Genomic DNA, 234,908 nt, shown 5'->3' on the forward strand with positions numbered 1-234,908 from the left:
ATATGATTATATATAGAAATGAAACTATTATTTTGGGACGGACAAAAATAGTAAACAAGACTATTGTATTGGGACGAAGGGAGTAATAAATAAAATCCGAGGAATAATATATATATATATACTGTATAATAATTTAATCATAAAAAAACTCATAAAAGAAAATGAGATAAATTTTGCAAAGCTACAAGGGAATTTTAAATCGATTTGATTAAATGACCTTAAAAATTTTTGTCATAAATTGCATCATAGAGACAGGCGGAGATGATGACACGTGGCTCATGAATAAGAATCGACGGTCTATGTTCGTTCTATGTTATCCACGCTAATTTAAACACGACAGGCCAACTTTTTATTAAAATATTCCAAAAGCAGATTGCAATCTTGCTGTCAAAGGATTTCCTTTTTCCACTTATCTTGCTGACAGAGATGAATATTTTATGTGTGAAAAAAATAATATATTATTTTTAAAAAAATATAAATATTAGATAATAAAATTTGAAAAATTTTGAGTAAAAAAATACTTCCATATGGTAAGTGGAAAATAATATTCGGACACATGTCATTTTAAAAAGTATTTATTTTTTATTATAATAAAAGTATTTAATATGAATAAAAAAATACATCCATATTGTATTTACGAAGTATTGTTCGATAAAATTCATCGCCTCTGAGTGATAAATTTATAGTAGTTTTGAATGTAAATTTAAATTATATTGTAATATAATAAACAAAAATTAATATTTTATTTAATATTATTAAGATTTTTACTTTTTTTTAAAAAAAGATCCAATCCAAAACTTTACAAATATAGTACTACTATTTGACAAAAATAAATAATCGCAAATGTATATTGAATTTGTTTGTTCAATATTTTGATTTGAGTTATTTTATTTTATATATATATAAAATATTAAAAATTATATCGATAATATAAAAAATATAATGTTTTATATTAAATGTTTGAATTTTTATGAGATTATAGAATATATATATGAAGTACAAAAAAAAAAAAAAAATAGTTGGAAAAAAAACCATTGAAAAGTGTTTACTATTCTGAATTTTTATAAAAAAAAATGCTCTATCAGTATATTTAGTAATTATATATTGTTATTTTTTATTGTTCAAATAAAAAATATCAATTTTATTTTATATATATATGAATTCACAAATATTATAAATATTTTTACAATTATATTTATTTAAATCAATACCTTCACATTAACTTTATGGAATAAATTAATTACTGCAATACAAAACTTAAATCAAAAAAATTTCAATCAAAACTCAAACAAACACATGTCAGCCCAATAAATCATTTGATGGCCCATTACAGACATTACATTAAACCTAAAGTGGGCCCAACATGTCATATTAAAAGCCTGCTGTGTAGCCTCTGTTGAGATGTATTTTCAAATATTTTACATTTCTAAATTTTTATATTAAAATATTTGATACTTCCTCCGTCTCAAGACAACAGTGCTGTTTACCATTTTTGTTCGTCCCAAAACAATAGTCTCATTTCCATAAATAATCTTATCACTATAAAACTGTCCTTAATTTTTAATTATTATTATACAATTGCTACTACTTTTTATACTAATACACTCACAAGGGCAAAAAAGTCTTTTACCTGTACTTTTTACCTATGTGCCAAACCCAATCCAAACTATAATTCTGGGACGGAGGGAGTATTTTAGATGCTTCATTCGTTCGAAGTAAAGTTTCAACGTTACTGTAGATTAAAAAATTTAGGTAAAATATAATTAATAATTGATTAAAATATATATTAATAAAAATAATTATTATAAAGAATTACATAAAAAATATAAAAATAATAAATATATGTAATTTATTTTTTTTTAAAAAAAACGTGTGTAAGAAAAATATATAAAGAACACACCCATAGTTGTTCATAAAATAAATAAATATATAAATCATAGTAATAGGAGTACAATATAAACAAGGTAAGAATTTAAACAAAAAAAAAAAAAAAAAAAAAAACAATTGGTTTGCTTGGTTTTGATTTCAAAATCAAATTTCTACTACATACTCCCTCCGTCTCAGATACCATGTCTACGTTGCCGTTTCTGTCCGTCCCACATACCATGTTACTTTCTTTTTTTGAAAAATGATTACACACTTTAATCTCATTTTAATTTTTTTATATTTTTTAATCTTAATTTATAATTATTTATATTATAAGATAATTATTTTCACTAATAGACCCCTCCTAAAAAACCACTGTCTACAGTGTAGCAGACACGATATCTGGGACGAACGAAGTAACTTTTAATAAAATACATTATTTTATCTCATAAAAATATTACATCAAAAATACTATTTAAACCAAAATTATTTTATTATTTTTTTTACCCAAAAATTAGTTGCTTATAGATATTATGGAAAGTGATTTAAAATGATAAAATATTTAATAAAAGGTATATATATATATATATATATGTATATTTGTCTAATAGGAATACATACAAGAAAATACAAGCAAGCAAATATGAAGATTAAATCAAGATGGTTCAACATAATTAATTTACTTTTGTTTACTCAACAATAATTTTTTGAACTTTGGTACTATTTCATTTTTTAAAAAAAATTACATTATATATATAATTTTTTACTATAAGATCAATTACTATTTTTTTTATTAATTCCAAAAATATCCAAAAATCTTTGTCAAAACAAACTCTATTTCTCCAATCGAATTATGCTCGTAAGGCTTAATAGGGAAAAAAAAAAAGATAAATTATATAACACTCATTTGTATTTTAGTAAAAATGCATAAAACACCTCGTATTTTATTTATTACGTGAAATTCTCTTATGTTAATATAAAGTTTGAATGAAATACCCTTTTTGTCAAATACTGATATTTGATTCTATATAAAGACTTACATTATGTAAGTTTTATATATAAAAAAAAAAGTGTAAAATAATAAGTGAATAAAATAATAAATAATTGATTAATCATTTATTTTTATAGTTTTATTCAAAAAATTTATTTAAAATATTTTACATTTTTTATTTGTATAAAACTGATATAAAATTTATGTCTTTATTTAGAACAAAACATCAACTTTGAACAAGAGGGTGTTTCATACAAATTTTATATTAAAATACGGGGTGTTTTATACAATTTTTTTTTTCTAAAATACTAAGGATATTATATAATTTTTTTTTTTAAAAAAATAATATTAAAAAATTGTATTTTAATGTAAAAGTAAAAAACGAAATAAATAAATAAATATATAAAGATAGCGCAGTTTTTAGTTGTATAATTTGGCAGATTATTTTTTATTTTTACAATTGTGTTCTTTTTTTTTCTATTAGAAATAATTTTATAATTTGTTTTTTAAATGTAAAAGATGAAAAAAAAAATAGTTTACATAAAAAAATTATAAAAAATATATTCAAAATTAATATAATAGCAAAAGATTTAGTAGACATAATATATATATATATATACTATTTAAAATTGTATATACATATATTATGTATGTGGATAAAAGTGGGAGGAGGTCCCATTGTATGGACTGGTCAAATGTCCCGATCGAATTTTTATTTGGATAATATAAAAAAATATTTTGTATTAAATTATTTATTTTTTATAAATAAATAAAGAATATATTATATATGTATATTGTGTTAATTAATACATGTATATTATATTTTTCTAATAATATTTATGAATACTTAGCCCACATATATACACTCAACATTATTTACAATTAATTACAAATCAAAGTGATAATATCGATTTTATTTATATTTTACTTTAAATATTTACGCTATCGGTTTTATTTATATTATAAATTTAATATTTACAATAACAATTATTCATTGAATTAAATAAATATTTCATCGGTTCAATACGTAACACCGGCTCGCAAGCCACACATATTTGGGTAAGTCGGAATTAGACTGCCCAAGAGGTCAATACCAATTCTTCCATAACAGTTGTCATTACTCTAGAGCAAATATGTGATACCCTGACCCGCAAGCCACGTAAAATCGGATGTATCGGCATCGAGAACTGAATTTATAGGTAGAACTGAAAATGTGTCGATTCGTGTCAGTTGGTTTAATACTTTAAACGGGTTAAATTACTCAACTCTAACCCAACTCGTTTATTATCGTGTCGGATTCGTTTTTGTCTGTATACATAATTAAGTCGAAATTCTTGATTCAAATTATTATTATTTTTATTCGTATTGTCGTTTATGTTAGTTTTGATTAGTTCGAGACGTAATAATTACAATGAATTACGTTGAATTATTTAAACTTAGTTTAAATTAATATCTGAGTAAATTATTAAATTATAATTATTTTACATATATAATAAATATATTAATAAATCTTAATATATTATAATCAGGTTGTCGTGTCGGGTTCGAATTGAGAGCCCTAACCCTAATCCGGCCAGTCTATTATCGTGTCGGGTTCGTGTCAACCCGTATATATAATCGGGTTGAAATATTTGACTCAAACCCAATTATTTCGTGTTGGATTTGTGTCGAGTCAGTTTTTGCCAACTCTACTTATAAGGCAACACGAATCCTTTCAGTGCACTTCTGCCCTTACTCACGCGCATCCTGGGAGATTTCTTAATGGATCACCCATCCTCAAATTACTTTAGGGCAAAAAACATGTCTAACTTTAGAGTTCTTTCAGTAGAGCTTTCGAGATAAAATTTGTACATTATTGACATAAATAGTCTATTCAATTCATTTAATTACTATTCAATCTCGGATAGTTTGACACCGATTCATCTATGAGAATTAGCCTAACATCTACCCAACTCCCAATTATTACAAAACATGTTTAGTTCTAAAATTCTTTCAAATGAGTTCACGAAAAGGAATATGAATATTATTAATATGAGTAGTCTATTCAATTAATTTAATATGTATTCATCTCTATTGAATACCGAAGTACCACATCACCTATTGTCCCATATTTTTCTGGCACATAATTTAAGAAATATTGATAATTTAATAATAATAATGAGTGTGATGTTATGTTAAATTTTCGAGCTTGCTCAACTAGTGAATGTGTGCATTAATTTAGATATAGAAAATAGTGACTGCAATAATATCGGAAAAATAAAAATAATTTTTCATTAGGACCATATTTTTTTGTTAATAACAAAAAAACAATTGATTTGATATGAACAAAAATAGTAAAATGAGATAATTCATCGTGCAACTATAATGAAATGTATATATATATTATTACATCTAGTACCTATTTATGCCATTTTAGACACATCTTACGTTAGCAATATTCACTCGATGGCCAACTTAGGGTGTCATGACTAAGACACATTCATGCCCACAACCTTGCGGGTACTTCTCGAAGTACTTGTGGACATTAACAAATGAGCCGAGGCAATAGATAATTAATGCTACTCAAGTCCTTTGAACTAAGTAGTCGATGATCAAATGGGATGCATTTGTTCGACAAAGAATGGAACCCGGCATGTGGGTGTAGCTTTCGAGCGCAAATCTTGCCCTTTTTTTTTGTGACACTTTGACGAGGCAAGTACATGAAAATAATAATTGTAGCTTAAGTCGCCCTTAAGGGACCCGACGAAGAAGGCACATAGAAATAGCGCTTTAATCCAAGAAGACAACGGGTATGATATAATGTGGTTTACTTCGTCGTTTAATTATATTAATGATTGAACATGGGACATGGTGTTTGATTGCTCCAAGCGCTTCGAGACAAAAACTTGTAAGGATTAATTGGTTTTCAAACTTGTAAGGATTGGAATGCTTGTCCATTGTTTATACACTCTACGACGAAAAAGTTTGTGTCGCTATTATGTCGAAAAAGAAAATTCAATATTGTTAAAAATAATAAAGTTCGATAGTCCTCATATGTCTTACAAGATGTATATCGTGGTGTTCATATCTTAAATCTCTTTACTATAATTTTTTATATTAGAAGTTCTATTATTTGATATATATATATATATATTATTTTGTTACTATGCATTTTTAAGAATATATACAATTATCTTTTATAAATTTTATAAAATGTCATCAAAATAACAAACATAAAACACAAACACAACCAAAACATTTTTACACACCCAAGGAGCTTTGAGAATATGATGCTTTATTAATTATTATATATTCAATTTTGTTTTCACAATATTCATTAATTTTTGCTCCTTAAAAATTTCCGAAAACTCATTTTTAATTTAAGATTTATAGTGTTTTTTTTTTTAAAAAAAATCAAAATACCAAATTAAATTTAAAACATAGGAGCTTTGTTTACCTGCTTTTTTTTTTTTTTTTTTTTCTAAATTTTTACTATACAATTCTCTATGAAATACATTATTTTTTTTTACAGAAAAAAGTCACCTAATTCACTATTTAAACCAAAAACCAAACATCTAACAAAAAAGACAAAAACAAAAAAAAAACCAAATTAATATATTAAATTAATTTAATTTGGTCATGCATGCATGCATTCACCAAACCCTTCACAATTTAAATCCAGAATTTAAACCCTTCACCAAAACCCACCCCACCCCATTTACCCGTCGTGCGGTCAATCAAATATTTCACTTATTCCGTGATCATAATTTAATATAATACAGAAGAAGAGATCGTCTCCACATGAATAGTGTGATTCACTCTTTTGTGTTTTAATACAGTAAATAATTGGGAGGATTTTTTTAAAAAATTATCTAATGAAAATAAAATAACAAAACAATTTAATTAATAGAGAACTAGCTACTAAGGGAATCTAGCTCAATGAATGATGCAGTTATGACACTTGTATTCTATCGTTGATTCAATAAAGTTAATTCTTATTAAAATATCAATAAATTGATTATAGTTATTAACAAGCTCTGACAACCAATTTTTCCTTACAGTGTAGGTAATTAAGATACGACCGTTAACTACCCATAATTAGGCGGCTAATAAACTTAAGTGCGCCCATAAGAAATATTTTCTAATCGCATTTTAATCTAGAAAAACCCAATTCAAAACAATTACTACCTAAGATGAGCAATTATGTTTGATTGTCTAACCCCGGAAAGAAACTATTCAACCTGGTTGTCACCTATTCAAATGCGAATACAATTACGGATATCCTATTTGAATTGACTTTAGATTATCAGACTAATTTAAATATTGGTATCAAAATATCAAATCAATCTAACTATTACAAACGTTATTTTCAGGATTAAACAAATATTGGTAATAAAAAAAAACTTTTACAAAGAAAATCTAAGAATCTCTAAAACATATGGACCAAAACATTATCATCCCCAAACCAGAAAAATATATACTCTATAATCAAATAGCAAAGAAGAAAAGAGAAAAATAAAGTCATAGTAAGAGGGAAATCTTCACTCTCGATTTGCTCTTGCTCGTGTGTGTATTTTCTCTTTGGCCGTTTTCCTTCCTTTTTTTTTGTGTGTGATCCATTCCTTTTATTTAATTTTTGCGCTAATTATTTTGTATTTGGAGTTTTGGGTCTTTAATTAAATTCTCATGTCAGAATGGTGTCATGACTAACTTGATTGTCCAATACTGATTTTTTTCTTTTATTTTTCTCCAAATTCACCAAATTTATTTTTTCTTTTGTGCATATAAAAAATAAACAATACGCACCGAAATTAGGTAGAATCTAATCAAAATCAATCATATATCGCATATAACATAAACATTTAAGCGTATGCGATTTCTAACCATCACCATTCATCAATTTTAATATATTTGTAAATTTTAATTTATTTGTAATTCTTGCTATATATATGTATGTATGTTATTACAATCGTCGAATTTGGTGGGCATGCATTCAAAATTTATCTGTCCAAAGCAACTTCTTCACTTTACCTTTTTCACCATCACCCCCAAATTTATTTATTTTTATTATTTTTTAATAAAAAAAAGTTATTTGTATAAGGTCCCCAACCAAACCCCCCCCCCCCCCCCCCCCCCCTCTCTTAAATTTCCCTAATTACATTCAATAAATACACATACTAAATATATATATATAATTAAGAGAACTCAAATTCTACCCTTTAAGTTGGATGATAATATTTTTTATTACTCTCTCCGTCCCAAATACCGTGTCTGCTACACTGTAGACACGATATTTTAGGAGGAGTGTAATTAGTAAATAATTAAGAATGTATCAGTGAAAAGAATTATTTTATAATATAAATAATTATAAATTAAGATTAAGATAACTAATTAGTTTAATTAAAATTTTAAAAAATAAAATTAAAAAATTTAAAATAAGATTAAAGTGTGTAATCATTTTTCAAGAAAAGAAAGTGACATAGTATGTGAAACGGATAGAAATGACAACGTGGACATAATATCTTGGGACGGAGGGAGTAGTAATTTGATTATATATAATTGTGTTATAATTAATTACATGATTTTGTGTATATATATATATGCTTACAATCCTTAAAGTCCGAAAGACTGTCACCAATATCCCACGCACCACTTTATTTCAAGAAATTCATGATTACTTACAAGGAATTCGGGAGTTCACTCCTTGGACTCCCCATACTATTACTGAGGCCTGGAGTTGTTTTGGATCGGAGAGCCTGGGACTACACAGAAATAAATTAAATTGGAATAATACAATGATTTTATTTTTTCCAACCCTAGAAACCATTATATATACATTAGTGGAGGACCACTCTAGAGATGAAGGTATCCCATGCATTCTACGAATGTGATTACTAAAAATTATATAATTATCAAATTAATTATTTTAATTTGTTTGACATTTACTTTCTTGTCTTAGCATCTTCAATCATATACATATCTTAAATATTAAATAATACACATCAAATTCTTTGCGTTTGCTCGAATAAACCTGTGACGTGTACAAAATGCAATACATATTAAAATACGTTTAATTTCTTGATTTTATTTATATTTTTTTAATGTACATATGGGTATTTGAAATAAAATTAGACATTTTACATATTATATATAAATTTGTATATATGTTACGTTAGAACTCCGTTAATGAGACGTTATCGTGAGTCTCATCCAGTGACGGCGACCGTAACGGCGGCGGCTGGGCCTGAAAATACTCGACGAAACTAACGGCGGGATTTCCCGTCATCTGATCCCTCTCAGATTCTAACGGCAGAAACGGCGGCCGTGAGACTTCCGTTAGCAATTCCCACCTCAATCCACGGAAGAAGCCGTGACCCTTAATCTCCGACGCGCCGCCGTACCCAAGGCGGCGCGTGGGATCTTTTTCGAGTAGATTTTTGATCAAGTCTGTTAGTAAATTGGGTTTTCCCATGAATTTTGGGTCGGCGAGAAGTATTCGCCGGAAAGTGTCTTTCCGATCTCTTCCCTTGAACGGCGTCGTTCCGTACAACATTTCGTAGGCGAGGATTCCGACGGCCCACCAATCGACGGCGAAGTCGTGGCCGTCGCCGCGTATGACCTCCGGCGAAAGGTATTCCTCCGTGCCGACGAAGGAGTAGCACCGCTCGTCGGCGGAGGAGTCGCCGGCGGCGGCAGCGGCGGCGGCCGGAGCTCTTCTGCTCACGGGCGAAACACGTGCGCTCTTGGATTTCTTCTGGAAGGTTCTTTTCTTTTTCCTCGTCGGCTTGTCCTCCTCGCGGTCGGAGTAAAAGTCACGTGCGCGGCGGCCGGCGCCGGGCTCCCGCCGCGCCTGCAAGTCACGTGACAAGTCGAAGTCCGTGAGGGTCACGTGACCGGAGAGCTGCACGAGAATGTTTTCCGGCTTGAGGTCGCGGTAGACAATGCCGCGGCCGTGGAGGTACTCGACGGCGGAGACGATCTCCGCCACGTAGAAGCGGATGACGGCGGCGGAGAAGACGCCGTCGCTCTGGCGGTGGCGGAGGGCGTTGAGGTCACCGCCGGGGCAGTACGGAATGCCCCAGCATATGAAGTCGCGATCCTCAGAAAATCCAATTAGCGGCGGCAGAAAGGGGTGGCCGGCGGCGAGGCGGCTGAGGACGGCGATCTCGTGGCGGGCCCGGCGGTCGGCGTGGTGGCGGGCGGAGGATTTTTGGACTACCTTGAGAGCGAAGGGATGATCGGAGGAGACGTCGGAGACGAGGAAGACGGTGCCGGTGGCGCCTTTTCCGAGGAGTTTGATGACCCGCAGATTGTCTACACAAAGCTCCGGCGGAGGAGCTTTGCTGTTTTCCATTTATGGGATTTTTTGTAAAGCAGGCAGAATGAAAAATGCTATGATGACCAGTTATATATATATATATTTATATATACACACATGTAGTTATTATTAATAATTAATTATTATTATTATTATTTGTGTTTTTTTTTAGTTTGAAATGATAAGTTGTTTTTAGATTCTATTTAAATAGTATGTTGCTATAATATTTTGTTTTAGAGAAAATAATATTATTTTTCTTAGACTCTAAAGATTTAGTTTATTTTTTGTATGTGATTTTTTTAGTATTGATTATTATATCAAAATATTATAAAATTTTTTAAAAAATTGCAAAATTACTTTAATTAATATAAGAATATTTGTAATTAAGTACAATGACGTAAAATGTAAATGAAAATCGAAGGAGGGAGGGAGTATATTTTTATTGACAACTGTATGAATAATGTTGATTTTGATTTGAAATGATAAATAAACAAATACGCAGTTTGATAATAATTATTATTGGTAAAGTTAAATTGGATTGAATTTATTTATTTTTTATTGTAACTTAAATAATATTTGAATATTATATTTTTTAAAAACTAATTATTTTTATTAAAAATTATACCGATTAAATAATTATTATAATTTTGGCTTATTAAAAACAAAAGTTCATGTCTATTTTTTTATTTTCATATGTTTTACTTTATTCTGTCACTTTTTTTTTTATAAAAGATTTATACACTTTATCTCATATTAAATTTTATAATTTATAATTTTTTAATTTTAATTATATTAATTAGTTATTTTAATGTTAATCTAAAATTATTTTTATTATACGATAGTTATTTTTACTAATACATGATCACGATAGTCGGGACAGAGAAAATATTTTTTTTTATATAGTACAACAATATTCTTTAATATAAAAAAACATTTACTCAATTTCTAAAAGTATAACAAATTTAAAAAATAATCGAATCTTAAACTAATTTAAATTATATACTTATATATATATTTTATTTATAAATATTTTAATTATTTATTTTTATTTATATTTTATTAGAACTACAAAAATGACACGACCCAAAAACCTGTCTCAAGCCGGATACAAAAATATTTTTAATTTCATTTAATTAAAATATGACCATACAAAATGACAAAAAAGTAGGGTATATTCTTTTGTGTTTTTCTTTTCGCTATATATAAATATGTTTACTATTTATTTTTTTTCTTCAAAATATTATATTTAATAATAACTTTTGATAATCCAACTTAATATATCCAAATGCATGTATAGCTTTTCAAAATAAAAATAAAAATATTTACAACAAATTTACAAGTTTACAGTATTCCCTCTGTCTCGTATCTATATATCCATTTATTTTTTATACGGAATTTTAGAAATATTAGTATTATATTAGAATATATTAGAAATAAAGATAAAAAGACTAAATTGCTCTTATTGGTATTGTATGATATAAATGTAATGACATTTGTGTAATATAATGTAAATTGGAAGGATATTTGTAACGTTAAGTAGATAGTACAGTTACTAAAAAAAAGAAATAGATACTTGAGATGGCCGAAAATAAAAAAATGAATAGATTGTTAATGGACAAACGAATTATTATTTAATGATACCGTGAACATAAAAATATAAGACTCCCTCCGTCCCATTGAAAGGTTATCATTTTTCATTTTCGTCCGTCCCAAAACAAGCTTACAATTTCCTAATTTAGTAATTGTACTACCTATTTAACATAATAAATACAATTTCAATTTACGATATATTATACAAATGCCATTACTTTTACATTACACCATACTAATATAAGTATTTTTGTCTTTTTTATTACAGTCCAATATAATACTAATATTAAAAAATCTACGTGCAAAACGTAAACATAGTCCTTCCAACTGCACGGAGGAAGTCCTATAAATTTATATTATTATATTATAATTTAGTAATTCAACCTTATATATATATTTTAAAAATATGATTCGATTATTTTTCTCTATTATCACAATGTATATATACATGTGATCATTATACATCTAAATTGTTCTTTTAACATTTTTTTTTTCTAATTTATATATAATTGCATGTATATATTGAATATATACATTCCAATAATTAATCTTAAAATGTCTCAATTATTTATTTAATCAGTATATATAAGCAATCAATTATTTAATTAGGCAACTTTATTAACACAATGACATACAGAAATGGAGCATTATCTAGTTGATTTATTAAATTAATTTATTAGTGGTGCATCACTATGTGTTAAGTAATTCGAGAATAATATTAATTAATTAGTTATTTAATTAATGGTGGATTTGTTGATTTGATACCATAAATATAATAATAATTATTATTAGATAAAATTGTGGTTTTGATCGTTTCGTCCTAAATATGGTGCAATATTTGTTTTCAACACGGGAATTCAGGTAAGTAGTATTAAATTTGATAATTTGGAAAGTAAATAATACGATGAAAGAGAAAAGTGTATATTTATTTGAGTAATGTAATAGGATAAAATTTGAAGTATAGATTAAATATATTTAATTATTTTTTATTTTAAAAATATTGTATAAAAATTAATTAATCCAAGGAAATTTGATTTACAATAGAAAATATTTGATAAATCATTGTAAACGAAATTATTAATTGGTCAATAATAGTGTACCATTAGTCAATTAATTATATTCGGTCTCCAATTATATATATATATATATATACTTTTATACTTTATGATCACTTTATATCATTTTATATTATTGTTTTGATCTTATAATTTGTATTTCTTTTGTCTTAAACTAATTGATTATTTTGTTTATTAAAGTAAAAATAATAAAATTATGAATATATAAAATTATTTTATATAAATAAATTATGCATAAGTTTAATAAAGAAAAATATAAAATAATTATCTTAGATAGAGTAGTAATTAATAATTGAAAAGTTTGTCTACTTTGAGGTTTGATCTTCTATTTTTATTTTAAATTTTAATTTAAATAGTAAATTGAATGTGATATTTTCTTTAAAATAAAATATTCGGGTAAATAATATAATAATAATACATGCATACAAATTGGTTTGTTTGATAGTGCATTTGGTATGAAATATTTTTTTTTAAATAATATTTTAATACGATAGTTTTGTAAAAAAAAAATTAAATTCAAATCAAACAAAGGCATTTGTTTGTTTGTTTTATATTTTAGTTTGAAAAGATATATTACTACGTGGGACATAAAAAATTATGTATATAATATAAAAATAATAAGTATATATAATATATTAATTTTAAATAAAAATATATTCTCACAATTTTATTTATTTTCAAAATTATTAAAAAGTAAAATAAAATTAAAACACCTATGAACACTTGTTTACACTCGTATTATAAGTTTGTTATTTGTGATTTTTAAACTGAAATAACATTATTTATTTTCAAAATTTTTAATAAAAATATAATATTTTTTTTTCAAAAATATCGAATTAAATTATTATTTAAATATAATATTACATTTCAAATCACAATCAAATAAATTCAAAATGTTTTCTTTTTGTGTTTTGGTTTGAACAAAATTTTTTAATGTAAAATGTAAAATATTGTCTATATAATATATAATTAAATAAATATATGTAATATATTATTTTTTTAAAAAAAATATGTTAAAAAATATTTGGAAAAGAAACAAACCACCATATACTTTCTAGAAAAAATCACTTTCTACAACGTAGTACTCCATCCGTCTAAAACGAAAGGTGTATTTGGAGTTTTGTAGTAAATTAATAAATAATAATATTTTATTAGTTAGTGAAAATATATAAATTTTTTTTTGATATTTTTGCCATTTGACTTTATATATAAAATAATTGTATGTGTAATGATATGTTTGTAATTTAAGTAAAAGTTAAAAATATTTTGATATTGTATATGATTATTTTTTCTAAAATAGAAAAGAAATACTTTGAAGTGGGACAGACTAAAAATAATACTTTGAATTAAAACGGAGAGAACATTTATTTTTCAATATTTACCCATAGTTATATTTATTTAAGAAAACATTACATAAAATATATCTTTTATTAAAATATATTTTTTATTTTAACTATTATATTTAACATTTATTTATATTATATTATATATTTTTAAATTTTGATCTCTTATATATTTAAATAGTAATGAAATATTATATTTTATAAAATAAAATTAAAATTTTAAAAGAATTATATATCATTTCACGCTAAAGAAAATAATATAAAATTTCAAAATAAACAAAGTCCTATTATACTATATATTTACTACTATTCCGTGCGACATCCAAAGGTATTTTTTTTATTATTTTGTTTTACGTGAATTTTAATTATATTTTAACAACAATTCATAATATTTTATATATTTAAATATCTTGTCCACATATTTTAAATAATTTTAATAAAATTAATGTAAAATAAATATAAAAATATTTACAATATATAATGGAAATCATACTTAAAAAAAAATATTTATTTATATTTGGACAAAAAGATAAATACCTTAATTCATATCAAACAAAATTTTATACTAGTAAGGGCCCGTAAAATTATTAATAAAAATGTAGGATAAATTATTTTTTCTTTTTGTTTTTTAACATAAATCTTTTATTATTTTAGTTTCATAACATGAGTATGTCATAAACTAATTTTGTAAGTGAAAAATTTCGTATTTTTAGTCATCTGGTGCCGGAGATACCTAAGTGGTACCCGCGTGGCTCGCCGGAGCGACATCTCGAAACGTTAATCTTTATTTCACTACAAGAAAAATGTGATTTGTGTTCGAAAAATTTCCTAGAAATTGATTCCGAGGATGTAAAAAAACAAATAAAATATATTTTAAAATTAGGTGGATTCAGATAGTTAAAATGGCTTCGGAACTTCCGAAACCAAAATAAATGGCTTCGAAATTTCCGAGATCAATGTAAAAATATATATTATTATATTAAATGGCTTCGGATTTTCCGAGACTAAATTAAAAATATATTTTACTATATTAAATTGGTTCAAAATTTTCGAGACTAAATTAAATATATATTTTATTATATTAAATGGTCTCGAAATCTCCGAGACTAAGTTAAATATATATTTTTATTATATCAAATGACCTCGGAATTTCTGAAACTAAATTAAATATATATTTTATTATACTAAATGGCCTTAGAATTTTTGAAACTAAATTAAATATATATTTTATTATATTACACGGCCTCGAAATTTTTGAGACTAAATTAAATATATATTTTATTATATTAAATGACCTCGGAATTTTTGAGATTAAATTAAATATATATTTTATTATATTATATAGTCTCGAAATTTCCGAAACTAAATTAAATACATATTTTATTATATTATATAGTCTCGGAGTGATCTCGGAAATTTCGAGTCCAATGTAAAGATATATTTTATTATATTTTATAGTCTCAAAATTTTCGAAATTAAATAAAATATATATTTTATTATATAAAATAGTCTTGAAAATTTCGAAACAAAACTAAAATTTTATTAAAAACTAAATTCAAATTCAAATTCAAATTCTCCCTTTTTGTTTTCACAATCTCCTCTCTCTATCTTGTTATCTCTTTCTCTCCCTCTCTCACTCGCTCTTTCTCTCTCTCTCTCAGTGTCTCTCTATTGTTTTCTCTTTTTCTCTGTCTCTTATTTCTCTTTCTCTCTCTCGCTTAGTGTCTTTCTCTTCGTTCTTCGAAAGGGGATCCTCACTATCACCCATCTTTACCCCACTCTCAGCATCATTACACACCGGGGAGAGGATCCTCAGCATTATCCTCTCTCAGCATCATCACACACCCATGTATAGATACATGGGTGTGCATCATACCCTCCCAGAATCACCCCTCCCTGCCCCCACACACACCTACATGGGTGTGTGTGGGGCGGGGAGGGGATGATGTTGAGGATCTCCCCCCCTTTCCTTCGGGAGGGGATCCTCAGCATCACCCATACCTGCCCACCCTCAGCATCATAAAAAACCCATTTATAAATATATGGGTGTGTATCTATAAAGTTGATTTAATAGATACACTCAAATGTATCTATACATGGGTGTGTATGGGACAGGGAAGGGATGATGCTGAGGATCCCTTCCCCTTTCTTCGGTAGGAGATCCTCAACATCACCACTCCACTCTCAGCATCATCACACACCTATGTATAGATACATAGGTGTGTGTATAAAGTTGAATTATAGATACACACCCATGTATCTATACATAAGTTTATGAGACAGGGAGGAAATGATGCTGAGGATCCCCTCCCCTTTCTTCTGGAGGGGATCCTCAGCATCACTCCTCCCTGCCCAACTCTCAGCATTATCACACACCCATGTATAGATACATAAGTTTGTATTATAGATACACACCAATGCATCTATACATGGATTTCTGTGGGGCAAGGATAAGATGATGCTGAGGATCCCATCCCTTTTTTTCGGGAGGGGATCTTCAACATCACCCCTCCTTGCCCCACTCTCAACTTTATAGATACACACCAATGTATCTATATATGGGTGTGTGTGGGGCAAGGAGGGGTGATGCTGAGGATCCCCTTTCCGAAAAAAGGAAAGGGGATCCTCAACATCACCCCTCCTGCCCCACTCTCAGCATCATCATACACTCATGTATAGATACATGAGTGTGTATCTATAAAGCTTATGCTGAGGATCCCTTTCCGAAAAAAGGGAAGGGGATCCTCAGCATTACCCCTCCCTGCCCCACTCTTTGCATCATCATACATGGGTGTGTATCTATAAAGTCAAGTTTATAGATACAAACCCATGTTTCTATATATGAGTGTGTGCGGGGCAGGGAAGGGATGATAATCACTTCCCATTTTTTTGGGAGGGAATCCTCAACATCACCCATCCCTATCTCACTCTCAGCATCATCATACACCTATGAATAGATACATGGGTGTGTATCTATAAAGTTGATACACACCCATGTATCTATACATGAGTGTGTATGGGGGACAGGGAGGGGATGATGCAGAGGATCCCCCCATTCTTTTGGGAGGGGATTGTCAGCATTACCCCTCCCAGCCCCACTTTCAGCATTCTATCACACCATTGTATTGATACATGGGTGTGTATCTATAAAACTGACTTAATAGATACAGACCCATGTATATAGATACATGGGTGTGTGTGGGGCAGGGAGGGGAAGAGAGGTGATGATGTTAAGGATCTCCTCACCTTTCTTCGGGAGAGGATCCTCAACATCATCCCTTCCTGACCCACTCTCAGCATCATCACACACTCATGTATAGATACATGGGTTTGTGTGGGGCGGGAGGGGTGATGCTTAGGATCATTTCCTAAAGAATCGGTAAGGGATCCTCAGCATCACTTCTCCCTGCCCCATTCTCAGCATCATCACACACCCATGTATTGATACATAGGTGTGTGTGGAGCAGAGAGAGGATGATGCTGAAGATCCCTTCTCATTTTTTGTGAAGGGGATCCTCAGTATCACCCATCCCAGCCCCACTCTAAGCATCAGGAAACACCCATGTATAGATACACGAGTGTGTATATATAAAGTTGATTTTAAAGATACACACCTATATATCTATACATAGGTGTGTGTGGGGCAGGGAGGTGATGATACTGAGGATCCCCTCCCTGCCCCACTCTCAGTATCATCATAAACCCATGTATAGATACACGGGTGTGTATCTATAAAGTGAGGGGATGATGCTGGGAATCCGCTCCATCACACCACCTTACCCCACTCTCAGCATCATCATACACCTATGCATAGATACATGGGTGTGTATCTATAAAGTCAACTTTATACATACACACCCATGTATTTATACGTTAGTTTGTGTGGACAGGGACGGGATGATGCTGAGGATCCCCTCCATTTTCTTCGGGAGGGGATCCCCAACATCACCCCTACCTGCCCCACTCACAGCATCATCACATCTATAAAGTCAACTTTATAGATATAAACCCATGTATCTATATATAGGTGTGTGTGGGGCAGGGAGGGGATGATGCTGAGGAGCCCCTACCCTTTTTTTATGGAGGGAATCCTCAGCATCACCCCTCCCTACCTCACTCTTAGCATCATCACACACCCATGTATAGATACATGGTTGTGTATCTATAAAGTTCACTTTCTTAATACACACCCATGTATCTATACATGGGTGTGTGTGGGGCATGGAGAGGTTGATGCTGAGGATTCCCACCCTTTTCTTCGGGAGGGGAATGTCAGCATCACTTCTCCCTGCCACAGTCTCAACATCATCACACACCTGTGTATAGATACATGAGTTTGTGTGGGGCAGGGAAGGGATGATGTTGAGGATCCCCTCTCTTTTCTTCGAGAGGGGATCGTCAGCATCACCCTCTATGCCCCACTCTCAGCATTATCATACACCCATGTATCAATACATGGGTGTTTGCGGGGGCAGGGAGGGGATGATGCTGAGGATCCCCTCCCTTTTTTTCGAGAGGCGATTCTCAGCATCACCCCTCCCAGCCCCACTCTAAGCATCATGACACACCCATTTATAGATACATGGTTGTATATCTATAGAGTTGACTTCATAGATACACAGGAGCAGGGAGATGATGATGCTGAGGATCCCCTCTCTGCCCCACTCTCAGCATCTTCGAACATCTATGTATAGATACATGAGTGTGTATCTATAAAGACTTTATGGATAGAGAGTCAAGTATCTATACATGGGTGTATGCGGGGCAAGGAGGGGATGATGTTGAGAATCCCATCCCAAAGAATCGGGAGGGTATCCTCAACATCACCCTTCCCTGCCCCACTCTCATCATCATAAAAAACCCAAGTATAGATACATGGGTGTGTATCTATGAAGTTGACTTTATAGATACACACCCATATATACAAGGGTGTGTGTGGGGCAAGGAGGTGATGATATTGAGGATTCCGTCCCTTTTTTTCGGGAGGGGATCCTAAGCATCACCCATCCTTGCCCCACACTCAGCATCATCACAAAACCATATATAGATACATGGGTGTCATTCTATAAGGTCAGTTTTATAGATACACATCCAAGTATCTATACATGAGTGTGTGTGGGGGGCGGGGAGGGGATGATGCTGAGGATCCCCTAGCTGCCCTATTTTCAGCATCATCACGCACCCATGTATCTATAAAGTTGCCTTTGTAGATACACCCCCATGTATCATTACATGGATGTGTGTGAGGAAGGGAGAGAATGATGTTGAGGATCCCCTCCCCTTTTTTTGGAAGGGCATCGTCAACATCACCCCTCCAAGCCCCACTCTCAGCATCATCACACACCTATGTATAGAGATACACGAGTGTGTATCTATAAAGTTGACTTAATAGATACACACCTATATATCTTTACATGGGTGTGTGTGGGGCAGGGAGGTGATGATGTTGAGGATCCCTTCCCCTTTCTTCGGGAGGTGATCCTCAACATCACCCCTACCTGCCCCACTCTTAGCATCATCACACACCCATGCATAGATACATGGGTGTGTATCTATAAAGTCAACTTCATAGATACACACGCATGTATCTATACATGAATGTGTGTGAGGCAGGAAAGGGATGATGGTGAGGATCCCATTTTTGGGAGGGGATCCTCATCATCACCACTCCCTGCCCCAATCTCAACATCATCACACACCCATGTATAGATATATGGGTGTGTACTTTATAGATACACACCCATATATCTATACATGAGTGTGTGTGGGCGGCAGAGAGGGGATGATGCTGAGGATCCCATCGCTGCCCTATTCTCAATACTATCACATACCCATGTATAAATACATGGGTGTGTGTGGGATAGGGCGGGGATGATGCTGAGGATCCCCTCCCCTTTCTTTGAAAGGAGATCGTCAGCATTACCCCTCCCAGCCCCACTCTCAGCATCATCACACACCCTTGTATTGATACATTGGTATGTGTGGGGCAGAGAAGTGATGATGCTGAGAATCCCCTCCCTTTTTTTCGGAAGGGGATCCTCAACATCACCCCTCCTTGTCCCACTCTTAACATCATTACATGGGTGTGTGTGGGGCCGGGAGGGGCACGGATATGATGATATTGAAGATCCCCTTACCTTTTTTCGGGAGGGGATCCTCAGCATCATCCCTCCCGGCCCCACACACACCCATGTATAGATGCATGGGTGTGTATCTATAAAGTCAAAATTTATAGATATACACCCATGTATAGATTGGTGTGTGATGATGCTTAGAGTGGGGCAGGAAGGGGATCGTCAGCATCATCACCTCCCTGCCCCACACACCCCTTGTATCTATACATGGGTGTGTCATGATGCTTAGAGTGGGGCTCGAAGAGGTGATGCTGAGGATCCCCTCCCAAAGAAAGGGGAGGGGATCCTCAGCATCATCCACTCCCTGCCCCACACACGCCCATGTATAGATACATGACATGGGTGTGTATATAAAAAGTAAATTTTATAGATACACACCCACGTATCAATACATGGGTATGTGATGATGCTAAGAGTGGGGCAGGGATAAGTGATGTTGAGGATCCCTTACCGATTCCTTGGGAATGAATCCTACGCATCACCTCTCCTTGCCCCACACACACTCATGTGGAGGAGATCCTCAGCATCACCTTCTCCCTGCCCTACACACACCCATGTATAGATATACTTGACTCTGTATCTATATAGTCTTTATAGATACACACTCATGTATCTATACATAGGTGTTTGATGATGTTGAGAGTGGGGCAGGGAGGGGATCCTCAGCATCATCACCTCCCTGCCCACACATGATGATGTTGAGGATCCCCTCCCTGCCCCACTCTCAGCATCATCAAACACCTATGTATAGATACATGAGTGTGTATCTATAAAGATTATATAGATACAGAGTCAAGTATTTATACATGGGTGTGTGTGGGGCAGGAAGGGGATGGTGTTGAGGATCTCCTCCTAAAGAATCGGGAGGGGATCCTTAGCATAACCCTTCCCTGCCCCACTCTCAGCATCATCAAAAACCCCTGTATAGATACATGGATGTGTATCTATGAAATTGACTTTATAAATACACACCCATGTATCTATACATGGGTGTGTGTGGGGCAGGGAGGTGATCATGTTGAGGATCGCCTGCCCTTTATTCGGGAGGGGATACTAAGCATCACCCCTCCCTGCCCTACTCTTAGCATCATCACACACCCATATATTGATACATGTGTGTCATTCTATAAGGTCAGTTTTATAAATAAACATCCATGTATCTATACATGAGTGTGTATGGGGGGCAGGGAGGGGATGAAGCTGAGGATCCCCTCGCTGCCCTATTCTCAGCATCATCACACACCCATGTATCTATAAAGTTGACTTTATAGATACACACCCATGTATCATTACATGGATGTGTGTGGGGCAGGGAGGGAATGATGTTGAGGATCCCGTCTGCTTTCTTTGGGAGGGCATCGTCAGCATCACCCTTCCCAACCCCACTCTCAGCATCATCACACATCCCTGTATAGAGATACAAGGGTGTGTATTTATAAAGTCGACTTAATAGATACACACCTATGTATCTATACATGTGTGTGTGTGGGGGGCAGGGAGGTGATGATGTTGAGGATCCCCTCCCCTTTCTTCGGAAGGTGATCCTCAGCATCACCCCGCCCTGCCACACTCTCAGTATCCTCACACACCCATGTATAGAGATACATGGGTGTGTATCTATAAAGCTGGCTTTATAGATACACCCATGTGTGCTTTATAGATACACAACCAAGTATCTATACATGAGTGTGTGTGGGCGGCAGAGAGGGGATGATGCTAAGGATCCCCTCGCTGCCCTATTCTCAGCATCATCACACACCCATATATAGATACATGGGTGTCATTCTATAAGGTCAGTTTTATAAATACACATCCATGTATCTAAACATGAGTGTGTATGGGGGGCAGGGAGGGGATGATGCTGAGGATCCCCTCTCTGCCCTATTCTCAGCATCATCACACAACCATGTATCTATAAAGTTGACTTTATAGATACACATCCATTTATCATTACATGGATGTGTGTGAGGAGGGAGGGAATGATGTTGAGGATCCCCTCCGCTTTCTTTGGGAGTGCATCGTCAGCATCACCCTTCCCAGCCCCACTCTCAGCATCATCACACAACCATGTATAGAGATACATGGGTGTGTATATACATGGTTGTGTATATATAAAGTTGACTTAATAGATACACACCTATGTATCTATACATGTGTGTGTGTTGGGCAGGGAGGTGATGATGTTGAGGATCCATTCCCGTTTCTTCGAGAGGTGATCCTCAGGATCACCCATCCCTGCCACACTCTCAGTATCATCACACACTCATGCATAGATACATGGGTGTGTATCCATAAAGCTGACTTTATAGATACACACCCATATATCTATGCATGAGTGTGTGTGGGCGGCAGAAAGGGGATGATGTTGAGGATCCCCTCATTGCCCTATTTTCAGCATTATCACACACCCATGTATTTATAGATACACACCCATGTATAGGGGCAGGGAGGGGATGATGCTAAGGATCCCCTCTCATTTCTTTAGGAGGAGATCGTCAGCATTACGCCTCCCAGCCCCACTCTCAACATCATCACACACCCTTGTATTGATACATTGGTGTGTGTGGGGCAGAGAGGTGATGGTGCTGAGGATCCCCTCCCATTTTTTTGGGAGGGCATCCTAAGCATCACCCCTCATTGCCCCACTCTCAGCATTATCACACACCCATATATTGATACGTGGGTGTGTATCTATAAAATTTACTTTTTAGATACACACCCATGTATATATACAAGGGTGTGTGTGGGGCAGGGAGGTGATGATGTTTAGGATCTTCTCCCCTTTCTTCGGGAGGTGATCCTCAGCATCACCCCTAACTGCCACACTCTCAATATCATCACACACTCATGCATAGATACATAGGTGTGTATCTAGAAAGTCAAAAAGGGGAGGAGATTCTCAACATTACCACTCCCTGCCCCGATCTCAGCATCATCACACACCCATGTATAGATACATGGGTGTGTATCTATAAAGCTGACGTTATAGATACACACCCATATATCTATACATTAGTGTGTGTTGGCGGCAGAAAAGGGATGATGTTGAGGATCCCTTCGCTGCCTTATTCTCAGCATTATCACACACCCATGTATAGATACATGGGTGTGTATCTATAAAGTCAACTTTATAGATACACACCCATGTACAACTTCATAGATACACACCTATGTATTTATACATGGGTGTGTGTGTGGCAGGGAGGGGATGATGCTGAGGATCCCCTCCCCCTTCTTTGGGAGGAGATCGTCAGCATTACCCCTCCCATCCCCACTATCAGCATCATCACACACCCTTGTATTGATACATGGGTGTGTGTGGGGCAGAGAGGTGATGATGCTGAGGATCCTCTCCCCTTTTTTCGGGAGGAGATCCTCAACATCACCCCTTTTTTCGGGAGATCCTCAACATCACCCGTGTATCTATACATTGGTGTGTTGTGGCAGGGAGGGGTGATTCTGAGGATCCCCTCCCAATGATCTGGGGAGGGGATCCTCAGAATCACCCCTCCCTGCCCCACCCTCAGCATCATCACAAACCCATGTATTGATACATGATTGTGTATCTATAAAATTGACTTTATAGGTATGCACATATGTATCTATACACTGGTGTGTGTGGGTCAAAGAGCGGATGATGCTGACTATCCCTTCCCCTTTCTTTGGGAGAGCATCATCAGCATCAACCCTCCCTGCCCCACTCTCAGCATCATCACACACTCATGTATAGATACATGGGTGTTTATCTATAAAGGTGACTTTATAGAGAAACACCTATGTATCTACACATTGGTGTGTGTGGGGCAGGGAGCGGCAGGGAAGGGATGGTGCTGAGAATCCTCTCCCCTTTATTCGGGAGGGGATCCTCAGCATCACCCATCATTGCTCCACTCTCAGCATCATAAAAAACCCATGTATAGATACATGGGTGTGTATTTATAAAGTTGACTTAATAGATACACACCCATGTATCTATACATGGGTTTGTGGGGGCAAGGAGGTGATGATGTTGAGGATCCCCTCACCTTTCTTCGGGAGGGGATCCTCAGCATTACCCCTCCTTGTCCCACTCCTAGTATCATCACACACCCATTTATAAATACATGGGTTTGTATTTATAAAGTTATACATGGGTTTGTGTGGGGCAGGGAGGGGTGATGCTTAGGATCCGCTCTCAAAGAATCGGGAGAGGATCCTCAGCATCACCCCTCCCTGTCCCACTTTCAGCATCATCATACACCTATGCATAGATACATTAGTGTGTATCTCTAAAGCTGACTTTATAGATACACACTCATGTATATATACATGAGTGTGTGTGGGTCAGGGAGGAGATGATGCTGAGGTTCCCCTCCCCTTTTTCGGGAGGGGGATCCTCAACATCACCACTCCCTGTCCTACTCTCAGTATCATCACACACCCATATATCTATACATGGGTGTGTATGGGGCATGGAGGGGATGATGTTGAGAATTTCCACGCCTTTTTTTCGGGAGAGGATCGTCAGCATCACCTCTCCCTACCCCACTCTCAGCATCATCACACACCTATGTATAGATACATGTGTGTGTATCTATAAAGTTAACTTTATAGATACTGTGGGGCATGGAGGGGATGATACTAAGGATCCCCTCCCGAATAAGCATCACCCCTCCCTGACCCACTCTTAGTATCATAAAAAACCCATATATAGATACATGGGTGTGTGTGGGGCAGGGAGATGATGACGTTGAGGATCTCTTCCCCTTTTTTCGAAGGGGATCCTCAGCATCACCCCTCCCTGCCCCACTCTCAGCATTATCACACACTCATGTATAAATACATGGGTATAGATACACACCCATGTATCTATACATGAGTTTGTGTGGGGCAGGGAGGAGATGATGCTAAGGATCCCCACCCTGCCCCACTCTAAACATGATCACATGTATCTATAAAGTTGACTTTTTAGATACACCCCCATATATCTATACATGGGTGTATGTGGGGCGGGGAGGGGATGATGCTGAGGATCCCCTCTCTGTCCCACTCTCAGCATCATCACACACCCATGTATAGATACAAAGATGTGTATCAATAAAGTTTGACTTTTTAGATACACCTCCATATATCTATACATAGGTGTGTGTGGGGCAGGAAGGGGATGTTGCTGAGGATCGGGAGGGGATCCTCAACAACTTCCCCTCCCTGCCCCACTCTCAGCATCATCACAAACTCATGTATAGATACATGGGTGTGTGTGGGGCAGGGATTGGAGTATGGAGGGGATGATGCTGAGGATCCCATCCCTTTTTCTTCCTACACCAAACCTTCTACACCCTAACATTCAAATCTCTCATTCTTTTTTTTTTTTTTTTTTTCTTCGATGGCGGATGCGTTGAAAATTGCAACGAAGGAGACAACAGTGGTGGCGGAGACAACTGCAGCTCTTCTTTCTTCTTCTTCTTGTCCGACAGTGACAAAGGAGACAACGGCGGTCACGGTGACAGTAGTGGCTCCTCTTTCTTCTTCTTTTTTTTTTCCGACAGCAGCGGACCGGCGGCATCAGCGTCAGCGCAGCCCTTCCTGATTCTTCTTCTTCTCCGAAAATGGCGGTGACAAAGACAACGGCAGGGCATTTTCTTTATTCTTATTCTCTTCCTTCGTTTTCTCTCCATCTCCGACAGCAGGTGCAACAGCGACGGGGGCAGCAGCGACGTGCAGAGCATTCTCTTTCTTCTTCTTCTCCTCGTTTGTTTTCTCTCCGTCTCCGGAGGCAGGTGCAGCAACGGCGGGTGGGAGCGGTGGAGGCTATTTCTTCTTCTTCTCCTCCTTTGTTTTAATCTTCGGAAAAAGTGGCAGCAACGACAGGCAGCTGAATGCAGCGGCGGGCGGACAGGCAGCAACGGCGGGCAGGGGTGGGTCTTTATATATATTTATTTTTTTAAAAAAAAAAATTAACATTTGCCTTGGAAATTACAAAGCAATTTGAAATGAATTTATTATATAGCGCTAGGTTTCAAAATATATTTATTTATTGAAAAAAAATCTAACAATTGTTTCGGAAATTTCGAAGCCTTTGGAAATAGTCTCGGAAAGTTCGAAACAACATAAATGGCAACAAACTTTTCTCTTCGGGTACGATTCCGAGACAATTTTCGAAGCATAAATTAATTTGCTTCGGAACCCTTTTAAGTTATGAATCATTTTTTTCGAAGTTTTTTTACTTAATTCTTGTAGTGTTTTAGTTTTTTTTATAAAATTTTTAATTTATTTATTTTATCTTTTTTGTAAAAAATTAAAAATTTTCAAAGAATATAAAAACTAAAAATTAAAAAGTTTTAAAAATAAAAATAAAAATCCACATGTCCGCCAAGTGTCGCCGACTGGGCGGACACGTGTCCTCGACGAGCTACATGGGTGCCATATAGGCATCTTCGGTACCAAATGACTAAAATTGCGAAAATTTTCTATTTACGAGACTAGTTTGCGACATGTTTCAGTTATAAGACTAAATGATAAAAATGTCGAATTACGGAACTACAAAAAACAATTTACCCAAAAATATATAATTTCTTCTTATAAAATATTATTTAAATTAAAATTTAAATAAAAATATCGAAATTAAATAAAAACTAATTACGCCCTTAGGTTTTTCACAAACTAATATATAATTTTAAAATAATTTCAAAATATTAAATAAACAAAATCGTCGGTACTTCAATTTGATTGAGGTGATATGGCGTTGTCCTACAAGTCTAAGCTAGCGTCCAAACCCTAGCAAGCTAGCTAATACCTAAATTAATAATTAATTGATTAATTATAGGCTAAACTTTTTTATTTGTCTCACTTTGACCTAACAATAAGTATAAATTATATACACTGCCCCTAAATTATTCTTCACAACTTTCTAATAATAATAATAATAATAATAATATATTTATAATCTGATTTATTTAATTAATTGCCAGTGACTAGATCTCCAATTTCATAGCATAATATAAGTGTCTCATATATATATATATATTAGATATATATATTGGATATCGCATATCTAATAGCATAGATAATAAATATACAATATATATTCTGATAATATATGAAATAATTTTATTTAACGTAATACAATATATAAATTTTATAACACATATTTTAATATAACACAATATTATATGGAAACATGCACTATCCGCACTATTGATTTATTTATTTATTTATTTTGTATAATATGTAGAAATTCTAATTAACATTGATATAAATAAGTTTATGTTCACCCAACAAATTATTACTGACATAATTTTCGATAAATATTAATAAAATGATAAAAATATATACAATATTTACATAATATAGATATTTTTTTCACAATAATAATTTAAAAATATTATTTTTATATTATATACATAATTTTTTATATTTCACAATAAAAAAAAATTAAAGAACAAATATTAATTATGAAGTAAAAAGTTATTAATTCAAAAAATATACTTTATGTTTTCGGAAAAAAATATATTTCTATATATATATATATAAATGAATTTCTGATGCAAAAACGTATGAATATCCAATAAAATGTATAATTTAGGTTATGTTTACTTCAAATATTTTCGAAATTTTTGGTAAAATTTATCGGTACTATTTACTAAAAGACAAAAAAGATATCCACTTTAATTAAGCAATAAAGTACTATTATCTCTGTCAGGCTCTAAGGGTCATACGTGTTGATAATTTGGATATTAATAATTATATCAAAATTTAGTACAAATCAAAAGAAAATAGCAAAAATACTTTTATTGGTGTCTTATAATACTAATATAATGATATTTGTATATAAAATTATACAAATATAAGAATACTTTTAATATTAAGTATAATGAAGCAAAATATAAATGTAACCCTTAGAGGCGGACAAAAAAAGTATTACTCCCCCGTCCTAATACAATAGTCTTGTTTACTACTTTTGTCTCTCTCAAAACAATAGTCTTATTTTTATAAATATTTATATCACCATAAAATTATCCTTACCTTTTCATTATTATTACACAAATGCCACTACTTTTTATAGTAATACAATCACAAGGGCAAAAATATAGTTTACACATATTTTTTTACTAATTATCAATATAATATTAATATTCTTTAAATTTCGTGTCCGGTCCAAATAAGACTATAGTTTTGAACCAGAGTATTTTATAATCTTCTGCAAAAATTCAAATATATACTTTGTTCGAAACAAAAGAAGATATAAAATTAATTTTTTTTCTTATAAAATATTATACCGTAACATACTCAATTTTTTACTCTTTCTAAAAATTTTCAAAAACTCCAAACTTTTATTATTTATTTATTTTTACATAAATGAAACCTTAGTATTCAAATAAAACTATTTTAATAGGAATACATATTTCAAAGTTGGGGAACCTTGTACTTTTTTGAATGGAAAAAGTTTTGTGCACTTTGATGATGCTTGTCTGCCATTTTCAATTATTTCAACTTCAATTTAATTTAGTTTATTAAAAGTAAAATTAATTAATTTTCAATTATCTCAACTCCAATTTAATATAATTTAATCAAAAGTATAATTAATTAATTAATTAACTAATGAACCAAATCACACATTAAAAGTGCATCAATTTCACACAAACTATACATAGTTCTTCCACTTAAATTATAAAGGGCCTATTCTCTTGTACAATATATGTATATATATATATAACATCTAATAATCATTTAAATAAAATAAATAAATAGAACTAAAATACAAAAAGAACAAGTTTAGAATTTAAAAAAAAATAAAATTGGAATATAGTGATGATGATGATTGAAATTGGGAATTATTATTTTATCCATCCACTCACAAAGTATATATATTTATATTTCAGGTTGTCTAATTAAAAAATAATTATTTAAAAATATTCTCATTTTCTCTGCAAATATCATTATTTTTATATTAAAAAAAATTATTTTTACATTACTTTTAAGTACTCATAACTATGAATAATCTCTTTACTCTCCTTAATTTCTTTAGCTTAAAATTCTTTTTTCCAAAATATTTAAAATTGTTGGAGACTCCGTATGTTAGAAACAAATTAATGATATATATTTTTAATAGTTTAAACTTTTAAATGAAACAATAATTTCAATCATGTAACAAAGATATATGACCAGTCATCTATTGAATAAATCAATAGAAGACTTTGAACTTGGTCGAAACTAATAAATTTTCATTAAAAATGATATCAAACTCTCAAGCACATATAAGTTTCCAACTTAAGAAGGAAAGAATATCTGTGTATAAATAATGTTCATTTTATGTATATTTTATGAGATATAGTGTATAAATATTTAAATACATATTTAAAATTTTTTCAAACTATATATATATTAATTCTTATTTTAAACATACTAATAATATCGCTTGTTAGAAATTTTGAGGGAAAATAATAAGATTGTCTTGTTATCGTCAAAATAAAGAGTCTATATATAGGTCATACAAAACAGACTCGATAGACTCAAATTTAAGTAATCTAATATATGAATAAGATCAAATCTAGATATAAATCTACTAAATCTAAAACTGAATATCTAAAATATCTCAACATCGCTCAATAAAAAATAATAAAATACTATCATAACCTACGATTATTGATTTACTAAATTTCATTATTCGAAATAGCATGTCATTAATCAAGAGCGTCAACTATTAGGAAACGAACGTAGAACATTATTAGTCTAGTCTCTTGCCAACTCTAGTAATAAAATAAACATTTCAATTATTGGTGGAAGAATATATTTCGGGTGTGTTTGTTTCGGAGATTAGATTTTAAATCCATTTCTTTTACTCCAGAAACATCAAATTAAACACATATTTTTTATTTTTTATATTATACTAAAAATCAATATTACATTCAAAACATCACATCAACATCTATTTATATCACATCATACTACTATTAAAATTCAAAATTTTTACTATTTAAATCCCAACTCTAAATCCAAACAAACACACTTAAATTTAAACAGATAGATGGTTGTGGATTTTAAAATCAACAAAAGGAATCTATTCCCATTTCCCACAACATAATACTTGCTTTGGATTATACTGAAATTATTTGTTAATATATTCTCACCACATATATATAATAATAATAATAATAATATATTTATTTTATTTTATGTTTATATTATATACTGTGCATATCAATAAAGACATAGTATTAAAAATATAATAGGTATAATTGTAATAGTTGATAAAATAATATTAAAAAGAATATTTGGTGTAGGTATCAACAACTAAAGTACTCCCTCCGTCCTATACATACGGTATTTTAGGAGAGATATAATTAGGAGATAATTAAAAATGTATTAGTAAAAATAATTATTTTATAATATAAATAATTATAAATTAAGATTAAAATAACTAATTAATTTAATGAAAATTAAAAAAAATATTAAAAATTTAAAATGAGATTAAAGTGTGTAATCATTTTCCAAAAAAAAAAAAGTGACATGGTACGTGAGACGGACAGAAACGGCAACGTGGACATGGTATCTGCGACGGAGGGAGTATATTATTGTTACTAAAAGATGTAAAAGATGTGTTTGTTTGGAGGTTTGGATTTTGAATTGAGATTTGAATAGTAAAAATTTTGAATTTAAATAGTTGTATAATGTGATATAAATAGGTGTTGATACGATGTTTTGAATATAAAATTGACTTTTAGTATAATGTAAAAAATAAAAAATAGGTATTTACTTTGATGTTTTTGGAAAAAATAAAATAAAATAAAATAAATAAATAAATAAATAGTGAATTTAAAATCCAATTCCCCAAACAAACACACCTTGCTATATTATTGAAGATTGTATATTTGGCTGATTGGATATGGTATCACTGGAATTATGAAGGTATATTTATAATTGATAAATATATTAAAATAGTTTTATATTAATTGTCATTCTTCAGGAAAATTAAGTTGAATAAATATAAATTGTAGTCACTTTTTAATTTATTTTCTAATTGTAATTAATTTTTTTAAAAAAAAAAAATTCTCGTGTCCGTTATTTATGATATTGTTGTTTTTTCTCAAAAATTTTATACATATTTATTATATATATATATATTATTTCATGTAATGTTGTACAAAAACTTGTTTGCTTTATACAAAAATATACAAAAGGTAACAAAAAAACATACATCCAAATTAAAATTTGTGCTCAAAAAATTGAGCATATGTTTAGGAGATCGAGGAAGTATTTTATTAAAAATTGATTTTACATTTGAAATAGTACATTAATAGTGATTTATATAACATTAAATAATTATTATAACTAAAAAATTTACTAGTTAAAACACAAATTCAAAAATAAAAATAGATATACAATGTTTTGAATGTAAAATATATCAAATTAATTTTTAATATAATATAAAATATAAAAAATTAGATATTTAATTTAATATTTTTTAAAAAAATAATATATAATAAAATTCTGTCAGGATTATTTAACCAAACACACCAATTATTATTATATAGTGGTGGGGAACATATACTTTCAAAAAAAAATTCTCTTTATCAGTCAAATTTATTGACACATTTTTTCTTTTAAATTACAAGAAAAATGTCCATAAATTTGACGGATGAAAAGAAAAATAAATAGTCTATTAAAATTACACATTAATCAACATTAAATTATAAATATAAGAGGGTTAACATAACGTCAATGCATAAACTTGTTTCTAAAATAATTTCAAAATATAAAATAAGTTATGGAATAGATTATTATAATATAAAATCTCAACGTGGATATAATTTTTTTTATGATATGGAACACGCAATCACTGTTTTTCGAGTTTGATCTGAGTAATATTCGATTGAATTTAATAGTCTACAAACTAAATATGAGAAGATAAGTCATACTAGACGATCGTGTATGATAGGCAATACCTGGAGGTGGTGATACGATCCCTTGACAATACATTAAGAACCTTTAGGTTAAAAAATACTATTTGTTAAAGAACACTTACAAAGAAAAATTTGGAGCTTAATAAATGAATGCTTATGAAACAATAAATTTTCACTTTCAATTGATGGATTTGATATTATATAAAGAAACTTAGAACATGATAACACCGAAATATTTATAAGAACAATACACAACCTAAAATAAGGACAATGTAGTGGAAATTAAGAAATCAATACAAGAATATTTGATTATCTAATTCGATCAAAATGATCTAGAGCGACCAAACCAGATATTTGCACTAGTATAAATTATATATAATGAATCAAGTATATATAGAAGTGTAAACCAAACCCTAGAACCGGGCCTAAAATAGGCCAGTAGGAGAAAATAGATTATGACCTACAACTTAGGAAAGTAACAAACAAACTAGTTTAGCTTGAACTTGAACTTCAAAACACATCAGAAAATATAGATACAATTAAGAAAAAGTTAAGAATGAAATGCACGTTGAGTATTAATAGTCTAAGTAATCAACAAAGTGGTATGTGAAAAAATTCATATATTCAATCAAGGAAAAAAGCGTATAACTAAAAATGTGCATATACATAAAAGTCTTTAATATAAAGTGGACAATTATCAAATTCAAGCAAGTCACATAATTGCATGACAAATAGCATAACATCTGTTGGATATGAGTCACCGATCGAATAAGAGGTCCAATGCTTCCGTGTCTTTTGCACTGCAGAATTGATAAACATATCGACATAAACAGAACTTAACAATATGTTTTTGCATGGTTGAAACTGCAGCGTGTTAATCAAGCACTAGTATATGGTGAACTTAACACTCGATTTGTTAACCTAGTTCGATATTTAAACCTACGTCTGGGGATACCAATTCAGGAATCGTTCACTAAATCAAACACTTGATTTACACTATTCAAGACACCACACAAAACAACTCAACCTAACATCTACCCAAACTCCTTCTTTGTTTTACAAACACAGATGGACTAACTGTCACAACGTAATAATAATTTCAACAAACATACCATCAAAGTTAAGAGTATAGTTGCTTCCATGTTGGTTACCTCCTCTGCTTCCAACTTCATTTTCTCTTTCTTCTTCACAGCATCAAAACGCCATTAAAGCTCCTCTCAACTCTTTGAAGTGACGAAAGAAAATATTGCTCAAGAAGCATATGTATCTCACATGATTCACTCACTTCACAACAAAACGAAACATACATCTTGCACACTCAAAAAGACAAAATGGACTGTTTGTGTGTTTGGGGAGGTGTATACGGGACATTTAATGTCATACAGGCTGAGTGCAATACACAATTGTCTTCTCCTACATCTTCTCTATATAAAATAAGTTGATTTGGTCCCATAATGGATGACTTGGTGGTGTAGGGGTTAGATATGTGACCGTGAGGTCATGGGTTCAAATCCCCGACCCCTCAAGTTACCTGCCACATATGGTTCGCCTAGTGTGACATGCCTGTCGGATCTAGTTTGTAGAGTATTAAATTCGGTCGGGGGTTTACCCAGTGTACACTTTTGGGTAGCAGTCCAATTTTATTTTGTTATGCAGTAGTAACAACAGACCTATAACTTGCTTTATATGCCAAAATTAGCAACAAAAAGGATTTGACTTTTTGCATAAAACATCATTAATGCATTTACCTATTGGAAAAACAATTTCAAAATGATAAGAATAAATTATTCAGTAGATCATTACAATAAATTTCCATTTAAACATCCACTAAGGATACAAAGAAAAAAAAAAAAAAGAAAAAAAAAAAGATAGAGGTATAAAAAAATGGTTAAATAATATACAAAAACCCCACATCATCCAGGGTCAAATAATACAAATAAGATTGAAGAAAACAATGGCTTTGTTTTTCAAACAAATAATAAAAATAAGATTGTGGCAGGTCACATGATCCCACAGTTATAAGTTTTTCTTTATTTAGATTATTTAACTAAATTTTTTTATTGAATTAATTAAAAATTTAAGAAAAAGGAGAAAATTAATTTAACTTGGCCAAGGAATTCAGGCCTGATTCAAAATTGGGTCCGATCACACCGGCACAAAAAATGAAATCGGTTCGAAGTCACCCCTAAATATATAACTATAAAATTAATGTTCATCATGCTATCTCACCACTATATATTATCATCTCATCAAAAATTAATAGTTAATATAAAATATTATTTTTATATTATTTTCGTAAAAAATATATCTCAAGTCAAAGCACTAAACAAACAAACCCAATGTTTCCTTTTTAAACTATGGTTCAAATTAAAATCTAAGAACCACAATACAAAATTAAATACTATTAAACAAACCCTAAGTATTTTCAATCGAGTTTAAGAAAATTGTGTATGAAAGAAAAGTTGTAATTAAATTGTATTTAAATAAAAAAATAATAATAAACAAGTTTTGAGATACATATGAAATATTAGCAAAAGAGATGCATAAAGGAGGTAGTATAAAATTTTTTATATAAAATACTTTGGTTGTGTTTCTTAATGGAATTTTTACTCAATATTTTTACTATTCAGATTTATTTTTCTTAAAAAAATATTAAATAAAAAAATTATTTTTTTCTTTTATATTATAATATAGATTTATTTTACATTAAAAACATTATATCAACTCTCTATTTATATTAAATAAGGGACTATTCAAATTTAACTTTTTAATTTTAAAAAATCCAAATTCATAAACGAACATAACCTTTGACATTTATTTTGATGTTACTTGGGCCGTATAGGCTTATTAGCTCTCAACATGGGCCCAAATTATTGTGCCTAAAATGCCAACTTATTTAAATTAGGCCTTGTAAATACGGCCCAATGGGCTTACAACAAAGACACGTAAGGTGCTCGCTTTACCACGTTGCCTTTTAAGAAAAGAAAAAGGCCATAATTATTATCATTATTATTATTATTATTATTGTATTAATAATACCTACCGCAAAAATTTATTTATCAAATTGCTGAACTTACTTTTCTCACCCCAAAAAGTTGCTTACTTTTAAAATACTGATTAATAAATAAATACTCAATTATTTTTGGGGTCACCCGCCACCAGCCAATCCGATGCGAGACCATTGACATTTTAATAATAATAATAATAATAATAATAATAATGTCGTGCATTCTAATTTAACCATTCAATAATACAAATAAATAATAGGAGTATAATATTAAAATATTCAAATTTGGAAAGAAGAAATTTCACTCCTAAATATTTCATAATTATGATTACGAAATGACGATAATACCCCCGCCTATCAATCAAATTTACAAACAAGAGACAAATCGCGCATCGCCACCACAAACCCTAATCCCCAAATCAATTTTCAATCCCTTTCAAACCTTGAGGATTTTCGCCGCTCTGATCACCGGATTCTCCCTGGCGATGGCTTCCCGGCCGGCCGCCTTGTAATCGTAGCTGCACTCGTGCCGATCTGAGTACCTGTGCTCGGAGCAGAACACCTCGCCGCATCTGCACCGGAACCCGATCAACCCGACCCGCTTCCTGCATCCGGATCCGGAGCACCGGTTCACCTCTCTCGGCCTCTTCAGCGTCGCCGCCGTTCGAACCGCCGCAGCATCTTCCCCGGCGGGACTCGCCGAGGCCGCCCGTGGGTCGCACGCGCCAGACGCCTTCAGATCTGAGGCCTCCGGCGGCGATCTGGCGGCCGGAATCTGCTGCTGCAGCGCAGGCGAGGTAATCCCCTGCGGCGGAGTGCAGATCGGCAAGGTCTCCGGCGGCTTGAGCTCGGTCTGGTCCTTGTCTCTCTTCTGCGCCATTTACGTCTGAAGCGCACGCGAGGACGGGAGAAATGCGTATCGCGTGGGAAAAAAAGTTTTGGAACAAAATAGCGAAGAAGAACGAATGAACCCAACCTGTGGGTTGTATTTATTTAGTCGCCATAAATTTTTGGTAACCGTGAACATTGTGTGAAATGACAGAATTGCCCCCGCCACCTTTCCTTTTCTGAATAACTGGGTAATAAGGTTAGGTTCTGTTTGTTTTATTACTTGTTCCCAATTTGCATTATGCTACAAACCTCTTCTTCTTTTTTTTTTTTTGTTTTTTTTTTTCATTCGTACATAATAAAGTATTTTTTTTTTTATTTTAATCTTTCCTATAAAAAAATATATTTTTTCTTTTTTAATAAATATAATATCTAATTAATATTACAAATATCCTTACAACTTCTAATATATTACATAAATACCATTACTTTTATATCACATGATACTAATAAGGTCATTTTAATTATTTTTACTTTATTCCTACTATATTTCAGTATAATACTAATATTTCTAAAACTCAATACAAAAAGCAAATTGATATATAGTTATGGGACGGAGAGAGTATTTTTATTTTTTATTTTTTAAGTTACTCCTTATGTTCTATATTTATTTATCCATTAACTTTTTTCATAGAATTTTAAAAATATTAGTATTATATTTGAATGTAATATAAATAAAAGTAAAATGATTAAATTAACTTTATTAGTAGTGTATGATATAAATATAATGATATTTGTATAATATATTATAAATTAGAAGAGTATTTATAATGTTAGGTAGATAATACAATAACTAAAAAAAAATAGATATTTTGTTATGGGGCGGAACAAATAAAAAAAAATGAATAGATTCTTAATGATGTATTTATATAAAATCAAATCACTATTATATTCAAAACATCACATCAATACATATTTATATCAAATCAAACAACTATTTAAATTCAAAATTATGCTAGTCAAAATCAAAAGTCAAAATATTTGGGGGATTGGATTGGATTTACACTATTCATCCCATTTTTTTCCCCAAAAAAATCAAATCAAACACTTATTTTTCATTTTTTGATATTATACTAAAAATCAATTTTACATTAAAACATCACATCAATACCTATTTATATCACATCATACAACTATTCAAATTCAAAATTTTAAATATTCAAATCCCACCTCAAAATTCAAACACCAAACAAACGGACCCCTAATGTATTAATATGAGTTCCGCCGTATCTTTCATTTTAACAAATAAATCTTTGAAAGTAGTAGAAAAAAAAAATTATTTATTGACTGTTATTATTATTTAAATAATAAAATAAAATCCCACGCAGATGTCTCATTCTTCCTTTTATTCGTCTCACAAAATATAGTTACTTTTAGGGTGTGTTTGTTTGAGGGATTTATTTCGATTTTCACTATTCATCCTATTTTTTCCCCTCAAAAATATCAAATCAAACACCTATTTTTTATTTTTTATATTATACTAAAAATCAATTTTACATTCAAAACATCACATCAAACCCTATTTATATCACATCATACAACTATTCAAATTCAAAATTTTTACTATTCAAATCCCAATCCAAAATCCAAACCCCCAAACAAACACACCCTTAAATTTACTCTTTTAAACATATTTAATAAATATAAATTAATTTAATTATATTTCTAATTTCTTACCCACAGAGTTACTCAAAACTCCTATATTTTTATATTTTTTTTAATAAATAAATATTTTTATATATATTTAAAATTTATTATTTTTTATAAAATTAGTTTTAAATTAATTATAAATAAATATATATATATTTTCTATTTATTTTTATTATATAAAATTTTATTATCTAAAAAATAATATACATGTTGCATATATTTTATTGAGATATAATCTTAAAAATATTTAAAATATTATACGGTAGTCCCGTATTTGACCTCATGTATCATTTTAGGATTTTAAATTAATACAATTGAAAAATAGTTTCGCAAGTAAAAACTTTTCGCTAAAATAGTCCTTCGGTGCTGGATTCGTCACGCTGGCCTATCGTTACTGACGTAGCTGACATATCATTGCTACATAAATGTCACGTTAGCGACACGTGATGATTTTTTTTATATTTTACAAAATATTTTGATAAATTATTTTTTTAGTATGATGTCTGATTACTTTTAGCATTTTAGGACTTTAAATGGACTTCACTTCAAACTAGCCTCGTAACTAAACAATTTTAAGTGAAAAGGTCCTTCGACGTGTCGTTGAAGTGGCGATGACATGTTAGTTGCGCCAGCGTCACATTAGCAACGACGAGCCAACGTAGCAAGTCCAGCACCGAATGACCATTTTAGTGAAAAAAATTTTACTTGCATGACTTTTTGTAGACAAAATTCATTTAGAATTCTAAAATGATAAAAGAATGTCACATAAAAAAAAATAAAAAAAAAAGAATAATTTACCCTATTTTAATTTACGTGTCAAAAGAAAACATGAAATTTAACCATGACAAATAAAGTATATATATATATTATGATATTAATGGATAAGTATATCATTTTCTTTGTTAGGTAAACATACTCAATATATTTTATAAATAATTACTTTTGATTGTAGTAAATAAAAAACAAAACTTAAAAAAGAATGTTCTATTTTGTTTCTTGTTTTGTATTTAAAATATTTTTGATAAAGATATTACTATTTATAATTGATTGTATTTTGGCAAGTCTTTAGTGCTGATAATAAAAATATGTTAATGAAAGATAAGAGAGGTCGAAAATTGAATGCAATGCAGTTGGGTAAATTATTTTTTAAATTTTGCATTCTAACTCTTATTATTATTTTAGGATTCTAAATAAATTTTACATAAAAATTGTTCTGCAATTAAATTTTTAATTTTTTTTCTTAAAAATAGTCACCCGTCAGGGAAATTGACACGTCATCATCGATGATGTGGCTCTTTGAAGCTATGACGATATGAGATGTCACTCTTATCGAAGATAAAAAATTGTTTTATTTTTGGATTAAAACATCAGTTACCGAAGGCACTACTAAAGTCCATCTAATTTTCGAAAATAAAATTCATTCTCGACTCGATTTCACGGTACTTTTATTTTTTACAATATTCAATTAAACGAACTAAAAAAAAAACTATATAATACTTTTTTAATATTTATAGGAATCGCATAAAATAAAAATAAAAAATAAAAAATAAAAAGTTGGGTGAAAATAACCAAACAAACAAACATGCCCGTATTGTTAGCAATGCAAAGTATTTCAAGCATTTTTGGAATGTAGATGTAGCGTTGAAGTTATATTTGAAATTGCAAATAATAAAAATTTGAATTGAATAAATATTTAATTTTATTTAAATATATGTTAAATGTAAATTCTTTTATATAAAAATTAATTATAAATATAATAAAAAATTAAGTATTTAAATTGATTTTTTTTTAAAAAAAATAATAATATATTTGCAACATTTGAGATCTTTTAGAATATTTTAAAAGTACATGATATTTAATATTTGAAATATTGTTTCTTACAATTATTTTATTATAAAAATTAAAAAAATAACGTGCAATTAATTTATCACTTTCATTAGAGTTTATTTGTTCAACTAATTTCATATCGATACGATTTTTAATATATGATGTATATTTTATACTTTAATTAAAAAAAATTAATATTTAATATAAAATATTATTTTTGTATTAATGATACAATTCTCTATAATTTATATTTAAAAAAATAGTTAGTTAGTGAAAATAATTAAAAAATAATTTATATTTATACCAAATAGGTACTTTGGGGTTTTATAATAAATTAAAAAATAATAATATTTGATTAGTCACTGAAAATGTGTAATAGTTTTTGACATTTTGGTCATTTGACTTTATGTAATAGATACTCTTTTGTGTGATATGGGAACCCGCAGTCGAACCTAATACCCTGCAAATCAGACCCGACGAAAAAATCATATTAGGCGAACCATATGTGGCAGATGACGTGAGGTGTCGGAAGTTTGAACCCATGACCTCATAATCACAAGTCCAACCTCTACGTTACCGAATCATCCCTTACAGGATAATTTGAAATTATTTATAATATACAGTGATTGGGTATATATATATAAAAGAAAATAATTTAATTTAATAAGCCTACCTGAACATATTATAAAATTTCATTCAATATCGTGTTTGTTGCTGGGGAGACATACGTATGTCATCCAACCTAAAATAGTAAGTATATATAATTATGGTCTGTTTGGTTTATAATTCAAATCAATTATTTCATTATTTAACTCATGTTTTTAGTAATATCTTTGTCCAAAAAAAAAAAAAATATCATTGATTTTCTCTGTGTAAAATTTTGAATATATTGATTATTATAATAATTTGCAATACAAATTAAAAAAAAAAAATTCTATTAATTTCTTATAATATAAAATATATTAATATTTTTGAAATAAATTACTGTATATAGATGTAAAAGTATTTTTAATATTAAATATAATAACGTAAAAAATAAATGATATTTTTTTATGAGAAAAAAGTGATATACTTTTTTTTTTTAATCATACAATATAAAATTAAAATGCTATTTAAATTCAAATACAAACCAAATTATAATAAAATTAATAAATTTTAGTTTGAATTAGACCAAATTTGATAAATATAAATAAATAAATATATAAAATTCAATTGGACAAAAATTGATAATTGCGATATATAATAGGATTAAAAATAATTTTTTTATCTTATTCTTATTATAATAGAAAATTTATACTTTTGAGTGAGACGAACGAAAATAATAAAATAAATACATTGACTTGAGAGGAAGGGACTAGTACTTAGCGATTTCAAATAATACCGAAATGAATATTACAATACATAATTGATGTTGTTGAAACTTGTTATCTTGTAAAAATTTCAAAATATAATGTCTTGAAAAATAAATTTATCCGAATGTAAATAGATTATGTATTAAAAAATGGGTTGTAGTTTGTATTTGATCTTGATTGATGTTTGCAGGATGGTGCGATTAACGAACAGACTTCAATAGACAGATGCAACCAAGCCCAATCAAACAGGAAGATGGTCCAAAACTGATAAATCAAATGAAGAACCCGGAAGAATTGATTGAGAGTTGTTGAGCGGTTAGTGCCCATGTATGGGGAATAACAAAATTCGATTGTAATAAATTTGATTCAATATGGATGATGCAGCAAAAAGTTTGTTAGATTGAAAAATGTTCTATAGGCAAGAGAAGGGAGAAAAAAATGTTAAACAAAGAAGAGTAATAAATACAATAGAGTAACAAACAAGAAAGATGGGGGAGCTCCTGCCTGCAAAAATATAGAGAAAACAGTGAGGGAGATTTAATAGAAAAATTGATAACTAGAAATCGCATGTGTTAAATGTTTATATTATATGCGATAATTGATTGATTTTGATTGGATTCTACCTAATTTATATGCGTATTGTTTATTTGTTGTATGCAGAGGACAAATATCAAATTTGACATAATTGATGGAAAAAGAAAATAAAAATTCAGATTTTGCACTACATAGTTAGTCATGGGGCCATGACTAACTATACCCTCATGACATGAGAATTTAATTAAAGGCTCAAAAGCCCAACTACAAAATAATTATGGCAAAAATTAAATAAATAAGGGAGGGATCACACGTTCAGAAGGAGAGAACGGCAGAGCAGCAGATTGACAGACTCATAGATCGCGAAGAAGCAAATCAACAGAGAAGATTTCCCCATCCCGCTATGACTTTATCTTTCTCTTTTGTTCTTTGTTATTTTATTATGGAGTAGATACTTTTCTGGTTTGAGGAGTGATAATGTTTTGGTTCTTTTGTTTTGGAGATTCTTAATTTTCTTTATAAAAGTTCCTTTTGATTATCAATATTTTTCTAATTCTGAGAATAACGTTTGTGATTGTTAGATTGATGGGATATTTTGGTACCGATATTTGAATTAGTCTGATAATCTAAAGTCAATTCAGGTAGGATATCCGTAATTGTATTCGCACTTGAATATGTGACAACCGGGTTGAATAGTTAATTCTCGGGGGTTAGACAATCAAATCTAATTGTTCCTCTTAGGTAGTAATTGTTTTGAATTGGGTTTTTTTAGATTAGAATGCGATTAGACAATATTTCTTATGGGCGCACCTAGGTTTATTTGCTTAATTAGGGGTAGTTAACGGTCGTACCTTAATTACCTACACTGTAAGGAAAAATTGGTTGTCAGAGCTTGTTGATAACTATAACCAATTTATTGATACTTTAATAAGAACTAACTTTATTGAATCAATGATAAAACACAAGTGTCATAACTGCATCATCCCTTGAGCCAAACATCCCCTTAATAGCTAGTTCTCTCTTAATTTAATTGTTTTCTTGTTTTATTTTCATTAGATAATAAAATAAAATTCTCCTTTTTATTTACTGCATTAGAACACGAAAGAGTGAATCACATAATTCATGTGGAGACGATCACTTCCTTGTATTACATTAAATTGTGATCACGGAATAGGTGAAATATTTGATTGACCCTGCGACATGTCAAAAATCATGATGTAATTGTTAGGTAGAATGAGAAATTGAATGTGGTGATTGATAGCAACAGTATTTTGGGTAGATTATCTCAAAGAAAAATAGATTATGAAAGACAGAGTGAACGGTGGTGATATTAGAGACTAAAAAATCTTTTGTGAGAGAAAAAAGAGATTTATGAGGGTTGAATATCGGAATGCTACTCTGTAAGGTCAATATGATCCTTGATGAGTTGAATTAGATTTGGGTTGGAATCCCCCAAATATAGGTCATTGATGACTGAACTGAGTTATCAATTATTTTGTATTTTTTGTTATCGTCGTCACTGGTGTGTGCATTCGCAGTCCGACGTCCAGCAAACAACTAGTCTCAATTTACATTATAATCGTGGAAGTCTTTGTTATTGTGCGTGTTCCTAGTGTTAAGATATTGCTTACGTTTGGTGTGTTGATCGAAATTTGGGGTCAACAATTGGTATTAGAGCCTCCTCTTCAATATATTACTGAAGAGTGATCTAAACATATGTCAAAGAAGAGAGCCAAACAGCCTAACAAAAATTCTGCCCAGAACCTTGATTCGAAGGAGAACCAGTATAATAGTTCGAATAGCACACGCACAATGGATATACAACTTGCAAAAAATGCCTAAAAATCGGAAACTCCAAACATGACATCAAAACAAAAAGAGTCTACAATAGTTGTAAGAAATGATGAAGTTACTGCACAAGAATAACTCGTTCTGACCTGTGGGGTGTGGCTTGCGGGTTATACGTCCAGTCTTGCGTGACTTGCAGGCCGGGGCGTCACATGGACATACACAAGTAATAACAATAATACATTGAATTGGATCGAATGGAATAATATATAACTACATTACATGCTATTTTAAAAACTATCATTATATACTCTTTCCGCTACAAAATAATAGTCTAATTTTTTTTTATTTTTGTTCGTTCTTAAATAATAGTTTTATTTTAATAAATCATTATATCACTATAAAATTACCTTTTTTTTATTACACAAATACACTTACAAAAATATTTTATTTTTCACTATCTATTTTATACATATTTTTAATATAATATTATTATTTCTTAAATCTCATATCAAATCCAAATGAAAGAACATATTTATACTATATTGACCGAGGATAATAAGTACCATAGCCAGCCGGGCCTATATTATTATTATTAGAGTACAAATTATTTTTCGTCTCATTGCATATTACAATTATCAAATTTGGTCTCATTAAAAAAAATTTTATCAATTTTTGTTATATTCAAACTAAATTTACCAATTTCAGCCACCAAGGACTAAACATGGTCGTGTTGCCTTGAAACACGGCTATGTTTTAAACACAGTTGTTCTTACACGTGTTCGTGTTTGTGTTCTCAACACAACCATATTCTTGCCCAAATTCACAATAATATTCTTAATATGGTTATATTCTAAATTATATTCATGGCTTTGTTTTTTAATATAATCATATTTTAGGTTATAGTCATTATTATTTTAACTTCTTTGTTCAAATTATTTGATTCATATATTTATATTTGAATGAAAATATTTTTTATAATTATTTAAAAATAAAAATAATTATATTTTAATATTTTAAAAAACCATTGCAAAAAAAGTTATGAAAATAATAAATTAATATGTATTTTTAAAAATCATAATTATATATAATTTTCAAAATTTATATATGATTTAAAATAAAAAAATATAGATATTATTTTCTAAGAAATTTATTATATTTTAACTACGAAAATTTGAAAACAACATCAATAATTTATATAATTAATGCAAAATAATAAATTTTAATTATTTTAAAATTTTACTATATGTTTTAGAAATTATACTCTCTATATCCTAAAATAATAGTTTCATATTGCTATTTTAGTCCGTCTTAAAATAATAGTCCCGTTTTTATTCTTGATAACTAGTTCTCCATTCTTTTATAAAATTATTCATTTTTCACAATAATTATATAAAATAAAGATATTTTGATCTTTTAAAAATACTTTTATACCTAATATCAGTATAATTCTAATATTTTTTAATTCACATGACAATCCCAATTGTCACTGTTATATTGAGACGGATGAAGTATATAATTATGATTATTAAAAGTATATATTAAGGGTGTGTTTGTTTGGGAGTTTGGATTTTGAGTTGGGATTTGAATAGTAAAAATTTTGAATTTGAATAGTTGTATGATGTGATATAAATAGGTGTTGATGTGATGTTTTGAATGTAAAATTAATTTTTAGTATAATATAAAAAATAAAAAATAGGTATTTGATTTGATGTTTTTGGGGGATAAAAATTGGATGAATAGTAGAATTTTGTTAAAATTTTACAACCGAACACACCCTAATATTATTTTTCTAGTTGTTCTTTTCAATTATTTTTAAATACTAAAATATACTCCCTCCATCCCGGTCCAAAGGGCCTTTGGAGTTTTGTAGTAAATTAAGAAATAATAGTATTTTATTAGTTAGTTGAAGTGTGTAAGAGATTTTGACATTTTTTCTCCTTGACTTTATAAAAAAAATAATTGTATGTGTAATGATATGCTTGTAATTTAGGTAAAAGTTAATGGTATTTTGGTATTGATGTATGATTACTTTACTAAAATAGGAAATGAATACTTTAGAGTAAAACAACGAAAATAATAAAAAATGTACTTTGAGTTGGAATGGAGAAAGTAATTATTTTTATATTTTTAAATAATTGTAAAGAATATTTTCATTGAAATATAAATATATTTGTCAGATAATTTGAACAAAAAATGAAAGTGATAATGAATATAACCTAAAATATGACTATCTTTAAAACAGAACTCTGAACATGATTTAGAATATGGCCACGTTAAGAACAAAGTTGTGAAGATGTACAGAAACATAATTGTATTGAGAACATAGTCGTAAACATAGATACGAAGATGATTATGTTGAGAACATGAATATGAATACGGGCAGAAACATGATCGTGTTAAGAACATAACCGTCAAACAGGGGTTTGGACACGCTGTGTTGGTTGCTTTGATTGCCCAGTTACTTTTGTATTTGTAAATAATCCAATACGTTCGTGTTCAGTTCATGTTAGTTACTATATAATTAAAATTGATTAATCTTAATTTTGAATGTAATCAAAATTAATTTAAAAAATTTCAATAATCCAAATTAATGATTGTAATATATAATGAGACCAAAAATATTTATTATGATTATTATAATTATTGTTGTTATTATATTATTATCTTAAAGTAAGGACGGTGCTCCAACCAGTGACGACCACGTGTCAAAAGTGTGAAAAAAAAGCGTCTGACTTTAAATAATAGCCATCAAATATGAGAATTGACAAATCAATATTGCTTCTCCACACGTATGTTTGTTTACGTCAAGGGTGAGTTTGGAATTTTAATCAATTTTGGAAGTGCTTGTTTATTTCTTTCTCCGTTTTACGTACCGTGTCTGCTACACTGTGGAGTGTAATTAGTAGATAATTAAGAATGTATTAATGAAAATAATTATTTTTTAATATAAATAATTATAAATTAAGATTAAGATAATTAATTAGTTTAATTAAAATTAAAAAAAATAAATTAAAAAGTTTAAAATAAGATTAAAGTGTGTAATCATTTTCAAAAAAGAAAAATGATATGGAATGTGGGACGGACACAACGTGGACATGATATGTGGGACAGATGTAATATTATTTTTTTTATTATTATTATAAAAAAATAATGCTCCACCTCTTCCAATTCAAAGGTAGTTTTTTTAAAAATTTTGGAGTAGATTGAAAAATAATACTCTCTCCATCCCCGAATTATAGTCTGGGTTTTGTTTGGTATGAGATTTAAGAAATATTGATATTATATTGATAGTGGGTAAAATGTAAGGATAAAAAACTTTTTTGCCCTTATGAATGTATTAGTGTAAAAAGTAGTGACAATTGTGTAATAATAATGAAAAAGTAATTGTAGTTTTATAATGATATGATTATTTATGGAAATGAGACTATTGTTTTGGGACTGACAAAAATGATAAACAAGATGTTGGGATATTTATAGCCTAAGCCTTTGACAATAATATCCAAATCATATCTCTAAAATCTAAAATATAATATCCAAATCATATCCCTAGATTTTAGGATATAATCAGGCTTCATATCCCAACAATCTCCCACTTGAAGACTGATTTCATCTTCCACTTCAACATACCTCATCCAATCTCCACTCCCCACAATTCGGTGTTCTGATTCGAATCATTCCTTTACTTACAATTTTCAGTGTCTCATCATCTCCAAGATAGACAACACCAAAATTACCTGTGGTATAGGATTCCATGATTCTCGAATCACTGCATGAGTGGAATGACGTTCGACCAAAATCCATGACTCCATTGGACTGCTGACGCTCAGAATCAGCGCATCGGATATCTCCTCCGTTGCGTTTGCTGAACCCTGATCCTTCTCCGGCGCCCTGCACTGTCGTTTCAAGTGCCCCTTGCAGTTCCAATATACCACCTGACTTGCATCTTCCTTGTCCTTATTCTTCGGCTTCAACTTTGACCATTCTTGATCTTCACCCTTTCCTTTTGCCTCAAATCTAAATTCAGTCGAGACATTCTCCCAAAGGGTTAGTCGAACCGCACTCATCGTCTTCCTGTTGATCTTCTTGTATTCGGCTTCATCCATGTCTTCGGATTTCTCCTTCAATACCGCATCTAGATCTTTACCATTCATGTAATCTTCTATATGCATATTTTAGAAACCGAAGTTCATACCATCGAATACCTTGACAACATGACGATCACCCATCTTGACTCCCACAAACAAACCTACGGTTCACTTGATATGAGAGCACATCGGATATTCCGCTGCGTTTGCCGAAACCCTTATCCTTCCCTACCAACCTTGCACCGCCTATCACAAAGGGACTCGCTGCCTGACCTACCAGTCGGGACCGACCCAACATCGCCAGGAGACTTTCGACACAAGGCACCTCCGCAGGTCACAAGGGATTCCCACAACGATCCAACGTCCGATTCCTCTCAATCCACCCTATCAACGAACTAGGCTCTGATACCACTTGTTATGAGAAAACGAGAAAGAAATCAAATAAAGAACACAGAGGTTTTACGTGGTTCGGTGACGGTGTGTCAACCTACGTCCACGGGCAGGAACCGGAGACGACTGAGAGATACTGACGAACCTTTGGCGGTTGGAGAAACTCCAAGTCAAGGTGGAGATTGTTGAAACGTGACTTGGATTTAGCGGTCTACCCGACCCTAAACCAAAGCGAAAGGGCTGTTTCAATTGGCAGGGTTCCTTTTGGGCTTATCCTAAGTAATAAGTGGTATCAAGCAATGCTCAAACTTCTCCGTCGGTAGCGCCTTTGTCAACATATCAGCTGGATTGTGTTCTGTAGCTATTTTCTGAATAGAAAACTTGTCTTCCTCCAGAACATCACGGATAAAATTCAACCTTACATCAATATGTTTGGTTCTCTCATGATACACTGGATTTTTAGCCAAACTCAAAGCACTTTGACTATCACAGAATAACACCGGTTTCTCCACCTTCAGACCCAAACTCTGCACCAGACCATGTAACCAGATACCCTCCTTAATACCTTCAGTCATTGACATGTATTCCGCCTCAGTCGTCGACAATGCAACCGTAGGTTGTAAAGTAGACTTCCAACTGACTGTACATCCAAACAGAGTGAAGATAAAACAAGTTAGTGATCTTCGTTTCACCAAGTCACCCCCGTAATCAGAGTCTGCATAGCCAACAAGACCATCACCATGGCCTTTATCATCATATCCCATTGATTGAAAATGTCCTCGTATAAATTTGATCTGGAGAAGTTTAATGGGTCGAATGACTTCACGCTCTGGAAGGTCAAGATGAGGGCACTTCTGGTTCAACAAGGATGTGCGGCTGCGTTGGAGGGAGAAGACAAGTTTCCTAAAGACACGAAGGAGGAGGTAAATAAGGAGATTTTGGCAAGGGCTCATTCCGCGATCTTGCTGTCAGTTACTGATGAGGTGTTACGGGAGGTTGTAGATCAGACAACGGCTTTTGGGTTATGGAATAAACTGTGTGAGAAGTACCAAAACAACTCCCTCACGAACAGGCTATATCAGAAGCAACGTCTTTACACCCTCCGGATGTCCGAAAGTACTCAGGTAAAGGATCATCTTGATACCTTTAACCGTATCATTCTTGATCTTCAAGGAGTTGAGGTTAAAGTAGATGATGAAGACCAAGCCCTAATTTTATTGTGTTCACTACCTGGTTCATATGAGAATTTTGTAGATACTATGCTATATGGTAGAACTACAATTTCTGTTAATGATGTGAAAGATGCCCTTATGTCCAAAGAATTGAAAAGAAAGGTTTCTCTGGAAGAGGGTTCTGGTTCAGGTCTGTTTGCGGGTAGGGGAAGACCACATGAGAGGGGTAACGGGAATGGGAGGTCGCGTTCAAAATCAAAATCCTCTAGCAAAGTTAAGTGTTATCTTTGCAAGGAGAAAGGGCACGTTAAAAGGGATTGTCCACAAAAGAAGGGAAATACAAAAGTTGATTCTAGTAACAGTGGCAGCAGTGCTGCTGTGGTACAAGACAGTTCTGATGATGGGGACTTTGGTGAAGTTCTGACAGCGTGTAGTGCTAGTACTGCTGATTCCTGGATTATGGATACCGGTGCTTCTCACCATATGACGTTCTCTCGTGATCTACTCACTTCTTTTAAGGAGTGGAATGGAACGGTGAAGTTAGGTGATGATGGGGTTCTAGCCATAAAAGGGAGCGGGGTAGTGCAGATAAAATTGCATGACGGTACTGTCAGGAAATTTGACTGTTGGTATGTTCCTGAACTCAGAAAGAATTTGATTTCTCTTGGGACCTTAGCCAAGAATGGTTTAAAATATCATGGTGAAGGTGAGTGGGTGAAAGTCCTGAAAGGTGCGCTGGTAATGATGAAGGGAAAACTGCAGCATGGAATTTATTTTCTACAGGGCAGTTCAGTGATGGGAACGGCGGCGGTATCTCAGTCCTTGGATAAACACGATGACAGGACAAATTTGTGGCACCGGCGATTAGGTCACATGAGTGAGCTAGGGTTGTCTGTGTTGAGCAAGCAGGGTTTATTTGGTGGGGATGTGATAGGTAAAATTCAATTCTGTGAGGCTTGTGTAAAAGGGAAGCAACGCAGGGTGAGGTTTAGTACCGGTCATCACACTTCAAAAGAAATTCTGGAGTATGTTCATTCAGATCTATGGGGTCCCTCTCCGGTGAAATCGCAGGGCGGGTGTTCTTACTTTGTCACTTTCATAGATGATTATTCGAGAAAGGTCTGGTTGTACTTTCTAAAGACTAAAGATGAGGTGTTTGGGAAGTTCAAGGAGTGGAAGACCATGGTTGAAAAATGGACGGGTAAACAGGTCAAGACTCTAAGAACTGATAATGGGTTGGAGTTCTGCAACGCTCCATTTGATGATTTCTGCAAGAAAGAAGGTATAGTGAGGCACCGCACTGTACGACACACACCACAACAAAATGGAGTTGCAGAGCGAATGAACCAAACCCTCATGGCGCGTGCTAGGTGTATGCGCATATTTGCTGGCTTGTCTAAGCAATTCTGGGCTGAAGCAGTAAACACTGCTAGCTATCTGGTTAATAGATCTCCATCAACTGCAATTGACTTAAAGACTCCTCAAGAGGTATGGTCCTGTAAACCCTCTGATTACTCTAATCTAAGAATATTTGGATGCCCTGCATACGCTCATGTGAATGATGGTAAGCTGGAGCCGAGGGCGGTAAAATGCATATTTCTAGGGTATGCAACAGGAGTAAAAGGTTATCGACTGTGGTGTACAGAAGGTAAAAATCCTGGTAAATTTCTTATTAGCAGAGATGTAACCTTTGATGAATCTGCTATGCTTGATCAGAGTAAAGGTTGTGAAAGTATTGCAGGTACAAAAGATTGTGGTGCTAACCAGAGGGTGGAGTTTGAGACTCCTGACAGAGTTGTGTTAGAGGAAAAGCAGCAGGATAATAATATTGATCAATCCAATCAACCAGATCAGTCAAAACCTCAAGGAAAACCGGTTGAGGGGGAAGCTGATGACGCTGGTACTGGGGTTGAAGATTCCATAGCAGCAAGAAAGGGAAAGAGAAATATTCAGAAACCAGCTAGGTTTGCAGGATGTGTCAATACGTGTGACATGGATTCTGTTGCTTATGCACTAGCGGTTGGTGATGATCTTGGCTCTGATGAGCCAAAGACATATAAAGAAGCTGTGGCGAGTAAAGATGCAGAAACCTGGATTATGGCAATGAATGAAGAGATGCAGTCTCTTGAAAAGAACAAGACTTGGGATCTTGTTGCACTACCAAAAGGGGTGAAGCCAGTGGGATGCAAGTGGGTCTTTAAAAGAAAGGAGGGAATTCCTGGTGTTGAACCTGCTAGGTTCAAGGCGAGACTGGTGGCAAAAGGGTTTTCACAGAAGGAAGGAATCGATTACCATGAAGTCTTTTCTCCTGTGGTGAAACACAAAACCATTCGGGTTCTTTTGGCAATGGTGGGTGCTTTTGATCTGGAGCTGGAGCAGCTTGATGTAAAAACAGCATTCCTTCATGGTAATCTAGAAGAACAAATTTACATGTCTCAACCGGAGGGGTTCTACAGTTCTAAAGGGGACCAGGTATGCTTGTTAAAGAAATCTCTGTATGGCTTGAAGCAATCTCCGAGGCAATGGTACAAGAGATTTGACTCATTCATGGTGTCTAATGGTTATACTCGTAATCAGTTTGATAACTGCGTTTACTCGAAGAAAGTTTCTACTGATTCCTTTGTGTATCTGCTGTTGTATGTGGATGATATGTTAATTGCAGCTAAGAACATGGCTGTAATTAATGACTTGAAGGCTCTACTAAAGGGTGAGTTTGAGATGAAGGATTTGGGTGCGGCAAAGAAAATACTTGGTATGGAGATCTGGCGTGATAGAGAAGCAAGACGGTTGTGGGTTTCTCAAGAAAAGTATATTGAGAAAGTTTTGCAGGCATTCTCTGTTGATCAGTCCAAACCGGTAAGTACCCCTTTGGCGGCACACTTTAAACTTGATCGAAGCACTATACCGGCTACAGATGAAGAGGTTAGTTACATGAAGACGGTTCCATATTCAAGTGCAGTTGGAAGTCTTATGTATGCGATGGTATGTACGAGACTCGCTTATGCGGTTAGTGTGGTGAGCAGGTTTATGGCTAATCCGGGTAAAGCTCACTGGGGAGCTGTAAAGTGGATCTTGCGATATTTGAAAGGAGCGTCTGATATTTGTCTGGTATATGATGATAAAGGCCATGGTGATGGTCTTGTTGGCTATGCAGACTCTGATTACGGGGGTGACTTGGTGAAACGAAGATCACTAACTTGTTTTATCTTCACTCTGTTTGGATGTGCAGTCAGTTGGAAGTCTACTTTACAACCTACGGTTGCATTGTCGACGACTGAGGCGGAATACATGTCAATGACTGAAGGTATTAAGGAGGGTATCTGGTTACATGGTCTGGTGCAGAGTTTGGGTCTGAAGGTGGAGAAACCGGTGTTATTCTGTGATAGTCAAAGTGCTTTGAGTTTGGCTAAAAATCCAGTGTATCATGAGAGAACCAAACATATTGATGTAAGGTTGAATTTTATCCGTGATGTTCTGGAGGAAGACAAGTTTTCTATTCAGAAAATAGCTACAGAACACAATCCAGCTGATATGTTGACAAAGGCGCTACCGACGGAGAAGTTTGAGCATTGCTTGAACTTGGTGAATATTCGTAGGAGGTAAAGCCTTCTCGGGGCATCTGGCAGGAAGGAGACGACTGAGAGATACTGACGAACCTTTGGCGGTTGGAGAAACTCCAAGTCAAGGTGGAGATTGTTGAAACGTGACTTGGATTTAGCGGTCTACCCGACCCTAAACCAAAGCGAAAGGGCTGTTTCAATTGGCAGGGTTCCTTTTGGGCTTATCCTAATTAATAACAAATGGACTTAGGGTTTAGGGTGTTTTGGGGTGCTTATAAATAGACAACTATGGTTCTTAGTCGGATGACATATTGTAAATCTCTGAATCAGTATAATAAAATCTCTCCGGTTCCTGCCCGTGGACGTAGGTTGACACACCGTCACCGAACCACGTAAAACCTCTGTGTTCTTTATTTGATTTCTTTCTCGTTTTCTCATAACACAAGACTATTGTATTGGGACGGAGGGAGTAATAGTTTATTAATTATTACTTAAGAGATTTTGATATTTTTACTCATTTTGATTTTCTGGATAAAATAATTACATGTATATTGATATGTTTGTAATTTAACTAAATATTAAATGATATTTTTATTATAAAAAAAATTAAATTGAGATGCATGGAGTAATAAAAATATATTGTATACAAAATATTATACTCAGTACATCCACAAATTAATGTCTTATTTTCTTATTTAGAGTCTTTTTATTTTTAACACAAAATTTACTCATTTTTCTTTACTTTATTCACTATTTTCTTTTCTATACATAAAATAAATAACAATTTTTGTCAACTCATAACAAAAATTTAATTATCTAAAAAAACGTGTAAATATCAATTAGAATAATAAAAAATAATCTGGGGGAGTATTAAATTACTATTTAAAATAAAAATCAGAATAAAATGCAATAAATTAAATAATGAACATATCCTTCATGAACTAAAATAAATGTTTGTTAGTCATGTAAAGAAGGATGGTCTAATGTCATGCAGATGGACTTGTGACCTTAAAGTTCAAATCTCAATTTATTTTGATTTTATTTGTGAGGTCTAACATAAGAGAATTTAAATTTTTTAATTATTGTTTTTTAAAATATTTTTATAGTTGTTTTATAATAGTGCATTAAATATATATATAATATACAAAAATTAAGTTTATTGAAATATAATTAAAAGTTTGAGTTTTTATTTTGATTAAAATACAATATTTTCAATTATATAGTATAATAAAATATATTAAAATGATATAATTTCGAATTGGTTGAATTTTTGGTATACCGATCCGAACTAATTCTAAAATAATCAAATATTCAATCTAAATTAATTCGAAAAACAAAAAAAAAAAAAAAAAAGACACCGGTTTAAAATATTTTACCCACCCTAAGATAAGTATGTTTATCTTATTTGGATAGGAATCTCTACAATCTCACCGGTAACTTTTTAATTTTTTTTAAGAAAATAATTGTTCGAAAATATATGAAAGGAAATTATAGTGTTATTTTTTGGGCTTCAATCCATTTCTTGATAACCCATGAATTTTTAAGTGTGTATTTGATTTAAAAGCGATGTTGAGATATTTGTATATTGATTTTTTATTTTTTTTAATGACATGGGAACCCAAAACTGCTTATATATTGATTTCTTGATTGATCCGAATGTGTTCATTAAGAAACTATTTTACAAATAAACATGAGATTGATTGAGGTTTGGGAAATATAAACTTACGAATAATTTGTTGTGTATTTTATTTGTTCATCATTCATGTATGTGTCGAGTTGCTGGTTGAAATGATTTTGTGCTTTGGGTAGATTTTTTAAGATTTATATACTCTTTTCGTTTCGGTGCAAGGTTGCCGTTTACTTTTTGCACATAGATTTTTTAATATTAGTAGTATAATGGATGGTAGTGAAAAGGACAAAAATACCCCTATTAGTATTGTGTAATATAAAAGTAATGACATTTGTATAATATAGTGTAAGTTGAAAGGGTATATATTATGTTAGGTAAGTAGTACAATTACTAAATTAGGAAATAGTAACCTTGTTTTGGAACGAACGAAAATAAAAAATAACAACCTTTCAGTGGGACGAATGGAATATAAGAGATTGATTTGAGTTTGGGAATGGGTTATTTGGTGCGTAGAATAATGGAGTTTTAATTAGAATTAGTTGACACGACGTTGCCAAATCGACACAAAATAATTGGATTTGAGTTAATGATTTCGATCCAATTATGTATATGGAATTATACGAATCTGACGCGATAATAAATCGATTGAATTAGGATTGAGACCATCAATTCGAACACATAACACAACAACTTGATTATACTATATTAATATTAATTAATATATTTATTATATATGTAAAATAAATTTTAATTTAATAATTTTTTAGTAAATTATTAATTTAAATTCAGTCCAACCCAAATATAATACTTTTAATAATTTTTACTATTTATTGTTTATGTATATACAAGTATTTTTATTTTTTTTTATTGACTTTTAGTTCTCTTTTGGATTGATTATTTAATTATTGTTTCTTTTTTAAAATTTTATTTTAAAATTTTTTAAATGAATAAACAGGTCCAGAAAATTTTTGGATGGAGCCATCCCGTCATGGTTGAAAATCCTTGTTAGAGCTTGAGGGCTTTGCTACTCTACACCCTTGTTCTCTAATAAAATGAAAAGTTCATTGTATATTTAATGTTTAATTAATATAATTTAATTTTTAATTAAAATAACACGCAAAATATATTTAAAATAAAAAAAGAAAAAAAAAATTGGGCTGGCCCGTTTAAAATGGGGTCGGGCCTACCCAGCAAAAGCTAAACCAGGTTGGGTCAAACTGGTACAAAAAAATCGGACTAGTTCGAAATTGTCACATGATCAAGTCAAGTTTCATATTCACGAGATATGTTGTAACTTTATGTTTGACCGGAGGTTTATTCAATGCGTACTTTCGAATAGCAGCTGCGTCTCACGTCATAAAAAATAATAATAATAATAATAAATAAATAAATATGTTGTAACTCATCAATAGGTAACACTGTATTATTGATTTGGTTCAAAGTTAGGTTGAGATTTAACAAATTAATATATATATATATTTCAATAATTATAGAATATTTAAAAAATCAATCTACATGATATTAATTTATGTAGTTGAACCTACCAGCTACATGCACCTTATGTATGAAATGAAACAATGAACAATGTATCATATACCTTATATGTTTATGTATCTTAATTAATCAAATATTTAATGTCTTGGTTAATTGATAAAAAATATAATACAAATTAAAAAAATTGCAAAAATACTTTCATTAGAGTCTTATAATACTAATAGAAGAAAATTTGTAAAAAAATTATATATAAGAATATTTTAAATATTAAATATAATAACGTAAAAAAAAAATGTGATTTTTAGAAACGAACGGAGGAAGTCTTAAATAATTAATATTAATCTTTTCGATATGAAAATTTGTCGGCCAAGCGATGTTCAGATTGATTATGAATCCTAAATATGTACAAAATATTATCTCTATCATCGAATTGAATACTTTCAAATTTTATTTGAACTTCCTTAAAGAGATGAATCAATAAATAAATAAAATAAAAGCTAAAATATGCAATATATCATTATTTTATTTATTTATGTTAAATATAAGCAAGAGTGTAATATATATTTATTTAAAAATAAAAAAGAAAAACACAAAAGTTTCATGAGATAAGAGAAATGAAAATTTTTATATATCCGGAAACAATTATATATAAAATTTTCTAAGGCAATTGAATTGGAAAATCACCCACCATCAGAAAATTATAAAATTTAAAAAAAAAAAAAAAAAAAAAACACCAATTAAAACGAAGACGACGAAATCCGGCCCTTCATTACACCTACAAAGTTCCAATCTCGACCGTTAAATAAAAAAAAAAAAAAAGATAAAAAAAAGAAATATAAAAGTTAAACCCTAAATAAAACCCTCAATCATTCCACATACTGAAGACTCCTCCCGGATTCGTTCCACCCTGATGAACCGACGTCGTTTCGCCATTCCACCCAGCAAAATTCCCGGTCGCCGCCGCCGTCGCCATATGATCATAGTCTACTTTCACAATCGGCATCTCCTCGCCGGAGCCCGACCCGCTCCCCACATACCACCCGCCGGAGCTCCCGCCGCTATCCATCACCGCCGACGACGACCCCGCCATGTTCATCAGGCCGTGGAGCAGAACCGGATTGCTCTGCAAATAGTTGCCGTAGTACTGCCCGCCGGACGTCGAATTCACGTACGACGACTGCTGCTGGAGCTGGAGCTGAGTCTGGATGTAGCTCTGGTAGTTATCCTGCCCGTAATGCCCAAGCTGTTCCTGGTTCTGGAGCGACAGCAACGGCGGCGCGTCGTAAGCCGCCGCCGCCGCCGCCGAGTGTTGCATCAGAGGGTATGCCTGGAGGGGGCCGCCAGCAGCGGCCCCGGCCCCTCCGGCGACGGGGTAATTGAAAGTCGTGCCGAGAGAGATCATTTCGTCGCGCTTCCGCGACGACTCCATCGCCTGAGCTTCTTTCAGGCGCTTGGCGGCGCCGCCGCCGATCGGGAGGGTGTTGCTCTCGAGGATCGCCTTGACGTCGTAGCGGCTCATGTCGAAGTTCGTGACGGCGTTGAGTCCCCGGAATTTAATGGCGGCGATGTCGTAGGCTTCTGCTGCTTCTTCCTCAGTGCCTGCGGAAAAAAAAAAATTGAGCATTAAAATTACACATACACATACGTGCGTGTGTGTGTGTGTGTTTTGAAGAACCCTAATTTTGAAAATTTGGGGAAAATTGAATTACTGAAAGTTCCCAAGTAAAGATCTTTGTTTCCAGCTACTCTTCCAATTCTTGCTTGCCATCGTCCATGTTGATGATGCCTATACACACACACAATATATATATATAAATGTATGATCTGTATGTATAGGTCAATATATATATATCTTACCTGGTAACTCCACGGTACATGGAAGCCCCCCTGGAAAAGCCACTGCTCTTTCTGATTTCATGAATTAGCAGATGAAGAACACAAAGATCAGAAGTTTCTGAATTAGTCAGAAGTCAGACAGTGAAATAATAAGACAAAGTGTCAAATTCTGACAAAATCTGACCATTGTCATGTTAATTAGATGCAATAATATACATATGTTTGTATATCTACACTGCCCTAAATTAATTATCTCAGAAAACATTGCAGAATGATGATTTCTTTACCTTCTTATAGAGGCCACAAATTCCTGCCTAGTCATATGTTTCATCTCCTCCAATTCTTTCTCATAGTTGCTAATCTACAATTCACAGAATTTGTGTTTTTTTTTTCAGATGTAGTAACTAAAATTTACTAAAAATTTTTATAAAAAAAGATTGGAAATTAATTTACTGGGAAATTTGTTGTGGTTGATGTTCCCCAGTACTTAAGTGCAGCAAGATCATAAGCCCTAGCTGCTTTTTCTTCCTTATCATATCCACCTGATCAAGATCATTAAACTCTTACATTAGGGGATTTGATTCCAAACAATAAAAAAAATTAAAGAACCCTAAATTAAAATTTGATAAACAGAAAGTACTAACCCAAATACACTGCATATGCCACAGACGAAAATTGTTGGCAGCATCAAGAAAGCAAAACAATAAGTTAGTGATAATGATCATATGCAGATCAGAACATAAATTACTAACCAAATAAAAAAATAGAAATAAAAAGACAACCTTTAACACTTGGGACACAATAATCAGTAGTAATCTAAATACAAAGACTATTCGAAAAAGTGAAAGTAATAATAAAAATAAACGTGCCCTTAATTTAATTTAATTTAATTACCTTGTCGACCTTTTCTTGACTGCCCTTCCCTCCTACAACTGTTGTCCCAAAGATGGGCTTCATATCTCCCTGTCCACCTATGCCTAAACACCATAGCCATTAAACCAAAACCCTTAAAAAGAATCAAATAATCTAATCTGTAATTACCTAGTAACTCCTCTGTAGATCGAAGTTCTTTGTCCGAAAGTGTCCAAGGTTCTTCTCGGAGCAGCTTCGACAATACTTGTGTTGCTCGTGTCTGCACTAGCGACAGCACCTGCACTGGCGCTGGCACTCGTCTCGCTCGTCGATCCCTTACCACTGCCCATCGAAAGTGTCAGCTGCTGCATATTGTTGGAAGTATTTTCTTGGAGATTAGTGTCGAACGTTGCGGCGGAAGCGCCGGCGCCGGCGACAGCCACCGTGTTCTGAACGGAGACAAGGCCGCCGCCGCCGGAGAACAGGTAGCCGGAATTGCCGCCGGACTGGATTTCATTGTAGGTCGAGACCAGGTCGGATTGATTCTCGGATTTCCCGACTCCGAGGAAGTCTGCAACTTTGGGGACTTCGTTGCTGTCGTGTGTGTTGATTAAATTCCAATCTGCATAACCTGTAGATAATTTTATATTTTAAAAACTAAAAAAAAAATGTATAGAACAGTGAGTAAAATCGAAAATTAGTTATTGGCTTGCCTTGATTGTGGAAAGAGGTTTCGTTGACGAGGTTTAGGGAGAAGTGGTGGGACTGTGGCTGGATGGAGGGGTGGGTGGGGGAGAGGGGGAAAGAAAGCCAGTTGTTGGAATTCATGGAGCCCTAATTTCTGTGCCCTAAATTGAAATTGAAATTTGGAATTTGGGGGTTGTTTTGGTTCTTCTGTACCCTAATTATGAATCGATCGATAATCTGTCAGGGAAGAAGAAGAAGAAGAAGAACAGAATTAGATTAATCACAGTACGTGTGGAGCAGAAGAAGAAGAAGGAGAGAGTATAAAAAATGAGAGAGATGTGAGTGAAAGATTTTAGAGAGAGAGAGAGAGAAATGACTGACACAAAAGCCTTGCCCTAATCAGAAATGGCAGCAGCAGAACAAAGCAAACAAATTACAAACCCTCGTCCCTCTGTAACTCTTTTTTTTTCTTGTTCCTCTCTCTCTCTACGTACTCTCTCTCTAGAATGTGAAGAAGCAAGAAGATGATATAGAAAGAGAGAAGAGAGGAAGAGGGCGAAAAAGGAGTAATATGGAGAGATGATAGTGTTATTTAAATGCTCCATTTATTGCATGTCTCTCTCTCTCTCTTGACCGCCCTATCCCATCAATAAACTAATACTATAATGTTTAACTGCATTCTCTCTCTCTCTCTCTCTCTCTCTAACATATATACATATGATATACATATATGGCTCCCGCTACAGAACTGAATGTTAATATAATAGAATAAAATAAACTGTATATAGGACATGAAAAAAATACATGCAATAGTCTTAAGAACACACAATATTACTACCTACATCATATTGTATAGATTAATATAATATAAATACAACATATGAACTAACCGCACAGGTTATAGTCTCGTACAACACACCATATATAGTTTATTATACTTGTATACAACACATACTTGCTATTATTAAAAAAGAACACATATTTTTATTATATACAATATATGTTGTGTGTAATACTAATATATGTTGGTTGTATATATATATATAACTCTTTGTGATGTTAATTATATATTTACATGTCTTTAAAAATGGGGTGGGTTCGTTAATTTTTATATTTTTGACAAAGCACCAACAAACAGAAGTTGTGAACAATTAAAAGCCATTGCAGAAATCCAATCGAGTTTTTCAAATTGGTGCATATATATATATATATATATAACTACCAACTGTTTGATCATATTACTACAAACTCTCCTCTCTCTATCTCTCTCTCTCTATATGTATATATGTATATATAGATGTCTCTCTCACTGCAAGAAATCTTGATATAAAATCCAGGAAAGCAGCAAATTTAATTATTACAGTATTTGCACGAGTGTGTGTAGTGTAAGATTGTGATCTTATGTGTATATATATATATATATATTTATCATCATCGATCATCGATCAGCAGATGGTCTAAAAGCTGTGGTCCTCTCAGTCTTTGTAGTAAGACAAACCCACAATATTTCCAACTGGAAGAATCCACCCCCCTACCCCTACCCGCCCCCCCCCCCCCCCGCCCCCCCCCCCCCCCCCCCCCCCACCCACTTGGGTTTATTGGGACTCTCTTCATTCCTCGTTCACTGTAAAATATGACACCCCCAAACCCAGCACTTCCACGCCACACCATTTCAAACTTTCCTCTCTCTCTCTCTCTCTCTCTCTCTCTCTCTCTCTCTCTCTCTCTCTCTATCACAGCTGTAAACAGTCACCACTAGGCACTAGCAACCTCATCTCTCTCTACATAATTTAGAAAAAAAAAAAAAAAAACTCTATGCATAATATAGATATATCATATGAAGATGTAAGTTTTGATTCAAATTATTACTTTGATTAGCATATTAAAAAAAATATAGATATATATATATACAGAGAGCACACTATATTTTGAAATCTTCACATTTTAATTATAAATATATTTCATTTCTTGAAATCTATAATAACATGTTTGTTTATATGCAATATAATGTTCAAAGTGCTGAATTAGCAGTCTATATATATATGGATGGAAGATTTTAATTAATTGCTCAAATTTAAGAGATAGAGATAGAGATGGAAGAGAATTAATTAGGGTGAGAAAATATTTACGATCGAGTGTGAAGATCCCAGTGTGGCAATGGTGAATGTGTACGGACAGGGGATATATATTATAAAATAAATTAATTAATTCAGATTAATTAATTTCCCGACATAATAAATATTAAAAGTACTGATGGGAGCATGCATGCATATATATATATGTATGTATATATATAGGAGAAATTAGATTAAATTAAATTAAATTATTATGTTTATATGAGTGATAATTACTCCAAATATATAATAATATTTAAATATTAGTATATAATTAGACGATTTTGTTTGAGGTTTCCAAGTAAAAATCTGTTGACCGTCGAATCGGAAATCGCACTCGTCAAACGTCAATATTTATTTATTTGCTGTTCAGTGCATGTCGTACTCTTACATTTTAATTCTAATTAATCTTTTATAATATATATATTTGATTTATATTTCATCTTTGTAACATTTTTATACCCAAAATATATAAGGTAATACTACGAAATATTAAATTTCTTTTAATTAACTTTTTTTAAAAATAGTATTCATTTTTTTAGCATTTAAGGGTCACATCTATCTTTTATTGCATTGTACTTAACATTAAAAATATTATTATATTTGTATATTTTTTTTTGTAAAAATGTTCTTCTATTAGTATTATAAAATACTAATGGAAATAATTTTGTAATTTTTTCTTAATTTGTACTATATTTTAATATAATAATTAATATTAAAAAAATCAATATGCAAAAAGTAAATGAAACCTTTAGAGTCGGACGAAGTTAGTAGTTGATATGATTGTGACAAAGTAAATGCCCATATATAAGTAAAATCGTTCGGATATTCCTTTTAAGATTTTATGTATAGCTTTTTATCTTTTTCTACTTTGAAGTTTTTAGTGTATTTTAGGTGAAGTAGTGAAAATTGAATGCAATATTGTGTATATAAAAGTGATGAAACTATATAATTGTTGGAACCTAATTTTCAAATACTCCAAAATTGTTCATGGACTCGGTTGGTGTGGATTCCGAAAGTACTCTAAAGAGCCTATCTGTCGTTGGATTGAAGGCGACTCCTTCGGTGGAGCTTGCACGACTTCAAGCCAAAATGACCGATTTCGATGGAATTAACTAAAATTTATTAAAAAAAAACTCGAATAAATCTACTGAAAATCAGATAAAAATATGCTAAAAACATAGATTAGAAAGAAATTAACAAAAGACAACATGAATTATAACATAACTGGATAATCTCCTAACATCTATTGATAAACTAATAAAATGATAAAGAGTTGCAGAAAAGATATATGTCCTTGTCGTGTGTGTTGTGTGTTTTATTAGATTTAATCCTAAGATCAAGTAACTACCATCTGGTTACAATTATTCTTTCCGCTAATTCCAACCGATGACTACTCCCATTTTCAATTCTCAACTGTTGGACTCACTCTTAACCGCCTCCGTTGCACTTGAACCGATCCACGGTTTCCTCCGAACCGCCTCCATTATTGCTTAGGTGGTCTACAGGGTTTTATCCCCAACAACGACTTCGAGTTGTATGGAGTCGTCAGTTCTTTCTTCTGTCGGCCTATCTTTAAGGAGTCATCTAAATAAAACATGAAGGTGTGTGGATCTTTCATTAACGTTCAATATGAAACTGTTAACCTAGAGCTAATGGAGGTTGCTGCTTAAAGGTTTGTGGAGGCTGTCGTTTTCGACCCTATGAGACAACAATCTTTTGTTTTGTGGAGCCACCACGATCCAATGAAAGTTGTTGTTTTCGACATCTGTGGAAGGAACGGACTTTGGCTTCATGGAGGCCGTAACCCTTGGGGCTCCATTGCTGCTGGGCAGTTTCACGGTTCTATTGTTGTTGAGCAGCCCCACATATTAGGGCTTTATTGTTGTTGAGCGGCGCCACAGACTAGGGCTCTATTGTTGTTGAGCGGTCTCACGGACTAGGGCTTGTTGAGCGGCCTTCATATACTGAGGCTCTTTTCTGTATTTTTGTCTTCGAACTTCCTTCACGTTCAGATGTTTTTTTAACTCATTTCCAACAATAATATACAAATGTGATCACCTCTTCTGGGGCAAATTCTTAGAATATTACTATTAATATTATTGAGTATATTAACATATAATATTTTGTGAATCGTTGTAAATATTATGTTTATAGAGTGTATTATGACAACAAGCGCTTACTAGTTCGTAAACATATCAAATATTTGTTTCTTACTCGAGTTTCATTATAAGAAAACTTGTCTAGATAAATATTATTTCTTGACTATATTACCATGTTATATTTGGTGAAACGTTGTGAATATTGTGCTTGTAAAGTGTATTAATTATATGATAATAGAAACTAAAGTGTTTGTACATATAATATAAAAATAATAAGCATGTGTAATATATTTATTTTTTTAAAAAAGTATATTCATTTTTTTTCACAAAAAGAATACACCATAACTAGTTCGTATATATATCTCAAATGTATATCAAGAAGTTTTTTTTTAAAGTATTTTCTATTATATATGAATATAAGATTGGTGTGATAATGCTTGTACCATTATTAATTTTTCTTTTTTCAATACTTTTACTATGTAATTCTTATTATTTCTTGAAAATCTACATAACTTTTTTATTATAAAATATTAAATCAAACTACCATTTAAACTATAAATACAAACCAAAGATATGCATTCATTTTACGAAAGATTTAGGCTTGTTTAGTTGGTATACTTTTTTTCAATAGTAATTTAAATATATAATATTTTATGAAATGTTGGGATGGAATAAGTGCAACCCCGATAAATTCTTGTACACTTTTCCAAATGGGCCAACTCCCGAAGCGTGGTAAAATCACAGTTGTAACATTATCTTGTCAACGAAATAAGGGCAAAATCCAAAGCAATAAAAGACAAGATATTTGGTAACCCGGTTCGGTTATAACCAACCTACATCCGGGGGATTCCAATCCAGGAGAAGTTCACTAATCAAGGTTGATTATGAACTAAACAGCCCAAAACTCCTTTATCCCATACTATAACGCAAACCACCTAGGAAAATCCCTCCACAGGTATAAGTTGTCACGAACTCGTACTGACAACTAGCAAATAGCAGGGTTGCTCAGACTTTGGACGAATCTCCTGATCGGATTTCCAATCTCTTCTTCCTCCGACGATGTCTCCGGCAAGTAAATGTGACAAGCACTCTTTCAATGCATGGAGAAGGGAAGGGTTGAGGTTGAGAGGATTTAACTTACTTTCTCTCACAACAGTTCTCTCTCTCTAACCTATGCAACAACCAAAAAACTTCCCACATAACAAACCAAGAAGCAGCCAAACAAAGCATACAGGACAACCTCAATTAAAACCCTTTGCACGAAAGTGGAATGATGTAATCCTGCATGAATTCTGTCAAAGGTTGACCACCCCAAAATTCATTCTTTTTGTCTCTTCTAAGGTTCCCAAATCGAGAAGAGTAGACCATCAGAGTTGCAGGCAGTCTGTTGAAATGACCTGAATGGAAACAGAAAAAGGCAGCATGAGAAAAGCAAGAAGAACCATATGCCAAAAACAGGTTGGAGAAAAACATTGTTCCAACATTCTCCCCCTTTTTGGCATATGGGACTTCGCCCAATGTGCAGGAGAATCACTCCCACACCAAACCAATCAATCCAAACAAAAACAGCAGTAAGTTATCAATTTGTTACAGGCCAGCAGAAAACAAACACAGGCTACAGGCAGCCTGGCAAACAAAATGAAATAGTCAGTAGCAGGAAACAGTAGCAAAGCAGCAAACACACCAACACCATGCACATCTCATGCACATCTCTCCCCCTCGAGAGCAGATGCCAAAAAGGGATGGACGAGCAGATCAGAGAAGCGAAGGGTCCTCCCCTTCATCAGCAAGTACAGAACCAATCTTCGGCATGAGGTTGACCGCACGGATGATTTTCTGACGATGCTCTCCCAGAGTGATGCGAATGGCCGCTTGTTCTTGCACCACTTCTTGAAGAATTCGTCGGGCTTCAAGAAGCTGTTCGGTCGCATTTCGGGGGATGTCGTCAGTAATGTCGTTGTGCAGACTGAGAATATTCGGTTTGGGCTGAAACACCTCCAGGTTGATGACGTCTTCGGCAGAATCCGGAACAATGCCGTTCTTTTTCAACAACAGTGTGATCAAGGCAGGATACGGTAGGTTCGTACCTTCCGTTTTTTGACCGCGAGAGAACTTGACCATTTTTGACATCACAATAAAACCAAAGTTAATGTTAGGACAAAAGCGATCAATGGAATACATTAGTTTACCCATTTCAGAACCAATAGTGGTTCCATTGCTGGTTGGAAGAATGTTTTTGGCGCAGAGACGGAAAAGACATTGAAATCTCAGTGAAAGCTCAGAGGCACTGAGTCCTTTTCTACCAAAGTCCACTGACTTGCGTGAGGACAGAAACAGGGCAACATCTTTCGTGGAGTCTTTCAGAAGATCAGAGGGAAGCTCTTCAGGATTGTCAAGAGGGAGCTTTAACAGCTTGTTGATGACCCGCGGGCTTAGCTCAAAAACCTTGCCACGCACATAAGCTTTATGAAACCAGGGAGAGTCTTGATCTAAGACATGAGCAGAAAGGTTAGCGTAAAACTCCTTGACCAATTTTGGACAGTACTTCCGCAATTTGACAGCCCAGTGAAACAGTCCTTTCCGGCGCAGGTAATCGGAAAAACCAACCTCCACATGCTCATTGCTCGTGAATTTCTTTTCAATCACAAATTTTCGGTCGGCGAGAATGTCGTACTCAAACACTTCAGCAAGATCATCAAAGTGTGTAGTATCCATAGCTTGTTGTGCAGTAATGGAATGAGATCCGAGAGCCTTTTGACGAGTTTTGGACTTGTTCCCTTTTATGACTTTCTTTGAAAAAGATCGTTTGAGCCGTTTTCGAAAAGACCCGGGAACACCAGCAGACGACTTCCTCTTTCTGGAGGGTTGTCTCTTTGACGAGGATGGAGTAAACTCAGTCTCCATTGCCTGTTCTGCAGAAGGTTGTTGTTCTGATGTCGCAACAACCTCTTCACTACCTTCCACCATTTTTCCAAGTAACGGAGATTCAGGGACTGTGTCTGGTCCAGGTGTTTCGGAAGATGATTCCTTATCTTGAGAAGGAAGCTGACTCACGACCTTGTCAATGAGAGCATCAAGATCTTCAGAAGAAGAACGAGGCTCAAGATTTGTACCCTCTGTTTCAACACCATGAACAACTTGTTCCGTAGGAACTTCTTCTTCAGCAACCACTTCATCTGTCTGTGTGTTAGGGACCTCATGTTCAGCGACGTGTTGTGGAACAACTTCCTCAGCATCACCAGCATTTTGAATTTCTTCAGCAACCAGGGGCTCCTCAGCAACCTTTTCGAGTTCTTCAATGGGGGCTTCGCCAGCGACAGTTGGAGGCTCTTCTTCAACAGAAACTTCATTTCCAGTGATGATACCTTCATTTGGACAGACATTTTCCTCTAGAATCTTCGATTGTTCGTTCAAGGACTGTAGGGTTTGAATAACAGTGTCGTCCTCTGCTTCCTTCAGATTTCCTTCGGCCAGTGGCGGAGGATTATTAATCGATTCAGAAACCTCCATGGGTTCGGGAGAGGGACTAACAGTTTCACTTCGACGACCACGACCTCTGCCTCGAGTCCCAGCACGCCCACGTCTACCACCTTCGGCTCCGGCGCGACGAACATTCCCAAAACGTGTTCGAGCCATGATTTTTCGCAAGAGAGAAAAGAATGAGGGAAAACCTTGTGACTGGAGGAGGTTATCTCCACAAACGACAACTGCCAAAGGAAATAGCCAGGGTAGAGAGACGATCAGAACACGCCTTTGAATATTCAATTACGAATTCTCCCCCTTAGTCAATCAATTCCCCAAAAAGCTGTCTTGACACAGTAGCTGCAGCGTTGCAGACAACTTTAGGTCACTTCATCTTCTGCAATTTAAATCCCTCTCTCTGGAATGATCCTTATCACCACGATTCCCAAAGTCCTATTTCCAGAGTATTTGATTTCTCCCCTTACATATATAAATAAAAATATACATATATATATATATATCTCCAATATTCATCGATGGAAACATAATAAATTGGAGATAAATAATTTTTCACTTATGAAGTGAAATTCAGATAGGGCATGAACACATACCCAAGTTCCTCCTTAACTTCTCGAATCGGTCTCCATCCAGAGGCTTTGTGAGAATATCTGCTTTCTGTTCAATTGTTCCAATGTGTTGCAGATCACACACCCCATTTTCTACCAAGTCTCGAATAAAATGATATCGAATGTCGATATGCTTTGTCCTCCCATGCTGAACTGGATTCTTGGAAATATTAATAGCACTTGTGTTGTCACAGAATAGAGTGAATGAATCCTGAATAATTCCATAATCATGCAGCATCTGTCGAATCCACAACAATTGAGCACAACAGCTTCCTGCAGCAATGTACTCAGCCTCAGCAGTGGATAGAGCAATTGAATTTTGTTTCTTCGAACTCCAACTCACAATATTGTCCCCGATATAGAAACATCCACCAGTTGTGCTTTTCCTATCATCGCAACATCCAGCCCAATCTGAGTCCGTGAATCCAATAAGATCAAGACTAGATCTGTTCGAATACCACAGTCCAAGTTCAGTCGTCCCTTTGACATATCTGAGAATCCTCTTTGCAGCCTTCAAATGAGATTCCTTAGGAGCTGATTGGAACCTTGCACATACGCCAACACTGAAAGAAATATCTGGGCGACTAGCAGTCAGATACAGCAAACTCCCGATTATACTTCTGTACAATTTCTGATCAACGATCTTCCCATCATCATCCTTGGATAGCTTATCCTGTTGTCCTAAAGGGGTCCGGACAACCTTTGAATCACGAAGGCCAAATTTCTCAATCATATTCTGAGCATACTTCGATTGACTCAAGAAAATTCCATCTGCTAGCTGCTTAACTTGTAATCCCAGAAAGAAATTGAGCTGACCAATCATACTCATCTCAAATTCAGCTTCCATGAATCTCACAAATTCGTTCTTCAACGATTCAGCAGTTGATCCAAACACGATATCATCTACATATACTTGTGCAATCATAAGATCTTTTCCTTGCAGCTTGATAAATAGGGTCTTGTCTGTTGATCCTCGAACATACTTCTTTTCCAGCAGAAAATTGGACAGCCTCTCATACCAGGCTCTTGGTGCTTGCTTAAGACCATATAGCGCTTTCCTCAGTCTGTACACATGATCTGGATGAAAAGGATCCTCGAATCCCTTTGGTTGTTCAACATAGATTTCTTCTTTAATCCATCCATTCAAAAATGCTGTTTTGACGTCCATCTGGTAGAGGGTAAATCCCAAGGAACATGCAACAGATACCAGTAATCTCACTGCTTCAATACGTGCAACAGGAGCAAATGTTTCATCGTAGTCAATGCCTTCGATCTGTGTGTACCCCTGTGCAACTAACCTCGCCTTATTTCTGGTAACATTCCCTTTTTCATCAGATTTGTTCTTGAAGATCCACTTAGTTCCAATGACATTCACATCAGTTGGTCTTTCAACCAGATACCATACTCGATTCCTTGTGAACTGATTCAGCTCATCTTGCATTGCATTAATCCAATATTCATCCTTGAGGGCATCGTCTACTGTCTTTGGCTCAACTGTGGAAATAAAACAATTCATCCCAGACACATTCTTAAAATCAATTTGTTTACCTCGAGTTAATCTTCCTCCTTTTGGATCACCAATGACTGCATCAATTGGATGGTTTTGTGGAACTCTGGAACCATATCTTCTTGTTTCAGTATCAGATTCACTCTCTGCAGGTTGTAAGTTGGTTGTGGTAATATCGGTTGAACACTCTGGTTCTGACCAATCAAATCTGACTGAGCTCTCTGCAGCATTGTCACCAGTCTGAGGCACATCATTTTGAATCTGAGGAACATTCTGAACATCTGGATGACTCTGAATTATTTTGGTGGGAGTGAATTCATCATCATCATCACTCGGATGTATGGATTTCTTTTCCGAGAGGGCATCATCAAATATCACATTCACAGATTCCATCACCTTTTTTGTTCGATTGTTAAAAACTCTGTAGGCTCTGGAATTCAGAGAGTATCCCAAGAATATACCTTCATCTGATCTAGCATCAAACTTATGTAGTTGATCTCTGTCCTTCATAATATAGCACTTACACCCAAATGTATGAAAGTATGAGACATTTGGTTTCTTTCCAGTCCAGATTTCATACGCTGTCTTTTCTGTGTGGGGTCTGAGATACACTCGATTAATCACATAGCAAGCTGTGTTAATAGCTTCAGCCCACAAATATTTGGCAACTCCCTTGGCATGCATGATTGACCTTGCCATTTCCTGTAGGGTTCGATTCTTTCTTTCCACCACTCCGTTTTGTTGTGGAGTCTTTGGGGCAGAAAATTCATGCTTAATTCCCAATCCATTGCAGAATTCAGCAAACCTGCGATTCTCAAACTCCTTTCCATGATCAGTTCTCAACCTGTCAATCTTTGATTTCTTCTCATTCATAAGCCTTGTACTCAATTTTTCAAAGGCATTAAAGGCATCACTTTTCTCACGTAGAAAATCTACCCATGTATATCTTGAAAAGTCATCAACACAAACCAGGATATACTTCTTACCTCCAAGACTGCAGACATCGACTGGACCCATGAGATCCATATGCAACAGCTCCAGACAGTTGCTACTGAAACGTTGTTCCAGTGAGGAATGTACAACTCTCTTCTGTTTTCCTCTCGCACAGTCACCACACGTAGTAATCGGGATCTTTGAAAATTTGGGTAATCCTCTGATAGCTCCAATTTTGCTAATCCTCAATAGATTCTGTGGATTGACATGACCCAATCTGGTGTGCCACAGCATAGATTCATCATCTTTCAATATCAATGCTTCCATTTGAGGATATTCCAGCAGGTAACAATTGTTCTTTGATCGAACTCCAGTCATCACGCATTTTTGTTCAGTATCATATACTTCACATGAATTTTTCGTGAACTTCACATGTAAGTCATCATCACAAAGTTGACTGATGCTGATCAAGTTTGTACTCAGTCCTTCAACATAGTAGACTTTCGACAACTTTGGAATCCCTACTTTTTCAAGAGCGCCATATCCACTGATTTTTCCTTTTGCACCATCACCAAAGATAACATCTCCACTTCGGTCTTCAACATAATTTTTCAGAAGTTCTTTTTGATTAGTCATATGTCGCGAGCAACCACTATCAAAATACCATCGATCTGCCCTGGTAGACTCTTGACTTGACAGAATCACATTGCATTCCTCCTGTTTCAGACTTTCCTTAGGCATCCACACCAATTTGACTTTGATGCTATGTTTCAGACCTTCTGTAGGCCATCGAATGTGTTTCCCATTGATAACATCCTTTGCCAGTTTGAAACACTTCTCAGCTGAATGACCAGGATACATGCAGTACTTGCAGTCAGTAGGCTGTAATAACGACGATCTGTCATTCTGAGTTCTTCTGCGATATCTGTTCCAATTTCTGTTTTTGCTCTTCTTTGTATTCTGTTTCTTTACAGATACTGAATTCTTCTCTGGAAGTTTGACATCAGTTAACAAACCACCACGCACAAATGTAGTTGGTTTACTTTGAGAAGATTCACAGAATCCCAATCCTTTGTGATCACCAAATGGTTTACCAATCGAAAGGACTTCATCTAATTTTTCCTTTCCTTTCCGAAGTCTATCATTTTCATCCTTCAACTTCAAATTCTCTGACTTCAACTTCTGTGATTCAGCAGATTTATCATCAGCAATCTTTCTCAGTTTTTCAAGTTCATCCTCAAGTTTTTCTTTTTGATCTTCCAGACGATAGATTGTTTCCAGCATCTCCTTGTTCTTCACTACAGCTTTCTTCTGTTCGATTACCATTTCCTCATAGGCTTCGATCAACTCTTCAGCATCAAGTTCCCTTGACTCATCAGCAGCTTTCGGGTTGGATTCCTCATTTCTTTTACTGGTTTCACCAGCATTTGCCATAAATGCCACCACTTCATCACTTTCTGTCTGTTCCTCACCTCCAGCAGATTCACCATCTTCATTGTCACTCCATGTGGCTTGATAAACTCTCTTTTCCCTCTTCTTTACTGTTGGACACTCTGATTTAATATGTCCGACTCCACCACATCCATAACAGGTAGGTTCTTGAACCGTCTCTGGTTTTGCAGACACCACAAACTTCTTCTTAAATTCACCATCGAATCTTTCTTTTGACTTGTTGTATGTAATAGGTTTCTGCTCAGGGTATTTTCGTTGAGAACTGGATGTTCCTCCTCCCTGATAGCTATTTCTGTTCTGAAACTTCCCAAACTTCAGCTTGGCAGCTCGTTTCTCACTAATCATTCGTGAAAGTTTACGGCTCAGCAGTGCCATTTCTTCATCAGACTCTATCATCTTCAAGTCTTCAGCATTTAGAGCCATGCTTTTGGGTGCTTCATCTTCGATATAGTTCATTTCATAGCTCACCAACGTACCATACAGTTCATCCAATGTCATATTTCTCAGCTTTGGTGGTTCATCGAGCATAATCACTTTCGGTCTGAAATTTTTTGTGAGACTTTTAAGCATTTTCCTCACCAGTCTCTTTTCTTCGAAGTGCATTCCAAGAGCTTCAGCTTGATTCACAACATCCATGAATCTGTTATGATAATCAGCAATCGTTTCATCTTCATTCATCTTCAGTCCTTCAAACAAGGTTTCAACATGATCCAGCTTTGATTCTCGAACTTGTACAGACCCTTCGAATGCATTTTCCAGGATGTCCCATGCTTCCTTAGCAACTTTGCAGTTGGATATCAACTTCGCTTGAGTTTCATCTACAGCATTAAAAATCGAAAAAAGGGCTTTCGAATTGGCGATTGCAGCCGATTTTTCATTGAGAGTCCATTCTCTTTTCGGTTTCTTCACAAGAGAGACGTTGTTATCGTCATCTTGGATGGTCTTCATGGGATGAGACCATGCAGACTCAACAGCTTCAGAAACATCTTCACCTTGTTGCATCAGAAAAGCTTCCATCTTGTTTTTCCAACTTCGATAACTTGTTCCATCAAACAATGGAGGTCTCGATGTAGATCGACCTTCCTTACTCATCTTTTCAACTGTGAAAGAATCTACTCAGCAACTTAGAGAACACTGCTCTGATACCAAATGTTGGGATGGAATAAGTGCAACCCCGATAAATTCTTGTACACTTTTCCAAATGGGCCAACTCCCGAAGCGTGGTAAAATCACAGTTGTAACATTATCTTGTCAACGAAATAAGGGCAAAATCCAAAGCAATAAAAGACAAGATATTTGGTAACCCGGTTCGGTTATAACCAACCTACATCCGGGGGATTCCAATCCAGGAGAAGTTCACTAATCAAGGTTGATTATGAACTAAACAGCCCAAAACTCCTTTATCCCATACTATAACGCAAACCACCTAGGAAAATCCCTCCACAGGTATAAGTTGTCACGAACTCGTACTGACAACTAGCAAATAGCAGGGTTGCTCAGACTTTGGACGAATCTCCTGATCGGATTTCCAATCTCTTCTTCCTCCGACGATGTCTCCGGCAAGTAAATGTGACAAGCACTCTTTCAATGCATGGAGAAGGGAAGGGTTGAGGTTGAGAGGATTTAACTTACTTTCTCTCACAACAGTTCTCTCTCTCTAACCTATGCAACAACCAAAAAACTTCCCACATAACAAACCAAGAAGCAGCCAAACAAAGCATACAGGACAACCTCAATTAAAACCCTTTGCACGAAAGTGGAATGATGTAATCCTGCATGAATTCTGTCAAAGGTTGACCACCCCAAAATTCATTCTTTTTGTCTCTTCTAAGGTTCCCAAATCGAGAAGAGTAGACCATCAGAGTTGCAGGCAGTCTGTTGAAATGACCTGAATGGAAACAGAAAAAGGCAGCATGAGAAAAGCAAGAAGAACCATATGCCAAAAACAGGTTGGAGAAAAACATTGTTCCAACATGAAATATATTTTTTATAAAAATAAAAATAAAAATTCACAAGATACTAAAATGAAAACACCAAGTGAACATACTATCACCCATTCATATTTTTAACTAGATTTTCATGGATTACCATTATCTTTTGAGAATGAAATAAATTTCCTGAAATCAATTTTCTCGTCTCATTTTGCATTATATATATGTAAATTAATATAAAGAAAATACATTTTAAATAGATTTGTTATTAGCTGTCACTACAAAAAATTATTAATTTTGTAACGAAATTTTTTTGATTTCTAAATTCATTTTTTCCGTTACTAATGATATTAGAGACGGAATTAGAGATGGAATTACGTTAGCTACGTGAACTTTAGGAACGGAATTCCGTTACAAATATACTATTTTTTTTTTGTAGTGTGTGTTAGACTCGATTCTTTAATTTTAGCTTCTTTCTTGTTTTTTTTTTTTTTTTTTTTTTCTATTATGTGGTTACATATTTCCCAAAAAAAAGTATACACTATAGTTTTATGTTGTAAAATATTATTTGAAAACTATTATATGTTAACATAAAATAAAAACACAACCTTTATTTAAATCAAAATTTCATGAAATTACACATACTTGACCAAGGCAAACTTAGTATTAACGTGGATGTATAAATATGCACTACAAAAAAATAGTATATTAGTAACGGAATTCCGTCTCTAAAGTTCACGTAGTTAACGTAATTTCCTCTTTAATTCCGTCTCTAATGTCATTACTAACGAAAAAAGTGAATTTATGGATGAAAAAACCTTGTTACAAAATTGATATTTTTTTGTTACGATGGAGCACGAATTTCCAAGAAAGTTTAAACTATAAAACATATTTCTTTATAATATAATATATAATTATATATATTAGTAGAAAGTAGAAATTCACCTCTATGTTTCTGTGCCTTCTGTCTTCCACTCACTGCTTCAGTCAAACAATTTTCAAACTCCATTCGTAAATTATTTACTTTACTTACCTGCCACATAAATTAATTACAGTAAAAATTATATATAAGATTAATTTATTACTTAGTTAAACAATCCGTACATATTATATGTACAAATTAGAATACCATGACATGAGATGATATTGCTAGAAAACCCTAAAATTTTAATTTGTTGTAATAACATATATAGATCGAACACACTATTTATTAATTATTCCAAGAATCTGTAACACCAGCAGAATTTCCTTGTTGAATTATATATGATGTGATATATATATTGATTAAATAATAAATAAATGAATATATATATATAGAGATGCATGTATCTATGTATATATAAATGTGTGATGAATGAATGGTGTTGAAAATTGTGAAGTGGGACACATCGTAATTTGGAGAAAGAAGAGGCAGCCGTGGTGGGATTCGATACACACACACCCACCCCACCCCACCCCACCCTACCCTACCCTAACCCTACTTCCACAAACATTTTTTAAATATTTAATTAATTATCATTAGTTAAGATAATTGAAGAAACAATATATGTATGTCTAAGATGTGAAACATTTCATTAATGCATGTTTCTTTTTATTAATTTGTTTGTTTTGCTTTTGACAGATAGCCACGCCTAAGGGGTAGTAATTCCTGAGGTAATATATATATATATATAATGTATTTTTATTTAATTAAATTTAATTAATTTATTAATATATTTATAGATATATATATGTATATAGGATATATGTATATATCATGATCATTTGTCACATTTTTCCAAGAAGTTGTAAGCTGTAAATGCTTCAATGTTATCTACTCTTTGCAGAATATCAGGTTGCTGGTTTTCATTATTATTATTATTATTATTATTATTATTATTATTATTATTATTATTATTATCAGTCCTGGTCTTGTTCTGAGATATTTAGGTTTGTGTTTAGTTGATGATTTTATAATATTTTGAATGATAAACAGAGATTTGAGTATATGAATATATTTATTTATTTGTTAATTTTTACTTGTGTTTATAAACACCACACGGTATTTTTGTAGTATTATGTAAAAATAAATAAAAATAATAAATAGTGATGTTTAGGGATTATTAAGTATAAAATGAGTCAAATTTTACAAAAATAAATAACAAAAATAAAAATTCTTTTTTTTTAGATATAAGAAACACCCTTCTTGCACTTGTGTGAATGAGTCAGAAAAGAATTAAATTAGTAAAAATTGTTGTAGTTTTATCGAACAGCCAGTAAATGGACAACCACCAATTATGAATTAATCTTTAATTTGGCATTGGAATTGTCAGAAAGCTTCTAATTAATAATCTTTTATGAATTCCATTTATTCGTTTGCAATCAACAACAACAATAATAATAATAATAATAATTATTGTTATTATTAATTATTATTATTATTATTATTATTATTATTATTAGAGATTTCAGTTGATCCAAGAATGACTTAGAACACGAAAATGACATATGATCAGATCAAATCAGATTGAGTCAGTCAATCAGTCAGTCTCAGTCTCATCAGGTGACAATTGCAGATATTCTGCATAATTTTGCACCAACAAATTAAGTTGAATTATATTAAATTAAATTAAAATTGCCCATCCCATTTAATTAACTAATTATTTAATTTATTAATTAGGCTATATTTTTTGTTTCATAAAATTGCGCCAAATTTTTATATTTCTAAAATTGTCTCAAATTTTTTCGTGTTTTCAGCATCTAACTCCCTTAGCGGTCTTTATTTAACGGTATTTGATCTAAATGCGCCAAAACTGCGAATAAATTTTAAAATTTCAATTTCTAAACTCCTAAAATTACAAATATATTTATATTTTTTAGCTTAAAAAAATAGTAAAAATAAATTATTGAGAAAAATAATTATTTTTTTAGTATATTTACTACTCCCTTCGTCCACGGATGAAGTATACATTACTTTTGGTGCGGTGTTTAAGAAATAATAATATTTTAATTATAGTGGGTAGTTAAAAGTAGTGTAACGATATTTTTGCCCTTGTTTTTTTAGTATAAAAGTAATTATGTGATGTAAAGTAAAGGTATTTGTGGAAAAAAAAAGTGAGGTATTTAATGAAATGTTTACTTCGTAATTGGACGTCCTAAAATAGAAATGTGTATACTTTCTAATTGGACTGAGGGAGTATTTTTTAGGCTAAATATAAAAAAATAAATATATTTGTAATTTTAAGAGTTTAAGAATTGATATTCTAAAATTTATTCGCAATTTTGGGCGCATTTATGTCAAATACCGTTAAATAAGAACCGCCGAGGGAATTAGACACAGAATTTATAAAACCACGATGAAGTTTGACACAAAAGTATAAGGAATTTCACCCAATTTCATGAAACCAGATATAGGTTTTGTGCAATTTAGCCTATTTATTATAATTAGTTGTTAAAATAGGAGACTTAAACAGAACCAGAAACCCTAATAATAACTCCTATATGATCCTCCGGCAACGACATGATTGTGTTTTCGAAACTCATTAAATTAAATGGAAACAGATCAAATCAGATCAGATCAGATCAGATCAGCAGTAATGGATGAATAATGGAGATGGGTATTTTGGGGGCTAATCAATTAACAAGATTAATTGGCAGACAACACAATACGTACACGATAATCTAGAGAGAGAGAGAAGAGGAATTAAGAAAAATTAAGAAGAAGAAATTGAGGGTTTCCAAGAGAGAGAGAGAGAGAGAGAGAGAGAATGGTGGTGGTGGTGGTGGTGGTGGTGGTGGGAGAGAACGCCGGGAAAGTGCTCGTGTCGTCTCGAATTACAGCATTTTGTCCGAAGACAACTCAATATTATTTTAAGGATACATATATAAATATATATATGTCTGTATCTAATATGTATGGGTGGGTGGGTGGGTGGATAGGTAGGGTTAAGGTTAGGGTTAGGGTTTAGGGTTGTTTTCTTGGGGACAAGACTACTAGCTAGCTTAGGGTTTGCTAATCCCTTTGCATCCACTTCGATCCAAAATATTAATTCCCAGATTTGATAATGGATATATATACATATATATATGTATAAACATTTTTAATTTATTGTTTAATTTCTTTTTGTGAAAAGATTATTAATATTAATTATTTAACTACAAATTGCATGCTAGAATTATTTGAATCCAGTGACAAGTTAGAGGATAACAAATGGATAATTAGCTTATTAAAAAAAATGTCTCAATTGAGTTATGGAAATGTTTTCTAACTGTTCAAACTTTCTTGTTTGATTTCTTGTGCAATTTATTTGAATATTGTGATTTTAATTTGTTTTATATATTATTAATATTTTCATATTGTTCTCCTTGAGTATGTTTCTTTTGATAAGTTTTGTAAAATTTTGGTTTGAGTTTGGTATTAAAATAATGTTTGATGGGATGTTTTTTAAGAGAAAAAAGTGTATTTTTTTCGGAAAATGCAGAATCGAAATAGTAAAATTTGAAAATTTTGGGGTAAAAAAACATACCCGTAATTTTGAAAAGTTTGAAAACTCGCACATGCTAGGAATATAACAAGCTTGTAAGTTGAACTAATATACTATACTAATTTTCTATACAATTTTCTCATAAAAGTTGATAATTAAAATTATGTACTTAAAATAATTTAAAATGATAAATACAAAACTTGAACTATGCCAAGGTTTTATAAACATGTAGGTATGTACATACATACATGTTTATAAATGGATCAAAGGTTATGTGAACATAGGAATAGTGAATTCGTAAAGTGAAATTGTTTGTAAATGTGTACTTATAGACTTTTTAGGTCGAACATGATTGTGTCAATCGAACATATAGATACAAATAAAGAGTTTTTTTTTAAAATATTTAGCTCTGAGCATAAATAATTTTATTCGTCGAACATAAATTTATAAATAGGTTTATGCATTTTAGGATTGTGGCTACATTTCTTTTTTTTTTTTCATATACTCAACTATCTCTAATAATTAATTACCCTAACATAGCGTTAAATGTAGATGTCTTAGGAGTCAGACGAAGCGCTACAAAATTAGGGTGTGTTTGTTTGGGGGTTTGGATTTTGAATTGAGATTTGAATAGTAAAAATTTTGAATTTGAATAGTTGTATGATGTGATGTTTCGAATGTAAAATTGATTTTTAGTATAATATAAAAAATAAAAAATAGGTGTTTGATTTGATATATTTGGAAGAAAAAAATAGAATGAATAGTAAATTTAAAATTCAATCCTCCAAACAAACACACCCTTAGTGTATACGCCAACTGGCTAGGTCACATTTGTCGTTGTGACAAGCCGAGCAGTTGGTACAATGACAATAGCCGGATTCGGATGCCCATATCGGGGATGGGTCAAGTGAGGACGTTGTTATCATTTTATTCAATTTTAACTAGTAGAAACATAATATAAAGTTAATTAATCACGTTTTGTAGGCATATCATCGGTAGTCTCATTTGAGACGATATAAGATGATTCCTCATGTCAATTCATTTCGCATGAATACTTCATTTGTTGTTTAATTTACACTATATTAAGTTTATATTTTGGCAAATGCTACAACTTTTCAATTTGCTACAACTGTCGGGAACAACACATATGTACATGTCACAGTCTAGGCGGATAGGATGTATATTTTCACACTAAATTTGTTTATCCTAATACCTTGTAGTTGTATTTTTATTTATTTATTTTAATTGTATTTTTATTATTATTTTTTCTTTTTTCTAATGCTTGCAATGTTTATTGGCTTTGTGATGCCTTAAAGCATTTTTTATATGCTTATTGTTTAATATGTACAAAAGAGGGGAGTAAGTGGGAAAATGTACTACCACAAAAACAAAAGTAATAAACGATGACGACAAAGGTATCACATACAATTATGAAAACACATCATGTAAAAGGTCTATTCCTTTATTTGGTCGTGATTGAGTTGCATTTATTCAAATCATTGTAAAAATAAATCACATGAGACCAAAATCACTAACTATGGATTGTACGTTAATATAACAAGAAAGTTCAAGAAACGTACAAACAATGGATGCACGATGTCCGAAATGAGCAAGATATAGGTGAGGGTCTTCCTATCCTGATTCCTCCGATGCTCGTTGCATGAAAAAAAAGGCTTGGAGCTCCAAAGAAGAAAAAAAAAAGTCGGAGACTACCAAAGAGAATAGGTGGCAGAGCAATTTAGAGATTGAGGCAGAGTCGACGCATATCAAAGGATCCCACTAATTTATTTTGACCATGAAGAAGATGGTTAATATTATTTTTACTCGTAAGAACTAATCTATGCATATTCTATTATCTTCATGTTCCGTTATGACAAGAAAAACATATATAAGCCGATGACTACCCAAATAACAATATGAAAACAATAAATTTAATAACATAATTTAAATTTATTTCATACAATTTATACCAAATATTTGGATTTTCAAGACGGTATAAAAGAGATTGGGGAGGAGATGACCTAGTTTGGTGCACTGTGATAAATAAAATTGTATGCTTGGGTCGGAAACATTAGCATCAACGGTGCTGAATGAACAATCGTCCTTGAGTAGCAACTATTATACGTCGGGATATCCTATGTATAACCAGCGCCTAATGAATATGGAGCAACGGCAACAATGGTTCTTTATTAAGTAGAATATAAACAATAAAAAACAGTTGAAATATAGGATCCTAGCTCATATAAAATGTCGTGATCTGGATGGAGAAGCTAGGGCTTCCCTCGGTCGCTTGATATATATTTTTCAAATATTTTATTATCTTTTTATATCGTTAAAATCGCTGGAATAGTTCATTAGATATTTATTGTTGTATTATACTCTTACTTGATTTATGGTGTATTATATACGGTTTGATAAAGGGTATATAAAATATCGCGATAATAATATGGATTTTATTGGAACAACTTTTGTACTATAAATCTCTATATATTTGGGACATGTTTGGGGAATTAGAAATCTACAAAGGTAGAAGGTACGTGAAAGATAATTTGTGGCGAAATTTACTAAAAAGTAATTTCGTTGCAAGCTCAGGTATAAAATTCGAAAAAACTTCTCTCAAAATATTTGGGACACATTTCAGCGAAGAATTTCTTTGTTTACTAAAATCAATTTCTCGTTTGTCGTTTGCATTTGACAACTAAAGTATGATTATTAAAATATTAGATAACTAAAGTAAGCTTAATAAAATATCTACTAATAAACAATAATTTACCTTGATCAAGATAAACATATGTTTTAATATATAAATGAGATTTTGACATATAAGAAAATATAAATTATAAATAAAATTTTGTGATTGGCTGAAGTATCGGTGCGTCGATTGGTGAGCGGTATTAATTAAATTATAATTGAATATATTAAGATAAAAAAAAAACTATTTTTTTTTGGTAATATTAAGATATTTTTGTAGATTATATATTTATGTTAGTTGGTAAGTAATTCTTTTTAACTTAATTTTCATACTAATCATCAATTTTTTCAAAATAACATCACAATCAATATAACTTTTATTTAATATAAATTTATATTAAAAATATTAAATTAAATATTTGTTTTTTTTTTATTTTAACATTTTGTTATAATTTTTTCTGAATATATCGAATATGCATGTACGTTTTTTTCTTTAAAATTTAAATAATAAAAAATGAAGTTGTAATGTACGATAATAATGGGAACAAATGGAATTTCATTGTAGCCTAGATTTAGGAAATCACAATAATTAAATATACTTATATAGTGCAAATCCAATTAAATAAATTAATTGAGACACATTCACAGAGAGTGACACACGTGTGTTTGTATATTTTATTTTATTTTTGTATATTTAAATGTATATGCAGAGGCAAGGGCACGTGCAGACCAATGTCTTGTTCCAAGCAACGAATACTATAATCATAGGGTTTATTTATTTATTTATTTATTTATTTTGGAGTTTGTTCACTTATAACGATTTTCATAAATATTTAGAAAATACAATATATATAAATTAATATAATATATGATATATATTTAATTATTCACAAAAGAATAATAATTCAATGTAAAATATTATTTTTTTTTTATATCACTGATATAACATACTTAACATAAAATACACGTTTATCTAAAAATAAAAAGTAAACAAACTAGTATATATATATAAATATATATATATATGTTTCTTGTTATTATTATCGTATTAAATATATTTTTAAAATTGATTAAATTAAATATTTCATTCATCCTATTTAATATAATTTTCTATTTTAGAATATTTCAAATTTTTACAATTTTGTTTGTTGACGAATTAATATTTTTTATATTTTAATTTTTTCTATAGATTATTTATAAAAATATTTTAAATAAAAATAAAGATAAAATGATCAAAATTTATTAAAATTATATTATTTGAAATATTGAATTGTAAATAAAAATGAAAAATAAAAATATGATGGTGATAATTATTATTCAAAAATTATATATATTTATTTTTTTAATTTAAATGAACATACTATATATACATATTATTTTTATATTTTTATTTAATATTTTTTTAAAAAAATATTACATTAAATATTATTTAAATACAAAATTCAAATCATAACTTTCAAATATCCAAAATTAAATATACACACCATAAAATGTGCTTTTTCGTTTAAAAAAATATTGAGTGTGTTTGTTTTGTAAAATGATTTGAGAAAATATTATTTTATATGAACCATAAAAAATATTATGTATGTAATATATTAATTTTTTTTAAAAATGTGTAAATTTTTTCCTAACCCACCCATTATTGCCTAGTATTGGTGAGATTATTTAAAATTAGAAAAAAAAATGTAGCAAAATTTATTTATAATTTTATTTTTCAAATATATATTTTATTTATTATTATTATTTTTTTTTTGATGACGTGGGAACCCGCAGTCGCTATCCGAAAATACGCACTGGTAAACCCCCGATCAAATCTAATACCCTGCAAACCAAGCTCGACCACAATATATTGTTAATAGTTTGGGTGTGTTAAACTTAAACCCACCACAATTGGGCTGAACTCTAAGAATATAAACATCATCTAATTATTAGCCTGGCTTGAACCAAAAAAATAATAAAGCCCAATGCATTTGGGCCTAGCTACCCTTACCAGCCCACTTGCCAAGATTAATCACTTCCGTTAATATATATATTTATTTATTTTTAAAAAATTACCATATATGAAACGAATTTTAAAAATAGAAATAAAAACAAAAATATTTTTTTATATAGTAAAAAAAGTATAAACAATAATCCTTTCTCCGTCCCAATATAATTGAACTATTTCACTAGCGATATGATATTTAAGGAAATAAAATTTAATTAATTAATAATAATAAATTATGATATTATTTAATTTTTTATGTAATTCATAATAATAATAATTTTAAAATAAATTTAATATATTTGATTTAAAAAATAGAATTTGTATTTATTAAAATGTTTTATGTAGCCCAGACGGATACATACGCTCGAGCCATACTCTTTATGCCTTTATTTTACAATAAAAGTATACGCTCGAGCCATACTCTTTATGCCTTTATTGTACAATTTTTGGGGTGATTAGTTACAAAAATTAACTAATTATCTCTTTAACAATTCTTAATTAGGCCTTTGACTTTCCTTAAACTGATTTAATTATAGAATAAAAATCATTTTTGGTCTCACTCAATATTATAATTATCAATTTTGGTTCAATTGAATATTTTATTTTTTTAAATCAATTTTGGTTCAACTCAAAAGAAAATTTATCAAATTTAATCTCATTATGGTTGACTGAGATTGAATACGGTCGTATTGGCTTAAACACGTGTTGAATGACTTAGAAGAATGACTGGGCGTCTCAAACAGTCAACACGGTCGTGTTGTGCTCAATCTGACTGTGTTGATTACCTTGCACTTTTGAACACGACTATGTTCCTGCCCGTGTTCAGAATGTTTATGCTAATGTTCATGACATTGTTCTCAACACAGTCATGTTCTAAGACATGTTCATGACTATGTTTTCAACACAATCATGTTATAGGTCATGTTCATGACCATGTTCACAACCATATTTTATATTTCTAAAATTATGAATTAAATTTATTTTACAATTTTTATTATAATTTTTGAAAAATACATAAAATTATGATTATTAAAAATATATATTAATATATTATTATTTTTATAATTTTTGTGCACTTATGTTTTAAAATATTAAAAATGGGTTATTTTTTAATCTTATAAAATAATTGAAAAAAATATTTTTGTTGACTTATAAATATATATTTATCAAATAATCTTAATAAATAAGTGAAAATAATAATAAATATGACCTATAATATGATCTATAATATGACAATACTGAAAATATGATCGAACATGGTCTACAACATGGATTGTGTTGAGAACATGATCGTAAACATCGTCTAAAATATGACTGTGTTGAAAACACGATCATGTACATGATCAATAATATGGTTGTGTTCTGAACATATATATAAACAAGGGTAGAAACACAGTCGTGTTCAGAAATATAGGGTAATCAACCGTCAGGTACACTCATTCACCTTTCAGAGTCATCCAACGCGACCGTGTTCAGTCCCAATCTACCATCATGAGACTAAAATTGATAAATTTTCAATTTAGTGGACCAAAATTGATAAAAAATAATAATAAAAAAAATCAATGTAACCAAAATTGATAATTATCGTATTGAATATGACCAAAAATAATTTTTGCTCATTTTTATATTTAGTTTATTCATAGAAAGCCTAAATAATAATTTAATTACTTTGGATTTTTCTTGACTCATAGCATTTCTACTCATTGATTTGTGATTTTTGAATTTAATTCCGGGTAAATTATACAACACCTCATTGTATCTTTAGTAAAAAAAATATAAAATACCTCGTGTTTTATTTATTGCGTGAAATCTCATTGTATTAAATTAAAGTTTGCACAAAATATTCTTTTCGTTCAAAATTAATATTTGGGTGTAAATATGATCTTAACTATGCAAGTAATTTATTAATCATTAATTTTATAGTTTATTGGAGACAAATTGTTATATGATTTTTACAAAAATTATAAAATCGAATGATTGATTATTTATTATTTATTTTTATTACAAAACGACTATTTAAGATAGTTTTTTTTTTTTACTGGTATAAAACTTGCATAATTAAGTTTGTATTTGCACCCAAAGATCAGGTTTTAATGAAAATAGTATTTTTTGCTAACTTTAATTCAATATAAGAAAATTTCATTCAATAAATAAAATACAAAATATTTTATGCATTTTTATTAAAATACAAATGATTATTATATAATTTAAATCTTTAATTTGTGAAAAACTACATTATACTCCCTCTGTCCATTTACAAGGGTTACATTTACTTTTGGCGTGGTTTTAAAAAATAATAGTATTTTAATTATAGTGAGTAGTTAAAAATAGTGTAATGACATTTTTGTCCTTATTTTTTTGTGTAAAAGTAATGATGTGATGTAAAGTAAGGGTATTTGCGGAAAAAAATAGGGTATTTAATGAAATGTAAACTTTGTAATTGGACGTCCCAAAATAGAAACATGTAAACTTTGTAAGCGGACGGAAGGAGTATGAATTAATTTATTTTATCAACTATTCAATAATCGCTCGTAAAAGTAGAAATGTTCATTATTCGAACAAAAACACAGTTAAGTTTCTGAAAAACATTGACATGTCAAAATAGGTATTTTGTGATTTTGAATATTTTTTTAGTCAATATTACTGAATGCACTAGTGACCTAGCTAATATAATGCATTAAACTATTTCATCTTGAAATACATCTTAGTAAGTAATATTGGTTTGTTGTCATTTCTACCTTATTTTCTTCCTATATATATATATTTTTTATTAATATTAGCCTAGCCATGTATTATATATTTGAATTCATAAGTGTTTCTTTTGAAACAACCTCAATTGGTTTTGAGAGGTAATATTTCTAGTTTCGCCAAGCACCTTCACTTTTTTTTTTTTTTTTCTCAATCTCAATACAAAATGATAGGTAGTATAATTACTAAAAGTGGTGACATTATATATTGTAAAAATATCATTTTCACAATATAATTTTATATTACTCCATCATTTTTATATTTTTGTAAAAATAATTATACTAATACCAAAATATCTTTTTAACTTTTAAATAAATTATAAATATAAAATGACACATACACTTAATTTTTATCTAAAGTATTTAGAGCAAAAATATTTAAAATATATTTTTGTAAAAAATACTCCATCCGTCCCGTACAAATAGTAACGTTTGTTTTTTGCATGTAAATTTTTTAATATTAGTATTATATTGTGTTGTAGTAAAAAAGACGAAAATACCCTTATTAGTATTGCGTAATATAAAAGTGGTGACATTTGTATAACATATTGTAAGTTTGAAGGGTATTTATTATGTTAGGTAGGTAGTATAATTACTAAATTAGAAAATAGTACACTTATCTTGGGACGGACGAAAATGGAAAATAGAACTTTTCTTACGGGATGGAGGGAGTACATTTTTTAAAAAAATACATTTCCCCCCAAAAATTAATATATTACGTACACTTATTAATTTTTTATATAATTTACACAATTCTTTATACTCCATATAAAAAATATATGTTCAAATTATTTTAAACAAATTTTTGTTATTTTATTTTACTACAAAACCTCAGGATGTGTTCTTCTATGTTTTTTTCATACACAATTGTCCCAAAAAAAGTTAATATACATCACACATATGTATTATTTTTAAATTTATATACGATTCTTTATACTTAATATACATAAATATTATCTCTCATCCGCCTATTAACAATTTATCCAATTTTCTATTGGTAAATATCAATTTTTCTTTTTAGTAACTTTATTTTTTACTAAAATTAAAAATAACCTTACAATCTATAATATATTTACACAAATGACATTATATTTATATCCACAATACTAATACTCCCTATGTCCCATAACAAAGTATCAATTTTCCATTTTAGTCCGTCTCATAACAAAATATTCATTTTCTTTTTTAGTAACTGTACTATCTACTTAACATTACAAATACCCTTACAACTTACAATATATTACACAAATGCCATTACACATACTAAAGTTATTTTAATCATTTATACTTTATTCATACTAAAAATAAATGAATATTTGCTTTTGGGAGGGATGAAGTATTATTTTAATCTTTTCTACTTTATACATAATATTTAATCTTTTTAAAATTATATACATAAAGTAAATAGACACATAGATAAATGACAAACAGAATATTTTTATATTTTGTATACGAACTATTTAAATATTTAAATATTTTTATATTTTTATATTTTATATTTTTATAAATGATAAATTATATACGACTCTTTATATTTAAATATAAAAAATTTCAAACTATTTTCATAAACAAACACACCCCCGGTCTTTCTGGAATTGGGACAAAGCGAGTGTATTTATTCATTTAATAATATTCACGGCATAGTTTAATAGTTTTCTTCACACTGTGAAAGTGATAGTGCCCGGTTAATTTCCTACGGTTTTGCTTACTATGAAAGAGCTTTGAGTGACGATTTTTAAAAACGTGTTGTCAGGTATTCCGAGTCCGCGTTATTCGACGCGACATATATAAGAGGAAGAACAAGGTTCCAAGAACCAAAAGGTTCTTCGAGGAAACAGAGACGACCAGCGAACCAGCTAGGGCTTTACGTCTTCCCAACTCACCGCCTCATTTCGAGAGAATTACGCCAAGAAGCAGCACTTTCATTGATGTAGCGGCATTCTTAGGATTCATTTCATACTGCGGGCCTCGGCCAGGTAATTTTCCAGTAACCCTAATCTCGCTAGGGATGTTTATAGTTTTTATTTGAAGGTCGAGACAATTGTGTAACACTTAGGGTTAGTGGAATTCCAGTTCTGCTGTTCGATTGGATTGATCAAATATCACAACGGCACTTAGGTCAATTGTATATGCCGTTTCTGAGAGTGATTATGCGACAGAAGCACATATGAATATATGATGTTGTATACTTGTAGGATAATTGGTGCTTTTATGTTCTGGTGGAGTAACGTGTTATTGTTTGGCAGACAGAAGCAATAATTTATTTAGTTAAAGATTCTGAATCCAAATATTGAAATGGAATTGATCTCAAGTTTTATATGTTTCGTCAATGCAGAGTCTCTCGGTGAAAGATCATTTTTTTCAATCACTTTTCATATCACGCTGGTTAACATACAGGTTTTAGCCTCAATTTTTCCATAGAAATACAAGAAGAAGAAACAAAGAGGGAAACAGAATACGGGCAAAGGAGTATTAACCTAAAGAAATGAGAAAACCTGTACAGATGTCTTTATTTCTGCATCAATTGAACTTGAAAATGTTTTTTTTATACTAACTGATTCTTCATATAATGAAGATAGTTTATTTTTTCTTCTTCCTAATTGGATCCAAAGACTGGACCCTTTTTGTTCTTAATGTTTCTATGTTATTGCTGATATAAGTTGGAACGTAGGTAGCATGGCAAATCCGCAGAATGTTGAACTGGAAGCTGCGAAGTTTCTGCATAAACTTATCCAGGAATCCAAAGACGAGCCTACTAAATTAGCCACAAAGCTTTACGTGGTATGTATTTTATATCTTTTCTAGTATCTTCTATGTTGGTTTTTATCTTTAAAGTTTATATGTATCTCATAGTTTGGTGCTATTTTATGGGGTGGACAGATTTTGCAACATATGAGATCTAGTGGAAAAGAAAATTCAATGCCTTACCAAGTCATATCAAGGTAAATGAGCCAAACATTTTGTTGGCTAGCGTACATCTATTTGATTAATCCATTAAATACTTTGGATTGATTGTCCAAATCAACATTTACTCACTTTATTGTTGGAAGATAAAAGAGGGGTTCAAAATGTCATGGTATTATATCCTGAATTGGGTTGCAAATGGTCTTTTCATCATTTTGGTCCTACCATTGACATAATTAATAAGATGGAAACCTACCCGTTTTTTAACGAATATCTGGTCCTTAAAATAACTCTGTATTTTGAATGGATTACAGATTGACTACTTCTCATGATCTTAAATTAAATTTATTAGATTTATATGAAAAACATCATATATTATTATATTAAACATCAAAATCAAGAACATGGTTGCATTTTGGGCGAGTTCATTTGATATTAAAATTGTGTATATTTGTTACCAACTTGTGCCATATTTTATTTGTAATATTTATAGAATCTATATGTGTACAATATATTAATATATTGTATGCATCCACAGATACAGATGTACATACCTAAGCTACGACATAATCCAAAGTTATCAAAGGGTGTATGATGTGTTGTGAGGTGTGTTGCAACACATTGACATCGAAACTTGTGCTGAATCCTATAACAAATAAAATATATTCATGTATAAATAAAGTTGCCAAGAGTAACTCAATTGTATATATTTAATAAAATCAGCCATTGAGCACGCCAGAGACCATTATGGTACAATGATGTATATGTACAGTTATAATGTAAAGTATTAAAACAATATTTTGTAGAAATAATTATATATGTTATGCAATATATTCTAGGTGTATTACTGGTGTGAACAGATATTATGATCACATAATCCAATAACCAGACTTACAAATAATGACTATCAATGTAAAGTTTAGTTAAGTTTTGTAACCATTAATTGTCTATCTTAAACAATGTATATGTTTAAATGACTTAAACAGTTTATTACATGGATTTGCTATTATTATTATTGTTATTATTATTATTATTATAACAGAAGGTAGGTGTATATGCTAATACACGTGTGCATTACCTAACATTTATTACTATAAGTCCTACTTGTCATTTAGATGTGCTACAGTTTTGTTCTTTTTACATTCGTATCTGTGCTGTTTATATTTGCAAATGGTGCAATAAGGAATTGCTGTTTCCATAGTAAACAACTATTTGATGCTTGACTGTACCTAGGAATCAAAACAGTAATATCTCAGGTTAATAATTTGTTGATTCTGCTGTCTAATCATTAAACCTACGCGTATAATTTGCGTAATCATTAAACATACTACCACACGTACGAAGGAGTAATTTCATATTTTATTCAATTCTATCCTTGTTCTTTTTGAGTATAAATTGCAGAACAAACTTTATTCATATTATCTGTATCTTTTCTCCTTCCATTTGATTTCAAATTCATCCATTTCTTCACATGCTCAAAAATGTGTCCACATAACCTATTATAGCAAAGACCTTTACAGTAATACCGTGGGTGAATATTAATCATTTTACAATTACCAAGTTTGATTCAAACCAAACTTCTGTTTCATTCACTTCTTCTCAAATCCTTTTCTCTTCTTTATCAAATTATATAATCACTATAATAACAAGTTAAAGGACATTAGAGTTTACTATAATTGAAATGATACTTAATTAATATTATTATGTACATTGTAAATTTCTTTAAAATTGAAAATTAATTTCAATGCTTTGTTTTGTCGACTTTACAACAAGCCATTCGATCAAGGTATTCCTTTTTATTTTTTAGATGCTTTTGTTATTGCTATTATGATATCAACTATTATTAATTTTCTTTATTCTGATATTATGAAGGGCCATGGAAACTGTTATCAAAGAACACAATCTTGACATTGAAAATCTGATGTCGTCCCGCCTTCCTTTGGCTGCTGGATCACAAATTGCAGATTCTGCATCTTCACAAGTACCTGGTACAATAATTGATCTTTACCTCTTCGGCAACATCTGGAATATATTTGAACATCTAGATAGAGCTTGGTTTGTTTTGTAATGCTGTTGGAAAAAAATTGTGCTTAATTCAATTTGATGCAGGCTCTTCTCAGAGGATTGGAGCTGCGAAAGACTCCAAATCCAGCTTTTCAGGAAATGAGATGGGAACTCCTGAGACATATGCCAGGGTACATACTGGTGCAGGAAGTGGGGGGCATGACTTGTATCAAGGGTCTACAGCACACATAAGTGGTAAGTGGCAAGTCACTATCACTCGGTTTTAATTTTAATCAACCTTTCTAATAGTTAGTTTGAGCTCCGGACTACATGATAATTCATAAATGGAAAAACTGTTGATTTTTTACAACTGCGGCGAATCTGAGTATTGCAAGACAGTTACAAAAGGTGAACATTGTAGAAAAATCAGGCATGCCAAGGCTAACTATAGGTGAAAAATTGAAAGGTCATAGCGTTTTTTAGGGCTCAATTGTGATGAAGTAGCTAAATTTTATCCTGTTACCTGAATGCATGTAGCCTTTCCTCTCATTTTTCTTTATGGCTTGGACGGAAAGAAGTGATAAAATAAGATTCGAAAAGAAAGGGTTTGGAATAAAAACTTCTTCTTTCACTACTCATAGAAGCCTTGTTGCTCAATTTGGATGGGAAGTATTTTCCTCTCTTTTCCTTCATAATTCCTGAGTAGCCATTATATTTTCTCTGTGGAGCTCTTTTAACTATGCCTTTGTAGGTTATACAAATAAAAACACAAATCCTATTGTAATGACTAGATGTAGTCTTGCTTGCACATTGTGCACACGTTTCTGCAATTACTTGTTTATGCCTCGTGTAATATTATTTCTTGAAAAGCTACTGTTGGAAGGAACACATACTGCACAAACTATCATAGGTCAGAACCATATTATCCCACATGGCTTTATCTATTTCGTCAGGAGAAACATTCTACTTTTTAACATTTCCTTGTAAATTTGGATCTTCCTTTAACTGGATAGCTTCATTGCGTGCAGTGGATTTTTTTGGTGATGTGGATTGTGGAACAATTGTTTCAGGTGGTTCAGTTAAGGTTCATGGGGCTTCATCAGGTGCTCCGGGATCTTACTTATCTGCTGAATCAGCAAATAGGATGCAGTATGCTACTTCTTCCTTTGATGGGCATGGTTTTGCTGCAAAACCTCAGAAGGAGAGAAACATGGAAGTATATTCTTCTGTTCCTTCGGGCGATCATTCTGCAGGCAAAAGTATAGCTGGGAAGTCAATGGATCATGGAGGACCTAGTATGGCTGCTAATGGAAATAAGGTACTGGCAAAATAATTTTTTAAACTCAACTATTTTACTGAGTTTTTGTGCATTGTAGGATTTGGGGTCTGTTTCTTTTCAGCCTGGATTCGGTTTGGAGGATTGGGTTTTTTTTATTAAAATAATATTTGATGTGATGTTTTGTGAGAAGAAAAAGTGTATTTTTTCGGGAAAACGATAGGGTCCAAATAGTAAAAATAAGCGTAGAAACTGAAAAGAAACAGACCATCTTTTACCACTCTCATGCAAAGCAATTCTTTAATTTATTACTGAGTTTTCATTTGTGGCTTTATCTTGATAGAGTGGCTTTACAAGCAACCACTCTGAGGCAAACGTGCTTAGAACTACTGCTTCTAGGGATACCGGCAAATCTCCTGTTTCTCAAGCATCTGCTGCTACAAACCTTCCTTTCAAGGAACAACAATTGAAACAGCTCAGAGCACAGTGCCTTGTGTTTCTGGCTTTCAGGTGGTAGATATTATATCATGTTATGTTTTTCCATCACCAGAATTATCTGCAGCAACTTTCTCTTGACAATAATGCTGCTTTTCATGTGCAGAAATGGCTTGATGCCCAAGAAACTCCATCTTGAGATTGCACTCGGAAACATTTACACCAAAGAAGGTATATATTTTATTATATTTTTCTGGTCATTACTCGTTGAAATTGGCTAGTAACTTTGCTTTCTGCAGATGGAGCTCGCAAAGATCTTACTGATCAGAAAGCCAGGGAGCAATTTGTTCATGACCCAAGCAGTAAGGCTCACCCGCCAATCTTGGACTCTGGTTCCTCTAAAGAAGTTGATCTTGCCAAGATGACAGATGAGAGGGTTGGCCAGCCTTCTATCCAAGCTGACACTGAACATGACAAGAAAAAATTACCAACAATATGGAAAACAGATGCTGAAATTCTAACACAGCAGGGTATAGAGTTTCACGAATCTGTTAGAAGGGAACCACAAGATTCAAGCACTAGAGAAGTATTTAACCGTAATCATGAAGATGGGAACAACCACCAGCTCACTAATTCAGCATCTGCAGCTTCACAACCAAAACTTGAGGCGAGCGGTGGCACTGGAAGTGGTATTGCAAATGATAACCCTAAGGCATCATTACCTTCAAATTTTGTTACACTTGAAACAATGCTACACAGAAAGGATGATATGCCAAGTCAGGCACAGAGTCATGGTGATTCCAATGCTATAGGAAGGTTACAATCTGTTAAGGGATTGTCAAACTTTCCATTGAAAGATCAGTGGAAGCCTGTCCCAGGAATAGGTAGCCAAAATTACCCAACAATAGCAATGAAGGATTCTAATACATTGCTAAAAAATGTTTTGCCAGGTATGCAATGGTTGTTTGGTTTTGCTTGAGAGTCATGATCAATGTTCTATTGATTTTGGGTTTGAAATGTATAAATTGGTGTTTCTTCTCCTGCTATTAGACTGAAACTCTAAATGTGTTTTCATTGTTAGGCACAGAACTGGAAGATGGCTATGCTTTGATATCTACTGACATACAACCTTCTCCTAAGCATTCTACTGTAGAAAGATGGATCTTGGACCGACAGAAGAGAAAAGCTGTTACTGACCGGAATTGGGCTCAAAAACAGCGGAAAACTCAACAAAAAATTACTACTTCCTCTGAGAAGCTGAAGGTTGGTAGAATTGATGTTATAGGGCAGGTGTTCATTGTTCAACTTTGGGGAAGTGTCTTTACGGGTGTGTTTGTTTCGGGGGTTGGATTTTGGTTTGAGATTTGAATAGTAATAATTTTGAATTTGAATAGTTGTATGATGTGATATAAATAAGTATTGATTTGATGTTTTGAATTTAAAATTGATTTTTAGTATGTTATAAAAAATGGAAGTATATGTTCGATTGATGTTTTTTGGGGAGATTTTTTTGATAAATAGTACAATTTAGTAATGTGTGATAAAAGAACACATCCTACGAGTTCTTTAGCATATCAGGTGGACTTTTGTTAGTTGAACTTGACTTTTATGCAGTAACACACAATTGTTATAGGGCAGGTGTTCAATGTTAGGGAAGTATCTTTACGAGTTCTTTTGCATATCAGGTGGACTTTTGTTAGTTGAACTTGACTTTTATGCAGCAACACAACAATTGTGATATTTTTTGTTCAAACAAAGTACAGTTTAAACATTTCATAATTTTTACATCCAAGTTTCCTTTTTTTTTTAAATCTCTATGCTATGTTACATCATTTGATTAATGGCTGAAGCTCGCATGTTAGTTTATTTATCAACCTTTTGTAATTCTCTCCCTTTTGCTCTTACACCACTGTTTTCAGCGTGTGCTTGCTTTATGCTACAGTTCCCAATTGACTTTGGCCTCTTCTTTAAGTGGTTGTGTTGATTTCTTTGCATTGTATTGTAGGAAATTGTAAGCTCTTCTTTAAGTGGTGGTGTTTTCTTTGCATTGTATTGTAGGGTATTGTAAGCTCTTCCGAAGATCTTTCTGCAAAAACTAAAAGTGTAATTGAATTAAAAAAGCTTCAGTTGTTGGAGTTGCAGAGACGACTTCGGAGGTTATATATATCTTTCTGGCCTTCAGATTGGGTTCCCTTGATTGTTGCATGACTTTCAGTATTTATCAATTTTTATTCTGACTGTTCAAATATTTTGGTGCAGTGATATCTTAAATGATTTCTTTAAACCGATAGCCAGTGAAATGGACAGATTAAAGTCAATTAAGAAGCATAGAATCGGGAGGAGATCAAAACAAATTGAAAGATATGAGCAGAAAATGAAGGAGGAGCGGCAAAAGAGAATTAAAGAAAGACAGAAGGACTTCTTTAGTGAGATAGAAGTTCACAGGTAGTTTGTTTACACCTCCTCTCTTCCGAAGAAGTTTGCATAAGTTGCTTGCTTTTCCTTTTATCTGGTATTACCTTTATTAATTAACAAATAACGTGATGACTTTTCATGACACATCAGAGAAAGATTGGAAGATGGATTTAAAGTGAAGAGAGAGCGCTGGAGAGGATTCAATAGACATGTAAGAGAGTTCCACAAAAGAAAGGAAAGGTTTCATCGTGAGAAGATAGACAGGATTCAGCGTGAGAAGATTAATTTGTTAAAAATTAACGATGTTGAAGGGTATTTACGCATGGTTAAGGTAAGTTGAGCCTACATAGACTCAATTCATGAAATTTAATGCTGGTTTCATGTTTTGATAGATATTCCAATATTCCTCTAGGATGCAAAATCAGACCGTGTTAAGCAACTGCTGAAAGAAACTGAAAAATATCTCCAAAAGCTTGGGTCCAAACTAAAGGATGCTAAGTCAATGGCAAGACAATTTGAGAAAGAGATGGAGGAGAATGAGGGTGGTTTTGTTGAGGAAAGTGAAGTTGCTGTTGAGCACGACGATGACAAAGATCAAGCCAAGGTTTATTTTTATGTTAAAATATTATCTTTAAGCTATCTTTTAATTAAGCAGTTGGATGGATTGTAGAATTGCTTTCTTAGCTTGTCGCACATCTTCTGTTCTCCAGCATTATTTGGAAAGCAATGAGAAGTACTACAAGATGGCACATAGGTAATCCAGTTTTTTATTTTATTTTATTTCCATATATATATACTGTGTATGTATTACTAGTGCAAAAAATGCATTAATGTTGATTCAAGTTCACAATCAGTTTTTGTTTGACTTTTAGTTCTTGTTTATCTTTCATTGAATTGTTGTCTGTTGGCTCATGTTTTGTATTTACTCATTGGATTGTTACTTCTTTCTGCAGTGTAAAAGAGAATATTATTGATCAGCCAAACTGCCTTGTAGGTGGAAAACTGAGAGAGTGAGTGATGCTTCTTATCCCTGTTTTGTCTTGTCCATTTCTTGGAATTTGTGGATTTGCCTGCTTTCTAGATGATGATCATTTAGTGAAGACTTTATCATCAATTCAGTATACGTACAATATCAATTGCATGAGCATTCTACTTTTCCTTGCATTATGAACATTCCATATTGTGGTTTATGAAGGTATCAAATGAATGGGCTAAGGTGGCTGGTTTCACTTTACAATAATCATTTGAATGGCATACTAGCAGATGAAATGGGCTTGGGTAAAACTGTTCAGGTATGATAATTTAACCTGAAGATTATAATTGCTTGATTATGCTCATCACATCAGCTTATGGTTTTTGCACAATTTTATTTGGTCTATTCTCTTTTAGGTCATTTCTCTAATCTGTTACTTAATGGAAACAAAGAATGATAGAGGGCCATTTCTTGTGGTTGTACCATCTTCTGTTCTACCTGGATGGGAATCAGAAATCAATTTTTGGGCACCTACTATACACAGAATTGTGTATTCTGGCCCCCCAGAGGAACGCCGAAAGCTGTTCAAGTAAACCCTGCTGATTTTGCTGCTGATCTTTTAATTCCATTTGTTGCTGTAAAGTTTGTGCAATTTATGGGTGGATCATTATTACAGGGAGCAAATTGTTCATCAGAAATTCAATGTTCTTCTGACAACATATGAGTATTTGATGAACAAGCATGATCGGCCAAAGCTATGTAAAATACAGTGGCATTATATCATTATTGATGAAGGTCATCGTATTAAGAATGCTTCCTGCAAGCTCAATGCTGATTTGAAACATTACCGAAGCAATCATAGATTGCTTTTGACCGGAACTCCTTTGCAGGTCTCATATTTGCTAATTAATCAGCTTTTGCACTACTTCTGCTTCTTACCAAACTTGAACATTTGTTGCTTGCATATTTAACTTTGTTCTTAGAATGATTTTGAGTACCATCATTAACCACGTATTGTGGTTTTCCATTTTCTTCTCTCTTTTTGATGTTTGACAGAACAATCTTGAGGAGCTATGGGCACTGCTTAACTTCTTGTTGCCAAATATCTTTAACTCATCTGACGACTTCTCTCAATGGTTCAATAAACCTTTTGAGAGTAATGGTGACAATTCGCCAGATGAAGTGAGTTATGAAGTGTCCCTTACAAATGAGATAAGTCTTGTTTTCCTTCTTAGTAACTCACTCATTTTAACTTAAATATGAAATATGACCAGGCTTTACTATCTGAAGAGGAGAATCTTTTGATTATAAATCGTCTTCACCAAGTTCTACGACCATTTGTACTGCGAAGATTGAAACACAAGGTACTATAACTATGACAAGAGAGAGAGTGTGATGGTGTAGAATGATCTATTAAATACAAAATTGTTATTTCCATACATAACTTTTGTCTAATCCTTCAAGGAGATTATAATTACCCATGAATTAGTCAGAGGACTGTTCTGGGCGTACATGCTACATGGGTGGAATAAAATCCATATTGGAAGATTGTTTCTATTTATTTTCATATACAATTTATATGATCTTATTAATGTAACAACTTGATCAGTAAGTTAGTTCTTTTGGAAAGTGTTTGGATTGCTTTTTTAATTTTGTGCGGATTGTGAGCCTGAAAAATATAGCACTGCATTTTCTATTTTAAGTAAAGTTTGATAATGAAATCAACATACTTCTGTCTACTGCTATTCGTTGCCAGGTTGAATGATGTTAAATTTTGGTTGAGATTACTTATGATCTGATATCAAAATATGCTTGTCCTAATCCCCTCATAAATTCATATGATATGCCAGGTTGAAAATGAGTTGCCTGAAAAGATAGAGAGACTTATTAGATGTGAGGCTTCTGCATATCAGAAGCTGTTGATGGGGCGTGTTGAAGCCAACCTTGGTGCTATTGGAACTTCAAAGGTCTTTATGTTGTAATTTTTAGATTTATCTCTGCCTTACATTTTTCAGCATATATCTGTGTTTATGTATGTTCTGCTGTACAAGCAACCAAATGGTACCATACATGTTCTGCCATACTGCATTTACAATAGTTTGGTCTAACCCTTGTTGGTGAGTTTGTGTATGCATATGTTAATATTTTCCTGTATGTAGCACTCTCATGCAGAGTATGGTGTGTTGAGCTTTAGCTTGTACTCATCTCTTATACTAAGAGCTATACCTTGAATTATATGCTTACTGTGGTTATTCACCTTTCTTCTTCCATTTCATGTGCAACTTCACAGGCTAGGTCAGTACATAACTCCGTGATGGAACTACGCAATATATGTAACCATCCATATCTCAGTCAACTTCATGTCGATGAGGTATTTATGTCTTTTTGGTTATTACTTTCTGCTTATTGAATCATTTGAAGCAGGAATTTGGTAAAATTTTCTATTATTTAGTTACTTTCAATCTATCATTCCTTCTATGCTTCTTTCTAATTAAGTGCAGTGTAGAAGTTTTACTTCATAGTTGCTTTTATCCTGCTTTTAAATCGTAATAAGTTTCATTATAAGTTCAATTATAATACATCATGCGGATGGTGTTGATTAGGAATGCTGATGTACTGGAATGTGGTTTGTTTTGATTAGGTTCATGACTTGATTCCAAAGCATTATCTTCCCAATATTGTGAGACTCTGTGGGAAGCTTGAGATGTTGGATAGATTGTTACCCAAACTGAAGGCAACTGATCATCGGGTATGATGTTCTTCCCTACCCCTAGCTTTATACGTTCTTATTACAATCATATTTTATGTTTTTGTATCAAGTTGTGTTGTTCTTGTTATTTGCATTGGTGATACTTGAGGAATCTGATCAAGCTGTTCAATGGTTAGAACTTCAATAATTATCACTATTGCATTTTGTTCAGATCTCCTATGTATTTGGGAGTGTAGTTTATTTGCTCTGGGTTGAAAAATATATGTTCAATAATTGTTTGTTGTCTTCTTTATTAGCACTGTAGTTATTAGGTTTACCATTTCCTGTTAGATTTTTATCTTACTGTTAATCTTATTTTAATTCTAATGTGTCATTGCAATTATGGGTTTCTCTACATGTATGCCTGTGCATGCATGTAAGAAAGAGTTCATGGTGTTTTAAGGCTTACATCGTTGTAAAGTCTATTTTAGCAGTGTGTTTTCTTTCTTCTTCAAGTTTGTGATAGCGACTTAAAGAAAGATAGGGGAATGAAATGGTGGTTTCTAGATGTTCTCTACAATATTGACAAAATAACTTATCAGTTGTATTTCGTTTTGCTCTACTTGATGCCTTCCCTTAACTTCACTTCAGTTTTCCTGCCATTTCTGTGGGTATTGAACTTTCATGTTTTGACTGCCGCAGCTAGTTATCTTCATTTTAATTGCTGTCATTGGGATATGTCTGCATGGTGCTTTTTTGTTTGTCTCCAAAATATCGATCAAATTTCTCATCTTTTTGGCTGTAATTTGGATATTTCTATATTTTGGACATCATTCACAAGCTTTGTTTTTGTTTTTCAGGTACTTCTCTTCTCAACAATGACCAGACTACTTGATGTTATGGAGGACTATCTAATTTGGAAACAATATCGATACCTCCGATTAGATGGACATACATCTGGTGGCGATCGTGGTGCTCTCATTGAACGGTTCAATCAACCTGGTTCTCCATATTTTATATTTCTACTCAGGTATTTGGAACTTTAATGCCATTTTCTGCTCTTATAGTAATGCTCATCAAGCTCTGATCTCAACAAAAGTAATCTCACATGCGAGACGAGATGGCACACTACATTTCACTTTCATGGGGTAGACGGAGTACAGCTGATACAATTTAAGGGACTTTGTTGTCAAAATTGGAAGGGTGAACTATCCATATCTTAGATGCTGTAGTGTCCATCACAATATTTATCCCGTATATTGCTACTTGTGTCCTTATAACATGACTAGAGTTGGGAATGAGTCTATTTGTGTTGGGTTCGTTTTGGTTGAATGCTTTAAACGAGTTAAGTCACTCAATCCTAACCTAACTCGTTTATCGGGGTTGTGTTAATCCGTTTATTATTGCGTCGGGTTCGTGTTAACCTGTTTATTATTGTGTCGGGTTCGCGTGGACCCCCATACATAATTGGGTCGAAATCTTGATTCAAATATAGTTATTTTTTGTCGGATTGTCGTGTTATGATAGCTTTTGTTGGTTCTAGTATAATGTGTATAGAAAATTAGGTTGAATTATTTAAAATTACATTTAATTTAAATTAATGTGGGCTAACTATCAATTAGATTTGTTTTACATATACAATAAATATATTATAATCGGGTTGTTGTGTCGGGTTCGAGTTGAGAGCTTCAACTCTAATCCGACCGTTTATTATCGTGTCGGGTTTGTGTCAACCTATATATATATAATCGGGTTGAAACTCTTGACCTAAACCCAGTTATTTCTGTGTCGAGTTATCGTGTTGTGTTAGTTTTTGCCAACTCTAAACATGTCATAGTATTTGTATGCCATATAATGCCATTATTTTTAAAGTGAGAGTTGATCCTTCCTTATAACACAATATATTGTTGAATTTTTATTTATATCTTTTTTACACTGAATTTCTGCCTTAACCCTTGACAATTTGTCTTCTAGTATTCGAGCTGGAGGTGTAGGTGTGAACCTCCAAGCTGCTGATACCGTGATTATTTTTGATACGGATTGGAACCCCCAGGCAATATTCCTGCAGCATTCTTCTCAATAAATTGTGAATCTAGTGAACTCTCATGTGATCTTATTTTGAAAATCGTTGATATTTTAGGTGGATCTGCAAGCACAGGCTAGAGCTCATAGGATTGGACAGAAGAAGGATGTGCTTGTTCTTCGCTTAGAAACTGTACATTTCTGTTCTCAGTATCCTGACATACTCCTTTTACTTTGTATTCTGCTATTATTAAGAAACTATCCTAAACTGATTTTTATTTTGTTATCTTGTTAATATATCCATTATGTGGTGATGGGACTTTTCAATGTTAATTTGTGGTGTTTGTATCTGCTCCTATCTTTAATGTCTGTGTTGGTTGACATAAACAAGAAAGTAACCCTCTCTGAAGTTTACTTTTAAAGATTGATAATGAAAACCAAAGATCTATATATTGCAGTGAACAAAATATATATTTCAGACCAAAAAGTGATGGAAGGCATTCCTTATGGAATAGTAGTTGCCATCTTTGTATTTTTACTTTGACCTTTATTTTTTTTAGTTTTTGTGTCATGTTGCTGGAATGAGACTTCTGTATGATATAGTTGATGTTGGATGTATTTCTATTGATTCAAGTCTATTAAATATCCTTTGTTGATACATTTTAATTGCTTGTTTATTACCCAAAAAAAAAAAAAAAAAAACCGATAGCATGATATATGTTGAAAGCCTTTTATGAATTCATGAGTGTCCAGTCATGGCCATTCTCTCTAGTATTCCTCTGTATCAATATGATAGTGGTGAGTAATAAAACAATCTTCCAGTCACACAGAATAGCATGAACTGATGCCTAAATTAGACTGGTTTGGATTTGTTTTATAATTTGTACAACTTGAATAAGAGTTCTTCAATCATTTTGGACATAATCGTTTCACTGTTTGCCAGGTTCAAACTGTGGAGGAACAAGTCAGAGCCTCTGCTGAACACAAACTTGGGGTTGCCAATCAGAGTATAACCGCAGGGTTTTTTGACAATAATACGAGGTATGCAATGGTGAAAACAATCAGTGATCTGGTATTTTGTTACACTTGTGCTGAATATAATTTTTCAATGTTCACTAGTGCGGAAGATCGAAGAGAATACTTGGAGTCACTCCTGAGGGAGTGCAAGAAAGAGGAAGTTGCACCTGTTCTAGATGATGATTCTCTAAATGACATTATAGCTCGCAGGTACTTGTTATTTTTGTTAATTTATTCATTTATTTTGTGGGGAATTCTATGTTATGGTGTCTAATGTTATTGAACAGTTAACTCTCATGAATGTACTGGATATATTGGCAGAATAGGGGTATTGATGTTTCTTAAAATCAACTTAGATATGTGGATCTAGCTATAGCATTGCAACGTAATTTAATGATTCACTAGTGAGGCAGTTCAAGTTTCCAATAAATTAGGAGGGCTCTGAAAGAAAGAGCTCTGATATGATATTCTGATTCATTTATGTGTAATATTTTAGACCTACTGAATCAGTTTATGAACCTTTATGAGTTAGCGGAGCCAATGTTACAACAACAAAAATTTGGAGGTCTTGGATCCTGAAATGTAGAAGCTTTGCCTCTTGAGTGCTATGTTACACGTAGTTCTTGCTAAACAAACTCAAGATATGAATCTGTTAAGTCTCTTCTTTTGTTTTTATCTTATCACTTTCTGTTTTTCAATGTCTAGAATGTGACAAGTGCTACGAAAGGATCATTAGATTCTGATCACCTCTTTTATTTTTTTATACTAAATTTTCTGCTGGGAAGAATAGTGAATTAATCAATTGGAAAAGTGAATTCTCAGATGTATAAAAAACGCAACTCTTAATAACATTTTGAAAAATTTTCAATGTAAGTGTCCTAGACATGTAGCATATATTGAGGGTGTGTTTGTTTGGGGGTTTGGATCTTGAGTTGGGTTTTGAATAATAAAAATTTTGAATTTGAATAGTTGTATGATGTGATATAAATAGGTGTTGATGTGATGTTTTGAATGCAAAATTGATTTTTAGTATAACATAAAAAATAAAAAATATGTGTTTGATTTGATATTTTTGGGGGAAAAAATAGGATGAATAGTTTATTTAAAATCCAATCCCCCAAACAAACACACCCTATATTTCCCTAATTTTACTGTGTAATGAAATGCCTAATTGTTGCTCATGTTTCTTTTTGGTTGGTGGATACACAGTGTCCGCAAACCACACATTTTCTTTTCTTTTTCATTAATCCAAATTCACTAATTTCATTATTTTCAATTTTACATTAGTGTCTCGTCTTATTAAATTGTAATTTCAATTTCTATTCAGTGAGTCAGAAATTGATATATTCGAGTCTGTTGACAAGCAGAGGCGTGAAGATGAGATGGTATGTGCCAAATGCTAGATATGTTGTACTTTTGTTTTTTTCCTCTAGTTATGTTCGAAACTGTTTATTTCTTTAAGTTTTTAAAAGATCTCTATCGAATTGTGCAGCTTGCGTGGCAAAATATGTGGGGTGGGAAAGGACCAGAAAAATGCAAGCAAATACCTCCATTACCTTCAAGACTTCTAACAGATGATGACTTGAAATCATTTATTGAGGTAATGAAGATCACGGAAGCACCAGCTCCTGGTTTATTACCCAACACTGGGATGAAGAGAAAGGGTGGTTCTCTTGGAGGCCTTGATATGCAACAATATGGCAGGGGCAAACGTGCTAGGGAGGTATATTTCCGTTTGAATATCGTAGCCTGTGATTCACCATTCCATCTTCCAATTTACTGCTGGATTGTGCAATGAATCTTTGTTGAAATTCTGTTGTTTACCCTTTTAGGTTCGCTCTTATGAAGAGCAATGGACAGAAGAAGAATTTGAAAGAATGTGCCAAGTTGAGTCTCCTGATTCTCCCATGATAAAGGAAGAATTTTCTGGAAAAACATTGGCAGTAGCTGGTCAAAGCTCACTCTCAGTCATTGGGGAGATGCAGGAACCAGCCTTGCCTCAACACCCCCAGCAGCCTAGTGCGGGTCCCCAAGTGCTGCACAACAAGGAGGCTACACCACCTTCGAAACGGGGGCGGGGTCGTCCAAAGAGAGTGGTTGAAACCTCTTCTCCAGTTCCTTCTCCTGTGCCAACTGGAACGGTAAAGGTTGAAGAGGTCACCAAGGTTGAAACTACACCTGTGGTGCCTGATCCTGATTCTTTGGCGGGTACTGATGTTAATAGTACTACTGAGGATGCTCCTGTGTCTGGGTCAACCATTGCTCCAAATCCTGAACCAAATGTATTTCCACCAATGATTCCAACTCCTCAAGCTGCTGTGTCCCCTCCATCAACTGGGCGAGGTAGAGGACGAGGCCGAAAATCTCAAATAGGTGGAGAAGGTCCCAATTCCAGGCGAAGAGGCAAAAGGCAGACTGCAATATTAACAAATGCTCCATTATCTCCCTCACTGCAACCCACTGACAAACCACCAACTGAAACACAAGGAGAGCTAGCCTCTAGTTCTGCAGTAGCTGCAAGTTCTGATTCTGTTTCAGTTAGCAGCAATGTTGTTAAGGAAGTTCGCAATGAACCAAATATTGCTGCACCTGCTAATGAACTATCCACACCATCTGTCCTGAGCAATGTTGATGCTGGATCACAACAGGAAATCACAGCTGGAACTTCAGCTATGTCTGGTGCTGCCTTAGGTGCTGTTGTGCCTGTGCCCAATGTTGTCCAGGCAGATGCTGGGACAATACCTGCTTTGAGTACCCAAGCTGCACCTGCATTACTTTGTGGTGTAGCTGTTTCTCCGTCAGTTTCTGATCCTTCTCTGGCAAAGCCAGGCAGAGGCCGAGGTCGTGGACGAGGACGGGGTCGTGGGCGAATTCCTAATGAAGAGCCACCTCTGCGTAGGCGAAGGAAGCAAGAGTCTGTGGCATCCTTTGTTCCTGGTGCAGTATCAAGCCTGGATCCTGAAATTACTGAATCTCCACTTAAGAAACCCCGCGTTTCTATAGGACAGGACACCACTGCTCAAAATGCTTCAGATCCTTCTGCTGAACAAGCTCATGCAGGTAGGCTTTTGTTCTTTCAATTATATACACGATAATTTTTTAGTATTATTATTATTATTATTTTAATGCTGATTTCCCTATTTTTAGTTTTTGCAGTTTTTACTGTTAGAATCAAATCATTTCATCACTAGCATAAAAAGTAACTGATTGAATTTCCTGATAGAAAAGTATAATAAATTTGGGTGCATTAGAAGCTGAATAATATGAAGAGTAGCTCTATGGAGTTGAAAAATATGCAATTGTGTAATATTCTATCTACAATAAGCCACAAACTCGACTCTAGGGTAAGTAGAATGTTAGGGGGATTAGTTTCACTTATCTCGGTGCAACTATATCACTAACATTCATGTTTGGTACCATAGAAAGTGTTGAAAGATTATTTTTCTTGGTTAAATTACTTGTTTATTTATTTTTAATTTTGTTGTCACTGAACGAGAGTTCTGTTTTAATAAATGTTTGTTGAAGGATGATAGTGCTAGCAGATAAGTGGAATGCCGGTGCTGACATAGTATAATGTGCTTTCTAGGGTCTATGTTGATAGTTTAATTTAGTTCTTGGATTATAGTTGAGTTAAATGATTACTTGTTGTATGGAAAATGCCAATGATGATATTACTGGACACTCATGCAATTTAGACAGTGCTTTCTAAATTTTAATTATCATAATAACATTGAGAGCATAGACTACTGAAGCACTCTGACACATCTTACATATGTAAGTTTATACTTTTATAAATTCATTCAACCATGTAACAGATATGAAATTTTCCTCACTTGATGTTTTCTGTCGTAGATGTATGTTTCCATATAAAAGTTCTGAAGTTTATAACAATTAAATTTATAATTTCCTTTCAACTGTTTGCTCATTCACTTGCAAAATGTTCCTCTCTCTGGATACTCTTAGCACAAAATTTACGTGTGTATGTTGATGGATAAGCTATTGATATGAAACATGTGGTTGCAGGCTCTTCTAGAGTTACTGATATTGATGAAAGGAAGTTTGAAGATCCTCCTCCAGGACAAGATGCAAATGAATGGAAAGGCGATGATGATGATGATGATAAAGTCCTTGCACCAAAATCTAATGTTTCTGACAAGTCATCATCTTTTTCAGCATTGGATTCAGAAGTTAGAACATTGAGTTCTACACCTACAGCGTTAGAGATTCAATCTGCAAAGGAAGGTGAAGGATCCAATAATAAGAATGAACCTACTAACAAGGGTGCACTTGGGGTTGTATCTATTGATAACAATAATGGATCAGAAGATTCTAAAACTCAACTGCAAATCAAGAAAGATTCTGTTGAGTTAGACAAATCCCAAGATTTAAATAGCGATGCTGTGAAGGATGCAAATGAATCTGGATCAATGCCTCTTGCTGATGATAGTGGCAAGTCTGATTCCCTTGAACCTGCCAAGAGTCCTTATCAAGATGAAGCTTCTGTGTTAGATAATGCATCGAAGGAAGGCACAGATGGTGTTCTTCTAGATTCTGTCCCTAAGTTATCTGAAAGTGAAACTGTTCAAGGACCTGCAGATTTACTTCCTTTACCAGCATCAAGTGAAAGCCCAGTTGAGATGGCCAAACACCATGATCAATCTAATGATAATGTTGAGGCTGAATTGGCTGAGCAATTAATAACTGTATCTGGTGATAGTGGAAAGTCTGATATTCCTGGTGAAGCGGAAGGGCGCAATATTGCTGAGCCTTCTAAGTGCCCTAATCTGGATGCTATCTTAGCAGAGGGTGCAACAAGTGAGATTTCAGAAATAGAAAATACTGAACAAGATTCTGGGGACAAAGGGTTTGGTTCAAAGCCTGATGAAGCTGGTTTTGCAGGTATCTGTGCAGAAACCTTAGAATTGGCTGTGGGTTCAGATCTGAAAGAGATACAGAAACAAGATTCAGAAGATGATAAAAAATCAACAGTAGAAAGAAAAGATTGTTTCATCACCTCCTTGCCTAGTTCTGGAAATGGTGAGGTTATTGTAGGCAAAGTGGAGGAACTTCAAGAACAAGATTCAAAAGAGATAGGAAGTGAAGATCACTTGGCTGAAGAGCCTGCATCACAACATCAGTTGAGTGATAATTTGCCTTTAAATTCCACTCAGGAGCTAGTTCCTGCATTGGAGCTTTCAGTTTCCGAGTCTGATGTTCAGCCTGCAAAACATGAACAAGAAACGAAGGGGAGAGAGCGTGAAGATCACCAAACTGAAGTGCCTGCATCACAACCTAACATGTGTGCTGACTTGCCAATAAACTCAACTCTGGAGGTGGCTCCAGCATTGAATACTTCATCTCCCGTGTCTGGGGTTCTATCTGCAGAGGAGAAACAGCACAGTTGCATAGAATCTGACTCAGTCCTTGGTGCAGGGAGTTCTGTTGGTTCACTTCCTGACGCTGTTGAAGCACCTTCCAATACTTTGTCTGAATTGATTGTCAAAGAAACTATGATTACCACAAGCCAAGAGACAGGAATGGTTATTCCCGAAACTGCATCCCTCCCTGAACCCATAACTGTGGTTAAGGAGTCAGAATCCATGTGTCCAGTAACTAATGCTGAAGAAATGATTGAATCAGATGAATGTCCTACTATGGGTGAAGTGATGCCGCTTGATAGTTTGGTGGCTGGAGTTGCTAACCCCATCTCTGAGATACCTGAGAATCAATGTGATCGCGAATCTGAGCAACTTACTGCTGGTGAATGTGGAAACATCGGGCTCTGTTCGGGAGATTCTGTTTTAATGGAGGAAATTCCGGACCAAATTACCGAGGTACTTATTTCTGCAATTAAAAATCCAAAAATTTTAGGAGGAGGTGTGGACCATCCTTTTGAGAATTTTCTTGCAATTTTCTCTGTTTTGCTTTGTGATATTCTTCAATGACGACTCCCAGCATTTCTAGTTAACTTTGTGCAGGCTATAACGAGTTTGGTAATCAATGTATATGGTTAGAGAATTCCTCATATACTCTTAAGATAATTTAAAATTAACTAAATCAAGTTGCTGGCACTCACTTTCAATGATCTAACATTGTGGATGTTGATAAGTAGTAATTTTTATAATTTACATTTTAAAGAAGTTGATATGCTTGCTAGTGATTCTAGTTAGGTTTTAGAAGTATGTGAGTAAGCCAATCTATAGAAGCAAACTTTCTATTTTATTCAACTTTTTAGCTTAATTCAAGTTCAAATGAGTCAGATCTTCCATTTCATTTCATACTCTCTTTTCTTTATGAAGGAAAATGCTCCTGTTGAAGATCCCATTCTAGCAACCGAAGTTGTGTTTCAAACTGATGAAGGCTCCCTTGCGAGGGATAGTTTGTCTGAAGGAAGAGTGGATACAGACTCAGCGATGCATATGGACACAATTGAGAATCTATCTGGGGAATCTGCCGAAGAGCATGAAAAGGAAAATGCCACAGTTGAAGTTTCTGCCATGGTAACTGAAGTTGCAAGTCCAACTTTTGAGAGTGGTTTAGCACCCAATAATTCAGAGGTATGCGGAGGCATGAATGAATCTGATGAGCTTGGTGACGATCATGCAAAGGAAAATGCCCCGATTGAAGTTCCGGCTCCAGTGACTGAAGTGGCATCTGAGAATAAATCTGGTAAACCCTCTGATGATCATGCAGAGGAAAATGCCCCGATTGAAGATTCCACTCCAGTGACTGGAGCTGCATCTGATGATCTAGAGGTGGATAGGGACACATCTGAGAATGAATCTGGTAAACTTGCTACTGATCATGCTGAGGAAAATATAATGGATGAAGTTTCGACTCTGGTGCCTGGAGTTGCATCTCCAACTCTTGAGGTCTCCTCAGCACCTGATAATTTAGAAGTGGATAGGGACACATCCGAGACTGAATCTGGTAAACTTGCTGATGATCATGCAGAGGAAAATGCTCTGGCCGCTCCTGAAGTCTCCGTAGCACCCGATGATTCAGAGTTACATAAGGACACATCCGAGAATGAATCTGGTAAACTTGTCGATGAGCATGTCGAGGAAAATGCTTCCGGTGAAGTTTCCATTCCATCAAATGAAGTTGCATGTCCAACTAATGAAGGGTCTTCGGGCCCTTACAATTCCGAGGTACACGGGGAGGACATATGTGAGAATGAATCTGGTCAACTTGCCGATGAACATGCAATCGAAAATGCTTCAATTAAAGCTTCTACTTCATCAAAAGAAGCTGTGTGTCCAACTGTTGACGGCTCGTCTGTTCCAGATGATTTACCCGACACAATGGATATGGACTCTGAGCCACTCTTGGACACATCTGATAAAGAATCTACAAAGGAGAATGCTCTTGTTGAAAGCTCCACTCCAACTGACGACGAACCTATGGCTGAAAACACTGCAGAGCTACCTGGGGACGATGGATCTGTTAAAGAAATTATTCCACCAGATGTTTCTATTCCAATCACTGAATCTTCCATTGAGGCTCCCATGGATACATTAGGATCTCAAGAATCCCCCGATCATAAATCTGATGGAGATACAAATGCTGAGCAGGATGCGCCTGACGAAGCTCTGCAGCCTAATCCTGAAGACTCCATAGCAGCACCATCTCATGTAGCTGCAAGTACCATCTCCCAGATGCTTGGGGATATGTTCGGTAACGAATCTGGGAACCCGCCCGTTGAAGAACAAGCAGAAGATGCCCCCCCTGGTGAGGCCGCCATTTTCAATGCTGAAGAACATCCGACTGGGGAAGCTAATGCCAGCGTTGAGCCGACAACTGAAGGTGTAGAGGATGGCGGAGAGCCAGTCGACGAGTAGCAGCTGCAAGAGCAGGAATGAAGTGCCGGTTCCCGATGCTGATGCTGATACTGATTCCGGGAACTTGGTTTGAAGCTTCCCATCTCTTGATGTGGAGATGTTTATGTATACTGTGAAACTACATGAATGTCAATCTCTTAAGAATTGTTAAGTTTATGCTTGTGCTATATATACACAAGAAACTATGCCATTAGAATAAGAACCAATCATCTCAGCCTCAGGTGATCAAGGATTTTATATATATGCATTGAGATGTTGCTCCTAGGACATCGCCAAATAAATCGAACTGAACTGCTTAATTGAACTAAACCGACCCGAATTTTTGGTTAATCGAGATATGGTATTTATTCGGTTCGATAGATATTTGTTTGGTTTGATTTAGATTTTTTATTATTTTTTCGGTGAATATAGTCATATATTTATATTATTATATTTTAAATTTTATATTTTGAATTATATTTGAGTTCGAATATTTGAAATATTTGCAAATAATTTTATTTAATTTTAATAATTTTTTAATGTATATATATATATTTTTTTCAGTTTGTTTTGAATTGTTTGGTAAATATTTAGAGTAGTTTTGTTAATCAAAAATTTTTATTCATATAAATACCAAATAATCCATCAGTCCACTCCGTGGGCGGCACGGCACAAAACGTTTTGTTTTTTTATAAAGTTTAAAAATATTAATATTATATTTAAACGTGCTATAAATAAAATAAAAAAACCAAAATAATAAATAAAAAATGGGATAAGTTATTAATACAGAACATAGTAATTTTATGTACCGCTGATTTTTCTTTTAAAATAATGATACAAAAACCGACAGACAACTCGAATCGGTCTTCACGATGAGAACCGGGTTCGTTAAAAACACCTGGACCGGACATTTGGACAATCCGGTTTAAAAACCATTGCTAAACCATATAAACCCTGGAAGAAGAATTTTCTACGCGGCTCCGAATAATCAAAATTCAATTCCTCCAATGGCTTCCAGATTCTCCTCGCGCCTCCTCCGCCATCTCCACGGCCGCCGCCAAATGTTCGCCGCCAATTCCCGACTGCTCGTCCCTCCGATTGCCGATTCTCCTTCCACAATCTCTCATACCTCTCCCTTCAGCCTCCGCTTTCTATCCACCCGCCCCCTCCGGCCGACCCGGGCCAAAAAGCCCGACATCGGAGCCCGAGCCCGGCAGCTCCAATCACGCCGCCTCTGGACGTACGCTCTCACCTTCAGCGGCGTCGCCGGCTTCATCATCATCGTCCTCTACCAATTCCAGGATCAGTTGGTCTTCTACGTCACCCCCACCGAAGCCCTAGATAAGTACAATTCCAATCCTTCCAAATCTCGATTCCGCCTCGGAGGCCTCGTCCTCGAGAACAGCGTCGCCGAGATCCCATACTCCCAGGAGATCCACTTCGTCATCACCGATTTGCTCACGGATATCCTGGTCAAGTACGAAGGAAGTTTGCCCGATCTCTTCCGCGAGGGTCACTCAGTCGTCGTCGAAGGATTCGTCCGTCCAGTCGTGGAGGAGATCAAGAAGAAAGAGGAGGCCAATTTGAACAGCAACAAATTGGGGGTTATGGCGAAAGCGAGGAATCTGGACTGCTATTTTATGGCCACCGATGTTCTCGCGAAGCACGACGAGAAGTACATGCCGGCGGAGGTCGCCGCTGCCATTGAGAAGAACAAGAAATTGATCGAGGAAGAGCAAAACAAGAAGGAAGAAGAAACCGGTACTTCTTAATTATCGAAGCCCTGTAGTTAAAGATCTTCTTAATTATTGAAAATTTTTGTATTGGTTGATTTACACCAACAACAATTCGATGAATTCTTTGGTATAGGATGAGAGAGAGATCAAACTTCACTCCATTTGACACGCATTGTTTTAGTGAGATTTCAATGGCGGCTCTAATAGCATTGCTTACAGTTTATGAACAATTAATTTGCCATGAATTAATAAAGTGTTCTTGATTGCTTGCTTGATATCTCTGTTGGGGTAATTTTAATGTTCTGTTTCATTACATTTCTTGCATTGCATAGTTAATGATAGAAAACTGGAAATTTTCACATTACATGAGTTGATGATTATCGATGCTTAGTTCTTTTTCATACTGTGATATGAATAATTGGGTCGAGAGTTATAGGAGCATTAGCCGTTATGTCGATGATGCTTTGAAGAGCATTAGTTTCCCCTCCCAAATAAGCCTTTAGAAATGCCACGACAATTCCCCCAGCCCCTCGTCTCATCTTTTGTTTCGAGTCCTTTCCACTCTTGCACACCAAACTTGCCAAAGCTGCTTTCGAATCATTCAATATATCGCAGTGGCCGTAATCCTTGGCAAGAAAGTAACAGCAGGGTGGCCTGCTCTCGTTGAAAAATTCAGCGTGGTTGAACCCGTTGGGCGCTAGGGGAGGAATTACGCCCTTAGCTTGACTGCTCAGGCCTGTGCCTATGATCCCAATAGGAATCGAGAGATTGAAAGAGTGTGGAACGTAGGAAAGAATGTTGGGTTCGACCCAAGTTGGTGGCTTAGGCCCCGAGACAGGGTCGAGCGCTAGTAATGCTTTGAATTTGAGCGCGGTCGGAGCATGTCCTAGTGCGAGGGCGAATGCTGTCTTACCGCCCCTGCTGTGGCCCATTAGGGCGAGCTTAGAGAGGTCCGGTTTCACATTTTTAGGTAGGGATGTTGCCAGCCCTGTCGACAGCCAATCTGCCACTTCTGCTGCTGTCTGGACTTCGTTGTTCAGGGAAACGAGCAGGCACTGGTAAAACTGTAGATAGAGCAATACATTATCAATTCATTTCGAGATATATATATATATATATATATCTCCTGTGAATTGATGTGCTATTAAGTGTTGAAAATTGGCAGATACCTGTGGCGCAACCACGATGTATCCATGGGAAGAGATGTGCTCCAGGAAGTGGGAATACCACGAGTTCTCGGTGCAGTAGCCATGGCAGAAGAGCAGGACTGGGTAAGTCCCTTCTGCCTGCGGCGCAACGAGAAGCAGCTGCGCGGGAACTTGTGATTTCTTCTTCTTCTTCACGTGGATGGTAATTGCTCCCTTATTTCCAGGCTCAAACAATGAGATAGGTAAATAAGTTTGATCATCATCTTGCTGTGCCATTGCTGTCTTGAATATGTGTTTGAACCAAGGATATGATATATGTATAGATATATAGAGAGAGAGAGGGATAAGTTAGTGGATTTGGAGTGAGAAATTGGGTTCAAAATGGAATAGAGAGTGGCCTTTTAACCAAGTTAGGAACTTTGAATACATACCCAAAGTCAAAAAAGAATGTGTGTTAGGCAATTGTTGCCTAAGATTGAATTAATGCATGATTGTTTTTTTCAAAAAATGATATACTATAAAATAAAATATTTTAAGAAGTAAAAAATAGAATTGTGAATTGGAGTGCTAACAATTGTAAATTTTGAATTAAAATTGTATAAATAAAATTTTTAGATTAAGAGAGAACATGTACGTTTAAGTGGGTGCACAACCTTCTAAATTATCATTATAAAATAAATAAATTACAATTATCTTTAAGTTCCACAATTATGCACAAACTGTAGTGTTTTGGACACTCAATATTTATTTCAACCATTTTCAATCATCAATCATTTGAGTTACAATCCAAATAAACAAGGGATGGGTTTAAAAAAAATAATAAAAAAATTGACTTACAAAATTACAATTCAAATGAAGAAATTGTTGAATTGATACCTAAATTGATAAGCTATATATTGTGTCGTATTTTAAATATTTTAGCTTCGTTCATGCAGTATTTTTGGATAAAACGATTTTTAGTATATGGTATAGAGAATTGGGTAAATAATATAAAATATAGTATTTTTTATATTTATTTTTGTAATGAGTATTTAATTTTTGAAATTTGTTTAAAATATTTTGTATTTATTATTATTTTTTTCAAAAGTCACAATTGAAAAATAAGTATTAAAAAAACATAGTGAAAATAAAATAAAATACAATGAATAATATTGTAAAAGTAACTAGAGTTTTGACCGAATATAAAATTAATATATTATATAATTAATTGTTATGACACATCATATATATTGATAGGTGTCATTTATTTATGTTGATGAATCACCCAAGTTTGATGACTAATGATTTTGTAAATTGTTTATAAATAAGCCCAAAATCTTGTGTAATAAAGGTGTGATTTTGATTTCATTATTACTTTGTCTCTCTATCGGCTCTCTCTCTCTCTATTCTCATCTCTATAAATTATATACATATACTCATATATATATACATATATATTATATATTATTATTATAGTTATATTTTGTTATATATTTTATAACACGTTATCAGCACGAGGCTTTGCCGAGGAAGTGCATATAAAGATAGCGTATATATATTTTTTTTGTTATTTTTGTTATATTACTCGGAAGGTTGCGGAAATTCTGGTAAGTATTTATTTTCTTTTAATTATGTCTAATATAGCAAAGTTTGAATTTCCCCCACTGGCAATTACTGGAAATAATTATATGCCGTGGGTAATGGATGTCGAAATGCATCTCGAATCCATGGGGCTTTCGAAAACAATAATTAGTAAAAATGAATGCACAAATCAAGAACGTGCAAAGGCAATGATTTTTCTGCGTCATCATATTGACGAAGTCCTAAAAATGGAGTATTTAATGGTGAAAGATCCATTTGAATTATGGACAAATTTGAAAGATCGATTTGGACACTTGAAATCTGTTATATTACCGAAAGCGAAACATGCATGGCAACACTTGCGATTGCAAGATTTTAAAACAGTTGCTGATTATAATTCCATGATGTTCAAAATCACGTCCCAATTAAGATTTTGTGGAGAAAATATTTCTGATAGGGATATGTTGGAAAAAACATTTACCACGTTTCATGCCTCTAATATAGTTTTACAGCAACAATATCGAGAAAGGGGTTTTAATAAATATTGTGATCTTATTACTTGTCTACTTGTTGCTGAACAGAATAACGAATTATTGTTAAAAAATCACGAATCGAGGCCAACTGGTGCGAGTCCATTCCCTGAAGTGAATGCGATTCAGTGTTTAAATAATATGCCTAGATTCTACCGCGGACGAGGTCGCGGACAAGGCAGTGGACGTGGATTTAGTCGTGGACGTGGATTTGGTCGTGGACGTGGAATGAGTCGTGGACGTGGAGCCGACCGTGGACGAGGTCGTGGCAGGTTTGTTTATTACCGTCAGGGATATTTTGATGAGCAGGAATCAAATAGGCCTATGAAGCGGCCTCAGAACGATATTGGTCAGAGTTCAAAGAAAAACGAGGATAAGTGTTATCGTTGCGGAATGGCAGGGCATTGGTTCAGAAATTGTCGTTCCAATTCTTATTTTGTTGAGCTGTACCAAAATTCCCTGAAACAGAAAGACAAAGTGCCTGAAGAAGTTCAAGCACCGGAAAATGTCAATCCTCCAGAAATTAATTTTTCAGAGAATGTTGCCAGTGGAAGTGGGGGTGATAAATGTAATGATAATACGCAATTAGATGTATCTGATTTTCTAGTACAACCTGAAGGTGGGTACTATGAAAATCCCGGAGATGCGATATAAATGCATATAGATATGTGCATATATATTTTTGTAACACATGTAGGTTTTGCTCCCGACATTTTGTAATGATATGACAGCTATGTATTTTTTTTCCAAAATTTTGATATATTTATTCTTATATTTCTCCCAGAAGAAGAAATATGAATGCTGAGCACGTTATAATGAATAATATGGAAGACAGTTCATGTCTCATTGATAGTGCATCAACGCACACCATTTTGAAATATAAGAAATATTTCACCAACCTGAAGTTGGGAAAAATTGAGGTGAATACCATAAGTGGTTGTGCGAAGTTAATTGAGGGCTCTGGAAGAGCGATAATATTTCTGCCCGAAGGAGTAAAACTTGATATCCAAAATGCACTATATTCTAGTAAATCTCAAAGAAATTTGTTGAGTTTTAATGATATTCGCAGAAATGGATATCATATTGAGACATCAAGTATGACAAATAATGAATTTTTGTTAATTACAAAATTCATTGATGGACATAAATATATATTAGAAAAATTGCCTTCATTGTCTTCCGGATTATATTGCACAAAGATTAATGTGGTTGAAACATATCTGGTGGACCAAAAGTCTACAAATTTTGTGATTTGGCATGACCGGTTTGGGCATCCTGGTAATACTATGATGAGACGAATTATTGAAAACACCAATGGCCATAACTTGAAAAATCAAAGGATATTAAATACAAATGAGTTTATATGTGTTGCTTGTTCAAAAGGGAAGTTAATAACTAGACCATCACCGCCAAAAGTGGGAACTGAATCCCCTTCATTTCTAGAACGAATTCAGGGTGATATATGTGGACCTGTAGATCCACCATGCGGACCATTTCGATATTTTATGGTACTTATCGATGCATCTACTAGATGGTCGCATGTGTGTTTATTATCTACCCGCAATTTGGCATTTGCGAGGTTGCTTGCTCAAATAATTAGATTACGAGCTCAGTTTCCAGATCACCCAATAAAGAAAATTCGTCTTGATAATGCTGGTGAATTTTCATCTAAGACTTTTGATGATTATTGCATGTCTATTGGAATTGACATTGAACATCCTGTACCTCATGTACATACTCAAAATGGTCTAGCTGAATCACTTATAAAAAGGTTGCAATTAATTGCAAGACCTATGCTAATGAAATCCAAACTTCCTGTCTCTGCTTGGGGATATGCAATTATGCATGCAGCAACACTGATAAAATTAAGACCGACAAGCTATCATAGCTACTCTCCAGTACAATTAGTATACAAAGAAAAGCCCAATATTTCACATTTGAGAACTTTTGGGTGCGCGGTTTATGTGCCAATTACACCGCCCCAACGTACAAAAATGGGCCCCCAACGGAGATTGGGGATATATGTCGGGTACGAATCACCATCTATCATTAAATATCTTGAATCATTAACTGGTGATTCATTTACGGCTCGTTTTGTTGATTGTCATTTTGACGAGTCACATTTCCCGATATTAGGGGGAGAAACTGATCAACTGAAAAAGGAAATTACTTGGAAAATACCATTCAGTTTTCTTGATCCTCGTACAAGTCAAAGTGAATTAGAGGTACAAAGAATTTTACATTTGCAGCGAATAGCAAATCAGTTGCCTGATGCTTTTTGTGACACCAGCAGGGTCACTAGATCTTATATAGCTGCTGAAAATGTACCTGCTAAAATTGTTATTCCTGACGACAAAATACAAAGTGCTAATGAATCAAATGTACGCTTAAAGCGTGGCAGACCTGTAGGTTCCAAAGATAAAAATCCTCGAAAGAAAAGAGGAACAAATGAAAGGATTGAAGATTTGAATGTTAATCAAAAACCTCAAGAAACAGATAATAACATTGATCAGATTTCTAGAGAAATTGATCATGATAAACTTGATGATGATGTTAATTCTAATAGAATTTCTTCTGAAGAGAATGAAATTATTGAAAATTCAATAAATTATGTTACTACTGGAAAGCATTGGAACCGAAGTGATACAATTATGGATAATGCTTTTGCATATAATGTAGCACTTGATCTAATGGAAAATGAGGAGGATCCAGAACCTAGATCAGTTGATGAATGTCGGAAAAGAATAGATTGGCCAAAATGGAAAGATGCAATCCAGTCTGAATTAAATTCACTGGCAAAACGAAAAGTTTTTGGACCGATTGTTCAAACACCTGAAGGTGTTAAGCCTGTTGGCTATAAATGGATATTTGTTCGAAAGCGAAATGAGAATAATGAAATTGCCAGATATAAAGCAAGACTTGTTGCCCAAGGTTTTTCACAAAGACCTGGAGTTGATTTTAATGAAACATATTCTCCAGTAATGGATGGAATAACATTTCGATATCTTGTCAGTTTGGCAGTACATGAAAATTTGGATATGCGTCTGATGGACGTTGTAACTGCGTATTTATATGGCTCGTTAGATAGTGATATTTACATGAAAATCCCTGAAGGGTTTAGTATGTCTGATGCATATAAATCAAAGCCAAAAGAATGTTATTCTATTAAATTACAAAAGTCTTTGTATGGGCTTAAACAATCTGGTCGCATGTGGTATAATCGTCTCAGTGAATCATTATTGAAAGAGGGATATGCCAATGATTCTATTTGTCCGTGTATTTTTATAAAGAAATATGGGAGAAATTTTATAATAATAGCTGTCTATGTGGATGATTTGAATTTAATTGGAACCCCTGAAGAGGTCCAAGAAGCTATTGAATATTTGAAAAGGGAGTTTGAAATTAAAGATTTCGGGAAAACGAAATTTTGTCTTGGTCTACAAATTGAACATTTGGAAAATGGGATTTTGATACATCAATCTGCATATACCCAGAAGGTATTAAAACGATTTGCAATGGATAGAGCACATTCATTAAGTACTCCAATGGTCGTTAGAACTCTTGATCCTATTAAAGATCCTTTTAGACCAAAAGAGGAGAATGAGGAAGCACTTGGTCCTGAAGTACCATATTTAAGTGCTATTGGTGCACTAATGTATCTGGCTAACAGTACTAGACCGGATATAGCATTTTCTGTAAATTTATTAGCCAGATTTAGTGCAATTCCAACACAACGACATTGGAAAGGAATCAAACATATTTTTCGTTATCTCCAAGGATCTATTGATCTTGGTCTATTATATCCAAAAGGATCTCGACAAGAATTGATTGGATATGCAGATGCTGGATATCTTTCTGATCCGCATAAAGCCAAATCTCAGACTGGCCATATGTTTACTTGTGGCGGTACAGTGATATCTTGGAGATCCACTAAACAAACATTAACCGCCACATCTTCAAATCATGCAGAAATAATAGCAATCCATGAAGCCAGTAGAGAGTGTGTTTGGCTAAGATCAATGATTCATCACATTTTACAGAATTGTGGTTTGAAATCTGAAAATGATAATCCTCCCACTATTCTGTACGAAGATAATGCAGCTTGTATAGCGCAACTGAAAGAGGGATATATCAAAGGAGATAGAACGAAACATATTTCACCAAAATTTTTCTTTACTCATGATCTCCAGAAAAATGGTGAAATAAATGTGCAACAGATTCGATCAGACCAAAATTTAGCAGACTTGTTGACCAAGGCTTTACCGACCGCAACATTCGAGAAATTAGTGAAGATCATCGGGATGCGTCGGTTGCAAGATATCAAATGATGTCCACATCAAGGGGAGCAATATTTCAAGTGATGTCCACAACAAGGGAAGTATTTTTAATGCATGAATAACGTACTCTTTTTCCTTAACTAGAATTTTTGTCCTGTTGGGTTTTTTCCTAGTAAGGTTTTAACGAGGCGTAGTCATTGCAGTTAATGACACCTAAGGGGGAGTGTTATGACACATCATATATATTGATAGGTGTCATTTATTTATGTTGATGAATCACCCAATTTTGATGACTAATGATTTTGTAAATTGTTTATAAATAAGCCCAAAATCTTGTGTAATAAAGGTGTGATTTTGATTTCATTATTACTTTGTCTCTCTATCGGCTCTCTCTCTCTCTCTATTCTCATCTCTATAAATTATATACATATACTCATATATATATACATATATATTATATATTATTATTATAGTTATATTTTGTTATATATTTTATAACATTAATTAATTTTTTAAGATCTAAATAATTTGACATAATTATTAAAAATGAATTTACATGTAAAATTTGTTTATTTAGGTATTTAGATTAAAAAATACTTCCTCTGTCCCGGTCAAGATGACACTTTTACTTAAGGACACGGTAGTAGATTAATAAGTTATAATATTATTTTATATTTTTATATGAGTAGTATTGTTGGTATTTTAAATATTTGTTAGCATTATAAATCAATAAAATATATACAGATATCATTTTGTAGAAAATAAAATTTTATATAATACAAATAAATAAAAATTAATTAATTAATTTATAATTAAATTAAAAATAATTTTATTAAAAATAAGAAGTTTTAAATATAGATAAAAAAAATTTATTTATTGAGAAAAGATAGAAATAAAGGAGTTTTGAGTGGATCCTAGACAACACTTTTTGTTTTAGTGGATACATCAATGTTTATAGTAATGATTTTGGTGACAAATTTCTTAGTTATTCCTGTATTGTTTTTAAATTAATTATTTATTTATATTGTGTAAGTATAGGAAATCAATTCAAAAACATGAAAGAAAATTGTTTATACATACACGTGTGTGTATATATATCCACAATGTGTGTATGAGACAGTGGAACAAGATTCTATTTAGGACAGACGATCCCGTCCGGTTTACTTAGGGTGTGTTTGTTTGAAGGAATTTGAAGAACTTTTACCATTCATACAAAAAAAATTTCCTAATACTTATTTATATCGCATCATACGACTATTTCAGTTCCAATTTTTTACTATTTTAATCTCAACCCAAAATTTAAACCCCCGATAAATACACCATAATAACACAACTTATTTTTACCCACTTAGAATACAAACAACGTCAAAGTTCATAGATCTTAGGATTGATTTGTTATTTTGGGGGTTAAGAAGGATAAAGTAGCTACTTTGGTCAAATTAGAAATGAAGATTTAATGATAAGGAGTTATTGAGAAGACAATTAAAAATAAAAATTTTTAATTGCTTTAATCAGAAAAAGTAGTTGGTGGTCGGATCCAAGTAACAAATGGAGACATTTTTAATAGTTTTTTTAATATGAAAAATAATTTTCCTTCCGTAATGCAAATGTGTGGTCATTTTTGACCGGATACGAATTTTAATAAAAGTGAGTAATAATAGTTACTTTTTCCTTTTATAGTAAAAAAAAATACATAAATATAATAATTTTTTATTTAAAAATGAAATAAAAATATTTTTCAATGATAATAAAAAAAAAAAGTGAGCATAGATTTGAAGGACGAGTGTATATATATATATATATATTATAGTTATAAAATTGTGGACAAATTTATTAGTGGGGGATAGGAAGTGTCGTACTGCATCAGCATCAACATTGATTTCTCTAATTAAGACTGAACGTTCTTTGATCCTCTCACACAAAATCAATCAATCAATCTCAGATTCAATAAAAATAATAATAATAATCCTCCGTCCCAGATACCGTGTCTGCTCACAATATAGACAACTAATTAGTTTAATTAAAATTAAAAAAAAATATTAAAAAAATTAAAATGAGATTAAAGTGTGTAATTATTTTCCAAAAAAGAAAAGTGAAAAGGTATATGGAACGGACAAAAACGGCAACAATATGGTAACTGAGACGGAGGGAGTAATAATCTCGACTATAAATAAATAAATAAATACTTTGATGAGATTTGAATTTGGGGATGGGAGTAAGTAATGGGTTTTATTGTTCCATTAAATCCATCTGTACCATTCCTCATTAAAATAATAATAATAATAATAATAATAATATAATATTAATATTAATATTAATATTTATATATAAACTACCCAACCTTTCATTGAATGCGAGCAGAGGTTTGGTGCTGTGTCCTAATCCTTATACACAAAAAGTACTGTGCCTTTTCATTAATTAATTTAATTCAATCTACAAAATTAAATGATGCACTTAAGTTTTTTTTTTTTTTTTTTTTTTGTTTTTTTTTTTTTTTTTTTCCTTGGCAGTGAAATAATAATAATAATAATAATAATATGCAAATGGAGGAATAATGTACAGTTGGGCATTCATATATTCATTCATTCTGTAGTGAGTGAGGTTTTTATTGAACACAGATTTATCCACCAGCTAAAGTGGTTGTTCACAACTTTATTTATTTATTTATTTCATTTTAATTCAAATCTATTTAACAATATATATATATATATTATTTGATTCAGTATCTATTTGTATAAATATAATATTGAATCATTTAGATTTGACAGATGATACTTAATTAATGAGTTAAGAGCATATATATATATATATATATATACAAGTTTGAATTAATGATTTTATTATCACCAAGATTTGGATGATCATGGTCTTCTATATTTGTAACTTTAATAATCTATCATTTAACTTCTTCCACTTCTTGGTAACGACTATAATTTCTAAACTTGTTTAATTTGTTTACTTGTACAATTTTGATTTTGATTTTACTATTTTAAATTAAAAAAAAAATCTCCAAAAATATCATATGAAATATCTATTTTATATTTGACACGCCACATCAATACAAATTTCTATTATATCAAACAATTATTTCAATTCAAAATTTTACTATTTAAAATCAAGATTCGACGAATAAACACACCGTAATGATTTTATCATTTAAGTCCCCTTATAACACCCCTAACTTCCACACTCTTGAATAATACACTAGCCCCTTCATCTTCCTCCACCTTCTCATTCCTCATAAAATGAGATTATATTCCAAGATTGTGACTTGTCTGTCGAGTCTAGTTTACAGAATATTAAGCTCGGCCGGATGTTTACTAATGTGCACTTTCGTCTTAAGAAAAAAAAAAAAAAAAAGAAATTCCAAGATGCACAACTTCATTAAGCCTCTTTGTAACTCATGAAGTTATACATTCATTTACTTGCAAGTTCCTCTTTTTTATTAGAATTAAATGATTAAGTTCCATTAAGTCACTTAAAAAAGCCCTTAAGTAATCTTTTCTCAATTGGTTCTTTGACTCTCATGGGTTTTTTTTTTTTTTTTTTTTTTTTTTTTTTTTTTTGTGACATTGAAATGCTTATACTTGAGCTTCTCCTTCCCTTTTACATCAATTCAACTTGAGGAGGATTCATCTTGTAGGTCTTAATTGGGTTTCTCTTTCCTTAATCGGGATTTGTTTTACATCAATTCGCCCAGGTAACAATCATAAATGTCATTTTCATCACTTTAACTATCATCTTCGCGGTTTTAACTGCTATTTTTGCTGCCTTAACTTTCATTTAGGTCATTCGTTACTTCGATTTCCCTCCATCTATATATCATCTTAAATCATCAAGCTCTGAATTTTCCTCTTACACAACTAACTCAAATCTCCTTTTGATGGATTATCATTTCTTTTAAGACTGAATCCTCTCTAAATTGGGTTGGATTATTTGCATTTTTTGGGTCCAAAAAATACAAATAAATATTTTAATGAAGTTTTGACAAATTTAAATACGTAACAATAAAAACTTATTTCTAAACACTAGAATACAATTTGGTTTTTTGTATTCATTGCATTTTGTATATGTATAAATAGTTTAATTTGATGTTTTGTGAATATATATATTTTTTGGATAACCTAGACAAGAAATATGTTTTGAAGTCCAAAGGGGCTGCTAAGGAGTATGTAACCGAAGAGTGGTTCCACTTTTCCTATTCACTAGTACACTGCGCGGGAAAACTAGCAGCCTCTTTATTATTATTAGTAAGGGAAAAGACTAGTGCTAACTAGCGACTTCTAGTTAGAACTCCTACTTTCTTGGGATATGCAATGAGAATTGCATAGTAATAATATATATATATATATATAGTTATTATGTTGAACTAAAAAATTCAAGATAGTGTTAGACAACACAATATGTAACATCAAATAAACTATAGTATAATAATAAGCAATATAATATATTATATAATAATAGACTATTTTATTTATGTTAATATAGTATAAATGTATTCACATCAACTGGTTACACATGACAATTGTTCACTTACTTATTAATTTCAATATATAAAATAGGTTCATATACAAAATATCCTATAAAGAGAAGTGTCAGTGTATGATTTCAACTAACATAATATTGTGTTGTCAACTATAGTAAATGAAATTGTATTAGGGGTGTCAATTCGAATTTTTAGATATATTTATGTTGCGTTAAATTGTGGATATAACAAAAAAATTATCAATCTAAACTCGACCTGAACCCGATTTTCAACCTGAAATTCTAAACCAAAACACTACATAAATTTTTCAGGTCGAGTTCAGGTCAACGTGTTTTTATTTTAGGCCATCCGATAATACGAAAAACTTGATACGAAACATATCAAAAACCTGAAAACAAACACGAAACGGACTCAAAAACCTGAAATTTTTAAACTTATCTAAAAAAAAAACTTGATATAAAACAGATTCAACATTTTGAAAACTGACATGTAACAAACTTGAAAACCTAAAAATTTTAAACTTATTTAAGAAAATCTGATGCGAAACAGATTTAAAAACTTGATTTTGTTTTTTTTTATAATTAGTTTATTATTTACTTTTATAATTTTAATATTTTAATATTATTTTATTTTTTTAATATTATTATAGTTCAAAATAAAAATAATAATTTTAATTATAAAATCAAATAAAAATCAGGTTGGGTTTAAGTTTCAAGTGATCTGGTGATTTTTTTTTTTTTATTTTGAATTATTAGGTCAATCTAAAATCCTATCCGATCTAACCTTTTTTTTTTTTTTTTTTTTTTCAGATTCGGGCCGATCAGATCTTTTAAAAACCCCAAGCACCTAAATATGAATCTGAAAATTTTCAAGTCGAAACGGATTAAATTTTTTGGGTCGGGTTCAATGTTGACACCTATATGTTGTTCTACCTATTTGTGATGTATTGAGTAGGGAAATCAACTCTGCTATGAAGTTCTCCTATGAATTAAGTAACATCTCTTCTATTGATTAGCAAATTCTAATAATATATATAAAAAAACAATAATAATAATAAAAAAAAAGATTCAATAAGTTAGAATATATAAATAGTATTTGAGCAAATAAAAAAATACGTTGTTAAATATGTATGTCAGAACATATAATTATTTTTATTTAAATCTCTAAAATGTTAAATTAGCAAAATTAAACAAATAAACAAGAATTATTTATTACATTGATTAACAAACTCTAATAATATACAAAAACAATAAAAGAAATATATCAACAAAATTTTACTGACAAGTTAGCATATATACTACTTCCTCTGTCCAATTTCTATTGTCCTAAAGTATATTTGCACGGTTTTTTAGGTGATTGTCTTTTTGTTATAAATTGACAAATTTGTCATTAATTGTATGGTAAAAATTAAAAATAATAAATGAATGAAGGGTAAAAATGTAAAATTTGTATTTAAAAAATAAAATAGTACAACAGTCTCAAATAGAAAAGTAGGACATTAGTGTATGGACGGAGGGAGTACTATTTGAAAAAATAAAAAACTATATTAGCAAAATAGTGTTAAATAAGTTAAGTTCAGCATATATGATTATTTTATTTAAATCTCTAAAAAATTAAATTAGCAAAATTAAACAAACAAATAAGCCATACATTAATTAGCAAACCATAATAATATATAAAACAATAAAAAAAGATATAAAAACAAACTTTACTAAAACAGCTAACATATTATTCTACATCTTTTTAGCAAAATTCAAATATAAATTTAAAAAATACAAATTGATCAAACTAACTTTTATCAAATAAGAAGGCTAAGATCTAATAAGGTTTGGATCAAATCCTGATCAATGATATCATTGCTATTTATCTTCTAAATATTGTCCCAAAAATAAATTTATGTATAATAACTTTCTATTCCATAATTTAGGGAAAAAATTATTTTTGTTCCCAATATAACTAAAATTCATCAATTTTGATCCCAATATAGTCAAAACTCATTATTTTTGGTTCCAATATAATTTTTTTTATCAATTTTAGTCCCAATATAATCAAAACTCATCATTTTTTGTCCAAATATAATCAAACATTATCTTTTTTTATCTCACCGTCAACAAATCGACGGAAAATGCTGCAAGATTGTGCAATTTCTTCAAATATAAATATAAGGTTTGATTTTTTTTCACGTCAGCATTTTTCGTCGGTTTGTTGACGGTGTGAGATCAAAAAAATAAGGTTTGATTATATTGGGACCAAAAAAGATAAAATTTGATTATATTGAGACAAAAAATGATGAGTTTTGGTTATATTGACACTAAAATTGATAAGAAATTTATATTTGACAAAAAATGATGAGTTTTGATTTTATTGGACCAAAATTGATAAAATATTTATATTTGGACCAAAATTGATGAATTTTGATTATATTGAAACAAAAAAATAATTTTTTCCCCATAATTTATTATATATAGGACAATCATTGTAAGAATACTAATTCCAACATATATACATATAAAGTGGAATATTCCATACAAAAATTTAATTTAAACCACATAAAGTAAAAGAAGAATTTGACTTTTTTTTTTTTTTTTTCAAATTAAAGGATGCCCTTTTTGTGATGGAGATTTTCGTTAAGCTATAATAAATAAATGAAAAAATATTGATAAAAATCTAAACATTTAAATCATTTTAACCCATGAAATCCTTTATTTAATTAACCAATATATATATATATTCAGAAAATCCAAAGAATGCATAACATAATGACATACTCTTTTACTCCTGTGACAAAGTATCTGTTTTTTCATTTTAGTATGTTTCATAACAAAGTATTCATTTTTTTTTTTTTTGTAATTATACTATCTACCTAACATTACAAATACCTTTACAACTTACAATATATTACGCAAATGTCATTACATTTATATCACACAATACTAACAAGATTATTTTACTGTGTAAAAAACAAATGAATGCATGGGATGGAGGGAGTATAAATTTTCACTTAAAATTTGGTCAAATGCATTCATCTCAACTATCCTCAATTGCAAGAATTAAAAAGATTGCCAAATTGCAATTGTTCCATTCCAAACATTTTAGTTATAATTAATAAATCATGTAGATATACAAATAATTAATTTGACACAATGTTGCTTTGTAATTAATAATAATGTTGAATTTGTAAAAAATAGACTAATTTATATGAATGAGAATATTAATAATATGAGTTTTATTTTCATTTTTAAGTTTTATATTGTTCTTCAATGTAAGTAGATGTATATAAATTGTAAAATATATATTTATATATAACGCAATATTATATTGTACTATATATATACATGTATTGTTAGTACCGTGATAATTTGACTTAGTCAGCAAACTAAAGGCATATACATAAGATATTGAACAAAGGTAAGTGTAAGAAAATCGTTGAATGATCTATGTCGGTATATAATTTATTTTTACTAAATATTTCCCTTCTTGTGTTATATATTCGTATTTCTTATTTATTTTTCCATGCGCGGACAACGTGTATATTCTTCTAAATTTGTAAATGTGATGATACATTGAATCAAGTTTGGTGTTTGAATGTAATGGTGAATTTATTTATTTTCTTTGTTTATTTGTATAAAAAAAAATTAAATCACATGCTCTTGTTCATTTGATTTTAGCTCTATTGAGTATTTTTGTTTGTTTGGTATATATATATTGTGTATTAGGTTTGTTCTTTACTATTTTCTTCTTAATTTAGAATATTATCGATTTTTATAGTAAGTCTATCTAGCAATAGTTGGGGGGATTTTTAATTTTTATTTTTTAAGGCTTAGCTAAAGATCACTTATGTCTTGTAATATTTTCCATTATAATTTGGTTTGGTAAATATTTTACTCTCTCCTTCGTCCAAATCTATTATCACTTTTCTTTTTTGGTCGTCATCCAAATTTATTCTCATTTCCTTTTTAGTAAAAAAATACCAGTTTTCTTTACCAAAAAAAGTAAAAATTTCTATTTTTACATTTTTCTTTAAAACTCGTGTCCGATCAAATGAGCACACAATTGAATAACGGGGAGAGTATTAATTTGCAGTTTGTCTAATTGCAATATTGTCATATTGCTTTTGCACATCCGTTGTATTCTTCTGTGGTTTTACGACAAATTTTTACTATTCAATTTTTTTTTCCTTAAAAAATATTATATCAAATAATTATTTTTTTATATTATACTACAAACTTATTTTACATTTTACATTCAAAATATCACATCAACCTTTATTTATATCACATCAAACAACTATTCAAATTCAACTTTTTACTATTAAAAATCCAAACAAAAAAACTAAAACCCACAAACAAATACACAATATATATATATTTTTTTAATAAAAATATCATACTAAAATTTTATTTTCTATTTAAAACTTTCCAAATTTAAAATGCTCCAAATATCCGAAAACTCCACAAAAACAAGCACAACACAACCTTTCGCATGCCTGTTAAACATAATGAATACCACTTAATTAATATATATAATTAGATTATATATACTTCAAAAAAAAAAAAAAAAAACTACTAAACCCCATTTGAAGTATATAAACATGATTAACCTACAAAAATAAAATTAAAGTAAACTCCCTTGCTAGATCATAAATTCAATAAATAAATAAGAATATATCCAACCTTATGTTCCATGCATCTTTTATGCATTGATATATAAACAAACAATAAACCCTAAAAAAGGATTGAACAAGAATCCAAGAAAAAGAGACACAATTGACCAAAACCAACTTTACTTCAACCTTAAAAATTTAAGTCAAACAAAATCAAGAAAAACCTCACTGATTGATGATTGATTATTAGAGAGATTGACAAATTCCATAGGCTGCTGCATTCAAACGTACCAAACTAAATTCAATTTTTTTTTTCAGTACTCAAATGAAGGAGCAAATATATAATATATCTATATATAATATAAAATATATATAACAAAACCTGAAAATGGCTCCTCCCTTCAATTCCCTTCCTACTTAAAAACTTATGATGAACAAAAAAAAAAAAAAAAAAGAAAAGAAAACCATTTTGCATCAGTCAAACAGTCGAAAATCCGTCGGCGATCGATCATTGTAGTCACTGCGAAGACTCGCAATTATCCTGCTCGATTTCTGAGGCCGGCTCGTCCTCCTCCTGATCAAAACAATCGATGCCGTAAGCCGAATGGCCATTGCCAAAGGCCTTAATGTGGTCCTTGAGGGATCTCTTGTGCTTAAAATCAGATCCACAGGTGCAGTACCAGAGCTTGCCACAATTCTTCTCGTGAGTCCTCCAATCTCCCCTGACAGCAAAGGCTTTGCCACATTTCCTGCACATGAATGGCTTGATCCCATGCTTCCTCTTGTAGTGTGTCTGAAGAGTTCTGAAGTCCTTCAATGGCTTGGCCCTCGGATGGTCGATGTTGTTCCTGCAACCTGGTGCACAGCAGTAACATGGCAGCCTCAGCATTGCTGTTGGCTGTGTCCCTCTTAGGGATTCAGGGCCCTTTCTGTACTGTGAACCATGTCCCCACATGTGCATCTGCAATGGAGATCAATCAATCAATTAATGTTTTTATTGAGAATACATTATTATTATTACAATGCTGACTGAATTAATTAGGGACTCAGACTAGATTCAGCGTCATCAGTTTATGTTTTTCAGCTAGGGTTTCAAGAAAGTGAAGTAAAAGGAGTAAGTGATCTTGACCATTCTGAGCATAAGAAAAAAAAAAAAAAAAACAGAAGGAAGTTAATTGAATGGGGAAACTTTAACAAGAAAGAGCTTTTTGCTGCTTTTGATGAGTTTCAGATAAATTCTTGCAAAGAGAAACATAAATGTTTTGAAATTCATATATTTGTTGAATCTTGAGGAAGCTGAGTTGCAGGAGGAGCAGAAAGCCAACAAAAACCTGTGGTGTCTGCGGGGATTGAGGCATTCTCTTTTTTTTTTTTTTTCTGATGAATTAAGGTTGAGTGTGCAGATTGAGAACCTTTTCTTTGCCCTGATCATTGATAGGGGAAACAAAAACAAAAACAAAAAAATCTGAACAGGGAAAATGTTTCAGTTTTTGACACATCTGCCAATGCGTACAAATATTACAAACTTCAAGGACAAAAAGCATAATGGCTGAGTTGTTCAATCAAATAAAGAGGGTGGGAAGGGGGTAGGGGGGGTGGGGGGTGGGTGGGTAGTATTCTAAGCTTATGGTGACTGACTGGGTAGCCAGGTTCCTTAGTTGGACCAGGTAGATTTATGCAGATCCCCAAAACCTCAGCCTTGCCTCGCCAATAATTTATTTGAAACTGATGATTAAAGAAGGGGATGGATGATGAAGGAAGGACATTTAAAATTAATATATATATATATAAATTTTAAAAAATAAAAGTTAATTAAATAAAAGAATTAATTAAAGAGGGGGGGTGCAATAGAAAGAAGAGAGGATGACATTATTGAAAGGAGAAAAGGGAGAAAACAAGAAAACCCTAATTTGGACCCATACAATCATCATTCACCCTATCAATCCAGCAAAAGGTAAAGGTTGAAATTACACTAGAAAAGATGTGTTCAAACAAAGAGAGGGATGGGTTTTCTCTTTTTCTGCAAAATCAAAAGGACAAGAAATAAAGAAAAGATGAAAATTTTAAAATATCACAAAAACAAAACATAAAGATAGAAACTAAAGTAGAGCTTTTTCTTCTCCTCTAATATTATCCACCACCACCACCATCATCATCATCATCATCATAATCTATACTATTATATGCAGTAGTGATTTAATTTCTGCTAAAAGAGAAAAACTGGTGAACATAAAAAATGTAATAAAGACATTAATTTTACTTAAAAAATTTGTAATTTTATTTTATATTTTGAATATATACCTGCATGTTATTGTATCTGTTGAAGGTCTTGAAGCAAAGAGGGCAAGAAAACTGTGTAGGTCCAATCAAAATCTGGGCAGGGGTTGGGATCCAATACTGGCCTTTGTTGAGTGGACTGGTTGGATTATATCCACTGTTAGCCACAGTAACTTCTTCTTTATTGCTGTAATTTCCAGAGGAAGAAGACATTCTCGAGACCAGGTCAGAGTCTTGGTGGTCAAAATTAATGCAAGGAGTTGAAAGCCCTAAATTCAAAGTTACTGCCACAGATTCATCTTCCACCTGTTCTTCTTCTTCTTCGTCTTCTTCTTCCACCTGCACCACTCGGGTACTGTTACTGTTACTGTTAATGTTAATTTTCATTGTCTTGTCGACTTCCATGGCGCTGCAGGATGAAGAATATTCTTGATCCTCGGAGGGTCTGGTGGGGCTCAGGCTGAGCAAGGGGAGAGCCTCCCGAAGTGGCGGGGAAGGAGGAGATTGCAGAGAATTGGGGCTGCTGCTGCTGTTAGGGCACTGGAGATGATGATGATGGTGATGGTAGAAATTGAAGGTGTAGGGATAGATATTGGAGGAAGATGATGAGGAGGGGTTGAAGGGGGTGATAGGGTTGAGATTGAAAGGCCATGATCCATTATTGAAGTAATTGGAATAGGGATCCGCCATTGATGGAAGCGGGAGAGGAAGGAAGCTAGCTCTAGGGTGAGTATGATTTTCGATTGAATTGAATTGAATTCAAATCAATTGGGGGAAGATAAGGTGAAACTGCAAGAAGTGATTGCAGTAGATCAGAGACGAGAAAAGATATTGTGGAATTAGGAGAGAGAGAAATAAAGAAGAAGAAGAAGAAGAAGTATAGAGAGAGAGAGTGGAAATAACATAAATACCAGATGACCTAAAAAGTTGTAAAGACAATGACTGAACTAACCACCAAATTTAAACTGGTGAGCACAAGTGGTTAAAAATGGGTTTTTTTTTTTTTTTAAAAAAAAAAATAAAATTAATATTGTTACATGGGGATATATCGATGTAAAGTAAAACCTAACTCCACAGTGAAAAGGGGGGACAGGAAATCACTTGTGAAATGTGACTAAACAATGGAAGAAATTAAAATAATGAAAATATATTTTATACAAGAGATTGGGACTTTGAAAAGAACACATAAACCCCTTTCTAAACAGTGCCAAGAACATTTAAAAAAAATAATAAAATAAAATAATTATTTATTCCTACATACAATCCAAGAACAATTATTTATGAATTAATTGAGAAAGGTGCTAAGACATGAGGAGGAAATTAGGGTTTTCTGCTGCTGTTACTGTCTCCCATTCCCACTATACTTCAATTATCAATATACATAATTAAATTCACATTAAACAAAACATAAATACAAATTATTAACACCAAAAGGATATATAGCAGCTACCCATAAATAAATCCCATTACATATACATTACAATTTCTTCAAAAATCAAATCAATACAATTATTATTACTAATAATTTAGGCTAAATTGCATAAAATCAATTTGTGGTTGTGGTTGTATAAAATTGCGTCAAATCCCTTATATTTCTAAAATTGCGTCAAATTTCATCGTAGTTTCATAAATTTTGTGTCTAATCCTGCTCATCGATGGTTCTTATTTATCGATATTTGACCTAAATGCGTCCAAATTGCGAATAAATTTTAGAATCTTAATTTTAAAAACCCAAAATTACAAATATATTCATTTTTTTTATATATTTAGCCTTAATATATATTAAATATACTAAAAATAGTTATTTTTTTCTGGTTTTAAGAGTTTATTTTTATTTATTTTTTAGGTTAAATATAATAAAAATGAATATATTTGTAATTTTAGAGGTTTAGAAATTGAGATTCTAAAATTTATTCGTATTTTGGACGCAGTTAGGTCAAATACCGTTAAATAAAAACCGCCGATAAATTAGCGCATAGTTTATAAAACCAAAAGAGAATTTGATGTAATTTAAAAAATATTAAGGTATTTGGCGCAATTTCACAAAAATATAGGTGAATTTTGTACAATTTAGCCAATAATTTATATATACATAATGGGTGCCGGCAATTACATAGAGAGATGAGCAGTGGTCGGGTTAAGACACACCGTACAGTACATATACACATACATACAAATATATATATATATAGATATAGAGAGAGAGAGAGGAGAGAGAGAGGGTCTGACTGTTCACATTTCATTTACATGTACATCAAACTTACTGTTCATTCGCCATTAATTCTATATATTTGCAGAAGAAGAAGAAGACCCACAAATACATACATATATATATACGTATAATTGAATTCTTAATTTACGTACGAGGCAAGCTCTGATGTCGTCTGAATATATACAATATATATTGTATATATATATATATGTGTGTATGAGTTGTGTCTGTATATTCACACAGGCGCATGGGTGGGTGGGTTTTGTCTGGTAATGAACGAGGGAGAAACAAACATAGGCCCCATCAATTTAACTTCATTAAATTCCTGTGACCAGAGCAGAGCAGAGTGAGAAACTGAATTTATGAGAGAGAAAGAAAGAAAGAAAGAAAGAAATTTTAATGCTACAAAGAAAGCGATTAATGTTCCACATTGTATAATTATATAATGGGAAAAATTATTTTTGTTTCAATATAATCAAAATTTATTAATTTTGATCTCAATATGAAACATTTTTATCAATTTTAATCTCAATATAATCAAAACTCATTATTTTTTTTGTCTCAATATAAAATTTTTATCGATTTTAGTTCCAAATATAACCAAAACTCATCATTTTTTGTCCCAATATAATTAAACTTTATATTTTTTGGTCCCACACCGTCAACAAACCGACGAAAAATTCTGACGTGAAAAGAAATCAAACATTATATTTATATTTGAAGAAATTGCACAATCTTGCAGCATTTTCCTTGGGATTGTCGACGGTGGGACCAAAAAAATAAGGTTTGATTATATTGGGATAAAAAATGATAAGTTTTGGTTATATTGGGACTAAAATTGATAAAAATTTTATATTGAGATAAAAAATTATGAGTTTTGGTTATATTGGAATAAAAAATAATGAATTTTGTTATATTAGAACTAAAATTAATAAAAAATTTATATTAAAACCAAAATTGATGAATTTTAGTTATATTGAACTAAAAATATTTTTTTTCCATTATATATAATTACGAACTACTTTGATTTAACTCCAGTAATTCTTTTTCCAAAAATTTACTCCCTCCGCCCCATGTAATATGAGTATATTGCTATAGACACGGGAATCTAGGTAAAATATAATTAGTAGTAATTAAGAAGTGTATTAGTAAAAATAATTATAGATTAAGATTAAATAAGTAAATAGTTTAATTAAAATTAAGAAGATTAAAGTGTATAATTATATTTTCAAATATACGAGACAGACGAAAATAAAAAATAGGGACAAATTATGTAGGACGTACTGTATATATGTTTAAATTATAAATAAAATTAAGAGAGAGAGAGAGAATGTGTGCGTGCGAGAGAAAGAGAGAGAGAGAGGGAGAGGATAACGAAGTAACATGCTGTCATCATCACAATTCTTAGGCGATGATCAGAAAGACAGCTTCATTTTGACCATTTTTTTTTTTTTTTTTACTATGGAAGTTATTACAGTGTGATGATTTTTAATCAATTCACAAGATTATCGATCAAACTCCATCTTAATTAACAATGATTAATTTTCTAACATGGATAGATCAAATCAGTATTGTAAACAGTATAGTGCTAATTTGACTCGATTCATACAAATTATCATGGTCGACAATATTTTACCGTATAGGATAATACAATATATAATATATATTAATAAAATATATTATTAAAATATTTTAAATATTCAGTTTAATTTTAGATTTGGCCTTATCAATTGTTTAAATTGTTTTCATTAATTAATGTATATGTTATCTCTATTTATATGTTGTATCTTCGTTATGAATGATAATACTCCGTCCGTCTCAGATGCCATGTTCATGTTGCCGTTTCCGTCCGTCCCATATAGCATGTCATTTTTCTTTTTTGGAAAATGATTACACATTTTAATCTTATTTTAAATTTTTTAATTTTTTTAAATTTTAATTAAACTGATTAGTTATCTTAATCTTAATTTATAATTATTTATATTATATGATAATTATTTTCACTGATACATTTTTAATTATATATTAATTACATCCCTCCTAAAATACCGTGTCTACAGTGTAGCAGACACGATATTTGGGACGGAGGGAGTATTATTTTTGAATCATCTAATAAATTTTTTCTCACGTGATATCTTCAAATTTTAAGATTTTGACTATTGTTTATAGTCTTTCAGTTTCTGAAGTTTTGAATCCTGATTTTATCATGTCGGTCTACGAAGCCATCTCCACCTCCAAATCCTGTTATAATTGAGGCTTTTGATCTGTCTGCCACATTTTTTCAGAGCCATAGTCTCGACTGTATTGAAAGTCTCGTTGTTTTCGACTTTAGTGAGAGTCGTGTTAGTTTTCAACTCTAATTCAGTTGACAGAACTGCTTCTGACACGATGAACGATTGTGAATGCTATCATATTCAATTTTTTTTTTGCAAACTCAAGTTGTTTCGTTGAAACCTTTGAGAGAGTGTGATTATATAATTTAGTTATTTAATTTTAAATTAAATTTAGTTATTTATTAAGTTATGTTATTAATTTTCATTGAATAATAAGGTTATTTTTTAATCGTCTACTAATATTGTTCTCACATACATATAATATAATTCTACATAATAGATTATTATATTATTAAATTTAACACAATAAAAATGTAAAAATTCTAATGTAAAAAAATAATTTTTTTTAAACCTAATAATGTGGATTTGCCTCCCCAATTTATGTCTATTATTCTATTTACTCTTCATTGTATCATTTTAATTTATTATAATATATAATATTTTTAATCATAGATAAATTATATAAAAAAATACAATTCTTGTTATCTAAAATATTAATTCTACACCCTCTATTTTTTGAATTATTTTTTTCTTCATCACCTTACTATATTGTTAAGAGCATCAAAAATAATTTTATTAGTTAAGATGACATCAAATCAATTAAAGTGAATCCACGAACAAGTTTTTACAATATTCTTTTTTTCAAACAAAAAAAATTAAAAATCCAACAGTTCATTTTATCGTTTCAAATAGGTTGAAATCGAAATCAATCAGTAAAAATATAAAACCAACAAAACAATTTTATCTTTCCGAAATCTTGAATCTGGTTCAGTCACGGAATATATTATTATATTACATATAATTTCAATATTAATTTCAATAATTATCGATTCCCCTTACTCAATAATGTATAAAAATGAAACCCTTGTTTCCAAACATTCCCAAAACTTTCTTAAAAAAAAATTCAAATACAAAACCTATGAAAATACTAATAATTAACCATAACTTACTCTCAACAATATATAGTGATCAAGAAAGTAAAAATTTCAATGAAGTGACTACTAACTTAAATAATGTATATATCTATTAAAATAAAAAAAAAAAATTAAAATAAAAGATGAGTGCAGTAGGGTTGAAGTGACCAGCATTAATGTTTGTCTATATAAGAACTGTTGATGTGTCTCAACATCATTTGTGCATATTCATCTCCTATTTCTTCAAAAAAAAAAAAAAAAATGAAAAAACAATTTAGGTTAAAAATTAAATATAGTACTCCATTTTTATTTTTATTTTTAATTTTAAATTTGCACAATCATAATTAGAAAATTATTGGATTTACATTCTTAGGTAAAGCCAATAAATGAAGTAGTGGCCACTTGAAAGATCAATTTCATTTCACCCAATGATTCATCATTCCCATATTATATGTATATATATATATATATTATTACCCATTTAAATATTTTTTCACACATCATTAGTGGTAGGCATAATCTTCCTTATTTCACCAAAAAGATGAAATCTTTTTCAATCTAAATTTAAATTAATTGAATTTAATTAACCAATTATTGGTGCATGCATGGATGGATGATACTGCACTCAGAGCAATTAGACTTGTCTGGTTTGAAAACTCCAATTCATTTCAATGTGGGCTCCACTTCTCTGGTAAATTATATATATATAAAATAAATAAATAAATATATTTATATATATATGTACATTTGTAATAAGATGGAAAGGGAATTAAGAGGGAAAATAATGGGGACAAAATGGATGTCTGGCACTGTTTTGTGTATCAGAAATATACCAAAAGGAAATTATTTTTAAGGGCCCTGGAAATTAGGCTTTATTAACTCACCTATATAAATTTTGAACCAATAAAAAATTAAATATATATATATATAGACTATATTTTATTTTTTGGGTTATTGTTATTATTTCTTGGTTGTCCCAATGCCAAACAGTGGTCAAACACAGTAGTTAACTGTACATTATTTATTACCCTGAAATTGTACATGACCTCGGTAGACCTCACTTACCAGCCCACATTCATAAATATTCTGTTCATATATATAATATATAAATTATTTTATTTAAAAAAAAAAGGAAAAAAAAAGGTATACATTGAAACAAATTTAATGGCAGAAATAGTTGCATCAGTTTTCTGTGCAGCTTTGTCCAATTATTCACTGAGCAATATTGGTAGATTATTTTGTCCTTCAAACTTGCTTGCAGATATATATATATATATATATTATATTGGAAATAGTTTTTGAGAAATAAAAAATAAAAAAAATTATTTTCAGTTAGATCCAGATTTTGGCTTGGGTGGTTTCTTGGATGCATTTGAACAGTGAAGGTTATTAATATCTACAGAAACTTTGGATATATATATATATATATAAATAGCCAAGGCTGATTGTATGTATGCATGTATCATCTGTAATGAATATTCTTCAATTGAAAGCTACAAGTAATGTTTATATATATATATATATATATATCTTTGTTATAATGAAATGTTGTCTTGTGGACAAAACAATTAGCTGTAGCTTCATACCCCACCCCACCCCACCCCCTCATCAATCAAGAACACAATATACCAATTCAAAAGCTATGTCAAGAGAAAGATACATACAAATATATGTATATATATATATATATGTAAGAGAAAGGGCACCCAAAAACCCTAATTTGAAAGAATTAGTCGGGAGTAATTTATTTATTTATTTTTTTCATATATATATATGTGTGTGTGAGAATGGTTAGGATATTTTGATTATTAATACATGCTTTGTGTTAATATGTTTTTATTTTTTCTTTTTTACTAAATTAAATTAATTATATATAATATGTGTTATGTGAATTATTATCATGTGCTATCGATCCATATAATTTTAGTTATATTGTATTAACATATACCTTATTATTATATTGTCGATTTGATATCTTTTAATGTGATATCTGTCGGTACGTTAATTTCAATCAGCACCGTAACCGCCGCGTGTGTAAATTATATGTCAAATCATCTGTGTGTGAAATTGAAGTGGGGTGAGATAGTGATTGGTGTAAGGGAATGAACATATTATGTATTTTACATGTTTTTTTTTTAAAAAAAATTATATATTATATAGTTCAGCGAACACGGGTAAACCTCCCATCAAATCTAATAACCCTGCAAATCAGGTGACATGAGACGTCGAAGGTTTGAACCCAGAATTTTACGGTCCTAAGTCCAACCCCTATACCATCGTGCCATCTTTTTTATTAATTTTAATTTTAATTAATTTTTTATTTTTTTATGAGACAAAGAACGTGGCTCATTCATAAATGTAACATGGTAAGATTTGGATTAATGTCGTCTTCTTCCTAGCCTTAACATATATCATGTCAACTGATAGCCCTTTTTGAACTGTCTCCAAATCAATCAAATTAAATAAATAAAACATAAGTAAATAAAGAATATATATATATATATATAGCTAGATAAATAATATTCCATTCAATTTCGATGTAAGAAACAACCACCCAAATCGAATTACCCTATTTAATTAAATTAGGATTAATATATATATATATATATAAATAAATTACACAGACATATATATTATAATAATTTTTAAATTTTATCGATGAAACACATTCCGTGAGCTTCCGAATATAAAATTAAATAAAGTACGTGACACAATAAATATTTAATTAATTACATATGTATAGATATGTATATATGAATGATGCATGGGGATTGAGGCCTAAACTGTTGTTATTCATTTGTAGAATTTTCACACTGCCCACACACACACACATATATATATATATATAATATAAATTATTATTTATTTATTTATTTTTTTAAAAAAATATTATTATTATTATTATTAAATGGTGCATTGAAATTGCAATTTTCCGGGGAGACATTCAATTGCTTATTTCCTTTGCATGTTGGTCTTATTAAGACAAAACAATTGAAATCTGTAAACATATATTATATATATTACATACTTATCTGATTATGTTACATTATATAATATTTTTATTATTTTGAATTTACAAAACACTGTGCACATTTCCCCTTGATACAAACCCTTCTCCATTAAGGAATTTATTACAACCCTAATTTATTTATTTTGATGATTCCAAGATAGCACGAGGCATTGCATTTATATTTTATTAATTACATATCCATAAATACTACAATATACACAAATTAAATAAATAAATATTATATCTAATTTATTTGTTGTTGTTTCCCACTAATTTGACCTCTGTTTGTCCAAAACTTGTCTTTAGATTTACAAACATTACTGTCCCAATGACTTCCCTGATTCCTAGGCATGCATTGCATTCTTCCTCTCCCATTTTTTATTTTTCATTTTTTATTATTTTCACAATATCAAATAATAATTAAATTTTAATTTTAATTTTAATTTTAATTTTCTGGGACAATGCATGGTGTGAATGGTTGTTCTTACATACTTGTTTTTTTCCTATGCTTATATTGTTCTCTTAACCTGTAATAGTGCCAAACTTTTCATTCACAGAATTTGCAGTGCCTTTAATGTGCAAGGGAACATCTTGTTAGGTTTCCAAGTGCTTTTTTCCAATTATATTATTATTATTATTATTATTATTATTATTATTATTATTATTATTATTGTGTTTTCGAAATTTCGATTATATATCTTTTACCGTATATTTTATTTCATTTTATTTGTCAACTGCAGTCCATGCATTTATTTAATGTACGTGTGTAAATTGCAATTCTTATATATATATATATATATATATATATTTATTTATTTATCTTTTTTTTTTTTTCTCAAAAGAACACAAAATCATTTTTAAACTTAGGCCTTTTGGCAAAAGGTCCCAAGATTTTGATGAATTCAGTGGTCCATTCAAAAAGTGTAACAAAAAAATAAAAATAAGAATCAGCACAATCCCCAATCAGATAGAAATATGTCTCCTATACTCTCCTTCGCCATTTTTGGCTAAAAATAGCTTCTAACTTGAAAAAGGTTCACACAGTTACAACTACAAACCATTCTGTTACATAGCTTTTCTATTTTTTTATTTTTTTATTTTTTCTATTTTTTTTTTTTTAGCTCCGGAAGCCGATACCAAAATGAAATCGTCCGATACGGTGATCGTTGACGGCGTATTCGAGTCTCAGGGGTCCAAACGGCACGCTCAAACGGATAGCCTGATTGACACAATTTTAGAATCATGTGCGGAGAAAAATTTTAAAAACTAATTGATTTGACAGGGATGAAATTCTGTATAAACTGGCCAAACCTGGAACAGCTGGGCCGGATCCAAGATCGGTTCCATAGTGAGCGAAAACAACCCTTTCTATCGGCCCCAGCTGCCGTATAAATTGCAAGATTTAAGTAACAAATAGCCGTAAAGTAGCATTTGACAACAAAAATATATTTCTGACTTACCAATGGCATTGATATTTCTCCACTTCCAACGGCATATGAGCGACCGGAACCTACTGCCCCTTCTTCATAACCTCTTACGCTGTTGGTTCCACCAATCGGGAATGCTTCGTGTGGGGGGAATTTACCGAACATATGACCACCAGACAAGCTGCGTAAAATGGAAACTAGCTAAATGTGTCGAAGATCGAAAGCATTGCAGGATATTCTAGATGAAAAGTAAACTTTCGTATCGCAAGATTACCACACTAGAAAGCACAAAGGTCCAGCAACTAAACGGTGCCTTACACGAGCATCCGCTTGACTGAAAACTAGCCATTCTGGAGAAACAGGGATCCCCTGGTCTAAGTTGAATGTGAACTGCAAGATCGTAGATTTAGAGTCGAAAAGATTTAAAATTCTAGAACTGACAATTGGCGGTAATAGTGAACGAGAAATTACTGACCATCAAAGAACTCCAGCCACCAGAGGAGGAATAGCAGTCTCAAGCTTGGCAAGAAACATGTCGTCATGTGCATTGCCACTGGAGCACTTGTTGAATCGAACACGTTAAAAGAAGTCTATACTGTTCTTATTCGAAAACTAAGTATTGCCAATGTAGCAACGCGTACCTTGCAGTGTGAGGGCTACCCGACGAGTCCCTTTTACAAGGACACGCTCGCTGGACAGAGGATAAACCAATCAATAGAAATTCATATCACCAAATTAATACGATAGATGACAGTAATTGTGATGGATGGTGTTTTAAAAATGGAAATTAATGTAATTAACTTCCGAAGCAGCGAAGAATCCGCACTAAAGCTGGAAGATCAAATGGAACAAAAATTCAAAGTCAACGTAGAAGATGAGTAAATGAAATAAAGATACAATTTCGGGAATAAACCTGAAAAGTAAGTCCAGCAGTTCCATTCCACTTCGGCGTAAATGGCCTACTGAACTCAATCCCAGCTGCTATGCGACCAATTGTAAGCCCACTATCGTCATTTTGGCTGCCACGAACGAGTGTCCCTGTTGTTATAGAATTCTGACACAAGACTCGGTGAATTAGTATTAGTTAACATCACAGACATAAGTTACAAGGAAAGTTACATACCTGAACCATAATCGTCTTAGATGTTCTCTTATCATCGCCCTCAATCCAAGGATCGGTGTAGTTAATCCTGAATATGGAATCGAACTGCTCCCTTTCCAATGACAGGTTGAGTTTTTTGTTTCTTCGAAAGAGGTTTCTATGATATAAAGCAATGCTGAGATTTAGAGACAACGAAAATTAATTGAATAGGATGGGAAAAAAGAAACAATTGATTATGAATATTCTTACAACCATACAAACAAGCATTCTTCTACATAAGCGATCATTCGATTCATCTCAATTACCTCGCGATTAATCCAGCTAAAGGACTGGTCACTCTGCAAACAGAATACAAATAAGTTTCCAAACTACATTCCACCGATTTCCCCAAAAGAATAATAACAAATGCAACATTATTACATACCCGCTTGATATTTCCCCACCTCCCGAAACTCCTGCCCATCTTTTACACTCGACGAAATTCGTGGTTAAATCAACTTTGCCAGTGTCTGATGCATAAGAATAAAAACAACGCATCCAAAAGCACACTTAACATTTATGCTTCACTAATCATCATTGAAAAACAAAGCATGAAAAATCTTGTTACCACAAGCGGGCTGAGGAATAATACTAACATCATCCATAATTCCCATTGCCAGTACTGCTTCAACATCTCTTCTCCCCTGAATCATACCGTACACCTACATAAGATAAAATACCGTCAATCGTATAATCAGCAGAAATCGCGAGATAGAAACTCATCCACCAAGGCCTTTTTAAATTGTCAATTTAATCAATCTTTACAACTTTCAAAATTAACAATATTACTGAACCATAGAGCTTCTGTCAAGAAGAAGGTATTCATCGTCAGCAGAACTGTTAGACGTAGCAAGTGATAAGCAGCCGCCAGAGAAGTGATCAAAGACAGGGCTAGAGCACAATAATACAATGAAAAAGATACATTTAACAAGAAGGTACCATTTATACGACGACAAACCTGACCCTTCTTGATTGTAAGTTGCCTGAGTATAGTTTCTGGCCGGGTTCTCCCAACTGTTGGCTTGCCGCTATTGACAACCCAACAAAACTGTGCTTGTTAAATTATTTAATCAAATGTGTATGAATGAAAACCAAAAGAAGTTACATACTTTTTATCGAGGAAGCGTAAGGATATATTATTGACCCCTGCTTCTGAAACTTGTAGTTTAATAATACCTCCAGAAAGAATCTCCACACCTGAAACCTGATAAAATTGCAGAGGAATTCAGAATAGAACGATACTTAAAAATCTCAAAAGTTCATTTTGACTACTACCCATTCCAAAAAGGCCCCGCTCCATTTACCAACCATTAATGGAGTTTATCACTTCATCCAGATGCCTGATGTTGATTGTTTTGCCTGTATGACTTAGCACAACAATTGGAAGATTATAACATTAGAATACTTCATACAAAGCAAGGTAAATAACTTTGTTAATTAACAAACTTGTATCACAAAGAAGATGCACCATATCTGTCACGAAAAGCAACCTCTACAAACTTCGATGGAAGAACATTAGCTCCTCCACACACCAGCCCTTGAAACTCTTCGTTTGGTTCTACCTTGTGACAATAGTCGAAGATACGTGTTACCCACAACAACAGTCATAGACTAAACTTGGCATCCAAATGCAGGGCCAAATTAAAACATTTGTTTTCAAATAACTTTTGGCAAAATTCATAGAAATTTCTCCTTCCAAATACTATCATATCCAACCCCTAATTTTCATTTAAGGTATTACATTAAAAGCCTATATTTTATACCAAACATCACATCCATCACCTACTATATCATAATCTCTACAAAAACTTGAAGCATTTCTAAAACATATCCAATCACAGCCAAGATTGTATCACAACTGTGCGCCATTTGAACAATTCAAAAGATGATGAAACTACATCAAGTACTACAATACAATGAAATTTTACAATATCATACATCTTTTGTATACACACTTAAAATTGTACAGTAAAAGTAATGCTTAAACAGTTTGAAGAAATACCTCAAAAATCAAACGAATGCCATCGCGGGTGTCGACCGCAATCGGCATACAAGACATGAAGTACCCAGTTTCGACAATTCTGTGCACATCTTCCTGAACCTCGCGAGCTGTAAGTGCAGAGGAGACATGGCCTCGGCTTCCAGGTCCTTACTCTCGAGCTCTCCCCCATCCTTGCTCCTCACCGCCACTTCACTGATCATAACCCTCTCTTCCTCCGCGCCATTGCTACTGCCCGCGCTCTCGGATGGAGTCGCGTCGATGGTGCCACTGTCCTTGTTCTGAATTGCCGAGATGGACACATCCTCGCTCCTCGATCGAGACGATGCAACCGCTGTCTCTGAATCGTTTAAAATTAATGAGGCAGAGCAAAATAGGGGAGCCGCTGCGCCGAATTGAAGGCAGTTCTTCAATTTGCGAGGGAAAATCTGAAAATGGGTGAGATTGAATGGGAATTTGGCGAATTTGAAAGAAGAAAACAATGAGGGGAATTGGGGATGTGGAGAAGGGAGTTGGATGGAAGAAGCGATGAAGCGAACGCCGTCGTTTCGGCTCATCGTTCGCCGGCGAAATCCAAACCGGCGGCGGTCTGCGGAATGCTGAACAGTTCTAACTCAGCACTTTCCTCCCTTGATGGCTCTCTACGCAATCCGATAATTTGGTTGAGAAAAAAAAAAAAAAAAAGAAAGAAAGGTGTTTAATGTGAAGTTTCGAAAAAGATTATTGTAACTAAAGATAAAAATACACGTGCGGGTTGGTTTCTTTTTTAAAAAAAAATCGAATATTTGTTTTTAAAAAAATTAATATATTCCATATATTTATTATTTTTATAATTATTTACATAATTTTTTATAATTTTTTCTTTTTTTTTAACTAAAATACAAAATGAACGCACCCAAATTTGGAGACAAATATCAATTGTATCATTTATTATACAGAAGATCTCTCATATAATATAATAATTTTTTTTTTGTATTTTTGCAACTGTGAACGGATTTATTCAACGATTTAGAGAACACATACCAAATTTTGGGAAGTGATTTATCGAATAAAACACATTCGAAGGGCGTTATAACAACGAAAAATATGCAGAACATAAAACAACAATGAAACAAGGTGTTTGTTGACCCGGTTCGATTATCAACAAATCTACATCCAGAGGATTACAATCCAAAGGAAAATTAATATTAGGGAGAGTTGGTCTTCAACCGGTGTCAGTAGTATTAGATTTAAAGTCAGTCGCTATTACTAAAAAATTGATCTGCACTCCCTTCTTTTTAATATTGGTTTAATTTCAATCTCTATTTTTTATTTTTTCATTAACCATCCTAGTATAAATTTGATGTATCCTTAAAATATATTTAAATACTCTCAACATTATTTTATATACTTACAAGACATCTCGCTTCTACCTATACTACATCCCGCTCCAGTTGTTCCACTTGTATACTTTTGTTTACATTATGTATATTTTTGCTTGTGTATTTTAAAATAAATAAAATAAAAATAAAAACAACTTTTATTCTAGGGTAAGATGGAAAATTATACCCTTTTTTTCATGCAAGGATTGTAAATAAATCAAATAATTTTGTTCGATTCGATATTTGATTCAAAATTTTATGATTCGAATTTGAATAAAATATTTTATTCGATTTGAATATGAATGGAATACAAATAAAAATTTTAATTTCCGATTCTATATTGTAAATATTCAATTAGATAATAAAAAAAAGTACATACATAGTATAAAATGTAGCATACATATATGTATTTTTCAAAATAAATAAAAACTAAATTTATTAAATATAATAATTTTAAAAATTTATATAAATAACTATATAATATAAATTATAATTATAATTATAATAATATCATGTTATTTTTATTTATATTAAAGCATGAAAATCTTTTTGTGTCAATATAAAAAAAATAAAAATTAACAGTAAATATTTGTATTTTATTATCAAGTTGTCTTATTATTCTTGTTAAAATTTTTAATTTAAAAATCTAAATCGAATAGCTTTGAATCGAATTGGATAAGACAAAAACGAATCGCATCTTAAATTAAATATTTAATATTGAAATCAAATTGAATAAATTAAAAAATATTTAGAATCAAATACAAATATCATTTTAAAATTCGAAACTAATCGAATATCGAATCGAATAGACGAGTATTTTTCACGTATCGAATAGTCGAATATTTTTTCACGAATCAAATAGAATTCTGCAATATGTATGTTTGTTCATAGTTTGTTCATAGTTGTGTGTTTATTTCCATTTTGGTAATGTATGCCTATATTATTAAAGTTGGATTTTATATTTTGGCAACTTCCTCAGGTTCGCGTTGCTACAACCTTGTACTAACAACAACTACATAGCAAAGAAGTCCAGAGCTTGATCATTCCCTCCGGTTGAAACTCCATTAATTCCGAACACTTTCGACCTCTCCAGTTGATATCAGTGTAGAACACATATTCAAAATGTGGATAGTTGAACTGAATGGGGTGGTGAGAGCTTTTCTCAATAATCTTCTTTCTAAGATTTGCACACCAACTCTCACACCACAAAGTTTGTCTTATTTGATTTTATATGCAATGCATCCTTCGTATAAATACCCTTCACATTAATTTCCATTAGCATAGAAATAGATAGAGTATTCTCCAATATTTATGTACGAGTTTGACCATCCTCCAAATACCAAGTTTGTCTCTTGTGGGCATTTAATGGATTAGACAAAAAAGATAAAGCCAAGTCCACAATTTCAGTTTGCAGCACGGTTGCTGTGACAGTCTTTCTGCAACCTACGAATACTTAAAAAAAAAAAAAAAAAAAAAAAAAAAAAAAAAGAAAGGTGGCTGTAAGGAAATGAAAATCAATTTTTCCATTTGCCAAAAGTAAAAAAGGTTTTTTCATTCACAGTCTTCGTCTTTTCATCTGATATCTTTAATTTCTCTATTTGAAAATTTTCTTTTAAGTCTTCCATCTTCGAGTATATTTTTACATGATCATATGCTCATCTTTTGCCAATTTCTAATGCCAATTCACGTACCAACTAGATTATACCATGTTATTTGAAATAATCTGTCAATTTTAGTTGTCTAACCAACCTTTAGATAACATGGATCAAAAATCTTCTTGTCCACAATTTTATTGAGATTGAGGTGTGATGTTTCTTGATGTGTTTGCTAGAAAGGAGATGGTGTTGATTATAAATATGTGGGTTAAATGTAACTATTTGGTCCATAAGTCAGATTGAGATTATATTAACTGATCTATTAAATTTACAGGACTTAATGTATTTAGTAAATGCGAGCCTTCTATGTGCAGAACCCGAAAAATTATTAATTGGGTGATGAGATCAATTAATAATAAAAATATAAATTAGGGTCCATTACTTTCCATATTTTATTGCGGTAATAACGACAGAAACCCTAACGATTAAAATACCAATAACACAACTCACATAAAAATATTTATTGAGATATGATGCTTTAAATATTTAAAGAAATATTCTATTTTTCTTAACAATATATTTTAGTTTTAGTTTTAAAAATACCAATAACACAACTCACATAAAAAATTATAAAATAATAAATTTATTTGTTCAATATTTTAATTTAAAATATTTTTTAATATACGATATGAAGAATAACTAATTTATATTGAATATTACTTTTTTATAAAAAAAAAATAAAATATATATTTTCCTGCCCCGAATTAAAGTATATATATTTATATTTTCGTTCACTCCACATTAATGTATATATTTCACTTTTTAGTAACTATGGATTTTATTTTATTTTTCTACAAAACTTCTATTTTACTATTACATGTTACTTTTTCATTAAAAAGTAAGAACAAAATAATTTTTATGCTATTTTTAATTATCATTGTATTTAAAATATTACTTTTTTAGTCCAATATTAAACTCCAAAAAAAAGTAACTCACATAAATATCAAAATTTTCATATTTTTTATTTTTGTTTTATAAGTTTTATTTCAATGTTAATGACAAAATAGACATTATATTAAAACCAAATTTTATATTATATATATATTTTTTATTTTATTAGATATCTATAAAATATTAATTTTTTTTTTTATGTAAACTTAAATAAAAATCTCATAGGTAAACTAAAGAAAGACTCCCTCTATCTCATCATAAGGATACCAATTTTTAGTGTTTGTCCGTCACAAAATAAAAATATCTTTTTATAATTTAATAATTGTACTTTTTTTTAATATAATTAATATTTTTATAATTTTTAATATATTATACAAGTATCGTTATTTTTATATCACACAATCTAATACTGACACTTTTGTCATTTTTACTCTAAACAAATATGATACTAATATAAAAAAATACGTGAAAAAAAAAATATTGATGTTTTTGCTGGACGGGGTAGTATTATTTTTTGAACTCCACCGTATCATTAATTTATTAAGTTTTAATACCTTAGGGTGTTATTTTTTACATTATTCGAAAAATCAATTTTACATTAAAAAATATCGCATCATACACCTATTTACCTATCCCAATTTAAAATTTCTATCCAAAGCCCCTTAATATTTGTCCGTGATCAAACAATTCAATCCTCTTCGGCGAGGTTAGGGTCTGATTCAGTGAGCGGTTAGGTTAGTCAAGAGTTGACCGCGGACGAGGACGTGGACGGCCACGATCGAACCGCAACGGACGGTGGATGAGGGAGCGCTAGCAAATATTCGAAAATTTTGGAAAAAGCGGTGGTCCAAACACGGCCTTAGCAAAAGCGGAAGTGGCATACCTATCCCGCTGGCTTTCCGCAGTCGGCCACTGCGAGTGTACATATATATATAAAGCATGACTTTAAATTCAAAAATCTTTCCCCAATTCCCAGCGGCGCCTCTCCATTAGCGGAACCATCGAGAAACCGCCTGCCGGCCTCTTATCTGTCGTCCATCTCAGGCTCTGGACTCGCTTTTTCTTTGCGTTTGCTTTTGATCGTTAAGAGTGGGAGGCTTGTGGTCCAAATTTCTGACGTGACGAGCAAAGTTGCTTTGAGATTTGGAGTAGTTTTCCACTGGAAAAGGAGAAGGAACATTTTTTTTTTTCGCGGGGTTATCTTTTTACTCTTTTAGAAATCCGGTATTCTTGCGGTATATGTTGGTATGAATTTCTGATAAGCTTGCGCACGCGCTAGTTTTGGTTGAAAGAAGGATTATTTGTTTTTGGTTCAGGAATTTGTCGCTTGATGTATTTTGGTTTATGAGTTTTATCTTCTAAGGTGATTATATGAACTACGTATGCGTTGTAGATGCTTTAAGCAGCTGAATTCATCGGTATATAGATCGTATTTTGTCCAAATTATTTACTTTTCTGGTTGCCGTGGAATTTTGATAAGAACTGCATTAGGATGCTCGAAATGGATTGTTTGTATGATTTGGTTGATTTTTAGTTTTATTTTTTGCAAATTTCTAAACTGTTATGAGATTTTCTATGCTTAAGGACATGGTATAAATTTGCAAACAAGCAATGATGGAATGAGTTTTCTGTCTGTTTTGCCAAGAAGATAGGTCACTAACCATGATTTTACATTACAAAGTTTTGAGTGCGTCTGATTTTTAGGTGCTGATTGTGAATTCCTTTAATGTAAGGTATGGAGGTAAATGGGAAGGATGACCTGAACTCGCCACTTCTGCAGCATCAAAATGATGTTGTTATAACTGTTTTGCCCCCAGATCAGATTGTGAACAAAAAAACTCGCACTCTTGTCTTCAAAGTACTGGGCATAACATGCTCAGCTTGTGTAGCTTCGATAGAAGGTGCACTTGGAAGGCTTGATGGTGTGCAGAGTGTTGCGGTGTCGGTACTTCAAGGTCAGGCTGTTGTGAAGTATATACCAGAAATTATCAGTGTAAGTCAACTTTATATCTTCTTGCTAGGTGGAATCTTTTGATTTGATGAATGAAGCACACCAACAATGTGTTATTTCAACTGCTGACATTCTAGAACATAGTTGGTTCTATTTGTGTTGTTTGTGACCTCCAAGTAAACCTTTTTACAATTCGATTCTGGATCTTAGTTCATTCATGTTTGCAGCAAACATTTAATTGTTCTCTATCCTTGGTTTTGTATAAGCTCGATTACAAGGGATTCAGCACCCTCAACCAAAAAATTGAATATAAAAACTCAACTAAACAAGATTACTCAGTAGGTAATTCCTCAATTTAATGGTTTCTAGCAGCAATAACTCAAGAACGTTTAAACGGTAGTGTGAATAGGGCAGTGCTTTTTGCCCTAAAGTTGCATTTTGTTTTATCTAGTTTTTGCACACTGTTTATAAGTTATAATCGCACTGTCTTTCAGGCTAAAGTGATAAGAGAAGCAGTGGAAGATACAGGTTTTGAAGTTGCAGAATTTCCAGAGCAAGACAATGCAATGTGCAGGTTAAGAGTTAAAGGAATGGCTTGCACAAGCTGTTCAGAGTCAGTAGAACGAGCTCTGAAGATGGTTAATGGAGTAAAAAAGGCAGCAGTTGGTTTAGCTCTCGGAGAAGCTAAAGTCCATTTTGATCCAAATGTCACAAATATTGACAGTATTATTAAAGCAGTTGAAGAGGATGCCGGTTTTGGTGCTGATCTCATCTCCTCTGGCAGTGATTTGAGTAAAGTATATTTGAAACTAGGAGGAATTACTTCTCCTGAAGATTTTACTATTATTCAAGGTTCACTCCAGTCTTTGGAAGGTGTAAATCTGGTCAACATAGATGTGGAAGGTCATATAGTAGCTGTAAGTTATGAGCCAGACATAATTGGTCCAAGATCTCTAATACAGTCCATCCAGGAAGCTGGATCGAAACCCAATACTTACCAAGCTACATTGTACACTCCACCAAGAGGGGGCGACACTGAAAGGCAACATGAAATCCTTATGTATCGGAATCAGTTCTTGTGGAGTTGTCTATTTTCAGTTCCCATTTTTGTTTTCGCTATGGTACTGCCAATGCTTCCGCCTTATGGAAACTGGCTAGACTACAAGGTTATCAATATGCTCGATATTGGGATTCTTCTAAGATGGATCCTTTGCACACCTGTGCAGTTTATAATTGGCAAGAGGTAGTCATTAATTTCCTCAAACAGTTATAATTTTTATGGCTGCTAAAATACAAAATTGTTTGAGAAATCATATACATAGTTGGTTTTAATCACCTTCCAGGTTTTATGCAGGGGCGTATAATGCCTTGAAACGAAAATCTGCAAATATGGATGTTCTGGTGGCCTTGGGAACTAATGCAGCTTACTTCTATTCGGTATATGTAATGATAAAAGCGCTGATCTCAGATTCCTTCAAAGGGCAGGATTTCTTTGAAACTAGTTCCATGTTGATATCATTTATTCTTTTGGGAAAATACCTGGAGGTTTTGGCTAAAGGAAAAACTTCTTATGCTTTAGCTAAGTTGACTGAATTAGCACCTGAGACAGCATGCCTTTTAACTCTTGATGCTGACGGAAATGTTATATCTGAAACTGAAATCAACACACAACTCTTAGAGAAGAACGACATATTAAAGATTGTTCCTGGTTCCAAAGTTCCTGTCGACGGCCTTGTAATTGATGGCCAAAGTCATGTGAATGAGAGCATGATTACAGGGGAGGCCCTGCCAGTAGCTAAAAAGCCTGGTGACAAGGTATGGAGATTATTACGTCCGCAGAATTGTGTCATCGTTTTATTAATACATAATTGTTTCTTCAACAGGTTATTGGTGGTACAGTGAGTGAAAATGGTTATATCCGAATCAAGGCCACTCATGTTGGTTCAGAAACAACACTTTCTCAAATTGTAGAACTTGTAGAAGCTGCCCAGCTTGCCAAAGCACCCGTCCAAAAATTGGCCGACAAAATATCCAAGTTCTTTGTTCCCACGGTGAGTTCTTGGTTCTATAATATATATATATATATCTGAGGGACAGTCTCATTAGTACTCTCTAGTCATTCCAATGTGTTGGTTGTGCAGTAACTTCATTTTTGTTCTCATGTAAACCAATCTGTAGTTTTTCGTGGATTATTCATTGCCGAGGTTGAGTTCTTGATATCGAGGTTATTATTCACTTTTGTAATAACTTACCAGGTTGTTCTGGCTGCTTTTGTAACATGGCTGGGATGGTTTATCCCTGGGGAAGCTGGCTTATATCCTAGAGCCTGGATACCTACTTCTATGGATGCATTCGAGTTTGCTTTGCAGTTTGGCATTTCAGTGTTGGTTGTAGCCTGTCCATGTGCCCTGGGATTAGCTACCCCGACTGCCGTGATGGTCGCCACCGGGAAGGGTGCTTCCTTAGGTGTGCTAATTAAAGGAGGAACTGCACTCGAAAGTGCCCATAAGGTTCATTTTCCATTTGAGCCTTTCTACCTTCTGTTGATGCACATATATTTTTCATCGTACTTTTCGAAATCATATCATCGTCAAACAAAACCTCAATTGGCTGTTTGTTGATGTTTTACTTTCTCATGCTGTAGATTTCAATTATTTAGTTGTAATCGATTTACGCTACGCATTCTTCAGGTCAAGACTGTCGTTTTTGATAAAACTGGGACACTGACTGTTGGGAAACCTGCTGTAGTTAGTTCTGTCGTCTTCTCTGAAGGCTCCATGGAAGATCTTTGTGACATTACTATTGCTGCTGAGGCAAGTTTTCGCATTTTCGACATTTCATGAATTGGAGTGCAGTAATAGGCATGAATGACTAACTAGATATGTTTTTCCGAATTTTCAGTCAAATAGCGAGCACCCTATCGCAAAAGCTGTCGTCGAGCATGCTAAAATTACACGACAGAAGTATGGATCGAGGAGCGAACAGTTTACAGAGGCGAAGAACTTCGAGGTGCATCCCGGGGCAGGGGTGAGTGTTAAAATCGGAGAAAGAACAGTCCTGGTTGGAAACAAGAGGCTTATGCATCATTTCGACGTCCCACTCGGTAGCGAGGTAGATCGATACGTCTCCGAAAACGAGCATCTTGCTCGTACTTGCGTCCTCGTCGCCGTAGGCGGAAAGGCTCTCGGCGCATTCGCCGTCACCGATCCAGTGAAGCCCGAAGCAACTCTCGTTGTATCTCATCTTCGCTCGATGGGCATCTCGAGCGTCATGGTGACCGGCGACAACTGGGCGACAGCTACAGCGATAGCTAAACAGGTCGGCATCCAAAAGGTGTACGCCGAGACGGATCCGCTCGGAAAAGCCGACAAGATCAAAGAGCTGCAGGTAAATTCAAATATGCATGCGACGTACGATACGATACGACTGTTTCCATAATCGGCGTAATTTTGTCACAGTTGCAAGGGACAAGCGTTGCAATGGTGGGAGACGGCATCAACGACTCCCCCGCGTTGGCTGCCGCCGACGTCGGCATGGCGATCGGGGCGGGCACTGACGTCGCCATCGAAGCCGCCGACATCGTCCTGATGAAGAACAGCTTGGAGGATGTCGTCACCGCGATAGTTCTGTCGCGGAAGACGATGTCCCGGATTCGGATCAATTATGTCTGGGCGCTCGGGTACAACGTGCTCGGGATGCCTATCGCCGCTGGCGTCTTGTTCCCATTCACCGGAATTCGACTCCCGCCGTGGCTCGCCGGCGCGTGCATGGCCGCCTCGTCGATCAGCGTCGTGTGCTCGTCCCTTCTCTTGCAGTATTACAAGAAGCCCATTCGTTCCGCTCCTTAAAATTTTTCACATTTTTTTTTTTTGGTTACGATGGAATCCAAAGTCGCTACTTATGGAATAATAAGTGATGGAAAAATAAATTCGATGAAAAACCACTACGAGATTTGAAAAGGCAGAAATTGCAAAGTTTGGCTCTTAGACATGGAGGGACACTTTCGTCACATTGCACACGCCCGCAGACTTTTGATATAATAATAATAATAAAAATAAAAATAATAATGATAATAAATGAGAATTAGGTCATTTTGTTGCCATAAATACGGGGCCATCGTTTCCTACTGCGTTCGATTGTTTTCTTCCTAGTTATCTCCGCAGGGTTTCCTCGTTCTCATCTCCTCGGCGAGTCAAGTGCGGGTAAGATTTTGTTCAGTTGTTTATTTTTTTTGGTTTGCTATTGATGATGAAACAGGATTGTCGCTTTCGTATGATTGCGAGGCTTTTTTTCCTATTTTTGGGACTAATTTTGCTTGGAGTAGGTATTGATTGTGATGTTTTGATTAGCTGTTGGGTTAGATCTGTGTGTGAGTGTTAGAGCGTTAGATTTTTGTGTTGTTTTTGACGGAGAAGGTATGTTCTGGTTTAGATCTGTGTCTTTGGATCTGGAATTTGTTGTATTGGCTTTTTTTTTTTTTTTGGTTGATTTGTATCTGATTTACGTCTTTCGTGGATGTGCGATTAGGGTTTGTTCCTAGATTTATTTTGATTTACAGGCAACGAATTGTTCACCGATCTTTTTGAGGCTGTTTTGTTACGTGCTTGGATGTATCCTAGTCCAATCAAATTATTTTCGCCATTTCATTGGTGTTTTTTATCTTTTGGTTAGGTTTGTACTCTACTTTTGCACTGTATCCCTGTAAAGACCACTTTTTCCGTGCTATATATTCACTTTTCTGATTGTTAGTGATAAATTTTGCCAATTCTGCCGTGTGTGCTACTCTAAATTACGCCCTAAGTTGCAATCATTATTGATCTGTTGTGGGCTAATAGTATCAAAATCTAACTCGTAAAATGAGTTGTTCAGTCGCCTATTTGGGTCTACGAGTATAAAATGTATATGCAATTTTGATGAAAAGTTCTTTGAATCAATGGCTAGCGAACTTGGTTGGTATACCATATTGTTTGATTCTTCAAATTGAGGACTCTTTAGAAAACCACTGTAGTTAAACCAGTACAATTTGCTTTTAAAATGCTCTGGGATTATTGACTGGCATTATTTTTGTGAAAGGAATCAAGTTCATCCATCTATGTACTTGTTTATTTGGTTTGATTTGTTTGCATTTATCATAATGGTTAATGAACTTGGTCGGCATACCATATTGATTAATTCTTTAAATTGAGGTCTCTTCAGAAAACCACAGTAGTTAAACCAGTATGATTTGCTTAAAAGGCTGTGGGATTGACTGGAAAACTTTTTTATGAAAGAAATCAAGTTCATCCATCTATGTACTTGTTTATTTGGTTTGATTTGTTTGCATTTATCACAATATTTCCATCATTGCATGCCTTGCAACCACTTAATATTTGATTGCTGTGGTGTCTTGTTTGAGACCGAAGTTGCAATGGTGCTATTGATGGTTATGACATTTGTAAAATCCATCAAAGTATTTCCACACACTTGGATTGGATTTGTTTTATCGCCTCAGAAATTACGTTCTGATGATCAGGTATTTAAAAATCTTGTTTGCTAAATTGTTGAATTTTACATGCTGTAGGACCTAAATCCAGAGCTGCAATGGCTGATCAGAACCGGAACCCGACTACTGCCCAGAAGGTAGCTAACCAGCTACACCTGAGCTGCACTCTTTCCCAGGATACTCATACCCGGAGCAAGATTTCTTCGATGTACCAGGTGCCATTTGCTTATGGCAATTATTCGAATCCTGGATTCCAATCTCCCATGACCTGCAGAGCTACCCAGGATCTGTCCAAGATTTCTTCAAATGTCTCGCCAGTATTTGTTTCTACTCCCAAAGAGAAAGGCTTCACTGGTTTTGCCATTGATTTCCTAATGGGTGGAGTTTCTGCTGCTGTGTCAAAAACTGCCGCTGCACCTATTGAACGAGTAAAGCTTCTTATCCAAAATCAAGATGAAATGATCAAGTCTGGAAGGCTGTCTGAACCATATAAGGGAATTGGAGACTGCTTCAAGAGGACGATTCAGGAAGAAGGCGCGATGTCATTGTGGAGAGGAAACACTGCTAATGTCATTCGATACTTCCCCACACAGGTTCAACGAATAATTTTTTATTTCTACAGTAAATTCCGATTACATTCCCACACATAAATTACTAAATACTACTACTGTTCCACTTCTGCAGGCCTTGAACTTTGCTTTCAAGGACTACTTCAAGAGACTCTTCAACTTCAAGAAAGACCGCGACGGCTACTGGAAATGGTTTGCTGGTAACCTCGGATCTGGCGGTGCTGCCGGCGCATCCTCGCTGCTCTTCGTCTACTCCTTGGATTATGCTCGTACTCGTCTCGCCAACGACGCAAAGGCTGCAAAGAAGGGAGGCGAGAGGCAATTCAATGGCTTGGTTGATGTCTACCGAAAGACCTTGAAATCTGATGGCATTGCCGGTCTTTACCGCGGTTTCAATATCTCCTGTGTCGGAATCATCGTGTATCGTGGCCTGTACTTCGGAATGTACGATTCCTTGAAGCCTGTGCTCCTCACCGGATCATTGCAGGTCCGCGTCTTCCACAATTTCAATGATTTTTTTTTAATTTTTTCGTTGGCGTTTGATGCAAAAAGTTAATATATTTTTCCACATCCAAACAACAGGATAGTTTCTTTGCTAGCTTTGCCCTCGGTTGGCTCATTACAAACGGTGCCGGCCTCGCATCCTACCCGATCGACACTGTCCGAAGAAGAATGATGATGACATCAGGCGAAGCCGTGAAATACAAGAGCTCGCTAGATGCATTTTCTCAAATCTTGAAGAACGAGGGCCCGAAATCCCTGTTCAAGGGTGCTGGCGCTAACATTCTTCGCGCCGTTGCTGGCGCTGGTGTGCTCGCTGGCTACGACAAACTTCAGGTGATCGTATTCGGGAAGAAATATGGGTCCGGTGGAGCTTAAATTAAAGATCATTTGATGATTTAGATGTCGATGAAAAATTTCCCTCCTTATTTCTGCTGAGAGTAATTTGCGGATGCATTTGGCGGCCCAGTTTTGGCAACATTTTTCAATAATTCACAGTTGCAGGGTTTGTAGGTACGATCTTGATCCCTCTTACCCAAAACATTTTTGCACACACATTGAATTTACAGATTGTTTTGAATTTTGGTGCTTTATTTGAATTGGGCTTTTGTTCTTTCTGAATTGTCTGAAATCTGTCTTATGGTTCTTTGCATATATATTCTGCTTTAGTGTTTTTTTTGTTTGTGGGGGTGGGGGTGGGGGTGGGGTCATATATATTTATATAGTTTTGATAAGGCTGTGACATTTAACTTTGTTGTGTTCCTGACATTGGAATAATTGTGTGTGTATGTGAATCCTTAGCCTTAAATTGCACGCCATGTTTGTTCTCTCTCTCTCTCCTCTCTCTCTCTCTCTCTAACTTGGGATTTCATGACATGAAAAGTGTTTTGTGCACAATAATATCAAGAAAATGGTGCTTTCTGATAGATTATGTGACATGACAAAACTGGACTGGTTGGTTGGTTGGTTGGCATGAGTTAGTATTGTTATTTGTTATTATGAATTACAACAAATTAAACTTTTACCCACATTGAGCTCTATGGATTTAGTCTCACATTTATTGATTTAATTATTTATTTAATGTCCCATCGGATTTGGCATTTTGGTGTCATTGATTGATGGTTTGTTTGGTTTGGTTTGGTCACCATTCATCAAAATTGCCATTTCATTAATTCATTAAATAATCCATAATTTACAAGTGGGTGTTTCATTACTATTCATCACATCAACCAAAATTCTCAACCATTTCCAACTATATTTTCGACCCTAATCTCCCCATACCGCCACGGCACCACCCCTCTCATATATGTATACATACATATATATATATATATAATAGTTGTGAGTTTCTTTAGATGGGTTTGAAAAAAATTTGGTTTGAATTTGAAAAAAAATTGATTTGAATTTGATATTAAAGTAATCTATGATTGGATGTTTTGTGAGAAAAAAAAAATATATTTTTTTGGGGAAACGCAGAGTTCATATAGTAAAACTTTTGGTTTTGAGCAAAAGAAACATACGGCTTAGTTTATAAGTCTGGTGGAGTGTTTGAACGAATTAATATTGTGTTGATAATATATATAATACTCCCATCTGTTCCAAAACTATAGTTTTAATCGAGTTGGGCGCGAAATTTAAGAAATATTGATATTATATTGATAGTCGGTAAAAAGTACAGATAAAAGACTTTTTTGCTCTTGTGAGTATATTAGTGTACAAAATAGTGGCAATTGTGTAATAAAAATAAAAAATAAGGTTGGTTTTATGGTGGATATGATTATATATGGAAATAAGACTATGGTTTTGGGACGACCAAAAATGATAAACAAGACTATTGTATTGGGACAGGGGAGTATTATTTTCGTTCGACTTTAAGGGGTATATTTACTTTTTTTGTGTTTGATATTTAAATATTAATTATTATATTGAAATGTATTACAAATCAAAAAAAAATATTTGATATTTGAATATTAATTATTATATTATTAAAAATGAAATAAAAATAAATAAATATTTTTATTAGTGTTTTATAGTACAATGGTACCCACACGGTACCAAGGGAGTATGTCTTTCATCTAGTTAAAAGTATTATTTTTTAAAAAATTTATTATAATAAAAATAATCATATAAAAATATCAAAATTAAATACTATTATTATTATTTTTTAATTTATTAAAAAATATAAAAGTATTTTAGAATGAAATATATTTTAATATATATAAATTTAATATATGAATTAATAATATAATAGTCAGTATATATTAAACATAATACTTCATTTGTTCAATTGAAAAATTGCAGTTTAATTTTTCATTAAGATTTTTGAATATTAGTACTCACTTCGTCCTATAAAAGAGGTTTTATTTTTTTTTTATTTTTGTTCATTCCAAAACAAGGGTATTATTTCCTAATTTAATAATTATACTACATACTTAACCTAATAAATACCCTTCTAATTTATAATATATTACAAAAATGTCACCACTTTTATATTACACAATACTAGTAAGAGTATTTTTATCTTTTTTATATAATGTAATATTAAAAAAAATTTGTGTGAAAAAAAGTAAACGTTACTCTTTATAAGAGACAAATGGAATATTATTGTTACGTACGAAATTTAGAATTAGGTTAAAAGCCCAAGGTAAAAAGAAGGATGGGCCTGGCAATAGAGTTGATTGAACTGACTGAAGGGTACCATGAGGAAATCAAGGAAAATAGGTTTATTACTAAGGAAAGTCCTCAGGTCGGAAGGTCTTCAGGTCGGTAGGTCCTCAAGACGGAAAGTCATTAGGACGGTAGGACCTCAGGTCGGTAGGTCCTCAAGACGGAAGGACCTCAAGTCGGAAGGTTTTCAGGTCGGGAGGTCCGCAAGACGGAAAGACCTCAAGTCGGAAGGTTTTCAGGTCGGGAGGTCCTCAAGACGGAAAGACCTCAAGTCGGAAGGTTTTCAGGTCGGGAGGTCCGCAAGACGGAAAGACCTCAAGTCGGAAGGTTTTCAGGTCGGGGAGTCCTCAAGGCGGAAAGACCTCAAGTCGGAAGGTTTTCAGGTCGGGGAGTCCTCAAGGCGGAAAGACCTCAAGTCGGAAGGTTTTCAGGTCGGGAAGTCCTCAAGGCGGAAAGACCTCAAGTCGGAAGGTTTTCAGGTCGGGAAGTCCTCAAGGCGGAAAGACCTCAAGTCGGAAGGTTTTCAGGTCGGGAAGTCCTCAAGGCGGAAAGACCTCAAGTTAGATGGTTCGCAAGTCGGGAGGATTGGCGGTCGGACCCATACTATTGTAGATTGGTAGTCGGGCCAAAAGAGCGGAAGGTCTGGGGTCGGATCAAAGAGTGAAATATAGGGATAATTTTGGTCTGCTGAGGACGCGTGTCAGCATGAGAAGGGTTGGAAGACGGTTTGGAAGGAGACGTTGTAACCGTTCGGGTGACGGTTTTCGGTACGGTTTCCCAGAGGATATTTAAAGGCTTGGATAATCATTTGGCAGGATATCTTCAATCAACTTCAACAAAGCAAAGTCAGATTTGGGGATCACCACTTTAAATTTCAGTCTTTTATTTTCCAATTTATTTTCTGTACGTTACAGTGTTTAGAGATTCCTAATCTCATGCACTAATTAATCAAGTTTAAGGATATTTTCCATATCTTTGAATTTTACTTTATTTTTGTTGAAAAATTACATCAACAATTATATTAGATTGTAGTAAAAAAAAAAAAAGAAACAAATATATCTCTATCAGTCTTGTGTAATATAAAAGTAATAATATTTGTATAATATATTGTAAGTTGGAAGGATAATTATTATATTAGATATATTGTATAATTATTAAATTAAAAAATAATAATTTTATTTTGAGACTGACGAAAATAAAAAATAACAATTATTCAACGAAACAGAAATAATAATAATAATAATAATAATGTACGATAATAGTTTACGATAACCGTAAGATAATAATAATAATAAGAATAATAATACAAATTTTGGGTGTGGTTCTCCGCCCAAGTTTGGGTTGATTTACCGTACAAATAGTATTTGCACAGTAAATTAGCCTCTACATGACTCTGTCCAAATCTAGTTTTATTTGTTTGTTTGTTTTTTTTTTTTTAAAAAAATTTTAAATTATGAATATAAATTATAATTTATATAATTTAATAAAATATATATAGTCATTTTGTAAAAATTTTTTTTTTTTATAATACAGATAAATAAAAGTTTAGAAATATATATGGATATAATATAAATTTATAATTAAATTATATAAATTAATACACATTTATATTATTATATTTATAACCATAAAATCAATACACATAAAAACTTTTCAAATTAAATTCAAACTTAAATACAAAAGAAAAACATAAATATAAATTCACCTCAAAATTTAAATAAAAATCAAACCCTAATTCAAATTTCCCCGACCCCTAAGGAAACACACAATTGAAATCATAAAATGACAATTAGAAGTTATCAACTTACCATTAATACGTAAATGTGTCGATCAGCGTGAAATATATATATATATATATTTTCTTCGTCCTTTGAAAAGTTGCCATTTTTCTTTTTTCTTTGTCTCAAAACAAAGTTATTATTTTTTAATTTAGTAATTGTACTAGATAATAAATACTCTTTCAACTTACACTATATTACATAAATGTCATTACTTTTATATTATATAATACTAATAATAGCATTTTCGTCTTTTTTATTATAATTTATTATAATTTTAATATTAAAAAATTTACATGCAAAAATTAAATGACAATCTTACACCAGAATTGAGGGAGTATATATAATGAAAATTTAAATCATGTGTATAAATTATTGATTTCACACAATTCATTAAGAATCATATATACATAGAGTACTACCCTTAAGAAAGACACACAGACAGACAGGATGAGTAAAGTACAAGAAACCGGACGACCCCTTTGCCCCTTCCAACTTTTACCAAAAATAATTGGAATGGGTCCCACAACTCATCCATCATCCACTCTGGTGGGCCCCACCACTGACCGGTCCCACAGGTTTCCGGTCGAAACAGACCTACCCTTACCCAGCCTCATTTCATATCATTTCCACCAATATTAGGAATACAAGTTTTTTGGTATGCCAACCCCCGAACCACACTTTTATTTATTTTTATTTTTTATTTTTATAACGCGGAAACTGCAGACGTTATCGAAAATACGTACTGATAAATCATCGGTCGAATTAATATCTTGTAAATAGGTCTAACAAGCAAATCATATTAGACGAACTTAATTTTATTTATTTATTTTTTATGACGTACATTGGTAAATCTCGACTCGAATTAATAACCTAAAAAAAAAGTCCGACAGATAAGTCACATTGGAAAATCTAATTTTATTTTATTTTTTTCTTTAATTGTTATGGTGTGGCTCACCGCACTGGAACCCCTCCCCTTTATCTGACGAGGTTCGCGTGTCTCCTTACTACGCTGACAGCTCACGCGCGGCACGTGAGAGATTTAACCGCACCTTCTTTTTTAGATTTTCCCTTTTTCAGAAAAATAAAATAAAATAATAAATATAAAAGCATTCGGAATCGATCATTTATAATGAGTAGAGAAAAAACAAACTCCTATTTTAATTGTCTTATTCGATTGATATACTTTTATTTTTAATAAAATTTATTATATTTAAATACTTTTTAAAAATATAAATTTAAATTCATTTATTTTTATTTTTATTTTTATTTTTATTTCGGTCTCTCTTTCACTAAACAAATATATATATTATAATTTCTTTATCTTCTTTATTTACATATTTTAATTTTTATTTTCGATAATCATATTAAATATATCTTATTGCAATATAATATTTAAAATATTTAAATACAAATTTTAAATTTATTTAAATTATATATATTAAAATTATCAATAATACTATTCATATAAAAATACCATCTCAGTTCGCAGCCAAATTAACTCTGACTTTGACTTTTTTTCAGTCTGTCCTCTAAATTTGCTTTATTATTAATTTTGACAGACTCAATATTATTCTCCATGAAATACTTATTTACAACAAATTAGACTATTTTTAACTTATTTTTCAAAAATATTTTAAACTACCTTTTTATTTTTTATCATTTATTCAATAAAATATTTATTTTTTTTAAATTTTCGTGCTAGACCCAAATATTTTAATTTTTCATAAACTAATGTCCTATTTTCTATTTAGAACGTCGAACAACAATGATCTTTTTTTTTTTAACATAAACTTTATATTTTTACCCTTTATTCATTTAGTACTTTCTATTTTTACCGTATAGACAAATTTGTCAATTAATAACAAAAAAAAAATAATCAGTGCAAATATAAAAACAATAGAAATTGGACCAAGAGAGTATTATAAATTACTATAATTAACTAATTAACCTTAGTCATAAATCAAACGAGCCATGAGGGAGTATATTTTAATTTAATTAAAAATCCAAACTATTATTGAATACGGCTAATTTAGGGTGGCTGGCAATGGCGTATATACATCAATAAATTTATATAATTAAATAAATATATAAAAAAAAATAAACAAAGATTGCGTCAGCATCGGTAGCGGGCGCTTGTTCCTCACGCATTGCGAGTTGTACTGTCTGGTTATGGCGTGAGCATTTATTGCAGGCAATCTTTTCATTGAGTGCAAAGCAATGCAAGAGATAAAGGCCACATTGCCGTCTGGTTTTCATGCGCTCACTTGGAGAGAGAAAGAGAAGAGATAGAGAGAAGGAGCTGGAAGATTTGCGCCGGAAAAAGCGATGCAAGTCGGCCGGTTTGTTGATCTCTTCTTTCTGGAATGTTGTTCGATTGGCCTGCTTGAATCGGTTCAATTTGCTTCATTTTCGTTTCTATGGAGCTTGATTCGTTGTTTCTGGTGTTGATGATGGATTCCTTTTGTCGTCTGCGTTAAATTTTGTTTCGATTGAATGTTGTTTGTAGTTTCGAATTGAAGTTACCGAACGCAGGGTCCTCTTTTTATGCGTTTTTCTATGCTTCTTGGTTATGATCTCTCTGATTTTTGTGTTTTTTGTTTCTTTTTAGCGGTGTGGTTAATTTTACTGCTTGTTTTCTTCGAAGGATAACGTGGAAGGTTTCCTGCATCGAGTTTTGGAAAACGTTGAAAATTGCATCACTTTGTTAGAAAAACAAATCTAGAAAAAAAAAAAAATTGTAACGGTTGATTTGTTTATTTTATTGCAGGTGAGCGTGGAGTTTTGGGTTCTGGAAAATTTTGGATGATCTTGGTTTCGAATTAAACTTTGACTGCAATCTTGAAATTAGCAACTATTTATCTGTAAGTGTAGTTCTTTGTTTTCTTGTGACATTGAATTCCCCACCAAGTAAAAGGTACTAATTTTGATCCATATTATTGTGGTGATCCAGGCATATTTTCCGAAAATGAGTTGGAATCCACCGGTGGAAGTTCAATACCAAAACAATTCTTTGCCCTATAATTCAATCGGAAGCTTTGTAGATTTTCTTGAAGTGTTCACTTATGATCATGTAAATTACATATTTGCCGACACAAATTACACCCAGGTACACTGCCAAAACTATCTTGTCGGCTTCCATGGTGGATTATTTTTGAGTTTCTAATTTTCTTCGGGTTTCAATAGTGCATTGAATTCAGATGAGTGCTGCTTGATTGATATATGTTATGCACAGGAGAATGCCTATAGTTCTTATCCAGCAACAAATGCTAGTTCATACAAGTTCGCGGTGTCTGAACCTGGAAGCTTATCATACTATGAATATGGGAATGGCTATGTGGTTGATAATCAGATACCAAGTAGTGATGATTACAGCCGACAGATGGAACCCCCCTTTGTGGTGGCTGATGATCGGGCTACAGCTTCGACAGTATTTCAGGAAGGAAATTCCCGATCCACTTCACATGCTCGACCTATTGAGTGTAAGCTCTGATATATGCCTATACTTGAAATGCTCGACACGAATATCCATATTTGCGTTAACTCTGTTGTGGTTAGGCATGGTCTATGCTATTTACTTATGATGCTAAACTGGAATAATGGAAGCTAAATTCTTCCGTGGATCATAAAGATCAGTTACGAAGTTATTAGCCTACATAAATGAAAATGTACAAGAAACTTATGTCTATTTTATTAATTCTGTTATTCATAGGTTTAGTGACTACTCATCACCCTGTTGTTTTGTAACTTTCTGTTTCTGCATGGTTAGTTTGGTTTCCTTGTGCAAAAGAACCATTTTCTTGACCATTCAATGGCTTAGATAATCATTGTTTGTTGCATTACAGGTCCTCGAAATCATCAGGATGTTCGCGATAATGAGGTAGGTTTTTTATTCCTTTTGCAATTAAATTTTCGTAAAGTGCTTTATGATTTTATGGACAGTTGATCAAATATATCATAATTCAGGTTGTCTGGCAAGATGGCATTGATCCAGATAACATGACATATGAGGTAGGAGGTTAAAGTTATTTATCATCTTTTGGCTGCTTTATCTGCCAACCCGATTTGATGTTTAATGCTACAGTGTCTTATATACAATTACTGATATTGAGTACTACATATCCACACAAATGAGTAGTTGTGGGATTAGTTCAAACAAATTATGTGTCTACTACATTAGGAATGCACATCTTCCTAATGCTACGGGCAATATCAAAACTAAAAATACCAGCTGCACTTTGTGATCTTGGTCCAGTGTTTATTGACATAAAAGCACAGGGAAATGGGACAAAATGGTGGCTTCATTACTTTCTGGTGATAATATGAACTGCTGTAAAGGGTCTTGTTTCATTTGATTCATTGTTATTTTTACAAAAATTTTTCCTAAATTTGTCATTTTGTACTGGTACAGAGCTGAAGCATACATTTTTATTTTTCTTTTGCAATATGCTCAATCCAACTTGTATGGAACCTTTTCTGTGTTATTTTAAGTGAATGGGATGAATTAACACATGTTATGTTGGATCTCCTTTATAAATTTTGGATCAGGTTTTTTGTGGATTATACTTAATCAGCTTGGAATTTCTGTTTATCAGTATCGTTCTGTTTTCTGAATTCAATTGATTCTTTTGCTTTTATAGGAGTTGCTGGAGCTGGGGGAGGCAGTGGGAACACAAAACAGGGGTCTCTCTCAAGCTCAAATTGCCATGCTTCCAATATCAAAGTTTAAGTATGGTTTATTCTCAAGAAAAAAGTTCAGAGGTGAACGGTGAGATAATTATCTCTTAGTTTTAACAAAGCATTTCATATTATTGCCTGGCAAATGATCATGCATGGCAGCAAAGTCCTTTCAGTTTTCATCTTCATTTTCAAATATGACTGCTTTGAGATGTTTTTTTTCCATATTTGATTAACCAATCTTTGGTAATGGAAATCATAATTTCATAGATAAAATCAGATTGCATATTGAAACCTGTATAGCTCATGAATTCTTATATCTATTAATGGAACTAGACCATAAGTTAAGACATTTCTTGCTACTTACAAACTGTGTAGATTAGTAGGTCAGATATTAAAATTTAAAATTTCTTTAATTCATATCCAAATATGCTTGATGGCAACCCCTAGGACAGTAAGGTAGGTGTTCGTTTCCTAGAAAGTTGTATATGCAATAATTGGATGCTACAGCAGCTGGTGGGAAGGGTTTATAGTATGTACTTTTAGTTCTGGTAAAGCATAAATGCCCTTGCCTCCTGTATGTCACACCTCTTTAATGTGACCTTATTGATACCGTATTTATATTCCGACTTAACAATGCAGAGACTATCTGTTCCCTATTATACATGATATATTTTCATTAAAAGAATGTCGATATTTTGTTCATTCATATAGCCTCTACACAATGTTTGAATTCGGTGCCATCTTTAAGAATGTAGTTCACTTCTAATTGATTGAATTTCTTGTTTTATTAAAAAGGTGTGTAATTTGCCAAATGGAATATAGAAGAGGTGATAAGAGAATCACTCTTCCATGCAAACACATCTACCATACTGATTGTGGCGGCAGATGGCTTAGTATCAATAAGGTCAGTCACTAGAATTTTTTTGGTTCCATTTTTTCAAATTTTCACCCTAAAAACTACTGTGTAATGATTTTTTAACAAGCTTTAGTCCTACAGGCTTGTCCAATTTGCTACAAGGAAGTGATCATAGATGCACCCAAGCACTAAAAAGGGGGATGGACTTCATAGAATGGGCTTCATTTTACCAATTTTCTTTTTTGTTTTTTTCAAGGTTTGTAGCCTTTTAGTTAAAGCTTTCTGGATGGTTTCTCCTTTTTATATGTTCCGTTTTCCATTTCATAAATGCTGTTATAAGATAAAATATAGATTGATTAATGTTATTACTGTTTACAACCTTATCTGGCTTTTATATTCCAAAATGCTTGAATTTATTTGGCTCTCACTATTTCTATTTTACGGCATCTAATGCTGCCTTGTGAAGTAGCTGATTAGACATAGAACAGGCCCCACTTCGACCTTTCTCTATAAGTTGTTGAAGAAAAGCAAGGTCCAAGAATGAACCCTCTTTGATATAGATGCTTTCCCTCAAGATGCCTTGTGTAAGTACTTGCATTATTATTTCATTTGAAACCTTGACTTCTGAGGTATTTTTGGCTAAACCACACTTCGATGATGCATAGTGTTTATTTATTTATTTATTATTATGATGTGAGAATCCGCTGAATTATTCTTCGAGTGTGCTCTAGGTAATCAATGATGCATAGTATTTAGTTTTATTATCTGAGACTTTTAACAGTGGATACTGATGGCTTGGGCGTCACAAAATCTCAGGCATAGTAGTTGATATGTGTTTTAAAAAGTTGTTCAGTTTTGTGAATAAAGGGTTTCTGCATAAACCGATTCTGGAACAGAAAGAGAAACTATACATGATTCTGGTCATTAGCTTGATGTTTTGTACATGACATTTTTTCACAGTTTAGTTCTTTCAACTAGGAAATTTATGCTGATGACTACCAACATAATGATGCTTACGGTTTGGGCAATTAGTTACTATTTTCTTCGTCCGGTAAAATTATGTAGATTCAGTTGGACATGGAGATTAAGAAATAATGCTATGTTGATGTTAAAGTGTGGTAGGTAAAATTGTTTACTAGATTGTGTATAGATTTAGACGATAAAAAAAATAAAAAATGACATGATTTTAGCGGATGAAGAAAATATGCTAAGAGGTGGATGTACATATTAAAGAATATATCTACATTTGTTGTCGGACGATTGTATCATCTGAATTGCCATATTTTAAAAAATCGGGCTTACTATGATTCGATTGGGGCTAATCAACATTATGCTATTTAGCCACAATACTATGTTGTGTATATTTACGTGTAGTAAGATATATATTACTCACTCTGGTTGGTAATTAAAAATGGTGTAAAAGATAATTTTAGATGGTAAAGTAGTGAAATTTAAAAAAGTGGAGTCTATAGTTATTAAAAAAAATGATTACTTTGTAATTGGACAATTCAAAATAGAAATATATATATTTTGTGAGTGGGCGGAAGAAAATATATATGATTTGTTAACATTTGATATGTACTAAAATCAATGATGACATATGTTATATGTTGTTCGTTCGTATTATAAACTATGTGTTGTTATATGTTGCACGCGTATATTTGCTGTGTTGTCAATAGGATATTGAATAATATTATTCGACATTTTAACATATCCTTTTAAAGAACTTGGTAATTAATAAACCGTACCCATTGCATATTGCAATATTTATTTCTATATTGTTTGATATTGACAAATACAATCTCTCTTAAAATTTTTTCTTATAAAATTATAGCAGTAGACCTATGCATAGCAAAATAGTATCTTAATATAATATGTAAAATATATATTAGACAAAATTGTCCATAATTCTGATATGGTTTCAAAATTCAGCTTAATTTTCTGTATTTAAAAAATTGCATTGCGCTCATTTATATTTGTATTAAACCATTTTTATATGTCTTGTGATGAGAAAATGATTTTTCATATATATTTTTTTTGCATGACAAAGAGTTTTATGCAATATTGTTTAAGGTATAACATGTGTCATACATTTTTTAAAATATACGGGGGTTTACATTGAATTTCGAAACTATAGGGGAGTTATGAACAATTTTTCCTATATTATGTACACACAATGAATGTTGATGCAGAAAAGGCTGGGGTCGGAGTGGTGTTGCTGATATGCTCCCAAAGCGGGATCAAATCACCAGTATCGAAAGGCTCTTAGTCCCATCTGCATCACCACCAATTGAGTGTATGCAAAATCACGTGTAGATATATAAAGTGATTTTATTTATAAACACGTTTGTACTTTACACATACACACGTGTATGTGTATACCAAATAGGTGATGATGCTGATCTAGTGGAGTGGGAGTGGGGATGCTAATCTACTCTAAAAAAACGGGAATCAGATTAGTAGCATCAAAAGGCTCCCAACCACATCCGTATCATTAGGTGATGATGCAGATAGGGTTGGGGTTGGGGAGGGTCTGTTGATCAAATCCAAAAGAGAGATCAGATCAACAATATCAAAAGGACCCGGCCGTATCTGCATAATCACCTATTGGATGTATATATAAACACATGTGTACATATTACGCACGTGTGTACGTTACATATACACACAAACATGTGTGTATGTATACACCCAATAGGTGATGATGCAGATGGGGCTAAGGTAGGAGCAAGGCTGATGATCTTATCCTAAAGTTGGATTATATCAACATCATCAAAAACTCCCAGCCCCATCTGCATCAATACATATTGAGTGGGTTGTTGATTTAGTTCCAAAGCGGAATCAAATTAGCAGTATCAAAATACTGTTAACCTCATTTGTATTATTACCCAGACACATACGTGTGTACTTTTATACCCAATAGTTGATGATCAAAATAGAGTTGGGTGAGGGTGGGACTGTTGATCTAATCTCAAAGCGGGATTAGATGAACATAATCAAAAGGCTTCTAGCCTGTTCTACATTATCATCTATTGGGTATATGTATACAAATAAGTGTATATATAAAATTATATATACACATATGTGTATGCAAACACTCAATATGTGATGATACATATGAGACTAAGGTGAAGGTAGGGCTGCTTATATGATCCCAAAACAGAATAAAATCATCAGCATCAAGAGGCGTCCAGCCTCATCTGCATTATCATGTATGGGGTATAACATACATGGATCTGAGTGTATACACTCAATAAGTGATGATGTAAATTAGGCTAGGCTAGAGGTGGGGCGGGGCTGCTAATATGATCCTAAAGTGGGATCAAATCAAGAGTATCAAAAGGCTCTAAACCTCATCTGCATCATCAATCATTGGGTATATGATCCAAAATAGAATAAAATCGGCAGCATCAAGAGGCGCCCAACCCCATCTGCATCATCATGTATTGTGTATAACATACACAGATTTGGGTGTATACACTCAATAAGTGATGATGTAGATGAGGCTAGAGTGGAGGTGAGACTGCTGATATGATCCTAAAGTGGGTTCAAATCAACAATATCAAAAGGCTCTCAATCCCATTTGCATCATCAATCATTGGGTGTATACAAATACACATATGTGTATATATAAAGTTACTTTATATACACACGTGTCTACTTATACATATACACATAAATATATATACCGAATGAGTGATAAAGCAGGAGTGTGGGTGAGGATGCTGATTTGATTCCAAAATGGGATCATATTAACAACATCAAAAGGCTCCAAATCTCATTTTTATCATCACTTATTGGGTGTATACATATACATGTGTGTATGTATAAATTAACTTTATATATACACACACGAGTATTTTATACATATACACATGTATTTACACCTAATAGATAATGATGCAAATACGGGGTAGGGATGAGGCTGCTGATCTGATCTCAACATGGGATCAGATAAGTAGTAGTCTTCCAGTCTCATTTGCATAATTATCCATTGGGTGTATGCATACACATATATGTATGTGTAAAGTGATATGTATTCACAAATAGGTAATAATGCAGATGAGGTTAAGGTGGGAGAGGCTGCTTCAAAAGACTCACATCCCTATCTGCATCATCATACCTTAGACGTATACACACACTTATGGATGTATAAAGTGGCTTTATATATGCACATATATATGTATACACCAAGTAGATGATAATGTAGATGAGGCTGGGTGGGGGGTGGGGCTGCGATATAATTCTAAAGCGGGATCAGACCAGCAGCATCAAAAGGCTTTCAGCCCCATCCACATTATCACCTATTGAGTGTATGTATTCATCCAATATATGATGATGCTGATGAGGTAGGTGTGGGGTGTGGCTATTGATCCTATCCCAATGCGGGATCAGATAAGCAAGATCAAAAGACTCCCAACCCCATCTTGATTATCACCCATTGAGTATATACATACATAAGTGTTTATATATGAAATAACTTTATAAATACACACGTTGTTGCATATAGCTAATATGTGATGATGCACATGAGGTTGGGGTGAGGATGAATCTGCTGATGTGATCTCAAATCTAGATAAGATCAGCGGCATAAAAAGACTCTCAGCCTCATCTACATCATCACTTATTGAGTGTATCAGTGCACATATGTGTATGTATAAACTTATGTGTCTATATATAAAGCGACTTTATACATACATATGTGTTTACTGTATGCATACACACACGTGAATGTATAAACCCAATGAGTGATGATGCAAATAGAGCTGATATGGGGTACGGATACTTAACTAATCCTAAAGATGAATCAAATTAACATCATCAAAAGCTTACATCCTATCTGCATCATCACTCATTGAATGTATACATACATACATGTGTATGTATAAGGTGACTTTGAAAATACACGCGTGTATGTACACCCCTAATAGGTGATGATGCAGATGAAACTAGAATTGGATGGGCCTATTGATTTGATCCAAAGTGGGATCAGATCAGCAGTGTCAAAACACTCCCAACCCTATATGCATCATCACACATTGGATGTATACATATATATATATATAAAATGACTATATACATACATACACGTGCATATATGCATATACATATATATATGTATACACCAAATAGGTGATAATATAAATGAGGCTGAGTGGAGGTGGAGTTGTTGATCTGATTTTAAAGCGGGATCAAGTCAACAATATAAAAATGCTCACATCTCCATCTGAATCATCACCCATTACATATATGCATACATACGTGTGTATGTATACACCCAATAAATGAAGATGAAGATGAAGCTGGGTGGGGATGGAGCTGCTGATTTGATCCTAAAGCGGGATCAGATCAACAACATCAAAAGGTTCCCAATCCTATCCATATGTATCATCACCCATTGGGTGTATACATACACACATGTATAAAATGACTTTATATATAAACATGTGTGTATTTTATACATACATACATGTGTTTGTATACATCAACTATGTGATGATCCAGGTTGGACCAAGATGGGGCTGCTGATTTGATTCTAAAACGGGATCATATCAGCAATATATATCCAATAAGTGATTATGCAAATAGGATTGTGAGCTTTTAATGCTGCTGATCTGATCCCGTTTTGGTATGATGAATAGTTTTCGACATCCAGATTGTAGTCTTCTCCCAAAAAGTTGCATTAACCTCGTAAATAGAAAACTATTAGATTATATGAATATATCAAACAAATTTAAATAGCAAAAATAAAAAATAAATTGAAATTATACTATATGTTGGAAGGCAAAATCTAAAAATTAAAACAATCAAACAAACATAATAATACTAAACAAACATATTATAGGGAAAATAAATATTTTTAATAAATTTCTTCAACGACAATAGTCACTAACTCATAAAAAAGGGGGGAAAAGTTTCATAACGATAATATCCACTTATACATAAAAACTGTATATAGAAAAAAAAAAATCTTTAAAAATATGTAAATGTAGAAAGTAAAGGACTGATGTCGAATATAAAAATTGATTAGGATTGCCTTCCCACAACTAATGGTTTGCTTGGTTTTGATTTGAGGTTGAATTTTTATTAGCTAATACTATTGAAATGTTGCAATTTTTCATTTTTGTCTGTCCAAAAATAAAGTTATCGTTTTTTAATTTAGTAATTATACTACCTACATAACATATAAATATTCTTCCAACTTACACTATATTACACAAATGTCATTACTTTTATATTACACAATACTAATGATATATTTTTGTCCTTTTTACAACAAACTACTATCATATTAATATTAAAAAATTTCCGTAAGAGAGTATTTTATTTAAATATAACTTTATCTTATATTTTATAAAAAAAAATATATATATTTTTTTTATTTAAAATATGCTTGGAGTAATAATTTGATATGAAACCAAAATCAAACAATCATTTTTAGCATTTTTAAAAAATTAATTTTCCATTTTATATACATATGTATAAATAAGGAAAAACTTATACCTAGTTAGATTTGAATTCTCTTCTCTTGAAACTTATTCTCCATTTATATTCCTTCATCTATCATAGTATTAATTCATTTGCTCTTGTGGGGTTTTTTTTTTTTTGGAATCTTTAATTTTTTTTACAAGACTCCGCTTGAATTAAATTTTGAAAATTTATTAATAACATAATTAATATTTAATACAATATTTTATATAAAAAATATATTTAAAAATTACTATAAAGCTGACAAAATAAATCTTAGCCCATAAGCCCGGCGCCATGCCGAGGGTTCAAGCCTGGTTGGACTTCAATTCAGTTTTTGAAGCCAACATCGTTCATATAATTTTTGTATAATTAGGTTTTTAATGTAATTATTTAAAAATTAAAAATTATTTTTCGGCTCTGTTTATATAATTAATTTTCACTTGTTTAATACTATTTATTCTTGGAAAAATATCAGATACGATCTAAACTTTTTTCTCTTATAAAATATTAAATCAAACATTATTATTATTATTATTATTATTATTTTTAAATTTTTAAATTTTAAAAAATCTTCAAAAAAATTCTGACCTAAATTTTTTTCTCTTATAATATATTAAATCGAACATTATTATTATTATTATTTTTATTTTTTTAAACTTTTTAAATTTTAAAAAATCTTCAAAAAACTTCTGTCTAACGGATTTCTATGAAATTTTTGTCTTTCAAATAATATATTATACATTTTTATATTCTATTGGCTAAGCCCCCTCCCACTTGGAATTGGATGAGACTTTAAAAATATATATTAACACAAAATTTTAAATGAAAAGAGAGATTCGATTATGTTCATGTTTAATATTTGGAAAATAAACAAATTAAAATATTTAACACTAGAATGTGCTTCGTGGGGTGACTAAACAATACGTGCAAAGCTGTAATATTATTGTAATGAGTAAAGCATATATAATAGATCTTACATTATACTATTATTCAATAATTATAGGGACAAAGCACGTCGTGAAAATCATTTAGTACATCAATACTTGCCTCCCATGATCATGTAACAAATAATGTAGGAATTAGGCAATGAATTTGTTCGAATTCGATGAAGGGATTCTTGTATTATATAAGGGCTTAGACATACACCAATATGGTTCACAAACAAAACTTGATACTATTAGCTTCTTAAAATGAAGATCTTTGCCAAATTAGGGCAATTGCCCTTATTCATAATATTAGCTATCGCATTTTGTGCCGTAGCGATTCAAGTTTCGGCTCACAAGCCCCACGTTTACTCTTCTTCATTGCCGCATTTGCACTCTGTTCCCAACCTCAAACACTCGTCTTACCTACCAAATCCTTTGGTCAAGGATTTAAAACATCCACAATATCCTAAATCTCCATCTCAGTATTACTACAAGTCCTCTCCACCTCCGAAACATGTTAAGCATCCGAAATATTATTACAAATCACCACCACCCCCAAAACCAGCAAAGCATCCAAAGTATTATCCCAAAGTGCCTCCGGTTCTGAAACCAGTAGAGCATCCAAAATATTACTACAAGTCACCACCGCCTTCGAAACCTGTAGAACATCCAAAATACTACTACAAGTCACCACCACCTCCAAAACCAGTTGAACATCCAAAGTATTATCCCAAGTTACCACCGGTTTTGAAACCAGTAGAACATCCAAAATATTACTACAAGTCACCCCTACCTCCAAAACCAGTTGAACATCCAAAATATTATCCCAAGTTACCACCGGTTTTGAAACCAGTAGAACATCCAAAATATTACTACAAGTCACCACCACCTCCAAAACCAGTTAAACATCCAAAGTATTATCCAAAGTTACCACCCGTTTTGAAACCAGTAGAACATCCAAAATATTACTACAAGTCACCCCCACCTCCAAAACCAGTTGAACATCCAAAATATTATCCCAAGTTACCACCCGTTTTGAAACCAGTAGAACATCCAAAATATTACTATAAGTCACCACCACCTCCAAAACCAGTTAAACATCCAAAGTATTATCCAAAGTTACCACCCGTTTTGAAACCAGTAGAACATCCAAAATATTACTACAAGTCACCACCACCTCCAAAACCAGTTAAACATCCAAAGTATTATCCAAAGTTACCACCCGTTTTGAAACCAGTAGAACATCCAAAATATTACTACAAGTCACCACCACCTCCAAAACCAGTTAAACATCCAAAGTATTATCCAAAGTTACCACCCGTTTTGAAACCAGTAGAACATCCAAAATATTACTACAAGTCACCACCTCCTCCAAAGCCAGTTGAACATCCAAAGTATTATCCCAAGTTACCACCAGTTTTGAAACCAGTAGAACATCCAAAATATTATTACAATTCACCACCTCCTCCCAAATTGGTTGAGCATCCAAAATATTATTACAAGTCACCACCACCTCCATCTCCTCCGCCTCCATCGTACTATTACAAATCCCCGCCCCCTCCAAACCATGTAAAGGATCCAATATATTATTACAAATCTCCACCCCCACCATCTCCTTCGCCACCTCCGCCATATCATTACAACTCCCCACCTCCGCCTTCTCCTTCCCCACCACCACCATATCATTACAACTCTCCACCTCCGCCCTCTCCTTCGCCACCTCCGCCATATCATTACAACTCCCCGCCTCCTCCGCCTTCTCCTTCTCCACCACCACCATATCATTACAACTCTCCACCTCCGCCGTCTCCTTCACCACCTCCGCCATATCATTACACATTCCCACCTCCTCCTAAACATGTAGAGCTTCCGAAGCATGATTACAAATCGCTAATACCTTTGAAGCATACAGAGCATCCAAAATATTATTACTCGTCACCCCCTCCGCCACCAAAGTACTATTGATGCTGTCCAAACCCATCATATTCGATTCTTACCTACCTGTTCTACAGAAGTTCATGTCAAGAAATGCTATGCTAATTTCATTTTCCATTTTTTTTTTATCATTTGTTAATTCAACTAAGCATGCGTGGAAGTTTGTAAGCAAGGACTGGTTGTGATCCTTTCTTATGTGATTTTCACTTCGTTTGTATCATTTGTATTTTTTGGAATTCAATGGATATTCAATGTTCTTTTTATTTTTGAATAATAATCCTTATTTTCTTTTTTTATTAGTCTACTTATTTGTTTATTTTATTTTATTTGGATATTTTAGAATGATAAATGACCGAAATGTTTTTAGCAGAAAATTGAAAAATTAAATAATAAAATATCAAATAGAAAACCATACATGTAAAGAAACCCTTGTTACTTGGTATATATGCTATTACAAGAATGAGAGAACCAATGAAAATGAAAATTCCAATTCTTATTATTTCTTATTACATTTTCAATAGGTGATACTTGTTATGTTACATGTAATTAAACTAATTTATGGCTCAACGTGTGATGAATTTGATGTTGATGATGAAGGTGTTATTAAACTATTTCGGATAGTTGTGATTTACTCAAGAATCAAAGGTATTTTTAATTACTTGAGTTATAAAAGAAGTTAGGTGGTGCGATATTCATGTTTGTATTATAAATTGTAACGATTTCAAGGCGCGCATTTAAACGGGTCAAGGAGGCGACGGCTCTTAGGGTACTATTACAATGAAAAAGTAAAATTTAACCTAAATTTAGGTTTTTTTTTTTTTTTTTTTTTGTAATTTTAAACTCAAACCAATTTATTTACTCTCCGTATTCTTCGATAAAAATGCACCATTTTTTTAATAAAATATTATATTAAAATATTATTTAAACAAAAAATTCAAGTTGACATTTCATTTCAAATTAATTTCAAACTATCACCAAACAAACATACACTACAAGACGCTTTCTTCTCCTTCTTCATCTTCTTCGATTAACCCGATTGAATTTAACAATTCTATATAGTCTTCTTCAAATTAATTCTACTCCATAATTTAGGTTGAAAACTGGGTTCGACCAAATCAACTTTGTACATAAAAAAAAGGGTTAACTCTGCAAAACATGGTTATCTCACAATAATAACAACATCCTGTCAGCAAAGTAAATACAAAACTCCAAAACAATGAATGAGATAGACATTTCGTGACCCAGTTGGATTATAAATCAACGTACATGTGGGTGATTTCAATTATAATCGATTTTGATTATAGAATGAAAGCAACCACAAACTCCTTCAACTCATTTCCTCTACAAAGGCTGATTTTGGAACACCTCCACAGGCTTTGGTTGTCACATACGTGTACCGACAACAATTACAGAGTAGTCTCGTCAGGTGGACTTATACCGTGAGGTCATGGATTCAAACCCCTGACGCCTCCGGATTACTTGCCACGCATGGTTCATCTACTGTAACTTACCGGTCAGATTTAGTTTGCAGGGTATTAAGTTCAATCCGAGGTTTACTCAGTACGTACTTGCAAGTAGCGATTGCATTTTCCCACGTCATCAAGTCTTTGCAACCTTAGCTCTGGAAATGGAAAATGAACACAACATGGGATTTGTCCATATGCCAAAATGATTAAAAAGTGGGTATTCATTGACAATTTATTCTAAAATATTGTAAATCATATTTTAAAATTTTAAATTATGTAGTATAACTAAACTTCTATATTTTTTAATTTTGATTTTACAATTATATTTTTAAATTTAGATTTATATATAATATATAAATTTAAAATAAAAATGTGATTATGTTTTTAAATTTTAGTTTAATTATAATATATTAATTAATTATTTTTAATTATATTATGTTATTACTATTAATATTACTATTATTATTATAAAATAATTTTAATTCTAAATTTTTTTATTTTTTATTATTATTATTTTTTTCTGCTTTTAAACAAAAGTAACAAGTCATAGAAATAAGAAACCCCTCCACAAAACTAATCCAAACAGGCCTTCTTCTTTTTCATTATTATGTATATTTCATTTTAATCTATGCTATTGAATCATTCATTTTAATAAAAATTACATCAAAATATCATATTTCAATATAAAACATCATATTTAATAATTATTTTCCCATTAAAAACAAAGACATTCCCAAGCTTAAGCAATAAATAATGTACTTTATAAAATCCCTTCTTTATAAGCCAACCACCGGATACATGATGCTTTATAATATTTGACTTTCAGAGACATTATTTATAATAAACTGAATATTTTTGTACTATCAATTAATTTAATTTTACTTTACTACTCCCTCCTAATTTTACTTTACTACTCCCTCCGTTCCAAATAGATACACGTGTCTGGTACATTGTAGACACGGTATTTTAGGAGGGGTGTAATTAGTAGATAATTAAGAATGTAATAGTTAAAATAATTATCCTATAATATAAATAATTATAAATTAGTTTAATTAAAATTAAAAAAAATAAAATGAGATTAAAGTGTGTAATCATTTTTCAAAAAAAAAAAAAAGTGACATGGTACGTGGGACGGACATAAACGGTAACGTGGACATGGTATCTGGGGCGGAAGAGTATTATTTTCTTTTCGCATTATACATTTACAATAAAAAAATATTTTTCCCATACAAAAACATTGTTTTCATTACCTAAACTCTATAAAAATGCACATCATTAACCACTATTAATTTTAACTTCCAAATATTCAAATTCAGAATAGGAATTGAATAATTTGTATTTGGGGTTCACAAGTACACAATCTTCTTTCTAATGAAATTATTTCATCATAGTTAATTAAGCTCATTGACAGCTGTTACTTAACGAGGAGAACAACTAGAACTAATCACATGAAATTATTTAATTAAGCTAATTTAAAAAAAAAAATTCAAGAATGATCAATTCAAAAAATTTCAATCCCCAATGCTTTGAAATGCAACAAAATCGACAAGTAGAACATCATATTCCAGGGCAAAATAGCTGAAATATACTTTCATGTTGTAATAAATAAAAATTAATTTGTCAATGTAATAATACCCTCCAACCAGCTGTATTAGTTACAGATTAAAAGCACCTTTCAACACGTTTTAAAATTGAATGTTCAAACATTCAGAAATGCTATAATTTAATTGTATTTGTGTAATTAAAAATTAGGGTTTCATTTACCAAATAGGGAAGAACATTCAGACACCAGCTATTAGGGTTTGTCCAAACGAGGGGTAGCACTCATCGACTCCTGTGGTTGACATTTTGTGCTTTGAACATTCTTTCTGGCAGCTACTTTGTGTTATAAAAAATACACTGAATTATTGAATCTTGTTACTATATAAAGGCTATGGTAACATTCTCAAGAACACACTAAAGCAAAATCTACATTCTTTTCTATCCCTTTTTGGTTGTCGAGATCAGCTGCGGCTCACCGGAGAATGGGAACTCCGGGAAGGTTGCGCCAATGGCGCCACCTTGCCTACGCAATGGCGCTGTACTTTGTTGCCATTGGCGCGTTTGTTCAAACTATGGCCGATGGGCTTTACTATCCAGATCATTTCGTGAAAGATATACCGGAAGTTTCTAAAGATTACAAACCATACAAATATACGTCACCACCTCCACCACCTTATGTGTATAAGTCTCCACCGCCACCATCACCATCACCTCCACCACCTTATGTATATAAGTCGCCACCTCCACCATCTCCATCTCCGCCACCTCCCTATGTCTATAAATCACCACCACCACCATCCCCATCACCTCCACCACCTTATGTGTACAAGTCACCGCCTCCACCATCTCCGTCACCACCGCCTCCTTATGTGTATAAATCACCTCCACCACCATCTCCATCACCACCGCCTCCCTACATTTACAAGTCGCCTCCTCCACCATCTCCATCACCACCACCCCCATATATTTACAAGTCACCACCACCACCGTCACCTTCCCCGCCACCCCCGTATATTTATAAATCTCCTCCTCCACCATCTCCATCACCGCCACCGCCATATGTATACAAGTCTCCACCACCACCATCACCATCACCTCCACCACCTTATGTGTACAAGTCACCACCTCCACCGTCGCCATCACCTCCACCACCATATGTTTACAAGTCACCACCTCCACCATCTCCATCACCTCCACCACCTTATATTTATAAGTCACCGCCTCCACCATCTCCATCACCGCCGCCTCCATATGTCTACAAGTCTCCACCGCCACCATCACCATCACCTCCACCACCTTATGTATACAAGTCACCGCCTCCACCATCTCCATCACCCCCGCCTCCATATGTCTACAAGTCTCCACCTCCACCATCCCCATCTCCGCCACCACCATATGTCTACAAGTCACCGCCTCCACCATCTCCATCACCGCCGCCTCCGTATGTCTACAAGTCTCCACCGCCACCATCACCGTCACCTCCACCACCCTATGTGTACAAGTCACCGCCTCCACCATCTTCATCACCGCCGCCTCCATATGTTTACAAGTCTCCACCTCCACCATCGCCATCTCCGCCACCACCATATGTGTATAAGTCACCGCCTCCACCATCTCCGTCACCACCGCCTCCTTATGTCTACAAGTCTCCACCGCCACCGCCACCATCCCCATCACCTCCACCACCTTATGTGTACAAGTCACCGCCTCCACCATCTCCATCACCTCCACCACCTTATATTTATAAGTCGCCACCTCCACCATCTCCATCGCCGCCGCCTCCATATGTCTACAAGTCTCCACCTCCACCATCCCCATCTCCGCCACCACCGTATGTGTATAAGTCACCTCCTCCGCCATCTCCATCACCGCCGCCTCCATATGTCTACAAGTCACCGCCTCCACCATCTCCATCACCACCGCCTCCATATGTCTACAAGTCTCCACCTCCACCATCCCCATCTCCGCCACCACCGTATGTGTATAAGTCACCGCCTCCACCATCTCCATCACCACCGCCTCCATATGTCTACAAGTCTCCACCGCCACCATCACCATCACCTCCACCACCTTATGTCTACAAGTCACCGCCTCCACCGTCTCCATCCCCGCCTCCTCCATATGTCTACAAGTCTCCACCTCCACCATCCCCATCTCCGCCACCACCGTATGTATATAAGTCACCCCCTCCACCATCTCCATCACCACCGCCTCCATATGTCTACAAGTCTCCACCTCCACCATCCCCATCTCCGCCACCACCGTATGTATATAAGTCACCGCCTCCACCATCTCCATCACCACCGCCTCCATATGTCTACAAGTCTCCACCGCCACCATCACCATCACCTCCGCCACCTTATGTCTACAAGTCACCGCCTCCACCGTCTCTATCCCCGCCTCCTCCATATGTCTACAAGTCTCCACCTCCACCGTCCCCATCTCCGCCACCACCATATGTGTATAAGTCACCTCCTCCGCCATCTCCATCACCGCCACCCCCATATATTTATAAATCGCCTCCTCCACCATCTCCATCACCGCCACCCCCATATATCTACAAGTCACCGCCTCCACCATCTCCATCACCACCGCCTCCTTATATTTACAAGTCACCCCCTCCACCATCTCCATCACCACCGCCTCCATACATCTACAAGTCACCACCACCACCATCTCCATCACCTCCCCCTCCGTATATTTATAAATCTCCCCCTCCACCTTCTCCATCGCCGCCACCCCCATATGTCTACAAGTCTCCACCTCCTCCATCACCTTCACCTCCTCCTCCATATGTCTATAAATCACCACCTCCACCATCTCCATCACCACCGCCTCCTTACATCTACAAGTCTCCACCTCCACCATCCCCATCACCTCCACCACCTTATATCTATAAATCACCACCTCCACCATCCCCATCACCTCCGCCACCATATGTCTACAAGTCACCACCTCCACCCTCTCCATCGCCTCCTCCACCGTATATCTATAAGTCACCGCCTCCACCATCTCCATCGCCTCCTCCACCGTATATCTATAAGTCACCGCCTCCACCATCTCCATCGCCTCCTCCACCGTATATCTATAAGTCACCGCCTCCACCATCTCCATCGCCTCCTCCACCGTATATTTATAAGTCACCGCCTCCACCATCTCCATCGCCTCCTCCACCGTATATCTATAAGTCATTGCCGCATCCCCGTGGTTATTAATCATAACACCAATCTCATCACCACACCAGCATTACTAAACCCACCTTAGTTTTTGCTTGCACAATTGGATGAATTATTTTTTTTTTATATATTAAGCCTATGTTTATATAAATTCGCCTATCGTCCTTGATGGATCGATATTTATGTGATTGTGATTCAAATTACTCTCTTTAAGCTTATTTGTATTCCAAAAAAAATAAGGATTTCTTGTGAAGATCCTAATGTGTTCACATTCTAATCCATTGAATTGAAAATTGTTTATTTTTAGTTTGGAAAACAAATATCTAATTGGATAAACCATAATCTGTATTCATTGAATCATATATCAACAGTGTGTAGTAATTGAATCAATCTGCAGGATCAGATTGTGAGTCCATAAAGACGGTGATAAGAAGTATGAAGTTAAGATAATCGTACTTTAATGATCAATAGGTCATATATATATATATATATATATATGTACACACACCAGTTCTTGATGTGAAAGCATCTAGACTGTCCAAATAAAAAAATTTAATGGTTGAAATTAAATGCAAGTTTTTATCAGTAATTTCATTAAAGCTAATACTAACAACATTAGAGCTCCAAATTTTATGATGTGTGGAATGGCAGCATAATTGGACGCAATTCGCGCGATCAAGGCCATTGAATCCAGCAATGAAATTCGATAAAATTAATCATTACAAATATAATTTCGAGGCAGTAGCTTTTAAAATTGAATGCAATTGCAAGGCTTTTGCTTCTTGTAATGTTAATACTTTATACACATACAATAAGCATATATGTAATCTGTTGTTTGAAGCATTTATATTGTTATCTACGCCTCAAAATATCTCCAATCGATGAGGCTTTACATGAACAAAATCTGAGGTAATTAAAAGTAATCAATGTTTGACTCGATAGAGAAGTTCCAAAGTTTGTGATAAACCCAAAAGCAATGGTTGGTCGAAGGTCCAACAACATTGAGCGAGACTGGCAGCATCGAGCCAATGCCAAGCAAGGCACAACAACATCAAGTGAGGCCCGAAAACGTTAAGGGAAGTCTCTGCAGCATGGAGTGAGGTTCAATAATATTAGACACAGTCCAACAACATCAAGCGAGCCCAACAGCCCATGACTTTGGAATAGAGGCCTAAAAAATTGAGTCCAAGAAGAAGGTCTACATCTTTAGCCCAAATCGAAGCCTAATCATTTTGACTAATAGAATTAGTCAAATGTGCAAAATAAGGTTTGACTACGGAGTTGAGGAAAACATGAGATCATGGATCACTTGTAGTTGAAGAAATTAGCTTCATTTTTTCTGTTTTATTGCTTTTCTTAATTTAATTATGTAATATACTTTCCTAATTTGTGTTTTAATTATGAATTTACATCTAAGCTATTCTTTTCAATTCAATTCTTAATTACTTTAATTTCCATTTCCATTCATTTTTAGCCTTTAATTTCAGTCCATTTATTTCCAAGTCATTTTTCAATTCCAGCGCGGTAGTCTCGGTGGTTCCTAAGAGACTGTGATGTTTAATTCCTATTATATAATAATTTCAAGTATTGGAGGAATAAATTAGCAAATTCAATTAAGGCAATTAAAATAAGAAATCGAAAATAAAAATTTGATTCCAAAGAGATCAAATTTTTAGTCCAACAAATAAATAAGAAACCATATTAAAAATTGAATCATCGATTTTAAATAATCTTGTTATTTAATTGATAAATTGATCGTAGGCATTAGATGCAATCATAATACCCAATTTTTTCTTATATTATTGGCGGCAATGATACGACCGATTGACTGCTCTAATGAAAGAAATAATTTAGGTATGACCATAAATTAATTTTTCTAATTGAAAATAGCTCAATTCAAATATTCAATCAATTATGAAAAAATTAAATTATCCGATCATAAAATTCCTAGACTACACTTGTGAATCTATTTACCACTTTATCAAACAAATACAGAATTATAGATTCAAATGTTCGAATGACACACAATTGATAAACCGATCTAAAATTCAGCTGCAGTAAAAGATTAAATAAAATAATTATATAGACATGAATTACAAAAATTGTACAAATACCATTTTAATAAACAAAATTTAATTTAAATGAAAACATAATCTCACAAATACAAATCCAAAATCTAAATTCAACATTGGACTAAAATAGAAAATTAGCTACTCATGCTCAAAATAAATGAAAGCGATAAAATAAAGATAACGATGATCTCCCGGTAGCTATTTCTTTCATAACGACTCCCCTAATCCTTCAAGCTATGAAATGTGAGTGTAAATTATGATATCCCATCTAAGGCCTTGATCCTCCTTTTATAGACAATTAAGCTTTCAATCGGCTTTTTAATCGCTCTTTAATTATTCATTTCCATACTATAATCATGCTACCAATTCTTTTAAATCACGAGTTTCCTTGGCACACATGCTTAAATCAAATTCTTCCATAATTCTTTGATCGAAAATTTGGCATGACGGTCAATCACTCAATTCCCTTGCACCAATCAATAATATTTCAAAATTGAATAGAAATCTATCCATAATATTAATTATATTTTATAATTTATCTATAAAAATATAGAATAATATATGCTTTATCAGCAATGTATCATTTTAATGTTTAGTTCAATTATGTTCCCATCACTCACTTTCGAGTGTTTCTTTATTTTGTTTCTGCATTTTGAATTTTAAGTGAAACATATAATTGTTGAATGTGGTGTTTTATATAAAATATTAATACTCCTCCGTCCAGGTCAAATGTACAATTTTTCTATAATTATATTTGATTGATTATTAAAATTATGTAAGATGATTTTGATATTTTATATATAAAATTATTATATAGTTTTTGGTAATTTACGTAAAAGTTACTATAATAGGAAAAATATACCTATACATTAGACAAACAGAAATTGTAAAAATGATACATATGACTGGGACGAAGACGGCCTATTTTTAAAGAATAGTAAAATTTGTTAAAAAAAAAAAAAAAAACCTCAAATGGTATCATGTGGTAAATTTGATATATACATATATAATATTTTTTTTATGACTCAATTTGATGTTAAATACATATGATAGATTTTAACTCAGGAGATATTCACTAAATACCTAGAACCAAATAGTACATTAACTCGACAACAACAAACCTACAACATTTATTATCTTCTCTTAGCCTCTGGCTTTTTTTTACATCGCAATGTACAAAAAACTGTTTATCACACCATATAATAATACCGAGTAACCGTCTAATTGAAAGTAAATTTGCTTACAAGTTCATCTCATCCGGTTGAACTACTTTAATCTCCATCTACAGGTACACTTCCAATCACTTTGGAAACTTGAAATCAATTTCAATACATAGAGAACGAAAATCACCGGGTGTTTTCCTTTGAGATTGGTTTGGAAAAGATTAGTTTGTGTTTCATTTGGATTTGAATCTTTGGTAGTTTTGAGAAGCTGTAATTTCTTTGGCCTACTAGGTTTTGTTTGAGTTTGAGAGATTGTGATAGATAGTAGTGATTTGATACTGAACATTTATTTATTTTTCAAGAGTTTGGATTAAATTTTATAATTTATTTTAAAATATTTTTTTATTAAGAAAAATATAAATAGAATAAATTATGACATAAAAAATATTCACCGTCTCCCGGTGATTCTCGTCATTACCCTTCAATGTAGCTGCGCCGATGGTCCTCCTTTGTTGAGTGGTGGCGAGGAGATGGACAAACATTGTTCTACTGTCGCCGTCAATTAATCGAGAGAGAGGATCAAGCTCAGGCGATTCGAACTAGCTGTGGGTTTGGAAGGTAAGTTTCAAAGTGGGAGGGATAGATGGAGTTTATTAAAAGTGAAACATAAAAAGTAACAATTGGTTAAAAGCTACTTAGGTAGATGAGTTGGGAAAACTAGGAATACAATCATAATATTTATGAGATCACTCAGGATAATTTCACTTAGTATTTCTATCTCTAGGGGTCTCTCTCTTCAAATCTCTATACAAATTTACTTTGGGTAAACTGTTTATTTTTAAAAAAATTTCGAGCTCTTTTATCATTTTAATTATACAACTAAAGTTTGTGTTGAGATAATTCCGTAAGTAAAAATATTTTTTATATTTGGTCCTCCAGCATGAAAATGTCTATGTGGCATTAGTGTAGTAAAAGTATTATGATAAGACACATGTTCAAGTCAATTTTCAAAAACTAATCCATGAAACATTTCAAATATCCAATGAGTTGAGCCATGACAAAAATAGACAAATAGCAAATCATATTCACAATAAAGAAGAAAAAAGGAAAAGTAAAAATTTGTATCCTCTCCGTTTCACATGTATGCCATACTTTCAATTTTTGTCCGTCTCATATATTATGTCACTTTTTAATCATATATTAATTCTATTTTAAATTTTACTCATATAATTTTAATTTTTTTTATTAAATTAACTATCTTGATTTATAATTATTTGTATTATATTATAATTAATTTTACTAATATATATATTTAATTATTTACTAATTATATTCCTTTTAAATTTTGGTGTCTACTATTATCTATGGAGGGAGCAGTATATAAAAACTAACCTGTCAACATGTCTCCAACAAATTGAATGTTTAAGCATTTAGAATTTGCTATTACTTAATTGTATTTATACACATAAAATTACAAGCAGAATTAGGGATGCATATACCAAATAGGGAAGAACATTCAGACACCAATTCTTAGGGTTTGACTTCTCTTACAAATGCACAAGAAATTGGATTGAAATTGTACCAACGAGGGGTAGCACTCATCGAACCCTATGATTGATATTCTGTCCTTTAAGCTTTATTTTTGGTTGTGTTATAAAAAAATTAACTCGATGATTGAATCTTGTTACTATATAAAGGCTATGGTAACATTCTCAAGAGCGCACTAAATCAAACCAACATTCTTTTCTATCCCTTTGTGGTTGTCGAGATTAGCTGCGGCTCACCGGAGAATGGGAACTCCGGGAAGGTTGCGCCAATGGCGTCACCTTGCCTACGCAATGGCGTTGTACTTCATTGCCATTGGCGCGCTTGTTCAAACTATGGCTGATAGGCTTTACTATCCTGATAAATCCGTGAAAGATATACCAGAGATTCAAAACAATAAAAAATCATACTGAGATATTTTAGATATTCAGTTTTAGATTTAGTAGATTTATATTTAGATTTGATCTTATTCATAGATTAAATTACTTAGATTTGAGACTATCGAGTTTGTTTTGTATTGTCTATATATAGGCTCTTTATTTTGATGATCAATAAGACGGATGTCAAATGGAGCGGGTTAGCCCCGGACCCGCCCCGGACCCGCTCTTAATAGTGCGGGTTCGGGTCTAAATAATATGTTTCGGGGCAGGTTGTGGATTTAAAATTTTAAACCCGGCCGGGTTTGGGGCGGGTTACGGGTTTTACTAAAAATCCGCCCCAACCCGGACCCGGACCCGAACCCGGATATTTTTTAAAATTATTATAACTAATATATATGTACATTTATATAATAAAAATATATTATTTATTTACTTAAATAATTTTAAATATAAAATTCAATTAGTCGCCTACTCCAAATAATTTTTTAAAATTATTATACCTAATATATGTATATTTATATAATAAAAATATATTATTTATTTATTTATCTTATTTTTATGGATCAATATTTGATTGTTTTTAGATTTTTTTTAGTGCTTTTAATGCTATTTGTTTTAGTATTCGATTGTTAAAAAAATATTTATTATTATATATTTAAAAAAAATGGGTTTGCTGGGTTGGCCCCGAACCCGGAGGGTTCGGGGCGGGGTGGATCCTGGGGCCAGGTGGAAGCGGGGCGGGGCGGGGCGGGTCACGGAGCCTAATATTTTCTAGCGGGGCGGGTCTCAGGGCCTGCAGAACCCGTCCCGAACTCGCCCCGTTGACATGCCTAATAAGACAATCTCATTATTTTCCCCAAAAATTTCTAACATGGTATCAGAGCCTATTCTTCTTATGCCATAGATATAGCCTACCAACTCGTGTTTCTCCGGGTACATTCAACTTGGATTGTACCCGGAGGTCTTGTGATTTTGAGATCATGCCTTTGCAAGTCTGTCTTTATGCAAATCGTCTCGTCTCCGATCTGTCATCTGTCTGCTGCTTGTCGCAATCTGAAATTTTCGTTGCTTGTCTCTTGCCTGCAAGCGATCTGAAACGATCTGCCATATGTCCGTTGTTTGTCCGTTGTTGCGTGCGATCTGCCATCTGTTGTTGCGTGCGATCTGCCATCTGTCGTTGTCTGTCTGTTGCTGCGTGCGATATGTGATTTGTCGTTGTCTATCTGTTGCCTGCGATCTGCCATCTTTCATTGCTTATTTGTTGCCGAAAATCTGTCTATGATCTGCTATCTGTCCGCTGTTTGTCTGTTGCTTGTGTGAGATCTGATTTGTCCGATGTTTGCGATTTGTCTGTTTTCGGCTCCGGTGGTCATATGGTTTCGACTCCGTTGGATAGTCATCTCGTTTTCAACTCTAGTGGAGAATCATCTCGTTTTCAGCTCCGGTGGAGAGTCATCTTGTTTTCGGCTCCTGTGGAGTCATGTCGTTTTCGGCTCCCGTGGATTCACCTCGTTTTCGGCTCCGGTGGAGTCATTTGATTTTCGGCTCCGGTGGAGTCATCTGGTTTTCGGCTCCGGTGGAGTCATGTCATTTTCGGCTCCAGTTGAGTCATGTCATTTTTTGCTCCGGTGGAGTCATCTCGTTTCGGCACCGGTGGAGTCATGTCGTTTTTTTTTTTTGCTCCGAAAGAGTCATGTGGTTTTCGGGCTGTGGTGGAGTTATCTCGTTTTCGGCCATTTCGTTTTCGGCTCCGGTGGAGTCATCTCATTTTTAGCTCTAGTGGAGTCATCTCGTTTTCGGTTCCGGTGGAGTCATCTCGTTTTTGGCTTAGGTGGAGAGTCATCTCATTTTCGACTCCGGTGGAGTCATCTAGTTTTCGGCTCAGGTGGAGAGTCATCTCATTTTCGGCTCCGGTGGAGAGTCATCTTATTTTCGGCTCTGGTGGAGTCATCTCGTTTTCGGCTCCGGTAGAGTCATCTCTTTTTTTGCTCCGGGGTGTAAAGTCATCTCGTTTTTTGCTCCGATGGAGAGTCAACTATTATTTTTATTTGTGTTTTTGTTTTGCGTCTATATTCAACTTTCTTATCAAACTCAAATTGGTTTATGTTATACCACTTGAGTTTGAGAGGGATGTTGAGATATTTTAGATATTCGGTTTTAGATTTAGTAGATTTATATTTAGATTTGATCTTATTCATAGATTAGATTACTTAGATTTGAATCTATCGAGTTTGTTTTGTATTGCCTATATATAGGCTCCTTATTTTGATGATTAGTAACACAATCTCATTATTTTCCCCCAAAATTTCTAACACATATCAATATATTTCACCACCTCCACCACTTTATGTGTACAAGTCGCCTCCTCCACCATCGCCTTCTCCGCCGCCTACCTATGTCTACAAGTCACCGCCCCCACCATCACTATCACGACCGCCACCTTATGAATATAAGTCGCCGCCTCCTCCACCATCGCCTTCTCCACCGCCTCCCTATGTCTACAAGCCACCGCCCCCACCATCACTATCACGACCGCCACTTTATGTATATAAGTCGCCGCCTCCACCATCTCCATCTCCGCCACCTTCCTATGTGTACAAGTCACTGCCTCCACCATCTCCATCACCACCGCCTCTTTATGTGTATAAATCACCTCCACCATCTTCATGACCACCACCCCCATACATTTACAAGTCACCACCACCACCATCTCCTTCCCTCCACCCCTATATATTTATAAATCTCCTCCTCACCATCTCCATCACCGCCACCGCCATATGTCTACAAGTCTCCACCACCACCATCACAATCACTTCCTCCAACTTATATGTACAAGTCACCACCTCCACCATCTCCATAACCACCGCCTCCGTATATCTACAAGTCACCTCCTCCACCATTGCCGTCACCTCCGCCACCTTATATCTACAAGTCACCTCCTACACCATCTCCATCACCACCGCCCCCCTATCTCTACAAGTCATCACCTCCACCATCTCCATCACCACCGCCTCCGTATATCTACAAGTCGCCACCTCCACCATTGCCGTCACCTCCGCCACCTTATATCTACAAGTCACCTCCTACACCATCTCCATCACCACCGCCCCCCTATCTCTACAAGTCATCACCTCCACCATCTCCATCACCACCGCCTCCGTATATCTACAAGTCGCCACCTCCACCATTGCCGTCACCTCCGCCACCTTACATCTACAAGGCACCTCCTCCACTATTCCCGTCACCTCCACCACCATATGTCTATAAGTCAACACCTCCACCATCCCCGTCACCGCCGCCACCTTATATCTACAAGTCACCTCCTCCACCATCCCTGTCACCTCCGCCACCGTATGCCTATAAGTCACCACCTCCACCATCTCGATCACCTCCGCCACCTTATAGCTATTAAGTCATGGCCGGCCCTCATGTTTATTAATTACTATTTCAACATTACCAAGCTCGCGTTAATTCTTGATTGTGAATTCGGATGAAGTATAAGTTTTTTTTTTTTTTTTTTTTTTTGTTCTATATGTTTATTGAAATGAGCCTGTCGTACTTTACGGAACGATCTTTTAAGTGATTGTTATCAAATTCCGTTGGTTTGATTCGATGGTATTTAAGATCCTTAGGTGTTGCAATGCATTGTTTTTGTTTCAGTCGTTTTTTTTTAATCAATTTAAGATTTTTTTTAAAAAAATTCCATTTAATATATATTTCTGGATTTTTTTTTTTTTGTTTTTTTTGTTTTTTTTTTTGGTTTTAGATGTTCAGATTCCAATAATCCATGGAAGATGAATTTCACTTACAAATGTACATATAATTGCCTCTCATGATATTGCTAATAACTTTATTGCACGATGGTTGAACATGAACATGATAATGATAAAATTTAAAATTTTAAGCGGTGACAATCAAATTTTGTAGTGGTAACATAATTATTAAATTATAAAAATATTCTTTTGACGGAAATCATTGGTGGCACGTGCCAATATATATATATATATATATATTTTGAATCGAATCAAGTTAATTTTTTCTACAAGATAAACCCAAAATGCAAGAAACATAAGCAAGGCTAAACATAAAGAGTCAAACAAGTCAATGAAAGATAATAGAAGATTTGAGGGATCAATGAAGATTAAAGAGGGATTATTCTCGGAATTAAAAAGAATTTAAGAGCATCACAGAGAAAAAAAAAAAAAAGAACAAATTAATCGGGAAGTGCAAGAAAGACCTTACAATCACAAGTCCAACCCCTACACCACCAGGCCATCCCTTACGTGAATTGAATCTTTTTTGTTGATTGGTATTTGTGCAATTTTTGTTTTTCATGCCTATATGTGTAAATTTTTGTGTTCCATGTCTATAAGTTGTCTTTTTCTCGTTGTCTGATTTCAGATCATTATAACAATTGTGTACCAATATTGAACAATTACATCTGTGAAGTGCTGAATTAGGGATTGAATTATCAAATCTAGAAAATTTTTCATAATTAACTGAATATTTTGATTGGATATTGCTTGGGCTATACTCAATTGGCCAAAACCGTTGCAACCAATACAATTAGGAAAAATAGAGTGTTTAGTCGTATCTTATGCATATAATCAATTTATAATTGATCAACTACATTATTTTGATCCATATTCGAATCCCTTACCTCATTCCTCGTAATGTATATTTTATATTTATTTGATTCCTATTGTTCATTCATTAGTAGTTTATTTTAAATTTGACTTGTTTTACCTTGTTTATGATAATTTCTTTTTAAGCAAGTGGTCTTTTAAACACTGAGATTCTTTTGTTTTAACAAAATTTTAACTATTCATTTTTATTTTTTTTTCAAAAACTATCAAATCAAATAATTATTTTCTATTTTTATATTATACTTTAAATATATTTTACATTCAAAATATCACAAGAATATCTATTTATATTAAATCAAACAATTATTTAAATTCAATTTTTACTGTTAAAAAATTCAAACCCACAAACAAACACACCAATAGATTTTCTTTTTTATTATAGGTGTTTTTTTTGTTTTTAATTTTTATTTTAATAGTGAATTGGCTGTTATATTTTGCATAGCAAAAACAATAGTTTGGGGTCAGGTGTTTTAAACCACTGAGACCTCGTGTTCATAAGTTCACCTACTACAACAATTCGGTTGTACTTTTACCGGCGAATAACTCTTTTACTCATTAGACAGGGGAGTCATTATGCATATAATTATTTTGGCAAAATTGCCCATAACTCCCTTGTGGTTTCGAAACTCAACGTAAATTTCCCCTCTACTTTAAAAATTGCATGACGCCCCTTATACTTTAAAAAATATTGCATGAAACCACTTTGTGATTTCGAAACTCAGCATAAATCCCTATTTTACATTAAAAAATTGCATGACGCTAACTTATATTTTAAAAAATATTGCATAAAACCCCCATGTCATGCAAAACATATAGATAGGAAATCATCTTCTTATCACATGAGGAAAGTTTCATGGTGGTGGGGTTTCATGCAACGTTTTTTAAAACACAAGGGAGTACTACGCCGTTTTTAAACTATAGGGGGAAACGGCGCCGAGTTTCCAAACCACACGAGGGATATAAGCAGTTTTGCCAATTATTTTAAACTATAGGACCAAACATACTTTGGAGATAGGTAATGATCAACTTGTGTAAAATTAAAGATAGGAACTAACAGAAGAGAATATTAGGTCTCATGCCATATAAAAATGAATTATCTGATTTCATTGATGAAATACCGTACATATTTATTGTGAAATATAATTACCCTAATTAAGTTTTAGCAATACACAAATTAGTCTAGAATATTAGAAATATTGTAAATATGACCACTACCAAAATTACAAAGTATACGAGACATATACTTAGATAAAATTAGGTATTTCAACAAATAACATAAGATGTGAATCAAAATAACTGATAATCAATACAAACAAAAGTAGGGATGCATGTACTAAACAGGACAGCATATTGAGACACCAACTCTTAGGATTTGACTTTTCTTTAAAATGAACAAGAAAAGGGAATGAAATTGTCCCAACGAGGGGTAGCACTCTTCTAATTTATAGTTGACATTATGTGCCTTAATAGCATTCTTTCTGGCAGCATCTTTGTGTGTTAAAGAATTCCTCAAATGATTGAATCTTGCTACTATATAAGGGCTATGGTACCATTGCTATAGCACACAAAACAAACCCTGCATTCTTTTCTATCCTTTTTGGTTGTCGAGATCCGCTGCGGCTTACCGGAGAATGGGAACTCCGGTGAGGTTGCGCCAATGGCGTCACCTTGCCTACGCAATGGCGTTGTACTTCATTGCCATTGGCGCACTTGTTCAAACTATGGCCGATGAGCTTTACTATCCTGATAGTTCCGTGAAAGATGATATACCGGAAGTTGCAGATGGTAAAAAACCATATAAATATAAGTCACCTCCTCCGCCATCGTCACCGCCTCCACCATCTTATGTGTATAGCTCACCACCTCCACCATCCCCATCACCGCCATCTCCATATGTCTATAAATCGCCACCCCCACCATCCCCATCACCACCACCTCCTTATGTCTACCAATCTCCACCTCCACCATCGCCGTCACCTCCGCCACCTTATGTGTACAAGTCACCCCCTCCACCATCTCCATCGCCACCACCTCCATACATTTACAAGTCACCGCCGCCACCATTGCCATCACCACCACCTCCCTATGTCTACAAGTCACCACCGCCACCATCGCCATCACCGCCGCCTCCCTATGTATATAAATCACCTCCTCCACCATCGCCATCACCGCCACATCCCTATGTCTACAAGTCACCACCGCCACCATCGCCATCACCGCCGCCTCCCTATGTATATAAATCACCTCCTCCACCATCGTCATCACCGCCGCCTCCCTATGTTTATAAATCACCGCCGCCACCATCACCATCACCGCCACCTCCCTATGTCTACAAGTCACCACCGCCACCATCGACATCACCGCAGCCTCCCTATGTATATAAATCACCTCCTCCACCATCGCCATCACCGCCGCCTCCCTATGTTTATAAATCACCGCCGCCACCATCACCATCACCGCCGCCTCCCTATGTTTATAAATCACCGCCGCCACCATCGCCATCACCGCCACCTCCCTATGTCTACAAGTCACCTCCTCCACCATCGCCATCACCGCCGCCTCCCTATGTATATAAATCACCTCCTCCACCATCGCCATCACCGCCGCCTCCCTATGTTTATAAATCACCGCCGCCTCCCTATGTTTATAAATCACCACCGCCACCATCGCCATCACCGCCGCCTCCCTATGTATATAAATCACCTCCTCCACCATCGCCATCACCGCCACCTCCCTATGTTTATAAATCACCGCCGCCACCATCACCATCACCGAAGCCTCCCTATGTTTATAAATCACCGCCGCCACCATCACCATCACCACCGCCTCCCTATGTTTATAAATCACCGCCGCCACCATCACCATCACCACCGCCTCCCTATGTTTATAAATCACCGCCGCCACTATCGCCATCACCGCCACCTCCTCATGTCTACAAGTCACCACCGCCACCATCGCCATCACCGCCACCTCCCTATGTCTACAAATCACCACCGCCACCATCGCCATCACCGCCGCCTCCCTATGTATATAAATCACCTCCTCCACCATCGCCATCACCGCCACCATTGCTATCACCGCCACCTCTCTATGTCTACAAATCGCCACCGCCACCATTGCTATCACCGCCGCCTCCCTATGTCTACAAATCACCACCTCCACCATCGCCATCACCTCCACCACCTTATGTATATAAATCACCTCCTCCACCATCTCCATCATCGCCACGTCCCTATGTCTACAAATCCCCACCCCCGCCATCGCCATCACCTCCACCACCTTATGTATACAAGTCTCCCCCTCCACCATCTCCATCACCGCCACCTCCATATGTATACAAGTCACCACCTCCACCATCTCCGTCACCTCCACCTCCATATATCTACAAGTCACCACCTCCACCATCTTCATCACCACCGCCGCCATACAATTAATAAGTCACCACCCCCACCCCCACCATCTCCATTGACTCCAACTTATATCCATTAGTCCCATTCACTGCCTCATGTTTATTAGTTGCCATATACCACCATTTTCACATTAATTCTTGGTTGCAAATTCGATGAAGTGTGTCGTTTTTATTTTATTTTTCTAATTTTATGCCTATGTTTTTTTAAATGCTCCTATCGTCCGTTACGGATCGATCTTTAAGTGATTGTAATTCAAATTTCTTTGGTTTGATTCGAATTGTATGCTTATATATAAAAGATTTCATGGGAAGATCTTAACATGCTGCCATTGTATTGTTTTTATATTAGTGTTTATTTTTAATCAACTGAAGATAAATAAAACTTCTGTTTGATGTAATACAGGAATTTTAAATAACTGAATCTTTAGATTTCAAATATTTTATAAGTTCTTTTAACTTATGTATTGTATCCAAAAATTCCGATATCTTAACTTCGCGACGGCCTAAGAAATTCGATCGAAAAATAGATAAAGAGTCCCCTAGAGCACTCCAGAAAGCCCTAAAGGAAGAATAAAACTCTAAGCACCTCGATTGTTTCATTATTTATATGTCTAATCCACTATCTAGTGACAACTGAAAATCTTCAAAATCATTCAATGATCAATTATTTTCCCTTCCCTCCTCATGCATATCAACCATTGTAACTTTAAGATCACTTCTCCTGCTCAAATTTTCTTCTTGCAAAAATATGCTTCGAAATCCTCCATGGGCTAACATTCTCTCCTCTGGGCTCAACCGATTTGGGTTTCATTTCTTTACCGGGCTTCCACTGAACCGGGCTGCTTTATCATTTGGGCTTTGCTTCCATTTTAAATTTCTAGGCCCAACATTATGTTTTTTTGTTTGTTTATTTTTTTACCTAAGGCTGTAATTGTTATTGTTATGTCTTTGAATTAATTTTCCTATTATTTTTCTACAATAGAATAATTAAAAAGAAAAGGAGAAGTATAGAATAACAACTCAGCAAAATCACATGACAAAAACGAATAAGATGCACGAAGGTTGAACAACGTGAACATGAGTTACACTACAAAAAAATAATATATTTGTAACGCAATTCCGTCCCTAAAGTTCACGTAGCTAACGTAATTTCATTCCTAATTCCGTCTCTAATGTCATTAGAAACGAAAAAAGTAGATTTAGAGACAAAAATATTTTATTACAAAAATGATTTTTTCTTTTAGTGTTATTCAATAAAATTCTTAATAAACGTGGATTAATTGATTTCTAAGCTCATACAGGTCGAGCATTTCTTGTTGTAGGTTTAAACAATTTTAAAAACTAGTTACAACCCGATAATTTGTTTAAGAAAAGGAATAAATCCCATGCATATAATGATCATTAAAAAATCAAAAGATCGTTTAATTACTTACACTACAAGAAAAAATTATTTTTGTAACAAATTTTTTTTTTGTCTCTAAATCTACTTTTTCCGTTACTAATAACATTAGAGACGGAATCAGTAATAGAATTACGTTAACTACGTGAACTTTAGGGACAGAATTCCGTTACAAATATATTATTTTTTTATAGTGTTATACCTAATAAACTGGAATGTAAGATGACTAAACTATATAAGGTCTACGGGCCATATATAATATTGAGAAAATTGAAAAAAATATCTCACACATATACTAATTATCACTTTTATCCTGTGTTTATTTCACTGGCAAAATATATCTCACATGTTTGCAAAAGTCATTATTTCTATCATTTGGCCGCGCGTGGCCGCGCGTACGTAACCGTGCGTGGTGTGAATGTCATGCGCAGGCAAATGACATAAATAGCGACTTTTGTAAACATGTAAGATATATTTAGCATAAATATATTTATACTATTTATTTTATTATATACATATGGTTTTTCCTTTTTTTTTTTTTTTTTTTTAAATCAAAAGGGCCCTAAGAGCATGTGCAATGACATGCATATAGGCTGCCTTCAATTGCAACAGAGGCTTCTTATATTACAGTCATAAAAAATAATTACACAATAGTTTTCAAATATAGGCAAAATAACAATATTTTCTTGGGTTTGATCTGGTGTCAGACAAGAGAAGCATTTCTCAGGCTTTAAAAATTATCTAATGTTGTATAAATTATTGTACGATTTTTATAATTAAATATTTGTGTTAGACTGTAAACAAGATCATGTAAGCTCCACATCACCTAATAGAGGCTAATTTATCCATAACCATTGCATATGCTCTAAAGGGCTCCAAATTTTTTGGCCCTGGGCGTGGCCTCAGGTGGCCCATACCCAGGCCGGAGCTGATGGTCTATGGATGTGTGATAGATAATGCATATTTTATGATCAAAAGATTGATAACCGGTGATGTCTAATGTTTAAAGATAACCGATCTTCTATTTTTATAGTATTCAATGAAAATTCTTTATTTAGACCAGGATCCCTTCGAGATTTTAGAAATAGGGTCGTAAAAACTAGGGAGAAAGCGGATAATATCGTTGAATGCATCGGCCAAATAACTAATCTATTATTCCCGTTAAATTATGTAGGATGATCTTCAAATATCATATGATTAAGAAATAAACTCGATCTCGAAACCTAGCTTAGGCTCTGATACAATGTCGAAATTTAATGACCGTTTTACCTAAAAGCTCGAACTTGTTAGAAAAACTAAGCCAATATTCATATATCCGCAAACGGGAATCCCCAACAGAAACTATCACATATTTATAGGAGTAATATGCAGAACTTCAAATTAAGAATATTGAAATAAAAGACAAGTTTAAGCACCATTAGAGAAGCAACCAAAATAGTTAGCATCACAATTCCAAGCTCAGATCGAAGTTTAAAATAAAAAATTTTAAGATTTGATTAATTTAACTTTACATAAACTTAATTGATTATAAGATTGTGGTTAGGATTGTTAGATTTTTATTTAATTTTTTTTTATTGAATTGACTACTTGTATTTATAAATTTTTATTTTATGCAGTATTTTATTATTAGTGATTTGAATATTATGTTTAAATTTTTTATTTTGTGCTAATATTTTCAAATTGTTTTGTATTCAATTAATATTAATAATATTTTAGTTTTAAAATTTATATATTGTATCAACGTTTTGTTGTTGCGGCTATTATTTACATGAAAAGTTGCCAGCAAAATTTTTGGTATAATTATTTTATTGTTTTGTGGCAAGCATCATTACAACAAATCAAGACAATTTATGTAGCAAAATATTGGGTTTGTTCACATGGCAAACATATATTATGGCAAATAATATGAAATAATTTTATGAAATATTATGTTGCAAAATTTCATGACAATTTATGTAGCCAAATTAAAATTGTGCTAATTTTATATCATTTGACATATATATTTTATAATTTTTTTATACTGTAGTGCGACTAATGTTTAAGGACAAATATGAAATAAATAAAATCAGACTAAAAATGCTGTTATGAAATATTGAGTGAGATGTTTTTTTTTAGAAATTAACTTTTAGGATTTAACAAGCTTTTTTAAAAAGTTTATTTATCACACTCTAAGTAACGGCTTGACTTATTAAACAACTAAAAACTATTGAATAGGATAAAAATTATTCTATAAGCTGATTACTAAACACCCTCTATGATGGAGATAAAATAGTAAGACATGTGACTCGATTTCGCTGTAAAAAAATTCTTCTCTAAAAAGATTTTTAAGTTGGATTCAATAATGGAGAGCGATTGATGATTCAATGAAGACCTCTTTTCGATCGAATGAGGACAAGACAAAAAATAAAAAAAAACAACAATAACAAGTTGAAGGCGTTTAAGTCATGTGGATAATGTAAGATATATGGTCGAGTCAATGGGGATCAAATCATATCTTTAAAGATTGGCATGCATGGCTAATATATTACTCCATCCGTCCCGGCTAATTTGTCCCATTTACATTAGGCACGAAATTTTAAGTATTATGTAATTAGTAAGTAATTAGAAAGTGTATTAGTAAAAATAATTATAATTTAATAAAAATAATTTTGGATTAAGATTAAAATGACTAAATAGTTTAATTAAAAAAATTATAAATTATGGATTTTAAAATGTGATTAAAGTGTATAATTGTATTTAAAAAAAAAACAAATTATATAGAACGAACTAAAATAGAAATAGTGGACAAGTTAAGTGGCACTACAAAAAAATAATATATTTGTAACGGAATTCCGTCCCTAAAGTTCACGTAGTTAACGTAATTCTATTACTAATTCCTACCCTAATTGTGTTTAATGAAAATAGAGTTTATTCCATAAATCGACATGGCCCAACACGCCCCCTCAGGTGCAAGTGGGTCTGCGAAACTTGCACATGCATATGCCACAAAATAAGGACGGGCGGGACTCGAACTCGAGACCTAACCTAGGCTCTGATACCATGTCGAGAAACTAATGACCGTCTCACCTAAAAGCTCGAACTTATTAGGGAAACTAAGCCACTAGTTACATATCCCGCAAACGGGAGTCCTCAACATGTGAACAAAAAAATTTTGTTATAAAAATAATTTTTTATTGTAGCGTGGGATGAAAGGAGTATATATATATATATATATATATATATATATGCTCTACATAGAATTGAAGAGCAGATAATAACCCTGAAAGGATATATGGGATGGATAAATCCACATAATTCCTCACCACACAATATCTCAACATGCATTTTAAAAAAAATAAATAACTAATTTATAATTATGAAATTGTTTATATATATATATTGTAGGGTAAATTATCTTTTGTGTTTTAGCATAAATCCCCAAGATTCTTTAGTATTTATTTATTACACGAATTAAAATATGCACAAAACATTAATCAGATTAAAGCTCATATTTTACTCTAATACACTTAATTATATAAATTTTATATAAATAAAAAATTTAAATAATTCATTTAATAATAGGTTTTTCTTTTTTGAGAATGTTACGTAATATTATTTTTAAAAATTAAAAATAGAAGATTGATAATTTATTTATTAATTTAAGTAAGACTATTTAAGATATTTGATTTCTTTTACTTATATTAAATCGTATATAATTAGAAGCATATTTACAATCAAACATTTTGAACGAAAAAATTTCTTGTACATATTTTTATTTAATACAAAAAATTTCATATAATAAATAAAATATAATATATTTTATTCATTTATAAAAAAACATAAGCAATATTATATAATTTATTCTATTTTGTATTGCCTCACATATTTTGAAGAAAATTAATTACAGTATAATTGAATGAATAATAGAATTAAATATCTATTAAATAAATTAGAATATCTTGTGTCATATATGCTATAGTCCGTTCCTTGATTGCTTCAATTTATTTATCTTGTATTATATGTGCTATAGCCCGTTCTTTAATAAATTTTTAACTAAATAAATATATATTTTATTCGTCCACCAATTTTAGTCGACTTTCTTTATAAAGTTACAAAGAAATAAAATTAAAATTGATAGCCGGAGGCGGTAGCGAAACTAACATCTAAATTGGGGGGGTAAAATGTTATACTGATCTCTCCGTCCCATTGAAAGGTTGTCATTTTCTGTTTTCGTCTGTCTCAAAATAAGGTTGCCGTTTTCTAATTTAGTAATTGTACCACCTACCTAATATAATAAATACCCTTCCAACTTACACTATATTACACAAATGTTATTTTCGTCTTTTTCGCTACAATCCATTTAAATAAATAATAATGACAGAATTATATATGAATTTAGATAATTTTAGGGGAACAAATTGTATATAAATATATAAAAATTAATATTTTTAATACTAAAAAAATTATAAAAAATTTTGGCTTGGGATCGCTAGCGTAGTTCCGTCACTGAAGGAAGCATAACTTATTCTAAATATCTTGCTACTCGCATGATTTGTGTTTAATCAGTAAATTTTTAAATTTTTTATATAAATAAATTTAATGTAATATTTTATGAGAAAAAAAAAAATTTATTTGTGAAAATTAAATTATATAATAAATATAAAAAAATTATAAAATTATTTTCCTTTTTCATTTATATGCAACAATTTTACTTATTTGTTCTTCTATATACAATTGTAAATATTCCAAAAGTCATAAATGGGTTGCTTGACTTTTACAAAACTACACACAAATAACGTTTCTCTTTTGTTATTACTTTATTCAAAATTTTATTACTTTTATATTAAAGAGGGGTAACTAATTTGTTATTATTTTTTTCTAATTATTGTAATAATTTTTATTAATTTTCAAATAAATTTTTTATAATACTTCAAACTTTACGTTTATACTTGCCATACTTTTATATTATAATAGTGGAGTATTATTTTTTTTTTCTTAAATTTTCATGTATGAGATTGTGACATAATTAGCCCCAGGGAGTAATATTATATCTCTCGAGTCTAAAATATTTAAGAAATAACCAAAATAAATATTTTAATATAGTTGTTGATTTCAATATATACATAAAAGCATACAATATATATATCTTCATAACATAACATATATTGTGTTATGGGGTCTCGTATACTGAGTTATAATATAATATATGATGTAACATAAATATGTATCCGATCAAATCAGTAGTAATTAGCACTATGTTTGATTTCAATGGATTAGCTTCGAATCATAGTCTTATCTTTAATATAATAATGCTTTCATAGTTTGTAATAATTAGTAAAAAAATTCAATTTTTTTTTTTAAATATTACATTTCCAATAAAAATATATTGTTATTATTTTTTAAAAAAAATCTAAATAAAATTATAGCAAATGTAACAAATTTAATACTATTTTCATAGATTTTAATAGCAAATACTCCCTCCCCCCTATATTATTTAGACCTATTTTCATAGATTTTAATAGCAAATACTCTCTCCCTCATATCTAATTTAGACCTATTATTGTAAATAAAAGAATTTATGTAAAATATAACTAATAAATAATTCAAAAGTATATTAGTAAAAAGAATCATTTTATAGTAAAAATAATTATATATTAAAATTAAGATAACTAGTTTAATTAAAATTAAAAAAAATTATAAATAATAAAATTTAACATGCGATTAAAGTGTACACTCATATTTCAAAAAAAAAAATTGATAAATTAGATAAGATCAATGAAAATAGAAAATAATGACAAATTATGTCGGACGAAAGGAGCTATACAAAGCACCAAAGTTCCTTATAAATGAAAACACTGAAAAATAAGAGAAGATACATGAATAAAATTTGAACAATCTAACTTGTAGATTTTAAAAATATTTCAAAATTAAAACTACTTAAAAGTTATAGTTCCAATAAAAATACCTTATTTTCTCAAGTAAAATATTAAATCAAAATACTAGTAAATTAAAATTTTAAATTAATAATCTATTTTAAATCAATTTCAAACAACAAGCAAACAATCTACTTTTATAATACTCATGGATTTGTTTGTTTTTTCATTTCAAACACAAATTATTATTATTATTATTATTAATTTTTTTTTACTATTTTCAATAATGGTGAGATATTTTTAGATATTCAGTTTTGGATTTAGTAGATTTATATCTAGATTTGATCTTATTCATAGATTAGATTACTTAGATTTGAATCTATCGAGTTTGTTTTGTATGACCTATATAGAGGCTCCTGACGATAATAAGACAATATCATTATTTTTCCCCAAAATTTCTAACATGGTATCAGAGCCTATTTTTTCATGTTATATATAGCTTACCAATCCGCGTTTCTCCGGGTACCTTCAACCTAGATTGTACCCGGAGGTCTTGTGATTTTGATATATGTCTTTGCAAGTCTGTCTTTTTGCAAATCTGTCTGCTGCCTGTATGATTTTGCATGCAATCTGAAATTTGTCTGCGATCTACATATGAAATCTATTTGCGACCTGTCTGTTATCTACCATATGTCCATTGTCTGTTTGTTGCCGCGTTCGATCTGCCATCTGTCGTTGTCTGCGTGCGATCTGTCATCTTTCGTTGCTTGTTTATTGCCGGAAATCTGTCTACGATCTACGATCTGCCATCTGTCCGTTGCTTGTCTGTTGCCCGCGTGCGATATGAAACCTGTCTGCGATCTGCCATCTGTCTGCTGCTTCTCTGTTGCCTGCGTACAATCTGAAATCTCCGCTGCTTGTCTATTGCCTGCGTGCAATCTGAAACTTGTATGCAATCTGTCATCTTGCTTGTCTGTTGTCTGCGTGCGATCTGTTTGGTGTTTGCGATCTATCGTTTTCGGCTCTGGTGGAGAGTTATCTCGTTTTTTACTTTGGTGGAGAGTCATGTCGTTTTCGGCTCCGGTGGAGTCCTGTCGTTTTCGGCTCCGGTGGAGTCCTGCCGTTTTCGTCTCCGGTAGAGTTATTCATAGATTAGATTACTTAGTCTATGTTTTGTATGGCCTAGCTCCTTATTTTGACGATAATAAGACAATATCATTATTTTTTCCCAAAATTTCTAACAAATAAAAATACAATATTACATCTTATAAAAAAATAGTATTTAATTCGATATTTTTGTAAATATATATATTTGATATGATGTTTTAAAAAATTTAAAATAATACTCCTCTCGGACAAATTGTCCATGTCACTGTAGATATAAAAAATTAGATAAAATATAATTAGTAATTAATTAAAAGGTATACTATTAAAAAGAATTATTCTATAATAAAAATAATTATGAATTAAAATTAAGATTACTAAATATTTAATTAAGATTTAAAATATTATAAATTATGAATTTTAAAATGTGATTAAAATTTATAATTATGTTTAAAAATAAATTACGTAGAACAGATCAAAATAAAAAAAATGAACAATTTATATAAAAATAAATAAGTATCAAGGTGCTACACCAATCAAATCAGCGTAATGCTTATTTGATTGGTCAAAGTAAAGGTCAGCATATATTATGTACTATATTACATATTTATAATACTAACGTATGTTATTTTATAACTCATCCTATAATATCTTATAATACAATATATCTTAGTGATATGCAAAAATATATATTTATTACATATCCTCACCCTAATGTCAAATATCAGAAAATGATATCTAAACAAAACCCAAAACTTTCAGTAGTATTTATTTTATTGAAATGCAAAAACTTCCAAATCGAAAACTTTCACCAAAAGTCGTTGTGTACCTATAAAAAAAAAAATATCTGGCAAAAGAGTGTCGAACTCAAAGGTTCCTCACAACAGCAACAACAATGGCGATCACCTCCATCTCTCTTGCCAAAGCTTTCACCCTTCATCATTCACCAGCTTTTCCCCTTTCCTTATTACACACCAACAACAAAACATACAAACTCACTTACGGCGCCACGCCGGACATAACCCGGCAAGAAAAGTTGCATTTTCCGAGGATGCGCAAGATTGTAATGACGCTGAAAGAATCCCCTGCTGCAGCAATGCAAGAGAAGCCCGCAATGCCTAATTCGACAGCTCTTGTAACCATAAAGTTTAAGAAAGCAGGGAATTTTGCGGAGCTTATTAGTCGCGGCGTGAAGGCTGCATTAGGACAGGAAGGTGTAATTCTGCAGTTAGTGAGCAACGAAGTTGATCCAAGTAAGGTGATTGCGTGTTTTTTGCTCGATACATAATTGTTTTATCGAGATTTGTATGTAGTGTTTTTAATTCAAAAGCTTTTGGTTGATGTGAAGAAACAATGAAGGCAAAGGTTAGCAAAGAAGTAGTAGTAAAATGGTCGAATAGCGAAAAGGTTGAAGGAAAAGGCGAAGGCGATGATTGTACTTACAAGGTGAAGTTTGATATTGATCCCGACTTTGGTATCCCGGGAGGTATCCAAGTTCGGAGTCAATGTGACGAAGAGTTCTTCCTAGTGAGTGCATCGGTTGGAGAAGTTCAATTCATTTGCCGATCATGGGTGCAGCCGGAAAAGATCAGCCCGGGGGCGAGGATCTTCTTCATTAACAAGGTAAGAACAAGAACATAATCCCAAGTTGTTTTCTTTGTGATGTCTTAAAAGTCACGGGAACGATAAATTTTAGAGTGGTTGAAATTTAATCAAAACGAAAGAAATATCTTGTCGAACTATAATATAGTATGCCAAATTTCTATATTAGTTTTTGCTGTGTTGTGAAGCTCAAGTTCAAGCGATAAAGAGTACTGTACATTCAACCCTTTGGGCTTGTCCGTACAATTTTTGTACTACTTGCCAGCCAATGAATTACATTTAATACTAGTGAAAATATCTATCTTCAAAATGTCAATGACCGAATTGGATCACCAAATTATCGGGACATAAATCAATTTGATTGAACTGGATTACCAAATTATCGGTGTGTTATGCTGATTTTCAGTACTCTATGCAATGAAACAGGCATATCTACCTTCTCAGACTCCATCGGGACTGATCGAGCTCCGGCGGCGAGAACTTACCGATTTAAAAGGCGACGGGAAGGGATCACGGCTGCCAACTGACAGAATATACGACTACGACGTGTATAATGACCTTGGCAAGCCCGACGAAGGACCTGATTTAGCAAGGCCTACTCTCGGTGGTAATCCAAACTATCCTTACCCGAGAAGGTGTCGAACAGGGCGCCCGCCAACAGCTACTGGTATTTACAAAACATCGATTATTAGCAATCAACATTTGATGCAACTTATGAATTGCTGAATGAATGATTTATACAGACAAGAATGCCGAGAGTCCGCCAAGCGATCTGCATCCCTTGTACGTCCCTAGAGACGAAGAATACGAAGAACAGAAACAGGAATTCGTGTCGCAAGGACAGATGAACCTGCTGCTCCGCAACATAATTCCTACTGTGATAGCTCAAATATTCGGCGAGGAGAACTTCTACTTAGCAGTAGAAGTCGACAGCGAACAGGGACGAAGTAAGACCAAAATAAAAGTCGCGTCGCTCGACAAAGTTTTGAATGGAAATCCATTCTTGAATATTCTTCGTGGCGCTCATGACATAATAGAGGGATCCTTTAACTTGGATCCTCCGAAGTACATTTCAAGTGCGTCGTAAATTAGTCCTACCATCGTAGAAATGGATGTTTTTTCGAGGTTTTAACAATGTATATAATCGATCTTCTACCAGAGGAGTTCGTGTGGGGATTACCGGACGATGAATTTGGTCGACGAGTTCTTGCTGGAAGCAACCCTGTAAGCATAGAGAAGCTGAAGGTAAGCACAAACAGAGCAAGTATAACACAGAAGTTTTCGACATTAAAGTTTAAGCTCTGCTAACAGTAGGAATCAATCGTTGCGCAGATTTTTCCTCCGGTAAGCAAACTCGATTCTTCAATCTACGGGCCGCAAGAATCAGCATTGAAAGAAGAACACATAACAAGGTTTTTAGAAGGAATGTCTGTGAAACAGGTATGGGAAAGAATGAGTAATTTTGTGATATATCGATGCATATAGTAATCGAATATACATTTTAAGGCGATGGATGCAGATAAGCTGTTTATATTGAACTACCATGACATCTATCTCCCATTCGTGGATCGAATAAATGCAATCGAAGGGCGCAAGACGTATGCGACAAGAACAATTTTCTTCTTGACTTCATTTGGAACTTTGAAGCCCATTGCAATCGAGCTTAGCCTCCCGGTGTCGGATGAGAAAGTCTCGTGTAAAAGAGTTCTCACTCCTCCGACTAATGGCGCCACCGACTGGCTATGGGAACTCGGCAAAGAGCACGCCTGCACGAACGACGCAGCTGTCGACACCCTTGTTAATCACTGGTACTAAAAAAAATGCAAAAGAATCGAAATTCAAGTAAAATAATCATACCTTTAAGTTCAAAATTTTTCGACAGGATGAGGATTCATGCTTGTATGGAGCCATTCGTCGTAGCAGCTCATCGACACCTAAGCGCGATGCACCCGATCTTCAAGCTGCTGCATCCTCACACACGGTATTTGATTAGGACCAATGCGTTCAATCGAGATGGCGTCATCAACGCAGGTTCAGCTATCGAGAACTTCAACGCTCCCGCCAAGTATTGCAAGCAGCTTGGCTGTTCGGCGTATAAAGAATATTGGAGGTTCGACTTGGAAGGCCTTCCGGAAGATCTCATTACAAGGTTTGTTCCTTACCTTTATCCCCGAGAAAATTGCAAAATAATACCATATATATATTCTTCATTATCACTTTTGTATTTTATTTATCTCGGTGGCAAAATATATCCTATATGTTTGCAAAAGTCACTATTTCTTGTGTGAGCATTACACATGGCAAAGGACAGAAATAGCGACTTTTGCAAATATGTAGGATATATTTTGTGAGCCCTTTTCGCACTTTCATTTCTTTGTATAAATGATCGTTGCGCTCAATTTACAGAGGAATGGCAGTGCCTGACTCGACGCAGCCCCACGGACTAAAACTTACAATCGAGGATTACCCGTACGCGCAGGATGGCCTCCTTATATGGTCAGCAATCGAAAATCTGGTGACAAAATATGTGAATTACTACTATCCAGAGGCAAATCTTATTCAGAATGACACAGAATTACAAGCTTGGTACAATGAGGCAGTCGAAACAGGTCATGCCGATCGCGCGCAAGCGAATTGGTGGCCTAACCTCTCGACACAGAGCGATCTCATCGGCATTCTGACAACTATCATATGGAAAGTAACAGGACAGCATGCTGTCCACAACTTCGGCGCATATCCTTACGGTGGCTACTTCCCTGCTCGGCCTCCATTTATGAGAAAATTTCTCCCCTCTGAGCAAGATCCTGACTATGATCGCTTTCTTGCGAATCCTCGCGAGTATTTCCTGTCGTCGATTCCGAGTTTTATTCAGGCAACACAGTATGCATCTGTTCTCGATACAGGCTCGGCTCATTCTCCGGATGAAGAATACATTGGAGAGAGGAAAGACCTGTCGAGTTGGGGCGGGGTGCCGGAGATTTTAGAGGCGTTCGGCAAATTCTCCATGGATATGAAATCGATTGAGGAGGAGATTGTTCGAAGGAACTCGGATTCGGGACTGAGAAACAGGTGTGGAGGTGGAGCATCCCCTTTTGAACTGCTGATTCCGAGCTCGGAATCGGGGACGACGAGTAGAGGTGTACCTAACAGTGTAACATTATGACAAGAATTTGAGTGTGTTCAACGATTTAAATGGACAATCGGTGTGTTTAAATCATGTTATATAGAGGAAATAAGTCTCCGGGCATGGAACATGTATTGCGATACACATTTTACGAAGAGTGTGGAGAATTTGTGAAACAAAACCACAATGATCTATATATTTGAAGCGGTCAAATCAAGTATTTTCATTAGTATCTTTCTATGAATTTGAGAGAGAATACATCGAAAATGTATAGATGTCAAAAGCAAAAGCAAAACCTTAGTGCACGTGCCCCAGAAATTGTACGGACATATTCCGTAAGGGATGGCGTGGAGATGGACGTGACAGTAAAATTATGGGTTGAAATTCTGATGCTTTTAGATTTTGCTTAGCACACATGGTTCTCTAGTATGACTTATCTTGTCAGACCTAGTTTCTACACAGCTAATTTACTTGAACATCCTGTACTAAAAAAATAAACAAACAAATAAATAAAAATTATATGGACATAGTTCGATGTACATTACTCTTTTATGCTCAACTTCGGGCTTTATAACACAACAGTTTATCTACATGAACATGAACATGAACTTTTATATGAAGTTATCACAACATACAATATTTAAATTAAAATTTTGTACAATACATTGTTAGAAGTCATTCTTTGGGGATGCAAATTAGATCATCACCACCATACATCTTTAATTATTGGTATAATAATTTGTTTGAGGTTTTGAATTTTGAGTTTAATTCATTGGTAAAAATTTTGAATTTAAATAATTTAATGATGTAATATAAATAAAAGTTGATACATATTTTAAATATAAAATTGAATTTGAATATAATATAAATCCAAAATTCATATGGTTAATATAATGTAAAATCAATTAGCATTTAGTCAAATAATATACATGTATGTACAATGTATCTATATACAAAATATGCAACTATTAATAACTAAAAAAAATATTGATTAATAATAAAAATGTATTTGTTTCTAGTTTCTTGACTCAATTCCATCGACCAAAAACCCCTTAAAGTTTTGGGATTTCAACAAATTAAATTAATGGACAGGATATTTCATACTCACCAACTCTTAGGATTTGACTTCACTTAAAAAAGGACAATAAGAAAATGGAATGGAATTGTCCGAATGAGGGGTAGCACTCATCTAATCTATGGTTGACATTCTGTGCTTTAATAGCATTCTTTCTGGCAGCATCAATTTGCCTTAAAGAATTCCTCAAATGATTGAATCTTGCTGTTATATAAAGGGCTATGGTACCATTGCTATAGCACACAAAACAAACCCTACATTCTTTTCTATCCTTTTTGGGTGTCGAGATCGGCTGCGGCTTACCGGAGAATGGGAACTCCGGGAAGGTTGCGCCAATGGCGTCACCTTGCCTGCGCAATGGCACTATACTTCATTGCCATTGGCGCCGTTGTTCAAACTATGGCTGACGAGCTTTACAATCCTGGTAATTCTGTGACAGATATACCGGAGGTTTCTAAGGGTAACAAACCAAACAAATATAAGTCACCTCCGCCACCATCCTCACCACCTCCACCGTCGCCATCGCCTCCGCCGCATTATGTGTACAAGTCACCTACTCCGCCATCTCCATCACCGCCACCTCCATATGTATACAAGTCACCTCCTCCGCCATCTCCATCACCGCCACCTCCATATGTATACAAGTCACTACCACCTCCATCTCCATCTCCTCCACCGCCTTATGTATATATGACACCTCCCCCACCATTTGCATCACCTCCACCACCGTATGTCTACAACTCACCACCTCCACTGTCTCCGTCACCACCACCGCCTTATGTTTACAAGTCACCACCTCCACCATCTCCGTCACCACCGGCGCCGTATGTCTACAAGTCACCACCTCCGCCATCTCCGTCACCACCGCCGCCGTATGTCTACGAGTCACCACCTCCACCATCCCCGTCACCACCACCGCCGTATGTCTACGAGTCACCACCTCCACCGTCTCCGTCACCACCGCCGCCATATGTCTATAAATCACCACCTCCACCATCTCCATCACCGCCGCCGCTATATGTAGACGAGTCACCACCTTCACCATCTCCGTCACCACAACCACCATATATCTACAACTCACCACCTCCACCATCCCTGTCACCACCGCCGCCATATGTTGACGAGTCACCACCTTCACCATCTCCGTCACCACAGCCACCGTATATCTACAACTCACCACCCCCACCATCCTTGTCACCACCGCCGCTATATGTCGACGAATCACCACCTTCACCATCTCCGTCACCACAGCCACCGTATATCTCCAACTCACCACCTCCACCATCCCAGTCAGCACCGCCGACATATATCGACGAGTCACCACCTTCACCGTCTCCGTCACCACTACCACCGTATCCCAACAACTCACCACCTCCACCATCCCCATCACCACCGCCGCCATATATCGACGAGTCACCACCTTCACCATCTCCGTCACCACTGCCACCGTATGTCTACAACTCACCACCTCCACCGTCTCCGTCACCACCGCTGCTGTATGTCTACAAATCACCACCTCCACCATCCCCGTCACCACCGCCACCAAATGTATACAACTCACCACCTCCACCATCTCTATCACCACCGCCGCCATATGTTGACGAGTCACCACCTTCCCCATCTCCGTCAACACTGCCACCGTATGTCTATAACTCACCACCTCCACCATCCCTGTCACCAGCTCCGCCATATGCCGACGAGTCACCACCTTCACCATCTCCATTACCACTACCACCGTATCCCAACAACTCACCACCTCCACCGTCTCCGTCACCACCGCCGCCATATGTAGACAACTCACCACCTCCACCATCTCCATCACCACCGCCGCCATATGTTGACGAGTCACCACCTTCACCATCTCCGTCACCATATATCTACAACTCACCACCTCCACCATCCCTGTCACCACCGCCGCCATATGTCAACGAGTCACCACCTTCACCATCTCCGTTACCACAGCCACCGTATATCTCAAACTCACCTCCTCCACCATCCCTGTCACCACCACCACCATATGTCGACGAGTCACCACCTTCACCATCTCCGTTACCATTACCACCGTATCCCAACAACTCAACACCACCACCATCCCCATCACCACCACCGTCATATGTTGACGAGTCATCACCTTCTCCATCTCCGTCACCATTGTCACCGTATGTTTACAACTCACCACCTCCACCGTCTCCGTCACCACCGCCGCCGTATGTCTACAACTCACCACCTCCACCGTCTCCATCACCACCGCCGCCATATGTAGACAACTCACCACCTCCACCATCCCCATCACCACCACCGCCATATATCGACGAGTCACCACCTTCACCATCTCCGTCACCACTGCCGCCGTATGTCTACAACTCACCACCTCCACCGTCCCTGTCACCACTGCCGCCATATGTCAACGAGCCACCACCTTCACCATCTCCGTTAGCACCGCCGCTGTATGCCTACGAGTCACCATCTCCGCCATCCCCGTCACTACCGCCGCCATATGTCAACGAGTCACCACCTTCACCATCTCCGTCACCACAGCCACCGTATATCTACAACTCACCACCTCCACCATCCTTGTCAGCACCGCCGTCATATGTAGACAAATCACCACCTTCACCATCTCCGTTACCACAGCCACCATATCCCAACAACTATCCACCTCCACCGTTTAGATCACCACCACCGTCATATATCGACGAGTCACCACATTCACCATCTCCGTCACCACTGCCACCGTATGTCTACAACTCACCACCTCCACCGTCTCCGTCACCACCACCGTCGTATGTCTACAACTCACCACCTCCACCATCCCCGTCACCACCGCCGCCATATGTTTACAACTCACCACCTCCACCATCTCCATCACCACCGCCGCCATATATTGACGAGTCATCACCTTCATCATCTCCGTCACCACTGCCACCGTATATCTCCAACTCACCACCTCCACCATCCCAGTCACCACCGCCGACATATGTCGCCGAGTCACCACCTTCACCATCTTTGTCACCACTACCACCGTATCCCAACAACTCACCACCTCCACCATCACCATCACCACCGCCGCCATATGTCGACGAGTCACCACCTTCACCATCTTCGTCACCACTGCCACCGTATGTCAACAACTCACCACCTCCACCATCTCCGTCACCACCGCCGCCGTATGTCTACAACTCACCACCTCCACAATCCCCGTCACCACCGCCACCATATGTATACAACTCACCACCTCCACCATCTCCATCACCACCGCCATATGTCGACAAGTCACCACCTTCCCTATCTCCGTCACCACTGCCACCGTATGTCTACAATTCACCACCTTCACCATCTCGGTCACCACAACCACCGTATATCTCCAACTTACCACCTCCGCCATATGCCGACGAGTCATCACCTTCACCATCTCCATTGCCACTACCACCGTATCCTAACAACTCAACACCTCCACCATCCCCATCACCACCACCGTCATATGTTGACGAGTCACCACCTTCTGCATCTCCGTCACCATTGCCACCGTATGTTTACAACTCACCACCTCCACCGTCTCCGTCACCACCGCCGCCGTATGTCTACAACTCACCACCTCCACCGTCTCCGTCACCACCGCTGTCATATGTAGACAACTCACCACCTCCACCATCTCCATCACCGCCGCCGCCATATGTTGACGAGTCACCACCTTCACCATCTCCGTCACCACTGTCACCGTATATCTACAACTCACCACCTCCACCATCCCTGTCACCACCGCCGCCATATGTCAACGAGTCACCACCTTCACCATCTCCGTCACCACAGTCACCGTATATCTCCAACTCACCACCTCCATCATCCTTGTCACCACCGCCGCCATATGTCGACGAGTCACCACCTTCACCATCTCCGTTACCATTGCCACCGTATCCCAACAACTCAACACCTCCACCATCCCCATCACCACCACCGCCATATGTTGATGAGTCACCATCTTCTCCATCTCCGTCACCATTGCCACCGTATGTTTACAACTCACCACCTCCACCGTCTCCGTCACCACCGCCGTCATATGTCTACAACTCACCACCTCCACCGTCTCCGTCACCACCGCTGTCATATGTAGACAACTCACCACCTACACCGTCTCCATCACCGCCGCCGCCATATGTTGACGAGTCACCACCTTCACCATCTCCGTCACCACTGTCACCGTATATCTACAACTCACCACCTCCACCATCCCTGTCACCACCGCCGCCATATGTCAACGAGTCACCACCTTCACCATCTCCGTCACCACAGTCACCGTATATCTTCAACTCACCACCTCCACCATCCTTGTCACCACCGCCGCCATATGTCGACGAGTCACCACCTTCACCATCTCCGTTACCATTGCCACCGTATCCCAACAACTCAACACCTCCACCATCCCCGTCACCACCACCGCTATATGTTGATGAGTCCCCATCTTCTCCATCTCCGTCACCATTGCCACCGTATGTCTACAACTCACCACCTCCACCGTCTCCGTCACCACCGCCGCCGTATGTCTACAACTCACCACCTCCACCATCCCCGTCACCACCGCCACCATATGTATACAACTCACCACGTCCGCCATCGCCGTCACCACCGCCGCCATATGTCAACGAGTCACCACCTTCACCATCTCCGTCACCACTGCCACTGTATATCTACAACTCACCACCTCCACCATCCTTGTCACCACCGCCGCCATATGTCGACGAGTCACCACCTTCAGTATCTCCGTTAGCACCGCCGCCGTATGCCTATGAGTCGCCACCTCCGCCATCCCCGTCACCACCGCCACCGTATATCTACAACTCACCACCTCCACCATCCTTGTCACCACCGCCGCCATATGTCGACGAGTCACCACCTTCACTATCTCCGTTAGCACCGCCGCCGTATGCCTATGAGTCGCCACCTCCGCCATCCCCGTCACCACCGCCACCGTATGTCTACAACTTACCACCTCTACTATCTCCATCACCTCTGCCACCGTATGTCTTCCAGTCACCCCTTCCTCAATCCCCATCCCCACCGCCGCCGTATATTTACAAATCACCTCCTCCTCCATCCCCATCACCCCCACCGCCATATGTTTATATGTCACCACCTCCACCATTCGCATCACCACCACCACCGTATATTTACAAATCACCTCCTCCACTATCCCCATCACCACCACCGCCGTATATCTACAAGTCACCACCTACTCCATCACCGTCACCCCCGCGACCGTATGTGTATAAGTCACCACCTCCACCATCACCATCACCACCGCCGCCGTATGTATACAAGTCACCACCTCCACCATCCCCGTCACCACCGCCACCGCCACCGTATGTTTACAAGTCACCTCCTCCACCATTTCCATCCCCACCACGGCCGTATATCTACAAGTCACCACCTCCTCCATCATCGTCACCTCCACCACCGTATGCCTATAAGTCACCACCTCCACCATCCCCATCACCGTATGTTTACAAGTCACCTCCTCCACCATCTTCATCACTACCACCGCCGTATATCTACAAGTCACCACCTCCTCCATCACCATCACCCCCGTTACCGTATGTCTATAAGTCACCACCTCCACCATCACCACCGCCGCCGTATGTATACAAGTCACCACCTCCGTCATCCCCGTCACCACCAGCACCGTATGTTTACAAGTCACCTCCTCTTCTATCCCTATCACCACCACCGCCGTATATCTACAAGTCACCCGCTCCGCCGTCCCCGTCCCCTCCACCACCTTATGTTTACAAATCACCTCCTCCACGATCCCCATCACCCCCGCCGCCGTATGTATACAAGTCACCACCTCCATCTCCGTCACCACCGCCACCGTATGTTTACAAGTCCCCTCCTCCACCGTCCCCATCACCACCACCGCCGTATGTCTACAAGTCACCACCTCCCCCATCACCATCGCCCCCACCACCGTATGTCTATAAGTCACCACCTCCACCATCACCATCACCACCGCCGCCATATGTCTACAAGTCACCACCCCCACCATCCCCCTCACCACCGCCACCGTATGTCTACAAGTCACCCCCTCCACCATCTCCATCACGAACGCCGCCGTATGTTTACAAGTCACCTCCTCTACCATCCCCATCACCACCACGGCGTTATGTATATAAAACACCTCCTCCACCATCTCCGTCACCACCGCCGCCTTATATCTATAAATCACCTCCTCCACCATCCCGATCACCACCGCCACCTTCATATGTATACAAGTCACCACCACCTCCATCTGCATCTCCTCCACCACCTTATGTATATAAGTCACCATCTCCACTATCTCGGTCGCCTCCACCACCATATTTCTACAAGTCACGACCTCTTGGGCCTTTTATCTAGTAAGTCACCATTGAAGCAGCATTACTATGTTCGCGTTATATCTTGATTCCAAATTTGGATGAAGTGTCATTTATTATTATTATTGAAATCGGTCTATGGTCTTTTATGGAACGATCTTTAATTGATTGTAATTCAAATTCATTTAGTTTGATTCAACTTATATTCTATACATAAAGATTTCATGTGAAGATCCTTATGTGACAAAGTATTGTTTTTATATTACTCCTATTTTTTTGTCAATTCAAGATATACAAAAATTCCTTTTCATTTGTATTTCGGGATTTTTTTTTTCTGAAGTTTTGTTTTTATTTCAATATTGCATTGAATATGAAGTATCACTTAATTATCAATGTACATGTAATTAAAATAATGGAAATAACAATATATTATAAATATTGCATAAATTAATCAAACTAATTAATTATCAAATATAAATTTCTTAAACTCTGTTAAAAAGAATTGTATCCATTTAATAGAATGAATGAAGTATAATATATTTATATATGTATATATATATACATATAGTTTATATATTATTTTATGAACGGGACATGGAGGGACGTGAAGGAACGGGGGCTGGTGATTCCATCTCCATGTGTTTATATTGAAATTTATTTTATTAAAAATAATAAAACACTTCAATGATTAATAATTGAGAGCGCACACAATTAAAATGGCTACATAGAATCGAATAGAAGATAACATGATAGATATGGATAAACTCTCTTCAATCCCTCACCTCACAATATATATAATCTATAATTATTAAATTAATCTATAATTATTAAATTGATAATTGTATTGCCACATATATATTTGAAGAAAATTAGGATTGAATAAATAGTATAATAAAATATTTATTCAACAAATTTTTATTTATAGTAGTTACTCCGTCTCAGGACAAATGATCCATTTTTCTTTATTTGTTCGTTCCAAAATCGATGATATAATCATTCAAAATCTATTTATTTATATATCTCTTTTCAATATATAAATAATTTTATCTACATTTAAAAACTTTATATATTTTTTTTTTTATAAAACCAATTTATGTTTATGTTAATCACAAATTAATAAATACTATTCCCTCCATATCTTTCGACAGAAGTCTTTTAAAATTTTGTAGTAAATTAAAAAATAATAGTATTTTATTGGTTAATGTAGGTATGTAACAGATTTTGTCATTTGATTTTTTTTATAAAGTAACTGTATGTATGTGTAATGGTATATTTGTAATTTTAATGTATAATTAATTTTTTTTAAAAAAAAAATAAAACAGATACTTTTAAGTGACACAGACGAAAATAGTAAAAATATTACTTTAAATTAAGACGGAGAGAATAGTATATTTTTTTTATTTATTTGCATGATATAAAATTATATTCTATACAAAATAATATTTATATTATATTTTTTTATTAAAATATATTTTTTTAAATATTTAAACAAAATCATATATATTAATTAATATTTTAAAACTACCAACAATAATACTCATATAAAAATATAATACTGAAACAATATCATACCTAATTATAATTTTCTCTAAACTCCATTAACTTAAATATGGTGTCCAAACAAAACAGTGAATTGTTATGAAACGGAAAAATATTGTTTTACAAAATACCACATCAAGATTAATATTTAAACTATATAAAAAAATCAATTTTTTTTAAAAAAAAAACATTTAAATTATAATTGTCAAAATAAGAACTAGCTAAAGTTATGAGAGTAAATTATTAAAAAATAAAATAAATAAATACAAAACAAAAAACAAGAATAAAAACAAAAAACAATTATTTTATATATTATATATATTCAATATAAGTACTTAATTTAATAATTATAAATATATGTATAATTTAATAGGCGGAGTTGGAGAACTCAACCATTCTACCTTCGACGCAAATTCCTACGTGTCCGAATTATAATGTATTTTTTTTTTTGTTCGGTACAAAAAATTTAAAAATATCATTATCTTACGATATAATGTATTAAATTTTTTGATATGTTAAAAAATATTAATACCATATTAAAAATTCATAGTAATCAATAAAATAGTGTACAAAATTATTTGTACGATATTGCAATATACTGTTTTCTATCAAACTATCAAATTTTAAAATAATTTTATAATTTTAGAAAAAATTAAAAATATATAATTTTGGTAATATTAAATACCAAAAATATCAAAATAATATACAGTATTACCGATATATATAAAAAAAATCAAAATAATTAATACTAAAAATCTCAAATTATATATAGTTACTTTACCAAAAAAATTCACTACAGTATCATATCTTACAAAAGTTTTTGAATGTCGAAATTTAGTATTTTCGGCATATTCTTAATACAGCATTGCGTAGTATTCCGAACTTTTTCACCCTTAATTTTTTTTCTACATTTTTTAAAAAAAAATTTGGCTTTACTTTTTGTATTTTCACTATCGGCACGTTGATTTCACGAAATAAACAAGATTAAAAAAAATCCAAAACATACCAAATTGGTTGTCAATAAAAGGACATGTGTAGCTAGCAAGAAAGAACCTCATCAGTCTCACAACAGCAACAACAATGGCGATCACCTCCATCTCTCTACCCAAACCTTTTTCCCTGCATCATTCATCAGCCACTCCTCTTTCCATATTGAAAACCAAAACATACAGATTCTCTTACATCTCCGAAAAATCGAATTTTCCGAGAATGCGCAAGGTTGTAATGACGCTGAGAGAATCCCCGGCTGCTCCGGTGCAAGAAGATCTTCGAGAGAAGCCCGCGATGCTCAATACGACAGCTCTTGTAACGGTGAAGTTCAAAAAATCAGGGAATCCTGCGGAGGCTATTTGTCGCGGCTTGAAGGGTGCATTGGGACAGGAAGGTGTAATTCTGCAGTTAGTGAGCAATGAAGTTGATCCGAGTAAGGCAATCGTAATTTTATTTTATTTTTTTTGTCGGGGTTTTCGTGTAGTCTGTTAATTCACAAGCTTTTTGTTGATGTGAAGAAACAATGAAGGCTAAGCTTAGCAAAGAAGTAGTGCTAAAATGGTCGAATAGCGCAAAGGTTGAAGGAAAAGGCGAAGGCGATGATTGTACTTACAAGGTGAAGTTTGATATTGATCCCGATTTTGGTATCCCGGGAGGCATTCAAGTTCGGAGTCAATGTGACGAAGAGTTCTTCCTTGTGAGTGCATCGGTTGGAGAAGTTCGATTCATTTGCCGATCATGGGTGCAGCCGGAAAAGATCAGCCCGGCGGCGAGGATCTTCTTTTGTGACAAGGTAAGAACACAATCCCAGATAATCGGATATTCCTAACCGATTAAACTTTTAGGTCTGTTCCTGTCATATTATCATTTAAATTTGTTTTAATATGATAATAAAGACTAATTATTACTCTCTCCGTCCACAAGAAGTATCCATTTTTATTTTTTTTTATTTCCGTTCGTCTTTAATTTTAATATATAATTATTTTTATTATATAATAATTATTTTTACTAATACATTTTTACTTACTATGTGTCATCGAAACAGGCATATCTACCCTCTCAGACTCCATCGGGACTGATCGAGCTCCGGCGGCGAGAACTTACCGATTTAAAAGGCGACGGGAATGGATCGCTGCTGCCAACCGACAGAATATACGACTACGATGTGTACAATGACCTCGGCAGGCCGGACAGCGGACCTGATTTAGCAAGGCCTACTCTCGGTGGTAATCCAAACTACCCTTATCCGAGAAGGTGTCGAACGGGGCGCCCTCCAACAGCTACCGGTATTGTCAAAACATCGATTATTAGCAATCGACATTTAATGCAACTTACAGATGCTGAATAACTAATAACTATACCTTAAGGCTGCAAATCCTGTGTTAATCCGGCCACGTCAGTATAGTGCTGATATGGTTGGGTTAGCAATATGGATAACCAATATATATTTATATATATCTCAGCATATGCTGAGTTATAATATTAATATAATATATGCTTATTACAAACATGGTAAATTATGTATAAATATATATTGGTTACCCCTATAGTATGCTTTAAACTCAAATGATGCAACAGACAAGAATGCCGAGAGCGCGCCAAGTGCTTCGCTGCCAATGTACGTCCCTAGAGACGAAGATTACGAAGAACAGAAACAGGAATTTATGGCGAAAGGACAGTTGAATGTAGTATTCCGTAACATAATTCCTGTTGTGATATCTCTAATATTCGGCGAGGAGAACTTCTACTTAGCAGTAGAAGTAAACAAAGAACAGGCGCGGAGTAAGACCAAAATAAAATTTGCGTCGCTCGACGATTCATTGAATGGAAATCCAATCGTGCAAATTCTTCGCGGGATTCAGGAGATAATAGAGGGATCCCTTAACTTGAATCCTCCCAAGTACATTTCAGGTGCGTCGTAAATTAGTACTACCATTATAGAAATTGTTGGGAACTCCCGTATATTAGAAAAATAATTAATGACGCGTATCTCTAATAGTTTAAACTTTTAGGTGAGACTGTCATTCTGATCGTCTAACAGAAATAGATTTCTTCGACTTTTAACAATGTAAAATTTACCAGAGGAGTTCGTGTGGGGATTGCCCGACGATGAATTTGGTCGAAGAGTTCTTGCTGGCCACAACCCTGTAAACATAGAGAAGCTAAAGGTAAGGATAAACAGAGTAAGCTATAATACAAAGTTTCGAAATTAAAGTTCGAGCTCAGCTAACAGTAGGAATGAATCATTGCGCAGATTTTTCCTCCGGTAAGCAAACTCGATTCGTCTATCTACGGGCCGCAAGAATCAGCATTGAAAGAAGAACACATAGCAAGCTCTCTAGAAGGAATGTCTGTGCAACAGGTATGGGAAAGAATGAGTAGTTTCGCGATATTTCGATGCATATAGTAATCGAATGTACATTTTGAAGGCGATGGATGCAGATAAGCTGTTTGTATTGAACTACCACGACATCTATCTCCCTTTCGTGGATCGAATAAATGCAATCGAAGCGCGCAAGATGTATGCGACAAGAACTATTTTCTTCTTGACTTCATTTGGAACTTTGAAGCCCATTGCAATCGAGCTTAGCCTTCCGGCGGCGACGGATGAGAAAGTCTCGCGTAAAAGAGTTCTCACTCCTCCGACTGATGGCGCCACCGACTGGCTATGGGAACTCGGCAAAGAGCACGTCTGCACGAACGATGCAGCAATCCACGCCGTTGTTAATCACTGGTACTAAAAAGATGCAAAGAATCGAAATTCAAGTAAGGCCTACATACCTTAAGTTTATAAATTTTCGACAGGATGAAGATACATGCTTCTATGGAGGTATTCGTGATAGCAACTCATCGAAACCTAAGCGTGATGCACCCGATCTTCAAGTTGCTGCATCCTCACACACGGTATTTCCTTAAGACCAACGGATTCACACGCGACAGTCTCATAAACGCAAATGGAATATTCGAAGCAAACAATGCTCCAGCCGAGTATTGCATGCAGCTCAGCAGCTCGGCATATCAAGATTGGAGGTTCGACTTAGAAGGCCTTCCGGAAGATCTCATAACAAGGTCGGTTTCTTACCTTTCTCCATTCAATCCCCCTTTATTTCCATCGATACGTTATATATATATATATGTATGCAAAATACACAGGGGAATAGCAGTGCCCGATTCCACGCAACCCCACGGCCTAAAACTTTCAATCGAGGATTATCCGTATGCGCAAGATGGCCTCCTTATATGGTCTGCAATCGAAAACCTGGTGACAAAATATGTGAATTACTACTATCCAGAGGCAAATCTTATTCAGAATGACACAGAGTTACAAGCCTGGTACAGTGAGGCAGTCGAAACCGGCCATGGGGATCTCGCAGGAGCAACATGGTGGCCTAAGCTCTCGATCCCAAGCGATCTGATCAGCATTCTGACAACGATCATATGGAAAGTAACAGGACAGCATGCTGTACACAACTTCGGACAATATCCTTACGCCGGCTACATCCCTGCCCGGCCGCCATTTATGAGAAAATTTCTGCCCTCGGAGCAAGATCCCGACTACGAACGCTATCTTGCGAATCCTCGAGAATATTTCCTGTCGTCGATCCCAAGTTTTACGCAGGCTGCACAATATGCAGCTGTGCTTGATCTAGGCTCCGGGCATGCTCCTGATGAAGAATACATTGGAGAGAGGAAAGACCTGTCGAGTTGGGGCGGGGTGCCGGAGATTTTAGAGGCGTTCGACGAATTCTCCATGGATATGAAATCGATTGAGGAGGAGATTGTTCGAAGGAACTCGGATTCGGGACTGAGGAACCGGTGTGGAGGTGGAGCATTCCCTTTTGAATTGCTGATTCCGAGCTCGGAATCTGGAACGACGAGCAGAGGTGTACCTAACAGTGTAACAGCTTGACAAGGAGCAACAAGAATATTAAGTACGTGGAAGATCTAAGGGAACAATCGGTGAATTCAAATCATGTTGAATAGAGGAAATAAGTCCCTGTATCTAATGGAGAGTGATCTCAAAACAAAATGTTATTCAAAGAAAAAATCAGTCAACTATTTGAAATTTAAAATTCAAAATGTCTCTGGTATTCAAATAATTAAGTGTAAAAAAAATGTTAAAAATTAGTGGTAGAATCCACGGTTAGAAAATGTAAACCTTTGAATTTAATGAACAAAAATATAAATATGTAGACATTAGGAGTGGACTGAGGAATAATTATATTTTTTGCGTCCCAACTTAATTACTATTTTATTTTTCTAGTAAATTAAAAAATAATATTTTTTATTTATTGATACCACTTGTAACGGGTCGGACGGTTCCTCCTCGAACACCTTCCCGTTAGCCTAACGATTCTTCGACTCCCTCGAGAACTTGCTAGTGCAGCCTCACTCCAATACCTGCTAAAAGTAAGAACACTATAAGATGCACCCGGAAAAATAGTGTTTTATTATTGATTCAAAACTGGAGTGGAATACAAGTGAGGACTTCTCCTCTTTATATAGACACTCTATCATGGATATGCTAAATCTTAGCAAGATATGGATACGCCATATCTTATCAAATCCACACTTGGATTTGTTATATCTTATTTCTTTTATTTAGATATCTATATCTGTAGATTGATAAGATATAGCGAGAATCTGTAGCCGCAAGTGTGCTATGGGTAAACCCTAATCCAACCTAATACCTTGCAAATTAGGTTCGATATTTGATTTATTGGTAAAAATATGTAAAATAATTTTAACATTTTTACCAAAGTACAAAAAAATATGTATACTTTTGTGATATTTATGTATAAATTACTTTTATTATAATAAAAAAAAATGACTACTCTTTAATGTGACCGATCGAAAATTATAAAAATAATATATCGAGTTGAGATAAAGAGAATAATTTATCGTGTTCATCTAACAGCCAATTAAAGACTGTTAATAATTAATACTTTACATGGATTCCCAACAAGAACTAATTAAAAATAAATAAGGAATATTATGTCAATACTGTTCGTGCTTATTTAGGAAAATTGTATATTTAATATTTAAATATCTAACATGATTTTTATTATTGAATGTATCTAAGTATTTATATATAAGTTCCAGATAAGATAGTAAAGACATGCATGATACCCTCTTTTATTTAAAATTATGTATTTACATCTCTTTTTATAATAAATAAATAAATATATATATTAAAAACTCCTCAATTATTTTAAAATTAATTTATATCAATTACAAATAAATATTTATATTTTTTATTTATGTTTATTTTATAAAATTTTATTTTCTATAAAATAATATACATATGGTATATATTTTATTAAAATATAATTCTTAAAATAATTAAAGACACATTTTAATTTTTTTAAAAATTTTATATATTATATTATAAATCAAATATTAATTAAATAAATTACTTCTAATCTAATTTTCAACTAAAAACTCAACTCATAACCAAATGCTTATTTCTTAAAGATATTTTTAAGGATATTTTAGTTGGGTTCAATAATAGAGTGATTTATTGTCGCACGACGACATCTTTTTTGGTCTATTGAGGACAAGACAAAAAAAAAAGTAAAATAAATAATAAAATAAATAATACTCTCTCGTCCCAAAAGTATAGTATGGGTTGTGTTTGACACGAGATTTAAAAAATATTGATATTATATTGATAGTGGATAAAAAGTACGAGTAAATGAATTTTTTGCCCTTGTGAGTGTATTAGTGTAAAAATTAGTGGCAATTGTATAATAATAATAATGAAAATGTAAGGGTAGTTTTATAGTGATATGATTATTTATGAAAACGAGACTATTATTTTGGAATAGACAAAAATGATAAACAAAGACTATTTATTGTATTGGGTCGAATGGAGTAAAAAAGATGATACCGAGTTGAAGCGCTTAAGTCACGAGGATCATGTGAAGTATCCGGTGGGGTCGAGTTGACGAGGATCAAATAATATCTTAGAAATTGGAATGGTTAATCCATATGGAAGGACGATTATGTTCTCGTGTGTATTTGTGAGGTTTTTGAAATAGTTTTATTATTTAATTTTTTTTTCTTCAAAAAAAGCGTCCAATCAAACATTATTTTTTATTTATTTATTATATTAAATTAAAATTTATTTTACATTGAAATATTACGACAATACATGTTTAAATCATATCAAATATTTATTTCAATTAAAATTTTAATATTTTAAATCAAAATTCATAAGTAAACACAAATATTTAGAAAACAACTAAATAAATATGGAAGATGGTAAAAATACTATTAAAATATTTATTTTATTATTTTTATTAAATAATAATACATTATTTTATTAAAAAATGATATATTTCAATACAGACTTCTACTTATGTTATGTCCTTTTCACAAAAACTTTATATTTAATTTATTAACGGTTAAGATATGAAAAAATCTACATGAAATCCTCATCCAAATATTTTATAAAAATATCACAATCGACGCATTTTTATGTTAAAGTCTTGGTCAATAAGTCTGTTAAATTATTATTAAATATGATCTGCAACATATCTATTTCACTATTTTCTTGAAGATTATGAGTGAAAAAAAAAAATTGGTGAAATATGTTTCGTTATATCTCTTTTGATCATTACAAGAAAAAATCATTTTTGTAACAAAACTTTTTTGTCTCTAAATCTACTTTTTCCATTACTAATCACATTAGAGACGGAATTAGGAATGAAATTACGTTAGCTACGTAAACTTTAGGGACGGAATTCCGTTACAAATATATTATTTTTTTGTAGTGGATATATCATCTTTTTAGTTACGCTATACAAGTTGCATTATCTTCGTATAAAATAGTAGGACAATTCTTTAAAATGTGATAAGTCATTGATTTCAACTAGTCACATTTTCGACTAGTCTCATAAATTGTTATTATTTCAACATGATTTGAAGATATTGTGGTTAATATTTGTTTAATGGATCCGATGCCTCATGTATATATGTTCAGTTTGAGACTTGACTTTATGCGAGTCAGAAAGATACTCAGTATCTGCATATCTAATCAATTCATGTCGAGAATTCTTTGAATATAATAAACCGATATCAATCGTTCATTAGAGATAACAAAAAATATGTTTAATGTCTTTCTAATGTCGTTGTGTTGGCATTGTACTAAATCTTACTAATAAATTTACATAAAATGCTATATCTAATCTTGTACCGTTAGTCAGACACATTAGTGCAACAATAGTCCTTATATATAGTACTTCAGGACCAAGTACTTCATCACTCTCTTATTTCGGTCTAAAGGGATCTTTAATAGAATCGAGAGTTCTAATGACTATTGGAGTACTTAATGAGTGTGTTTTATCTATTGTAAATTATTTCAATACATTTTGGTATATGTAGTTTGATGGATCAAACTTCTATTTTCTAAATGCAATTTGTAGCCCAATAGCTTCTTGACATTTTTGTAGGTTACAATTACATTAGAGTCATCAACGTAAACAACTATTATCACAAATTTTCTCCTATTATTGTTATAAAAACACATGGGCAAACAAAATCATTAGCATATCCTTATTTCAATAATGATTTATTGAGATAATTATATCATATGCGACCAGATTGCTTGAGCTCATTCAAAAAAATTTGTACTTTAATAAAATAATGTTATTTTGGTTTTGATTTATATGCTTTAGGCATACTGAATCATTTAGAGATTCTCATATAGATATCAATATATAATGAGCCAATAAATAGGCAATTACGACGTCCATTAGACGTATATAAAAATTTTCATGAATTACCAAACTAACAAGATATCGAAATGTTATTTCATCTATTACTGGAGAATATGTTTCAATAAAATCAATTTCATATTTTTGTGAAAAACCTTAGATTACAAGTCTTGTTTTATATCATCAATCTCATTATTCTTACCTCATTTTCAAACAAATACTCATTTATAGTCAACAAGCTTAACATCTTCCAGTGTTTGTACAATAGATCCGAAAACGTTACGTTTTGCAAGTGAATTCAATTCAACTTGGATCACATATTTTTATTTTGGCCAATTTTTTTTTTTTCGTATATTCATTAAATGGTCTAGGTTCAGGATCTTTGTCATTTTTCATTAAATCACACTACAAGAAATTATCAATTTTATAACGAGGTTTTTTCGTTCCTAAATTCACTTTTTCCGTTACTAATGATATTAGAGACGAAATTAGAAATGGAATTACGTTAGCTACGTGAACTTTAGGAACGGAATTCCGTTACAAATATACTATTTTTTTTTTGTAGTGTCAAATGCTACATTACATGCAAAAACATTATTGATAATTATGTCCTTTCAGTTATAATATTTTCAGTAGTAACATAATTTATTAAATTTTTAATAACTTCATTCTCTTAAAGAGAAATTATATCGAGATTAACTTCTTCGGAAATTTGATCAATGTTAATACTTGTTTCATAAAGATTTTGATTAATATTCAATTCCTCAACCCTTTCATTTGTTCCTCTTTTTTTTTCAAGAATTTATATTTTTGGAACCTAAAGGTCTATCACGCTTCAGACATGTATTTGATTCATTAGCGCTTTGCATTTGCCCTTCACAATTTTAGCCGGATGACACGGTATCGGGTGGATAGTTCGTTTATTATATTTCATAGCCTTGATTCTACGTTTGAATTGAAGTTAGAAGTCATGGAATTGATCTGATCCATGTCACCGGTGTATTCTATGTAGCTATATATGATCTGGTGACCTTACTGGCGTCACAAAAAAAATCAGGTAATTGATTTTCTAGTCGCTACAAATGCACAATTTGTTTCACTTCTAATTCTCTTTACCTATTACGATGATAAAAAAATTGACATGTACTTTCCAAGTAATTTTTTTTTTTTTTTTCAATTGATCATTTCTCCCCCTAGTGTTGGAAAATGTGAATCGTCAAATTGACAATCAGAAAATGAAGTTGTTAACAAATCACCAGTTAATAGTTCAAATATTTAATAATAGATAGTGATTTATACCCGATATATATTTCCAATCTTCATTTGGGGCCCATTTTTGTATATTAGGGCGGTGCTACTAATGGGTAATAGCTATGATAGCTTATCGGTCTTAATCTTATTAATGTTGTTGCATGCATAACTGCATGTTCCCAAGCAGATATGGAAAGTTTAGATTTCATCAACGTAGGTTTTGCAATTATTGCATTTTTTTATAAGTGATCAGCTAGATTATTTTGAGTATGTAAATACGGCACATGATGCTCAATATGAATCCCAATAAACATACAATAACTATCGAATATCTTGGATGAATATTCACCAGAATTATCAAGAATAATTTTCTTTTATTAGGTGATCTGAAAACTGTGCTCATAATTTAATTATTTGATAAAGCAACCTCGAAAATCTCAAATTGTAGATGGATAATAAACATACATACAATCATCGAGTAGATGAATCAATAAACACCATAAAATATATGAATGATCCGCATGGTGGATCTACTGGCCCACATATATCACCTGAATTCGTTTTAAAAATGCAGGGATAAAGTTCTCACTTTTGTTGGTGATGATCTAGTTATTAGCTTCTCTTTTGAGCAAACAACACATTTCAGCTCATTTGTATTTAATATCCTTTGATTTTTCAAAGTATGATCATCGGTATTTTTAATATTTATTCTTATCATAATATTATCGATGTCAAAATCGGTCATGCCAAATCATAAAATTTGTAGACTCCTAGTCTACTAAATATGTTTCAATTGAATTCAGTTTTGTATAATACAACCCAGAAGACAATTAAAACAATTTTTTAATATATATTTATGTCCATCAATGAATTTTGTAATCGACAAAAATTCATTATTTGTCTCATTTGATGTCTTAATATTATATCTATTTCTGCGAATATCATTAAAACATAACATATTTTTTTGAGATTTTCTACAAAAAGTGCATTTTTGGTATCAAGTTTTATTCTTTTTGGAAGAAATATTATTGGTCTTCCGAAACTTTCAATCAATTTCGCAATACCACGTATTCTATTAACATAATTTTTTTCCAACTTCAAGTTGGTAAATATTTTTCATATTTAAAAAATAATGTGCGTTGATGCACTACCTATGAGACATAAATTGTCTTCAGTGTTATTTATTATTGAACATTCAAAATTCATATTTCTTTCTCATAGAAGAAATATCAAAAAAATAAATGTATTAGTAATTCGAACAAAATTCATAAATGTTATATTATTACAAAATATAGGAGTAAAATAATTACTCTCTCGTCTCAATACAATTGTCTTGTTTACCATTTTTTTCATCCCAAATAATAGTCTCATTTTCATAAATAATAAGTCATCGAAAATTTTAAAATATGCAGCTTCAGCGTACACAATATACAATATTGGAGGTTCAAAATATGCACATTCAGAATGTTCAATATACACCATCAGGAATTTTTAAAATATGAACTTTCTGAATTCTCAAAATACAAATCTTCAAGGTTATTGGTTAAATGTTATTGAAATATGTACCTTCAGGTACATAAAAAATCACACATTAATTGTGTGTTAATAATACAATTATTATCACCATCACTAGCATTATTTTTAAATAAATTTATTTATTGGCATGTTTAGGTGTCTTTTCTTTACAATAGTTGGTAGAAACATAGAAACAATCGAAGATATATATTAGTTATAATTTTATTAAAAAAAAATTAAATATATCTAAATTTTGGCAGAGCTTCGATGGTGCTTCAATATTTTTTTTATTATATCTGGGCAAAATTTCGGGATGAAAAAAAAAAATCTCGGATACAAATTTTCAACCTTTTTGACTAACTCTAGAAACACAACCAAATACTCACTCCGTCCAAGCAAAAAATATACATTTACTTTTGGTACGGAGTTTAAGAAATGATAATATTTTAATTATAGTGGGTAAGTAAAAGTAGTGTAATGACATTTTTGTCCTTACTTTTTGGTATAAAAGTAATGATGTGATGTAAAATAGATGTATTTGTGGAAAAAAATTGGGTATTTAATGAAATAATTACTTTGTAATTTAAATCCTAAAATATAAATAACGTATACTTTCTAGTTGGATGGATGGAGTATTATCATTATATTAGCACTTCCTCAAAAAATCTCCAGCGGATAACATGTTATGAATTATATATATAATAATAATATGTAATATAACATAAAATATAATGATATTAATATATATATATATATATAAAAGAATGTATATAATGTGTGTGATAAATATAATCATGTATATGTAAATGTACTTTGTAAATAGATATATATATATATTAATATATTTGTAATGTATGTGTGTATTTTTTATCTTTTTTTAATAATATATATGCTTTATTTTTTTTAATAATATATATATGCAAATCTGCGGTCGCTATTTTTTTAATACGCTCTGAGTAAATTTTCGGTTGAACCTAATAGCCTGCAAACTAAGTTTGAAAAAGCAAATCATATAAGACAAACCATATGTGGCAGATAAGATTCAAAAGCGTCGAAAGTTTAAACTCATGACATTACGGTAATGAATTCATGCATAATGTACGTGTGTATTTGTGTATATGGTTTAGAAAGAGAGAGAGAGTAGATTATGAAATGTAAAGTGTTGTATAGTCTATTTATTTATACATTTGTTTGGAAATTTGAATTTTGAGTTGAAATTTGAATAATAAAAAAATTGAATTGGAATAATTATATAATATATAAATAAGTATATATATACATATATATGATCTTTTGAATGTAAAATAATTTTTTAATATAATATAAATAATAAAAAATAAATATTTAATTTAATATTTTTTGAGGCTTATCACAATCCTTCCCTACCCACCTTGTAGGTGGTACCACCTCAATCGGGACCAACCCGATCTAACCTGGGACCTGGAGCTCAACACTAGTATGATATTGTCCACCTTGGGCTGAGTCCGCACGGATTTGTTTTTGGATATTCTCCAAAAGGCCTCATACTAGTGGAGTTCACTTGGGACTTATAAGGTGTAAAATTTTCTTTACAACTTCCGATGTGGGACTTGGGTTTGCACCCCAACAAATTATGCGTTGTAATCATTAGTTAACGGTGATTTTGTAGTTATGGAGTTTCTAGATTACCTTCACAATTAGAATACCGTTGGAATAATCATTATTAACTAATGACGGAGAGAGGTTTAAATGCAGATTTTTTGACACTACAAGGGAGTGACACAATTTTTATACAATGAAAGGTTTCGTACAATTTTCATTAATCACAAGTGAATTCTTTTATGTTGTTGTTTTACCTAATTTTTTTTTTGCCGGGGTTTTCGTGTAGTTTTTTAATGAAAAGCTTTTGGTTGATGTGAAGAAACAATGAAGGTAAAGCTTAGCAAAGAAGTAGTGCTAAAATGGTCGAATAGCGAAAAGGTTAGAAGGAAAAGGCGAAGGCGATGATTGTACAAGATGAAGTTTGATATTGATCCCGATTTTGGCATCCTGGGAGGTATCCAAGTTCGGAGTCAATGTGACGAAGTGTTCTTCCTTGTGAATGCATCGGTCGGAGAAGTTCGATTCATTTGCCGATCATGGGTGCAGCCGGAAAAGATCAGCCCGGGGGCGAGGATCTTCTTTTGTGACAAGGTAAGAACATAATCCCAAGTCTTCTTGCGATGTCTATAATTGAGGGTGAAGGAATTCTCCATGTTTGGGAACTCCGGTATGTTAAGAAAAATAATTAATGACACATATCCATAACAATTTAAGCTGATAAAAAAATAATTAAAAAAAAATAATTAATGATACGTATTCCTACGTTGTTAAATTATCATAAATAAAATTGTGTTTATATGATAATAAAGACTAATAACTATTTTTGAAACAGGCATATCTACCCTCTAAGACTCCATCGGGACTGATCAAGCCCCGGCGGCGAGAACTTACCGATTTAAAAGGTGACGGGAAGGGATCACGGCTGCCAACCGACAGAATATACGACTACGACGTGTATAATGACCTCGGCAAGCCTGACGACGGACCTGAATTAGCAAGGCCTACTCTCGGTGGTAATCCAAACTACCCTTACCCGAGAAGGTGTCGAACAGGACGCCCGCCAACAGCTACTATTAGCAATCGACATTTAATGCAACTTCCGGATGCTGAATAACAAATAACCGTACCTTAAACTCAAATGCTGCAACAGACAAGTACGCCGCCAAGTGCTTCGCTGCCAATGTACGTCCCTAGAGACTAAGATTACGGAGAACAGAAAAAGGAATTTAAGGCGAAAGGAGAGTTGAACGCAGTATTCCGTAACATAATTCCGATTGTCATAGCGCTAATATTTGGCAAGGAGAACTTCTACTTAGCAATGGAAGTAAACAAAGAACAGGAGCGGAGTAAGACCAAAATAAAATTCGCGTCGCTCGACAAATCTTTGAATGGAAATCCAATCGTGAAAATTCTTTGCGGGATTCAGGAGATAATAGAGAGATCCCTTAACTTGAATCCTCCCAAGTACATTTCAGGTGCGTCGTAAATCAGTACGTTGAAAATTAGTACTACCATCGTAGAAATGGATCTTTTTCGACTTTTAACAATGTAGAACTTACCAGAGGAGTTCGTGTGGGGATTGCCTGACGATGAATTTGGCCGACGAGTTCTTGCTGGCCACAACCCTTTAAACATAGAGAAGCTAAACGTAAGTATAAACAGAGTAAGCAATGATACAAAGTTTCAAAATTAAAGTTCGAGCTCAGCTAACAGTAGGAATAAATCGTTGCTCAGATTTTTCCTCCGGTAAGCAAACTTGATTCGTCAATCTACGGGCCGCAAGAATCAGCATTGAAAGAAGAACACATAACAAGCTTTCTAGAAGGAATGTCTGTGCAACAGGTATGGTAAAGAATGAGTAATTTTGCGATATATCGATACATATAGTAATCGAATGTACATTTTTAAGGCGATGGATGCAGATAAGCTGTTTGTATTGAACTACCACGACATCTATCTCCCTTTCGTGGATCAAATAAATGCAACCGAAGCGCGCAAGACGTATGCGACAAGAACAATTTTCTTCTTGACTTCATTTGGAACTTTGAAGCCCATTGCAATCGAGCTTAGCCTTCCGGCGACGGATGAGAAAGTCTCGGGTAAAAGAGTCCTCACTCCTCCGACTGATGGCGCCACTGACTGGCTATGGGAACTCCGCAAAGAGCATGCCTACACCAATGATGCAGCTATCCAGGGAATTGTTAATCACTGGTACTAAAAAAATGCAAAGAATCGAAATTCAAGTAACATCCTCATACCTTTAAGTTCAAAACTTTTTTCGACAGGATGAGGATTCATGCTTGTATGGAGCCATTCGTCGTAGCAGCTCATCGACACCTAAGCGTGATGCACCCGATCTTCAAGCTGCTGCATCCTCACACACGGTATTTCCTGAAGACCAATGGAGTCACACGAGTCGGTCTCATAAACGCAAATGGAATATTCGAGACCAACAATGCTCCAGGCCAGTATTGCATGCAGCTCGGCAGTTTGGCATATCAAGATTGGAGGTTCGACTTAGAACGCCTTCCGGAAGATCTCATAGCAAGGTCGGTTTCTTACCTTTCCACACTCAATCCCCCTTCCATTGGTACATAATATATGTACGCAATATACACAGGGGAATAGCAGTGCCCGACTCCACGCAACCCCACGGCCTAAAACTTTCCATCGACGATTACCCGTACGCGCAAGATGGCCTCCTTATATGGTCTGCAATCGAAAACCTGGTGACAAAATATGTGAATTACTACTATCCAGAGGCAAATCTTATCCAGAATGACACAGAGTTACAAGCCTGGTACCGTGAGGCAGTCGAAACTGGCCATGGCGATCTCGCAGAAGCAACATGGTGGCCTAAGCTCTTGAACCAGAGCGATCTGATCGGAATTCTGACAACTATCATATGGAAAGTAACAGGACAGCATGCTGTACACAACTTCGGACAATATCCTTACGCCGGCTACATCCCTTCCCGGCCGCCATATATGAGAAAATTTGTCCCCTCGGAGCAAGATCCGGACTACGAAAGCTTTCTTGCAAATCCTCGAGAGTATTTCCTGTCATCAATCCCAAGTTTTACGCAAGCAGCGCAATATGCAACCGTGCTTGATCTAGGCTCGGGGCACGCTGCCGATGAAGAATACATTGGAGAGAGGAAAGACCTATCGAGTTGGGGCGGGTTACCGGAGATTTTAGAGGCGTTCGACGAATTCTCCATGGACATCAAATCATTAGAGGAGGAGATATTTAGAAGGAACTCTGATCCAGGACTGAGAAACAGGTGTGGAGGTGGAGCATTCCCTTTTGAACTGCTGATTCCGAGCTCGGAATCTGGGACGACAAGTAGAGGGGTACCTAACAGCGTAACAGCGTGACAAGGAGCAACAAGAATATTAAGTGTGTGTAGGAAGATCTAAGGGAACAATCTGTGAATTCAAATCATGTTAAATGTTGGTACTGAATACGAAGCACATGTTTACAACGAATATGGCCGGACAGATCTTTGTATCGTGTAGAGTTTATTTTTCGAATACAATATTCCGACCTTTACTTGCATCGGATTACATAAAATTTGTATTGAGATAATACAAAGATTCGTTTCTTTATTATGAACAAAAGAAATAGGGTGAATCTGCTGTAAGTGTTGTGATGTGTAGGAGAATTGTTTAGTTTATTTTCTTGTATTTGTTGTATGTATTTTCCAATTCAGATTAATTTCTTTATTTATAGAAATGCAGAAAAAAGATACGGTTTGAATGTTGGCAATGAGACACTTACCCCATATACATTATATCCCATTACCATTTCACATTAGACCACGTAATAAATTATACTACATCCGTCCGGTTCTAAGGTTTCATTTATTTTTATAATGTTGATATTTAAATATTAATTATTATATAAAAATATAGTACAAATTAAAGAAAAATAATAAAAATACTTCTATTAGTGTATGATAACGACATTTGTAAAAAAAAAAAATTATATAAATATAAAGATATTTTTACAAAAGGTAATTAAAAACACAAACACATCATAAGTTATACCAAAAATACGCTAAAATTCCAACAATCATCCCCTTTTAGTATAATTCTTAAATCACAGAGAGTACAGTCATACACAATAGAATCATGCATAAATGAAAATATCTCGAAAATTGAATTTTTATCTTAGTACATCCCACGTTTCAGATATTCGAGAATCAAGGTGTCGCAGACAAGTCCAAACTTTCTTAAAGTGACAAAACTTCATACTTGTATAGGTAACTTCTTTTAATCTTGTTCCTGCATTAGCAATTTTTCAAAAAGGTTATTAGGTGTTTCACGCTGTAGATTTGATGGAATTTAATCTCATCTCAAGCACTAAGTCTCTAGCCAATCAATAAAAATGGTGATCTTTTATTCTAGAATTCGAATGGGGTTGAGGACTTGAAAACTCGGGTCTATTGGCAATGGACACTTAAGTCCTCTCCCATATATATTTTATCCTATTGTCATTTTACATTAGACTCACATAATAAATTATATTTAAAAACACAAACACATCATAAGTTATACTAAGAAAACGCTAAAATTCCAACATTAAATAGAGAGGAAATAAGTCTCCAGATATGGAACATGTATTGCAATCAACACTTTATAAATTTATAATAAAGGTAGGGTAAAAAAATTAAAAAATATATATTACGTCAGAAATGGACAGAGGCATTATTATATTTTTTAAGTTCCAACTTAATTTATCATTTTATTTTTTAGTAGATTAAGAAATAATACTCAGTTTATTCCACATATAATGTCACATTTTTTATTTTCGTTCGTCCCATATATAATATCACACTTTCTATTTTCGTTCGTCTCACGTATTATGTCACTTTTTTTTTTTCGAAAAAATATTATACATTTTAATTATATTTTAATTTTATAATTTATATTTTTTACTGTAACACTGACATAATATTTGAAACGGAGAGAATAATATTCTATTGATTGGTAGAAATATGTAGATGATTTTAACATTTTTACTCTAGCAAATATGAATACTTTTGTAAAATTTAAGAACATTTTAATATTTACATAGAAATTATTTTTATTATAATTAAAAAAAAATGATTTCTTTTGAATGTAACAGATGAAAATTAATAAAAATAATATATCAAGTTGAGATAAGAGAATAATTTATAGTGTTCATCTAACAGCCAATTAAAGACTCTTACTGATTAATACTTTACATTGATTTCCAACAAGAACTAATTAAAAATAAATAAGGAATATTATGTAAGTACTGTTCTTGCTTATTTAGGAAAATTGTATATTTAATATTTGAATATCTAACATGTCTTTTATTATTGAATGTATCTAAGTATTTAAATATAAGTATCTAAAAGATATTTTAGTTGTGTTCAATAATAGAGTGATTCATTGTCGCATGACCACATCTTTTTTGGTCAATTGAGGACAAGGAAAAAAAAAAAGGTAAAAATAAATAAATAAATAAATAGATAAATAATAAAAAAGAAATATTGATACCGAATTGAAGCGATTAAGTCACGAGGATCATGTGAAGTATCCGGTCGAGTCGAGTTGATGAGGATCGAATAATATCTTAAAAAGTTGGAATGGTTAATCTATATCGAAGGATGATTGTGTTCTTTATGTGTTTATTTGTAAAATTTTTGAAATAATTTTATTATGTTAATTTTTTTCTCCAAAAAGCCGTCGAATCAAAAATTATTGTTTATTTATTATATTAAGTTAAAATATTAATTTTTAAATTCAGAATATTCCATCAATATATATTTATATCATACCAATATATATTTATATTACATCAAATCTTTATTTTAATTTAAAATTTTACTGTTCTAAATAAAAATTCATAAGTAAACACAAATATTTTTCTAAAAATGAAAATTAAATAAATAATTATGGAAGATGGTAGAAATACTATTTAATATATTTATTTTATTATTTTTTATATAAAAAATAAATATAAAAAATAATAATATATTATTTTATTAAAAAATGATACATTTCAATACAAACCTCTGCCTATGTTATGTCTTTTGCACAAAAAATTTATATTTAATTTATTATATATTTAACAGTTAAGATATGAAAAAAAAAAAAAAAAATCTATATGAAATCCTCGTACGTCCATAATTACTAGAGCGTTCAATTCTGTGTTGTTTTTTTTTTTTTTTAATGTATTTTAAAGTACATCAAAATATTTAATAGTAAAACATAAATACTTCTGTAAGTGCTAATAATTTGTTCGAAACAAACAATTGTTCATTGTAATGGTAAATAAAATAACACTAGAAAACAAACAATAACAAAAATACATTTAAACAATTCAACTTTTAATGATAAAATTGAATTTTTGATGTTTTTCTTTCCTATTACAATAATAAATTGTTTGTTTCGAACAAATTATTTGCATCTACGAAGGTATATACTCTTTCCATTCGAGTCATATGTAACAATTTTTTCATTTTCGTTCATCCAGTACTAATTAATATGTTTTCTTTGTT

General features: G+C 33.5%; 16 protein-coding genes and 3 pseudogenes across 24 annotated transcripts; 13 read left to right on the forward strand and 6 right to left on the reverse strand.

Moving 5' to 3' along the window:
• Positions 1 to 8,901: 8,901 nt before the first annotated feature.
• LOC127258982 (serine/threonine-protein kinase UCNL-like) lies at positions 8,902 to 10,209 on the reverse strand. The gene has a single exon (XM_051286090.1). The coding sequence runs from the start codon at positions 10,188 to 10,190 to the stop codon at positions 9,009 to 9,011; it is 1,182 nt and encodes a 393-aa protein (XP_051142047.1). The 5' UTR covers positions 10,191 to 10,209; the 3' UTR covers positions 8,902 to 9,008.
• Positions 10,210 to 35,427: 25,218 nt separating this feature from the next.
• On the reverse strand, positions 35,428 to 36,151 carry LOC127258702 (zinc finger A20 and AN1 domain-containing stress-associated protein 5-like). Its single transcript, XM_051285647.1, has one exon. It carries the CDS (start codon positions 36,064 to 36,066, stop codon positions 35,623 to 35,625), a length of 444 nt encoding a protein of 147 aa, XP_051141604.1. The 5' UTR covers positions 36,067 to 36,151; the 3' UTR covers positions 35,428 to 35,622.
• Positions 36,152 to 56,310: 20,159 nt separating this feature from the next.
• On the reverse strand, positions 56,311 to 59,474 carry LOC127258960 (AP2-like ethylene-responsive transcription factor PLT2). The gene is made up of 10 exons (XM_051286060.1): positions 59,316 to 59,474; positions 58,961 to 59,171; positions 58,437 to 58,878; positions 58,290 to 58,372; positions 58,040 to 58,048; positions 57,849 to 57,937; positions 57,683 to 57,756; positions 57,417 to 57,467; positions 57,269 to 57,345; positions 56,311 to 57,158 (listed from the first exon to the last, which is right to left on the reverse strand). Exons 2-10 carry the CDS (start codon positions 59,073 to 59,075, stop codon positions 56,422 to 56,424), a joined length of 1,677 nt encoding a protein of 558 aa, XP_051142017.1. The 5' UTR covers positions 59,076 to 59,171; positions 59,316 to 59,474; the 3' UTR covers positions 56,311 to 56,421.
• Positions 59,475 to 86,762: 27,288 nt separating this feature from the next.
• On the forward strand, positions 86,763 to 108,882 carry LOC127258940 (chromatin structure-remodeling complex protein SYD). Of its 3 annotated transcripts, none has more exons than XM_051286026.1 (35): positions 86,763 to 86,925; positions 87,285 to 87,446; positions 87,621 to 87,730; positions 87,830 to 87,891; positions 89,726 to 89,841; positions 89,963 to 90,112; positions 90,928 to 91,175; positions 91,477 to 91,643; positions 91,735 to 91,799; positions 91,868 to 92,518; positions 92,650 to 92,831; positions 93,627 to 93,724; positions 93,828 to 94,013; positions 94,134 to 94,314; positions 94,396 to 94,587; positions 94,694 to 94,737; positions 94,937 to 94,993; positions 95,179 to 95,275; positions 95,373 to 95,545; positions 95,633 to 95,846; positions 96,013 to 96,138; positions 96,231 to 96,320; positions 96,807 to 96,923; positions 97,247 to 97,327; positions 97,598 to 97,705; positions 98,506 to 98,675; positions 99,620 to 99,698; positions 99,786 to 99,860; positions 100,611 to 100,708; positions 100,787 to 100,894; positions 102,012 to 102,069; positions 102,177 to 102,407; positions 102,517 to 103,744; positions 104,708 to 106,518; positions 106,984 to 108,882. In XM_051286026.1, exons 3-35 carry the CDS (start codon positions 87,626 to 87,628, stop codon positions 108,523 to 108,525), a joined length of 8,910 nt encoding a protein of 2,969 aa, XP_051141983.1. In that variant the 5' UTR covers positions 86,763 to 86,925; positions 87,285 to 87,446; positions 87,621 to 87,625; the 3' UTR covers positions 108,526 to 108,882. The 3 variants fall into 3 exon arrangements, with proteins under 3 accessions (XP_051141983.1, XP_051141984.1, XP_051141981.1); XM_051286027.1 differs by having other exon boundaries at positions 87,347 to 87,446; XM_051286024.1 differs by lacking the exon at positions 87,285 to 87,446.
• A 583-nt stretch (positions 108,883 to 109,465) lies between these two features.
• On the forward strand, positions 109,466 to 110,401 carry LOC127258667 (cytochrome c-type biogenesis protein CcmE homolog, mitochondrial). Its single transcript, XM_051285596.1, has 2 exons — positions 109,466 to 110,265; positions 110,374 to 110,401. Exons 1-2 carry the CDS (start codon positions 109,512 to 109,514, stop codon positions 110,376 to 110,378), a joined length of 759 nt encoding a protein of 252 aa, XP_051141553.1. The 5' UTR covers positions 109,466 to 109,511; the 3' UTR covers positions 110,379 to 110,401.
• A 209-nt stretch (positions 110,402 to 110,610) lies between these two features.
• LOC127258669 (chlorophyllase-1-like) lies at positions 110,611 to 111,664 on the reverse strand. Its single transcript, XM_051285597.1, has 2 exons — positions 111,410 to 111,664; positions 110,611 to 111,304 (listed from the first exon to the last, which is right to left on the reverse strand). Exons 1-2 carry the CDS (start codon positions 111,662 to 111,664, stop codon positions 110,639 to 110,641), a joined length of 921 nt encoding a protein of 306 aa, XP_051141554.1. The 3' UTR covers positions 110,611 to 110,638.
• Positions 111,665 to 113,067: 1,403 nt separating this feature from the next.
• Positions 113,068 to 114,132, forward strand: LOC127259106 (uncharacterized). Its single transcript, XM_051286254.1, has one exon. It carries the CDS (start codon positions 113,068 to 113,070, stop codon positions 114,130 to 114,132), a length of 1,065 nt encoding a protein of 354 aa, XP_051142211.1.
• Positions 114,133 to 127,100: 12,968 nt separating this feature from the next.
• On the reverse strand, positions 127,101 to 130,029 carry LOC127258972 (zinc finger protein WIP2-like). Its single transcript, XM_051286077.1, has 2 exons — positions 129,146 to 130,029; positions 127,101 to 127,805 (listed from the first exon to the last, which is right to left on the reverse strand). The coding sequence occupies exons 1-2, from the start codon at positions 129,809 to 129,811 to the stop codon at positions 127,362 to 127,364; spliced, it is 1,110 nt and encodes a 369-aa protein (XP_051142034.1). The 5' UTR covers positions 129,812 to 130,029; the 3' UTR covers positions 127,101 to 127,361.
• Positions 130,030 to 138,514: 8,485 nt separating this feature from the next.
• Positions 138,515 to 142,832, reverse strand: LOC127259107 (outer envelope protein 80, chloroplastic-like; annotated as a pseudogene).
• Positions 142,833 to 147,006: 4,174 nt separating this feature from the next.
• LOC127258741 (copper-transporting ATPase HMA4-like) lies at positions 147,007 to 151,883 on the forward strand. Of its 4 annotated transcripts, none has more exons than XM_051285700.1 (9): positions 147,007 to 147,427; positions 147,798 to 148,057; positions 148,510 to 149,258; positions 149,359 to 149,830; positions 149,899 to 150,066; positions 150,271 to 150,525; positions 150,706 to 150,828; positions 150,917 to 151,402; positions 151,474 to 151,883. In XM_051285700.1, the coding sequence occupies exons 2-9, from the start codon at positions 147,800 to 147,802 to the stop codon at positions 151,861 to 151,863; spliced, it is 2,901 nt and encodes a 966-aa protein (XP_051141657.1). In that variant the 5' UTR covers positions 147,007 to 147,427; positions 147,798 to 147,799; the 3' UTR covers positions 151,864 to 151,883. The 4 variants fall into 4 exon arrangements, with proteins under 4 accessions (XP_051141657.1, XP_051141658.1, XP_051141661.1 ...); XM_051285701.1 differs by having other exon boundaries at positions 147,007 to 147,309; XM_051285704.1 differs by having other exon boundaries at positions 147,007 to 147,288.
• Positions 151,884 to 152,071: 188 nt separating this feature from the next.
• On the forward strand, positions 152,072 to 155,198 carry LOC127258742 (ADP,ATP carrier protein, mitochondrial-like). The gene is made up of 4 exons (XM_051285705.1): positions 152,072 to 152,217; positions 153,576 to 154,090; positions 154,182 to 154,553; positions 154,649 to 155,198. The coding sequence occupies exons 2-4, from the start codon at positions 153,596 to 153,598 to the stop codon at positions 154,943 to 154,945; spliced, it is 1,164 nt and encodes a 387-aa protein (XP_051141662.1). The 5' UTR covers positions 152,072 to 152,217; positions 153,576 to 153,595; the 3' UTR covers positions 154,946 to 155,198.
• Positions 155,199 to 161,211: 6,013 nt separating this feature from the next.
• LOC127259155 (E3 ubiquitin-protein ligase BIG BROTHER-like) lies at positions 161,212 to 164,929 on the forward strand. 2 transcript variants are annotated; one of them, XM_051286300.1, is made up of 9 exons: positions 161,212 to 161,354; positions 161,783 to 161,876; positions 161,966 to 162,121; positions 162,248 to 162,494; positions 162,858 to 162,892; positions 162,979 to 163,023; positions 163,653 to 163,780; positions 164,488 to 164,596; positions 164,690 to 164,929. In XM_051286300.1, exons 3-9 carry the CDS (start codon positions 161,981 to 161,983, stop codon positions 164,738 to 164,740), a joined length of 756 nt encoding a protein of 251 aa, XP_051142257.1. In that variant the 5' UTR covers positions 161,212 to 161,354; positions 161,783 to 161,876; positions 161,966 to 161,980; the 3' UTR covers positions 164,741 to 164,929. The 2 variants fall into 2 exon arrangements, with proteins under 2 accessions (XP_051142257.1, XP_051142258.1); XM_051286301.1 differs by having other exon boundaries at positions 161,236 to 161,342.
• Positions 164,930 to 172,209: 7,280 nt separating this feature from the next.
• Positions 172,210 to 173,910, forward strand: LOC127259114 (extensin-1-like). Its single transcript, XM_051286262.1, has one exon. It carries the CDS (start codon positions 172,210 to 172,212, stop codon positions 173,908 to 173,910), a length of 1,701 nt encoding a protein of 566 aa, XP_051142219.1.
• Positions 173,911 to 177,305: 3,395 nt separating this feature from the next.
• On the forward strand, positions 177,306 to 180,391 carry LOC127259148 (extensin-2-like). The gene has a single exon (XM_051286293.1). It carries the CDS (start codon positions 177,371 to 177,373, stop codon positions 180,101 to 180,103), a length of 2,733 nt encoding a protein of 910 aa, XP_051142250.1. The 5' UTR covers positions 177,306 to 177,370; the 3' UTR covers positions 180,104 to 180,391.
• Positions 180,392 to 185,137: 4,746 nt separating this feature from the next.
• Positions 185,138 to 193,601, forward strand: LOC127259115 (extensin-2-like; annotated as a pseudogene).
• An 8,831-nt stretch (positions 193,602 to 202,432) lies between these two features.
• LOC127259149 (linoleate 13S-lipoxygenase 3-1, chloroplastic-like) lies at positions 202,433 to 206,774 on the forward strand. Of its 3 annotated transcripts, none has more exons than XM_051286294.1 (9): positions 202,433 to 202,887; positions 202,983 to 203,257; positions 203,663 to 203,903; positions 203,980 to 204,312; positions 204,396 to 204,481; positions 204,569 to 204,676; positions 204,743 to 205,044; positions 205,119 to 205,385; positions 205,643 to 206,774. In XM_051286294.1, the coding sequence occupies exons 1-9, from the start codon at positions 202,530 to 202,532 to the stop codon at positions 206,397 to 206,399; spliced, it is 2,727 nt and encodes a 908-aa protein (XP_051142251.1). In that variant the 5' UTR covers positions 202,433 to 202,529; the 3' UTR covers positions 206,400 to 206,774. The 3 variants fall into 3 exon arrangements, with proteins under 3 accessions (XP_051142251.1, XP_051142252.1, XP_051142253.1); XM_051286295.1 differs by having other exon boundaries at positions 202,763 to 202,892; XM_051286296.1 differs by having other exon boundaries at positions 202,781 to 202,887; positions 202,965 to 203,257.
• Positions 206,775 to 207,685: 911 nt separating this feature from the next.
• Positions 207,686 to 214,054, forward strand: LOC127259146 (uncharacterized). Its single transcript, XM_051286289.1, has one exon. It carries the CDS (start codon positions 207,745 to 207,747, stop codon positions 213,823 to 213,825), a length of 6,081 nt encoding a protein of 2,026 aa, XP_051142246.1. The 5' UTR covers positions 207,686 to 207,744; the 3' UTR covers positions 213,826 to 214,054.
• Positions 214,055 to 216,359: 2,305 nt separating this feature from the next.
• Positions 216,360 to 220,506, forward strand: LOC127259150 (linoleate 13S-lipoxygenase 3-1, chloroplastic-like). The gene is made up of 9 exons (XM_051286297.1): positions 216,360 to 216,744; positions 216,830 to 217,104; positions 217,357 to 217,597; positions 217,890 to 218,222; positions 218,394 to 218,479; positions 218,566 to 218,673; positions 218,741 to 219,045; positions 219,117 to 219,380; positions 219,465 to 220,506. Exons 1-9 carry the CDS (start codon positions 216,402 to 216,404, stop codon positions 220,219 to 220,221), a joined length of 2,712 nt encoding a protein of 903 aa, XP_051142254.1. The 5' UTR covers positions 216,360 to 216,401; the 3' UTR covers positions 220,222 to 220,506.
• An 8,194-nt stretch (positions 220,507 to 228,700) lies between these two features.
• On the forward strand, positions 228,701 to 231,753 carry LOC127259154 (linoleate 13S-lipoxygenase 3-1, chloroplastic-like; annotated as a pseudogene).
• The last annotated feature ends 3,155 nt before the right edge of the window (positions 231,754 to 234,908 follow it).

Source organism: Andrographis paniculata, unplaced genomic scaffold (genome assembly GCF_009805555.1).
Source record: "Andrographis paniculata isolate CXL003 unplaced genomic scaffold, ASM980555v1 Contig5END, whole genome shotgun sequence".
NCBI classification, from domain to species: domain Eukaryota; kingdom Viridiplantae; phylum Streptophyta; class Magnoliopsida; order Lamiales; family Acanthaceae; genus Andrographis; species Andrographis paniculata.

Coding starts and splice junctions, on each gene's coding strand:
- LOC127258982 (XM_051286090.1), bottom strand. CDS start 10,190: ATGGAAAACAGCAAAGCTCCTCCGCCGGAGCTTTGTGTAGACAATCTG.
- LOC127258702 (XM_051285647.1), bottom strand. CDS start 36,066: ATGGCGCAGAAGAGAGACAAGGACCAGACCGAGCTCAAGCCGCCGGAG.
- LOC127258960 (XM_051286060.1), bottom strand. CDS start 59,075: ATGAATTCCAACAACTGGCTTTCTTTCCCCCTCTCCCCCACCCACCCC. Junction 58,373..58,436: donor ATCTACAGAGGAGTTACTAG/GTAATTACAGAT, acceptor TATGGTGTTTAG/GCATAGGTGGACAGGGAGAT. Junction 57,346..57,416: donor ATGTACCGTGGAGTTACCAG/GTAAGATATATA, acceptor GTGTGTGTATAG/GCATCATCAACATGGACGAT.
- LOC127258940 (XM_051286026.1), top strand. CDS start 87,626: ATGGCAAATCCGCAGAATGTTGAACTGGAAGCTGCGAAGTTTCTGCAT. Junction 94,994..95,178: donor GTAGGTGGAAAACTGAGAGA/GTGAGTGATGCT, acceptor TGGTTTATGAAG/GTATCAAATGAATGGGCTAA. Junction 103,745..104,707: donor TGCTGAACAAGCTCATGCAG/GTAGGCTTTTGT, acceptor ATGTGGTTGCAG/GCTCTTCTAGAGTTACTGAT.
- LOC127258667 (XM_051285596.1), top strand. CDS start 109,512: ATGGCTTCCAGATTCTCCTCGCGCCTCCTCCGCCATCTCCACGGCCGC.
- LOC127258669 (XM_051285597.1), bottom strand. CDS start 111,664: ATGGCACAGCAAGATGATGATCAAACTTATTTACCTATCTCATTGTTT. Junction 111,305..111,409: donor ACATCGTGGTTGCGCCACAG/GTATCTGCCAAT, acceptor CTCTATCTACAG/TTTTACCAGTGCCTGCTCGT.
- LOC127259106 (XM_051286254.1), top strand. CDS start 113,068: ATGGATGTCGAAATGCATCTCGAATCCATGGGGCTTTCGAAAACAATA.
- LOC127258972 (XM_051286077.1), bottom strand. CDS start 129,811: ATGGCGGATCCCTATTCCAATTACTTCAATAATGGATCATGGCCTTTC. Junction 127,806..129,145: donor ACAGATACAATAACATGCAG/GTATATATTCAA, acceptor TCTCCATTGCAG/ATGCACATGTGGGGACATGG.
- LOC127258741 (XM_051285700.1), top strand. CDS start 147,800: ATGGAGGTAAATGGGAAGGATGACCTGAACTCGCCACTTCTGCAGCAT. Junction 150,526..150,705: donor CACTCGAAAGTGCCCATAAG/GTTCATTTTCCA, acceptor CGCATTCTTCAG/GTCAAGACTGTCGTTTTTGA. Junction 150,829..150,916: donor ACATTACTATTGCTGCTGAG/GCAAGTTTTCGC, acceptor CCGAATTTTCAG/TCAAATAGCGAGCACCCTAT.
- LOC127258742 (XM_051285705.1), top strand. CDS start 153,596: ATGGCTGATCAGAACCGGAACCCGACTACTGCCCAGAAGGTAGCTAAC. Junction 154,091..154,181: donor TTCGATACTTCCCCACACAG/GTTCAACGAATA, acceptor CCACTTCTGCAG/GCCTTGAACTTTGCTTTCAA. Junction 154,554..154,648: donor TCCTCACCGGATCATTGCAG/GTCCGCGTCTTC, acceptor TCCAAACAACAG/GATAGTTTCTTTGCTAGCTT.
- LOC127259155 (XM_051286300.1), top strand. CDS start 161,981: ATGAGTTGGAATCCACCGGTGGAAGTTCAATACCAAAACAATTCTTTG. Junction 162,893..162,978: donor AGGATGTTCGCGATAATGAG/GTAGGTTTTTTA, acceptor ATCATAATTCAG/GTTGTCTGGCAAGATGGCAT. Junction 163,024..163,652: donor CAGATAACATGACATATGAG/GTAGGAGGTTAA, acceptor TTGCTTTTATAG/GAGTTGCTGGAGCTGGGGGA.
- LOC127259114 (XM_051286262.1), top strand. CDS start 172,210: ATGAAGATCTTTGCCAAATTAGGGCAATTGCCCTTATTCATAATATTA.
- LOC127259148 (XM_051286293.1), top strand. CDS start 177,371: ATGGGAACTCCGGGAAGGTTGCGCCAATGGCGCCACCTTGCCTACGCA.
- LOC127259149 (XM_051286294.1), top strand. CDS start 202,530: ATGGCGATCACCTCCATCTCTCTTGCCAAAGCTTTCACCCTTCATCAT. Junction 204,313..204,395: donor TCCTCCGAAGTACATTTCAA/GTGCGTCGTAAA, acceptor ATCTTCTACCAG/AGGAGTTCGTGTGGGGATTA. Junction 205,386..205,642: donor CCGGAAGATCTCATTACAAG/GTTTGTTCCTTA, acceptor CTCAATTTACAG/AGGAATGGCAGTGCCTGACT.
- LOC127259146 (XM_051286289.1), top strand. CDS start 207,745: ATGGGAACTCCGGGAAGGTTGCGCCAATGGCGTCACCTTGCCTGCGCA.
- LOC127259150 (XM_051286297.1), top strand. CDS start 216,402: ATGGCGATCACCTCCATCTCTCTACCCAAACCTTTTTCCCTGCATCAT. Junction 218,674..218,740: donor AAGGAATGTCTGTGCAACAG/GTATGGGAAAGA, acceptor TACATTTTGAAG/GCGATGGATGCAGATAAGCT. Junction 219,381..219,464: donor CCGGAAGATCTCATAACAAG/GTCGGTTTCTTA, acceptor CAAAATACACAG/GGGAATAGCAGTGCCCGATT.